The following is a 288,358-nucleotide window of genomic DNA, read 5'->3' as shown; positions in this document are numbered from 1 at the left end:
GTGCAAGTGTTGTGCAAGTGTTGTGCAAGTGTTGTGCAAGTGTTGTGCAAGTGTTGTGCAAGTGTTGTGCAAGTGTTGTGCAAGTGTTGTGCAAGTGTTGTGCAAGTGTTGTGCAAGTGTTGTGCAAGTGTTGTGCAAGTGTTGTGCAAGTGTTGTGCAAGTGTTGTGCAAGTGTTGTGCAAGTGTTGTGCAAGTGTTGTGCAAGTGTTGTGCAAGTGTTGTGCAAGTGTTGTGCAAGTGTTGTGCAAGTGTTGTGCAAGTGTTGTGCAAGTGTTGTGCAAGTGTTGTGCAAGTGTTGTGCAAGTGTTGTGCAAGTGTTGTGCAAGTGTTGTGCAAGTGTTGTGCAAGTGTTGTGCAAGTGTTGTGCAAGTGTTGTGCAAGTGTTGTGCAAGTGTTGTGCAAGTGTTGTGCAAGTGTTGTGCAAGTGTTGTGCAAGTGTTGTGCAAGTGTTGTGCAAGTGTTGTGCAAGTGTTGTGCAAGTGTTGTGCAAGTGTTGTGCAAGTGTTGTGCAAGTGTTGTGCAAGTGTTGTGCAAGTGTTGTGCAAGTGTTGTGCAAGTGTTGTGCAAGTGTTGTGCAAGTGTTGTGCAAGTGTTGTGCAAGTGTTGTGCAAGTGTTGTGCAAGTGTTGTGCAAGTGTTGTGCAAGTGTTGTGCAAGTGTTGTGCAAGTGTTGTGCAAGTGTTGTGCAAGTGTTGTGCAAGTGTTGTGCAAGTGTTGTGCAAGTGTTGTGCAAGTGTTGTGCAAGTGTTGTGCAAGTGTTGTGCAAGTGTTGTGCAAGTGTTGTGCAAGTGTTGTGCAAGTGTTGTGCAAGTGTTGTGCAAGTGTTGTGCAAGTGTTGTGCAAGTGTTGTGCAAGTGTTGTGCAAGTGTTGTGCAAGTGTTGTGCAAGTGTTGTGCAAGTGTTGTGCAAGTGTTGTGCAAGTGTTGTGCAAGTGTTGTGCAAGTGTTGTGCAAGTGTTGTGCAAGTGTTGTGCAAGTGTTGTGCAAGTGTTGTGCAAGTGTTGTGCAAGTGTTGTGCAAGTGTTGTGCAAGTGTTGTGCAAGTGTTGTGCAAGTGTTGTGCAAGTGTTGTGCAAGTGTTGTGCAAGTGTTGTGCAAGTGTTGTGCAAGTGTTGTGCAAGTGTTGTGCAAGTGTTGTGCAAGTGTTGTGCAAGTGTTGTGCAAGTGTTGTGCAAGTGTTGTGCAAGTGTTGTGCAAGTGTTGTGCAAGTGTTGTGCAAGTGTTGTGCAAGTGTTGTGCAAGTGTTGTGCAAGTGTTGTGCAAGTGTTGTGCAAGTGTTGTGCAAGTGTTGTGCAAGTGTTGTGCAAGTGTTGTGCAAGTGTTGTGCAAGTGTTGTGCAAGTGTTGTGCAAGTGTTGTGCAAGTGTTGTGCAAGTGTTGTGCAAGTGTTGTGCAAGTGTTGTGCAAGTGTTGTGCAAGTGTTGTGCAAGTGTTGTGCAAGTGTTGTGCAAGTGTTGTGCAAGTGTTGTGCAAGTGTTGTGCAAGTGTTGTGCAAGTGTTGTGCAAGTGTTGTGCAAGTGTTGTGCAAGTGTTGTGCAAGTGTTGTGCAAGTGTTGTGCAAGTGTTGTGCAAGTGTTGTGCAAGTGTTGTGCAAGTGTTGTGCAAGTGTTGTGCAAGTGTTGTGCAAGTGTTGTGCAAGTGTTGTGCAAGTGTTGTGCAAGTGTTGTGCAAGTGTTGTGCAAGTGTTGTGCAAGTGTTGTGCAAGTGTTGTGCAAGTGTTGTGCAAGTGTTGTGCAAGTGTTGTGCAAGTGTTGTGCAAGTGTTGTGCAAGTGTTGTGCAAGTGTTGTGCAAGTGTTGTGCAAGTGTTGTGCAAGTGTTGTGCAAGTGTTGTGCAAGTGTTGTGCAAGTGTTGTGCAAGTGTTGTGCAAGTGTTGTGCAAGTGTTGTGCAAGTGTTGTGCAAGTGTTGTGCAAGTGTTGTGCAAGTGTTGTGCAAGTGTTGTGCAAGTGTTGTGCAAGTGTTGTGCAAGTGTTGTGCAAGTGTTGTGCAAGTGTTGTGCAAGTGTTGTGCAAGTGTTGTGCAAGTGTTGTGCAAGTGTTGTGCAAGTGTTGTGCAAGTGTTGTGCAAGTGTTGTGCAAGTGTTGTGCAAGTGTTGTGCAAGTGTTGTGCAAGTGTTGTGCAAGTGTTGTGCAAGTGTTGTGCAAGTGTTGTGCAAGTGTTGTGCAAGTGTTGTGCAAGTGTTGTGCAAGTGTTGTGCAAGTGTTGTGCAAGTGTTGTGCAAGTGTTGTGCAAGTGTTGTGCAAGTGTTGTGCAAGTGTTGTGCAAGTGTTGTGCAAGTGTTGTGCAAGTGTTGTGCAAGTGTTGTGCAAGTGTTGTGCAAGTGTTGTGCAAGTGTTGTGCAAGTGTTGTGCAAGTGTTGTGCAAGTGTTGTGCAAGTGTTGTGCAAGTGTTGTGCAAGTGTTGTGCAAGTGTTGTGCAAGTGTTGTGCAAGTGTTGTGCAAGTGTTGTGCAAGTGTTGTGCAAGTGTTGTGCAAGTGTTGTGCAAGTGTTGTGCAAGTGTTGTGCAAGTGTTGTGCAAGTGTTGTGCAAGTGTTGTGCAAGTGTTGTGCAAGTGTTGTGCAAGTGTTGTGCAAGTGTTGTGCAAGTGTTGTGCAAGTGTTGTGCAAGTGTTGTGCAAGTGTTGTGCAAGTGTTGTGCAAGTGTTGTGCAAGTGTTGTGCAAGTGTTGTGCAAGTGTTGTGCAAGTGTTGTGCAAGTGTTGTGCAAGTGTTGTGCAAGTGTTGTGCAAGTGTTGTGCAAGTGTTGTGCAAGTGTTGTGCAAGTGTTGTGCAAGTGTTGTGCAAGTGTTGTGCAAGTGTTGTGCAAGTGTTGTGCAAGTGTTGTGCAAGTGTTGTGCAAGTGTTGTGCAAGTGTTGTGCAAGTGTTGTGCAAGTGTTGTGCAAGTGTTGTGCAAGTGTTGTGCAAGTGTTGTGCAAGTGTTGTGCAAGTGTTGTGCAAGTGTTGTGCAAGTGTTGTGCAAGTGTTGTGCAAGTGTTGTGCAAGTGTTGTGCAAGTGTTGTGCAAGTGTTGTGCAAGTGTTGTGCAAGTGTTGTGCAAGTGTTGTGCAAGTGTTGTGCAAGTGTTGTGCAAGTGTTGTGCAAGTGTTGTGCAAGTGTTGTGCAAGTGTTGTGCAAGTGTTGTGCAAGTGTTGTGCAAGTGTTGTGCAAGTGTTGTGCAAGTGTTGTGCAAGTGTTGTGCAAGTGTTGTGCAAGTGTTGTGCAAGTGTTGTGCAAGTGTTGTGCAAGTGTTGTGCAAGTGTTGTGCAAGTGTTGTGCAAGTGTTGTGCAAGTGTTGTGCAAGTGTTGTGCAAGTGTTGTGCAAGTGTTGTGCAAGTGTTGTGCAAGTGTTGTGCAAGTGTTGTGCAAGTGTTGTGCAAGTGTTGTGCAAGTGTTGTGCAAGTGTTGTGCAAGTGTTGTGCAAGTGTTGTGCAAGTGTTGTGCAAGTGTTGTGCAAGTGTTGTGCAAGTGTTGTGCAAGTGTTGTGCAAGTGTTGTGCAAGTGTTGTGCAAGTGTTGTGCAAGTGTTGTGCAAGTGTTGTGCAAGTGTTGTGCAAGTGTTGTGCAAGTGTTGTGCAAGTGTTGTGCAAGTGTTGTGCAAGTGTTGTGCAAGTGTTGTGCAAGTGTTGTGCAAGTGTTGTGCAAGTGTTGTGCAAGTGTTGTGCAAGTGTTGTGCAAGTGTTGTGCAAGTGTTGTGCAAGTGTTGTGCAAGTGTTGTGCAAGTGTTGTGCAAGTGTTGTGCAAGTGTTGTGCAAGTGTTGTGCAAGTGTTGTGCAAGTGTTGTGCAAGTGTTGTGCAAGTGTTGTGCAAGTGTTGTGCAAGTGTTGTGCAAGTGTTGTGCAAGTGTTGTGCAAGTGTTGTGCAAGTGCTGTGCAAGTGCTGTGCAAGTGCTGTGCAAGTGCTGTGCAAGTGCTGTGCAAGTGCTGTGCAAGTGCTGTGCAAGTGCTGTGCAAGTGCTGTGCAAGTGCTGTGCAAGTGCTGTGCAAGTGCTGTGCAAGTGCTGTGCAAGTGCTGTGCAAGTGCTGTGCAAGTGCTGTGCAAGTGCTGTGCAAGTGCTGTGCAAGTGCTGTGCAAGTGCTGTGCAAGTGCTGTGCAAGTGCTGTGCAAGTGCTGTGCAAGTGCTGTGCAAGTGCTGTGCAAGTGCTGTGCAAGTGCTGTGCAAGTGCTGTGCAAGTGCTGTGCAAGTGCTGTGCAAGTGCTGTGCAAGTGCTGTGCAAGTGCTGTGCAAGTGCTGTGCAAGTGCTGTGCAAGTGCTGTGCAAGTGCTGTGCAAGTGCTGTGCAAGTGCTGTGCAAGTGCTGTGCAAGTGCTGTGCAAGTGCTGTGCAAGTGCTGTGCAAGTGCTGTGCAAGTGCTGTGCAAGTGCTGTGCAAGTGCTGTGCAAGTGCTGTGCAAGTGCTGTGCAAGTGCTGTGCAAGTGCTGTGCAAGTGCTGTGCAAGTGCTGTGCAAGTGCTGTGCAAGTGCTGTGCAAGTGCTGTGCAAGTGCTGTGCAAGTGCTGTGCAAGTGCTGTGCAAGTGCTGTGCAAGTGCTGTGCAAGTGCTGTGCAAGTGCTGTGCAAGTGCTGTGCAAGTGCTGTGCAAGTGCTGTGCAAGTGCTGTGCAAGTGCTGTGCAAGTGCTGTGCAAGTGCTGTGCAAGTGCTGTGCAAGTGCTGTGCAAGTGCTGTGCAAGTGCTGTGCAAGTGCTGTGCAAGTGCTGTGCAAGTGCTGTGCAAGTGCTGTGCAAGTGCTGTGCAAGTGCTGTGCAAGTGCTGTGCAAGTGCTGTGCAAGTGCTGTGCAAGTGCTGTGCAAGTGCTGTGCAAGTGCTGTGCAAGTGCTGTGCAAGTGCTGTGCAAGTGCTGTGCAAGTGCTGTGCAAGTGCTGTGCAAGTGCTGTGCAAGTGCTGTGCAAGTGCTGTGCAAGTGCTGTGCAAGTGCTGTGCAAGTGCTGTGCAAGTGCTGTGCAAGTGCTGTGCAAGTGCTGTGCAAGTGTTGTGCAAGTGTTGTGCAAGTGTTGTGCAAGTGTTGTGCAAGTGTTGTGCAAGTGTTGTGCAAGTGTTGTGCAAGTGTTGTGCAAGTATTGTGCAAGTGATTGTGCAAGTATTGTGCAAGTATTGTGCAAGTATTGTGCAAGTATTGTGCAAGTTTGTGCAAGTGTTGTGCAAGTGTTGTGCAAGTGTTGTGCAAGTGTTGTGCAAGTGTTGTGCAAGTGTTGTGCAAGTGTTGTGCAAGTGTTGTGCAAGTGTTGTGCAAGTGTTGTGCAAGTGTTGTGCAAGTGTTGTGCAAGTGTTGTGCAAGTGTTGTGCAAGTGTTGTGCAAGTGTTGTGCAAGTGTTGTGCAAGTGTTGTGCAAGTGTTGTGCAAGTGTTGTGCAAGTGTTGTGCAAGTGTTGTGCAAGTGTTGTGCAAGTGTTGTGCAAGTGTTGTGCAAGTGTTGTGCAAGTGTTGTGCAAGTGTTGTGCAAGTGTTGTGCAAGTGTTGTGCAAGTGTTGTGCAAGTGTTGTGCAAGTGTTGTGCAAGTGTTGTGCAAGTGTTGTGCAAGTGTTGTGCAAGTGTTGTGCAAGTGTTGTGCAAGTGTTGTGAGTGTGCAAGTGTTGTGCAAGTGTTGTGCAAGTGTTGTGCAAGTGTTGTGCAAGTGTTGTGCAAGTGTTGTGCAAGTGTTGTGCAAGTGTTGTGCAAGTGTTGTGCAAGTGTTGTGCAAGTGTTGTGCAAGTGTTGTGCAAGTGTTGTGCAAGTGTTGTGCAAGTGTTGTGCAAGTGTTGTGCAAGTGTTGTGCAAGTGTTGTGCAAGTGTTGTGCAAGTGTTGTGCAAGTGTTGTGCAAGTGTTGTGCAAGTGTTGTGCAAGTGTTGTGCAAGTGTTGTGCAAGTGTTGTGCAAGTGTTGTGCAAGTGTTGTGCAAGTGTTGTGCAAGTGTTGTGCAAGTGTTGTGCAAGTGTTGTGCAAGTGTTGTGCAAGTGTTGTGCAAGTGTTGTGCAAGTGTTGTGCAAGTGTTGTGCAAGTGTTGTGCAAGTGTTGTGCAAGTGTTGTGCAAGTGTTGTGCAAGTGTTGTGCAAGTGTTGTGCAAGTGTTGTGCAAGTGTTGTGCAAGTGTTGTGCAAGTGTTGTGCAAGTGTTGTGCAAGTGTTGTGCAAGTGTTGTGCAAGTGTTGTGCAAGTGTTGTGCAAGTGTTGGCAAGTGTTGTGCAAGTGTTGTGCAAGTGTTGTGCAAGTGTTGTGCAAGTGTTGTGCAAGTGTTGTGCAAGTGTTGTGCAAGTGTTGTGCAAGTGTTGTGCAAGTGTTGTGCAAGTGTTGTGCAAGTGTTGTGCAAGTGTTGTGCAAGTGTTGTGCAAGTGTTGTGCAAGTGTTGTGCAAGTGTTGTGCAAGTGTTGTGCAAGTGTTGTGCAAGTGTTGTGCAAGTGTTGTGCAAGTGTTGTGCAAGTGTTGTGCAAGTGTTGTGCAAGTGTTGTGCAAGTGTTGTGCAAGTGTTGTGCAAGTGTTGTGCAAGTGTTGTGCAAGTGTTGTGCAAGTGTTGTGCAAGTGTTGTGCAAGTGTTGTGCAAGTGTTGTGCAAGTGTTGTGCAAGTGTTGTGCAAGTGTTGTGCAAGTGTTGTGCAAGTGTTGTGCAAGTGTTGTGCAAGTGTTGTGCAAGTGTTGTGCAAGTGTTGTGCAAGTGTTGTGCAAGTGTTGTGCAAGTGTTGTGCAAGTGTTGTGCAAGTGTTGTGCAAGTGTTGTGCAAGTGTTGTGCAAGTGTTGTGCAAGTGTTGTGCAAGTGTTGTGCAAGTGTTGTGCAAGTGTTGTGCAAGTGTTGTGCAAGTGTTGTGCAAGTGTTGTGCAAGTGTTGTGCAAGTGTTGTGCAAGTGTTGTGCAAGTGTTGTGCAAGTGTTGTGCAAGTGTTGTGCAAGTGTTGTGCAAGTGTTGTGCAAGTGTTGTGCAAGTGTTGTGCAAGTGTTGTGCAAGTGTTGTGCAAGTGTTGTGCAAGTGTTGTGCAAGTGTTGTGCAAGTGTTGTGCAAGTGTTGTGCAAGTGTTGTGCAAGTGTTGTGCAAGTGTTGTGCAAGTGTTGTGCAAGTGTTGTGCAAGTGTTGTGCAAGTGTTGTGCAAGTGTTGTGCAAGTGTTGTGCAAGTGTTGTGCAAGTGTTGTGCAAGTGTTGTGCAAGTGTTGTGCAAGTGTTGTGCAAGTGTTGTGCAAGTGTTGTGCAAGTGTTGTGCAAGTGTTGTGCAAGTGTTGTGCAAGTGTTGTGCAAGTGTTGTGCAAGTGTTGTGCAAGTGTTGTGCAAGTGTTGTGCAAGTGTTGTGCAAGTGTTGTGCAAGTGTTGTGCAAGTGTTGTGCAAGTGTTGTGCAAGTGTTGTGCAAGTGTTGTGCAAGTGTTGTGCAAGTGTTGTGCAAGTGTTGTGCAAGTGTTGTGCAAGTGTTGTGCAAGTGTTGTGCAAGTGTTGTGCAAGTGTTGTGCAAGTGTTGTGCAAGTGTTGTGCAAGTGTTGTGCAAGTGTTGTGCAAGTGTTGTGCAAGTGTTGTGCAAGTGTTGTGCAAGTGTTGTGCAAGTGTTGTGCAAGTGTTGTGCAAGTGTTGTGCAAGTGTTGTGCAAGTGTTGTGCAAGTGTTGTGCAAGTGTTGTGCAAGTGTTGTGCAAGTGTTGTGCAAGTGTTGTGCAAGTGTTGTGCAAGTGTTGTGCAAGTGTTGTGCAAGTGTTGTGCAAGTGTTGTGCAAGTGTTGTGCAAGTGTTGTGCAAGTGTTGTGCAAGTGTTGTGCAAGTGTTGTGCAAGTGTGTGCAAGTGTTGTGCAAGTGTTGTGCAAGTGTTGTGCAAGTGTTGTGCAAGTGTTGTGCAAGTGTTGTGCAAGTGTTGTGCAAGTGTTGTGCAAGTGTTGTGCAAGTGTTGTGCAAGTGTTGTGCAAGTGTTGTGCAAGTGGTTGTGCAAGTGTTGTGCAAGTGTTGTGCAAGTGTTGTGCAAGTGTTGTGCAAGTGTTGTGCAAGTGTTGTGCAAGTGTTGTGCAAGTGTTGTGCAAGTGTTGTGCAAGTGTTGTGCAAGTGTTGTGCAAGTGTTGTGCAAGTGTTGTGCAAGTGTTGTGCAAGTGTTGTGCAAGTGTTGTGCAAGTGTTGTGCAAGTGTTGTGCAAGTGTTGTGCAAGTGTTGTGCAAGTGTTGTGCAAGTGTTGTGCAAGTGTTGTGCAAGTGTTGTGCAAGTGTTGTGCAAGTGTTGTGCAAGTGTTGTGCAAGTGTTGTGCAAGTGTTGTGCAAGTGTTGTGCAAGTGTTGTGCAAGTGTTGTGCAAGTGTTGTGCAAGTGTTGTGCAAGTGTTGTGCAAGTGTTGTGCAAGTGTTGTGCAAGTGTTGTGCAAGTGTTGTGCAAGTGTTGTGCAAGTGTTGTGCAAGTGTTGTGCAAGTGTTGTGCAAGTGTTGTGCAAGTGTTGTGCAAGTGTTGTGCAAGTGTTGTGCAAGTGTTGTGCAAGTGTTGTGCAAGTGTTGTGCAAGTGTTGTGCAAGTGTTGTGCAAGTGTTGTGCAAGTGTTGTGCAAGTGTTGTGCAAGTGTTGTGCAAGTGTTGTGCAAGTGTTGTGCAAGTGTTGTGCAAGTGTTGTGCAAGTGTTGTGCAAGTGTTGTGCAAGTGTTGTGCAAGTGTTGTGCAAGTGTTGTGCAAGTGTTGTGCAAGTGTTGTGCAAGTGTTGTGCAAGTGTTGTGCAAGTGTTGTGCAAGTGTTGTGCAAGTGTTGTGCAAGTGTTGTGCAAGTGTTGTGCAAGTGTTGTGCAAGTGTTGTGCAAGTGTTGTGCAAGTGTTGTGCAAGTGTTGTGCAAGTGTTGTGCAAGTGTTGTGCAAGTGTTGTGCAAGTGTTGTGCAAGTGTTGTGCAAGTGTTGTGCAAGTGTTGTGCAAGTGTTGTGCAAGTGTTGTGCAAGTGTTGTGCAAGTGTTGTGCAAGTGTTGTGCAAGTGTTGTGCAAGTGTTGTGCAAGTGTTGTGCAAGTGTTGTGCAAGTGTTGTGCAAGTGTTGTGCAAGTGTTGTGCAAGTGTTGTGCAAGTGTTGTGCAAGTGTTGTGCAAGTGTTGTGCAAGTGTTGTGCAAGTGTTGTGCAAGTGTTGTGCAAGTGTTGTGCAAGTGTTGTGCAAGTGTTGTGCAAGTGTTGTGCAAGTGTTGTGCAAGTGTTGTGCAAGTGTTGTGCAAGTGTTTGTGCAAGTGTTGTGCAAGTGTTGTGCGTTGTGCAAGTGTTGTGCAAGTGTTGTGCAAGTGTTGTGCAAGTGTTGTGCAAGTGTTGTGCAAGTGTTGTGCAAGTGTTGTGCAAGTGTTGTGCAAGTGTTGTGCAAGTGTTGTGCAAGTGTTGTGCAAGTGTTGTGCAAGTGTTGTGCAAGTGTGCAAGTATGCTGTACCATTTCTACTTCTCCCCTGCCTTCTCCTCCTCTAAACGGTTCCCCCACCACGTACCTAACTATACCCTTCATGCGATCAGGAATTTAAAAAAAATTGTAGCCCCCTCAGCAAAGAAGATTCAAATAAAAGGTTTGTAAACATATATTATTATAAAATAAAAAACATGTTTGGATATGAAGTAATTTGCAGGCTTTCGCAGCCACTGCCTCAAACTATCTTAACTTTCAAGGTTGAGTTACGTCGAAGTGGTCGATTGTACCGACGTTTCGCCAAGCACTGTAACAGGCATATTCAGGATTGAGAAATCAGCTGGAGTACTTATATATGTTGCCGTGTGGTAATCGAGAGGTTTTTCTTTGATTGTCACCTTGTTTCATTGCGCCCCTTACCTTTGTGTGGTTGCCGAGTTAACGCGAGTTGGTGAAAAGGGGGGGGGGGGCAGGTGCTGTTATTGCGTCATTGCGAGCCGCAGGTGACAACAGTCACACCCCCCCCCCCCAATCACCCCTCCACTCACTGGATCCAACCCTGCTACGCACCTCCCTCCGCGCGACGGTAGCGCACCTGGCGACACGCCGCGCAAACCGTGACAAATGAAGTCCGCTCCCGGACGCGGACTATTTTTGGCTTTGCACGTCCGTTGATGCACGGCTTTGCGTCATTAGTCATCGTTTCCCTCCTCATTCTCAACGACCAGCCGTGGAACCTTCAGGGACCAAAACTACCGCTTTCTGTTCTCCGACAACCGACTAACGAGCGCCTCTTCTGTGTCGCTTTGCTGCTGCGGTGTGCTGTGAACAAGATGGCAGACGCATGCACTGCAAAATTATTATGGGAAGTCATAAGTTTCATTGACCCCCGATCAGTCCACGAACCTGTCAAAAGTAGCTCATACAGCTTCGCCTCCCGGCTCGTGCAACTTCGCCTCTCTCTCATGCATCTTCGCCTCTCGCTCATGCATCTTCGCCTCTCGCTCATGCATCTTCACCTCTCGCTCATGCATCTTCGCCTCTCGCTCATGCATCTTCGCCTCTCTCTCATGCATCTTCGCCTCTCTCTCATGCATCTTCGCCTCTCGCTCATGCATCTTCGCCTCTCGCTCATGCATCTTCGCCTCTCGCTCATGCATCTTCGCCTCTCGCTCATGCATCTTCGCCTCTCGCTCATGCATCTTCGCCTCTCGCTCATGCATCTTCGCCTCGCTTACGTAACGCATGCAAACTTACACCCCGCACGACAGTGCCCCGGGTTTTACCCGTTTCTATGCGGGTTTTACCTCGGCCCAACCTATCTAGTAGTTACAGTCTACAATTAAGAGTGAAGGTAGTTAGTTGTTAAGTCTCGGCATCAATCGCTGCCATGGCTGACCACTCCCCTTCCTAGCACACGATGCATGTGACCCTTCCCTGCATGGCTAATCCCTCCCTATCCCGGACCAATCCTACATATCCACTTAGTTTTTAGTCAGAGTTAGAGGGAAAAAATTTGCAAGATTTCACACATTTTTACTATTTAAAATTATATTTTAAATATCGCCTACCTAACCTAACCAATCTTTTATTTTAATTACGATAACCTAGGCGAGCAATAAACCTGTTACACAATTGTTTTTGGGGGAGCACTTATATTTAATTTACTTTTACGACAGTTAACAATATGATTATAAGATGCACTGAGTCAATTTTTTCGGATGTCTCACTCGGGGTGTGTGGGTAGCAGGTTCCCCCCGCAGATTATTGCACCAATATTAATAATCAGATGACGTTCATCAGCATCTTCGGGTTACGAGCGGGGGCGTGTTGTCCGAGTGGTCAGGTTGCCCTTCTGTCATTGTGGAATCTTATAACATCACTCCAGTCATTTTTATAATTTTATATCTATTAATTATTTGCATGCAGAAATAAAGTTAGTATTTTTGACGTGACAACGTCTAATAAATCGATGAACGCCGGCTGCACGCACGAAAAAGGATGACTCATTGTCCCGTTACGCTGTGTCCCGTTACGCTCATTGTACGCTTGCGCCGCATCTATCATCTCGATTGGAACAACCATCGATTTGACTTTTTCGAGGCACATTAAACTTGAAACACTCCCATTCGTTTCCTACTTTTCCTATCATCGTCCTATTCTTAACAGAATAACACAGATTGGAAGAAGTTAAATAGCAAACATGTATAAAAGTTATGGTTAAAATAATCTGTTCGTTAAAGTAATAAACATATTTGAATTAATGAGTGCAAAAAAAAAGTAAATTTATCAATTAAATAGTAGCTTTCATTTCACTCCTTCTTTGTATCCATACAACATAGTGATAATTCAATAAAAATGATTCAATTTTATTCATAAAAGTATGCAATCATTTCATCAATGTTTTGTTATGACGTATGCGTTAAACTATCGTCCGTAAACCGACTTTATACAACAACCAATTTTTTTTATTATTTGTTTTATTCGGAGCGTAAAAGCCATGAAGCATGAAATAGCGTACCCACAAGAAAGGACAATAGCGTACCCTCCAGGAAGGGCAGTGGCGTACCCTCGAAAATAACAGTGACATACCCACGACGAGAATCACAGATGGACTTAAGTTGCATAGCAGTCACTCAATGACTTATCATGCTCAGTAAATTAGGATAAACATCCTATCTTATACAGTTGAGCTCATCACTGACTCACTGACTCCGTAACGCCAAAGAGATAGCCTATGTATATCTTGGAGACAAGCGTATCATGATGTACAAATATTAGCCTATTGCATAGAGATGTGTATAAAATAGAAACTAAAATTGTAACAATAAAGTAACATTTGAAATACTGCTACTTAAGTGGAACACGCCCTAATTATTAAAGTGTTTGTTATATCCTTTTTTTCAATGGACGCCTTACAAATGACAATGCTTATAATTACTTTTAAAAAAAAAATTCTAGCTCAGAAAGTTTAGCTCTATACGAAATACGGTGAAACGTTTTCCCTTGTTGAAATCTAAGTTTGCGTCATAGGGAATCTTTTGATATTTTAATATTATATAATAATAATTCTGAATCAGTTCAATGAAGTTAAGATTTGTTTGTAGTAATTATTTAGAGACTAATTTCAGTTGTTCAAGCAAAAAAAAAAATTGTTTTTGCTTGAACAACTGAATTCAAATATTTACTTAGTGTTATAATGTGTGTTTCAAAATTTAAGGTCGGTATTTCAGTAAAGCCATAAAAGTATAACTTCTAACCTTTGCGGAAACTTTAAAGTATTAACGGTTTGGGTAAATTTAACAAGTTTGACAGTATTTTCATTAATTTCTTTTTCGAAATACAGGGCCAAAACTGGGGGTTTAGAAATATTTTTTTTTCAAGTTTCTTTAGTTTTTATCGGAGAAATTTCTATTAGTTTAAAAATTCCTGTTGTTTCGTGCTGCCATCTGCGTGCGATGGCGGCAAGCAACGTCTACGATTCAGGCAGCGAATTCCAGCGGCGGGCACAGAAAGTAAGTGTGTTATTCGCGCCTATAAATTTTGGTATGCACTTGAAAAGCTAATATTTTACCGACCAGTATATATATATATATATATATATATATATATATATATATCGTTCTCTGCATTATTTTTAAATTCGCGTCCGAGTTCCGTATTACAAGATTATTTGCGACATTAAACAACATGAGAACACACGAATTTTTTTCTCGGTAACAGAGGCCAGATGTTCACGCATCACTGGCGATTACTGACAGACTCGCTCACGTATATATGTATTTTTTTTTATTTTTGCACCATAGAATGACGAGGATGTTTTTATCTCAGTGTGGTCGGACGGGGGGAAGAGGTCGCCGGGAGAGGCACAGCAGGTCCCGACCACTCGTCGTCGCCTGGGCACCTGTGAGTTTCTCTCCTCCCCCTACCACCTACCACCCCCCTCCCACATCGCAACAAGCCCCGAAGCCACGAAGCACGGGGGTGCGTGCGCCCGCGGCTGTATCGCGGCCCGGGAATCTAAATCGCGGGTTCGCGTGCGCGATATCGCGAGGCCCCGCACTCCACACACACACACACACACACACACAAGAACCACACTGACCCTCAGTGGGGGGGCAGAAGGGGGCAAGGCAGAGGTGACGATAAAATTATATCTGCCGCGTATAGTGGCACAAGGGATAAAAAAAATGACCGCTGTTGTCAGTACCTACAATGAGGCCCGTCGGAAAGGGAGGGCGTTAGGGAGGGAGGGGAGGGGGGAGTTTCGATTGCTGATAACCCCTGGTAAAGGGTTGTGGAGGGGAGGGTGGACATTCAAGCTCGCGTCCACACCAGGACAATTAAACCTACTCCTGGCGTCACGAAACGAGAATTAAAAATAAAATAAAAAATAGTTCTCAATTATTACATCGGTGGCGTTTCAAGCTGTCGTTGAGGAGAGAGGCTGCCCGTTCATAGCGTGTTTCGTCAATAATGAAACGATCGATAATTTCCATCACATATTTTATTTTGGTGGAAATTTTTTTTTATCTCCTTTGTATAAGTGGCTCTGATGTCCTTACACCAATTGTAACATACTGAAAGATCTGACACCACCAGTGTTTTACTGAGCCATGGATGGAGGGAAAATAAGGGAGGCTATAGGGATGGGTACACTGTGAAGGGAGGGGGAGAGGAGGGCGTGTTGTTGTGATCTTAGCACTTGCTCTACGTACCCGAGCACACACACGGTGCTCAGAACTTCAGAAAAAAACAACGCGATTTGAAAACTACTTAAGATATCCGAGTGGGACACGATTACTAAAAGCATTTAAGAGTTCGCTGAGGGCCGATAAGTAGTTTGGTTTTCGGATTAAGTTTTTAAACTGTATTTTTTATAAGATTTTAAATAGCTATAAAGGCTTTTTTGCAGAGTAAATGTTTAGACATAAAACAAACTGTACAGATTCTAGAGAGCACTTAAGTAACTTGCATTACACCTTTATCTTCATTTCTCCGACGTATAATGTTACTGTCGCCGCTCAAATTTCATAGTTGTCCTGTGCACGACGAGAAGACTGCGCGCCAGTTGAGGGCATTGCTATTAGAGGCGATAACGAGCTAGAAGCACAAGCGAGCGTCGCGCTTATCATCCCGCCTCATTAACACAGATAGACCCCAGGGGCCCCCCCTTAAGGATTCTTGGGAATTAGTCACAGTTTACGTCAATCGATACTCAGCATGTTCTTTCCGGAGACAGTTCTGTTTAATTTTCATATCTGTGCATGCTCAGCACTGTACAAGACATCTAGTCGCTGCACGTTCTACTCTGCCCGAGAGTCGAACCTAGGACCTCGCTCGCGAGAGCCCGTCGCTGTACGACAAGAGACCTTACAGACTCTACTCCACGTCTTAGTTGCTTGCCCGGACACACAAGCGGTATGCATAGCTTCAGAAAAAACCACGCCATTTTAAAACTGCTCAGCATATCCGAGTTGTGTCGCTTTACGAAAAGAGAGTTCGCCTTATAGCGTATATGGCATCGAGCCAAATTGTCTCAAGTTGTCTGAGAGAACACTCCCCTGGAGTAGAGATGTCGTGTCGGTTAGGTCTGTGGCCGTGCCTAGGAGGAGATAGGGACGCCTTGGACTTCGTGAACACAAAGATCCGCAGTACGCGTGCACGGTGAAGGGTCCGCGCAGAGGTTTCGCTACTGGATGAGAACTAAACGTAATCTGTAGGGGCAGGCATTTTTCGTGAATAGATCTGAACGCTTATTAGACTGCAACAAGGCATACCCGCACCAGCGGTTCCTTCTTTGTGATTGGAGGCAGTCTGTGAGAGAAGTCGTTGCCTTATTTGTTTGGGCCACTCAGGACGCATTTACTTCCGCACCTAATAACTGTGATTGGTGATGTAAAAATCGACATGGACCTGAAAGAAACTCACCCAATCACGAACACAGACGATGCTACAGTGTTTTAACTTTCAGCTAGTCTCGGAATCTTTTCGCGAAATATGCATGCCCCTAGTAATAGGTCTGCCGGTTGCAACTTGGTGACACTTATGAGAAAATCTGTACATGCAGAGTGAGGCACGCACGGGCGCGGAACTCCGTGCTACACGGCGTGAGTAGTATATGAATATATGTCCTGCGGCAGGGTTCCAGGAGAGAAGCTGAGGAGTCCACCGTCATCTTTAATAATTGTGACGTCATGGCTTGACCGATTTTGAATAAATTTTCAGGCAATCTTCAGATTAGCCCAGAGGGTGATCCTGTGAAGTTTGGTAGCGATCGCAAAAACAGATATTTGTTTTTTAATTTTTGTGTAATATTTTGAATATAAATTAATACAAATTTTTAATTTTTCTATTTTTTCAGTTTTTTTTTTAGATTTTTTAACATTCACAATTAAAAGCGATATTACGGTCGCTAGTGAAAAATAAAAGAATTTCGGGAACAATATTTACTGTTAAATGTTGAATCGGAACAATAAGTTTAAGGTTTGTTTGTAGGAAGTATTTACAGATTGATTTCAGTCGTTTGAACTAAAACAAATATAATGCATATAGGTACTTAGTGTTATAAAATGTGTTTTAAAATGTCTCAGGTTAATATTGTTTCAATATATATATTGGACATTAACTTTTAGTTAGAAAAATACTTAAAAGCTAGTACTGCGTTCGTTATGCTACAGAGAACACACACACACACACGCATACGCATACACACACACACACACACACACACACACACACACACACACATATATATATATATATATATATATATATATATATATATATATATATATATATATATATATATATATATATATATAACGCCAAGTTTGTTTCAATTACAATTTTCTGGCTAATCAAGCAATGTTTTTTTTTTTAAACCAGGGTTGCACACATTGAAATGTATTAAGTCTTTTCTATGTAGTTCAAAACTTCATGAGTATATGCATTGGCGTTTCAATGCGTGTTTTTTTTTGTCTGTATCAAATCATCACTACATAGTATAAAACAAAGTCGCTTCCCGCTGTCTGACTGTCGCTACGTATGCTTAGATCTTTAAAACTACGCAACGGATTTTGATACGGTTTTTTTTTAATATATAGAGTGATTCAAGATGAAGGTTTATATGAATAATAAATGCATAATATAGTAGAGAAACACTGATAATTTTAGAGGTTTCTAATGTGATGTAAATAAACACATTTTTTTGCGCTTACATTGCAAACGCTAGCTGAACCCTACGAGATAGATCAAAATAATGTACTACAGTATTGTACACCTTAAAAATATCTACAAAAAAGTCCCGATGGTATATGTCTATCTTTTAGGGATAACCTACAATAACCATTTTTTATCCTTTACTTTTTACGAGAAATTATGGCTTATTTACGAAGCGATTTTAAGCAATACAGCATTAATCCATAACCAATTAAGTTCCTTAAATACATAGTTCATTTAATATAGATCAATATGGCCAGTAGTTAGATATAGTTCCTCCGGGGACAGTGGATTGTGGATGAGGATTCAGGATTCATGACCTTTGACCTCTGACGTCACTGTTATGACCTTTGACCGATGACATCATCACCGATTTCCTGGAAATTTCCCGATTTTCCGCTAATTTTCCTCAAAATTTCCCGTTTTTCCCTCAAATTTTCCTCAAAATTTCCCATTTTCCTACAAAATTTCCCTACAAAATTTCCCCACTCCCGAAATTTTCTAACAACCCGCAAATCTCCGGATAGAGGCTTGGTATCCCCCTTACCTACCCTCCCATCTCCGGATAGAGGCTTGGCAATTTTGTAAGTATCCGCAAATCTCCGGATAGCGGGTTGGTATCCCCCTTACCTACCCACCCATATCCGGATCTTGGATTACGTCATTTCCGGCCACCATTTTGAATTCTAGAACTTTCAACCATTTTGTTTTCCAGTATTTAATATTATGAAGTCATAGCCGCCATTTTAATCACACCTGTTGCAATTTTCGTTACGATCGCCATCTTTGTTTATGACATCACAACAGTCATTTGTTTTCGTCTGCTGGAGGCCGCCATCTTGGATGTTGTTACTATCGCCATCTTGAATTTTTTTTCTTCTGTGCTGGGGCCCGCCATCTTGATTTTACATTATGTTCCGCCATCTTGGATTTCTCCATCTTTGTTTCTTCTGTTTGTTCCTAGAGAGCGCCAGCGTCGCTCTGTCTCGTCACATAAGGTCGATATTTCATTACATACCAATGTTATTATGGTCCTTATCAATATATTAAAAATATTGTTTTTATACAAAATACATTCGGTACAGCTGAGATTCGAACCATCGTTCACAATGCTCTGACCTTTAGGTTGGAAAACATACACCTTTAACCGCTCGGCCATCAAGACAATTACCGATCTAAGAATTAAATAAGTTATATATATATAAAATATTAACACACATATTCGGACTTGTAATATTTTTATTGAAAGTAATAATAGCATCATCTTTTCGAGAATTATACAACATATATTTTTATTATTGTTTTAATACTCGCTACCAGGAGCACTAGTGTATAACGGAGTACAGCAACAATCTTGTTTTCAATATTCGCTACCAGGAGCGCTAATGTCTAGACAAGTGCAGCCGTCATCTTGTTTTCAATATTCACTACTAGGAGCGCTAGTATCACTTAGTACACACATAATCTGCCAGAGGGTGTTATATATTAGTTTAATTCTGCCCTGCTGGAGTGTAGTGCTGTCTTGACCTATAACATCTTAAATATGTCCCTAACCTTGAACTTTCCACTATATTGGATTACATCATTTATGTTCGCCATCTTGTCGCCAACACTATCTTGGCATCATCACATTTTACATTATCGTAGATACCCTGAACTTCCCACCATCTTGGACTATATCATCACATTTGACTTATAACATATCCACACCGCCGCCAACTTAGATTTTGTTATCACCCACTTTAATCTTGACCACCAACATTTTGTATTATCACCTCATGTATGCACCCACCATACTTGATTATATAATCATACTAACTTTCATCCTCTGCTAGAGTATGTAGATTAATTATTCGTAATGAGCATCACCTGATCCTCCCAAATACTAAGATAAAATATATATATTCCTAGTATTACCATTAAACTTATCACGGTCCTTATACCAAAGTCATACTGCAGACTGTGCACTGTAGCACTCTACTCAAACTGACTTACATAGCTTATGTTTTCTTTACGTGCTTTCATTTGCGCTTACAATTTCTTTGAGGGCTTTCATTTGCGCTTACAATTTCTTTGAGGGCTTTCATTTGCGCTTACAATTTCTTTGAGGGCTTTCATTTGCGCTTACAATTTCTTTGAGGGCTTTCATTTGCGCTTACATTTTCCTTGAGGGCTTTCATTTGCGACTACAATTTCTTTGAGGGCTTTCATTTGCGCTTACAATTTCTTTGAGGGCTTTCATTTGCGACTACAATTTCTTTGAGGGCTTTCCTTTACACTTATGTTTTCTTTGAGTGTTTTAAGTTTCGCTTATGTTTCCTTTACATGCATTCTTTTGCGCTTACATTTTATTTATATTGTAACTCTGTATTTCATGTAAACAATATTTAAGTATCCATATATATCATTAATCTTAATAGCAAATGTTATGGTCATGCATGCATCCTTATTTTTATAGTTGTCACCATAAAGTAAGCAGGATAAATTAAGGGAAATTAAAAACATAGTATACATGAAACATTTATTTTATTTATAAAGTTTATTATATACACAGTCTTTTTACACAAAGATATATACATCTATTTATCTAGTGGGTCGAAATGGCTAATTCTCAGCTCCAGACGGTTCACCGAATTCAGCGTCCAACCAGATCCTTTACCCATATATTCTTCCTCTTCCTTGCAGAGTTTTTCAATACTCTGTTTAACTGACTGCTTCACATCGTTTGAAGTATAAATTGCAGCAGCCGATGTCTTGAAAGCACGCTTGCTCACTCGATTCTCGTGCGGCTCCGGTTTACCATATAGACAATCCAACCATAAGTTATATTTTAAAGGCCCATGCGATGCTGTATCATCCATAATCTGTTGTATTATATTCTGCTCAATATCACTCAGAAAAGTGCAGATATCTTTGGCCTCACTAAAAGTATTTAGATAATAATAGTCTTTCAGAACTCCTCCAAATGCAGATTGCGCCAAGTAAAATCCATTATCAGTTGTCTGTAACTGACCAAGCATAGTGTTAGATTTATGTCCAGATGACGATGCGGGTGGTTGTTGCTGCTGATCTCCTTTAATGCTGGAGCCTGTGCACATGGCTACCTCTAGTTTAAATTGAGGAATTGTAACGTTCACATGCTGTGCACCTTTACAAATCTTCATATGTCTTTTCAAATTATCTTTGCGAGTAAACCATTGATTGCACTTAACACACTGAATCTTTATACGAGAGGGACTCTTCATACATTTACTTCTCTCATGCCTCCTTGTATCATGAGCAAATGCAAACATCATGTCGCAGTAGTTGCAAGGATGTCTATTTGATGTGCCTTCCATGTCTCGGTTAGCTGTGTCCAAGACCGATGGTGCTACACTTAAACTTGGTGTGCTATTTTCAAAATCAATGTAACGCTGTTGTGCTGATGTCCTCACTTTCGACCGTCTAGCTCTTCCTTTGCATATCTTCAGGTGTATTTTCAAGTCATCGTTGCGAGTAAACTTCTTCCTACATTCATTACAGAAAACAATAGTGCGAGATGGATTCTTCAGGCAATTACTCTTCTCATGACGTCTCATGTTAAAACTTGTTGAGAACATCATATTACAGTGCGGACACCGATGCTTCATTGGTGGTGATGGCTCCATGCAGGATTCCGAAGAACTAGGGGTAGGATCCATACTCTCCCCAGATGTCTTTGTAGTTAAACAAGAAAGAGAGCTCCCAAGCGATGTTCACTCTTCGGAGTCAGGATGACAACTAAGCTACTAATTCCACCCACATCCCTACATATAAAGCCAACCCCTACCCCCACTACGACACTCTGCACATCATCAACATGTTTACTTAGGACTCAGCTTACACAGGGTCTCTCTCTCTCTCTCTATCTCTCTCTCTGCTACTCCAAATCATTCAACTATCCTAGAATTCTTGAAACTATCTAGAAAAAGCAGATTCATAACCTAACCAATGTAATCACGAGATAATTCTTGGTATGGTAAACACAACTAAAATACATCTCCTCCAGCTGTCATGGTCTATTATTAATAAAATGCCTCATATCCTCTTAAATATTAACATCCTTATAGGACTTTGCACACCTCATTTAATTTCAAAAACTCCCAGCCACTATATCTACGCGGAACAATAAATAATGAATACTATCCCAACTCAGTCTCACACCAGCATATTTGTGTAATATTATCCACTTTATTTTTCGTAAAGTTACCATTCCAACATAACCTACTAACATAATACTTAGATAACGTTATGTAGCATTCCATCCCATTATATCAGTTAAAGTTGTTACCGTGCATAACTATACTCTAGCCATTGTTCCAAAGCAGCCAGAATTTAATACTATCAGCCCATCATCATCAAACTACTTAATATAATTCCATAAACATTTACTATATGCAAAGATTAACTACACCATAGTAAATATACAACATAGGTCCACCCAACAATCCAAAATGAATGTCGGTCAAAAGACAGTTTTAAATCTACGAGCCATAACATACATTCCTATTCCTCAGCCTGCAGTACCCAACATTCTTCAGCTTACAAACTCTTTAAATTAAACATTTAATTATGTATTTCCTTTCATTCTTTTAATGTTTCTTGCAGTAAAGATTTTTTTTGAGTCAAATACTATTTACAGACAATACAATTTACCATCCTGCCATATAAAAAAAGAGATCATATCTCGACTTAACCATAGGATAAATCCATGCAGCATCTAAAAAATCAACTAAATAGATAACACTTAAGATATGAACAAAGTCCGATCTGACATTCTGGTCGAGTCATTGCATATGAATACAAATAGGAGGAGGGACCATAACATATGGATACAAATATGAGGAGGAGGAGGGATCGTAGCATACATAAATTACACCCAACTTTACTCAAATACCAACTATATCAACCAGAAAGTAAATTATAAGAGGTATGTTTCCAATTTAAATTACTTTCCGATCGATCATTCAGAAACCCAGGCATAAAACACATAAATATCGTCGAAGATCAAAAGAACTGCAAAGTCAACCTATAATATCACAGTCTAAGCCATAAGATCTATGTCCATCGCATTTATATCAACCATTTCCCTTATACACCTTAAGTGTATGAAATGCAAGGCCAGCAAAAATAAATACCAGATACATATTGTCCATTTTAATTGTCCTTTTCACGATGTAAATACTTGTAATTATTATGCTGTAGAGATTCCGAATAAAATTTCTTACTTAAATAACAACTACTATGCCACCAATTCATATTATAAGTACTGCTAATAACTCTCCTTACCCACATAATATGAACGTAAAGACAAAAATTACTCAACATGTTAGTAGATCTACACAACAACAATATATAAAGTCATATGTATAAGCATTTACAAAACTTGCACGAATCAAGAAGTTAAACCATACAGGCTAAACATTACTTTAAACCTTAAATATGTAGATCATAAATATATTATTTTCCGAAGGATTAAAACTGTATTTGGCATAAGCATTGCCGCTAAGCTACATACATACAAGTCAATGGCATTAGAACTCATACGATTATTGAGTAACAATTTTGAAGCAACATCTATAATGTAATGTTAGAAAAAAGGAGAAGTAAATGAAATGAGAAGAATCTAGAATTGACAACAAATGCTGGAATTTGACTCACAGCTTTATTTTACTATATATATCACTGATACAGCTAGGTAAATTATACCAGGAACAAGTTTTACACTTTCAATTACGTCCAACAATATTCGGTGATTCTGGATTCAACTGCGAAAACATATCATGAAAGAAAATGTTCTTTATCAGGTTCTTGTAGTCGGACATTACTTAATGTGCCAAGTTAAATCTCTTTAGGTGAATATCTATTACACACCGTTAGTGAACAATCATTTCCAACTGCTTCACTTGAAAATCACATCATCATCATCTGGAAGCCGGCGAGATCTTGTAAACTGGAGGCCAGTCTCATAGTAGTTTGTGCTGGGCTGGATGCTTTCATAAGAATGAAATTATATGTTGCAGCGACTCATGTGCACATTCAAAATATCGCTTCGTGAAAACAACTTTCCACATCTATCACACTGATGCGACTTGGAGGTAGGATTCACAAGACAATGATGTTCTTCATGTCGCCGAGCACTACTGCTGCTTGCAAACTTCTGCTTACAATATCTACACAAAATTTCGGATTTACACTTCACAATATGGAGGTTAAAATTTTCTCGTCGCATCAACAACTTTCCACATCTGTCACACAAAAGTATTATATCGGGGGAAGTCTTCATACATTCATATTTTCCAGCACGTGATGATTCTGGTGACACTATAGGTGATGTAGGCGTTGGTGATGACGGGTGCGATGACCTCGGCTTCATTTCCTGTGTAGTAGAATGATTCACTGCTAGTGATCTACCACTAAATGTTTGGCCCATTGCAGGAGAAAAAATAACTCGGGAAGGCTATCCCAATGAGTCTCCGCTATTTAAAGCCCAGAAACAAACTGATGGATTGCTATTTACATTGCGCCTTATATACTCTCGAAACCATGATCACATCATATTTACCAATCAAAAGAAGCCGAGTTCTCTTACATACATAAATATGTATTCACATGGACATGCATGGACATGCACTGCACTCACTGAATACACACAGTGGCTACACATGTGACTAAAACTAGCTCCAAATGGATCCAAATACCTTCAGTAGCTATAATAGCTCCAACTGCTACCATAGCTCCAACTATCTCCAATAGCCCAAATAAGTTCATTAGCTTCAACTATCTCCAATAGCCCAAATAAGTTCATTAGCTCCAACTAGCTCCAATAGTCCAACTAACTTCATTAACTCCAACTAGCTCCAATAGTCCAACTAACTTCATTAGCTCCACCTAGCCCCAATAGTCCAACTATCTCCAACTAGCTCCAATATCAACAACTGCTACATTATCCTAAACTAACTTCATTAGCTCCAACTAGCTCCAACAGCTCCAACTAGCTCCAACAGCTCCAACTAGCTCCAACAGCTCCAACTAGCTCCAACAGCTCCAACTAGCTCCAATATATCCAACTAGCTCCAATAGTTCCAACTGCTATAATAGTCAAACTGATAAAATGACTCAAAATTAATCCAACTGCTAAAATAGCTCCAAACGGCTCCAACTATCCAAATAAATCCAATAGCTCCAACTAGCTCTAATAGCTACAATAGCGTTAACTAGCTTCAGTACTTACAATTAGCTCCAACCTCATCTGACTCTAGCGCCTCAATTGCCCCACAGACTCCAAAGCACCAACCGATTTCAGATATAAGATTACACGAAATAAAATTTAAAAAAAGTTTATATTCAAATTAAAATTTATTTCACAATTTTATACACGTTTCGGTAAAACATATTATTGTATGTAGCCTGCTCTCCTTAGTTAACGAAGTATAGTCAATGTTTCTTTGGTGATGGATACTTTTTCGGCATTTTGAAAAGCAACTAGAAGCCTTAACCTATCGACTAATATATTAGGATCAGCCCATGATGTGTAATCTATCTCGCTTATTGTTATTAATATTTTTAAGCTATCTGAAGTCTTCTGTTTTAACAACCGTCTCATTGTCTTCCACGCAGTGATCATCATAAGAATGACCAGGTTTATTTATTTTAACACGACGTTTCCATCGTTTAGGTCTCACCGCTTCAACATATTCTTTAATCTTTTTTATCTTCGGGTGCTTCATCAAAGTCTTTGATGTTTTCAGTAACACAACACTTCCCTTGTTTAGATCTCACAACTTCATCACATTCTTCAATCTTGTCAGTTTCGGACACTTCATCAAAATCTTCGATACCTACATTTCCATCGTTGAGGTCTCTAAAACTTCATCACAGTTCATAATCTTGTGAGCTTTAGGAGCCGCATTACAGTCTTCGATATTGCCAGCTTCGAGTGCTTCATCGAAATCTTTGAAGTTGTCAGCTTCAGCCTGTTCTATGTTGTTCATAATTTAGTGAAGGTAACTTTAATTTGGTGTAAATAATTTTTTTTTATTTCGAATGAAGACACTACTTTCTTCATTAGATTTCAATTCTATTTCATTAGTGATATCTAGTTAGAGTTGGTAGAACCAGCATTTTCAACTTCGAGTTCATAATAAATTTTTAATAATTTATCTTCTTTCCTCTTCTTTGCTGTTGTAGACCTGACCTCGTTATCATTAGATAGCCTGGTTGCACATATCTTGTGATGTTTATTCAACAAATATCTTCGGCCAAAGTATTTCTGACACAGATTGCAACTAAATGGCTTTTGGTAAGGACTTAATGTACACTCTGCTCTGTCATGTCGCAATATACACACCTGCGTCCTTTCGATAACATTGCTGGCAACGACTCAGAATACATATCAGCTTCTACGACTAATACCAGATGCATATTGGGAGTTTTAATTTGTAACAAATACTTAAATATTATTTTTTAAACATGCCATCAGCGGTAACTAATTTTCCTTTTTTTTAAAATATGTAGGTTGCAAGTAGTTTCGCTTCATGCTAACATATATCACCACATGCTGTGTCAAAGTTAAGTTTGTGTATAATTAGGTAGGATGCTCTCTTACAGTCACAAGAGATGGAGAGATTCGCTAGACCTCTAGGGGGGAAGAATTCTTTCTCAAGGAAAATATCAGGTAACATACCGAACTGATGCTGGTAGCGATAAATAATCCATGTTAGCTTCTACAGCCAATACAACTTATATGTTATTTTAATAGTAGACTTATAAAATTCCAACACCAAGAATAAATGTTTCTACTTAGATAAATAAAATCATAAATTGGAGAAGGAGATTTATCAATGTATTTTAATATTAGAATATGTCGTTGCGGATGAATGTGTGTTGACAGCTTTTAACATTTTAATTTTTTTTTATAACAACTGCCTGCAGTCAGCTAAAGAAAAATAAAGCTATAATAAAATTAATTATCTCCCACGACGGCCAATTTCTTTTCTGATGTAGGTGGGCACCATATATATATAGTATATAACTTATGCTAAAGCATATAATATGCTTAAGCATATAATATGCTTAAGCATAAATAAATTAAATTTTAGATATGTTAACATATATATGCTTCAGCATATGTTTTTAAATATATCTAATACAAATATGCAAGCATAAAATATATGGTGCCCACCTACATCAGAAAATAAATTGGCCGTCGTGGGAGATAATTAATTTTATTATAGCTTTATTTTTCTTTAGCTGACTGCAGGCAGTTGTTATAAAAAAAAATTAAAATGTTAAAAGCTGTCAACACACATTCATCCGCAACGACATATTCTAATATTAAAATACATTGATAAATCTCCTTCTCCAATTTATGATTTTATTTATCTAAGTAGAAACATTTATTCTTGGTGTTGGAATTTTATAAGTCTACTATTAAAATAACATATAAGTTGTATTGGCTGTAGAAGCTAACATGGATTATTTATCGCTACCAGCATCAGTTCGGTATGTTACCTGATATTTTCCTTGAGAAAGAATTCTTCCCCCCTAGAGGTCTAGCGAATCTCTCCATCTCTTGTGACTGTAAGAGAGCATCCTACCTAATTATACACAAACTTAACTTTGACACAGCATGTGGTGATATATGTTAGCATGAAGCGAAACTACTTGCAACCTACATATTTTAAAAAAAAGGAAAATTAGTTACCGCTGATGGCATGTTTAAAAAATAATATTTAAGTATTTGTTACAAATTAAAACTCCCAATATGCATCTGGTATTAGTCGTAGAAGCTGATATGTATTCTGAGTCGTTGCCAGCAATGTTATCGAAAGGACGCAGGTGTGTATATTGCGACATGACAGAGCAGAGTGTACATTAAGTCCTTACCAAAAGCCATTTAGTTGCAATCTGTGTCAGAAATACTTTGGCCGAAGATATTTGTTGAATAAACATCACAAGATATGTGCAACCAGGCTATCTAATGATAACGAGGTCAGGTCTACAACAGCAAAGAAGAGGAAAGAAGATAAATTATTAAAAATTTATTATGAACTCGAAGTTGAAAATGCTGGTTCTACCAACTCTAACTAGATATCACTAATGAAATAGAATTGAAATCTAATGAAGAAAGTAGTGTCTTCATTCGAAATAAAAAAAAATTATTTACACCAAATTAAAGTTACCTTCACTAAATTATGAACAACATAGAACAGGCTGAAGCTGACAACTTCAAAGATTTCGATGAAGCACTCGAAACTGGCAATATCGAAGACTGTAATGCGGCTCCTAAAGCTCACAAGATTATGAACTGTGATGAAGTTTTAGAGACCTCAACGATGGAAATGTAGGTATCGAAGATTTTGATGAAGTGTCCGAAACTGACAAGATTGAAGAATGTGATGAAGTTGTGAGATCTAAACAAGGGAAGTGTTGTGTTACTGAAAACATCAAAGACTTTGATGAAGCACCCGAAGATAAAAAAGATTAAAGAATATGTTGAAGCGGTGAGACCTAAACGATGGAAACGTCGTGTTAAAATAAATAAACCTGGTCATTCTTATGATGATCACTGCGTGGAAGACAATGAGACGGTTGTTAAAACAGAAGACTTCAGATAGCTTAAAAATATTAATAACAATAAGCGAGATAGATTACACATCATGGGCTGATCCTAATATATTAGTCGATAGGTTAAGGCTTCTAGTTGCTTTTCAAAATGCCGAAAAAGTATCCATCACCAAAGAAACATTGACTATACTTCGTTAACTAAGGAGAGCAGGCTACATACAATAATATGTTTTACCGAAACGTGTATAAAATTGTGAAATAAATTTTAATTTGAATATAAACTTTTTTTAAATTTTATTTCGTGTAATCTTATATCTGAAATCGGTTGGTGCTTTGGAGTCTGTGGGGCAATTGAGGCGCTAGAGTCAGATGAGGTTGGAGCTAATTGTAAGTACTGAAGCTAGTTAACGCTATTGTAGCTATTAGAGCTAGTTGGAGCTATTGGATTTATTTGGATAGTTGGAGCCGTTTGGAGCTATTTTAGCAGTTGGATTAATTTTGAGTCATTTTATCAGTTTGACTATTATAGCAGTTGGAACTATTGGAGCTAGTTGGATATATTGGAGCTAGTTGGAGCTGTTGGAGCTAGTTGGAGCTGTTGGAGCTAGTTGGAGCTGTTGGAGCTAGTTGGAGCTGTTGGAGCTAGTTGGAGCTAATGAAGTTAGTTTAGGATAATGTAGCAGTTGTTGATATTGGAGCTAGTTGGAGATAGTTGGACTATTGGGGCTAGGTGGAGCTAATGAAGTTAGTTGGACTATTGGAGCTAGTTGGAGTTAATGAAGTTAGTTGGACTATTGGAGCTAGTTGGAGCTAATGAACTTATTTGGGCTATTGGAGATAGTTGAAGCTAATGAACTTATTTGGGCTATTGGAGATAGTTGGAGCTATGGTAGCAGTTGGAGCTATTATAGCTACTGAAGGTATTTGGATCCATTTGGAGCTAGTTTTAGTCACATGTGTAGCCACTGTGTGTATTCAGTGAGTGCAGTGCATGTCCATGCATGTCCATGTGAATACATATTTATGTATGTAAGAGAACTCGGCTTCTTTTGATTGGTAAATATGATGTGATCATGGTTTCGAGAGTATATAAGGCGCAATGTAAATAGCAATCCATCAGTTTGTTTCTGGGCTTTAAATAGCGGAGACTCATTGGGATAGCCTTCCCGAGTTATTTTTTCTCCTGCAATGGGCCAAACATTTAGTGGTAGATCACTAGCAGTGAATCATTCTACTACACAGGAAATGAAGCCGAGGTCATCGCACCCGTCATCACCAACGCCTACATCACCTATAGTGTCACCAGAATCATCACGTGCTGGAAAATATGAATGTATGAAGACTTCCCCCGATATAATACTTCTGTGTGACAGATGTGGAAAGTTGTTGATGCGACGAGAAAATTTTAACCTCCATATTGTGAAGTGTAAATCCGAAATTTTGTGTAGATATTGTAAGCAGAAGTTTGCAAGCAGCAGTAGTGCTCGGCGACATGAAGAACATCATTGTCTTGTGAATCCTACCTCCAAGTCGCATCAGTGTGATAGATGTGGAAAGTTGTTTTCACGAAGCGATATTTTGAATGTGCACATGAGTCGCTGCAACATATAATTTCATTCTTATGAAAGCATCCAGCCCAGCACAAACTACTATGAGACTGGCCTCCAGTTTACAAGATCTCGCCGGCTTCCAGATGATGATGATGTGATTTTCAAGTGAAGCAGTTGGAAATGATTGTTCACTAACGGTGTGTAATAGATATTCACCTAAAGAGATTTAACTTGGCACATTAAGTAATGTCCGACTACAAGAACCTGATAAAGAACATTTTCTTTCATGATATGTTTTCGCAGTTGAATCCAGAATCACCGAATATTGTTGGACGTAATTGAAAGTGTAAAACTTGTTCCTGGTATAATTTACCTAGCTGTATCAGTGATATATATAGTAAAATAAAGCTGTGAGTCAAATTCCAGCATTTGTTGTCAATTCTAGATTCTTCTCATTTCATTTACTTCTCCTTTTTTCTAACATTACATTATAGATGTTGCTTCAAAATTGTTACTCAATAATCGTATGAGTTCTAATGCCATTGACTTGTATGTATGTAGCTTAGCGGCAATGCTTATGCCAAATACAGTTTCAATCCTTCGGAAAATAATATATTTATGATCTACATATTTAAGGTTTAAAGTAATGTTTAGCCTGTATGGTTTAACTTCTTGATTCGTGCAAGTTTTGTAAATGCTTATACATATGACTTTATATATTGTTGTTGTGTAGATCTACTAACATGTTGAGTAATTTTTGTCTTTACGTTCATATTATGTGGGTAAGGAGAGTTATTAGCAGTACTTATAATATGAATTGGTGGCATAGTAGTTGTTATTTAAGTAAGAAATTTTATTCGGAATCTCTACAGCATAATAATTACAAGTATTTACATCGTGAAAAGGACAATTAAAATGGACAATATGTATCTGGTATTTATTTTTGCTGGCCTTGCATTTCATACACTTAAGGTGTATAAGGGAAATGGTTGATATAAATGCGATGGACATAGATCTTATGGCTTAGACTGTGATATTATATGTTGACTTTGCAGTTCTTTTGATCTTCGACGATATTTATGTGTTTTATGCCTGGGTTTCTGAATGATCGATCGGAAAGTAATTTAAATTGGAAACATACCTCTTATAATTTACTTTCTGGTTGATATAGTTGGTATTTGAGTAAAGTTGGGTGTAATTTATGTATGCTACGATCCCTCCTCCTCATATTTGTATCCATAAGCTACGATCCCTCCTCCTCCTCATATTTGTATCCATATGTTATGGTCCCTCCTCCTATTTGTATTCATATGCAATGACTCGACCAGAATGTCAGATCGGACTTTGTTCATATCTTAAGTGTTATCTATTTAGTTGATTTTTTAGATGCTGCATGGATTTATCCTATGGTTAAGTCGAGATATGATCTCTTTTTTTATATGGCAGGATGGTAAATTGTATTGTCTGTAAATAGTATTTGACTCAAAAAAAAATCTTTACTGCAAGAAACATTAAAAGAATGAAAGGAAATACATAATTAAATGTTTAATTTAAAGAGTTTGTAAGCTGAAGAATGTTGGGTACTGCAGGCTGAGGAATAGGAATGTATGTTATGGCTCGTAGATTTAAAATTGTCTTTTGACCGACATTCATTTTGGATTGTTGGGTGGACCTATGTTGTATATTTACTATGGTGTAGTTAATCTTTGCATATAGTAAATGTTTATAGAATTATATTAAGTAGTTTGATGATGATGGGCTGATAGTATTAAATTCTGGCTGCTTTGGAACAATGGCTAGAGTATAGTTATGCACGGTAACAACTTTAACTGATATAATGGGATGGAATGCTACATAACGTTATCTAAGTATTATGTTAGTAGGTTATGTTGGAATGGTAACTTTACGAAAAATAAAGTGGATAATATTACACAAATATGCTGGTGTGAGACTGAGTTGGGATAGTATTCATTATTTATTGTTCCGCGTAGATATAGTGGCTGGGAGTTTTTGAAATTAAATGAGGTGTGCAAAGTCCTATAAGGATGTTAATATTTAAGAGGATATGAGGCATTTTATTAATAATAGATCATGACAGCTGGAGAAGATGTATTTTAGTTGTGTTTACCATACCAAGAATTATCTCGTGATTACATTGGTTAGGTTATGAATCTGCTTTTTCTAGATAGTTTCAAGAATTCTAGGATAGTTGAATGATTTGGAGTAGCAGAGAGAGAGATAGAGATAGAGAGAGAGAGAGACCCTGTGTAAGCTGAGTCCTAAGTAAACATGTTGATGATGTGAAGAGTGTCGTAGTGGGGGTAGGGGTTGGCTTTATATGTAGGGATGTGGGTGGAATTAGTAGCTTAGTTGTCATCCTGACTCCGAAGAGTGAACATCGCTTGGGAGCTCTCTTTCTTGTTTAACTACAAAGACATCTGGGGAGAGTATGGATCCTACCCCTAGTTCTTCGGAATCCTGCATGGAGCCATCACCACCAATGAAGCATCGGTGTCCGCACTGTAATATGATGTTCTCAACAAGTTTTAACATGAGACGTCATGAGAAGAGTAATTGCCTGAAGAATCCATCTCGCACTATTGTTTTCTGTAATGAATGTAGGAAGAAGTTTACTCGCAACGATGACTTGAAAATACACCTGAAGATATGCAAAGGAAGAGCTAGACGGTCGAAAGTGAGGACATCAGCACAACAGCGTTACATTGATTTTGAAAATAGCACACCAAGTTTAAGTGTAGCACCATCGGTCTTGGACACAGCTAACCGAGACATGGAAGGCACATCAAAAAGACATCCTTGCAACTACTGCGACATGATGTTTGCATTTGCTCATGATACAAGGAGGTATGAGAGAAGTAAATGTATGAAGAGTCCCTCTCGTATAAAGATTCAGTGTGTTAAGTGCAATCAATGGTTTACTCGCAAAGATAATTTGAAAAGACATATGAAGATTTGTAAAGGTGCACAGCATGTGAACGTTACGATTCCTCAATTTAAACTAGAGGTAGCCATGTGCACAGGCTCCAGCATTAAAGGAGATCAGCAGCAACAATCACCCGCATCGTCATCTGGACATAAATCTAACACTATGCTTGGTCAGTTACAGACAACTGATAATGGATTTTACTTGGCGCAATCTGCATTTGGAGGAGTTCTGAAAGACTATTATTATCTAAATACTTTTAGTGAGGCCAAAGATATCTGCACTTTTCTGAGTGATATTGAGCAGAATATAATACAACAGATTATGGATGATACAGCATCGCATGGGCCTTTAAAATATAACTTATGGTTGGATTGTCTATATGGTAAACCGGAGCCGCACGAGAATCGAGTGAGCAAGCGTGCTTTCAAGACATCGGCTGCTGCAATTTATACTTCAAACGATGTGAAGCAGTCAGTTAAACAGAGTATTGAAAAACTCTGCAAGGAAGAGGAAGAATATATGGGTAAAGGATCTGGTTGGACGCTGAATTCGGTGAACCGTCTGGAGCTGAGAATTAGCCATTTCGACCCACTAGATAAATAGATGTATATATCTTTGTGTAAAAAGACTGTGTATATAATAAACTTTATAAATAAAATAAATGTTTCATGTATACTATGTTTTTAATTTCCCTTAATTTATCCTGCTTACTTTATGGTGACAACTATAAAAATAAGGATGCATGCATGACCATAACATTTGCTATTAATATTAATGATATATATGGATACTTAAATATTGTTTACATGAAATACAGAGTTACAATATAAATAAAATGTAAGCGCAAAAGAATGCATGTAAAGGAAACATAAGCGAAACTTAAAACACTCAAAGAAAACATAAGTGTAAAGGAAAGCCCTCAAAGAAATTGTAGTCGCAAATGAAAGCCCTCAAAGAAATTGTAAGCGCAAATGAAAGCCCTCAAAGAAATTGTAGTCGCAAATGAAAGCCCTCAAGGAAAATGTAAGCGCAAATGAAAGCCCTCAAAGAAATTGTAAGCGCAAATGAAAGCCCTCAAAGAAATTGTAAGCGCAAATGAAAGCCCTCAAAGAAATTGTAAGCGCAAATGAAAGCCCTCAAAGAAATTGTAAGCGCAAATGAAAGCCCTCAAAGAAATTGTAAGCGCAAATGAAAGCACGTAAAGAAAACATAAGCTATGTAAGTCAGTTTGAGTAGAGTGCTACAGTGCACAGTCTGCAGTATGACTTTGGTATAAGGACCGTGATAAGTTTAATGGTAATACTAGGAATATATATATTTTATCTTAGTATTTGGGAGGATCAGGTGATGCTCATTACGAATAATTAATCTACATACTCTAGCAGAGGATGAAAGTTAGTATGATTATATAATCAAGTATGGTGGGTGCATACATGAGGTGATAATACAAAATGTTGGTGGTCAAGATTAAAGTGGGTGATAACAAAATCTAAGTTGGCGGCGGTGTGGATATGTTATAAGTCAAATGTGATGATATAGTCCAAGATGGTGGGAAGTTCAGGGTATCTACGATAATGTAAAATGTGATCATGCCAAGATAGTGTTGGCGACAAGATGGCGAACATAAATGATGTAATCCAATATAGTGGAAAGTTCAAGGTTAGGGACATATTTAAGATGTTATAGGTCAAGACAGCACTACACTCCAGCAGGGCAGAATTAAACTAATATATAACACCCTCTGGCAGATTATGTGTGTACTAAGTGATACTAGCGCTCCTAGTAGTGAATATTGAAAACAAGATGACGGCTGCACTTGTCTAGACATTAGCGCTCCTGGTAGCGAATATTGAAAACAAGATTGTTGCTGTACTCCGTTATACACTAGTGCTCCTGGTAGCGAGTATTAAAACAATAATAAAAATATATGTTGTATAATTCTCGAAAAGATGATGCTATTATTACTTTCAATAAAAATATTACAAGTCCGAATATGTGTGTTAATATTTTATATATATATAACTTATTTAATTCTTAGATCGGTAATTGTCTTGATGGCCGAGCGGTTAAAGGTGTATGTTTTCCAACCTAAAGGTCAGAGCTGTGTGAACGATGGTTCGAATCTCAGCTGTACCGAATGTATTTTGTATAAAAACAATATTTTTAATATATTGATAAGGACCATAATAACATTGGTATGTAATGAAATATCGACCTTATGTGACGAGACAGAGCGACGCTGGCGCTCTCTAGGAACAAACAGAAGAAACAAAGATGGAGAAATCCAAGATGGCGGAACATAATGTAAAATCAAGATGGCGGGCCCCAGCACAGAAGAAAAAAAATTCAAGATGGCGATAGTAACAACATCCAAGATGGCGGCCTCCAGCAGACGAAAACAAATGACTGTTGTGATGTCATAAACAAAGATGGCGATCGTAACGAAAATTGCAACAGGTGTGATTAAAATGGCGGCTATGACTTCATAATATTAAACACTGGAAAACAAAATGGTTGAAAGTTCTAGAATTCAAAATGGTGGCCGGAAATGACGTAATCCAAGATCCGGATATGGGTGGGTAGGTAAGGGGGATACCAACCCGCTATCCGGAGATTTGCGGATACTTACAAAATTGCCAAGCCTCTATCCGGAGATGGGAGGGTAGGTAAGGGGGATACCAAGCCTCTATCCGGAGATTTGCGGGTTGTTAGAAAATTTCGGGAGTGGGGAAATTTTGTAGGGAAATTTTGTAGGAAAATGGGAAATTTTGAGGAAAATTTGAGGGAAAAACGGGAAATTTTGAGGAAAATTAGCGGAAAATCGGGAAATTTCCAGGAAATCGGTGATGATGTCATCGGTCAAAGGTCATAACAGTGACGTCAGAGGTCAAAGGTCATGAATCCTGAATCCTCATCCACAATCCACTGTCCCCGGAGGAACTATATCTAACTACTATGGCCCTTTACAGCGTGTATTTTAAATTAATATTTTCGAAGATATTACAGATTTAAAATGCAGGGACATAGCGGTTGCGGCGGTACCGGCCGGTGGGCCGGTATATAAAGACATTCTGTAGTATATTTAGTATCAGCATTGCACCCATGCGAAGCCGGGGCGGGTCGCTAGTGGGTTATAATGTTTTGTGTTCAGAGTAATATTTTATGAAAATCCTGTATTTTAACCTTTCACTCTGAAAATCGAATAATTCCATCTACTCGACGTAGCGACTCCGGTACGAATTCTAACAAACTACATGTGATTCGCGTCCAGAAATGTAGTTGAAAATACAATTTTTGTATATTTATCACGCTAGGCATTATTTTTAAGAATTCTACGTTAAATTTCGTATCTAAGTTTCGTATTATAAGTTTATTTGCATCATCAGAACATATGAATTTGCTTTACCCGATTTTGGATGTTTACACATCACTGCCGAGCGCTGGAAGACCGTTTTTTTTTTTGCACTGTATTTTTAGGAGAGTGAAAACAAGGTAAACACAAGTGTTTTCAGAATAATTTTTAGACAAGAAACAGCCGGTTGAGATTCTTGAAAGCACTCAAGGGTCTTGCATTACATGCACCCTTACCTTCATTTCTCCACCATATAATGTTATGGTTGCCACTCAAATCTCATAGTTGCAATGCTACAAGCACCAACGAACTTTAAAACTTACTTATCATAATTATCATCTCGCCTCACTAGTAAAGATGCACCTGTGACTAGGCGGGCCCATTAACGCGTGTCTGTTATTGTTTGTCAGTGGCTACCCTATATATTTTGAGGGGCCCTGGGACACAAAATTTTGAAAAGGAGCCTTACTGGATAGTCCCTGGCCCTCCACTAGCAAATTTTGAAAATAAAATCTTTCAAACAGCATTATTTTTTAAAACTAATCTGGAACTGAAATTTTGACGATGGTTTTGCTAATCTATCTGTATGAATTCTGATATTCTTTCCTGATAATAATTAATCCCCAGGTTAGATTGGTAAGTTTTACGATAAAATGCCTGTGAAATCGCGTCTTTATATTAGGGAATAAAATCTTTTAAAGTTTTTATCTAATACGAAATCATGAACGGAAATAGGTACTAGCCAGCAGTTTAAAAATACACGCTGATAAAAAATTTAATTTCCCTTTTCCCATGAATCAATAAACATATATCTAACAGAATTCTGGACAAACATGGAAAATAAAAAGAGAAGTTTCCCAGCTTGCCCAGCCCTGGAGCCAACCCTGCGTCTGGCATCGGCCCTCTCTTAGACACAGCCATCTCGCGTCCTCGCATAGTACCTCCTAGGACTCGTGGGAACTCAGCGGCGTCGCAAAGAGACGTCTCGGCCACAGTCATACTTACTGTCCTTGCCTTGGCGTGTTTCGTCGGCTCATTGAAGTTTGCGACGGCCTGCGAACTAACGGCGCTAGTTGTAGTGGAACACATCATTAACATTTGTGTTAAATGGGAGTTTTGTATATACGTAGTATGAATTTGTTCCTGGTTCCATCTAAATTTTCTAAAAAATGTTCCCAGATTATTATTTTTTCTTATCCTTTGGGTGCTTGGTAAATACCAAATCTGTATCAATGCCTTAAATTTTTTTCCCGCAATTGTTAGTTAAGCTGAAACTTTTTAGCGGTGGATGGTGACCACCTAGTGACGAACCAAGGACGTAACTTGTTGGACTGCCGGCCTTTGGAAGATAATTTTTGTTTTGTGCCTAGATTGGAGGGGGTGGGGTAGCAGTAGAGCTGGTACAGGGACGTCTAACCTCCTTGGGACAAAAGGTGTAGGGGGTGTAGTCCGAAAAAAAAAAAGTCCGAATGATCTCCGTAACAATATGAGCTAAAAGTAAAAAATATATTTTTAAAAAAAACACGCTCTCTATTTGAATGAACTAAAAAGTATAAAAACGATCTTTGAATATAAATAATTTGTTCAATAACGACAGAATGAACTACAACTCTGTATAACGTAATATTTTTAATAAACTTATAATAATAATCAAGTAATATACAAAACAATTAATTTTAATGAAATAAAAGCGTGAGGTGTTCTATTCTTTTTATTTTAAAAATAACTCCATTCTAATGAATCGACATAAGTGATGAAAATTCAAGACATCTGATATCAAGCTTGAGTTTTTCTCTTCTTTCATTTTCATAATGACTCTATCCTAACGAATAGAGATTAGTGACAGAAAATTTAACACTACTGATATCAAGCAACCCATGTTTTTTTTTTCATTAAGACTAATTGTTTTGTTTATTACTTGAGTCTTATTTTAAGTTTATTACAAAAATTACGTTATACACAGTTGTAGTTCAATCTGTCATTGAACAAATTATTTAAATTTAAAGATTATTTTTAAACTTTTTAATTCGTACAACATAGAAAAAGGGTATTTTTTTTAGTTTTTAAAATATAATTATTATATAGTGCATATGCAATTAAAATGTATGTTGTTTATTTGTGTGGTGTTTTGAGATGTTTGCTCTCTATATTCGAATAAGACTAAACTTCTCAAAATCGGAAATATTTTACTGAGAATTTGTTGGAAAAAGCTCCTACAGTGTATATCTGTATAACTGAATGTTACTTGTTTCATCAGTATATTCCACTACTTTGTCCCAATGAGTTCCACTTTCTAATCTCAGGTCCACAGTGAAACCAGTGATTTATCAGCCAGTAACCACTGGAATGTTCAGTTACAAAATTTTTATTGATTAAAAAATGGCAGAGTGTAAGTGTGCACTTAAACTTGTTTGAATTTTCAAGATTTTTTCAACTTTATTGCATAACATGTTAACTTTAAAAACATCGCTACAAGTAGAATACAGACCCATATCTCCATACATGATTGTCTTCAGCCTGAAGCTCGTTTAGATCCATTTAGCACTGAAATCGTTCAGTGACTCAAATTATCTGTGACACAACTCTGAAAATATACAGTCCAATTCAGTATCAACAAATAATTTCTTGTAGTAACTTTTCAATAAATCATTCGTTCAGGAGATATTTCGTGTTTTTGTTTTTAAAAATTTAAGAAATATTAAAAATAGTATTACATCATTTGAAAGAGCGTTTGGATTTCACGTCATCAAATCTGATTTTTTATTTTCTGAGTACTTTTAAAGTTGGCCTACATCATTAGTAACATTTGAAAATTTCAAAAAAATGAAATTGTGAAAAACTTTGAAAATCACTGGATTTTTAAATAAATACCCAAAACTTGTCCAAATCATAAAACTCTTCATATAGTGGACTTTACATTGATTTATCCAGATACGAAAATAACGTTGTAGTAGTATTATAATAGGATGAATGAATGTTAAAAATCTTAGTTCTGATTGAACCTTCTTTTATGGAAAGAAGGAATGAATAGCAGCTTATTAGTAAATTAAAATATGACCTCTTTTATTTCGCAAAACTAAAGTGCAAAGGTTCACATTAAGGAATAAAAAAAGTTACTCCTGAATATTTTTATTTCATTACATAAAGACTGGAACATTTAGCATATTCATTTCGCGATAGGATGAAATTCAAATAGTTATTCTTAGTGCCGATTCTGCTGTTGGCTCTCAACTTATCTAGAGGACTCTGGGCCAATGAGAAACCTTCGGTCAAAGTTGTATCAAATCACAGACTGCTAAGTTGGGATGTACCACAACACAGTGGCCTATTAGTGTGTGAGATTTTCCCGAGTATACGAAAAACTGTTTAGTCTATCCTAGAGGTCACTGAATCACGAATTTTTCAGTCCTTGTGAATACATGTTTTGAAAGAGAAAAAAATGACATAAAACCAGAAATCTTAAAGGAAAATTTTATTTCTTAATTTTAACCTTTTCTATCTTTTTTTTTATGAAACAAAAGAAGTGTTTGTTTAGTTTGGACTACTAACGAGTTATTAATTCCCTAAATTTCCTAAAACTTTCATTTTTAAATACATTTTATATCATTCAATCATTCTTTTCTAACCCTACTGCAAAGTTATTTTCATACCTGGCTATATCAGTGTGTGACGTTCATTAAATAAACGCTTTGTGAAGTCATTCAAGATGTATGTATGTATTATTATTATTTTCTTTAATGAGAGTACTACATTTTCACACTTTCAATGTTTGAAATCGTCAATTGTTTGAATTGATCTATACCAATCTTTTAACTAACTATGAAGATTAAAAAAAAGATAGTCTGACGGGAAACTTACGTCTTTTTTAAAAAGGATGTCATCAAATTTGTTGTAGCTTAAGTGTATCTAAAATGCTTAGGGGTTTTATACGGTAAGGTAGTGAAAAGTTGGAAAAATAAAAAATGTGAAATATCTTCTGAACAAAGGACTTTTCAGAATGTTACTTTTTTTTTATTTTGAACTGTAAAATTGATATTATAGTTGTGCCATAGAATATGAGACTTGCGTTTATATAATATTTGTTATAATTTAATAGGTGTTTAAGTTTGTATGTTTGTAGGTTTATTACTCAACCGTGTATTTACTACTGAATCACTTTGGATACAATTTGAAACAGAGGTATATCATAAACTTGGATTAACCATTAAGCTTTACACCATTAAGGAATCACACCCGTAAAGTAATGAAGATATTTTAAAATAAACGAAAGAAAAAATATTTTTTATTTTGCTTCACACACCTACGATAATAATGATACTATGGTAAATATAGTTTTAAAAAAATCACAATTCCATAGCTACTAAATCAAAAGTTAATATATTAGGTAGGTATAGATAATGTAGGCTGTGTACAAAAGCAATTCAATTCTGTTTTACGATTTTCGAACATTCTACCCAGAGGGCGAAAATGTTGTAGGTTTGGTTTTATAAAGAAAAATTGATATAATCTAATTTAGTAAAGGAGAATATAAGAAACTGAGCATGAATTAGGTGTTTAGCTTGCGGGGGTAAAATATTACGTATGAATAATTACCATATAAAACTATTAACTCATTTTAAGATTTGACTAAACAATAAAGTCTGTCTTACACTTAGATTGCAGTACAGAATACATGGCGACCACTGTTGCCAGATTGTTAGTACCCAGCTTGTTAAAATTAAAAATTAAAATAAAACAAGCATACGAGTTTAAAATATTTAAAATGTTTTAATTTTGCTATTTGTTTATTTTATAACGCTATGAATTAGTGTCTATTGACAGTATTATTACATTTAATGCTTATCATGTAATGCATATCATGTAATGCTTATCAAGAATTATTATTTCACAGGAGAAACTATTAGTAGCAGTCGGTCGCTGTAAATAAAAATGCCTTCCTAAATTTATGTACTATGCACAAAACAGCAAAAAATTAATACTAAATGGTATACAATATTGTTGATAAACACAATAGAAACTAAGATAGTGACTTTCAATTAGGTACGACTCCTTAGAAATAAAATATATATTATCAGCTGATGCTCTTGATGAAACACCACAGAAAAATTTACTTCTACAATTATCTTTCCAAATTTTACTTTACAAAATACAATGTTTCAAATAGATGTAATCATTTTTTTTATAATATTGCCTAAACGTTTTTTGCTAACTGGTGTATATCTGGCAACACAGCACGCAGAAACAAGGACAGTGCTAATGGCAGAAATCCTGCCTTGGAAAGAGAATGTAAATGTTAGTTTGAACGTGCACTGCAATGAGACGTACTATAGTTTATAGCACGGCATTTTTAAGTAAAAGATTTTAATTGCTTAGTGATACCTACAACCCCAATTTTATTTTGATATTTTCAGGGTGCGGTCTTGAATTTCTGGCGGCAAGTACGAGCAGCAACTTGCGCAGCATCTGCCTGGAGAATAACGACCTGTGCGATCTAGTGGCAGTTTTACGAACTATGGCACAGCTGCGCCATCTCCTGGCCATCTGTTTACAAGGGAACCCTTGCTCGGTACGTCCGCGCCATCTGTTGCGTGAAATAAGGTACTAACAGTAGAACCTTGTTAAACCGTGAAATTGGAGGGGGAAGAAGGTCAGCACGGATAAACGAAAATCACGGATAATCGAATGCAAATGTGTTTTGTTATAAAATACAGCAAAATTTCGTAAGTAATTTATACAAAAATGTACAAGTATTACTGACTCAGTTTCAATAAAAAGAATTATTATTTAGAATTTGATATGCAAAGGTACCTACGTGCAATAAACGAATAACTTTGTCCGTTTGTTTCTACTTTTAATGCGTATATTTAGTTTGTAACTCATTTCTTGTCCCTTCCCTAATGAAATACACTTCCTCCCCCAACCCAAAAAAAAATTAAAAATATGTTTAATTTTTAATTGAGAACCCGGTCAACCTAATGTACGGTTAATCGGGTCACGGATAATCGAGGTTCTACTGTACTCAGCTGAGCTACCACAATTTTTGTGAAATGCTAATATCACGTCATTAGATCGGACAAATTAACGTACAGGGGGACTAAACTTCATGAATTGTATTTGTACAATGTGTGGTTAGTTATAAATAAAGAGATTATACATGTATACCTTTTGAGTTGCCGACTTGTTCGCCAATGTTTAAACATGACGATTTTTGTACGTCAATTGATAATTTTATGCACGCTTTGAAAAAAAAATGAGAGCCCTTATTTGGCATCTCTCAGTAAAGATAATTTATCATTTCCACTATTACAAGGCAATTTCGACGCTTCGCTTAAAAAACATTATATTATATAGAATAAGGTTATAAAACCTATGCCGATATGCTAAAAAATTATATTAAATATTATATTGTGTAATTCCAAACATTTACTACATCAACCGTCAGATTTTCTTTGCTACACAGAGAAATGTGTTTACTAAAAAAGGACTCAAATAAAATTTGAAGCTTTAGAAAACCCCTGGAGATAAAACAGTTATAAATACACAATTTTCCAAAAAGTGAACCTGTTGTATTATGTTTATGGAAAACGCATAATATTTATAGTAATTTTCCTAAATGAAAAATCTTTCATTCTGATTATTTACATGTGTTTGTGTGCTACCAGACCTGGTTTAGGGACGGTTATAAAAATAAATTACTTTTAAATATTTGAAAACTTCATGACACATTTGTTTTGTTGTTGGTATATGGTTATGTGGTCAGTTGGTCTGCTACGTGTAAAGTTTGCCTCTCTCTAAGTAATTAATTTTAACCTGAATTTGCATACTAAGAAGAAAATTTATTTCAACAGCTTTTAAAGATTCTTAACTTATTGCTGCCGACCACATGGAGTTATCCTGCGGTTGACATAGTTACTTAAAATTATTATTTGTATCACCGTGACGTTAGTTTTTGCAGTTATATTTTGCACTTAATGTCAAGGACGGCTTCAGAAAAATCTGTACAAAATGTCCTCTGACTTTCCATGACCAAAATTACAAAATTCCCTAACTATTTTGTTTTAATAATTTACCTGTTTTAGAAATTTTTTGAAAGAAATAGATACCTAATCCAGCCTCCACCATCCCTAAAGCTGTACTAGGTCAAACAGAACCTTGCATAGGTACGACACTTTACACTGTGTAAAACAACCAACTGGAAAAAAAAATTGTTTTCAAAGTCTGGGTGACGGCATACCAGAACATGACACTCCCCTTCAAATTACTACCACTGAGATATTTCCATGACTTTACCAGGTTTTAAAGTAAATTCCCTGAATTTTCCTGACTAATTTTAACTTCCCTGACTTTCCATTACGTGGACATCCTGTTGGCTTACATAATAGTCAAACTAATAAATATTTACAGGATAAATTCTCTGGAATATTTAATGCTTCTGGACAGTTGGCAGCATCCAGGTGGAAGAAAGAATATCATGACGGACGTGCGGATCATTGTGAACTGCTCGGCGTTTAGACGGACAGACGTGTGGATAGACGGATGGACGTATGACGGATGGACGTATGACGGATGGACGTATGACGGACGGACGCATCGGATCAGTGAGAGTCCAGCTTTACCCTAACAGCTGCACAGAAGATTCCCATTTAACAAAAATGGGTGCGTGTACTTATGTACGCGCGTGAGAAGTTATGCTTCTATGGCATCATTAAAAAATAGTTTTTAATTGCATGCAAATAATTAATTACAATAAAATAATAAAAGGGCTGGAAAAAGATAGTCAACACAGCCAACAAAGTTCAGTTTAAATTTGAAAAATTAAATAAATAAAATTTTAGAGAATAATAAATATATATATGACATAATTTTTACTTAATATTATAAGATTAGTAAATAATATTAATCAAAATATTCAATTTAAATCACTACTGAATATAATTTATTAGCACAAAAATAATTCGCACTTGTATGAAACACGTGTTGTGAATGTAGAAACTAGAAACATGTGGATAAATATTATAAATATGAAAACAGTGATCAGAGGCGACGAGCGTGCCAACATGCGCGACTAATAGAGGTTCTATTTCTATTTTGTTGGTATCTTTTTTTCGAGACTTAATGAGCGCTTTAGCGGGCAGCTTCAACCTGTTAATTTTGTGTTACAGTGATGCGCGCGCATCTTAAAATTTCACTCTCATCATTTTCTCATAACGCGCCTAAAGTAGTATAATTTAAAAAAAAAAATGCTACCACTGAAACATCGCAGTGATCCACAATATTTACAAACCACCCAAGATTTATTTAAAGTATCTGATTACGAATATCATTTAAGAGCCATTGCACTTGTACATACAAGTTTTATGTTTTCGTCTACAACGCGTAGGTACGTTTCGGGCTGTGAAAAAAGGTTAAAAACAAGCTTTTTCACGTACGTTTAAAAGGTTTGAAAATTTCTATACACAGTTTTGTAAATGGTATAGGGATTTGCAGGGAGACTTTATCTTCAAAATGTTTCAATATTCCACCATAAAATTTCAGGGTTCACCGCTTAAAGCCCCACATAGGCTTCGACAGGAAGCACCGCGCGTCAGTCCGGTACGTAGAGGCTGTGAAGCGTGTGATGTGCGACCCAGTGTCGACCTTAAGAGGGCTCGCCTGTTCAGGGGCGTACGTGTGCTGGCGAGGCGGGATGATAAGCGCGACGCTCGCTGGTGCTTCTAGCGCGGTGTCGCCTCTGAACTGGCGCGCAGTCTTCTCGTCGTGCATGGATCAACTATGAAATTTGAACGGTGACCGCAAAATTATATCGCGGAGAAATAAAGACAAATGTTTTAATTACTTTCAAGAACCTGTACCAGATGTTTTATGTCGAAAAAAATACTCTGAAAACACGCGTTTTTAGCCATTTTATATTTTTTTCTAAATATATATATATATAATTAAGTACTTATCGGCCCTCAGCGAATTCTTAAATGCTTTTCGTAAACAGACACCACTCTGATATCTCGAGAAGTTTTCAAATGGCGCGGTTATTCCTGAAGTTATGCACACCGTGCGTGTGCACGGGAGGACGGACGCCTTAACGCCCCCGCGCTTTTATAGCTTGCACACTCAGCCAGGCGACCAAATACATAAGCTAGATAGAGACTACTGCCGGACCGCTCCAAGGTTTTTATTTGTGAAAAAACCTGGCGTTGTTGTCACGTCAGTCCGATAGATGGCAGACGTTATGCCCAGTATGAACAATGCAGCTGTTCAATACCCCCTTTACCAACATGATGACAACGAAAATAACTTTCTTTTCTCTCTCGGAAACAACGCTTTCTTTTGTCATTATACATATTTATGGGCGATTTAAACCTCCGGTTCTTATAAAAAAAAAATTAAAAAAAAAAGAAGTTAATCATGTTTAACACCAGATGATCAATGTTCGTCCGTTCAAAATCTTAAATCTTCCAAAAATTCTTCACCGATTGCTTTGAAAGTTTGACACGACGTTGCATTTCGAACACGCGGATTTTTTTTTTACATACCTATATCACACCTGTGACAGATTAAAAAAAATAGATAGGTAAAAAAATATATATTTATATAAATGAATGTATGTGTGTTCGTTTTCTGTTTTATAAAGATAAATATAAAGATAGGCAGATGCAGTCATAGAGCTGTAGAGAAAGGTGTATATATAAGTATATATATGGAGAGATAAAGCGAGGTGTGTGTATATATATATATATATATATATATATATATATATATATATATAGGTGTAGAGAGATAGATAGGGAGACAGCTTGAAATGTAAATAGAAATATAGATACATACAGATATATATGTAGAGATAAGAGTGATATGGATAGAGATATATCGATATCGAGAGATAGAGATTTATTAAGGGACATATACATAGCTGCCAACCTCAAATCACACCCATCAGAAATGAAAATTATATGAAAAAAAGTACGCATAAATAATGCACGATAAATTTTTCCTGGGGAATTATGACACACACAAGATAAAACAAAGAAATTAATATGCAAAAAAAATGAAAAATATAGGCCTATAGGTATAGATGAATGCAATGCAAATTAATGAATCGAAAAAAAACTATTTGAACAATACAATCATCTGAATATGTAATAAATGTCAATTTTACTGGAAATTTTGAACCTTCAATTCAAAGTATTGAAAATTAAACTTGTGAACTAACTGTTTTTGTATTTGCTTCTTTTATCCTGGTTGGATTAGAACTGCCTTGTAAACAAACAACAGAAGACAAACAAAAGAACTTGTAAACAATAACTCTGCGTTCGTTACTTTCGTTTCTTCAGATGTAGCGAGAAAAAAAAGACGATATAGATTTATTGCTCGTCATGGCTATAAAATGTTCCGCATGTTTCTTTAATTCAATATGCTGTTTACAGTCATCCCTTCCACCATTTGCAATCGAAAAGTCACACGTGCATACATTACAAAACGCGTGGTGTTCCAAAACATTTGAAGACGACAAGCATGGCCATTCTTTTGAATAGTTTAGGTCGAAAGTTCTGAAGAATTGCGTTCTTTTTTTCCCCCAGAAACACTTTTGTTCTGCCACACGCTTCATTTCTACAACCAGCACTGAAGAACAAAACACTATCGAAAAACATAAACAAATTTCACGTCTGTAGAAAGACAAAAACACTATGATGAAAAAAATGGCTTTCAAAAAAAATTAAAACAACACAGGTTAGCCAAAGTACCGTACAAAAATTATCGTGGTGTAAGTAGGCAAAAAACGAAAAGTCCGAGAATATGTACTAGTTGTGTCGTACAACGGACGTAATACCATCCCATTACTATATCAAAACACGAGAATTAATCTACTTATTTCAACAGTACATGCGCACACATACTAGTTCCGTTATTTGCGCAACCACGCGATGTATTCGAACTGCGTTCACGAAACAGCACAGCAGAAACTGAATTTTTTTCCGTCTCCGTGCAGCACAAAGCCTTATTTCCGTAATATACCAGCGATGTTCCGTAATTCCGTAATTCGGTGTTAAATCCGTAATAATTACGGAAAATCCGTAATGGTTGGCAGCTATATATAGATATATATAGAGATAGAGAGAGATGATTTGTTTCCGTGTAACCAGGCTGAGCCACAGGTGAAGCCAGTGTCAAGACATGACTGATACCGCCCGCGCGGCAGGCCTGCTGCAGCTACAAGGAGACGGCGGCCAGGCTGCTGCCGCGGCTGCAGTACCTGGACGGCGCGCGGCTGCTTGAGGCAGACAGGCAGCCGCCCCCGGGGGCGGCAGTCGACCCGGAGGAGCTGGCCGGCGTGGGGGCGCTGCGGATCCGCGTGTTCCGCGTCATGGGGGCCGCCAAGCCCGCGCCCAGGAAGGTACACGCGCGCCGTGTTCCACAACCGAGTCAACTCGCACACGTTTTTTGACGTGACAACGGCTAATAAATCGATGAACGCCGGCTGCACACACGAAAAAGGATGACTCATTGTCCCGTTACGCACATTGTCCCGTTACGCATTGTCCCGTTACGCGCATTGTCCCGTTACGCGCATTGTCCCGTTACGTTCATTGTACGCTTGCGCCGCATCTATCTCTCCTCCGCTCGATTGGAACAACCATCGATTTGATTTTTTCGAGGCACATTAAACTTGAAACACTCCCATTCGTTTCCTACTTTTCCTATTAATCGTCCTATCCTTAACAGAATAACACAGATTGGTAGAAGTTAAAATGGCAAACGCGTATGAAAGTTGTAGTTAAAATAATCTGTTCGTTAAAAGTAATAAACATGTTTTTGAATTAATGAATGCAAATAAAAGTAAGTTTATCGGTTAAATTGTAGATTTCATTTCACTCCTTTGTATCCATACAAAATAGTGATAATTCAATGAAAGTGATTCAATTTTATTCATAAAAAGTATGCAATCATTTCATCAATGTTTTGCTATGACGTTGTCACGTTAAACTATCGTCCGTAAACCGACTTTACAGACAACCAATATTTTTACATTTACGTGAAAACAACTGTATCGCTAGATACAAAAAAGTGTCCGCGATAATACTGGGTTCGGATTCTTACCCGGGTATTTATGCTTTCACGCAGTCCCAGTACCTCCAATAATCAAAAGTTTTTTCTAAACAGCTCCCTGAATAGCTTTCCAGTTATTAACTGCGCACATAAAATAAGCATACTAGAGTAAGATTTTAGAATATACGATTATCTTTTCCACGGTCTGAAAAAAAAATTATGCTTGAATCAAAACATCATTTAAAATATGAAATTTTGGGGAAAATTTTCGTAAGAAATAATCATTATTATTTCGAGAAAAAAAAACGCATTTCATGTACAAAAATAATCATAGTCATGTGTTTTACAAAGCTTCAAAATCTTTCAATAACTATTTCTTGGCAGCTGCGTTCCAAAGGAATCTTTTTGTAAAGTTATACAAAACCTTTTTTCTGTGTAGTTCTCTCAAGAATACACCAAGTAAATTTATCAAATCGAACATGTAAGGAGTTTTTTTAATTTATATATTGTATACAGTTATAAAGACAAATAACTAAGGCAAAGAACAACTACAATAGGTACAGTAAAACAGTTATAATAACTAGAAACCAGAAATATAGGTAATACGAGATACATACAATTTTTAATTTAAACTTGTATAATAATTTATGTAGGTATGTAAATAATTTTTAAATATTTTTATTGGAGTTTTTATGTACAGGTAAAGTATGAAACTAGATTATTAACACTTATTTGTTCATATATTAAAGGAAAATAACAAATTTATTACAATGATTAAACTATACTTATAATAAAACTGTTCGAGGTAAAAAGGCTGTACATTAGATGAAATCATATAAAAATATTGAAAATAAATATTTACATTATTTATAACTCAATATTATCGTTATTAAAATTTTTGAATATTTGTATGTTTGATTGTTCCAGCGTCAATTAAAAATACTTGACGAATTTTGATGAAACATTTTTTGCCAGTAAGGTCTTTGGCTAACTTAAAAACTAGGATATATATAATTACAGTATTCTACCCTTAACGGGGTGAAAAATAGGTAAATATGTTTTTTATAATAATTAATTATTTCTACGAAACTGATCAAGTATAAGAAATATATTGGGTACTAATAATAAACATACGAAAACAGACAACCACAATTTTACAATTTTACGAAATTAAAATCCTAAGGGGGGTAAAAGGGGTGAGTATGGTTTTAAAACGAAAAATGAACACTTACGATTCCGTTAAAACTAGAGGTTGGAGACTAAGAAATAACAACTTGCATGTAGACTTAGGTTATTTTTTTCATTCATCGGAATTTGTATTTTAAGGGGGTGAAAAGTGGGTAAGTATTGATTTTTTTAAATATATTATCTCCGAAACGAATTTAGTAAGACGTAAATCATTTGCTAAGAACAATAAAAATATATATACATTATTATTTTACCACTTTGCGAGATTCCGGCCCTAAATTGTATAAAAGGGGTAATTTCGGTTGTTGTTTTTAAATGTTACTCACGAATATACTAGATCTAAGGGTAAGAAATTACTGTAGATTAGGATCCGCCATCCTGTATTTTTCCATATTTTTGCTATAATTCTATTTTTGGACTATTTATCCAAATTTTTGGCATGTGGAGGCATAAATCATATCTCCCAAACCTTATATACCTGGTTGCAATCACACATTTACAAACAGGCTCTAGTCTGTAGCCGTTGCTAGGAAATAACTTATTATTTCACACCGGCGACCACAACTATCATGACAATCACACTGGACTGGACTGGTCTGGACTACGCAGTTCAAACATCAAGTATTCTCCTGTGCGCGTGTGCCTAGTACCTTAAGATGGCACACGCCGGGGATATTGGAACAGGATTGTTTTTTTTTTTACGTGGTTTTCACCGTAGAACGTTTTTTTATATTTTGCGATGATTTCAATTGGATGTTGTTTTGACTCTCCCCAACAGAAATAAAGGAATTATCTTGGGGAAATTTCGTAGACTGTTCAAATGTCTCCTATTGACGAAAGAGGCTCGTACCGCATTGGACTCGGCCATTGGGAAGCGCATAAGACTACTGCAATGTAAATTGTAAAAGATATGCCCTGAAATAACGAAGTCACTTATATATATATATATATATATATATATTACAGTCATAAGGCCAGTTTCACACTCACTATGCGTCTGAACCGGAGCGGTTGCCAATTTCCACCCAACCATTTCTCCTGCATAAGTTCTTTACATGTCCGATTTTTGATGAATGTGATTTAGCGCAGTCTTGGGAGACCTGCGTTGTGAACTCTTCAGTAAATAAGGCGAATGAACATCCAGCAACAACAAAAAAAAACTCTCCAGTAGTTTTTGCTGCAGCTTCAGAAACGCATGGTGTGGCACAAGACTTATGTATAGTTTGCGAATAATTACTGCGGATTGTAAAAATACTTTTGTGCAAAACTTTTCCCGCAAAGAATCATCTCTAGTCATGGCTTACACAGAGTGATCGAAAAGTCACGCACATCAAAATCCAAACAATGTGTTTAATAAAGCTGTATATGACTCGGGATGCGTGATAAAATTTATAACAACGTAAACAGGAGGTGAGGTGGGGGGGGGGGAAACCGTGTTTTTACAACATATGCTCGAAATAGCTGCGTGCCCCTTTTCAGCTACGGACACGCGAGCAAGTTTCCAGAGATAAGAATGATAGTAGTTAGTATAACATAATATAAGAAACATGATGGAGAGCGAAAAAAAAAATAGAATTTGATAGGACATTTCCAAGTGGCCTTTAGATTGTATATTATAGCATAACTATAGTCATTGCGTGTATGTAGAAGCTAATGACCTGCATTACATTACAGGTAGATGCCAAGGATGGAGATTCTCAAGATTTTGCACATTTTAATACTCAGCGTGTCTACATGCCTAATTTTCACTACTAGTACGTTGCGTTGTCAATCCCCGTCGGAACTCCTCTGCAACATCGTGTGCGTACGAACGAGCGGCAGAATGATGTTCGAACGCGAACACTCGCTGCTCTCGGGAAAAACTCCCTGTCTGCCAGGCGAGGAACAAAGATGCGCCGCGGACGTGGTCCGAACAAGTTTCGATAAGACACCACGTCTTTTTAATAAGTCTTTTTAATAAGTTATTTGTTTATTAAGCCTAGTATCGTCCACCGGTGGTCGCTACAACTAACAAACACCTTCGGTACCACATATCACTTCATTCACGTTCACACGCGCAACTTCCCGATCACCCTGTAGGAAGGAACCATGCCAGATACTGCCTGGCCGGACCGTGATACCAACGAGAATCCTCTGGAATGTGAGTCCAGTGTCTTGTCACTGCTCCACGTAAATTTTTTTTATATATATTTTTGTTCTACGTATTAAAATGTATTATAGCATTCGGTTAAATATAATCTTCTAAGCATTTAGTTCTGAAAATTTAATAATTAGTTGTATCAAATGTAAGGAAACATATTGTTTAAAGTGATATTAGAACCTGGAAACCTTAATTTTGAAAACACGCAATTTTAAAAAATATGTATTTTGTATACATCACGCAGGGGCGCAACAACTAAATTTCCAAAGGGGGGCAATATACCTTTTTATAAAGAATCATCGATCCCGCCTATTGAAGCGGGGGGTCCGGGGGTCCTCCCCCGGGAAAATTTGTATTTCAAGGTGGAAAATGGTGCTATTTAAGCAGTTTTATTATCTAAAAATTGATTACACAGCACTTTCTTTGCCCCCGTTTGTCCCCACTTCAAGGTTTTAGAGGGGGGGGGGCAAAATACCCTTCCCCCCCCCCTGTTGTTGCGCCCCTGAGTCATCACGTAAGTCACGCTAAACAAGGAAATAGGGATCTTAGTAACAATGTCGTGTATTTAATTAAGCAATCCAGGTGTTTTGCCGACCGGGTTTGAAGCAGCGTGTAACTATGTATACGTGTATGTATGTTGTAACCCTTCTTCCTCCTTAATTGGAAGAGGGGTTGCGTCCCCGACTCACTCTGGGCGCGAAGGGAAAAAATAAATATTAAAACCAGGCATAAAAAGCTAAACAATATAAATTCCCCACACCACTGCCCAGGGGTCAGGCCAAAAAAATTCAAAGGATATAATAGTAGAGTAACCATTAAACAAACAAGAGGCAAGACTTTGGACGTATGTTATTAAAAAATAGAAATTTGCAAAAATAATTTTTACTATACATAACCATACAAGCTTAGTTACAAAAGCTGACGTTAATAATGGCAGCATCTTATCCCCATTTGCGATACTAACAATAACCTTTAAAAAATCGTAAAAATATAAATACTGATAACAACAAGTATAAAAATATATAAGGGCGTGAGGCGTGGCCACTATAAAATATCAAAATATACTGACTGCCCTAATACCAAAAATCAAACAAGACAATCAATATAATATATAAATATATAAAAAAATATTACAATAATAAAACTGAAGTACAAAAAATTTATTTAAATAAAGTTCTTAAACTCTCAATCAACGGTTTAGTCTTTCTTCAGATGTTCGTTGCTAAAGACTTGCCAAAAAAACAAAGTTAATATCCTAGGCGTGCGCTGGCTTCCTGACCTTCCTCACCAACTCCAGAGTCTAATGCCACGCCGGGCCATAGGTACGAATTCACAAAGGCGTGAACGATGATCAAAAAAAAATTATCTTATTTTTAAGGGAAATGTAGCAAAAACTCTTCACGTAACATAACCATGTTACCACAGAAGTATTTATCATCAGCTTCAAACAAAGTCTTACTTCTTTATTAACTTGCCAATGATTTTATAAAAACGTAGAATGGCCGCACCAACCAACATCAGGCTGCGCATGTAGTCCAATACCGATCGCATACTTTTAATAATACTGCACAAGCTGATATATTAGCTAAAGCCAACTTTAAGTATGCAAATTCCGAAGACAAAGTCTCAAAAACAAATTGCAAAATGTTCGTTTCTTCCAAACTTATACTTTTATGGCAACTACAGGCAAACGGGCGACCATTTTTTTTTTAAAAAAATCCCACACTGGAACAACGTGTGAAAACAAATGGGCCTCTTCACCAAACTGGCTAATAAAAGTTCCGTCCAAATAAAATTTAGTATGGGAAAATACACAGTTCACTAGGTTTGCCAAAAACCACTGCAGCACCACGAGGGTAAAAATCAAAATTGCGGCCTCTCTTTACCTTGATAAGTTCAGTATCACAGGGCAATCCATTGCCCTGTCACCCAGCGTGGAGCCTCCATCCCAATACTCTTCGTCGCCCGTTGCCGTCCGGCACACCAGTCCGCGCCGTCACATGGCTCTGTCCTCGACGGTCGCTCGGCACAAACTCTCTCGCCGGCCCAGCTGATTTTTTCTTCCCGGCAAGCCGAATGTCTGACGTCATCAGCCAACCGCCGGGCGCTCACCAAGTGGTATTTACGTGAAACACAATCGATATTCTTAAACTCATAATCGATAGCTACCAAACGGCGTATAACTAATTAACAGAAACAAATATAATTAAAAAAAATTACAGATAAATTAACATTAATTAAAAAAGGCGTAAAAATACGTGAAATAAAAAACCATATAAAACTAGAGACCAGCAACAAAAATAAATTACAAGTAAAAATGTGGCCCTGCCGGCCACAATGTGTAAGTATGTATGTGCATGTGCATGTGTGTTGGTGGCGGGACGCGGGTTTTTGCCGACAGCCCGCGAAGCAGACCTTCCACCTGGAGTTCGACCTGCCCTTGCTGGAGCCGGAAGTGACGCAGCCGACGCAAGACGCGACGCAGCCCGACGCAGCGACGCCTGACGACACTGCTCCCACAGCTAAGTCAAAAAAGTAATAAATATGTACGCAATATTAAACTTTAGGTGTAAATAAAATTCGAAGGTCATTAAGGCGCCCTCCCCCCCCCCCCTTCCCCACAAAAGCTATTCGTGATTGTGATAGCGGGACGATAAGTGCGACGCTCGCTGGTGCTCCTAGCGCAGTGTCGCCTCTGAGCGCAATCGTGCTCGCAAGCTCGTAGTGCGTATGAAAACTTGTGAGATTTGAGCGGTGATCATAACATTACATGGCGGGGAAATGAAGATAAAGGTGTACTGCAGTTTCGTTGGGGGCTTCCAAAAATCCTTACCGGGTTATTTCATGAATAGAAATTATCATGATAACACGCTATCCAGCCTTTTTCACTCTTCTACTCACCCGCCTTCAGCGTATATGATATTGTTAAAAGACACCATTTGGGGATATCTTGAGCAGTTTTTTTAATTTGTTCCCCCCCCCCCTTTTTTTTGTTTTTCTGAAGCTCAGTACACCGTAAGTTTACCAAGGTAGGCGGGGCACTTACGAGGTTTTAATTAGCGCACGTATGGGAAACTTGACGGACGTTGCTCAGCACCGGTGGAATATTTTCGCGGTACTTACTTTAATACTTCTAAAAACGGCGCACTGATTGAAGCAGCGACGGAATTCATTATTTGCGGGGTTGGGGAGAGAAAGAATAACAGCACTGGCGTACGGCAACGTTTCCCACAGGCATTACATGTGAGTCGTCTTGGTGGGATGCAAAATATCAATATATTCTTGGCCAAGGTGTTTATATAAAGCCCTGACCAAATTTACAAATTTTCTCTCTTTTTTTTTTTGGTATGTATTTTGGAAGTTTATGGAAGAAAGTAATTAAATACAGACTCCACCATCTCCATAGCTGACCTAGTTAAAAACAAAAAAAAAAAGAACCTTGCATACGCCATTTTATAACGCGCGTAACTACGCACTGAAAACATCAATCGAAAAAAAAAAATATTATTTCACAGTCTGAGTAATAGAGAACTGCAGCATGATTTTTCCCTTCAAATTACTATCGCCGGGAAATTTCCGTAACTTTCCCAGGATTTCAAGTAAATTCCCTAACTTTTCATAGCCAGTTAAAACTTCCCTGATTTTTCCTTCTTTTTTTCCAAAATGTGGACACTGTTTAAGTAAATTCTTTGCAATACTACAAATAATTTTCTACCAGTTTATACGTCATGTACAGAGATCCGGGAATTTTAGCATTCATCGGACGTCAAAGGAAACTTTAAATTCATGTGTGGGTGTGTGTATGGTTTTTTTTTTTGTGACGTCTCTAATTGGATGTGGTTTTGACACGCCCCAAATTTGCCTAATAACCAAAAGTAATTAAACGGTCGAATCACATTCAGGTCACTGGAGACTAGCCATGATTCATCTCGAGAACGACAGCCAATGAGCGCAGGTCATTGAACCCACTGGAAATTTTTGGTTCTCTTGTTACTAGAAAAAAAACTGGGTCATGAAAACGCCGATTAATAACATATTTTAAAAAACTTAGTTTTGTAACTCAAAAAAAATGTTTTGCGAACCTTTTAATTTGAGTGAGATATTCTTATCAAAAGCCCCCGAAATTGACCGTTTTGACGTGAAAATTACGGAACAACAAAAAACTATTACCGTTTCCTTCATGACCTACGGACGATGCCTGCCACATTTTATATGTTGGCGTATGTTAAAAGTCAATTATTCACAAATAATTCTGTCAAAATTACTGTCTGTTGTTGGGAGTCACCGTAGTCGAGTTAAATAGAGAAGTCTGGGACAAGGTTCATGGTGTATATGAGGATGGGGTAAATGAACGGCGACCTTAAGAAGTCCCCAAAAACGACTGAAAACTCCTCAAAATGTCCCAAAATTTCCCATAATCTAGGTAAATATTCCCGTTTTGGTGTCAGGCTAAAAATAAAAGTCACGTACATGTGTTTATACCAACACTTCCATTTCCACTGGCAGATTTAATTGTTCCTCTTTAGTAGTTATGTTAGGTACTTAAAAAAAAGGGTAGGTTATTACTGGCTCACGGTCGTAGACGAGCGCACGCAAATCACTGCGGCTCCTTTCAGCTAGTTCAAAACACAATGCAAGAATGTGCTTTTTCAGTTAAAACTTGTGAACCGGAACTAACGCGTGAAATTACCTGTTTCCCTATACCATTTTAATTCGTTGCAGGCGCGCGAGGAGCAAATCGTCGAAGAAGGATAAGAAGGAGGAGGAGGATAAGAAGGAAAAGAAGGACAATAAGGGGAAGAAGAAAGTGAAGGATGATGAGGAGGACAAGAAGTCAGAGAAGAACGAGAAGCTGGACAAGAAGGGAAAGAAGAAGAAGAGAAAAGATGATGATGATGATGAGGAGGAGGATAACGAGGATAACGAGGATAAGAAAGACAAGGAGGGGAAGAAGGAGAAGCAAGACAAAGAAGGGAAGAAGAAGAAAAAAGAGACGGATGATGAGGAGGATAAGAAGTCAGAGAAGAACGAGAAGCTATCCAAGAAGGGAAAGAAGAAGAAAAAAGAGGATGATGAGGAGGAGGATAAGAAAGATAAGAAGAAGGGCAAGAAGGGCAAGAAGGAGAAGGGGAAGAAGGGGAAGAAGGGGAAGAAGGGGAAGAAGGACCCCGCCGAGCAGGAGCAGCCGCCAGAGCCGCCGCCGCCGAACTGCTTCCCGACAGAGAGGACGCCGTGGGCGGCCGTCATGCAGTTCCCCGACCCGGCGCTGGAGGTCGCGCCGCCCGACGGCGACCTGGCGGCCCTGAGGGACACCTTCCGCTCCCTGCTGCGCGCGAGACTCGTCTACACCGAGGTACACCCACCCGACACTCCGACCGCCGTGTCTCCGGTGACCGGGAGCTACTGACGGATAGTTCATGTAGCCGTCAAGTGAAGTAGCAGCTCCGTAAATTTTGAATACCTCGTCATCTCCCGTGGACGTGATTCTGTCGGATGGATGCGTGGAGGACCCGCACGGCTCGTGTTGGGAGTCCGGCCGGATGCCAGTCGGTGTGCGGGGATCGCTAAGGGCGACTCTGGCCGGCGCGTCACACGCCTCTTCGACTCTTTACGTGCCAAGCAACGAACTGGCGTGCAGTTTTTCGTGTCGGTAATGAGCCTCTCTACGGGAGTTGAGTTTCAGACAGACACGGAAAACAGACAAGTGGAGAACGATTATTTCGTTTGTTTAAACTATCAGTAATTTTTTTTTTAATTCTAAAGAATATTAATAATGCAATTAACATTAAGGGGGTCAGTTTGTCGTGAAATACTTTCGATGCCGGAAGTAACACCTGCGTCAGGCAACCTATAAACGCCTACTCGCTTGTGAGGGCTTGGATATTTTTGGTGAACCGGGGGGGGGGGGGGAGGGAGGGTGTTTGTGGAATCTCACTCTTCCTCGAATCCCTTAAAAAAAGCTATCATTTTCACCAAAAAAATGGAAAGTGGACAAAGTTGTTATATCCCCCTTCCCCCAAATCGAATTCTCCGTGCGCTCTTTCCTGAGTTCAACTTCCGTTCGGAGCAGGAAACTTTCACAACCTGTTTCTGAACTATTGTACAAGTGGGTTATTGCGTTAGCCATATCTGTTTATTTTTCCGAGCTAAATGAATGGACCTAATGTTTAAAATTAAATCTTTCTACACTGTTAAAAGTTTTCGCCTTTAATTTACGAAGAACGCTGGTTACAAATTATCCAGGGATCTTCTTCAAATTTACCACTATCTTCGTAAATTACGGGTAGGCTACTAATCTTGGTATAATAATAATCTTGGTAAAATTTCAAAACTTGTAAAGACTACTTCCATAACACTCTCACTCTTCTTCCAAGTGTGTTTTTACCCTGTCTATAACGGAAAACAGAGCTCAAAAGTATAAAAATGACGCAGTTTATAGGGAAGATCCAGCTATCTGAAATAACGAAGACATCTTCGTTTATTTTAGGTAAATTCTTCGTTGAAACGTCTGTAAATTTACTGTAATTTCTAACATAGTATACATATTAAAAAAAAACATTCCATACAGCTATCCCAATGGCTTTAAAACAGAGGCTGATATCCATTTTACATTTCGTGGGGTCATTGGAGAAAGTTTGTAGGCCCATTTTCTTTTAAATAGGTGTTACAAAATATCCAAGGAATAGATAACTGTGCATGGAAGAAGTCACGAAGATCAGAACGTATTTCCTTATGGGTGTTACATGAACTAATTTGTCAAGCACAGTTTTGCCTTATTGTTGACAGCAAAAATAGTTGTTGTACCTATTTTGTTAAGTACATTTTATTTTTATTTTTCCAATAACCAAATGATTTAGTGTGTAGATAAATTTACACGAATTATTTCTAGGGTAAGCGGAGATGTTACAGCCAATGAGATAAAAAAAAGTGATACTGTGCATGACAGTCAATGACAGCAATGTCAACATAGCACACAGAGTGTACTTGTTGATGAGAGTGAACTGTTGTAACAAGCTGTACTGCGCAGTAAGTACTATGTGAATATGACTAATCTGTATCAGTTTTTATTTTTCGCAGTGGCTGATGCCGAAGAAATCGAAGAAACCAAAAAAACAAAAGAAAAAGGACGCGAAATCTCAGGTGAGAACTGTACAAAGTAACAAGATACAAACTTTCGAGGCGTGAGAAAAGTGGCGGACGTTTCCCTGAACCAATAAGAATTCTCTCACACTTTTTTCAATACGTCATCGAGAGGCGCGCAAATGGGCGCCACTTTTTTTCCTCTTAAACGTATTTCTACTTTTTTACTATTATTTCTGATTTTGTTAACACGTTAGCACCCACCACAGTAGTTACGTCGACCATTGAATTAATTATGTGGTTAGCAGACCAAACTTTTAAACTATATAATGAAGTGGTTCCGATAAAACGAAAAAGACTTTTTAAAAAAAACTAAACAACGGATTTGGACCTGATTTTTGACAAGGAATATACTTTCCATCTTTTAAATTCTTTAAACAGTAAATACTATGAATTTTCCCATTGGCTTTGTGAACTATGGTACGCGCCATCCGCCACAGACGGCAGCACCGTGGCTACAAATTTTCCGTTCCATTCACGAAATTACTCCTACCCAGTGTCACATGCAGAGAGCCTGGGATGTTCACACGTCAAAAAGCACGTGCTTCAATCTGCAAAGTACAAGGGTCAATGAGAATGATCGCCGGTATTTTTAACCGATATTTTAAAAGAAGCATTTAATGGATGTGGCGTCTTAAAAAAAAAAAATAATAATAATAAGTTTTAGACCCGCTTCTCACGGAAGTCCTGTTTTCAAGCCTCGTGGTCGCACAAGGTCACAGGAAAACTTCACTATTTTCTCATCTGTCACCGTTGAAGTGAGGATCGTTGCAGGAATTTCAACTGTTAACACGAATCAGACAACGTGGCAGGTAAACGAATACTTCATCAGAGCTAAAAATGGCGCCCATATCGAAGAATACACAATTTTGCAGACTGCCTGATAAGCAGAGACAAAAAATTAGTAAATATATACTTGCTAATAGTCTCTTAAAACTCATACTGTTTTTGTAAAACTTAACACTTCCCGTGGGTGTATTATTATCATCACAGCATAGCGTGTTATTATATTAATGTTGATTAAATTTAACTAAGACATCGGGTGTGTAAACCTAGAAGAAGAATCGTTAATTTACACGGCAATTGTTAAGTAAATTTTTTTGGATATAACACTACATTTGGTGTAAACATTACACGATATAGTAGTAATTTTTCACAAGAATGTGTAAAAATTAACAAACTGTTGCGTTTTTTTTTTCGAATAGCATGTTAAAATGAAAAATAAACTAGGACCGAAAGATAAATTTTACAAAAAAAAAAAAAATTATATTACAGTGTGGCCTACAGTAAGGAACTATCCTAGACTTTCTCCTGGAGCTATTTTCGGGGAAACCTCGGGAAACAGAAATCGAAGATGGCTTGCCCCGTGATTCGAACCAAGGTTCCCCAGGAATGCGAGTCCTGTATCTTACACACTCCTTCAACTAGCTCTCTGTTCGAGGTCATGCGATCCACGAGTTTATGAACCTTTCAGAGGCCCGCCTACCTGTCGGCACATGGGTGTGCATTGCTTCAGAAATAAACTACGGGTTTGAAAACTGTTCAAGATATGAAAGTGGAGTCTATTTACGAAAATCGTTTAAGAAAACTCTGAGGGCTTATCAGTAGTGTTTTCGTATTTCGTTTCTAAACTATATATATTTTTTTAGAAAAGTGGATATGGCTGAAAGAGTGTTTTCAAAATAATTTTTAGGCATGAAACATCCGGTACAGATTCTTGAAAGCAGTCATTTCACTGTCGCCATATAATGTTATGGTTACCACTCAGATCTCGTAGTTGTCTTGTGCCCGAAAAAATAAATTCGCGCCAGTTCAGAGGCAACACTGCGCTATAAATCGCCTCACTAATACAGAATTTCCATAAAATAATATCCCATTTTCAATGGTATACCATAACAGTTTAATTTAAACTAATTTAAAACAAACCATAAATCAAATTACCATACATCAAACTGATAAACTTCAGTTATATGGCACACATCCAAACTTAAGTTTAATTAATTTCCCACGATTTGGTTAACACATCCGAAGTAATTGAAGCAATTTCAGTTCTGCGTCTCAACTCTGGCACATCATTAGTTAGAGGCGGAACGTGGACACAATCTTTTATAATGCCCCAAAGGACAAATAAATCGGATGGCGCTATGTCAGGTGAACGTAGAGACCAGCGAAAAAATAAAGAGCTCTGTCGTCTCGACCATAAAGACCAATCTAACGGTCAGGGTCTTGGACCTTCAATCATTCTCGTACGAATAGATTCCAATGGGGTCGGGGCTCCATTCTGTTGCCAAATAAAGTTTGTACAGGTTCACACTCTACTAATTGGGGAAATTACGCTCAGGAGTCACCGTTTTGCCTAGGTGGCTCTGCGAGCGGGGAAAGAAACAAAGCAGCAATAGCGCACGCGCTTATCTCAAACGGTTTTGAGTCACTCTTTGGTTGTGACCTCGAACAAACACTCCACAACGCTTGCAGTTGATGCTATTGAAGTGCGTAAACTTGGTCATTCTTTTAAGGACAAGCTGTATGTGAGCGATTGCAACCATCACCGTCAGAAGCGCTATCCGCGGGCTTTAAAGTTGAACTCAGAAACAGCTAGAAGGTTGACAGCGCTACCTACCGAGTATTCTATACACTACTTCCGAGAGCAATGCCGCTGTACTCATTCCACGGAGAGTATAAGAAAATATGGCAGAATTCCGTCTCGTTCTGGCAGTTTTCCGTTATGGTACTTTTCCGCCTTTTTTCGGAGAGGCCGGGCGGAATGCCTTTGTTATGGTAGTTCTCCAGTACGGCAGTGTTCCGCGCCCGCTGTGTTCACACGTGCTGTTGTTTGCCCCCGGTGACGGCGGCAGCCCGAGGCGGCCGGGCAGGAGACGCTGCTGCGGCGCTCCGTGCTCGCGGAGTTCGACGCGCCCTTGGAGGCGGTGCACTGGAGCCGCAGCACCGTGGACTTCGCGTGGGTGGCCGAGGAGGCGGGCGGCCGGGCGCCGGCGCGCGCCGCCAGGGCGGACCGCAGCCTCGCGGTGAGCACTCTGCTGGATCACCGCGCTTCCAACCTGTCCGCGTCCACGAGCCTCTGGCGGCCGTCTTGGACGGCCTCCACCTTCACCGTAAACTTTAAATAATATGTCCACGTCTACAAGCATCTGGCGGCCATATTGGACGGCTTCCACCTTCACCGTAAACTTGAAATATTTTAATTTTTTTTACCAAAAAATGACAAAAAATCAAAAAAATTAATTATTTTCTTAATCGATTTCGGACCTTGGTTCGATTTCCGACGTGAGTAAACATGAAATTAATTAATATAACATTTTAAAAAGCTTAATTACAATTAAATTAAAATTAGAAAAATCCCTGCTTACGACACACCTACCAATTTGAATAGTTACGTAAACCCTGAAATTTTCGTTACGCCCGCCATATTAAAAATACGTAAATATTAAGCAAGAAATTTAATAAAAAAATTAAAATAAATTAATTAATTGACTAATCAAAATTTTTAAAAAATGTGTTTTTAATTAAAATTTGATTAGTACAATTTTTTATTCAATTCAAATTTTTCCCATTTTTCTGATAATATTTACGTCTTTTCAATATATCGGACGTGACGTCATATTTGAAGATTGCGGAATTTTTTTGATTTAAATTTTATATATTGTTTGTTTTATTAATTTTTCATTTTTCCCTGAATTTTTTAGCTTAAAATTTACGGATTTTCAATATAGCGGCTGTAACGAAAAATGAAACGTTATGTAACAATTCAAAATGGTGTGTGTGTGACGTTAGCAAGGATTTCTATAATTTTAATTGAATTGTAATTATATGTTTTTGTTTTATTAATTAATTTTTGTTTACTCTCGCCGGGAATCTAACCGAGGACCTAAACCGATTAAGTAACTAAAAATTTTAAGTAAGCAATTTTTAAATATTTTTTTTTAATTTTTTTCAGAATTTTTTTGGTCAAAAATTAAAGCATTTCATGTTCACGGTCAAGTTTTTGGTCAACAATTAAATCATTTCGATTTACGGTCTCAAAACGCCACTGATTAAGAAGGAGAACGAGCGCAAATATAACCAAAAATAATATTAAAACAAATAACAGTCTGTGTAAATAAGAACAGTTTGCATCTGCACTAGCTTGCTAATAAACAATCTCGTAAAAGGGAATATTTTCATTTCTTAAACTATAATTTTTATCTATCTCATGCAAAAGAGTGATTATTATTTCTGTTTTGTTTTGCAGGTCCTGTCCTACAAGGCACCAAGGAAGGGGAAAGGTAACGTTTACTTATTTATTGTTTGAGAGAAGTTAATTGAAATAAATGATTTAACTATATATATATATATATATATATATATATATATATATATGGAACAAATGAGTTGGCAACCCTTATTCCCAAAATAAGTATGTAGACTTTGTTTTTCTTAATACTAATATTTCTGTTGAATGAGACAAATTCTATTTTTTTTAAAGTGATTTTCTACCTATAGTAGCAAACTATGTATTCTTTCAGATTTTGCTGCATTCACTTCGTTAAGTACACTTAAATATTAATTAAATGCGAAATGTTTGGTACAACTAATAACAAAAATCTTTTTTTATGACTAATAACAAAGAACCTTTTTTTTCCAATAGATATTTATAACAGAATAGTTTTTTTTTATACGGCTGACATCTAACTCACGATCTGATGGAAAATAATTACATAAGCTGTTACAATTAACTTATCACGTAGTATTTTGTTAGCTGTTATTTTGTCTTGTTCAAGTAATTGCCAATTTATAAAAATTTATCTTTTGACTTGTACCCAGAGGATACACTGTAAGGATATTTTCACTGGAAAATGACTTTCGTAATAAATTTAAAAAGGCAGGACTGTTGTAAATAAATGTTTGTGCTTCACACAAATAATGGTATTAGAGATTTTACGCATCAAAGTTTTCGCGGTCAGTGTACGAACGAGAATAAATTAACGGAAACAGGTGTTACCAAGTACTTTTTTTATTTTTTTATTTATAACTCCTCTTTCTGCAACTTTATTGGCGGGACTAAACTAATTAACTTCAAGATCATTATCCTTCAAACTTATTTTAAATTATTTCATCATAATTCCAAGCAGTTGGTTTTGTGTCGTAGATATAGAAATATATAGTACAATACTCGCTAACTTTTAATTTGGTTTCATATTTATTCATTGTGTATTCTCATTGTGTACTGTATGTTCCAAAACTACTTTATCCAAAAATAATGAAAAAAATACTGACTATTATATGTACGTGTGTGTTTATCAATGTATACATTTGTAATATTATTTCTTATCTAGGACGCCAAGCAAAGGATAAGAAAAATAAGTCTAAGAAGTCTAAGAAGGCAGTGAGCACAGTATCGGAAGTTGATAAGGAAAAGGATAAGAAAAAGAAGTCTAAGAAGTCTAAGAAGGCAGTGAGCACAGAACCGGAAGTGGATAAGGAAAAGGATAAGGAAAAGGATAAGAAAAAGAAGTCTAAGAAGTCTAAGAAGGCAGTGAGCACGGAACCGGAAGTGGATAAGGAAAAGGATAAGAAAAAGAAGTCTAAGAAGTCTAAGAAGGCAGTGAGCACAGAACCGGAAGTGGATAAGGATTTGACCCTACCGGAAAGCCTGACCGTGCACTTTGGAGTGGGATTAAAGCGAATGCAGGATCCAGTATCAGTTCCTCGTGTCTACAGTTCCTGCGTTCTCACGACTCAAAACTTTGCTTCAGACTAGGCCGCCGACTTTCAAGAACAAAAATTTCGTGTTCCAGTGTACAGAAAATTAAAACGTAGCTTTCAGTAAAGCAGTTTTTTATTCTCTAGCTATATTATGTTCCTGCGCGAAATTAACTTACAATACACATAGGTCCACGTATTCTGTTAACATGAAACTTAACTCTGCAGGTATTCCATCATAAAAGGAAAACAGTCATGTCATAGTCTGTATGTTTCTGTGTCACGTGAGCACAGTACATCTGTGGAAAAATTTCCAAAGGATACGAACATTTTGGAATGGTCAAAGTGGTCTCAGTACCTCACAAGAGATTATTCCTGATTGTTATTTCTTTTAGCCATTAAAAAGTTTGATAATTTATAAGAATCAAGGTGCACTCAGTTTCATTTAATTTGAGACAAATCATTCAAAAAGAGGGAGTCCAGTTTTGCGCGGGACAAAACGTTTACCCATATGATTTGTGTCCGTGACGTCAGAAAACATGTTTAAAAAAAATGTTAGGTCTAACCAGAGTAGCTAGCTGTCTTCCCTGTGATCAGTTCGCTTAAAATATTTTGGAGGCGTGCCGACCTAGACGATGTATATGTAAAAGAGTTATGTTGTACGGCCATTGTGCAAAATTAGTAAAACAATAATCTTTCGAAAGGGACGCACAGTGATAAATACATAAATTCTAGGCATGTAAATTGTAAATTGCTACAATTACATATTAGCAATGGTAATGTAATAAATTGACACAAAAACCGAAGAGAGGAGAAAGTTGTTTAGAATTCCAGACAAAAAAAAAATATTTTATAGCAGTTCACTACAGTTGTAACACTCCAACATCATAAAGTTAGTTAGTAATGTGCGCTTGAACGGTAATATTACTTGAACTGTAGAATACCTACACGTAGGCCTCTTACCAACGAGCATGCAAAATAAAATATGTGATTATGTTCTCAGGCTTTCACGGCCATTGTCTGAAGTAGCTTGGCTGCTGGCTTGTAGCTGTGTCGTTGGCAATCGGTGAATTATTTGCCAAGGACACGGCTACAACACAGAAGCCAAGCTACTTAAAATATGTGATATTAAACCAAGGAATTAAATATTTATTTCGTATAATTTACAAAAATATATAAGAAAACTTAAGTGTATGTAAGTCCGGAAACTGGGTTCTGGGTGAGATGAGGTGGCATCAATGACCGACTGACTTCTGACGTCACGGCGGCCATTTTTGGTGTAAAATTTCCTCAAAATGCCTCAAAAATTACTAAAAATTCCAAAAATTCCTAGAAATGTCTCTATTTTGAGGGAAAATTCCTATGTTGAGGAAAGTTTTCCCATTTTAGACCTGAAAAACTCCAGAGTCTTGAAATATCCCCATTGAGGCTCAAATTCCCCATGAGCAAGCCTCCAATACGCCTCTGGAAGCTTTAACCTTGACCTAGGGATCCATCGTTGCAATTTTCGTTATGGTCGTCATCATGAAAATGTATCTTTTTCATTAAAAAAAATTCGAAAAAAATTATAATTCATAAAATTAATAAATTAAACTTTAATAAAGAGATCTTCCCTTTTTAAAATCGGCCGCCATCTTAAAAATCTATATTTTTTATGCTAAAAATTCTGAAAAATTGTTTAAAATTTAAAAAAAAATTATTTAAATTTTAATAAGATCACCATTTTGAAAATTTTCCACCATTTTGAAAATCCGTAATTATTAATCAATTTTAACAGGAAATTTTTTTTAAAATTTGTACAAAAATTTAATTAATATTATTTAAATAAAAAATAATCATGTAGTCCTTATTCGAACCATGTGAGGTCAATCGATTAAAAATGATTATCCTTCATCCACGGAAGCCACCGGCAGACTGACCTCTCACCACTAATACCAAGGCAGATATTACGTTAGCCAGAATGACTTCATGGCGGCCATCTTGTTTTCGTTTGCTGGAGGCCGCCATATTGGATTCGTAATATTGTCATCTTCTAGAGTGCACTGCCATTTTATTGGTTTATTTCTTACCTGCTAGAGTGCAGTATTCATTTATTACTTTAGCGGCTGCCATCTTGACTTTTGGCCGCCATTTTGTAATTTTCTAATTATTTACCTAGAAATTTGGAAAAAATGCCAAAAATTATCAATTATCACATGATGATTGATTCGATTGGCTCCTGCCCTTGGTTCGATCCTTGATTAATACAAAAATGTTTATTTAATTTAAAAACCACTTACTTATTAAATCTTCAAAATCCTAAAAGTGGCCAAAGTTCCACATCTACCAGCCTCCAGAAAGCCGATATGGCCGCCATCTTAGTAATTCGTAATATTGTTCCTATAAATTCGGGAACAAATCCAAAATTTATCCAAAAATCGCCTATTAATGTAAAGAATGATTCGATAGATTTTCGTCCACAGTTCGATCCTTGACGGAGGCAAAAATTAGGAATAAAGTGACAATTTAAAGAAATAAAACAACCAAATTAAAAAAAATTATATGTAATTTCTGCAAGTACAAAAATACAAAAAATATAAGAATTTTACGCTTTCTACAATCCTCTTACAAGACGAATTAAGACCTTCACATGCCTTAAAATGAGTTTTCAGGGCAGTTCTACATGACAGTTCATGAACCAGGTACATCCAGATGTTGGCTAGACACCTCCAGTCAGTGGCCAGATACATCCAGTCTGTGACCAGCCATGTCTTGATGTAAGGTAGACATGTCTATTCAGTAATTAGGAATGCATGTTCAGTAGATCACCAGCCACGTCCAGTTGGGAGCCAGGCGCATCCAGTAGGTGGTCAAACACATCCAGTCAGTAGCCAAGAGGTTATATTCGGCGAACATTTTAAACTGTTCATGTACAAAATCATGCGCATAGGCCAAGCGTCTCAGAAACCAAGATTTGCGACCATCATTTTAAACAGGTCATTTTCAATGTCAGGCGTATATATCAATCGCCTCCGAACCACGAGGCTAATCATATCCTGAGTACAGACCTATCGATGCTCATTCGTCGTCAAAAAGGAAGCACGACCTAAAACGAAAGCACATTAAAAAAAAGGAAGCACATTTAAAAAGGAAGCATATTAAAAAAGGAAGCCTATTAAAAAAGGAAGCCTATTAAAAAAGGAAGCCTATTAAAAAAGGAAGCACTTTAAAAAATGAAGAACATTTAACGAAAAGGACACACATTTATGCGATAACTCAACTTGTATGATACGATCTCATCAAAAGGTTACGATAAATAGTAAGATGTGGTAGGATACAATACCTCCAACATTCTTCGGCTCCAAAGTCTTTGGCTCCAAAAGTCATTGGTTCAAAAATTAATTAGCTCAAAAATTAATTAGCTCCAACAGTCTTTGGCTCCAAAAGTCTTTGGGTCCAAATTTCATTTGATCCAAATGTCATTGGCTCCAACAGCTCCAAGTGCTCCAAAGAACCAATTGCTCCAAAGCTCCAAGTGCTCAAAAGTTCCTATTAGTCCCAGTGCTCCAATGCTCCAAGTGCACCAAATGCTCCCACAACTTCAAGAAATCAGATCTCGTGAAATAAAACTATCACTTCTAATATCCAAAATATAATTAATTTTTCAATTTTATTCTCATGCAAGTAAAACAAGTCATTATTATATGTAGCCATCATCCCACAGTTCTTTGAGTATGGTGGCTACTTCGTTGAGGTGCCAATAGTTTCCTGCCATAAACGAAACCATCAGTAGTATCAGACGATCGACCAATATGTTAGGATCTTCCCATTATGTGTAATCGATCTATTCTGATTCTGTAATCTACCTTTCATGTTTATTATAAATATTTTTATTATCATTATGGTCCCAGTGACTATCGTAAGCATTATCAGAATTATTTATTTTATCTCAATGGTTCCATCATTTTAGATCTCGGGTTTCATCACAGTCTTCGATCTTTGCCATCTTTAGGTGCTGCATCACAGTCTTCGATCGTGTCAGCCTCAGGAGTGTCATCACAGTCTTTGACGATGTCATCTTCAGGTATTCCGTTGTAGTCTTCGATCTTGTTATTTTCAGGTCGTTCTTTATTGTTCAAATTTCATGGAGGTGACTAGAATTAGGTGTAAATATTTCTTTTAATTTGAAGATGCTACTTTCTTCATTAGTTTTCAATTTTAACTCAATAGCAAGATCTATAACAGTATTTTTAGCATGGGATATTTAAATTCTTCGTCAATCTTATAGTCGTCTAATATTTTGCCTTCATTCCACTTCCTTGGTGGTTTAGACACATCCTCTTTATCTTTAGTCAGCTTAGTTGTACAAGTCTTGCGATATTTATTCAAGAAATATCTTCGACCAAAAGATTTATAACACTGACTGCAACTAAACTGTTTTTGGCAAGGACCCAAAATACATTCGCTCCTCTCATGACGTTTAGAAATATTTTTCTCAAGTTTAAATCCTTACTGCAGAATCTACAGTGGTGTCCTTTTGATACAGCAACAGTCAACAAACCAGGATCCGTGTTAGATTCTACAGCTAATACCAGATGAAAACTGGGATTTTTAAATTGGAGAATTTACTTAAATAGAATTTTTAATATTTCATTAGCGAGAGTTAATTTGACATTTTGAAAGACTCATGGCCAAGTAGTTCTACTTTTCAACATCAGATGGCGACACGTGTTGCATAGCTGTAATATTTTTTTTTTTTATGTGGGATGCAGGATGCTCTCTCACGATCGCAAGAGGAGGGCTTCGGTAGAAATCAAGGAGGAGGACGCTCATCTTGCATCATAGTGTTCTATCCGTCTTAAGACATAGAAATTGGGTCAGTGATGAATCTCATAAAAATTTATTGTGCTGATTTGGTAACAGGAATTTACTAAGTAAGCGAAACACTAAATAATATTGCTTGTCTCAAGACGAAAAAAAAAGTTACATGCAGGGATTGTTTTCTCAGTAATAACCAGAAGCACTCTGAGAACATCAGCAGAAGTCCCGCCAGGAATAATCAGGAGCACAACAAAATAATTGAAAGGAATAATCAGGAGCACCCGGAGAAAACCATCAAAATATTGGCAAGAACAATCAAGAGCACGCGGAGAAAACCAACGCACGTTTTCCTAAATAAATATAGGTGAATTACAAAAATAAAATAATAAATATTAAAAAAAAATTAAAACAATTTTAATTACAAGAACAGCTTCTGCCAGCTTTAAAACTTCTCCCTTGTTATGCAGGGATAGAGTTCTAGCACGAGCCAGGAAAGGCCGAGCCACACCGAAGAGTCACGTCGACCAGTGACAGCTTTTGCGTTCCCACGGCTCGAGGCGGGACAGACTTCAGACCTCACCCGTCAAGCCCACATCACCGTGGGAACAAAGTTCTTTACGAGTGCGACGCGCAAAGCGACCGCAGTGACTTTTTTTTTCGTAAACAGTTTTAACCAAAAAAATACTTACAGATCTATTGATAAGACTCCGTGGTGTACATGCATAACGTCGTTATAAAATGTGGCCGTGGTAAAAAAAAAAACCGCAGGAATACAGGACCGAAGTGGATAGTGACAAACCGCAGCTGCAGCGATAACGCAACGTTATGTTCACAGACTAGAGAATATATATGTATAACACAAAAAAAATTATATGAGCCGATTTTAATTCAATTTTTTTAATCAATAGTTTTGTAGAGATGCCATCAAAGTTTTTGAGATAATTAGGATAGGTGAATCAAAGCAGCATTCCACAAGCACGCGTGAGGTAAACCGCACCTGTAATCTAACCATCAGGAGTGTTCGCAGAGTTTCATTTCAAATTCTTTCCTCTTTTGTTGGTGGGAATGATGGATATGTTTTGAGGATTTTTGGGGGGAAAGGGGGGGGAGGAAGCGGTGTGTCCCCTCACCAACGTGCGACCCTGCCCCTGACCGCTGTTTCGGAATAATTCGTGCATTGTCTAGAGCCGTGGAGTGCAGCAGCGCGCCGGCAGGGACGCACCACAACGCCGAAATACCACAACGCCGACAGCCAGAAAACTGCTGTGTACCACAACGCCGAATTACCACAACGCCGAAATACATTAACGCCGAAAAATGTCATTGCAGGACTGCCACAAAGGTTAGGTTAGGTTATACTAGGTTAGGTTAGACTAGGTTAGGTTAGGTTAGGCTAGGTTAGGTTAGGCTAGGATAGAATAGGCTAGGTTAAGTTAGGTTAAGGTTAGGTTATATTACGCTAGTTTAGGTTAGGTAAGGTTAGGTTTGATTGTGGTATTTCGGCGTTAAGGTACATTTAAGAAACACAAACTCATTCAGTTGTTATTTCGGCGTTGTGGTACACAGCAGTTTTCTAGCTGTCGGCGTTGTGGTCAATTTTGACATTCGGCGTTGTGGTGACGACCCCGCGCCGGCCCGAGGCGTCCCTGCACGGAGCCGCCGGGGACGCGGCGAGCTCTGATTCGCCCATCCGCTAGCCTTGGGTGCGGGAGCGGGAAGTGCTCGAGGGGCAGTCGTGTTGTTGGGGGGGGGGGGGGGAGCAGGCAGAGGGCGCGAGGGAACCGTCTGCGGCGTGGACCAGTCACCGCGAGGGGGCCCGCCTTGACCCACCGCCGCCGTCGGCAGACATCTCCCCCGGGGGTCCCGGAGATATGGAGGACTCAGCGGCGAGCAGGTGGGTGTTGTGTTCTCCGGCGGTCCGCCACAAGAGTCGCGACGCGCCCCACGGGATCCCAGCGTGTGCAGACAAGTCAACGAACCTCACTTCTCACGGTTTTTTTTATTTTTTATTTTTTTACGTGTGTAAACATCTTAACTGTCTGTGTACGGCATTCGATGGGGAGTGATTTCGTGAAAACGACAACCACGGTGCTACTGACATCTGTGGCGGATGGCGCGAATTTCAAAGTTTGCAAAGACAAACGTCACAGTATTAACGGTTTAGCGATTTTTTTTTTTTAACAAGATGGGTTGTTTTACAAATGAAATTCCTTGTCGAAAAATCAGGTCCAAAGCCGAGGTTTAGTTTTTTTTTTTTTTCGGATTTTTTTTTTCCGACCTTTTTCGGAGCCATTTCGGTCGGCTAATCAAACGATTCAATTGTCGACGTAGCTGCTCCGGCAGCGAATTCTAGCGGGCGAGTGCGGAAACTACGTGCGATTCGCGTCCATAAATGTAGTTGAAAAAACACAGTATGGGTATATTTATAACGCCGGAATTATTTTTAAAAATTCGACATTAAATGTTCGTATCCGATAACGTAATATAAATGTATTTACAACATGAGAACGCACGAATATGCTCGTTACCGACATTAGATTTTGCACATCGTTGGCGGGTACTTAAAGACTCGCTCAAAATTTTTTTCATTGATAAAACCATGTACAACTTCTATAGAAAACAAACTGAATTATTTCTTGTAACACTGGCAATGCCACAACGTACATATGGTTCTGCAAAACAAAACAAAAAAACATGGATTAATAATCAATAAATTAATTAATGAAATAGGGTTGACGCGTCTTCGAGGTAATGCAGTCACTGATATTTTTTTTCGGTCACCACAAAATGCTTGGCACAATTAATAAATTGCAAAAGATTTTGGGGCAACAACGTTTTTTTTTTTTTTTTTTTTTTGTTTCATAACGAGGAACCTAAAGTGTTTACAAGAGTTTCGAATAAAATAGAATAGGCTACAACAAAAATATATATACAATTATACTACCGAACGTATAGTAGTTTATATAAATACAATCAAAACAAATCATAAAATTGAAGTGTCTATGATTTTTTTTAATTATTACATATTTACGGTTAGTAAATTAGATACCTATACAAAATCAAACTTAAAAAATATTGTTGCCTGTCTGTGTGTATGTCAGTCTGTACTAAATAATTTAAATAAAAACTGCTTATTCTATTGACTTTAGATTTAAATAACTTTTAGGTGGTAACCACAGAATTTATTTCGCCTTTATTTTATTGCGATATATCAAACGATTCAGAAGATATGAGCAAATGTATTTACCAATATAAAAAATCTACTATTTTAATCGCAGAGTAAAAAAAATTATTATTTGTAAACTGATTGACTTATATTCAATACATTCAAAGCAAACTACGAATCACTTTTAATTTTGATGAATAAATTCAATAAATAATTTGAGTAACTGTACTTTTAGATTATTATTTTTTTTTTTAATTTGTGCAGTATTGTCGTCAACTTGGAACCAAGAGGGTGAACGATCAGCTATACGGCTTACGCGGATTGGAGAAGGGGTATGGGGTGAATATATCACCCCTCCCAAAACCCTAAAAATATATTTATCATTCCCACTAACAAATGTAAATAATCTTGAAACAAACAGCGGGCTAAGTGGTTCTACTCCCCTCCCCACAAAAAAAAAATAATTTCTGTGTACGCTCTTGTGTATACGTTTAATTATTTCGTGTGACTTTAGTTCGTATATATTAATAAATCAGAACTGTCCAAATTTATATTTATATTCATCTTTCCACGCTGACGAAGACGCGAAAAGAGCTGGTGCCTAGTGAAGATAAGCTGTTGAAAATAATAGTAAAATAATGTAACACAGAAAACGTTTATGTATCAGGTTTTACAAATGAACAAAACAAAACAAATGAAGAGAAAATGAATCCTGGGGTTACTATCCATAACTTGTTAAGAATTTCAAATCATTTCGTTCGGACAGACAAAAATATTTTTGGCGTTAGGCTGGGCTTTAAGGTGTCAAATTTGCTAGCAGGGGAAAATATTAAATGTGTAACAATTTGATAATTACATATTGACACTTCGATTTTGTGTATTTGTGTTGATTCGTGTTTGTGGCGCTGCTTCGCCGCAGTTAGCATCAGTGGCGTAGCTAAAGTGACTGGCGTCCCCTGGCCAGACTTGAAAATGGCGCCATCCTAATGCATTAAAAGAGAAGGGGGGAGGGTTCGGTAACCGCGAAACCGTCGCGGCGGCGGTCCTCCCCCCCCCCCTCCCCCCCCCTCCCCCCCCCCCCAACATGTATTGGCCATCCCTGCCACCAGCTTGCTACGCCACTGGTTAGCATCTGGTGATCCCTGTACTGATGAGCGCCGGCTCATCGCCGCTGAAACTTTTTATCTATAATCCCCAGCCCAAACCGTTCTTTACAGGTCCGAGACAGGAGGTTGGGGGCCGTTTTCAGAGTCCTGGGACTCCTCGCGGGCCTCGGGGTTCTCGGCCCTTAAGCCCGCCGCGGCGATGATGAGACTGTCAGCCAGTCAACGATGACTGCTGGGGGGTCGCTTCATTGAGCAATTAATCTGAGCCGCTGAACGGAGCACGTGTGAGTGAGTGAGTGAGTGAGTGAGTGAGTGAGTGAGTGAGTGAGTGAGTGAGTGAGTGAGTGAGTGAGTGAGTGAGTGAGTGAGTGAGTGAGTGAGTGAGTGAGTGAGTGAGTGAGTGAGTGAGTGAGTGAGTGAGTGAGTGAGTGAGTGAGTGAGTGAGTGAGTGAGTGAGTGAGTGAGAGTGTGTGTGGCTGGGAGCAGGTGTTCTCGGCGCAGCCGGGCGTAGAGACAAGTGTCGTGGCTTCAGTCTCGCTTGAGAACGATACCACAGTTTCTGCCTCCAATGTTCGCTCTCCCGGGCATTTTACTTAACGCACTCTTATTTGTCAATCAGAAGCCCCACGTCTACAATTATGTTCTTACAATTTTAATTTTAAAATATATATTTTTTTTTTTAAACTGCACTTGTTCGGTTTCAATTACTCGTTTAATTTTCATGATTAATATTTTATCATTTACAAATTACTAACCCTTATAGGCTACTGCGGAATACAGTATGGTAGCCAATAAAGGTTAAATGTCATTTCCTATTGCGGATGTGATGTCACTCAAGGTCGGGAAGCCTAAGATGCACATAAAGTTCTGTCCCTGCCCGATTACACCCGAACAATTCACCTTCGGCCAACCTCGGGTTTATTTATATATATATTTATATTTCTCTGTTTATTTTAATTTAGCTATACTAACCTAACTAACCGTCCATAGTGTTTTAAAGTGTTTTAATGTAGCTAACCTAACCGACCACTTTTAATATTTGAATTCATTTTTCCTGCGCAAAAATAAAACATCCCGAAGTTGGCCGAAGGTGAATTGTTCGGGTGTAATCGGGAATGGCAGAACTTTATGTGCATCTTAGGTCTCCCCTCAAGGTCGCGGACACAGCGCCGGCATCGTCGCTTCTCCGCCCTCAAGAATTAAATTTCAGCCTGACATCGCGGCTACAAGTGAGGCCATTAACTTGAAAAGCTAGTGGGGCGATGTGAAGTAGGCAACCTATTAAAACATAATACCAGTTTAACAAAGAACAAACATTACCTGGTGGGTTGTGCCCAACGGCGAACCGTGTTGAAATTTCGTGTTGTGTTCATCTTCGAAAGAAACGAGTTCGCCTGTACGTGTCTGGAAAAGTCCGTAGATCTCTCGCTCGGGGCTGCTCAGGGGTAAATGATCGCCGAATGACTGGCTTCCTCCCCGCTTAACCTATTTGCCGACAGCCGCTCAAACAAAAGAACCTCGACCGAAGGTGACGCTAAAGTGGGCTGATTGCCGCGTGCTCGCGACAGTCGAGATGAATATTAATAACGCGCGTGACACAGGAGGTAAAGGGGGGAGGATGTGAGAAAAAGAGAGGGAGAGAAAGAGCAGGTAATCAAATTCCCCTTCATTTTTGTCAACTCAGATCACGTGCTGGTGGTAAATGTTACACGGTTGGCAAGTGTTGAAGTCAAATCGTCAAGCGCTGCCTCGCGCGGAGAATACGCAACGAAGTGTACAAGTCCCCTTACCCTACCCCCCTCCACCCGCCTCACCCCCTTTCCTTCCGTTTTTAAGGGGGGTAATATCCTAAATTATTTTTCTTCCGTAATTTCGTGTTAATGCTCATTATTTAAAAAAAAATCATGATGTAACACTCGTAAATTCTTTATTAAGTGTTTCATTATTTAATACGTATTTATTTAACAGATTTTTTTAGAATCTTAAGTGCCAATTTTTATGTCAACTCTAATATGAATTAAAAAACATTTAATCATGTTGTATGCATTTTTAAATTAATAGTTTGTGTGCAGCCTTTAGCATGTAATTTATTACTCCATTATTTGTTTTATCATTTAATTAACCAATAATACTTTTGATTTGCAAAACCCTGGAAAAACTCAGGTTCGTATGACTGTGGGGGAAAATGTATTGATTTATGAATGATATCCCGAAAAAATTTGGTAGTAAATTTCATAAGTTACACACATATTATTAATTAAAAACTGTATACAACACGATTACCTGTTCTTAGTTTATTCTAGGATTGACATAAAAATTGGCCTTTTAAGATTCTTAGAACTATTAAACAAATATACATTAAGTGTATTTAACTAATTACAAACATTTTACAGTAGTTATACTGCGGGGTTATTTGATATAATGAGCGAATAAATATAGTTTAAAAAACTAAAGAAACATGCTTTTAAAGATTATCAAACTAAAAAGTAAAAAATAATTTTAAAATTAAATTTATGACAATAGTATATAAGCAATACTAGTATAAATAAGAAAAAAGCTTGAGGCGCTTTGTGCCATATTTTTTGAATATTAAGCGCCCCATGCTTTTTTCTCATTTATACTAGTATTGCTTATATACTATTGTCATAAATTTAATTTTAAAATTATTTTTTACTTTTTAGTTTGATAATCTTTAAAAGCATGTTTCTTTAGTTTTTTAAACTATATTTATTTTTAACTTTTTAGTTTGATATTCTTTAAAAGCATGTTTTTTTTAGTTTTTTAAACTATATTTATGTATAATTATCATAGGGAAATGAGTTACCGACACTACCTATTACCATCTGAGATAACTATTTGGAGTTGCAACGTCACAAAGAAATGGTAAAGTCTCTACGAATCATTTGCAGTTAGATGTATGGATATAATATTAGAATTTTTTTCTGCGTGGCCGGGAGTAGAACCCACGATCTTTGAATCCGAAAGCTGACGTCACAGAAGTCGCGCGCCTTAGACCGCTCGGCTAACGAACGTAATGAAATGGGTGGGACATTTTACTGTGATGAGTCACTCACTCTTAGTCGAAAGAGTTACAGACGGACAGACAGAGTTACAGACGGACAGACAAACATACAGGTGAAGCTAATATAAAGCATGTAAAAACACAATTATGGAAGCAACACAATCCTCGACATCGCTTATATTTCCCCTACTGCAGAAAATCCCGTACGTAACGAAGAAGAAAACACCCCTTCTGAGTCTGAGGTAGAAAAACCTCAACAGATAATGCTTATTTGTAAACTCATAAATAAATCCTTTACAATAATTTCAAATTGGTTAATTCTTTTCATTTGTTTTTTTTTTTAATTAATTCAAGGTTTCCTTCAACTGGAAGGTATGCGTAGCATGTTTTCGAGTGACTTTAGTGTACGTTTTAATAAACTATAACTGTCCACCTTTTCTATCTCAATTATCTGAGCAATAATCTTTACACGCTAACGAAGTCGCGAGGTGAGCTAGTATCTAGTAAAGATAAACTGTTTAAAATATTATTAGTATAACATTCCTTAGAAAAAATATATATATATTTTTAAAAATCAATTTAAGGACAAAGAGTGAACCCAACAATGATCCTGGGGTTACTATTTATAATGTGTTTGCATTTCAAATTAATATCAGGGGCATATTTTGTTTTGGATTAATTCGTTCAGATGGAAAGAAAAATTTTTTAACATTATATTTGCTAATAGAAAAAATATTTTATGTGTAGGCCCTAATGATTTGACAATCACAGGTAACACTTTGAATCATTTTCGTGTGCAGGGCCATGTAAATAACGGTTTGTTTGCTGCCGGAAAGCAGGTTAAGCCGCGGTGGTGTGAGACATGACGGGTGATGAATACACGGTGGTTTCCAGCTGTCTCTCCCCCCCCCCCCCCCCAACCGTAGTACGTGGGGCGATGAAAAGACGACACGAAACTCAGTTCTTGATCCGGGGAAACACATTTGAAAGATTCTCTTATCCCGTCAGGAACTGAACCTAGGACAAGTGGCTCAAACACACACACACACACACACACAGCACTCCACTTAGTACATTTTTCAGGCATTGAAGCCCCAATCTACTTCACAAATTATTATATTTTGTAGGGAGAAAATTTAAATCGCTTGGTTGACGTCGCCTCAACTCAAAGCACACAAACATAAACCTCACATAATATCTTAATGACTCGACACCGATAGAGGATACTTTGGCGTGTCTCACCCCTAGTTTGCAGTGTGCAGTTTAATGGATATTTACACTATCTTTCCAGTCCATAATTTCTGTCATTAGCGCTGTCATTATTTCGGTGTGCTCTGTTGCCAGATTTACGCCATACAGTACAAAAACTTTTAGGTATGCCCAATAAAAAATTTTGAAGTGAAACTTCTTTGCTGATGAGGGCTACAATTTTCGAGCGTTACGAAAATTCCAATCGCATGAGGGAAATAGTCAGGTACGTGGTGAAGGAACCTGCAAAGAAAGCGAATGCGTCGGCGGCGACGCCACTCCAAGCATGCGCTAGCCGTCAAATGGGGAGAAAGCCTGCCGGGGGGGAGGGAATAGATAGGTACGTAGCGGAGCATGCTATATGCTGATTGTAACGGCCGGAAGGGGAAACGGCAGGGAAGAGGTAGAAATGATGCAGCAGTGATGCTACGTAATTCTCGCAACGCTGCTTGTGTTTGACTACTCAGTTTTCGTAAAGGCTAACGACTGACGCTGTATTTTATCTTATCTACAATTTATTTAGTCGAGTGGAAAAGAGTAATTGAATTGTGAATTTGATATGAATAATTTTTTATGTGAATAGTGTGATTGAAAATGTAAGTTACATACTTTATCTCAATCTATACCTAAGAAGCAAAAAGTTTCTTTTGTGTCGCGCGTGCACTCTACGCATACACTTTTTTTTTAAATATATCTCAATATATATTTAATAAAGTAAAACGTGGAGGAATAATAATTTTGGGAAAAAAAATTTTCTTGATCAAGTGAATCATCTGATATCATCTTCAAGTTTTACTTTTACGGAGTCACAACTGAAAGACAACATCACGGTTTCAATCATGTTTGTCAACAATTTTTTTTATATAATTTAATATTAAAGATTTTGGTTCTGTTTGAGCATTTCACGTGATTAAATGGAATTCCTTGTTATTAATAGTGACCGATAGATAAAAAAAAGTTTCTCCTGTGAAACAAAATTGTTTCAGCATTAAATAATAATTATTTTTCTTCCAGAATTACAATAACTGTTGGCCATAATACTGTCAATAAACGCCATTTTATGGTTTCAAAAAAAATTAACAAAAAGCAAATCTATAACATACTAAAACTTAAAATAATTAACGATGGTATACAAAATAAGATGTTGAATGTTAACAAGCCGGGCAGAGTTAATTTGACAACAGTGTTTGGCAATCAATCTGTACTGCAATGTAAGAACCCTTTCAGACGAGGTGACCAGTCGACTCCTCTGGTTGTACCGACGGGTGTCAAGGAGTGAAGTGATGTAGCAGATGACTGGGAACCGGAGCCCCTTCACACGCAGTCATCTCGTCCGCTCTGGCCTCAGATGGCCAATAGGCGCCTGTGCCGCTCACCAGTAGACTCAGCACAAGACACCACTCGGCATTCGTCCATCACAGCAGTCGTGATGGAGGGCGTTCCACCGGTCGGTCTCAATGTGGAGCAGTTTATAGCAGTCCCGCGATATGGGATATGTGAGGAGTACAGCGATAAAACCAGGAGTGAAGCATGCAGGGAAGTGGCACGAAAATGCTATGCCGATCCTTCTTTCTTGCTTCTCTTCTTGGAAGAGAGCAAGCACAAGAAGTGCTCCTGCTTCCTCTGGTTCTAACACCGCACCGACCTCCCGTTGGGGAGAGAAGTTGAATCCATGAGTTTCCTGGTGTGGAACCAGCCCAGAAAGTGTCTTCACACGACAGTCAACCAAGCAACTTATCTGAATCAACAAAACCGCCTCGACCGAAATGAGCCTAAGAGTGAGACACGCTCCCGTCGAGACGCCTTGCCACATGAGTGACATCTTGCCACATGAATGAAATCTCGCCACATGAGTGACATCTCGCCACATGAGTGACATCTCGCCACATGAGTGACATCTCGCCACATGAGTGACATCTCGCCACATGAGTGACATCTCGCCACATGAGTGACATCTCGCCACATGAGTGACATCTCGCCACATGAGTGACATCTCGCCACATGAGTGACATCTCGCCACATGAGTGACATCTCGCCACATGAGTGACATCTCGCCACATGAGTGACATCTCGCAACATGAGTGACATCTCGCCACATGAGTGATATCTCGCCACATGAGTGACATCTCGCCACATGAGTGACGCCTCAGATCGCCAGGCACGTGGAGATATCCTTAGGGAAGAAATCCATGGTCATTTATTAAATATATTGCTTGACAGCTCTTGTTTCCATTATGTTAACTACAAAATTGAAACAGTGAAAATCGCTATAAAATAAACTGGTCGATTTTGATTGCAATGGAGAATTTTCTCAGATAAATTGTTATTGTTATAATATGCTAAAATTTCACTGTAACATTTCGAGTTTAGTAGAATATATATGGTCGAGCCAAGTATGATATAATATTATGCAAATTTTCCTTCACGTAAGGTACCTGGACCTAACAATCGCTTCGTTTTTTTTTTCTATCTAATGGTCACAAATTTTGCCATAGATCATACATGATCCCCTATATCGATACATACTGGTATTTGTTTTTCGATAGTTCCTTTATCTATACAAATATTAACACTATTTTAAAAATTAATACGACAAATATTCCATAACAAAGCCCATATTGTTAAAGAAAAACGCCAACTGTGCCACACTTATACTAGCAAAAATTAATAGATCTGACTTATATAAATACTTATCCAAACAGATATTGAAGAAAATAACTACCCATTTATGTCACATCAATTCATTCTTTTGCTCCTTAAAGCACTTATAATCTCCACTAAACACCATTTAACATGCAACTAAAAGAAGGACAATTATTTTTCAGCCTACTTACGTGGGTCGTACTGACGAAAAAAAAAATGTTTGTGTTTGTGCAGCACAGTTTCAGGTTTTAGTGTTTTCTAAGGAAAGGTGAAGGTAGTCACTACGTTTTCACAAAAACCTGGCAGTCAAAGTACAGCTTGAGCATTATTCACAGATTTATAGTAATGAACAAGGCAAAACTAAATAAAAGATAAATAAATAACGAGATAGCGGAATGATTTAAATTTGTGGTGGATGTAAATGTAGTGCAGCATTAAAAACAATAGAAAGAAAAATGAACAAAACCAACGTTACTACACATAAATACGCGTTAACACACTATGCTTCTCAAAATAAAGATATCTACACAAACTCAAAGGGCAATGTAAGATGAAAGAACAAAAATATTTGAAAATTAAACCTGTTTTATAAATTTTAAAAAACATCGCAGCTAGAGCCCGAAAATTTTTTAGCCTCAACCGACTGCCAACTTACTATCGCCGACAGTGTCATTAAAACAATTTGAGCTTACATTTGAAAAATTAATAAAACAAAAAAGAATTGTCGAAAATCGTTTAAGTACTAGGATAATGAGCTCAAATTCATTTTATTTCAACTTGGTAAACAAATTTAAAAAAAAAAAAAGAGCGCGTGTAAATCAGTACATGTGATAGAAGTAAAACTCTTTGGCAATTCAAACCTCGACTCTTAAGTATATTGTACGAGGTAAAACGATAGAGGAAAAAGAGAGAAAGAAGACAATTTTCTAAATAAAGATGAATTAACAAAATTATTACTGCCTTCAAAATAACTTCTCAGAATATCAATAATTATTTATCAATCAATATTGATTAATTAACAATAAATATTACTCACTTTTGAACTACTCACACCATAAAAAAATTTGTTCAGTAAATATCAAAGCTAGGATTGATTACAATAAATTGATTTTTAATTAAATGTTTTATTATGTGTAGGTTAGATGTGATCGAGCATTCTTGTAGACAGATGTTGTAGTCCTGCAAGTTATAATGCAACAGATTCTTCCAATAGGCTACACACGCATACTGCAATGCTTTCATAGGCATTGATAATGTTCTGCCGTCGAATTAATGTTCAAGGACATGTCCACCGCTCCGCGACGCGAAAACTAAACGGCACGGAGCTACCACATGGTAATTCTTTACATTATAACCATATTGCCACAAAGTGGAGGGGAAAAAAAGAAAAATAAGAGATAAACAATATTCCACGCTCGGGATTTTTTTAAACATTATTTTAACTTCAATATTCTTCGTTGGACTTATAACATAATTTACACGTTCGCGGGCTCAAAATTATAATACGGTGTGTGATTTAGTTAGTCAAATAATAATTCGTGACAAATAATTACTCTGTCAAACTAAAGAGTGAAAATCATTATACAAGAAAACAATATTGAATTACACAGCTAAACAATAATCATATAACACTGTTTAATAATACTGATTTACACAAGTAATTAAAATAATACTTACTTAAAATAACATCTTGCGAATATGGCCCGTACATAGTGCGTTGGACAACAATAAACTTAAAATTTTGACTTGAAATTTAACTCCCATCGCGCCCAAAGAAATTTCACTTTAAAAACAAATCTGGTGAATACTGTAGTTAGTTTCCCGCAAGTATTCATATTCTAGAAGCTGAGTTATTAACATAACCACACAGGAAATTAAAATTTTTATTATTTTCAACCGCTTGAAACTCGATCTCACATGCTATGTTGAATGTTTCATTTTTTTTCTCATTACTATTAACTAAGTGATATTCCTGCATGTTTATTCAGATAGATCTCGTGTATTTGTTGTTGAATCACAAAATTTCTCTCTAAATATTAACATTATTTTCGTGCTGTAAAGTATAATGCAAGTTTTCATAAATGTGAATACTTAAGTGTCATCTTACTGCTATTAGATAATGTGTCGAGAAAATTTGATACGTTATATAAATGAGAACGTGACGTGCTATCGTGACGAACTTACAGAAAAAGTTCTCACATATGACAAGAAAATGAAAAGAAACCCAAGGTGGCGCGTTTGACGTTTGATGAGACGTAGTGAGCTGTGGACCAATTTGGCAATATATCGTCAAAAAACAAATGCGAGGCGACTTTGCCTTACGCTGACTGTGGCCAACCCCGTGCAAATCAATCATAAAAAAAAAAATCTAAAAATACATCGGGCCAATTTTGTAGCGGGTCACTCAATGCCTTACACCTTACTAGGGATGGGGAATATTTACTGTCGCGGCGACAGCCATGTCGAGAGTCGCGGTCACGACTTTTAACTGCATGTCGCAGGGCCAGGCTGCAACCCGCGACAGCGTAAATGTTACGTCACGTCACGTCGCTCTCTCCTCGAGGAACGCCAGGCGTGTCGCTTGTCGCTAAGAGTCATTAGTAGGGACTGGAAAAATTCGCGTATTCAATGACATCCAGGATAGACTCCACGATCCTGTGCACACCCGGGCAAACGTCACCTGTTCATTGGCTGCTGACTCGTGAGGCGTCTCAACTGGGAGACTCGTGATTCGATACTGCCTCGACTGAGGGTCTATAGTTGGCCCAGAGTCCTCCAGGTCAACAGTGAACCAATAGCAGAAGTTGCATAAAGGTACAACTATTCGCATTTCAGCATATCGCGAAATGAATCCGCAAATTTTTCCGGTCTCTAGTCATTAGATGGTGACTCGTGGCGCGCAAGTCACCATCTGCTGAGCAGCGAAGCGCGACACGCCTGGCCCTGGCGGTGCTCGTACAAAACACCCGTGACACACGAGCGCGGCCAGTTTGAATTTATTGCACCCAAGTAGGACAGTGGCCAGTTTCTGTGTATTCAACATAACATCAATGTGCAGAATATAATCAAAATTTACATGGTACCTATCTTTATTTTAAAAGTGTCTGAAATACCAGATTCTTTGCTTGTTTAAAGAAATTAATGATTAATCATGACGATAAAATATAAGCTACTTTGGTTTCTCTGAGCATACATCATTTCATTTTTTATTTATTTATAATATGAAATGTTACACAGTGAATATTAATAATACTTCAATAGTGAGATAAAAATAACGAGATAAAACAATTTCATTAAAAAAAATATTTAAAATCTTTTTACTTTTCATACACGATAACACATAATCAAATAATTTGTTTCTAAAATCCCTCACGCCCACAAACAAGGTTCTCCTCGACCTGTGGAAGGCGTGTCGTAGCGCGGATTTGCTTGTCGCTGCGTGGGGCGCGGGTCGCGTGTCGCGTGTCGCGCCGCAAAATAGATGGCGACAAGCACACGCCTAGCGCCGCTACACAGCAACACACGAGTTACTTTCTCGACACTGGTGTGTCCAGTTACTGTGTTCAAAATCACTTGTCAACTGAACTAAATGTTATCGTCTACCATGTAATCACGAACAAAACAAGAAGCTTAACAAACACCCAAGTTATTGCAGTGAAGTAGGGTACTGCCAAGTTTTCGCGTGTTCACTACTTATTATATAAATGTGCTGATTATCAAAATTTTTCAATCAAAAACATATTAGCTAACAATATTCAGAAATATATTAATATGAATTCCACTTATTTTCAAAAAAAGTATAATAAAACATGTAATTAAACAATGAAATATTATAAGTTTTCTATGACTACAGAGTTTATGCCCAGAGACAGACTCCTTGACCGGGTGCTGAAATATTACCTACACGAGAGCAGGCACACCAACAGAAAATACGTATGAAAACTGCTAAAGGAAATGTGGTATCGTGCGGGGCTGTATGGTGTATAAGCGAATTTGTCCTGCGACTTTCATATCGCTGGTCACGGCTTTTCGCTGGAACAATAACAATGTGTCGCTACTCCCACCACTACACATTACCCTGCAGCAAAAAAAAAAAATAGCCTTACTTACCTTACGAACGTGGAGAAAACAGCTGGGCGTGAACTCAGCGTAGCTTCTTGTCGTACCACACTGCACTGCGTGCCCTGTTAGACCCGTTACACAACGCACGGAAACGAAACAAATGGCAAATAATGAGATTCCATTTCAAGGTTACGAAATATTAATTTCATTAAAAATCCTATATTATGCTTTGCGATCATAGCATGGGAAGAATTTGCATATACAATGTAAATAAACCACAACGTAATAATAGAACACTAGTTAGTCTTGTACTTAAAAAAAAATTCTAACATTTTTTTTAAAACAGTAATAAATATGGCTACCACTGCAGCCAAATAATCGGGTTCCATTGTCACTCGGAGCAACGTAAACGGAAGATCTAGGCATTGGCGATGTAATCCGTAAGGGTCTGTGTCCGTTTCCGTGTCATTGTATAACGGGCCTTAACGTACCTTTCGACGATGTTCCTTCGATGGCGACCAACCACACACGCACACACACGAGTACCGTGCACCGGCCCAGACCTCGAACTGTCGCCAGGTGCCAGGGATGTTAGACAGTGGCTCAACGAACCTGGTACAGATGTCACTAAAAGCTGGTATCTGAAGAAAAAAAACTGGTACACTCCAAGATCTTACACTGACAAAGATCCTGTAGATTTTGTTTCATAGGTTATATATATATAATGATATTTATATAAACTGCTTTAATACGATATATACTATGGAAACATAAAAGGTTACACAATTGTCAACAAATAAAGTATGATAAGGTTGGTAACCTATTTTTTATTCAATCCGCACGCCATGACGGCAATACGGCATGGCGCTGTGATCAATTTCTACAGAACTAGCTTCTGAAATTATAAGATGGCCATAAAAACTTTAGCACCTAGTATGAATGGTTTCAATTAAATTGGCACTTAAAAATTTCTCTTAAAATGCAGTTTTATTAAACGTATACAGATGGAATTATTAAAACGCAACTATTCGAATTATTCGTCCACGCCTAATGTTAATTGGTAATGCATGGCGCATCGCGTATGGTCGATGTTCAAAGTTGGTATTTCTGCATACCAGCACAATTTATACTTGGTACATGGTACAAGACCCTGAAAAATGGTATGTGTACCAACAAGTTGGTACGTCTAACATCCCTGCCAGGTGCCTTCGCAACAAGAGACCAGTGCTGCCGCACCGGGGCGCGAACACAGCTCCGTGCGTCGGCGACCAGGCGTACCACCCCACAGCCCTGTTCAGCCGGGAAGCCTACGATTCACTCGTCCTTCTGGACATACCCGAATACTCACGTTGGCAAGCCTTCTTTTCACAGACGAGAGAGCCAAACTGGAAGTTTCCCGAAGTTCATACTCGCCTTTTTTTTCCCGTACCACAGCAGGTGTATTTATTTGTGGGAAACCGTTTACATGATTTCACAGTATTTTTAATGTAGCTATCCTAACCAAATCAACCGTCCACAATGTTTTAAAGTATTTATAATGTAGCTAACCTAACCTAATTGACCATTAGTTATCATGAGTTGTATATTTATTTACAATGAACAAAAAAAACGGAAGATGCATGATCGAACGTTTGGTTCTCTCGTCTGTTGAAAGAAGGCTTGCCAACGTGAGTATTCGGGTATGTCCAGAAGGACGAGTGAATCGTAGGCTACAACTGTCAGCCCGCGGCGCAGTAGGCGACCAGGCGTGCCACACACACACACACACACACACACACACACGCACACACACACACCACACCGTCAGCCGCTCCGCTGTTGGAGAAACCCCGTGCCCGGCCTACCAGGGAGAAACTGCGTGCTGCGTCCCACGATTTCTGATTAAACATTCCTTAAGTGCCCTGCTCACCTGGGCACACATACGGCATGCAGAGCTCCAGAAAAAATAATACGCTGTTTGAAAACTGCTCAAGATATCCGAGTGTTTTCTGTTTACGAAAAGCACGTAATAATACACTGAGAGCTGATGAGCAGTTCTGTTTCCGTGTTCCGTCTACAAAACTTTTTTTTTTTTTTTTTTTTTTTTTTTTTTTTTTTTTTTTTTTTTTTTTTTTTTAAATGAAGCTTTGAATATATATACTGTATAGAAGTCGCCAGCCCAGGTTAAAATTTCTAATACGGTTTTGAGGTAGTTGGTTAATTCACCGCCGCAATCGCCACCATCTCTAGGGCATCGACTTGTGGTGGTCCCTAGCGGACAAGTCTCGAACTCTTCAAACACCCCTTCCCCCTCCCGTTGAACGACGTTGAGCTGCACTGAATGATGGATGAGGGGTGCGGGGAATGACAGCGGGCGACAGCGCTGCGCTCTAACGTGTAAATAACAACTAAGACGATACAGGGCGTTACGGCAGCGCACTGCAGCGGTGAAGTTCCCAAGCTGCTCATCATACGCTTCTGAAAAACGTAGAGTAAATCCTATCCACTCGCGACTTCTATACAGTATATATATTCAAAGGAAGAAGTAAAGGGATAAAGCGCGTGTTTTCAGAAAGATTTCGAGGTATGAAAACATCAGGTGGGGTTCTTGAAATCACTCAAGGGACTTGCATTACACTTTTGTCTTAAATTTCCGCCATGTAATTGTATGATTACCACTTAAATACCATGGTTGCCCTATGCACGACGAGAAGACTGCACTTAAGAGGCGATACCGCGCTAGAAGAATCAGCGAGCGTCGCACTCATCATCCCGCCTTACTAAAACAAATAAAACTCTGACTACAGCGGTGTCACTAGAATTAGCGAGGCCCTGAGCAGTTTTCTTTTGTGAGGCAGAACCTCCCTGAAGGGAGGTTCAGGAGCCTCCCCAGATAATTTGAAAATATACATATTTATTTAAGAATGTGCTTCATTTTTGACGAATGTGCATCGACAAGTCTGTGGTCAGAACATGATTGACCTCGTATTTCTAAGACGCGTGGTTTGTACACCTGACATTGAACATGACCTGTTTAAAATATTCACCGAGTACCGAAAAAATAAATTCTCGTGGTTCGGCTTCACTTGGCCTGTATGAAAATATGTTTTATTTCATTAATATTCGTGGCGATGTCTTTTTTTTTTGTGTGGCATATGGCCTGGGTTTGACTCTGTGTTAGATCACATGCGCTACAAAAAAAAATTCTGTGCACAAACGTTGCTTGTTAAGGCTAGTTTTCTATCCTCGTTCCGTTTGTCATACTTTGAAGCGATTCCAACAAGTACTTTTCACGTACTGAGTTATGATTTAAACGACGTTTTTGCACGAGACGGCAGGGAAGCGGGAAGCAACGTCCTGTGTTGCCTCGAGCGAGCAGCCAGCTGGTCTAATGGCGTTACTGCAAGCTTGTAAATCTCCCTCCGCTCTCTCCTTCTGCGCGCGCTGACAGGCGTGGCCCTCGCTCAGCTTCGTCCGGCCTCTGCCTCTAGCATTGAGAATTTTGTTTTTTAAAATAAAGTGGTTAATGTGTTTGAATTTAAGTATTTTGACTAGTCGTATGCGAATACTTTTAACTTCACGTGTATTGGAAGTTATTTTCTACGCAAGGAAAAATAAAATACAAAAGTAGGTTATGCCTGAGGTGGGTATCGAACACATGTCCCTCACCACATGTTGTGACTAAGCACGTGGTGTGTGCTAACACATTACTCCTCTATCCGTTGTTTCATTTGATATTAAAGTTTGTTTTTTTAGTCATTGTATCCCAGACCGACTATTTAATATATAATCAAACAATTTAATTAACTCTGTACTGCCTGGTATTAAACCGCATCCAGGAATCAATCGAATCAAGAATTATTTTAATAAGCTATTTTTTGATAATTTTAAAATTATTTCCCGAATTCCCATGATGGTGGTTATTATGTCATCAGATCTTTTACTGGAGGCTAGTAGATGAGAAATTTAAGCTTATTTTAAGATTTTGACCATATTTTATTAAATAAATGAAGAAAAACTATCTGTATCGAGCAAAGATTGTACCAAGCACTGTAATCGATCTAGTCAATTATTATTTACACAAGTGTTTTTTTTTTTTACAATTTATGGAATTTATTGCGGTTTTTCTAGCTAAAAAGAAATACGAATTTTCAATATGGTTGCCTCCAGCTTTCGAAAACAAGATGATGGCAGCGCCCTCTAGCAAACGACGTGTGTTAACTAGCTCTCTTGGTAGCAAGTATTGAAAATAAAGATGGCAGCAGCAATTCTAGCTAGGGCCCTGTCGCTGCAGTAATCCTGGCCACGGCCTTACCACTGCAGTAATCCTGGCCACGGCCTTGCCACTGCAGTAATCCTGGCCACGGCCTTGCCACTGCAGTAATCCTGGCCACGGCCTTGCCACTGCAGTAATCCTGGCCACGGCCTTGCCACTGCAGTAATCCTGGCCACGGCCTTGCCGCTGCAGTAATCCTGGCCACGGCCTTGCCACTGCAGTAATCCTGGCCACGGCCTTGCCACTGCAGTAATCCTGGCCACGGCCTTGCCGCTGCAGTAATCCTGGCCACGGCCTTGCCGCTGCAGTAATCCTGGCCACGGCCTTGCCACTGCAGTAATCCTGGCCACGGCCTTGCCACTGCAGTAATCCTGGCCACGGCCTTGCCGCTGCAGTAATCCTGGCCACGGCCTTGCCACTGCAGTAATCCTGGCCACGGCCTTGCCGCTGCAGTAATCCTGGCCACGGCCTTGCCACTGCAGTAATCCTGGCCACGGCCTTGCCGCTGCAGTAATCCTGGCCACGGCCTTGCCACTGCAGTAATCCTGGCCACGGCCTTGCCACTGCAGTAATCCTGGCCACGGCCTTGCCGCTGCAGTAATCCTGGCCACGGCCTTGCCACTGCAGTAATCCTGGCCACGGCCTTGCCGCTGCAGTAATCCTGGCCACGGCCTTGCCACTGCAGTAATCAAAGACAGCCTAGAGCAACAAGTGCGGTACACAGCTACGGCCGAGTGTACGGAAGTAGATTGAAACACTTGTAAACCATACCTATCTAATGCATCGAAATTGATTATCTTTGTATTTGTCATTTTATAATGTTACTACTTGGCTTGTAAATATTTGGAATAGGACCCGCATTTATATGCCATTTTTCTGTGAATGATGTGAGGAATAAGCCCTTTGTGTTCCGGTAGTCATGAATCATAAGTGGTGTGTATATTGGCACAGGCTTCAGGCTAGGCAGCAGGAGGAGTCGATGCCCGATCGCTATCATATATTTTATCTATCGTGGTGTTATCTTCAAAATTGACTCAAAAATCCTCAAATTTACTTCTAATTTCTCATTTTCAATATTTTTAATATTCCCCAATTCGCCTGAATTGTGAAACAAATAAAGGCTGAAAACAGTCTTTGCCTCAGCCATAACGTACTATAATTAAAGTCCCTGTCTTTTTTGAAATCAGTCTCGGCTACGCTATTACAGCACAACACAATCTTAAAAGCCACCTTATTTGCATAACACGATTCAAAATTTTCAGAATGTATTTTTTTTATGTACCACACAATCAGTAGCAAAACAGAAACTCACGCATGTTAAAAGTGGCACTATTGACATGGCGGACGTGCATACACTACAACACGTAAAAACTCTTTTCAGATCAATTTAAGGTAACGAACTCGGTCTCCTGGCTTAAAAAAAAACAAAAAAAAAAAAAAAAAAAAAAAAAAACAAGGGTAGTAGAATTAAAATAAAAATAAATAATAAGTTTGTATTTTTTTTTATTTCCTTCAGCCGTAAGAGTAGAAATTCACCTGGAACAGGTGCGAGTGTGCGGTGCGCTGTCTCAGGAGCGACATGCAGTTGGACAGCCTGCCCCGCCCGCGCGCGCGCGACCCCGAAGACGTCCCAGAGAGGGGCGGCTGGGCCTCCAAGACGGAGTTCCTGCTGTCCTGCCTGGGGTACGCCATCGGGCTGGGCAACGTGTGGCGCTTCCCGTACCTCTGCTACAGGAACGGCGGAGGTGCGCCCCTCGCGGACAGCTGGGTGCCCAACTGGCGGCCCGTCCGAACAACATCCCAATGAGAAACACAGCATGTCCGTAAAAGAGTATCCCAGTTTCAAAGGCATGTTACAACAGTTTCATTCAGACTAACCTAGTTACACGGTCCAATTCTTCCCACACTTTGGTTTAACACGTCCGGAGTAATGGAAGAAATAGCCTCTTCAAGCCTGCGTCTCAACTCCGGCAAATCATTACGTACAGCGGCGGAACGTAGACGCGATCTTTTATAAAATCCCCAAAAGGAAAAAAAATCGCACGGCGTTACGTCAGGTGAACGTGGAGACCAGCGGAAAAAAAGAGCCCTTTTCGTCTCGGCCTTTTACGACCGATCCAACGGTCAGGGACTTTGGACGTTCAGCCACTCTCGTACAAAGAGATTCCAATGGGGAGGGGCTTCCATCAGGTTGCCAAATAAAGTTTACAAGTTCACCTTCTACTAATTGGGGAAAGAGCCATGCTTACAACATAGGTGGCACTGCAAGCGAGAAAAAAAAACAAAGCAGCACTCGCGCATGCGCTTATCTAAAACTGTTTTGATTCTTCTTTAATTGTGACCTTGAACCGACTTTTTATAACGCTTGCAGTTGATACTATTAAAATTTGTAACTAGGACATTCTTCTATGGACATACTGTATCATCAGTGATAGCTGTCTTTGAGTACATATACCTGTGCCTCGGAAGCATAAGACACTATGTCACATAAATTATATTTTTCGTGAGAGCAGTTTAAAGAATTTTAAATAGTACTTCATGTAGGTACTTACTCAACTATTTTCTTCCCAAAATATGTGAATTTTTGACGTATCATAGATCTTAGTGTAGTATGCCATTAGAAATAACATCAAACGGTGATCACGTTTATGGTTATAAGTGCATTTTGCCCAAAAGTAGACATAGTGTCTCATGCCTCCAAGGTACAAATATGTACACTATGGTGTCAACAAACACTTTCAGGAAACCATATTACTCTCTCAGAATTACAGAAAATAAAAAAATAAAAAATTTGTAATCAATGGCTTGTATTGTTTAATCTCTGTACTTTCCACATTTAAAAGTTAATTATGTTTGCAAATACGATACCTATAATGTTTTAAAGATAATAATTTCTTCATGTCTTCCCCACACTGTCGTTGTAAAATGTGATATGACACTAAACAATTGTTGTAAGATAATTAATATGAATTCACGTGTGTCTGAATTTCTGATTGGTTCAAAAATAATAATTGGTCTTCGCCATTTGCCATCACTGAGGTGAAAATCACAACTTAGTTGGAGTTTATAAACTACGCAGGGAAACTACCAATGCAAAGAAAAATCATAATTGTTTATAAAACTCGAAAATCGCAAGACGCCACCAACCCCAAACCTGGAAATTATAAACCAGTAAAATTCTAATTTCTTCCCCAGACTTTGTTTGACAATTCATGTTTATCAATAAAACAAATGCAATAGTTATTAATTTGATTTAAAAGTGAAAACGTGGTATGGTATAGGTATATAATAAAAAAAACATTGTGGCCGCCTATACACCTAACGTCTACGTCTTCAAAAGTTTTTGGAACACTTCACTTCAAATATGGAAGGCGGACGCGCAAGCCGAAACGCAAGTAGTTGAAAGTTGGTCGATGTTTGCGTTAGAGTTTTTGCGTTTATAAAAGAGTTATTTTAAAACATTATTATTGAAATTTTTGCATGTTACGTTACTTGCGCTCTTGTGTTTCTTGCGTTGTTTATAAACCCGGCGTTACAAACGCCACGTCTTAAAATCCTCTGAAAAAAATATTCCTGTAACTGAGCTATAAGATATAATAATCGTCACTCATAAATGCAAAAGCTAAAATCAATATAGTTTAGAAAAATCACAAAAAAAAAATTCCTAACAATTTAAAAAATAATAACTTTGAAAAACACGTAAAATTAGAACTGTTACAAGCATTGAACACACAATTTAGAACTATTACAAGTTTTTAAAAAACATAACTTAAAAAGTTCAGAAGTTATGACAAAAAAATTTATCTACTAACCGGCTAGACAGCTACCAAAATCAGTTTATAGCAATAGCCTTCGAAAAATAGCGATTACGACAGCAGGGCATCATCAACACGGCGGTTGATACTGAGCAGGGGTAATTGTTCGTTATTGCGCTTCCAGTTTATATCAGTATTTTATAAATCATATTTTAAAAATCATATATATATATATATTGGTTATGGTACAGTATCGCATCACAAACATATTTATTTTACTTCTTACTTTAATATTTTACGTTATAATACAATTGGATACGTTACGAGGAACAATTGCTCCCGGGGACAATGTTCCTTATCGTATCCAGTAATCTTCCAAATCAAGTTTTTTTTTTAGTAACTGTATAGTTTTAAAATCACAAACAAATTAACTTACCCCTTTATTTTGATTTTTTTTTTTTTTGCATTGCATTTTTTGCACGAATTGGATACGTTGCACAGAATAATTTCTGTCCGGAACAATGTTTCTCAAAGTTTTATACACATTTTCAAAAATAAATATATTTTAGTAACTGTACATTCTTGCATCACAAACAACACCGATTCCTTTCTTTATTTTAATATTCTATTTTAAAATAGAACCGGACACGCAGTAAGGAACGATTAGCAACGCAGGTACCATCGCTCACGTCATCGAACATTCGCACGTCGACGATTGGAGTCGAGTGTGGAAAAGACAGTCTCATTTGCTCCCTATGAGTTGTAAGAGTTAAGAGCAAATTAACCTAGGTCAAAAAGAGTTGGTAACTCTCGTACATGTGAAGAGAAGGAATTTAGGTTGTTGTTTTTTTTTTTAATGGCACTGAAGCAGAAGACTTGAAAAACACGATTGCGAATTAAGATTCGTATGAAGGTAGAAACTATACCTAATATTGTGCCACAAATAATTTGAGCCTAATAAAATTGTGCTATATGTGTTTTTTTTACATAAGATCGTTAACACGAATAAACTCCACATAACCTGTTGAAAAATAAAACAAGTCAAAAAAATTACTTCATTCGAAATATCGTGAAATATAAATATGCGATTACAGTGTCATTAGTAACTTGACACGTAAGTTATTCATTGTCCAGAAAATCACAAAACACTGAACATCACGAACAACACATAAGCAGATGATCGCGCCGGAACAGCCAGCAGACGGCGCGGACTCTTCCTCGAGATGAGGGGCATGGAGGGCATGATCCAAGTGACCTGAGTTACCTGAGTGACCAGAGTGACCTGAGTGACGTGAGTGACCTGAGTGACGTGAGTGACCTGAGTGACGTGAGTGACCTGAGTGACGTGAGTGACCTGAGTGACCTGAGTGACCTGAGTGACCTGGATGATTTGGGTGACCTGGTTGACCTGAGTGTTCTGAGTGACCTGGGTGACCTGCATGACCTGAGTGACCCGAGTGACCTGGATGACTTGGGTGACCTGGGTGACCTGAGTGTTCTGAGTGACCTGGGTGACCTGCATGACCCGAGTGACCCGAGTGACCTGAGTGACCTGAGTGACGTGAGTGACCCGAGTGACCTGAGTGTTCTGAGTGACCCGAGTGACCCGAGTGACCCGAGTGACCCGAGGGCATATTGCCCCATCGAGTCAAACGACCATCCGCCATACTGCCTCCGGGCACGTGAAACGCGCCAGGGAGCCCCGAGAGTTTGAAAAGTCAAAAAAGATACTTCGAGTAAGGCGCAAACCTTGGAACGGGTCTGTCTGTGTCGTTACGACTCTACGATTTGTTTGTTTGTTTTCTTTTAGAGCTGTAGCAAACCGTATGTATTCGTTACTGAGTAACGGGTGCGGCATCTAGTAACGAGTAACGAAACGTTACACACGAATACATTTCGTTACTCGCATCTTTCGTATGTTTCACGCATGCGCGCGCGTATTCGTTACAAAGAACGATGTTTGTTTATTAATAAAAGTATAATTTGGAAATTCGTCGTCCAAGTTTTTTACTGTTTATTAAAGGTATTGTGTGTGTAGACAAAGTTTTAGATTCGAACAGAAACAACGTAAGAAAGTATTTTTTACAAATTATAAATATGTATGTTTTTGTTTTTTATAATCGCGTATTTTCACGTTTTATGTTCTTATCTTAAAAGATATATTATAATAAAGCCGCTCTAATGAGAGTTAATTGTTTCTTGGTTAACAAAAGCTGTTAATTATCAAATATTTTTAATTGTTTATATTCAATTTATTTTTATTTACGCGACGTCATACTGTACGCGTACGAAATACGACTCGATTCGATGCTGTTACATAACATAGCATGTGCCATGTCATGCGGTATCAGAAGTAACGAGTAACGATACGAAAGTAACGAGTACTAATTGTTATAGTAACGAATACATACGGGTACAAATTTTTTCGTTACTTTTACACCTCTATTTTCTTTCCGCCCGACAGGTGCTTTCCTGGTGCCGTACCTGCTGATGCTGTTCCTGTGCGGCATCCCCTTGTTCCTCATGGAGACGACCCTCGGCCAGTTCAGCAGCCGCGGCTGCGTCACCGTGTTCGCCATCAGCCCTCTCTTCAAGGGTGGGTCTCGACCTCCCGGAACAACCGGCCAACGGCCAGTCAGTGGCACCAACCTGAGAAGCCTAAGATGTACATCAAGTTCTGTCCCTGTCCGAACACGCCCGAATATTCACCTTCGGCCAACCTCGGGATTTGTTTTATTTTTGCGCAGGAAAAATAAATTCAAATATTAAAAGTGGTCGGTTTGGTTAGCTACATTAAAACACTTGAAAACACTATGGACGGTTAGTTAGGTTAGTATAGCTACATTTAAATAAACATAGAAATATATATATATAAACCCGAGGTTGGCCGAAGGTGAATATTCGGGCGTGTTCGGGCAGGGACAGAACTTGATGTACATCTTAGGCTTCCCCACCAACCTGATCTCCGATCATTGACTGATCCACAGCTGCATGCCCCTCCCCCCCCCCCTGAAATCCGAATAACTTTCAGATCTTCTCAAAATTCCTTATCACAGTGTACAAGACTTATTTTACTGCGCGGTGCTTTAGATTATACGACGTTTTCGAACCGCAAATATAATTTAAGTACATACTAAATATTCAAATTGTAAATGTACTAAATATGTATAAGAAAATTGATTTCTGCCTTCTCCTGGATCCGCCTTCTTCAGTCTGGATCCGCCAATGATCTTCGCCCAATAGCGATCATCTCTCGAAGTTCATACCAGTGGTGCGCAACTGCATGGGCGGAATATGGTCACTAAAAAAACTGTGTGTTTGAGAAATGACTAACATCTAAAATTGATTTTTAAAAGTAAGGAAATTATATAATTTTTTGTAAAATATAATAACATAAATAAAACGTTATTTTACAAACATTCTTATTTAAGTGTTTTATGGAATTATTGCGTTAACGGATTGGCGTATTAAGTATAAAGTCAATATATTATGCATTGGAATAATTTTTTGTCAATGTTGAATTATTTTGGTAGCAATGAATAAGCATTACTTTTAAAACAAAATCGTTTAGCCTATGTGTTTGTCAGACACGAAACACGTGTTAGTAATGCTTTAAATGAAATACATGTGCACAATTTTTTTTTGTATTAGAATATTGTTTTCGTGCCATAAATATTAATTCTGTGTCAAATTTAAGGTTATCAGACGTGTGCATGAGTGTAATTTTTGCAATAGAAACTGAGGTTATGATTTAAACACTCATATTTTGCTGCCAAGCAGTTTTTAATTTTTAAAACCTAGAATAAAGCATTTTAACATAGTGTTTTGGTTGTTCCGTATTACTAAATAAATAATATAAAACATAATATATTTAATATTCCCATTAAAGAACGATCACAAAAAATCAGTTGCCAACATTTACTTTCGATTTTTTTTTTTTTTCGGTTGTTAGGTTGCCTCTAAATACCGCACAATTATTGAATTTCCAAAGAAAATAAGGGCGTTAGTTATAGCACTGATTATTCACTTATTATTTATCTTTCTTTGTGGTTCATACGTTTTCAATCTGCGGCAACAGGCGGCAGCAGTGTCAAAAAAATGTTTGGTGCAATTTCTATTGGTGGTCTGGAACGATATGAAGTTAAGACTGATTTAAGGGGGAAAAACAAACAATCTTCGTAGAACTAATCACCATGTGAACCAACCAGAAACCAGGTTCTATGAGTTTAATGCTGGAATCACATTAATATAACCGCAGGCACGATAAGACAGCTATATATATATATATATATATATATATATATATATATATATATATATATATATATATCCAGCCATGGGGACTGTCAACAGAAGTTAAAACTTAAAACTTTGTTTTTAAATGTGTAATATGACATAATTTCTACGTCAAATGTACGTAAGAAAATGATTTTGGTATTATATCAGTACGATGTCAGCATGATATAATTTATCCTTACATCATTTTTTAGTCACAACAGATGTCAGTGATATGTAAAAATTACGTAAAAATCCGACTTACCAGTGATGTCAGACCTAGGTCATTTATTCACGTGGTGAAATTAACTTCACTTACTGCTACTACAGCATGTCGGTGATGCGAACTCAGAAGATTTTACCCATCCAAAAAAGAGTCCAACACGCACATGGTACAGTTGAGTATATACAATGTATTAGTATATATATGCGTACAGTATACATGTACACAGGCCGCTGCGATTCGCCAGTCTGGCGCAACACGTCACTAGCATGTCGTGACGCGAACCCATAAGTTTTGCCCCTACCAAAAATCGCTCAACGCGGCTAAAGAAGTTTTCATTTATATGTTACATGAACTTTTTTTGTTTCAAAACATCATTAAGTGTTTTTCGGACAGTTTTAATCACTTTTATTAAGCAATTAGTCGTCAAGTAGTTTAATTAGCATTATTTAAGTAAAACTTTGTGTTTTGAACCACTATTCCGAGTTTTATTTTTGTATTAGTTACGTGCCCACCCAACAGATAGAGTCGCACTTCTATGACTCCCTGCTTGCCGTGTTCCAGGCGCGGGCTACGCCATCCTGGTGGTGAACTTCGTGTGCAGCACCTACTACAGCGTGATCCTGTCCTACCCGCTCTACTTCCTCGCCATGTGCCTGCGCAGCGAGCTGCCGTGGGAGGACTGCGACAACCCCTGGAACACCCAGCTGTGCTTCAAGGTCACTCCCCGGACTCTGCTACGACGCGGACACGGTGTAGTAGTAGTATAGAAAAGGGACTCCGGGCACTGGGTTCTGGGTGTGGTGCCTGGTGCCGAGCGCCATCTTGGATTATGACGTCACGGCGGCCATCTTGGATGACCTTGACCTTTGACCTAGAACGTTCCGCCATTTTTAATGATGACGTCATTGTTGCAATTTCCAGCATGGCCGCCATCTTGAAATTCTTTATTTATTATCGAATTTTAATGAAAAATTTTAAAATTTATAAAAAAATAAATAATTAAAATTTTATTTGAAATATTTAAAAAACAAATGTTGCGATTTCCGTTACGGCCGCCATCTTGAAAATCCGTAATTTTGATGTTAGAAAATTGGGGGAAATTTTAAAATTTATAAAAAAATTAATCAATCCAATTTAATACTAAAAATTTAATAAAAAATATTTTTTAAAATTATAAAAAAGAACACACGTCATGGAGCTCGGAGTCCTCGGTACAAACCCGGTGAGGGCAAAAAAAAAATGACGATGACCGATCATTCCTCCACGGAAGTCGCTGGCCTCCCACCACTTATGTCAAGGTATATATATCGTCAGCTAGTATGACGTCATGTCCGCCATCTTGGAAATCTTTGTTTATTATCCGATTTTAATGAAAAAAGTTTTAAAATTTATAAAATAAATAAATAATTTGTTAATAAAATTCTTTAAAAAAAATCGTTGCACATGTCGTTACGAACACCATCTTGAAAATCCTTAGTTTCAATGCTAGAAAATCCAAAAAAAAAAATTTAATTATTTTAAAAATTGTTAACTTCAAATGTTTAGTTATTTAAACGATTTCGGTCCTTGGTTCGATTCCCAGCGAATAAATCAGTAATTAATTAATGTATTTAAAAAATATCAATAAAAAGTAATAAAAATGTCTTACATTACACCCGAAATTTTTAATTATGTCACCACTGTATCATTATCGTTACAGATGCCATCTCGAAAATCTTTATTTACTATCCGAATTTAATGAAAAAAGTTAAAAATTCATCAAATAATTAACTTATTAGAATACTGATTGATTAGATTGATTCCTGTCCTTGGTTCGAAACCGGTAAGAGAAAAAAATAAAAAAACTACATATCCTTCCTCCACGGAAGCAACCTACAGACTGACCTACCACCACCAATAACAAGGTATATTTCGTCAGCTGGTATAATGTCATGTCCGCCATCTTGCCTTCGTCTGCTGGAGGCCACCATCTTGTTTTCTTCTGCTAGAGTGTGCTGATGCCATGTAGTATGATTTTCTGTTCACCATACCTTTGACCTCGAATGTTGGCATATAACTTTGACCTTCACCTTAAACTTTGACCTTGACCTTTAATTTTGAACTTGACCATGAAATTTGACCTTTACCTTGAAAATTGACCTTGACCTTGAAACTTGACCTTGACCATGACATTTGACCTTGACCTTGACGACCATCATGGATCCGACATTTTGTGTTCAGTACATGCTACCAGTAGCTACCACCTGCTAGAGGACATTGCCACCATCTTGTTTTCATCTGCTGGAGGACACCATCTTGTGTGTGTACTCGTCTTATAGAGTGCATTACCATCATGCTAGTTTTATTCTAACCCGCTAGAGTGCAGTAATCATTTATTATTACTAAGGTGCCCAACAACTTGACATTTGGACACCATCTTGGAATCGTGTAATTATTTAGCTAGAAATTCGGGAAAGATTCCAAAATTCACCAAAAAAAATTACAATCAATCTACAAATTGATTTGATCAGTTCCTGTCCTTGGTTCGATACTTGACCAGTGACAAGGGTAACTAAATATTAAATAAATTTTTGATTCTGTTTTCCATTACCTTTCGCGGAGTTTATTAATCATTCACTCTACAAAAATAAAACTCAAGACAATATACTTGTCCGACAAATTAAATAGTCGCATTACCTAACATGTAAGTCTAGTTTTTCGATAATCTGAATAACCTCTAAACCGTTCATGTACAAAGCCATACATATAGGCCAAGCGTCTCCGGACCTCGAGACCGAGTCATGCACAATATCAGACGTATAGGCTAGTCATTTCCGGACCTCGTGAACTTCTTCGTCGTTAGATAATTACAGTCAACTAGATAATGCCCGGCATGCGTTGCAATGCCTCAATCAATTTTTTTTTTTTTTTGTAATTTTTTAAACGTATACTAAGCATCTTTCTTTATCTCTCTAATTCTCTATCTCTCTATGTATATCTCTATAACTCTCTCTATCTTTCTATTTATATCTCTATCTCTCTATATATCTTTCTAGCGGACCCGACAGACATTGTCCTGCCCAAATGTACTTTTTGTGAGATATGGATATGGTGGTAAGTATTTATACGCTGGACATTTTGTATCTTCTCATTATACATTATACGCCACTGCCGTTACCAAAAACCTTTCCCATGGTTACGCAGAAGGCAACAACAATGCAAAAGCCCGTTGCCATGGAGGCTAATTATCAACAATGCTTAGTTTTTTTGCTTTTAAAACGTGTTTTTTTTTTAGTTTTTCTTAACTCAGAATCGAGATAAAATATCAAATTGTGAATCTAAACCATCCTCGAATCCCCGTGAACTCACACACAAAATTTCATCAAAATCGCGTACAAACAGATAGACAGACAGAAAAAGTACTGTTTTATTATAGTAAGATAGATAGATTATTCTTACATGTTCGCATCCATGCAGTATATGAAAAATCAGCATGCATAGCCCCACACCTATAACTATACGTATCTGCTGCCCACGACTTTTTCCGCATGGAATTTTGTATTATCTTGCACCATTTAGAAATTTAAACATTATAACATAACAGTTGATACAGTTGTAGTAGTTTTCTTATGTTCACAAATGATAATTTTTCTCACCTCTATTTCAGTCTTTGCAATAAAAATATGTTACTACCTAAATTTTGAGTAAATATGTTTCTACTTTCAAATGTAATGACGGGAAGACACTTCATAAAATGTCTTTGTAAACCACATTTACTGTTTTTTCCGTCTTGAGCTAGAATGTAAAGATTATCTGTATTACTGACCCGCGAGCAAGCTACATACATTTCAGAGAGAGAGAGAGAGAGAGAGAGAGAGAGTGCGAGAAAGACACCTATTGAATGTCTATCTAACTAATTTTTTTATGAGAGCATATTTTCATTAAATAAATCATGAAATCATTCAACGATAAAAGCTGTTTATTTAATTAAGCGGACGGGTTCGCTCCAAGGAGAAAATTGACGCGGCGAGACCTCGTGGACATAGAGAAATGACACACACTCACTATTTGTGTGGCTATGAAACATGATTTTTTTCTGCAATTTAAATTGTAATAAACAAAAAGGGTATTGAAAATTGAAACAAATATGGCAATACCATAAACTGTCAGGATCTTTATTTTTTTCTTACTCTCTACTTAGTTCCCTACAATAGCAAAACTTAATGGCTTCTAATAATGCGTTGAAATTTTTGCTTTTAAAGCGTGTTTTTTTAGTTTTTCTTAACTCATAATCGAGATAAAATATCCAATTGTGAATCTAAACCATCCTTACTATTTGTGTGGCTATGAAACATGATTTTTTTCTGCAATTTAAATTGTAATATACAAAAAGGGTATTGAAAAATGAAACAAATATGGCGACACTATAAACTGTCAGGATCTTTATTTTTTTCTTACTCTCTGCTTAGTTCCTTACAAAAGCAAAACTTAATGGCTTCTAATAATGCGTTGCAATTTTTGCTTTTAAAGCGTGTTTTTTTAGTTTTTCTTAACTCAGAATCGAGATAAAATATCCAATTGTGAATCTAAACCATCCTCGAATCCCCGTGAACTCACACACAAAATTTCATCAAAATCGGTCCAGCCGTCTAGGAGGAGTTCAGTGACATACACACGCACACAAGAAATATATATATAAAGATTAGACCATCGTGAAATTCTTTATACATACTAAAGGACCAAGAGACCTTGAAAAATATTTTAGCAACACCAAGAGGTTTTGAACAAGTAAATATTCAGTCACTACAGATTTTACTACGCACAATCAATGAAACGGAAGCACAATCGGAAGCACATTCAACATAATGGAAGCACAATAGGACACACATTCAACGAAAACGGAAGCACATTCATAGAAAATGACGCACAATCGGAAGCACAATCAACAAAAAGGAAGCACATTTGAAAGCACAATTAACAAAAAGGAAGCACATTTGGAAGCACAATCATAGAAAAGGACGCACAATCGGAAGCACAATCAACAAAAGGAAGCACATTTGGAAGATCATTCAACAAAAAGGAAGCACAATCGGAACCACATTCATAGAAAAGGACGCACAATCGGAAGCACAATCAACAAAAAGGAAGCACATTTGGAAGCACAATCAACAAAAAGGAAGCACATTTGGAACACAATCAACAAAAAGGAAGCACATTTGGAAGCACATTCAACGAAAATGAAGCACAATCATAGAAAAGGACGCACAATCGGAAGCACAATCATAGAAATGGAAGCACAATCGGAAGCACAATCAACAAAAGGAAGCGCAATTGGAAGCACAATAAACGAAGAGGTAGCAGTAGTTTGAATTCAGTTTACAAGAAATAAAAATACTTTTTTTAATATAAATAATTCATTTATTTTTCAATAGTACACGCATGACAGTTAAACAAATGATTATTGTATGTAGCCAGCTTTCCGCAGTTCTTTAAGTATGGACGATACTTCGTCGATATGCGAGTAGTTTCCTCTACGAACAGATGCCACCAACAGTCTCAGGCGATCAACTAATATGTTAGGATCTTCACATTACATATAATCAATCTCTTCTGCTATGTTCATCTTCCCTGCATGTTTATAATACATATTATGATCTCTGGTGTCTTCCGTTTTAACACCAACCTCAAGGTAACTTTCGTCATCGAGCCAGTGTTCATGAATAGCTTGATCAGGATAATTTATTTTATTACGACGTTTCCATCGTTTCGGTCTCAGGACATCGTCACAGTCCTCGATCTTGTCAGCTTTAGGTGCTTCATCACAGTCTTTGCATTTGTCATCAGCCTCAGAGTCACTGTCGCCATCACCGTAGAAGGCATTGACTTCACCCAGATTACTGTAAGAATTCGGTATCGTTGATGTCAAAGCTTCTTCATCGTCTTCATGCTTCCTTTTTAGGAGTCCGCCAATTTTATAAAGTAGGAAAGATCTACTTGAATTCGGCTTGAATGTATTCACACTTTTCACGTTAAGGATTCTTCTATTGTCTTTATTCTTCCATAAATCATCAACGTCATTCAATTTAAGTTCTTTGTCGAGATCGGAAGAGCCATGAACATAATCTCTTTCAAGGCAAGGAAACTTATTGACGTAATGCAGATCACTCTTCTTTAGACTAGTAGATCCATCGTTGACCTCTAGCTCGTACGAAGGCTTAGCGTTACAAGTTCTATCATGTCTTTTTAAGCTCTCTCTTCGCGTAAACGACTTGCTACATCGAGCACATCTTATCATATTGCGTAGTGGATTTTTAATACAATCATTCTTCTCGTGTTGTCTTACATTCTTTCTCAAGATGAATTCTTTGCTACAATAATTACACCTGTGTCCTTTCGATACAGTGACAGACAACGAATCGGGATCCATATTAGTTACTGAGACTAATGCCAGATGCAAACTGAGAGTTATAAATTAGATCCTTTACTTAAATAGAACATTTTTAATATTTCATCAGCGAGAGTTAAGTTATCTCAAGCAAAAAACTTGTTACAAGTAGTCCCGATTATTGGCATGATTTGTCGTCACTTGTTGTGTTGAGTCATAATTTATTTATTTATTTTATGTTGGATTTGGGATGCTCACTAACGATCGCAAAAGATTGAAGGCTTCGCTAGACACCAAGGACAAGGAAGTTCGTCTTGCTTTTTAGTGATTTTCAGATGTCTCAGAGCTTATTATTATATATGACTGAGTAATGGTATTGTCGTTTGAATTCCACCTGATAAAAATATTACAAGTGATGATTTAGTATCAAAAATTCAATGAATTAAATTTAACTCAGAATAAAATGACATGTCTCGTTAAGAGTAAAACTCCTTCACGGAGAGATCGGTTTCTCAGAAACAACCAGAAGCACTTGGAAGAACCACAGGAATAATCGTAAGCACATGGAAAAAATCCATCAAAATATTGACAAGAATAATCGCAAGTACACGGAAAAAAACATCAAATAATGGCATGAATAATCGGGAGCACACGGAGAAAACCATCATAATATTGACAAGAATAATTGGGAGCCCAAAGTGTAAGTTTTATAATGTTAATTTAAATACTTGACGACTAAATGCTTAGTAGAAGAGATTTAAACTGAGCAAAAAAAAAGTGAATTCTGTTTTGTTACAGAAAAATCATGTTCCATATAAACGAGTAGTAGATGCACTATTTCTAGTATTTCACACCACAAAATATGCGGCTACCAAAATAAAGAGGATTGATTTTCAGTGATTTGCTACTTCCCACAATAAATGCAGCTATGTTAGTAATGGATTATAAAAGCTACAATCTAGCGGGTGCTCCCGAAACTACTTCAAAAACCATGTTCAGTCTTGGCGGTCAGAGTCTCTACCCCGTGGCCGCGCTGAGTGGCCGGAACTGTTCTTCCCGACTGGCCGCCTGGTAGCGACCACTCGGGCCTCCTCAGCCCAGGTGAGCCCTGGTCGGGCCTCGCGTCGCTACTCTTAATGGACGCACGCCCAGTTACACATGGCTTTATTATTGAAAGAAAATTCCAAAATATAAACATATATACCGTAACACGCGTGAAGAAATAAAAAAAAAACTAACCTTACAGAACTGAAAAAAAACATGTCATTTACAGAGTGGGAGACATAGATATCGTGTAGCCTCACGTGCTGAGTAGCTGTCACATGAAATACTTACCACTTAAAGAAGAAAATTAATATGTTATGCCAGTCACACAGATGTTGGATGACCAATTATGCTTAGGTTCAAGTTTCAAATACGTCCAAAGAAACTTTTTGTTGTGTTATTCTGCTTGGTATTAAAATTTTACTATTAAGTATATTTTATATTTCATGTTAATGTTTATCAGGATAACTTATTTGTTTCATTCTTCAGTTAGGTTCCGTCCAAAGCAACGCCAGTTCACAAGCTATGAATATGACGCGCAAAATGAAGACTCCTGCAGATGAATTCTTCCAGTAAGTATATTTGTCGCGTTATTTTACAATCATAAGGTAAATTATTTTAATCACTAAATAAATCAAGGGTAGCACGTTTTCCTCTTTTGAATTACCATTATATTACTCAAAGTTACTTCCCTGAGCATATATATTTTGTAGCAGTTTCCTATTAAGTTTGATTTATGCAAAGGCAGGGGAACTATGCAGCCTGTTATACTGAATAAGACAGCTACTACAACATTGATTGAGACGTTGGAGAATAACTTTCCGTTTTAAACACAGGTACAACCCAAAATTCTAGCAAAAATAAAATGAAATTAATCTTCTTTTTTGCCATGGAGGTACATATTAACCGACCAAGTGGTTGTTTGTTATATCATTCATTTAAATTAATTTATTGCAGCATAATTCCGAGGTATTAGTGCATCTTGCATAAAAGAAATACCAACTTAAATTTTTTCCTAGCTCATTCTCAGGGTGGACTACACGTTCACGTCGCAAAGCCACTTTCTTCAAAGTGTAGTAGTCTATGGAGTGGGTATATATTCTAAAGTGCAAGTCACCCTGGTTGGCAACTGGTAAGCAAAACAAGCCACAGCTGTTTAAAAGCTAATTCTAAAAGTTTGCTCAACAGCAAAAGTCGCCCCAACAAAAAAACAGAATTGCTCATTATTCAATGCGGACAGCAATGTCCAAGTTCCCGGCCCTTGTTCGGTAGTTTCCTTCTGCCCCAGTAACTCTTCTTTCTGAACCATCCTTCTGTATCCTGTTTGCTTGAATAATGTTTGTTTTTTGCACCAAGCATGCAAGAGCTCAAGGTTTCCCTGTGCCTATGCAGGTTTTAACTGAACCCAACTTGTCTAGTTTTAGTCTAGGTGAGTTAGTCATGTCATCAATCCTCTGCCATGGCTGGCCAATCACCTCCTAGCACATGATGCATGCTACCACTCCTGCAAGGCTAAAATCGTACATGATTAAGTATATAGTTATCGGACTGAGACGCACTTAAATTCTTCCCTACCTAGACCCTTCCCAAGCACACTTAGTTTTAATTTATATTAGAGAAAAGATTGTCCAACAACTTGAAAGGAACTTCCTAGGAAGAATCATTAAAAAAAAGTCATCATGCAGTGAGCCAGGACAAAATTTTTGACGAAACATAAAAACGCAAAATAGCTATCGATAGATTTTGGAGAAAGGTCTTTGAATGAAAGTGTTGGCGATAAGAATGGCGTGTGAGACCAATGGTGTTCGACGCACCAACCAAGCATAGCCTTGGTACTCAAAAAATACCAACTTTCTGACATCGAGCGTGAATTAATACTTTTGTCTGTCATCAAAAATAAATTTCAGGATCATAATTATCAATAGCAGAAACATTTATGGTTAAATTATTGATTCAAAATTTGTTATTTCCACAAGCCTTTTTATTAATTTTTATCTATTCAGCGATTGCGCGAGAGCTAAAAAAAATATCGATACTACAGTTATGGACACTTCTATACTGCACAGAAGCCAATAATATTTGTTAATGATTATTATATGTACTATCCATGTTTTTCTTAAAATAATTGAGGTATGATATAGTAACATATTTAATTTAAACTTCTATTTTAAATGTAGTTTTTATCAATGGTAGTCATATTAAAATGCGTGCACCAGAAAAATTAAAAATTCAGCCTATCTATGTTGCGTTATTATGTATTGGATATAACATGTACAACTAATACTTAATATGGATCTAACACCTAGACTCTGTTATTAGTATCTAGTATCTATTAGTATCCCAAATTTAATATGGTAAGGGTTATTCATACTTGGGTGCCCCTCCCAGAAGTCAATCCTGAATACGCTGACTTGGAGCGGGAATCCTTTCCGCCAGCAACAAGATCCTGCAGATCTCGGACGGTATCGGAAACCCCGGCCAGATCGTGTGGCAACTGCTGGTCTGCGACGTGGTCAGCTGGGTCGTGATCTTCCTGTGCATCATGAACAGCGTCCGGTCCGTGGGCAAGGTGGTCTACTTCACCGCCACCTTCCCCTTCGTCATCATCCTGGTGCTGCTGGCCAGGGGCCTCGCTCTACCTGGGGCCAAGGAGGGCGTGTGGTTCTACCTCTACCCGGAGTGGAGCCAGCTCGCCAACCTCAAGGTGTGTGGGCAAGGAGGTCTTCTTCACCGCCACCTTCCCCTTCGTCATCATCCTGGTGCTGCTGGCCAGGGGCCTCGCGCTGCCTGGGGCCAAGGAGGGCGTGTGGTTCTACCTCTACCCGCAGTGGAGCCAGCTCGCCAACCTCAAGGTGAGTGGGCAAGGTGGTCTTCTTCACCGCCACCTTCCCCTTCGTCATCATCCTGGTGCTGCTGGCCAGGGGCCTCGCTCTACCTGGGGCCAAGGAGGGCGTGTGGTTCTACCTCTGCCCGGAGTGGAGCCAGCTCGCCAACCTCAAGGTGTGTGGGCAAGGTGGTCTTCTTCACCGCCACCTTCCCCTTCGTCATCATCCTGGTGCTGCTGGCCAGGGGCCTCGCTCTACCTGGGGCCAAGGAGGGCGTGTGGTTCTACCTCTACCCGGAGTGGAGCCAGCTCGCCAACCTCAAGGTGTGTGGGCAAGGTGGTCTTCTTCACCGCCACCTTCCCCTTCGTCATCATCCTGGGGCTGCTGGCCAGGGGCCTCGCGCTGCCTGGGGCCAAGGAGGGCGTGTGGTTCTACCTCTACCCGGAGTGGAGCCAGCTCGCCAACATCAAGGTGTGTGGGCAAGGTGGTCTTCTTCACCGCCACCATCCCCTTCGTCATCATCCTGGTGCTGCTGGCCAGGGGCCTCGAGCTGCCTGGGGCCAAGGAGGGCGTGTGGTTCTACCTCTACCCGGAGTGGAGCCAGCTCGCCAACCTCAAGGTGTGTGGGCAAGGTGGTCTACCTTCCCCTTCGTCATCATCCTGGTGCTGCTGGCCAGGGGCCTCGAGCTGCCTGGGGCCAAGGAGGGCGTGTGGTTCTACCTCTACCCGGAGTGGAGCCAGCTCGCCAACCTCAAGGTGAGTGGGCAAGGAGGTCTTCTTCACCGCCACCTTCCCCTTCGTCATCATCCTGGTGCTGCTGGCCAGGGGCCTCGCGCTGCCTGGGGCCAAGGAGGGCGTGTGGTTCTACCTCTACCCGGAGTGGAGCCAGCTCGCCAACCTCAAGGTGAGTGGGCAAGGTGGTCTACCTTCCCCTTCATCATCATCCTGGTGCTGCTGGCCAGGGGCCTCGAGCTGCCTGGGGCCAAGGAGGGCGTGTGGTTCTACCTCTACCCGGAGTGGAGCCAGCTCGTCAACCTCAAGGTGAGTGGGCAAGGTGGTCTACTTTCACCGCCACCTTCCCCATCGTCATCATCCTGGTGCTGCTGGCCAGGGGCCTCGCTCTGCCCGGGGCCAAGGAGGGCGTGTGGTTCTACCTCTACCCGGAGTGGAGCCAGCTCGCCAACCTCAAGGTGAGTGGGCAAGGTGGTCTACTTTCACCGCCATCTTCCACATCGTCATCATCCTGGTGCTGCTGGCCAGGGGCCTCGCTCTGCCCGGGGCCAAGGAGGGCGTGTGGTTCTACCTCTACCCGGAGTGGAGCCAGCTCGTCAACCTCAAGGTGTGTGGGCAAGGTGGTCTTCTTCACCGCCACCTTCCCCTTCGTCATCATCCTGGTGCTGCTGGCCAGGGGCCTCGAGCTGCCTGGGGCCAAGGAGGGCGTGCGGTTCTACCTCTACCCGGAGTGGAGCCAGCTCGCCAACCTCAAGGTGTGTGGGCAAGGAGGTCTTCTTCACCGCCACCTTCCCCTTCGTCATCATCCTGGTGCTGCTGGCCAGGGGCCTCGCGCTGCCTGGGGCCAAGGAGGGCGTGTGGTTCTACCTCTACCCGGAGTGGAGCCAGCTCGCCAACCTCAAGGTGAGTAAGCAAGGTGGTCTACCTTCCCCTTCGTCATCATCCTGGTGCTGCTGGCCAGGGGCCTCGAGCTGCCTGGGGCCAAGGAGGGCGTGTGGTTCTACCTCTACCCGGAGTGGAGCCAGCTCGTCAACCTCAAGGTGAGTGGGAAAGGAGGTCTACTTTCACCGCCACCTTCCCCATCGTCATCATCCTGGTGCTGCTGGCCAGGGGCCTCGCTCTGCCCGGGGCCAAGGAGGGCGTGTGGTTCTACCTCTACCCGGAGTGGAGCCAGCTCGCCAACCTCAAGGTGAGTGTGCAAGGTGGTCTACCTTCCCCTTCGTCATCATCCTGGTGCTGCTGGCCAGGGGCCTCGAGCTGCCTGGGGCCAAGGAGGGCGTGTGGTACTACCTCTACCCGGAGTGGAGCCAGCTCGCCAACCTCAAGGTGAGTGGGCAAGGTGGTCTACCTTCCCCTTCGTCATCATCCTGGTGCTGCTGGCCAGGGGCCTCGAGCTGCCTGGGGCCAAGGAGGGCGTGTGGTACTACCTCAACCCGGAGTGGAGCCAGCTCGCCAACCTCAAGGTGAGTGGGCAAGGTGGTCTACCTTCCCCTTCGTCATCATCCTGGTGCTGCTGGCCAGGGGCCTCGCGCTGCCTGGGGCCAAGGAGGGCGTGTGGTTCTACCTCTACCCGGAGTGGAGCCAGCTCGCCAACCTCAAGGTGAGTGGGCAAGGTGGTCTACCTTCCCCTTCGTCATCATCCTGGTGCTGCTGGCCAGGGGCCTCGAGCTGCCTGGGGCCAAGGAGGGCGTGTGGTTCTACCTCTACCCGGAGTGGAGCCAGCTCGCCAACCTCAAGGTGAGTGGGAAAGGTGGTCTACCTTCCCCTTCGTCATCATCCTGGTGCTGCTGGCCAGGGGCCTCGAGCTGCCCGGGGCCAAGAAGGGCGTGTGGTTCTACCTCTACCCGGAGTGGAGCCAGCTCGTCAACCTCAAGGTGAGTGGGCAAGGTGGTCTACTTTCACCGCCACCTTCCCCATCGTCATCATCCTGGTGCTGCTGGCCAGGGGCCTCGCTCTGCCCGGGGCCAAGGAGGGCGTGTGGTTCTACCTCTACCCGGAGTGGAGCCAGCTCGCCAACCTCAAGGTGAGTGTGCAAGGTGGTCTACCTTCCCCTTCGTCATCATCGTGGTGCTGCTGGCCAGGGGCCTCGCTCTGCCTGGGGCCAAGAAGGGCGTGTGGTTCTACCTCTACCCGGAGTGGAGCCAGCTCGTCAACCTCAAGGTGAGTGGGCAAGGTGGTCTACTTTCACCGCGACCTTCCCCATCGTCATCATCCTGGTGCTGCTGGCCAGGGGCCTCGCTCTGCCCGGGGCCAAGAAGGGCGTGTGGTTCTACCTCTACCCGGAGTGGAGCCAGCTCGTCAACCTCAAGGTGAGTGGGCAAGGTGGTCTACTTTCACCGCCACCTTCCCCATCGTCATCATCCTGGTGCTGCTGGCCAGGGGCCTCGCTCTGCCTGGGGCCAAGGAGGGCGTGTGGTTCTACCTCTACCCGGAAAGGAGCCAGCTCGTCAACCTCAAGGTGAGTGGGCAAGGTGGTCTACTTTCACCGCCACCTTCCCCATCGTCATCATCCTGGTGCTGCTGGCCAGGGGCCTCGAGCTGCCTGGGGCCAAGGAGGGCGTGTGGTTCTACCTCTACCCGGAGTGGAGCCAGCTCGTCAACCTCAAGGTGAGTGGGCAAGGTGGTCTACTTTCACCGCCACCTTCCCCATCGTCATCATCCTGGTGCTGCTGGCCAGGGGCCTCGAGCTCCCTGGGGCCAAGGAGGGCGTGTGGTTCTACCTCTACCCGGAGTGGAGCCAGCTCGCCAACCTCAAGGTGAGTGGGCAAGGTGGTCTACCTTCCCCTTCGTCATCATCCTGGTGCTGCTGGCCAGGGGCCTCGAGCTGCTTGGGGCCAAGGAGGGCGTGTGGTTCTACCTCTACCCGGAGTGGAGCCAGCTCGCCAACCTCAAGGTGAGTGGGCAAGGTGGTCTACTTCACCGCCACCTTCCCCTTCCTCATCATCCTGGTGCTGCTGGCCAGGGGCCTCGAGCTGTCTGGGGCCAAGGAGGGCGTGTGGTTTTACCTCTACCCGGAGTGGAGCCAGCTCGCCAACCTCAAGGTGAGTGGGCAAGGTGGTCTACTTCACCGCCACCTTCCCCTTCGTCATCATCCTGGTGCTGCTGGCCAGGGGCCTCGAGCTGCCTGGGGCCAAGGAGGGCGTGTGGTTCTACCTCTACCCGGAGTGGAGCCAGCTCGCCAACCTCAAGGTGAGTGGGCAAGGTGGTCTACTTTCACCGCCACCTTCCCCATCGTCATCAACCTCAAGGTGAGTGGGCAAGGTGGTCTACTTCACCGCCACCTTCCCCATCGTCATCATCCTGGTGCTGCTGGCCAGGGGCCTCGAGCTGCCTGGGGCCAAGGAGGGCGTGTGGTTCTACCTCTACCCGGAGTGGAGCCAGCTCGCCAACCTCAAGGTGAGTGGGCAAGGAGGTCTTCTTCACCGCCACCTTCCCCTTCGTCATCATCCTGGTGCTGCTGGCCAGGGGCCTCGCGCTGCCTGGGGCCAAGGAGGGCGTGTGGTTCTACCTCTACCCGGAGTGGAGCCAGCTTGCCAACCTCAAGGTGAGTGGGCAAGGTGGTCTACCTTCCCCTTCGTCATCATCCTGGTGCTGCTGGCCAGGGGCCTCGCGCTGCCTGGGGCCAAGGAGGGCGTGTGGTTCTACCTCTACCCGGAGTGGAGCCAGCTCGCCAACCTCAAGGTGTGTGGGCAAGGTGGTCTTCTTCACCGCCACCTTCCCCTTCGTCATCATCCTGGTGCTGCTGGCCAGGGGCCTCGAGCTGCCTGGGGCCAAGGAGGGCGTGTGGTTCTACCTCTACCCGGAGTGGAGCCAGCTCGCCAACCTCAAGGTGTGTGGGCAAGGTGGTCTACCTTCCCCTTCGTCATCATCCTGGTGCTGCTGGCCAGGGGCCTCGAGCTGCCTGGGGCCAAGGAGGGCGTGTGGTTCTACCTCTACCCGGAGTGGAGCCAGCTCGCCAACCTCAAGGTGTGTGGGCAAGGAGGTCTTCTTCACCGCCACCTTCCCCTTCGTCATCATCCTGGTGCTGCTGGCCAGGGGCCTCGCGCTGCCTGGGGCCAAGGAGGGCGTGTGGTTCTACCTCTACCCGGAGTGGAGCCAGCTCGTCAACCTCAAGGTGTGTGGGCAAGGTGGTCTACCTTCCCCTTCGTCATCATCCTGGTGCTGCTAGCCAGGGGCCTCGAGCTGCCTGGGGCCAAGGGGGGCGTGTGGTTCTACCTCTACCCGGAGTGGAGCCAGCTCGCCAACCTCAAGGTGAGTGGGCAAGGTGGTCTACCTTCCCCTTCGTCATCATCCTGGTGCTGCTGGCCAGGGGCCTCGAGCTGCCTGGGGCCAAGGAGGGCGTGTGGTTCTACCTCTACCCGGAGTGGAGCCAGCTCGCCAACCTCAAGGTGAGTGGGCAAGGTGGTCTACCTTCCCCTTCGTCATCATCCTGGTGCTGCTGGCCAGGGGCCTCGAGCTGCCTGGGGCCAAGGAGGGCGTGTGGTTCTACCTCTACCCGGAGTGGAGCCAGCTCGCCAACCTCAAGGTGAGTGGGCAAGGTGGTCTACCTTCCCCTTCGTCATCATCCTGGTGCTGCTGGCCAGGGGCCTCGAGCTGCCTGGGGCCAAGGAGGGCGTGTGGTTCTACCTCTACCCGGAGTGGAGCCAGCTCGCCAACCTCAAGGTGAGTGGGCAAGGAGGTCTTCTTCACCGCCACCTTCCCCTTCGTCATCATCCTGGTGCTGCTGGCCAGGGGCCTCGCTCTGCCTGGGGCCAAGGAGGGCGTGTGGTTCTACCTCTACCCGGAGTGGAGCCAGCTCGTCAACCTCAAGGTGAGTGGGCAAGGTGGTCTACCTTCCCCTTCGTCATCATCCTGGTGCTGCTGGCCAGGGGCCTCGCTCTGCCTGGGGCCAAGGAAGGCGTGTGGTTCTACCTCTACCCGGAGTGGAGCCAGCTCGTCAACCTCAAGGTGAGTGGGCAAGGTGGTCTACCTTCCCCTTCGTCATCATCCTGGTGCTGCTGGCCAGGGGCCTCGAGCTGCCTGGGGCCAAGGAGGGCGTGTGGTTCTACCTCTACCCGGAGTGGAGCCAGCTCGCCAACCTCAAGGTGTGTGGGCAAGGAGGTCTTCTTCACCGCCACCTTCCCCTTCGTCATCATCCTGGTGCTGCTGGCCAGGGCCCTTGCGCTGCCTGGGGCCAAGGAGGGCGTGTGGTTCTACCTCTACCCGGAGTGGAGCCAGCTCGCCAACCTCAAGGTGAGTGGGCAAGGTGGTCTACCTTCCCCTTCGTCATCACCCTGGTGCTGCTGGCCAGGGGCCTCGAGCTGCCTGGGGCCAAGGAGGGCGTGTGGTTCTACCTCTACCCGGAGTGGAGCCAGCTCGCCAACCTCAAGGTGAGTGGGCAAGGTGGTCTACATTCCCCTTCGTCATCATCCTGGTGCTGCTGGCCAGGGGCCTCGAGCTGCCTGGGGCCAAAGAGGGCGTGTGGTTCTACCTCTACCCATAGTGGAGCCAGCTCGCCAACCTCAAGGTGAGTGGGCAAGGTGGTCTACTTTCACCGCCACCTTCCCCATCGTCATCATCCTGGTGCTGCTGGCCAGGGGCCTCGCTCTGCCCGGGGCCAAGGAGGGCGTGTGGTTCTACCTCTACCCGGAGTGGAGCCAGCTCGTCAACCTCAAGGTGAGTGGGCAAGGTGGTCTACTTTCACCGCCACCTTCCCCATCGTCATCATCCTGGTGCTGCTGGCCAGGGGCCTCGCTCTGCCCGGGGCCAAGGAGGGCGTGTGGTTCTACCTCTACCCGGAGTGGAGCCAGCTCGTCAACCTCAAGGTGAGTGGGCAAGGTGGTCTACTTTCACCGCCACCTTCCCCATCGTCATCATCCTGGTGCTGCTGGCCAGGGGCCTCGCTCTGCCCGGGGCCAAGGAGGGCGTGTGGTTCTACCTCTACCCGGAGTGGAGCCAGCTCGTCAACCTCAAGGTGAGTGGGCAAGGTGGTCTACTTTCACCGCCACCTTCCCCATCGTCATCATCCTGGTGCTGCTGGCCAGGGGCCTCGCTCTGCCCGGGGCCAAGGAGGGCGTGTGGTTCTACCTCTACCCGGAGTGGAGCCAGCTCGCCAACCTCAAGGTGAGTGGGCAAGGTGGTCTACTTCACCGCCACCTTCCCCTTCGTCAACATCCTGGTGCTGCTGGCCAGGGGCCTCGCGCTGCCTGGGGCCAAGGAGGGCGTGTGGTTCTACCTCTACCCGGAGTGGAGCCAGCTCGTCAACCTCAAGGTGAGTGGGCAAGGTGGTCTACTTTCACCGCCACCTTCCCCATCGTCATCATCCTGGTGCTGCTGGCCAGGGGCCTTGCTCTGCCTGGGGCCAAGGAGGGCGTGTGGTTCTACCTCTACCCGGAGTGGAGCCAGCTCGCCAACCTCAAGGTGATTGGGCAAGGTGGTCTACTTTCACCGCCACCTTCCCCATCGTCATCATCCTGGTGCTGCTGGCCAGGGGCCTCGCTCTGCCTGGGGCCAAGGAGGGCGTATGGTTCTACCTCTACCCGGAGTGGAGCCAGCTCGTCAACCTCAAGGTGAGTGGGCAAGGTGGTCTTCTTTCACCGCCACCTTCCCCATCGTCATCATCCTGGTGCTGCTGGCCAGGGGCCTCGCTCTGCCCGGGGCCAAGGAGGGCGTGTGGTTCTACCTCTACCCGGAGTGGAGCCAGCTCGTCAACCTCAAGGTGAGTGGGCAAGGTGGTCTACCTTCCCCTTCGTCATCATCCTGGTGCTGCTGGCCAGGGGCCTCGAGCTGCCTGGGGCCAAGGAGGGCGTGTGGTTCTACCTCTACCCGGAGTGGAGCCAGCTCGTCAACCTCAAGGTGAGTGGGCAAGGTGGTCTACTTTCACCGCCACCTTCCCCATCGTAATCATCCTGGTGCTGCTGGCCAGGGGCCTCGCTCTGCCTGGGGCCAAGGAGGGCGTGTGTTTCTACCTCTACCCGGAAAGGAGCCAGCTCGTCAACCTCAAGGTGAGTGGGCAAGGTGGTCTACTTTCACCGCCACCTTCCCCATCGTCATCATCCTGGTGCTGCTGGCCAGGGGCCTCGAGCTGCCTGGGGCCAAGGAGGGCGTGTGGTTCTACCTCTACCCGGAGTGGAGCCAGCTCGTCAACCTCAAGGTGAGTGGGCAAGGTGGTCTACTTTCACCGCCACCTTCCCCATCGCCATCATCCTGGTGCTGCTGGCCAGGGGCCTCGAGCTGCCGGGGGCCAAGAAGGGCGTGTGGTTCTACCTCTACCCGGAGTGGAGCCAGCTCGCCAACCTCAAGGTAAGTGGGCAAGGTGGTCTACCTTCCCCTTCGTCATCATCCTGGTGCTGCTGGCCAGGGGCCTCGAGCTGCCTGGGGCCAAGGAGGGCGTGTGGTTCTACCTCTACCCGGAGTGGAGCCAGCTCGCCAACCTCAAGGTGAGTGGGCAAGGTGGTCTACTTCACCGCCACCTTCCCCTTCCTCATCATCCTGGTGCTGCTGGCCAGGGGCCTCGAGCTGCCTGGGGCCAAGGAGGGCGTGTGGTTTTACCTCTACCCGGAGTGGAGCCAGCTCGCCAACCTCAAGGTGAGTGGGCAAGGTGGTCTACTTCACCGCCACCTTCCCCTTCGTCATCATCCTGGTGCTGCTGGCCAGGGGCCGCGAGCTGCCTGGGGCCAAGGAGGGCGTGTGGTTCTACCTCTACCCGGAGTGGAGCCAGCTCGCCAACCTCAAGGTGAGTGGGCAAGGAGGTCTTCTTCACCGCCACCTTCCCCTTCGTCATCATCCTGGTGCTGCTGGCCAGGGGCCTCGAGCTGCCTGGGGCCAAGGAGGGCGTGTGGTTCTACCTCTACCCGGAGTAGAGCCAGCTCGCCAACCTCAAGGTGAGTGGGCAAGGTGGTCTACCTTCCCCTTCGTCATCATCCTGGTGCTGCTGGCCAGGGGCCTCGAGCTGCCTGGGGCCAAGGAGGGCGTGTGGTTCTACCTCTACCCGGAGTGGAGCAGGCTCGTCAACCTCAAGGTGAGTGGGCAAGGTGGTCTACTTCACCGCCACCTTCCCCATCGTCATAATCCTGGTGCTGCTGGCCAGGGGCCTCGAGCTGCCTGGGGCCAAGGAGGGCGTGTGGTTCTACCTCTACCCGGAGTGAAGCCAGCTCTTCAACCTCAAGGTGAGTGGGCAAGGAGGTCTTCTTCACCGCCACCTTCCCCTTCGTCATCATCCTGGTGCTGCTGGCCAGGGGCCTCGCGCTGCCTGGGGCCAAGGAGGGCGTGTGGTTCTACCTCTACCCGGAGTGGAGCCAGCTCGTCAACCTCAAGGTGAGTGGGCAAGGTGGTCTACTTCACCGCCACCTTCCCCATCGTCATCATCCTGGTGCTGCTGGCCAGGGGCCTCGAGCTGCCTGGGGCCAAGGAGGGCGTGTGGTTCTACCTCTACCCGGAGTGAAGCCAGCTCTTCAACCTCAAGGTGAGTGGGCAAGGAGGTCTTCTTCACCGCCACCTTCCCCTTCGTCATCATCCTGGTGCTGCTGGCCAGGGGCCTCGCTCTACCTGGGGCCAAGGAGGGCGTGTGGTTCTACCTCTACCCGGAGTGGAGCCAGCTCGCCAACCTCAAGGTGTGTGGGCAAGGTGGTCTACCTTCCCCTTCGTCATCATCCTGGTGCTGCTGGCCAGGGGCCTCGAGCTGCCTGGGGCCAAGGAGGGCGTGTGGTTCTACCTCTACCCGGAGTGGAGCCAGCTCGCCAACCTCAAGGTGTGTGGGCAAGGAGGTCTTCTTCACCGCCACCTTCCCCTTCGTCATCATCCTGGTGCTGCTGGCCAGGGGCCTCGCGCTGCCTGGGGCCAAGGAGGGCGTGTGGTTCTACCTCTACCCGGAGTGGAGCCAGCTCGTCAACCTCAAGGTGTGTGGGCAAGGTGGTCTACCTTCCCCTTCGTCATCATCCTGGTGCTGCTAGCCAGGGGCCTCGAGCTGCCTGGGGCCAAGGAGGGCGTGTGGTTCTACCTCTACCCGGAGTGGAGCCAGCTCGCCAACCTCAAGGTGAGTGGGCAAGGTGGTCTACCTTCCCCTTCGTCATCATCCTGGTGCTGCTGACCAGGGGCCTTGAACTGCCTGGGGCCAAGGAGGGCGTGTGGTTCTACCTCTACCCGGAGTGGAGCCAGCTCGTCAACCTCAAGGTGAGTGGGCAAGGTGGTCTACCTTCCCCTTCGTCATCATCCTGGTGCTGCTGGCCAGGGGCCTCGAGCTGCCTGGGGCCAAGGAGGGCGTGTGGTTCTACCTCTACCCGGAGTGGAGCCAGCTCGCCAACCTCAAGGTGAGTGGGCAAGGTGGTCTACCTTCCCCTTCGTCATCATCCTGGTGCTGCTGGCCAGGGGCCTCGAGCTGCCTGGGGCCAAGGAGGGCGTGTGGTTCTACCTCTACCCGGAGTGGAGCCAGCTCGCCAACCTCAAGGTGAGTGGGCAAGGTGGTCTACCTTCCCCTTTGTCATCATCCTGGTGCTGCTGGCCAGGGGCCTCGAGCTGCCTGGGGCCAAGGAGGGCGTGTGGTTCTACCTCTACCCGGAGTGGAGCCAGCTCGCCAACCTCAAGGTGAGTGGGCAAGGAGGTCTTCTTCACCGCCACCTTCCCCTTCGTCATCATCCTGGTGCTGCTGGCCAGGGGCCTCGCTCTGCCTGGGGCCAAGGAGGGCGTGTGGTTCTACCTCTACCCGGAGTGGAGCCAGCTCGTCAACCTCAAGGTGAGTGGGCAAGGTGGTCTACCTTCCCCTTCGTCATCATCCTGGTGCTGCTGGCCAGGGGCCTCGCTCTGCCTGGGGCCAAGGAAGGCGTGTGGTTCTACCTCTACCCGGAGTGGAGCCAGCTCGTCAACCTCAAGGTGAGTGGGCAAGGTGGTCTACCTTCCCCTTCGTCATCATCCTGGTGCTGCTGGCCAGGGGCCTCGCGCTGCCCGGGGCCAAGGAGGGCGTGTGGTTCTACCTCTACCCGGAGTGGAGCCAGCTCGCCAACCTCAAGGTGAGTGGGCAAGGTGGTCTACCTTCCCCTTCGTCATCATCCTGGTGCTGCTGGCCAGGGGCCTCGAGCTGCCTGGGGCCAAGGAGGGCGTGTGGTTCTACCTCTACCCGGAGTGGAGCCAGCTCGCCAACCTCAAGGTGTGTGGGCAAGGAGGTCTTCTTCACCGCCACCTTCCCCTTCGTCATCATCCTGGTGCTGCTGGCCAGGGGCCTCGCTCTGCCTGGGGCCAAGGAGGGCGTGTGGTTCTACCTCTACCCGGAGTGGAGCCAGCTCGTCATCCTCAAGGTGTGTGGGCAAGGTGGTCTACCTTCCCCTTCGTCATCATCCTGGTGCTGCTAGCCAGGGGCCTCGAGCTGCCTGGGGCCAAGGAGGGCGTGTGGTTCTACCTCTACCCGGAGTGGAGCCAGCTCGCCAACCTCAAGGTGAGTGGGCAAGGTGGTCTACCTTCCCCTTCGTCATCATCCTGGTGCTGCTGGCCAGGGGCCTCGAGCTGCCTGGGGCCAAGGAGGGCGTGTGGTTCTACCTCTACCCGGAGTGGAGCCAGCTCGTCAACCTCAAGGTGAGTGGGCAAGGTGGTCTACCTTCCCCTTCGTCATCATCCTGGTGCTGCTGGCCTGGGGCCAAGGAGGGCGTGTGGTTCTACCTCTACCCGGAGTGGAGCCAGCTCGCCAACCTCAAGGTGAGTGGGCAAGGTGGTCTACCTTCCCCTTCGTCATCATCCTGGTGCTGCTGGCCAGGGGCCTCGAGCTGCCTGGGGCCAAGGAGGGCGTGTGGTTCTACCTCTACCCGGAGTGGAGCCAGCTCGCCAACCTCAAGGTGTGTGGGCAAGGAGGTCTTCTTCACCGCCACCTTCCCCTTCGTCATCATCCTGGTGCTGCTGGCCAGGGGCCTCGCTCTGCCTGGGGCCAAGGAGGGCGTGTGGTTCTACCTCTACCCGGAGTGGAGCCATCTCGTCAACCTCAAGGTGAGTGGGCAAGGTGGTCTACCTTCCCCTTCGTCATCATCCTGGTGCTGCTGGCCAGGGGCCTCGCTCTGCCTGGGGCCAAGGAAGGCGTGTGTTTCTACCTCTACCCGGAGTGGAGCCAGCTCGTCAACCTCAAGGTGAGTGGGCAAGGTGGTCTACCTTCCCCTTCGTCATCATCCTGGTGCTGCTGGCCAGGGGCCTCGCGCTGCCCGGGGCCAAGGAGGGCGTGTGGTTCTACCTCTACCCGGAGTGGAGCCAGCTCGCCAACCTCAAGGTGAGTGGGCAAGGTGGTCTACTTCACCGCCACCTTCCCCTTCGTCATCATCCTGGTGCTGCTGGCCAGGGGCCTCGAGCTGCCTGGGGCCAAGGAGGGCGTGTGGTTCTACCTCTACCCGGAGTGGAGCCAGCTCGCCAACCTCAAGGTGAGTGGGCAAGGTGGTCTACCTTCCCCTTCGTCATCATCCTGGTGCTGCTGGCCAGGGGCCTCGAGCTGCCTGGGGCCAAGGAGGGCGTGTGGTTCTACCTCTACCCGGAGTGGAGCCAGCTCGTCAACCTCAAGGTGAGTGGGCAAGGTGGTCTACCTTCCCCTTCGTCATCATCCTGGTGCTGCTGGCCAGGGGCCTCGAGCTGCCTGGGGCCAAGGAGGGCGTGTGGTTCTACCTCTACCCGGAGTGGAGCCAACTCGTCAACCTCAAGGTGAGTGGGCAAGGTGGTCTACTTCACTGCCACCTTCCCCATCGTCATCATCCTGGTGCTGCTGGCCAGGGGCCTCGAGCTGCCTGGGGCCAAGGAGGGCGTGTGGTTCTACCTCTACCCGGAGTGGAGCCAGCTCGTCAACCGCAAGGTGAGTGGGCAAGGTGGTCTACCTTCCCCTTCGTCATCATCCTGGTGCTGCTGGCCAGGGGCCTCGAGCTGCCTGGGGCCAAGGAGGGCGTGTGGTTCTTCCTCTACCCGGAGTGGAGCCAGCTCGCCAACCTCAAGGTGAGTGGGCAAGGTGGTCTACCTTCCCCTTCGTCATCATCCTGGTGCTGCTGGCCAGGGGCCTCGAGCTGCCTGGGGCCAAGGAGGGCGTGTGGTTCTACCTCTACCCGGAGTGGAGCCAGCTCGTCAACCTCAAGGTGAGTGGGCAAGGTGGTCTACTTTCACCGCCACCTTCCCCATCTTCATCATCCTTGTGCTGCTGGCCAGGATCCTCGCGCGTATGGGTGCATTATAATTATTTGATGTGTAAAATCTTATCTCTCGGTATGCGGCATTTGGTGAGAGAAATTTCGTGAATGCGACGGAAATGTGTACCAGGAAGTAGGGAGAAGCGCGCGCCTTTCTAATTTCGGCGTTATCTACAGTTGGCGCTTGTGCTGCAATTTTAACATTGGTTTAAAAGACAAATTTTTGCTACCTTATAACAAATTAATTTCTATATCTACTCTTGTGTTTTTTTGTTTTTTTATTTAGATACGACCTGAAGTTGTAATATTCCTTAAAATCCCAACCTAAATATTCAACCTGATGTTTCTGTAAAAGGTTAGTAACAATAATTTCATTTAATTTAGTTTTTTTACTCTTTATTGAGAATTAGTTTGATTGTTTTCTGATGTTTCTGCAGTCTTACAACAAAAGTGCACTTTTGAATTTTAATGAGGTATATTTAAAACTGTTCGTGATTTTGTTTATGTTTACATTGTAAATTATGATGCAACCTGATAATTCCTCGCTTCTAAAGTTGTTCTCAGTCCTTTTTTTAAAGTTTTTTATGTATTTATCTTTTATTGTTATAAATTATCCATATAGACATTTCCTACGTCTATATATACCCTTTGAACCATTTTGAGATATTTTATTTCATTGTAGATACTATGTACTGACCGCTTCATTATTAAATCATTTCTCACCTGGACACGTTGGTACCTTTTTTTTAGGTAATTTATTAATAATAACATTCAAGGAACTCTTTTGTTGGGTGACCACTCTTCGCACACTCGTCATTAATGATTCCACTTCATTCTCTCCTTATAAGATATTTTGTATTTGACCTTACGGTTTCACCCTATCATACTTTACTAAGCGCTTCTATATAACATTCTGCTCTTGTTCCATTTTACGCTTTATCGAAGTTTTTCCAAAACCATCGAAACATAGTAAGATTCTATACGTGTACTTGAAACAGCCGAACTTCTACTGGTCGCACTATCGTGGAGTTACAGGAGAGGTCAACACCACCACCACACTTTTTTTTTCGGTGTGAATTTTTTTGTTCCCAATGAGAATATGTTCTATCATAAGAAATTCCCATTTTGCCATCTGAATTGCGAATAAACAAAAAAAATCATTGTGGACATTTGTTAACAGTTTATTTGCGATTCAAAAAATGTTACATGTCTCAACATGAAACCACTCATGTACATGTTGGCCTTTGTGTAGGTGTGGGCTGATGCAGCAATTCAGATATTCTACTCGCTGGGGCCTGGTTGGGGCGGTATCATCAACATGGCCAGTTACAATCCGTTCAAGAACAACTTGAAAAGGTATTGGTTGCAGCCAAATTCCACATTTATCTTTAATTAAATGTTATTCAAAGCTTTTTTAAAATTTATTTCACCCGTTAATGATAATCTGATCGGCGAAGTATAAATTAAATGAATGAACCGGGGGCTACTACAAACTAATATTACCGAAGAAAATTATTTACCCATTATTTTAGTTCTCAATATGTTTGGAACGTTCACTACGAATGTAGAATATTTGTTGATTAAATACTGTTGTTTATACTCACAAAACTTGTCACGCAAAAATATAATTAGACATCCGGTGGTTTCAAGTATTAAATGTGAGTCAATTACCTGAAGTTCTTCTGCCAAAATCATGGTACTCATGACTTTTCACAGCATTATATTAGCATCGTTTCCCTAGTTTGCAATGCTTTCCGAACCAAAACCGGAAATTTCGCGAGATATGAGGTTACATAGAGTCAAGTTCATCGTATGAAGGGTACTTTCTCTTTTTTTTAATTTTATCGATTCTTTATAGGCGACATTACTTACAGGTCAAATGTCTTCACTTGCATAGCCTTATATGAAACAAGTGTCTAGGCTGCATCAAGCCTTATAAATAAATTACCACGACTGTCTTCATTAAAAAGGTTCCAAAATGTTAACCTACCATACAACACACAGTAGCTACTATTGTCGTCATGGTTCAAAATTACTCAACTGGGTTAAAATAACAGAAAAAAAAATAGTACTGCCAGGCATAGTCATATTTGGTTAATTATGATTTTTCAGGGGAGCAACAGGTATTGCAATACATTACATTGTCTGTCTGTTTGTCTACTTATATGTTTGTATGTTGGTCTGCTTGTCTGTTTATTTGTACGTTAGTCTGTTTGTTCCGGCATCACTCTAAAACGGCAAAGCGGAATTTTTTGTTACTAAGGTCTATGTCTAACTTAAATACTAGACAATTTATAATTTCAGACTATCATCCCTGAAGGAGTTAAAATGTATTAAATATGGTTTTTAAATAATTATTCATATCTGAGAAGCTAATCAAGCATAATAAAATATATGGGGTACCAATAATAAATATACCAAAACAAAACCCTTTTAGTATTTTTTTTTTCTAGATTTGACACCTACAAGAAGTAGAGAAATGAAACAAAGAAAGAGACATGCAACAATACATTTGTAGAAATTCGTCCTTGAAGTTTTTAAATTTTGATAAGTTTTAAAATAGCGTATCTCCAAAATTAATAAATAAAAGCATAAATAATCTTGTAATAGTAAAAATAATAAACCACGCATTCTTTTTTACCACCGTGTGAGAGTCCGGCCATAAAGGTTGTAAAATGGGCAAGATTGATTTTAATTTCAAAAAATGCACACTTCTGAATACCTACATATACTTATCCATAAGGTAAGAAATTGAGAACGAACAATAATTAACAAAAAGCAATACGAATTTAATTGTTTGAATATTTTTTTGTAATTAGACCTTTAAGAGTTTGAAATAGAGTAAGTTTTGTCGCATCATAAAAGATCATACCTCCAAAGCAATGCAAACTTGAGGTAAGGAGCTAAGCATTACATGGATGAGTTACATTGCATGTTTTTATATTTTTTTCGAGATTCTACTGCAAAGATGATGAAAATGTGGTAAGCAAGGTATTTTTAGTAAAAAAAATCTCCAATTGAAATCAATTGTGTCGTAAGAAATTGAGCATGAATAACTTAAATAATTAGTTACATAGGGTCTTTAACCATATACTGAAGTCAAGACTCACAAGGTTGATAGATATGAACTCCTAACTGGATAACGTGAGGTGATACAAGCTGGATACTGGATCATCCAAGGAATACCACTGGTTATCAGTGATCATTTAAGTTTCCAGACAAGGTATAACCGAGACAAACTTACATCACAAAGATGTGAACGAAGCCAATGTGATTGCCACCATATTGGGAAGATTCTGTACTCCAATTATTTTAAGTGTCATTTTAATTAATTTGAGACACAACTTAATGAAAATAAAATAAATTTTAATCATTACATAAATATTGTATACATTAATTGTCTGTAAGTTGTAAGATTAGTGATGATTTTTTTTAATGTAGGAAAAATTTAACAAAGTAATAGCTTCGTACGAAATAAATTTGTGTCAGAAGAGGAACCAGCTATATTTTATAGATGGGGCTTAACTTTATCTATCACGTCGGCATATGTGTATGTAGTTCACATGTGTAAACTATATGCATACTATATTGTCGTAAATGATATTCCAAGTGTCTCTTGTCCTTTTTTACATTGGAAGAATTAAAAGCCGAAAAATCAACCAAATGAAACACATTAGCTCTGCATCGAAGCTTGGGAAAGGAGGGAGGCCAGGCAAAAATCTTCCTTTGCTCTTGATCCGTCACCATTGTCAAGAGTGTTCAAGTCGCATCTTCAGTAACAAAACTCTTCCGGTATTTTTCTTACGATCCCTCGAATACTTTTCTAGAAATTTTAATGAAATAATTGTTCACAACAATCCTTAACCTTATTGGACTGACTTAAAATTTAAGATTTAACAGTAAAAGATTTATCACTAAATTCATTCATTCAACATGGCGTCGAATATATGCAGTATAGCAATTTCTTGTGTCTCTGCAATACGACGAACATTTCAGTGTTAACTAAGGATTGTCAAAATTGCAATGCGTATTTTTTTAAGTTGTCATTCTTTCTTTTTGTGACTATAAATTACAACATAATGTATTAAAGGACATTTGTACTGTTATTATTTTTAATACTTATAGCACGGTGTAAATTCTGCGATGTTCGCAAAAGTTAATATATTCGGATGAATCACCTGGGTCTCCACATCTTTTATAGATTTCTGAGACTTCCACAGATGGCAGGACCGTTTTCCATTTCCGTTTCAATCAACCTTCGTCCCACTCACGAAATTACTTCTACCAAATGCCGTGTATGAGAGCTAAGATGTTTACACATCAACAGCTGAAAATTCTATTCTTTAACACTATCCTATTGCAACCGCCCTGCTGCGTAACTGCCGCAACAGTGCGATTAGCAACTTTTCCCCACACTCATGCCCCAAGGCCAACCAAAGGTAAATAGCTTATTCCCCGGGCAATGTGTGAGTACCATTATAAAAAACACAAAAATTAAGTGCAGTCATTATTTACTATCATGGCTACCAAGGATTACAACCCCCCCACGTATACATTACATGAAACACATAGTTACCCTATACAAATATATGTATATAAAACTATAGTTGAAAGAGAATATAAAGTTTCTATCAGTCCTGTGCGCGCACTTTCCCTAAATTCGTTTGCTCGTGGGTGATACTGCAGTCCTCGTAATATTCAAACAAAAGTACGTGAACTGTCTCCATGCACTCCATCCAAATTATGACTATGTGGGCCCGAGTGAAAGACAAGTTCATTAATGTTCATCCACTACAAAAGTATTTACCGGTGCTGAATAAAGTCAAATTACGTTGCTGGTCACCGTCTACTTCAGAAAAAAGTATTTCACAGCCCCGACCTTCGCCTATTCTGGCCATAACAAGTATGAGCGTCGACTCCTTACTTTGAGCATGTTGACTGGGGCCCCAGCTGGTGGTCAACGCGCCTCCGCGCCGCTGCCACACCGCGGGCCAGACGGTCACACCGAACCATCCTGCTGCTGTCGTGTCCGGCTCGCAAGTCCCGTACCGCACACTCGCGCGCCACCGCTGAGCGCGTCACTCGGCTACGTCACCATCGAGCTTCTTCGGCCGTCCTCGGGTACACTCGTAACAACGAAACCCACACATCACTAGGCGGCCGTTGAGCAAACGGTTTCATTTTCTTAGTGTCCTCCTAATGTAATTAAATAATTTAAAAAAGGAAAAACCTAATAAACATAACTATGAATAATTAAATAACAATAACCAAAACAATAAATGAATTATTAATTACAAAAACAGTTACCGGAAACGGTAACACTATGGCCTATTTAATCACAGCGATTATACCAGGTGCAGCTGAAGAAAAACGGGCGGTTTTGAAACTGCTGCAAAAATGAAAGACATCATCAATTCCAAAATGTTTTACCGCCGCCAACTTAAAGTACCTAAAAAAAGGCATTCCCGAGACGGGAGTATTGCATGGCCCCACGTTCACCGCTGGGTCACAGCCTGTGACTTCTTCCTGCGGGGCTGTTTGGAAAAAAGAAACGTGTATCGGGATAACCTACTAAGGAGAGCCGAAGAGTTAAAAGCTCGTGTCCGTCATGAAGTGGCTCGCATCACACCGGCAATGCTGCCAAATTTAATGGGGCACTTCAGGGCCCGGCCGGAAGAATGTGTGTGGTTGGACGGACGTCATTTTCTCCGCGTTATTTTTGAAGTAACAACGTCTAATAAATCGATGAACGCCGGCTGCACATACGAAAAAGTGTCCCGTAACGCACATTGTCCCGTTACGCTGTGTCCCGTTACGCTCATTGTACGCTTGCGCCGCATCTATCTCTCTTCCACTCAATTGGAACAACCATCGATTTGACTTTTTCGAGGCACATTAAACTTGAAACACTCCCATTCGTTTCCTACTTTTCCTATCATCGTCCTATCCTTAACAGAATAATACAGATTGGAAGAAGTTAAGGGGCCCGCCTACCTGGGCACACATACGGTGTGCAGAGCTTCAGGAAAAACAACGTGATTTCAAAACTACTCAAGATATCCGAGTGGGGCCTATTTACGAATAGCATTTAATAGTTCGCTGAGGGCCGAAAAGTACTTTTAATTTCGGATTAAGTTTTTAAACTGTATTTTTAGAAGCGTTAAAATGCCTAAAACGCGTGTTTTCAGAGTAATTTTTAGGCATAAAACAATCAGTACAGATTCTTGAAAGCACTTAAGGCATTGAATATATATAACTTATAGAAGTCGCGAGGGGATAGGATTTATTATTCCAATTTTCGGATCCAAAACTGTGGTAGTTGTTAGCTCCGCCGCTAGACAGCTCTTCTTTCCACAAGAGGGTACTCGTAGTTACCAGCTTCCACGCCAGAGCGCTGTAGCGTCGCTTTTTTCAAGGTCATGCGCGTAATTCTCTGTCTCACTCTATCGAGAGGCGGTGCCTTTTGTTGAAATCCGAGCGCTTAGATACGGACGGGCGCAACTGAATTGGAGGAGTACGGCCACCGAAAAAAAAGTGCGGTTAAAAGATGCCAACATCAAAATTTAAGTTTTAATTATAAGAAAACTACAGAAATTTCTTAAACGTAATAACGTAAAAAAAAAAAAAAAATACTGACATTCGTAGTTCAGAATTTATAAAATGTTGTGTTAACGGAGTGGCGCATTGAGTAAAATGGCTAAACATAATTTGGAATAATTCTTGACAACGTTGAATGATTTTGGTAGCTATGAAACAACTATGGCTGCGATGACTGTTCAAACGCGTGCACGTAATGTTATTAGTAACTGAAACTAATGGTATGATGTCATACTTTGTGGCTATGCAGTTTATAATTTTTTTAACATAAGATGAAGCATTTTTACATAATGTTTTGGTTGTTTCGTAATTCAAAATAAATAATCTTAAACGTTATAAGGTGAATATTCCCAGTAACGAATGACCACTAAAAAAATCAATTTTGCCAACATAGATCTGAAAAGTTAACGATTTACTATGTTAAGTTGCTTATAAATAACGCACATTTCCCGGATCTCCAAAGAAAATAAGAGTTTTTGTTATAGCATTTAGTTGCCACTCTTTATATTCCTTGTTTTGAGGTTAGATACACAAGTTATGCTCGTAAAAACGATGCGCAAGTATTTTGAATACAAATATATTTTCTTTTAATAACCGAAAGGTTAATATTATTTCCATGAAATATAATACAATTATTTAAACACAGACAACATATAAGAGCTATTTTTTGTTTATTATTCCATCTGGCGTGATAAATATTATATTTTAAAAACAGTTTGTGGATTTTTAATATAAAATAAATATTTATTTATGACATCAATTTAAGTTGTTCAAAAAATTCACTTTGGTATGAATTTAACCAAATTCATGTTATTCAGGGCAGAAAATTAGAAACTACCAAAAAAGATTATCTACATTGCTGTTTTGTGTAAATCTGTGCACGGACTTAGTAGGTGATATATTTATAATTCCTCATTTTAGCAACCCATTTTAACACAAGAGAAAAAGGATTTTATACTAACAATTATTATGTTAAACCATTAATTAGCAGGAAACATGTATGAATAATCTATTTAAATTTGCATTTGAACAGTGAATATTATTTTGCAATAATAAATATATTTTATCATCGTATATTACGGATGAAAAGTTTGTATTTCCATCTAATCAGAATAATTATGACACAGTTAATTAAATTGCTTTACAAGTTTTTATTCACATGAAAATAATTAAAAATTGGTTGGGAAGTTATATAAATATACAAAAACAAATCATTATACATACAATTTTATTATCTTAGTGGATTTAAATTAATGGTGTCCCAGTGACTACTGCGAAGAAAAAAATCTTGCGAAAGGTTTCCTCGTAATTGAAATTCGTCAAAAAAAAATCTCTCATTTTTGGTGACATTTCTGACAAGTGGTACGATGAAATTTCAGACTGGCAAATGAATGTTGTGAAGCAATAAACAAAATATCACATTCGTGAACTATAAATGTATAGTTGTTTTTATTTTATAGTAAAAGTATATCTAATAACCCGTGGCTTTGCTCACGTAATTTCCGGGTATTGCTGATATTCTACCATTTTAAGAAAAGTATGTATTAAATTCCAAAGATTTTTGAAGAATTATACACAAAGAACTGTCAAGTATAGAACATATTTAATAAATAAAAATATTTTTACGATTTATTTTTAGTTGGTTTAGCGCAAGCCTATTTTAACTTTTATTTAAAATTAAGTACCTACCTTATTTTCTATCTCCCGGTTTAGTGACTTTGAGAATATATTTTTCCTTGATGAAATCTTAACTCTTTTCCATCTGACGAAGAAGCCAATTAAAATATAAACTAAGAATCGCGCACTTATTGTATGTTAAGACTGCCATCGTTTTAAATTACTGTAATTTGTTTAGTTATAGTCATGCTTAGGATAATAACATAATATGCTTTATTACGCATACATTTCAGTATTCATGAAACCAATGCATTTTTATTTGAAATGTAGAGCAGTTACCAAATTTCTTATCTCGCATATTGATTTTTTGGTATGGCTAGTATTACTTAAACTAAATTTTTGAATTTTCACTGATGTACTCTTTTCCCTTTTCTATGTGATTTAGAAAATATAGCAATATACGTAAACCAATTAAACCAAAATCATCCTTAATTTTTATTTCCGAAAAAAGTTAAATACAAAAAAATTTAATATGCGTATTTTATTATTGAATTTATATATATCTTGCCACTGACTTAGTGGGTTCCATTTTTTTATTTTTAAAAATAATATCTACCCCTTTTACTACTTAATAGATAACGTTGAATAAGAGAAGGTTGTTTAAGGTATGTTGATTTTCCTTGCCAATATCTAAAAGTAAATTTGTACAAACGCGAAATATAGTTTAAATAAGTATTTTACTTTTAAAATAAAACCATATTTTGAACGGAACACTGACTATTGGCCCAATACAGTTTTAATAGCTAATTTTCACTTCACTCGGGTACAGAATCCCATCATTCAGTGATTTCCGTGGCTAGCTTCTTTTGGGATTTCATCATTCTCAAACGACGGTAAGGGAAGCTCCTCTTCAAGGTCGCCTAACGATACTGATAAGACCTGCCGGGTAATTTGAATCGTTGGTCTTGGATTTTCGAAGGGGGTTTGGGGGGGGGGGGGGGTGGGTGAAGGATGATGTCACGACTGGGCTGGTTAACCTAGTTCTGCCAAATACCACCAGGGGCGTATACGGCCGATACCCAGCGATGAAAGCGATCGCAGCGGCGGAGCTTGGAACTACAACAATTCTTCTGAGAAACCGGACAGAAAATTTAACCTGGGCTCGCGACTTCTATACATTATATATATATTCAATGCTTAAGGGGTATTGCATAACACCTTTATCTTCATTTCTCCGCCATATAATGTTACGGTCACCGCTCAAATTTCACAGTTATCCTGTGTCGACGAGACGAATGCGTGCCAGTTCAGAGACTTGCGCTTAGAGGCTATACCGCGCTAGGAGCAACAGCGAGCGTCGCGCTTATCATCCCGCCTCACTAACACACATACACCCCTGACGAGGCGGGCCCCTTAAATAGCAAACATGTATAAAAGTTATAGTTAAAATAATCTCTTCGTTAAAGTAATAAACATATTTGAATTAATGAGTGCAAATAAAAGTTAATTTATCAATTAAATTGTAGATTTCATTTCACTCCTTCTTTGTATCCATACAAAATAGTGATAATTCAATAAAAATTATTCAATTTTATTCATAAAAGTATGCAATCATTTCATTAATGTTTTGTTATGACGTTGTCACGTTAAACTATCGTCCGTAAACCGACTTTACAGATAACCAATTTTTAGAACATAATCAATGCAAAGTTACGTTTTCGTGAATGCTTTTTGTGTGTGTGTGTGTGTTGGTGTGTGTGTGTGTGTGTGTGTGTACTTCACGGTGGTGGAAATAAATCTTGGAAACTAATGATTACGTTTCATTTTACAGCCCTTTCCAAAATCGCCCGTCATGTGTACGTGTATGTAACCATGCAAGATACGATTTTTACTGCTGCTCGCAAATGAGACTGAATTTTTTTTTCTGTTCCAGGGACTCGATCCTGGTGCCCATTCTGAACTGCGGCACCAGCATACTGGCCGGCTTCGTGGTTTTCTCCGTGCTGGGCTTCATGTCGCACCAAACTGGCGTGCCCATCTCCACTGTCGTGACCGGAGGTACAATTGTCAAGCCAAAGCAGATTCAAAAAAAAAGTGTGCTAGTCTTTCAGTACTCGCCATAGTAATGTAGTGTATCCATTGAAAAAAAAAAAAAAAAAAAAAAACATTTTCCCCACAGACGAAACGGAGGTAATTAGACTTGAGTTTCGGATGACCTAGGTTTCAAATTATGTTCCAGTGATCAACCAGGTTTTCGGAACACACTCCAGGAGAATGCTGCGATGTTGATCACCATAAGTAACTATGATCTGTGCTGTTGGATTGCAAGGTCTTTAAGGACTTCAGTACCGACAAGCCTTTAAGACCTTATCATGTTGAAAAAAAATCCTGGACACTGAATTGCTAGTAAAGAAGAAGCTAGACTTTTGAAATTTCAGTATCGTTGCCTTAGTGCATCGCAAACAGTATTTAACATGTAGAATGAGTTCGGTAAAGAGCAAATTCATGTGTTCTCATGTTGCAAATACACTTATAATACGAAACTCGAACGCGTAGTTTAACATGGGATTCATACAATATAATGCCGAGAGTGATAGATATGCTCAAACTTTGTTTTTAACTAAAATTCTTGACACGAATCACACGTAGTTTCCGCAATCGTCGCTAGAATTCATTGCCCGAGAAGCTTCGTCGAATATCTAATCATTCGATTTGCAGAGCTTTGTATTTGATTTTCGACTGCCCATGTTGTTAAAACTGTGCTATTCACTAACAGGGTTATATTATAGAGTTTTCCTTTGGCTTTGTGAACTTTGGTTCACGCCATTCACCACAGATGGCAGCCCCATGGTTACACATTTCAGTTCCATTCACCAAATTACTCCTACAGAATGCTGTATACCGAGAGCTAAGATGTTACTCATCAATTATTGTTCTTTCCGTAGACATTCGTCCCTAAACAAACCGTGAACAATTTATGTGCGACTTGCATCGACTTTAATGGTGGGTTCTAGTCAAAATTTGGTGCCAGGCCATCCAGCTGTGACCTTTTAAGAAAGGTCATCTTAAAATTCTGCACTAAGCCGAATGGTAACATGTGTTACTTATAAATGAAATTAATTTGGGCATAGTTTATTGTTTCTATTAATGACAAAAAATTCTATATTTTCACGAGTGAGTTGAATCTGCATTTTAATTATCAAACTACTGGAATATTTTACTCGTATCTTCTAATATGTATTTAAAACCCAAGTCATATCTACCGGATCACTTTTTTCTTTTCTTTTTTAAGTACCTAAATTCCTTGGCTGATCAAGTTATAGGTGGTATTTACAAGAAAAAAATTTTAAATAATTAAAAGAATCCATTTCATCAAAGCCTACAGGAGTTAGATTTTCTTCTGGAAATATTTTGGAAACTGCTATAAAATTCTGGAACATTTTAAGAACTTAATGTACATATATTTATTTATGTTCTCCAATATTACAAAATGGTCGAGTAAAAATTTTCTCTTTTTCCATTCAGCGAAACTATTATGAATGATTTTTTTTTTCTTTTCTTTAGGGAGGGAGACTAAGTGCATCTCAGGCCGAAGCCCATACGCTCTAATCATGCAGGGTATTAGCCATGCAGAAGGGGTAGCATGCATCATGTGTTAGGAGGGGATTGGCCAGCCATGGCAGCGATTGGCGCCATGACTAACTCCCCTCACTGACTATACTAGACTAAAACTAGATAATTTGGGCCCAGGTAAAACCTGCATAGACACATGGAAAACCCTGGGCTCTGACATGCGGAATGCAAAATTTCATGCATTAGTATCAAGCAGGAGGCTTACGGGAAAACAGAAGGATGGATCTGGGAGAAGATTTGGACAGAGTAGAAAAGAGTCTATCATGCGGGGGGGGGGGGGGGAGGGACATTGCTGTCCGCATTGGTTTGGGTGGCACTGGTTGTTTCGGGGGCGACTTTAGTCGTTTCCCGCCAGGCTGCCAGCCAGCCCATATTATGAATGTTTTAACTAAATGAATCCAACATTGAATAGCTTAGAACGAATTACATATTATGCCAACTAAGGTAATTATTAAATTTTTATATCTTCAAAAACTATTTTTTCATCCCTTGCACTAATAACGTGGCTGTAAAAATATTTGATTTACAACAAGGTTTAAGATAATAATAAGATGGTTTAAAGAAGAAGTTAAAACAGATTTGACATTAAGAAAATTTTAATTTTTTTTAATTTAAACCCCTGTTTTTATTGTAATAATTCGTTTTATAAAAAAAAAATTTCAACCATAGTTTTAGAAAAAGTTTAGGATTTATACAATGAATTATAGTATACTTTCAAACACTATTTCCACCCCTTGCAGTAAAATTTGATTAGATAAAAATTTATTTTAACAAAAGTTTTAGACAATATTTAAAAAGTTAAACAAAAATTACAATTTATTCGATAGCGTACATGTAGGGTAGTTTCATTAATTTTCTTATTTCAACTCCAGGTTTTTTCAAACCTTTGGAATAATGGTTTGTGTTATCAAATAATTTTTGAGACTAATTTTTAGATAAAAAATATAAATTTACAAACAATTTGAAAGAATTGGATAGTGTGTCTACTAAGGGCGTTATGAATTTTTTTTACAGTCAACTCCTGTTTATTCCATCCCTTGCAATAATGGTTTGACATATAAAAAAATTGTTGCAGACGAAATTTGTAGATATTAATTCATAGTTTTACAATAAATTAAAACGTAATTTGCACTGCTTCGATGTGATTGCAATAGTATTATAAAGCACACACTTAGCAGAGTGTTGTCTGTGGTGCAAATATAAGAATATGTAAGGTGAAAACCTACTGTAAAATTAGAAATGATTGGCGCCGCTACTAAAATATTCACCTTAGCATATAGATATACATGTATTTCTGTATATTTAAATAAGCTAACAGAAACACCACAGAGTTCATTCCTGTTATTGAGAACTGTAGCCAAATAAATTTTAATTATTTAAGTAAATTATTCAGACGTGTCAAGTAAAAGACAAAACAAATTGTTTTAAATAAATAGACACAATGGTTTAAATATTAAAATGTAAACTTATTTTCTTAATGGATAAATATTTACTTTCATGTAACTGAACACATATAATGGCACAGTTTTAAATTGTGTCTAATATCTTTACACATAAACTGATAATTATTTGCAATTAAAAATAGCAAATATTCATTAGAGCATCCAAAATACTAATATATATATATATATATATATATATATATATATATATATATATATATATGAATAATATTTTAAGTGTGTGAAGAAAAAGTCAAATAAGTGTCTTAAACAAATATTCAGTGATATTCAAATATATTGCTTTGTCTCAATTGATTTTAACAAGAACCATTAAATTTATATAAATGTCCGGTAGCAAATTCAGACTTTAAGCTTGAGATCTAAAAAATATCCCAGACCTCTGAGTTACAAATGTTTCGATTGAATGATGACTTTAATTTAGAGCGAAAATAATGTCCTTAAGACAACATATGTCTTTACTTTACTTTTAATACAAAAAACTATATCCTTCTCAATTTAAAAAAACACGAATTATTCGATTATTTTTAATTATATTATTGACGACATTACAAGATGTATTTTGCAAAAATGTCTATCACACAAAGCATTATTTCCATATTATTCCGTAATGAATGGACATAGTTCAAATATCATGACGTAACATAACTTGGATGACAAAATCACAATTTCTATCAATATTTAGCATTTGCAAATCTTGTTGAACTATCCTTCTATTTAGAACAACCATTACTCATAATACTATGTTTGAATATTTTTTATAATTCTCTAAAAATGTTCTCATTGGCTCTCAGCTCAAGTCAACGACAATTGAGAATGTATGTTAAATGTAAATACTCAGCACTAAAATACATACATACAATCCACTATTTCGGAGTTAACATATGTGGCAAAGTTCTACCTATGATATAAGAAACATTCATTTTTTCATGGCATAACTAAGAATATAATTAAATAGCCGTTCCATTGGCATAGAGTCTTTGCCACACAGAAAAGTTTAATTCTCTCTCATTTTTACATCACAATTCTTTGCAACATATATATATATATATATATATATATATATATATATATATAATTAAAACAGTTATTGTAAATAACATAAACCATTTAACAACGTCTTAACACTGTAGCGATACAATTTATTAGTGTACATAGTACGGAAAATATGATTATGTTTTAATTCTACCCCTGATTTTTTCAACCCCCTGCAGCAATAGCTCATCTTATCAAAAAATATTTTCTGACAAAAGTTCTAGATAAAAAATATAAGATTTACAAATAACTGAACGGATTTGATGGTGCGTTTACTAAGGTAGTTATGAATTTATTTTTGTATTTTAACCCCTCTTAACCACCCTTTGCATTAACAGTTAGATGATTGTTTTTTCAGAAAAGGTTTTAAAAATTTGTAAGGTTTACAAACAATTTGAACGGCTATTATATTGTACTTACTAAGAGGTTTATTAAATTTTTTGTCCTTGAACCTCTGTTATTTCCACCCCTTGCAATAATAGTTGGTCGTATAAAAAATTATTTTCAACGAAGGTTGTAGGCAATAATTTATGATTTTACAATAAATTATTTTGTATTTAATAGTGTGCATGGTACGGAAATTATGTTGCTTTTTATTATACCTCTGGTTTTTATTTTTCCATTCCGTTTTTGCAATGGTTCAAAAATCGTTTTAAACAAATGTTTTAAATAAATATTATGCTATAAAACAACAATTTGAACAGATTCGAAAGTGTGTCTACTAAGGTAGTTATGAATTTTTTCTGTCCTCCAACCCTTGTTATTTCCACCCCTTGCAGTTATGCTTGGTCGTATCAAAGATGTATTCAGATTTAAAAAAAAATTGGTACTACTCCTACGAATTATGATACGTTCAAACGGATGTGATATTCGCCATATTTATAGCAGATAGTGATTTTTTTTTTCTCAAGAAACCTTCCTCATTTCTATCCCTTTGGTCGGAGGTTCCATTATTATATTTTATCTATTAGTTTGAAAGTGATTTTTGAAAAATTATGGCAGCTATATTATCCATAAAAAATATATTTATCAGAGATGTATATTGTTTTGGGGTCTATAATAGACCATAAAACGAACAACTATATAAAAAATTTCCAGCAGTCGCATTCTTGATAAAGTCTACAATAGGCAGTATTTCTTCGAAAATCTACCTAAAAATTGAAATCTCGGCAGTTATGCTTTGTAAACTATGTTTTTTGAATGTAACCTATTAGCATTGCTATCATGTGTAGTTAATCTATTAGGTAATGCCAGGGACTCACAAAATAAGCCAGCTTGACCGTTGATAATGTTCAATATTTATGTGTGTATTATGCCCCGTCCTAGGTTATTATTTTATAATTACCTTCCACACGGATAAACTTCGCGACTTTTTGAGTGGCTGAACTTTCACAAAATTAAAAGTGTATATATAGCCTATATAATACTTTTTGCATAATTAGCTGGCAAAGTTGTATATTTTATGTTTTTGTGTAATGGATAACGAGAATAAAATGGAATATAAAATGTAAATTTTTTAGGTTTAAAGTCACTTTGACAGGCTGCTTTGTTAAATGGTTTAATTTATTTCAGAAAAAAGAATTAATTTTACCTGGTCTTTTAAAATCAGCAGAATTTTTTTTAAAGGCAAAATAAAATTAAATAAATTAGGATTAAAGAATTATAAACCATACCACTCAATACCCTTTAAACCCAAAAAATTTCAGTTGTTTATTCAATTTAGTTTTCCTTATCCATACTGTGCAAAAAGAATGTTATATATATATATATATATATATATATATATATATGTGTGTGTGTGTGTATATATACACATATATATATACATATATATAATATTCTTTATATATATATATATACAGGGGCGCAACAACTAAATTTCCAAAGGGGGGGGGGGGGGCAATATACTTTTTTATAAAGAATCATCGATCCCCCCTATTGAAGCGGGGGGGTCCGGGGGTCCTCCCCCGGGGAAATGTTTATTTCAAGTTGGAAAATGGTGCTATTTAAGCAGTTTTATTATCTAAAAATTGATTACACAGCACTTTCTTTGCCCCCGTTTGCCCCCACTTCAAGGTTTCTGAGGGGGGGCAAAATACCCTTGCCCCCCCCCCCTGTTGTTGCGCCCATATATATATATATATATATATATATAAAGTTCGGCCACTCAAAATGTCTGCTAGTTTAACCGCGTTTAACGTAAAAATAAAATAATGACCTGGAATGGAACATATACTTTTAAACATCCTTTCTCGCACTACCTTCTCCCTCGGTGATAGCGTTACTGGAGTTATGCCTACGTTATTGACGTTGGAGAACGACCTCCCGCCAAGGGGGTTGGGAAGGAGCAGTGGATCAAATCCCCCGATTCTGCATGGTATATAGAAAAACTATGTTATTCTTACTTCCGTAATCCCACGAATAAGTAAAGTGGAACATAATTATGGCATAACGACCAAAATTCATTTTATGCGTACTATAATTAAGGCACAACTTCTATGAAATCATCGTAGCCTTTTTTATGGCCTGTTAAACCATTTTCCTTGTGTTCTTTTTATCTTCAAAGAGTATTTGAAGCAACGCTCTTTTAGTCTACATGTCCCTTGGCAACTTATTGGGGTGCCTTCTGTTGGAATTTGGGAAGGGGGACATTTTCATCTCTCATTGGATAGAGATGGAGGATTACTTTGGAATCACTGTTGTTTTTCAAAAGCGGTAATTCACACCCCTCCTTCCCCCATTAAGTGATCACTAATAACTCATAAAATATCATATTGAAGCCATGTGTCCACTATATATAACATATAATTAGATAATCGCAAACATGAGCCCCTGTGGCCTAATGGATAAGGCATCGGTCTCCTAAACCGGGGATTGTGGGTTCGAGTCCCACCAGGGGTAATGGTAAATTTTTGACTTGTGTAGGCCACACTTTAATGTGGTAATAGCATTAGTCTTTTAAAAAAAGAAGTTTAGTAAATGTAATTACCTAGAACTGAATCTGTGGATTGCTCATGATTTAAAATATATGTATGAATGTTGAGCCCTTTTTTTTCTGTTTCAGGACCAGGACTGGCTTTTGTTACATATCCAGAAGCATTATCATTACTGCCTTATCCACAATTTTGGGCAATTCTGTTCTACCTAATGCTATTTTTCTTGGGAATCGACTCATGTGTAAGTGCTGCTATCTTGTTAAACTTGAAAACCTACGTTGTGTTTTGGCGCGCATTCTATCGAGTTACCAACAAACTATGCTATTCAACGAAAATGTGTAACAGAGCGTTCAAACAAATCATATATTTATTTCATTATTATTTACTTTGAACTATTTCGTCTTTCAAAGGCGTTGCAGGAATGTCATACAGAGATATATAGTTTTTGACATTAGTCTGCATACATTTTATAGCAACTCTGATGATTTATTGGTTGGGCACACATTTGTTCTAAGAAGTGATAATTTACGTAAATTCTAAAAGTACAAAATAAAGTACTTAAAAATATTTATATATTAACTAAAGACAACATTATTTATATTACTTGAAATTTCATAATTAGAAAGAAGAGGAAAGGATCAAATATTTCTTTCTCTTTCTAACAAAACCATCTTTTGTTTCGTCATCTACAATTGTGATCTTCAAACAACGTAGAGAGAAAGAAATAGGAACCCAAAGAAGCCATCTTGGTTTCACAATTTTTTAAGACAAAAATTTTTCTTTATTTTAATTTTTAATTTGGCTCTTTCAAAAAACAGCACATAGCTTTATAGAGTGCCTTGAATAAATAGTTAAAATATTTTTCCCTGTGAAGTTATTAATATTAAATTTATTTTTGGGTATTTCTACAACAAAAATAATACTGACAAAAAAGACAATTTTGATGTCGTTCATTTTCTCTTAGGACCAATTTCACACACTGATGTAAACAAATGTTTAACTAATTGTGTTTAAGGCCCGTCTACAATTGCAATGTCCTAACCGGTGTCCGACGGACACTGATCACTTTAAGCATGGGCGAAGGCTCTCACATACACATTTCTCACATGGGCGGGTGTAGCATACAGCAAATTTCCATGGGGCAGGCAACGGGGCCGATGAAAAAGGATTCAAAAATGCTTTCGATATGGCAGTTACCAGCGGTGAAGACAGTGTATAGGACCCCATGGTGTGGGGCCACGTCCAAACGCTGAGCCAGGCAAGCGACAATTGGCCGACTGGAGTAGCTCAGGCAGCTTCCCACCACCGAAGGCCACGTTTCCCGCGCGAAGTATGCAGACGGAATGACTCGGACTGAGTTTTGTGGCATAGTCGCACAGCGAATAACCTTTGTTTAATCAAATAAGACAAGTGATGGTAAGATTTTGATTAGTAATTAACAATTGAAGAATTATGGAATAAAGTTTTGGACCTATATCTGGTGGACGGATACACTATCTGAATGAAGGATGCATACATGAACACTCGATAGCCACGCGGGCTATCGACACATCGACCTCGGGGACGTTCCACTCTGCTGCGCTGCACACGTTCTTTACATTGGCACTGCACCCGCAGTAAAATGGTCACTTGGGCAGCAATGGGCAAAACGGCCTAAGCGATTAGATGGAGCCTCTACGGATGATGTGAACTTTCGTAATACATGATAAACTGTTTCCCCAAGGAAACATTATTTCGCACTAACAACATATTTTACTGCACTCTAATTGGCGCTCTCCCATAATTTTTTTTTAGTTAAAAGTATACAATATAACAATTTATGTCAATTATTAAGTCTGACATGGACCTTCATTGCCCAAATTATCCATTGAGAACATTGTGGAATTTCATCACACCACAGGTGTGCATTGTTTCCTTGAGCAGCGGAAAGTTCCTGCATTGACTTTTAATATAAAGATTTAAGTTTTATAGTGGATCATTATGTTTTCATGTCATCTAATTTAGATTTTAAGCACCTTTGTTTTATATAATTGCATCACTGCCTGAAGTTGGTATTAAGTTTTGGCGTGCGCTTCGAGCACGCTAGTGGCAGGTTGGAAGTCTGTTCGGCAGTAGTTGACTGGCCGCGATAGGGGATAGACATGTTGCCCTTGTGTTCCTGCGACTTGTTTCATTCAAAACCTAGCAGTGTGTTGCAAGTTACTAGTAACGACCCCTTATACATTCGGGTGGTGTTCCCTTGTAGGCATATGATAAGAGGCATACATTATTGGTATTGTGTATCTATTATTTGTGTAGTGTGTTGTATAACATTAGATTATAGGATAGCAATACAGATGCCTTTGGATGAATTGTGTTTCTCATCATTAAACAAGGTTCCATTTTTTATCAGGTGTTTTGAATCATGGTGTGTTTGGTGGCCCACAATCAAGATTTTCCTGTGTCACTATTTTTCAGGTGTTCTCGATGACCTACGGCTGTGAGTCTGTAATTTTTCGTGTACGTCCGCCACAACAAAGCACTTAACCACATCGCAAATCCCACTCCCTGACCATCATTCCCCATGTGCTCTGCCATAAGCTGGTGCACAGTATTTTTAAAATTTTAAATAATTCACTACTATTCATACGTTTTTTCTGTTGTATCATTTCGTTACCGACATTACCCATTCCAAAGGGCTTTGGCACAAGAAGTTAACAACAGATTCACACACGACCCATCAAAACTTGACATCAGCCGGGGTTTCGGGTGCGATTCCCGCGGCGAGTCTAAGGAGCTGTACATGAAAATTTGGGGTGTTTTCCGGGAGGACGCCAGGCTAGCTCTTTCATCTAACCGTGAGTGGGTCGATCGGCCCCAGCGTGTCCCCTAGACTCGGTGGCTTGACTTGGAAAGTAGCGACGGCCGGGTTAATCCCTGCACCGTAGAAAAAACCGACCCGGAGTCACGTGGGGAGTTGCGTTGAAAAAGGTATTTGGTGATGACTATAATTACCAGTCGTGAAGAATCAGAAAGACAAAAATTGAAGGCTCCCCACGGTACGCGCACGTCCGCTCCGGGCCGCGAGCTGATCAGAACTGCCTGAGGGGTTGGCGTGCGGAGGGGGGGAAAATTCCTCCGTGCGCCAAGGTTACGCCGCTCGTTTGATCTGGGTGGAGACTTGGCGAGGGGTGCGTTCCGTCAGCAGGAGCCAGTACTGCAGGCTGAAGCCGGGCTAATGGCCTTCGGTCGGTACGACGTCAAACTCATAAACAACAATTATGAACCATTTACCTAGTATACATAGTCATATCTTAGGGATATTACGGTTGTCAATTGTAAATCTACTTTAAGTAATTTTACTTTGTGCTGTTCATTGAATACCAACAAGTTCATACAAAAATTGTTAAATTTTTTCCAGTTTGTGCAGATTGAAGCAATTATTTCAAGTGTCACCGATGAATATCCGATGCTTCGACGAAAGAAAAAATTGGTTACTTTCACTTTCTGCTTTATTATGTTTTTGGGATCACTTTCTTGCATCACGAATGTAAGTACATTAATTTATTCTAGATTTTATATCGTGTTTACTTTTATATACTCTTAATTTGCAGGTTCATTATAATATTATCAGTATACAAGAACCACAGCTTGTACATACATTTTACATGTTAAGATAGTTTTAAAAATCATCTCACACTGCCGTCACCCGACCTATGTGAAAGGCCCGGGGGGTACCTGACGGGCGCTACGGGCGTCGTGGTGCTCTTGTTGTCCGGAGGGGCGCCAGGCTAGCGGGCTGCTAGGCCGTTGGTGTGGGGTCGTGGGTACTCTGCCCCCGCGTGCCCCGCCTGGTACACGGCTTGAATCTACCCTGAATGGCTCTCCCTTGATTGTGAAGGCCGCTCGGCCGTGTGAAGGACGGGAGACTCCGGAAAATTAGTATACACGAGTTGGGGAGAATTAAATTTAATCTAGTCCCGCTACAAAACACTCTCACCAACACTTGGCGACGTCTAGCCGTTACACAATTAACACAGAAAAAACATAACACTACGCGACACTAATGGTTACCGCGGCAGTCTCGCGGGACGCGGGTCGATGCTCGCTGGAGACGGCCAGCGCCGAACATTAACGGGTGCAGGGGGGGCTCTATGAGCGGGCTCCTAAATTCGGCCAAACACTTACGTGAGTGATACGATCTGCAGCGCGGTATCACGATGAAGACGGTCGGGATAGGCCCGGTTCCGTAAAATACGCGCCATGTCGACATGGGCAGCTATGAATTAATAAGATGTTTAAATTTAAATATTTAGTACAGAATAAAATAATCGAAGAAAGAAAACTTGGATGCTGCCCACGGACACACGTCTGTTCCCGGCGCGGAGTGGTTCGAGACTGCCGGACATGGCCGCCTCGCAAGGAAGAGAAACTTTCTCTTCTTTGTGAGTCGGCGTCAAAAAACTTATATTAACTTAATTTGCTCTATTATAAGCTAAAAACACGTTCCAGGTGCTCAATTAAAAGGTAGCACCTGGTAATTGTGTGCTTAAGGCTTAACAACTGTTTTATAGTAGTATTTAATTATTTGAATTGTGGCATCAAGTTGGCGACTGTAAATTTATCAGCATATTGTCTCACTGTGAGCTGTTTTAGTTGGATTTCTTCTAATCTGACACGATCATAGTCACGGGCATTTTAATTAAGGCCAGTGGCCGCAATGATGTTAATGAGGTTTGTTGTCTATTGGGGTCACGCCCGGGGCGCTCGCCTGACTCAATCCGGCTGGGCAAGGGGCGCGCTCCGAAAACGGGAGACGGTACTGGCGGTGCGGAGCACGGGCTTAAAGGCCATGGTCGGTACGACGTCAACACATACGCGAGCCTTTAGCAAAATATATCAGAGAAAGTTTTAAGACTATTTAGAATATGTTCATTGAAATATTTATAGTAAATATGACTAGCTTACTATAAACCAAAAACATTCTGTAAAAAAATTAGCCAAGTCTCGATGGAGCTGCTTGTTTATCTCTAAAAAGTAATGAAATCTAGACAAAGTCGTGCCAAGTCTAAGGTTCCTTACTGATATTTTTTTATTATTATAGTTAATGTTGTGTGACTTGGCCGTTGAACATTCTTTATTCGTTAGTGGGTACAAGTCAAATTTGTTTACACGTAATGTTATATCTGTCTGTTAAGCGAGATAATAGCCCATACTGGTATAGGTAATTGGACGCTAGTGTATCATTTTAGGCTGTTGTTGATTGTGCAACACATCCATTCAGCATTGACAATGCAGACTTCTGCTCTATTCTTTTTGGAGCGTCAAATCGACCACCGATCTAACATAAAATAGACATACAGACGGACTTCTATCAATGATTAGAAGTCCGTCTGTACTGGAAATAATTTTTTATACTGTTTGTTTCAGGCTCGCCTACACATAAGTATTATTGAAATACACAGCTTTATCAAGCCTACAATTGACTGGTTATTGAATCAACGTTTTCCAAGTGGCAATTTTCCATCGTCAATGGGTAGCGGTTCTGGCGACAGATTGGTGCAATTGTGTCATGGAGCACCTGGTTTTGTACCCTTGTGTACCCTTCAACAGCCAAGTCACACAACATTAACTATAATAATAATAAAAAAAATCTCAGTAAGGAACCTTACACTTGGCACGACTTTGTCTAGATTTCATTACTTTTTAGAGATAAACAAGCAGCTCCATCGAGACTTCGCTAATTTTTTTAAAGAATGTTTTTGGTGGGATTTCACTTCTTTTTGTAGAAACGTGGGCATATTGATTTATTTTATTAGATTTTCTTATTTGACACATTTTTTTCTTTTTAAGAGAATTGTTTTAATTATTACAAATCTTTCTTTTCTTTTTTTTCCGGTTCTGATCCTTGTACAGTAGCAACAGTTTTTCGTATTGCCCATTCGCGTTCATTATTTATTCTTTTAGACGGTTTAGACGGTTTAATTTCTGAAAGATCGGCGCGGTATTTACGCCTAAACCTCACGAAATAATAAGCGAAATCAACGAAATGCAAATAATCCCTCCTAATCCCTAGCAAACGTTTTAAAGCGCAGTAGAAGAAGGTAAACGACTGTAACGCGGCCGGTTGCCACTTCGAAATATAAGGTTATCGGAAAAACAAACGTAAGCGCGTTTTAAAATACAGTCAGCGCCATCTAGCGACATGTGCGGGTATCACCGCCACTCTTAGTCCAATGACTTATATTTTGACCAAATTTTGAGCGAAATTAATTAATATTTTAGTGTAATTTGTTTATTTAATTTGTGTAATGTTCGAGTAGAATAAAGTTAATCGTTCGACTATTTCTTCTTGTAAACTTGTAAGTATAAGTATAAAAGCCAGTCTAGTCTTATCCAGAGTTTTCCTTTAATTTTATTTATATGCGTATTAAAAGCAGCAGGGGAGGCATTCGCCCAGCAGTGGGAAGCAATAGGCTAGATTAAATTAGAAGATGTGTCCCACTACGCTGGATTTTTGCAATGACAGTCGATTTTTTTATGTACCAATAGTAGAAGGGGGCATTACCATATCTCTAATACAGCTGAGACAAGCTGAGGGTTCTTCATCAGATACTTCAGACCTTTGATTTTTGACTTCAAATGAAGAGGCAAACAAAGTTGAATATTGTTTGTAAAGGCGGTATGTCGATCTTTAATAGTTTGGTTGGGCTCTTGTGTTTTCAAATAAGGGTCACCAGGTTCTCCAGATATTCGATTATCCTAGTTTTTAAAGTTTTTCCTTTATGCGGCCATTAAACCCTAACTCTGTACCAAATTTCAGCTCTCTGAGTTTATAGGAAGTACTAGTTCTATTCTGATGATCATGAGTGAGTGAGTGAGTGTCATAAATGCGAAACTTTGCTTTCGCTTAGCTTCGGAACTAAATAACCTACAGACTTGAAATTTTTTTTTAAGTATGTGATTTTAGCTTACTGGATGACGAAAATTTCTGCGTTCTGGTCTTATCCAGAGGTTCTCAAGTAGGGGCCTGAAAATGCGGCGAAATGGTTCCAGTAAAGGATGGTACGGCAGTGTTTGCTTCGCGCTCGACTTGGCGGGGGCACTGCCGTGCCCCCCGATATAAATTCCTAATGAAATTATTTTCATAAATTGTTAAAATTTTGTTTATTGATTCAAAGAAGCAATACAAATCAATTTGTGGCCATATTTACTGAATCTTTGGCGAGGGTCTGTTGTTGAATAAAAAAAACCTAGAAATGACTCAGTTCCTCAGTTATTAGCAAATAAATAATATCTAGGTCATGTCGCTGTAAGTTATGCATAATCATGTGATATAAAACTATTTCTTTATATTCAAACTTTGATAATAATTTATGCAACCCTGCATAAAAATACCTAAACACATATCCATTATCAATGCATATGTTAAGTTAAGAATTGTCAGGAGATCACATGATATGGTGTAGTTAGTCATTTTTTAAATTCACCATCATCATATTGTTGCGCCTAACAAATTGCATAAATTGTGCTTGACCATGTCTGATGATGGTTAGTAGGTATGAATTAGAATCTCCATCGTTAAACACAGTCATTTCTATAAAATACAGTCTTTTAAAACTTTTTCCACAAATTAAACACTACGCTTCATACAATGTTTTGGGCGTATAACCAACATGGTTCAGACTACTAGCTAAAATAAATTGGCGCTGGTAATTATGTAGGTATGCGCGTTAGAAGTTATACTTACTGACCTGCGTAGTAGAGGCCTGTGGGTATGCCCTTAGCTAGACTACACACAGTGGCGTAGCGTGCCATCTCGGCGCCTGGGGCGGGAGACCCATTTTGCCGCCCCCCATACTAAATTCAATGAGTGCGAAAGAGAGGCATCGACACGAGCCGACGCGTGAAACAAAAGATTTTGTATGAGTAATTAACATAATAATGAGTGCCGCTCAACTCAGCTCGCGCGCGCCGGGCGGCGCGGCATGATGCGATGTTGCCGTTCGTATGTAAACAAACAAACGTTATAAAGAGCTCTGTCAGTGATTTCGCAGTTTTTCTTTTAAATAAATATTAAAAAATAGTTGGTGCGCAAAATTTTAGATAAAAATGGAACATTTTAGTGTGTCTGACACATGTAATGAATGAATCATAGATCAGATCTCAACCTGCTTCACCGGCGACCCGCCCCCGCGGGCTGCCGCCCGGGGCGGGCCGCCCCCTCCGCCCCACCCACGCTACGCCACTGACTACACACTCTGTAACACTCATGAGGACAGGATAACGATCGGGGTTAAACAGTACTCGTGTGTCATGTAGTAGTCATATCCGACTTTACTGCAGCACACAATGTACTTACAAGTACTATAAGGTCACAAATCTCTTCAATCTTAGATAAAAGAGTAATTTGGATGGTTACTATGACACTTCCTTTTGTTTAAAACGTAGGAACTGAAACGTATCCGTGTCCGTGAATTACTTGGAAAACATACACTGGATATGGCCGATGATGCCTGCCCGTGTGCCCTATGGTGCGAGGTGTATAGGAGGGGTTCAGCCCCCGCTCAAAAATCACACTGAGAGATGCGCGTAGAGCACAAGGAATAAGAAAAAAAGGTTAAAACTAAATACCTAAGAACTATGATGTTTCCTGATCATTAAGACAAGGCAATGATGGAAGCTTCGGAGACTAGGTGACACTGCCAGCGGGAGTGGTGGTCGCATCAACAATATCACTTATTAAAATCTCAGATGCTGCCAGTCTGTATCTGGGTGGCTGTAAAAGAATATATAAATTAGACTAAAAATATATAATGCTGTCCATCTTGCTGGTAAAATTTTAAAGCATCATCTTTAAAGACTACACTGGCGATGGCTGCCTGTGATATCACAGGGCGTGCTCCAACATTGGCAAATGGTACTAGGACCCGAGTTTTGCTTACTGCCCTGGGTAGTACCATGTCAGACTCACCGATTATTTAATATTTTATAATTAAGTAGTAATGCTACTATAAATAAATGCATAATGTATGCTTCTGAACATAAATATTTAATCATATCTATGTATAGCTAGAATCAAATTAATACATGAGTATAAGTATAGAAAGATATTTCTGGACTAAAGGCTCAATGATATATTTGCAATAATTTTATGTAATTGAAGTTATTGGTGTTGTAGGGTGGTATGTACGTACTGTCTCTGTTGGATTGGTACGCAGCTTCTATTTCCGTCATTCTCATCTGTATAGTAGAAGTGGTGATGGTGGGATGGCTGTATGGTAAGAAAAATAGCAAAAATTATATGATTTTTGCACGCAGAATATTTTTAAAACTATATGTATAGTTCAGTATCATGTAAATGTTCCAGGTACCAAAAAATTCGTTCGGGATCTACAGTTGATGACTAATGAGAAACTTAGTTTTTGGTGGCCTTTATGTTGGAAATACATCACACCTATCATTCTAATGGTAAGATGTTTTGGTTTCAATTTTTTGTTTTGTTTATGGCTTTACATTTTATATGTAGGGATGACCAATTACTTTTTATACAAATCGTATCATTCATAAGAAGAAATTTCTGATAATACATGTCACAAAATCATGTGTGAAAGCACACGAATGTTTTTCATGACTTACATAATAAAATTTGTCCCTTAATCCAGGAAGTGAGCATATGAAAATTCTCTGGTGAGAAATTATTTCGCATTTAGGTACAATTTTGACTGCACCGCACAAGCATGAAGGCGAATTTCTATAATGAAATAATTTCTTAGCCTTCTGTACATTATTGTAAATCCATACTTAAGCCTAGCAATCTAGCAATATGTAGTATGAAGCAACATCCATAATAAATATGAGAGATTTATTGTGTCCAAACCGACCACAATGGCTGAATGCACCATGACCTGCGAACCTGCCCTGAGAACCCCCACGCCGAATTTATTGTTCGTAAAACTTTATTCATAGCATCACACAATTTAATTTTCACCTCAGAGAATAGTACAGGATAGGCTGTGAATCAAATTTCGTGACTTGTACAGTACAGAGACTGGGACTCGCATTGGTATGTGTGTGAACATACTTGGAGTATTAGCACCAGCAAATGGCATTATAGGCAAATGCTTTTAGTGTGGTTCCAATTCCACTCTGCTCTGAGAGTTTTGTCGTGAAAGGAAGTAGGTAGTGGGGGAGTATTGACATCGATGGTATTCTGTTTTAGTGAAGTAGTAGTGGAATCATGGTACCCAGGAAGTAAATATGTGGTGGTGTATTCATATCGTAGCTTGGCAGGGAGACAGCTGGAGCGGGCACAGTTCATCTTAGTAAAATTTTATCGTTAATCCTAGGTGGGTGAACCCCTTCTGTGCTCCTTCAACAGTACTTATTTAGATACTTAACAAAAATAATTGGAAAAGTACTAAATGAAAATGATAAATAAGCACCTAAGGAAAACAAACAATTTAGGGTTTACATCTACAAGGCAAACTGAGTGTAAAGGTGGATCGTTTTATGTCAGACTTAAAAAAAAACACCATGGAATCTGATTACTTATCTGTTATTTAATAGGGAAAAGCTTCTTTTTTCTTTTATGAGACCAGCTTTATAAGATTTAATAAGCATATTTTGGCTATCATTTCTGTTGCACACAAACCTATGACAAGTTGATTGCTGTAATTAAAATGACATAGGTACTCAATTATACAAACAGTTTAACTTAAAAATAAATTGAACATCATGGGAAGCTGGTCGGCCACACGAAACTTAAATGGTAGCTTTACTAGTAACATCAAACACATTTCTTATTAGTTAAACAATAATATTTTAATAATAACAATAACTACATTTATGATTGACTAGTATACATGGTAGTTGTCTTATAGTCTCTCAAGAGGAATTTTTATTTTATGCATTTAATTTGGTAACATGTCCGATACTGATATTCGTCGATTTGAAGAGCTTACACTTAAATTTCTACATTTTATTTTCTTCTAACTTACCTTCACGCGAGCGCAGGGTGGCGGAAGTAAAAACGATCCCGAAGAGAAAAGAGGGCGGTTGAAGATTACCCCGAGGTATTTGGTGGCCGAAACTGGTATTCAGTGCCGAGTTATGCAGGGACCGGAAAGTTACTTTTAAAACGTAACTCAGTTACAGTTACAAATACTCCATTGGAAATGTAACCCTGTTACAACTACAAGTTACACTATTGAAAATAAACCAGTTAAAGTTACAGTTCTGAGAAAAGTAACTGTAAGTTACTTTAACAGTTACTTTGTGAAAAACTAAAAATGTGATACGTAATATTGTTATAATTAAAAGCGAATAAAACTTATTGTGTTTAGTAAAGATATATGTTTATTTAAACTGAAAATTTTAAAATAGGTCTTAAATTACATTGAATAATTAGTTCACACTACAAAATTGTTCGCAGCACCACACAACAAGCACTTCACAATAAGGTTATTTTTATCACTCGACCGAACTTCGAAAAAATTAGAATATGAAGGCCACGGCAACGAAAATTCTGGACTGCTTACTCGGCTTCTCGCTTCATTAGATTCTGTCATTGCTTTCGCGCATGTGCACAGGTAGGTTAATTAATTAAACAGCACAGCAGTAAACCCGCATGTTGCAAATGTTAAATAAATGACAATCAAAATACGAGGGCAGGCTAGCCAACAACAGTTTTACAAGTACAAGCAATACCATCGCAAATAATATGCTTGTCGGGATTTTCGTTCTGGGATTGAAAAAATCAACAAATCATTGTTCGTTCAATAAGAAATACATTAAAAAAATGTAACGCAAGAAGTAACGACAATTATCGTTACCTTAAGGCAGAAAAATGTAATTCGGTTACAGTTACAGTTACTGAAAACTTAATTTATTGCGTTACCACGATCGTTACCATAAAAAGTAACTGTTACAAATAACGTCGTTACTAGTAGCGCGTTACTTCCAGTCCCTGGAGTTATGTGGTTACGACCCAATACTGGGACCCCACTATGAAACAAAAGTTCGTACAGTAATAAGAAATAGAGCAAAAACAGGGGAGATTCGAAGCAGCAAAGTGCTTGAGAAATAGAGCTATTTGGACATGCAGTGGGTCCTACTCACCATAATGTGCCGGAGGTAACTTGAAGTCATCATAAGAAAAGGCCGCAGTTACGGATACGCTAACTAAATAATCGAGAGCAAACTAACACAATCTCACTTACCATTTGTAACATAACTAAGAAGAGGGAAAGATCCCTTTCATCTCACGATGAAGTCTGTTGTCCGGCTCACAGGAGACGCGGTAGCATGCTTAAGTACAGGCTGCGGTTTAACACACTAACAGGATGAAGGTTGCCCGGCGACTCCATGCGTGGGGCAGATGAGTCGCTTAATTAAAGTCTCTTTGTGGACCACTAAAGGAGGAGACGAGAGAAAAAATTAAGGGGGGTGGGACTACCTGGTAGTTGGAAGAAGTAAAGGCTTCCGGATTGGCCTATAGTCCTAAGTGGTAGGGGCACAAGAAAACCAAAAACTAAGCCAAGCTATAGTTTGTGTGAGAGCCGTTAGAGAGTATGCTGAATGGCGGCAGTAATATATGCAGCCTGGAGCAAGGGGCTCTGGGAGGTGTCGCGCCCTAGCGAGAAGAACAGAAGTTAATTATATCTTAGGGCTAAAGGTGACCGAGAGATCACGCACACGGGTAGTGCGCACAGGGCGCAAGCATAGGTGTGGATGATGCCCCATAGGAGGAATTGGGGAGGGGGACTGGTGGAATAATATAAGGTGATGGAAATCTTTAATATAAAGGTATGTAGGTGGATTTGCCACAGTGAATGATTTTTACTGTAAGGTATTAGCCCCTCTGACCTATGCTTATATTTGTTTTTAGAGGTCTGAATGTTAAAAGCTTTGCCTGTAAATTTTAATTTGTTATCATATACTCACTGTGAATTAAATAATTATGCTTTGATTATGTTTTAGTTTATCTTTATGACGACAATTTTGTACAATACTCCTGTTACTTACAATGGAATGGAATATCCTACTTGGGCACTGGCTGTTGGTTGGATTTCTGCAGGGGCATCTATGATATGGATTCCAATTTATGTTGTATACAGTCTTGCCTCGACTCCTGGAACATTTGTACAGGTATGATAGATAGTAATCACTCTTATTATTCACATAATAAGTTTGTATCTTCTGCTTTACCACTAAGTCAAGTATTTTTTTTTTGTTCTCGCCTTCATTCCTTGGTGTTAAAATCTATTCAAATGAGCCAAATAATGGGGCATGTCCAAGACAAACTAGTGGTCTAGTGGATTTAAGATCAATCGTCGAAGCAATTGCTTTCTCTGTGATTATTAATACAAAATTAAAATTATCGTAAAATACCCAAAGTTTTATGAGGAATAAAAAGGTAGTTGTGCATGTACTATTATAATGTATGTTTATTTATTATTATATGTGAAAATTGTTTTATAAAATGTTAAAATGTTATTGAGTTTGTTGACAGATTTTTGAGTCCTATGCATATCTTTTTCAGAGACTCAAACTCAAACTGCATCACGATGATACATGGGGACCAGCTGCAACAGAAGATTTCATAGAGTGGAAAAAGATATCAAAAAATGACCAATGACTTTTTATACAAATTATATCATTCATAAGAAGAGATTTATGATAATACACATCAGGAAAAATTTTGTGAAAGCATACTAATGTTTTACACGACTTATAAAATAAAATTGGCTACTTAATCCAAGAACTTCAAATATGACAATAATAAATTAATAAATAAAAGGAAATTGAAAATGTGCTTAAGTTTTTGCATGTGCTTAAAATGCCTTTATATAATAATAAAAGGCTTTAAAATCGTAATAATGCTCGTCGTAACTTGTCTTAGTAGTTATTACATTTCAATTATTAAATTTTAAGCTTATATTATTAAGGTTTCAATACAGACATATATGTATTCCAAGTTAAAATTTCTGATTAATTGAATGTATCATTTCACTCACTAGAAACTCTGTGTTTTAATAGCTTGACAATTTATTGAACTTATTATTTAACCTTATTTTAAAAATATTATTGATAATGATCCAGAATGATAAACAAAAATAAGTCTAGCATTGTTGGTGAATCTGAAACTTCAGCTGGTGTTTTACCAAAATGCATTGTGTTGATGCTGAATGTAGCGAGTAATTTAGCGGGTGTGCTATGTCATATCTTTTATACCCCACCTCCATAATTTAATCCTCTTTCTGCACATGTGCACAACTAGCCTTACACTTTTCCAAACTAGTGGCATTTTTTTTATGTAAATGGTTCGAACTTTATGTAATACAGTGTGCTGTTAATTGATAAAGTTAAACACACAATCTTTATTTGTTTTTCTTTAATTTTTTGTGGGCTTTAAATTTTCTCTTTCCTTGACGGACTTTTGGCAGCTAACCAGGAGGGTCAGTCACCACATTTTCCCTCGGCGTTTTTCTTTCTCATGCTGCCATTGCAGTGCTATTCTAGTTATTACAGCCTGTCTGCACATAAAGACATGTAATTTCTTCCCGCCTACAACAAGCATGTTCCCGTCACGGTACTCCTCGCCTCCGTCAGCTCGTCCGAAGCACAGGAGCGCTTAGGTATCGGTGGGGCTCTGCAATTATTGTCAGGAGCTCGTATCCCTTTCCAATCCTTAGAGCATGTAAAGCCCTTTTCACAATACCGCGATGCGACGCGACGCGGCGCAATGTAACGTGACGTCATACCAAACCAGCCAATCACAACTACATCGCCCGCGATGCGCGACAGCTCACTTGGCGACGAGGCTGTTTCGTCGCTTCGGCGATGTCGCTGATGACGTCAGAAATAACAGCCAATCAGAAACAAGATTGTGGTAAAGAAGAAGAAGAACTGAAAACAAGAGTTAAGAAACGATGTATTAATGCATCTAAGTAATGTTAGTAAACAACACGTGGATTTTGTTCAATTGAAATGAGTTTTGAAGAGCGTCTGATTGATGAAGTTCAGAAAAAGCCGTGTTTGTACGATGTTTCTAGTACCTAACAAATATTGTAATTAGACGGAGAAAAATAATGCTTGGTTAGAAATATATTATGGGCTTCGCGATTCCTATCCATAATTAAATGCTTCTACCAGTCAGTCAGTGTACAAATATAATAACAATCTGAATATTACCGCCAAAAACTTTTGTTTACAACCATGTTGTAAAATATCCCCAGCAGAGTGCAGGCTGGTTCGGTTTTTTTCGCCAGCTGCATGGCGATCGCGTCGCGCTATTATGAAGTGCACTAGCTGGCGACATATATTTACGTCGCCGCCTTCGCTACATCGCGTCGCCAGATCGCGTCGCATCGCGGTATTGTGAAAAGGCCTTAAGGTGTAGCATGTCGAGCCGAGTCCATGCCACGCCATGAGTTACACAGAGGTGCCCACCCCCCCCCCCCCTAACCTAATGTTGCGCCCCCCCCCCCCCTTCCGAATTTTTTTATGCCATTTTCTCAATGATTTACTCAATTATTTTATAATATTATACTTTTTTAGTATTATATTTTATCACATTTTGCATTAATTAAAACTGATTTTCTAATAATAATTTTGGTCATATCAGGTAATATTTCCATCCTGAACCGACAGATGCCAAACTGCTTTTGTTGAGGAAAGTGCGGGGTTGCCAATTTGATTTACAAGATCCCTTTCAATTATCAAAGCACCAGAAACGTATTTTCACATTAGAAGCTATAATTATGTAAATAATATATACATTTTTCTCGTCTTTTAACCACCCCCCCCCCCCTGAAATTTTAATGACGCAGTCTGCGTCGTTACCCCCCCCTTGTGGGCACCCCTGAGTTACACCACGCCCTCTCTTTCCCCTTTTTATTTTTTGCTGCTGTTCTAAGAGTATTGTTCTAAGAGTATTGTGCTGTGCTAAGTCTGATACCCCACCTCCACCCGCTCCAGGAAATGCCACCAAAGTAATGGCGAGGCCTGGGTTTTTCAAATATAGGACTCGGCAGGAACTAAACTATATCTCCCCTCCTTACAGTCCTCAAATTTGTCACTAGTGAGTGCCACCTCTCAACGTGTTTGCCATGAGGATCTAGTTCCTCTTGTTTCCCCTAATGCCATTGCATGATGCTTAACTCGGTGCTCCGGGTGTCATCTCCCAGCGCACTTGCCAACCAAAAGGGTATCTTAGTTACTCTATTTCTCACTCTGAGCACCACTTTCGGTTCTGCTTTTCTTTGGTTACCCTCTCCTCCCCCCTCTCTCTTATGATATTCCGCAGGAGGAAGAAATAACCCCTGCCAGTTGCGATTTCTGGTATCTTTTCGCTAGGTCTTCGGGCCAGGTTTAACTACACGTGGCCCCTCCTGCCTTTGAATATATATACTGTATAGAAGTCGCCAGCCCAGGTTAAAATTTCTAATACGGTTTTGAGGTAGTTGGTTAATTCACCGCCCCAATCACCACCATTTCTAGGGCATCGACTTGTGGTGGTCCCTAGCGGACAAGTGTCGAACTCTTCAAACACCCCTTCCCCCTTCCGTTGAACGAACTTGAGCTGCAGTGAATGATAGGTGGGGGGTGCGGGGAATGACAGCGGGCGACAGAGCTGCGCTCTAACGTGTAAATAACAACTAAGACGATACAGGGCGTTACGGCAGCGCACTGCAGCGGTGAAGTTCCCAAGCTGCTCATCATACGCTTCTGAAAAACGTAGAGTAAATCCTATCCACTCGCGACTTCTATACAGTATATATATTCAAAGCTCCTGCCTTCAGCACTTAGGCCGGTATTCCAAGACACAAAAATAAAAGGTTTAGTTGTTGAATATGCTACACCTGTACATTAACAGTAATTCAAGTACATGGTAAGGCACGGTCAGTCCCTTATTTTTAGGGGACGTATTTTGGTGTACTATCTATTGCTGACTATTGTCCAAATTCCGCGCATGCACAGAGCTTACTTTTTCGTTAGTTTCATCCAGATGGCAGAATCGCATGTGGCACCATTAACTCATATATATATTCAATTTCGTAAGTATTCGGGGCTGTACCAATTGTATTGATGTACCAAATGAAACTTTATGGTAGCAAAATTATTCTTGAATGCATTTTTTACCCTTTAATGGTCATAACAAGAAATAATCGCAACTTTAAAAGTACTTGAGAAAATTAAAACTACACCATTTAATGCGAGCGATAGTGCTGCTATCTATAGGATTTTTGATGTAGCAAATGTATCGATGTTTGTCAAACGTCCGCTTTAATGCATTGAAATCAGTTTCTAGCCTCGTACACGGCACAGTTTAATAATAAAAAAAAGCTTTTTCGTTACCTAAACCTAACAGAGCTTTAGTTTGGACACGTTCTGGAATACGATCTGCTAGTTAGGTTACAGTTGTATCTCAACAAGGTAGTGCTTATGCGCTACCTTACCTGAATGTCTTAGAATATCGCCCTTATTCTCCAGCAGGGGCGTAGCCAGGGGGGGGGGGGTTTAGGGGTTCGAACCCCCCCCCCTTAGCACCAAATCTTTAATTAATTTCTTATTCATCACTCAAACAAATTTCATATTAAAATTAATACAATTTTTACCATTACAATATTTAAATTTAAGTACCGAAAACTGCTAAAATAGCACTATTATACACCTTAAAATCCAAATTTTCCCGGGGGAGGACCCCTGGACCCCCCGCTTTAATACGGGGGGGGGGGGGCATGCTTCTTAACACCCCCATACGCAAATCCTGGCTACGCCACTGTTCTCCAGTCAGCCATAGCTCAACATTATCGTCTCTACTTCGTGTGATATTGATAGATTGCAGTGAAAGTGAATGATCAGTTTAGTGCGGGGATATCTCCCTACTTTTCTTTTGGAACTATGTAATTTAGTGAAGAGAATTAATATTTCTGGTAGACTCTTCACCCAATTTCAGATTACCATCTCATTCAACATGCCTGCGCGCCGTTTTAATACATATATCATTGTGAAAGTATATACCTGGAAATTCAAGAAACCAACATTTCACCCACTGGTCTTCCATCCATGATCTTAGTGGGCCAATCGGCCGCGCCTGGGAATGTCTCCACCCCTTCTAGATATTGCTGGGCTCTGCTGCCTTCCAGGAGCCAACTTCTAAATTCCTCAGCTAGCGAAAGTCCTCCTTTGCTACTGGCTAGCGGTCATCGCAAGTCTGCAGCCAAGGCATCTACTAAGTTATGTATTTATTAACAATATTTATTAAGTAAGGCTACCAAAGCATGTAAGCATTTATTAAGTAAGGTTACCATGATGTAAATTAAAATGCTTAACACATTGTGCACCAGCGGCATTTTATTTTAGTTAGGTACTTTACTTTTAAGTTTTTATTAAAGTTTCATACATTTTTATATTGATAGAAATGACAACTATTGGCTAAACTATAATCAAAACATGTTAATTATAGTTTGTAAAGTAGCCTCCAAAAATAATGCATGTTCTTATTTTTTGCTTTTTAAAGTAAAATAAGTCTTCTGGGCTTGGTGGTTATCATTTACAAGGAATCCTGCACTATAAAGTAAAACGATTCACTGCAGGCTGCATAGTATTGAAATAAGTAGAATTATACATTTAAAAGTTCATTTATTTATCTAAATTAAATGTACTCATAAATTCGTCCTCTGTGGTCTCCATCAGCACGCAGAATCTTTGAAATGAAGAATGTTATTATCTGTCATTCATTACTAAGTTAGAAACTGATCATTATTCATTGCGAGAAATTACCATAGGCATGACATCACAACAGCCTCCCTCTCACTTTACTTAGTCTTTCTTTCAGGTTTTTTGCATCTAGCCTTCAGGGACAATTTCCAGGAAATAATAATGCATGTGAACTTAATCCTGAATATTAGTTGTGAACCCGACATACAATAAGTCTCTTCCTTAAGACACACTCTCTGCCCTAAACTGAACCTTTATTATGCATGTATGCATTAGGCTGAAATAGTTATCATGCTGGCATGACATGATAAAAGGAGATTTATATGAAAAAAATATATTATATATGTTGTGCCGATTCTGAAGCCAAAGAAACCGCCAGACATCCTCACATCGTATTGTCCCATTTCCCTGCTCTGTTGTGTAGACAAACTTGCTAAACATATCATCTTCTGATGCCTACTCCAGGTTGTGAATGAAAGCCAATTGCTTCCAGATTTCCAGTTTGGCTTTCGCCGATTTCACTCTATCATGCACACGCTGGCAAGGGTCCCCATTGTAGTTCATGAAGGATTATCTAGAAAACAAAGAAGTGACTTCTCTGTTCTGATATGTAATGTGCCTTCGACTCTATCCACCACATCAAATTTTTAGCGACGCTCATGTCAGCAGGAATCCTGTGCACCTTTTGCTAAGGTCCTTTCTCACTCAACAGGCATTCCGGGTTTGTGTGGATGCTACCCACTCAGCGTACTTCTCAATACAGGGTAGTACCACAAAGCTCCATACTAAGGCCTCTTATATTTGCATTATTCCATTGTCATGTATCAGGTTCTCGCTGGGTGAAACTCACAATGTTTTCCGATGACACTGCGATCATCGCCCACAGTGCTGCCGACGAAGATCTATGTCATACATTTTGTACAGCATATGGTATTCTTCAACGATTCTTCAACTCCATGGGCATCGGTGTTAATTACCTGAAGACCTATGCTGTATACTTCTCACGCCTTTGGAATGAGCGAGTCCCTGGCATCCAATTGCCAACCACCCAGGTTGCATGGCAATCCAGGAGGAGGTATCTTGGTGTGTTACTAGACTTCGAACTCCGTTTTCCGACCTCATCCATACTTCCATCGGCAAGGCCAAAGTGGCACTCAGGCAACTGACTCCAATATTTAAACCACAAACTTCCCTCCCTCTGGAGACATTATACATTGTATATGAATATGTAAAACCTATTTTTTTTTTCAATACTTATTTAGGCCATTCCCGTTTAGATAACAGCGAGAAAATATACTTTCAGGTCACTGTTTTTTGTACCACCAGGAACTTCGATTAATTTTTTGCCTGCCCCAACTGACTCCTCGATGCATCCTTCTCCAGGAAACGGAATCATGCACCCTCTTGGAGTACCTCCAAAGACAAACAGTGAAAATAGTCTGACGACTGAAATGTTCAATCGGCTATTACATGAACCTATCTTGAATTATTCTCCTCAACCATTTAAATTTTCCATATTGCCGACTTCCAAACTAAAAGATTTTAAATAGGAACTTACACGTCTCTTACTGGCATTATACAGCATTTTTAGGATGCAACATCTTTGAAGATTTGAATAGAAGACATGGTTTTTTTTTTTTTTCGTGGGGCTCTCCCATTTTTTCCATATCTGTGAGCAGTGGCATCTCGTCAGGGCAAGCAAGGCAAGCAGTGCTTGCCCAGGCAGTTTCCAGACATTGTATTTTTTAAATAAATATTTTATTCAGAATAGTATTTTACTTTGGCTCGTGCAGTTAGGTGTATGTATTTTTTACACTATCTTCTTGGGACCCAGTACTGTGCGCTGTGCGCTATAAGAAAAGAACTCGTTGACTCACAAAACATGTTGTTTTAGAAGCGTTGCTAGGTTTAGAAGCACTGGTAGGACCGCTTTCAGCAGGAAGGCTGCCGCAGTAGTTTCCTTTCGGTGGCATGGTACAAAGGTTCAGGGAGGGGATTGGCTGTAAAAACACGTGGTAGAAGCTACGAAGGTAGCGCTTTCTTGCCGAACTGAAGCGAACATAGCCGAAGCAGACGGTGGAATTCTTCCGCCGACTGCTTCGGCTATGTCCGCTACAGTTCGGCAGTGCAGGTGGCGAGGTCGCGTTTCAGTCGGCGGTCGTCTCTCGGGGCGCGCGCATCTCTCTCGCGGGCTGTTGGCTGGCAGTGCGTGGGGGATTTGTGGGCGTACGGGAGGCGGCCTAGCAGTGCCAACTACTACCGACCGCGTCCCGCGGGTGGCGGATACGGGATCCCAGCTCGAGAGTTGCAATCTCGCTGGGGTGACTGTGAATAACCAATAGCAGTCCGCGGACCAATGGCCGGCCTGTGGAGTCGTTATTACGGCTATCGGGGTAAAAAGTAGCCTGAATGCAGCTCGGCGCGTGGCAGAAAGCAGTTCCGTCGGCTAAGGCACCGCAGGGGAGCTTGATGTGCCCTAGATGCGAAGTGTAGACGAACTGCGGGCTGGAAATTGCGGAGCTGTGAACTGCCGCGCGCGCAACGGAACTGAACAGCATCGTAACTCTGAAGGAAGAGATGGCGGCGTCTTTAAGTTGGGGCCCTGTTGGAGCCAGTGGTAGCCTGTACGGCGCGACCTTCAACCGTCCCGGGATTTTGGAGGACAAGAGGGTCCGACTCGCAAGATACTTAATTCGCCTGAACGACTTACCCCCACCCTGGCTTGAAAGGTTGTTGGCTGTTGACTGGAAGAAGGAAGATGAAGATGGCGCAATGTCAAGCTGCCTTTCGCCCCGTGCACCTGCAGTTCGAGCCGGTTTACTGGCTCGTCTGCCCACATCTGGTGTAACTGTGGCTGCCTGGGCAGCTGGGCTGGGCTGACGAGTGAAGTCGCCCGCCCCTGGGGGCGCATGCGCCCCTGGTTAATAATAATCCAGGAGTACCCAACATTTAAATGCGGGCCGCAAGGCCCAAGCACCCAACTCCAGCATGGTTGATTTTTCAGCCCCTCCAACTCTTCTTACCTGGACCCTTCTTCCCTCTTGTCCAGTAGTTACCTGCTTGCTTAATGCATGTTAATTGATCCCCGCATGACCCGGCCCAGGGTTTTCCCTGTGTCTATGCAGGTTTTACCTGAGTCACATTAGCTAGCTTTTAAGCTAGGCGACCAATGGGGCGTCAGTCATGGCACCAATCGCAGCCATGGCTGACCAGTAAACCCCAATAGCACACGATGCACGCGCCCTTGTCCCGCATGGTTAAAAACCCGCATGTAGTCCAGTCAATGAATGCTCAAAAGGGGGGTGTAGAGGGAAATGGAAGGAACACAATTTTTGACTTTGGGACTTTGTTTGGACTAGTAAGGAGGTAAACATACTAAAAGTCCCCACTTCTATGTGGTGAGCGGGAGGGAGGGGGGCATGTTGAAGGTCCCTTTTTTCGGTTTTTCTCTTATATCTTGGAAACTATACGCTCTAGTGAAAAGACCAATCTACACTAAAATAAAGCTGATAAAATTTTCCACAAAATGTATTCGTTTCAATTTTTCTCTATCTCGCATAGTTTATGAGATATTGGCGTTCAAATTCACTAATTTTTAGGGGGGAAATGTTTTTTTCTTACTTTTTTGCCCTATTTGACTAGATAACTCTTTATCCGTTCGTGTTACGTGATGGTCATGCAGAAAGAAAGTTGTAGAGAATTAAATTTTCTTTAAGAAAAACCAAACATTTTAGTTTTATCTTCAATCATTGTAAAGTTAGAGCAATTTTACCTATTTGTGTAAATCGCGAGATTTTTCAGAATAGTTTAACTTCCGTATTTTTCGCTATTCTACTGCTCTAACTATATATAAGTTAATATATACATATTTATGCGTATAAATAGTATTATATGTATAGTATATATAAATGGCACATAAATAAATTATTTGTATACATGTATATATAATGTTTTTTCAGGTACATATATAGTTCTCCAATTGTAATATTGTTTGGTATCGTTTCATACTATTTTTGGCACCGGGAATCGAATGGAAGATCTTTCAGGGCTCCTTTGTAGAGATACAGTGACTCACTGTATCTCAGGTCATTTTTGTTCGACCTTGTAAGTTCAGACAGCGTGATATTCTCAGGGTCCGCCCCCAGGCCGTCCACTCGAACCTCGCATACAATGGGGACCGTTATCCCCACCCCTCACCCCCCTCAGGAATTCCGAAGGGCTCGCAAGCTGGGGGCCCAACACCAGATTCCTTACCATTCAGTTGTATCTCAACTGCGCTTGTGAAATGTTGCGTTCGGTTGAGAAACGTTTTATATGTGCCACATATTACAGTAGTTGTTCAATATCAAGAGTGTTTTAGCGTCACAATGAGTAGTAGGTGTTTTGTGTGTGATGAAGAGATAAGTGAATCAAGTGACGGTGTTTCAAAGGTGAGTCAAAAGGGAATACATTCCCTTAAAAAAGCCAGCAAAGAGAGGGGTGATGGCAAAATACGACAACTAGATGGTTTGGAGTCATTTCTTGTCCACACTTTGTGTCGAAAAAATTACACAAGGAACAATACGATTGTAGCTTTGAAAAAATATGAAGCATCAACATCTTCACAACCGGCGGTTGTGAGATCTAAAATTCCAATATTCGATTTTAAGAAGAATTGTTTCTTCTGTGGACAGCCTATAAAAAGTGAAGACAAGAAGCCTCTGAATAAAAGGAGGAAAGTGTTTAATGTTCGCACTATTGAGTTACAAAAAACATGTCTGGAAGCCGCCTCGTTAAGAAAAGATAGTTGGGGCAATGAAGTATTAGGTCGCTTATCCTGTATTAACGACCTCGTCGCTGAGGAGGGTATTTATCACAATGATTGTCGTTTGAAATTTGTTAAGCATTATTATGCTCAACCGCAATTAGACAGTCGTTTGCCCCAGTCTGCCAATGTTACAAGAGCAATGGATGAAATTTGTGCCTACATTGAAGAGACAACTGACTGCCAATTTTCACAGACCGAAATACTTGGTGTCGTCACTGGTGTCAAACCTGTATGGAAAACAATAAAAGCACAACTTGAAGCAAAGTATGGGGATCGTATACTAGTGACTGAAGGCTCGAACAGATTCAAAGTTCCAGTGCTATGTTTTAGAGATGCTGGGCAACAACTGATACGTGATGCTTGGTACGAACACAAGGAGGACAATGCATGTGATGAACGACTCAGGATTGTCAAAAAAGCTGCCGAAATCATTCGGCAAGATATTCAGAGTGAATTGTACACTTATGAAAAATATCCCCCTAGTGATGATTTCCTTAAGGATGCAGAAGCTCTCCCTCGAACCTTACTAACCTTTCTAGAGGATGTGATGATGGAAAAAACAAAAAGAGTCAAAGAAACAAAGACAAAGTGTATTGCTATTGGGCATGCTATCGCCTCGATTGTCAGACCACGCACATTCACGTCTTCAGTAATGAGCAGTCTTTCCCTCTTTCTCCACAGGAAATATGCCTCTAAAAGACTAATTGATGTTCTAGCGAATTTGGGTTTTTGTTCATCGTATTATGAAGCCCAAACATTGGAATTTTCTGCTCTCATGCATGCTCAACCAACTTTCAAGTCAGACTCATTCAGCCAATTCGTATTTGACAATGCTGACTTTAATGTGTGCTCTATCGACGGGCTCAATTCTTTTCATGCTATGGGTGGTATCAGATGTTTTACACCGTCCAGTTCTGTGGAGAAAGGATCCGACATTCCTAGACTGATCAACATGCCAACATCGCGGGAGACAGGAAAACTCGGGATTATTCCACTCGAAACATTTCACGGCAAGGAAGTGGGGTTGCGAAAAATCATGGTACAAGAATTGGTGATCCCAGATGAACAAGAACATCCTTATCCTCATGAAACCTTGTGGTTTGTTGCTAAACATCAAGGTATTTCAATACCAGAGTGGAAAGGATACATGCAGTACATTACAACAGGACACTTCAGCGAGAAGACAAGAGTTGTACCTCTTCCCTTCATAAATTCACCTCCCTCCAGCTACGATACCATCTATACAGCATTACAATATGCAGCTAATTTATGTGGAAAACTTATTAAGCAACAGTGCTTGATCGTTACGTTTGACCAGCCTCTTTATTGGAAGGCCAGAGAGATTGTGGCAGCTGCTCCACCTGACTCAAAACTTTCAACATGTGTGGTGCGTCTTGGGGGATTCCACATCCTGATGTCCTTTTTGGGAGCCATTGGCTATTTGATGTCTGGAAGTGGTCTGAGGGAACTTCTGAGTGTTGTTTATGCTCCTCTGTCAGTAGACAAAATGCTGCAAGGCCGTGCTTTTGCCAGGGCAGTGAGAGGACATTTGCTCGCAACCACAGCTTTGTCAAACATAATATTAGAAAACATTCTGTTGACAGAAGAAGAGCAGACATGTATTGAAGAAGTTACATCAAATTTTCTTAACGAGCCTCCCTCTGTGCTTTCAATAAATAAAAACTCTCACCTTAAAGAAGTGTCCATGAAATTCAGAGCTGCACTGGATCAACTCAGTGATAAGGGACCAACAGCAAAACTTTGGGTGCAGTACTTCAAAATGATATGCCTGATGAAAGAGTACATTCATGCTGAGAGGTCTGGGGATTGGAAAGGACACCTTGTTTGTGTGAAGCGAATGATCCCGTACTTTCATGCTTCAGGGCACTTTCCCTATGCCAAGTCATGCCATTTATACATCCAAGATATGGAAACTCTGTCTTCAAAACTGACAGCCGAACAGTACAACAAATTTGTAAATAGCAGTTACTTTACAATGCGCCAATCTGATCGCTTTTGGTCAGGGGTGTGGTCCGATATGACCATTGAGACCACCCTTATGCGAGCATTTTCTAGCCAAGGTGGCATGACTCGTGGTAGAGGTGTGACAAATAGTACACTCAGCAAATGGATAGTTGGAATGAGTGCGACACATGATATTTGTACCTCCATAGAAGATTTTTGTGGGGTTCTATTCACATCAAGTGAGCAGCACAAAGATTTTGGACAAGCCCGCCAAATTAGGGATGCAGCTGATGTTACCAAACTAATTCAGTGGTTTGGGAAATATTTTCCCTTTCCGGCCACCTGCGACATAATATCCATTGCGACTGGGGTGGTTGGTGACAAAACAATCACATGCTACAATGCTGTTACAGTTGGTAAACAAGCAATAGCTAAAATGGTGAGTTGCCCATTTTCTGATATTAAACTGTCTCGAAAAAATCTAGCACTCCCCCTTTCGACTGTAAGCTCGTCAATTAAGATCAATGACGAAAAAGTGTCGGTGGATCCTTTTTTGCTATTCCAACGCATAGCCATAAGCAAGAAAACTGACCAAGATTTAAAAACTTATTTGCAATATGAATTAGCTCCTTTCCCTTTGGCTTTCTTCAATGAGGGTGGGATGAGGAAATCGAGGAAGTCGGTTCTCTACAAAGAGCTCAAAGCAACAACCAAAGAAGTACATGTGACACACTTTGACATTGTTATGGACGGAGGACTTCTCCTCCACAAAGTTATATGGCCAAGAGGTTCCACGATATCTGTAATTTGTGATGGGTATGCCAATTTCGTGAACAGCCACTATCGTGGAAGGAGTTGTACTGTAGTGTTTGATGGGTACACGAGATCATCATCAAGTACCAAGGTCGCTGAGCAGCAAAGGCGGTACCATCTCAGAAAGTCAGCCGACATACATTTTAATCAGGAGACAGTCATAACTGTGAAGCAGGAAGACTTCCTTTCAAATGTCTACAACAAAAGTCGACTGATTAACATACTAAAGGTCATACTACAGGCACATGGAATCAGTACCCTTCAAGCACAGAACGATGCCGATGTCCTCATTGTAGACACAGCTGTAGAGTTATCACATACCACTGCTGTTGCTGTTATAGGTGAGGATGTCGACCTAATAGTCCTGTTGATGGCCAAAACACCTGGTGACCAGGATATAATTTTCGTAAAGCCTGGACGTGGAAACATAAATCGTTCATTGTTTTCTACCCAGGAGCTTCAGACCCAGGGGCTGCGGGATATACTTTTTCTACATGCCTTCACTGGGTGCGATACCACCTCAGCAGCCTTCCGAAAGAGTAAGCTTGGATTTATCAAAATGTATTTGAAGTCTCCAGATGTCCAGGGAGCTGCTGCAGTTTTCTCAGACCTTTCCTCAACAAAGGATGATATAGAGGAAGCTGGAAAAAAGTGTATTTTGAGGTGGTATGGAGCCCAACCTAAAGAGAGGTCTTTAAACGCTTACCGTTACCAATCTTTTGTTAAATCGGTAGCCAATATAAAACCGGACATCTCAAGCCTTCCACCCACTGAGGGGGCAGCGAAACAACATTCACTGAGGACATATCACCAAGTCCAGACGTGGTTGGGACATGAGCTGCCTCCTCAGATGTATGGGTGGAAGCTAACCACCAATAAATTTCTAACACCGGTGCACAGTGAGCAACAGGCTGCACCAGATGAAATATTAAAAATGATATTTTGTCGGTGCACGAAGGATTGTGCCACCACCAAATGTGGATGCAGAAAGGCATCTCTCAAGTGTTCCCCTGCCTGCCAAAGTTGCCAGGGTAACTGTCTTAATGGGGGCCCCCTCTTGGACAATGAAGATGAAGAACTCGACATCTATACTCTGCCAGTCATCCTCCAAGATCTATCTCCTTTCTCAACAGATGAAGAGGAAAACGAAGCAGAACCCACCCCATGGCTAAGTTCCCATGACGAGCCCGGACCATCTCACCCCAAAAGAGCAAGGAATTGATAACAACTATTACTGCACAATTGTACTATAAGGTAATAATATATTATTAACTGAAAAGTAACATAGTTCTACAAAAACATTTACAAGTTCATGTGTCAGTAAAATAGTTAAGTACAAATGTTGTTGCCTCTATACTCACCCTAACACAATTCCTTTACGGAATGAATGTACAGTTAATAGATACATATATTATACATTATTAAAAGTACATTATATATTTTATAAATTTAACTGTATACAAGTGTTATTGCTTGTGTAGAGGGTTATTATTGCTCCTAATTAAAAATGCAGTGATCCTTGATAAAGTGCCAATTATGAGTATTATTAGGAAGTTTTCATCATATATAGTAACTGCATTTCTTAAGGGGTAAGAGATGGAGCTGTCAAAGTTGCTCCATTACATTCAGGGTGCCGAAAATAGTTTTATACGACACCAAATTAATTATACTGTTAAAGAACTAGGTACATAAGTTAAGGCAAATATATAATGTATGTTCATATTATTTCTTTATACGCCACTTAGCCTATATGTAGTTGATACTTGATACTGTTTACACATATTAAAACGTATCTATTGGCTTACATTTAGAGTTAGATCAGTGGAATAACAAAAAAGACGGAATTTAAACTATGCTGTAAATTCTCGCGATTTACACAAAAAGGTAAAATTGCTCTAACTTCTTAGTGATTGAAGATAAAATTAAAATGTTTGGTTTTTATTAAAGACAATTTTATTCTCTACAGCTTTCTTTCCGCGTGACCTTTACGTACGACGAACATATAAAAAGTTATCTTGTCAAATGGGGCAAAAAACGTACGAAAAAACCTTTCCCCCCTAAAAATTAGCGAATTTGAACGCAAATATCTCATAAACTATGCAAGATAGCGAAAATTAAAACGAATAAATTTTGTGGAAAATTTTATCAGCTTTATTTAAGTATAGATTGGTCTTTTCACTAGAGCGTATAGTTTCCGATTTATAAGAGAAAAACCGAAAAAAGGGACCTTCTACATGCCCCCCTCCCTCCCGCTCACCACCTAGAAGTGGGGACTTTTAGTATGTTTACCTCCTTACTATTCCAAACAAAGTCCCAAAGTCAAAAATTGTGTTCCTTCCATTTCCCTCTACAACTTTTCATTGACTGGACTAATGGTCTTCGGCCTGAGACACACTTAGGTACTCCGCTAACCTGGACCCTCCCCTTACACACTTAGAATAATTTAGGCTAGGAAAAAAATCGTGGGGTTTCAGGAATGATTGACGTGCCAGTTTCTTGGTACAGGTACCAATTAACAGAGTTTCTGATCACGTATGAAGATAATTTATTTTGTGTTGGTACGAAAAATACCAAGATTTAATTTTTACTATTCTAGTACATTTTTATGAGGTTCTTCTCTTTATTTTAAGTACTTACTTTGCCATGTGTTGTCTGTTTATATATTTTGTACCAGATATCGATGATACTACACTCCCACTTAGTATATAAGTAATGTAGAGTAGGTATTTTACTATCAGAATAATGTAAGTCAAACATTATTTTTTAAAAATAATTTATTTTAAAAAAATGTCAATTTTTCTACCTGTGGAATAGTCAATGTAAAGTTAAGAAAACTACTTAAATAGCACCATTTTGTAAATTGAAATCCATATTTTCCCGGGGGAGGGCCCCAGGACCCCCCCCCCCTTTATCATGTTTTGATGTGAACGGAGTTGTTGCTTCCCCTCGTGTAAACCTCACGCCTCGCCACTGTCTGTGAGTATAACCCCAAGATGAATGGGCAGTCAATAGCCTCAAAGACTAGCTCACCAAATCAATGACTACTTAACCCAAAGGATGATAAATATTAAATAAAGAACCTAATCCAGGTTGGAATGGATTCTCCCTAACTTTAGAGTTCTCACATTACATGCCACAGACTAAAGATGGCCAGCTCAAACAAATAAAAACCTTAACCAGAATTCGCAGGATAATTATTACTACTTTCTGTCACTTTATCTCTTCCTCCTTTCCAAGCTCTTTATATGGGTGTAAGGCCATGTAGGTACTATTGAGGGTAACAAGAGGGTAGATAAAATGGCAAACGTAGGAATTTCTCAAGGCTTCCCTCTCCAACCCCAGTCATTTAGTATCCATACCCCAATCGTGAAACACCACTATCTTCAAATTATGTTAGATGAGTGGGAAAAATATTCCAATGAACACAACACACTATAAACCACTTCCCACAACAACTCATTCAAAGTTATTACTCAATATTGACATCTTAGATCATGATTCCAAGCTGTCCTATCATTGCGACTTTAAATGGGACATAATTACTTCTCTGGCACATTTATGTCAACAGGGTATTGAGCCAACTGCCACCAGTGAATTGGCTCCCCCCGGATGGACACCCGATATCTTCTGTTGGAATGTTTTTGCATCGCGCGTGTGTGTGTTTTCTATGAACATTATTTGCAAAGAATATAACGAATATTAATTTCAATATTTTTCATCCTTTAAAAACTGTATTATTTTACAAAGTAATCTTGATATGACTAAAAACGAACAAAATAGTAGCACTACTTCTTGTAATTTAATTTCTAATTAACTTTATTACAGTTAAACCTTGTTTAACTATTGAAGTTATTTGATGCCGCCGTCGGTGCTCCCTCTGAGAGCACAGGCCGTTATGTGTCCTCAACACCTGAATCAGTGCCAGTGCTACGAAAACGCCCGCGCGTGTAGCATAGTTCAGGGGGGAGCAGTGCCTCGAACGGCGTGACGTATGTCACGGCCGGCTGTGTACACAGAGCGCCCGGCCAGGTGTGGCAATGCGCAAAAGGGGTTTCAGTGCATATACAATTTAAATAACAAACACGAACTAAAACTTTTAATATGTCAAATATTTCTTAATAATTAATGAATGAAGTTGTACACTCTTTTCATTCACAAAACTGCCCGGCATCATCTTCCCGCGCTCCGGTAGCTTCCCGCGGATTTTCCTCCCCTCCCTGGCAGGGATGCCAGGGAGAATCGTCAGTAGCCTTCCAGCACTCACCAGGGCCGGCAGCCCCGCGCACGTGGAGCCTCCATCTTTTCGCGCCAGAATCAGCATGTAGCTTCAATAGGTAATATTTCTAAATCTACTTTCATCAGCTCCACGGTTGGCCCTAACCCGGCCGTATGACGTGTCGTACGGTCCGTCAATAAAATGTGTGACTCGACTACAAGTCGTTTTCGTGTGCTACGTAAATCTTAGTGTTTTTGGGCAGCCCGCCGAGGTGCCTGCGCTTCACGCCTTTATCACTCCATCCGGAGAACTTGAACATTGCCCACGCGGGGCAGCATTACACCTAACGCGAAACCAAACTTTATAAAGTATCAAATCCTGGGACGTGCCGCGGTCGCGGGTGAGTTACCACGTCAGGTACCACCGCGCCCGTACCCAGCTTAACGTGGCCCATGCCACCACGAGGACGAGCCTCGTTTATAACGTAATTTCCCTGCACGGCGGGACTAGTATCATCCCGAGCTCCAGGACATTCTTGTAGTAAACTTTATTGCCAGATTTCAGTGTTAGTGTTAGTGTTCGCCATCAACCATGCGTAAGTGTCAATTTTAGTGTTTTGTGTAATTTCTGATTCAGTAACTAGTGAACTCTCTTTGTAACGTACCATCCAGACTACCACCTCCTAATCACTAAATTCGCCGCGTGCCTTAATCGCCGTCGCCGTCGCTCTCAGGATAGCCTGCGCCCCTCGATGTGGTAGTCTCCCGGAATACCGCCAGACGTTAACCAGTACCGCAAATCGAGGGCCGTGTGAGCGGAGATGAGAAGGTAGACGATAATACGGCCAGTCACATGAAAGTGTACTGTACAAGGTGAAGTACTGTAACGTGTGACGCAGCAATAAAACCAGTTACGTTTGCGTGTGTTTTTCAATAGTTACGGCGTCCTGGGTGGCCATAACAACCCGGGGGGCCATTTGTAGACGCGTCCCTGCCTGCAGCCACGAGGCAAAGATTCCCGCCCTCGAGACCAAATTCTAGTTAACGTAATTTAATTATAATAATTTCAGGACAGGCAACGGGGACGGCGTCAGGTGAAGTGAAATTTGTTTAACAGTCTTTTAAAAAGTTCATGTAATTTTAAAATAACTTTAGTTAAGTAATGTTTAACGACTTTGTGGTGAAATTGGCCCTAGGTTAGAATGTAGCCTTTTGTTAGTAAGCTTATACTACCCAGGTAGATCTCATCTGTGAGTTATGGCTGTAGATGTTCTGGTGTAGGCCACAAAAAAGGTGAAGGTTGTAAACAAGCAGAAGTAGTGAAGAAGTTAGGTTATTTAAAATAAATGGGAGCGAAGGAAAAATAACTTCAAAATGCCTTTCATGAAAGGAAAAGCTCCAATTAGGAGGACTTTGAAGTACCTGGAAGCTGGAAAGATTGTGTTTAGAGACAGAGTGAAAATCTTCACTGTGAATTATAATGTACGAGGAGACCACCATCAAGGAGCTAGGTATGTTATGTTTTTTTGCCGCCAGGACGTAAAATAACGGCATATGCTTTAATAATTGTAATGCAAGTGCATGTTCAGTATTTTTATTTTCATTTTTTCATTTTCTTTATAGTTAAAGACTGTATCGCATGACAGTTTGATGAGGATATTGGGCCGACTGTTTTAGGATAGGATTTTTTTGCTTTACAACTAATTGCGCTGTCTGAAACCAAAAAAAATAAAAAATCCCCAAATCAAATGGCATAGTCGCAATGCATGTCCTCCCTCAACCTACGAGCTTGCACTCTACCACCACACCGCCCCACCACCAAACTTGCACAGATGCTTTTTTTAATTTAATAATTAATTAATTAAAATAATTAAGGTTTTCTTGTTTCATCAGTAGAGCTCTATTAATGACTACCATATGGTTCATTCCATGTCAAACCAACCAAGAATTTGTAATTTTCAACATCACCATTTTATATTTTTATGTAACTTACAGGAATCATTCTCCATAATTATACAAATGGTAAATATGTAGTTGGGCGGTATTTGCGGAAAAAAAATGTTAAAAATCCGAAAATACTTTTATTCTATGCTCTTTAACTTCCTCTTTTCATTAAACCCGACGGAGATAAGAAATTCCAAATACTTTAGGATATATTGCCGTTATTATTTTTCAATACAAGACCTGTGCAATCATTCCAACGTGGCCATTTTTTTTTTATTATTCCGTGTGTTCGTGAATGCCTAATTAATTAAAATGGTCGATTAGGTCAGTTACATTATAAATACTTTCAAACTAAGCGGACATTAAAAATAATATGAATTAATTTTAATGGTTGTTTAGTTTTAAAGTATTTATAATGTAACTGACCTGACCTAATCGACCATTTTAATTAATTAGGCATTCATGAACACACGGCAAAATAAAAAAAAATTATGGCGGTGAAATGATTGCACAGGTCTTATATTGCAAAATAAGAACGGCGATATCTCCTAAAGTATTTGGAATTTCTTATCTCCGCCGGGTTTAATGAAAAGAGGAAGTTAAAGAGCATAGAATAAAAGTATTTTCGGAAAAACGTTGCCGCGGTGGTCGAATGATTACACACGTCTTGTATAGCAAAATAAGAACGGCTATATCTCCTAAAGTATTTGAAATTTCTTATCTCCGCCGCTTTTAATGAAAAGAGGAAGTTGAAGAGCATACAATAAAAGTATTTTCAGATTTTTAACATTTTTTTTTTTTTTGCAAATACCGCTCAAATACATATTTACCATGAACTGTAGGAACTCACGTAATTTTTTTTTTTTTTACTTATTACTTGCGCAACAAAATTCAAATAATAAATAAAACATTAAAATTTGAAATGTTAAAAACTCACCTAAGTTAGAGGTGGGTACAATACCTTTGCCATTAGGGCATTTCCATACGCACGGGTGTGACATTTGCATGATTATCTAAGAACTTTATAGTAGTTTTATTTACAAAATTTAATGTACCTCTTTTTAAAACGCAAGGATATAGTTCTTCCAAAAATCTTCTATTTTGTTCCATTAACAAAATTAAAATATTTCTTTTGGTTATGATGTAGTGCAGTCAATAAGTGTTACGGGTGTGACAAATTTTGGACATGTTATACGTGGCAAGCAATTGGCTATAAAATCTCTGTGAACTAGTGCCAGGTAAACAAAAAACAATTCTGATTGCAAGTACTTTACTTGAAATCCTTTACACAGAGCCAAAAAATATAATGGTAGGAAGCACAGTTCCTGAAAAACAAATTTTCTAACTTAGTTACGGGTGTGACGCTGTTTGTTACGGGTGTGACCTAGTCCACAAAAAATTCACAAAAATACATATCTTTATTGTAAAAATATACAGGGCAACTATGCTTTAATTTAATAAGACAGCCATGTATGTATCTGAGTTTAACAACTGGTGATTTTCTTCAAAATGAAGACATTAATTTTTTACAATTTTAAGTATAAAATACATATTTATAAACATCTGCTCTGGCAATCCTACATTCTACATGACACTGCAAGCATTAAACTTTCTAATATTATGATTTAGCCTATCATTTGTGTAGGATAAACATATACAAACACACATTTCACATACATTTTTGACATATATATAAACTATGCTTGCACACTAATGGTCGTTGCTGGTGGGAAAATGTAATCAATTCTGTTCCCCACTGCTTTTAAGCAAGGATCTGGAAGAATGCCTATAATTTGCTGCACAGACACATATGAGGTGTCTTCTTCATTCATTCTGAAAGTGTTTTCCCCAGCACATTTCTTAAAAACATTACTTTTACCTCACTTTGTTCATCAACATTACTTTGACAGATACCCACATACTGATGATTAATAGGAATGTTTTTCCCCTGTGTTGCAAACTGCACTAAAACATATGTTCCCGGTTTCAAATTTTCTGTGTTTACAGGTGTTGAAATTCTGCCTTCTGCACATTTAACTCCATCATCTGTACTTTCTTGCACTATCATTATGTTTTTGTTTCTCTTTTCTCATTTGTCTACAGCTTCGTTGCCTTTCTGCATCTTTGAGTCTTTTCAATTTTAACTTCCTTTTACTCACAGATGTTGCTTCCTTTTGTTTTTCCCTTCTAATCTTATCTCTTTCCCTTTCTCTTAACAAATGTGCATGTAATTTTTCTGGATCTTCTCGTAGTTTCTGTCTCCATGTGCGAACCCTCGTTGCACTTTTGATTTGTTCCATGTTATCTGAAAAAAAAATGTATTCCATTTCAATGTCCTCTCAATATTTGGTAGGCCTACTCATCATATATATATGCTAAATTCTATAAACAGTATATTAACTAATTATATTAACGGCTAGATCTCCAGAGTTTTAATTAATTCACATCATGTATGTTGGATAACATTGGGAAAATCATAGTTCTGATGCACATAAAACATTTACAATAACAATGCATCTATGTAGGGGTAACACAATTGAGATTTCATCTCTAAATTTAATACATAGGATTATTTAAAAATATCAAACCTGCAAACACATTATTAGCATTATAATATTCTGATCATTGTGTGTGATAATTCATGAAAATATTTAACATTACTTCCTTTCCTCTGTATTAGAAAAATTATGTACATGTTTGTATAAATGTGCATTAAAAAAATTAATATTTATTGCAATTTTCTTATTTCCTTGTTATATATGTAAACTAATTATGTAATGAGTGTTTTCAGCTCACATGAACATAATTTTGTAAGGTTATGACACCCTATATTAACTCTAGGGCCGGCTATGCAATAAGTGTTACGGGTGTGACAAATTTTTGGCCATTGGTAAATTTAAAATTACACAACTTTCTAGTACACCAACTTGAAAGACTTGATTTGACAATACTTAACCTTACTTTTAGAATGGATATTTAACAATTTTTTATTTACTTTGATCTGTGACTAAAAATTTTTTGTTTTATGTTACGGGTGTGACACTGACACACACAATAATACAAATACTTATAAATTGAAATTGGATTACCTTGTACTGGATATCATTGCTGCATATAAAAGCCAAAACTCTAGATCATTTTTAAATGCCTGTAGAAAAGGGCAAAACAACATGGATGGATAGTAAATCCTGCCAACAAAACAATGTTATATTTACTACTTTTCATGCCAATACATATGTAAACTTTGTAACACAATAATTATTGCCAATTATATTAAATCAACTGTAGTTTGTCATATTCATACAATTTAATTATTATTTTCATTGAAAACAAGTCTAAGAAGGCATACAAATATTTTTGAAATTTTCATGGTAAGGCTCACTTTCGCATGGAAAGGCCCATTAGTAGAAAATGATGTAGTCGTTCACCTACGTCGCAAAAAAAAAAAAACCTTACTCGTAAACAAGAAACAATGTTGAATGCCGCATGAATGCACAGGTATTGTGATGAAAATTAAAAATTTCGATATCTCCTAAAGTATTTGGAATTTCTAATCTCCGCCGGGTTTAATGAAAAGAGGAAGTTAAAGAGCATAGGATAAAAGTATTTTCGGAATTTTAAAAATTTTTTAACAAATATCGCCCAACTATGAAAATTAAAAAATTCGATATCTCCTAAAGTATTTGGAATTTCTTATCTTTGCCGGGTTTAATGAAAAGAGGAAGTTAAAGAGCATATAATAAAAGTATTTTCTGATTTTTAACATTTTTTTTTTTCGCAAATACCGCCTAACTACATATTTACCCATTTTGTAGCTTCCCTATACATTTTCAATCTCAAATATTTCAAGTTGTTAAGATTTAGAGAGCTGTTAGACCCCTTATTTTAAAGATCAACAAGGTTTAATTTGATTTCTACTTGCCTATGTTAGGTGAAAAAAAAAAAAATTTAAGTTTCAAAATATCTTTTTGAAGATATAACAAGTCTATACATACATGTAATAAGTTTAAACAGGCTTTCTAATAGCACAGTAATAAAACCTTGTAACTTGCTCTCTAAAATGAGGGGTCTAACAGCTCTCTAAGTCTGAGATATTTGAGATAGAAAATGTATAGGCAAGCCACAAAATGATGATGTATTAAAACTTTGAAAATTAAATTTAAAAAAAAAAAATGAGATAAAAAAATTTAATATTTTCTTATTTGTATAATTATGGAGAATAATTCCTGTAAGTTTCATAAGATCTGAAATGGTCGGGTTGAGTGACCGGTTGGTTTGAGATAGAATGACCCATATTTTTTTTTACATTTATGTGTTTTTTTTTCCTAAGTAGGATTTATTTTTTAAGACTTTCTGTTGAATTTGTGAATAAATTTATTTTGATTTTATCTTTTTTTTATATCATCTTATAATTCCATGCAGCTACAGAGAAAACACATGTGGCTCTCTCAAAACTTGGAAAATCTTTTTACTGAATATTTGGCTCATCTCACTTAGAAGTCTGCCAACCCCTGCCCTTAACTAACCACTCGGGTCATGCTAGCCGTGTAGCCGTTGACGAAGACGACACTGTAACTTTCAGTATTGCGGTGATGGCCTGCTTTAAAGGGTGCTAACTGGAACAGACAGGGCATGGAAATTTTTTGCAGTTGTTATTTAAAGATTGTTTCATATTAAAAAAAAATAGTGCTTGAAGTCTTTGGTATGTATACATACATGTGAATTTGCAGCAAATTTTGGTTTTGTTCACAGAGAATTTGTATTCTGGTTCCTCCCGCAAATACAATATAAAAATCCAAGTGTACAGATTAATACTTTCAAGAACATGACTCCATCGCCTTTCTTGAGGTGCTATTTGGGTGAGTACCGTGGCAAACATTGTGGTAATAGTTATCATAACTTGTTTCTGGAGGAAATTCATTGTTCTAGAAAGTGGCAAGGAAATATTTGTAATCTTTTCAGAATGCTCAATTTTTTTATTATTAATTTTATGATAAATTATTTGTGTACAGTTATTACAATTACAAGACTTAACTATGCACTTGAGACTTTGCTTCATCCGTAATGTTGAGTTATTGCATTTGTGTGCCTTTATTTTTTCTATCTTAAGTCAGTTTCTTCTGATGCCCCCATGAACAATTCTAACATTAACAAATGGAAATTATTAGTTTCACTCTGTTCAGTAATTTTATGTTTTTGTCCGGCAGCATTCCTATAAATATTAAACTCAAAGATAATTTAATGGAACATGGTTTTTGTTTACCATATTTTCTAATAATGGGGAAGAAGTTTTGATTGACATGTATGCATTGGATTTCAAATTCTTGGAAGTTTTGTCACTATAAATTTGATATTTGTTATGTGGTTATGTTTGTAAAATGTTGGGTAACTTTTCATAGTTAATATTTTTGGGTCAACAAATTGTCTCATGGTCTTGCATCAAAATTTTATTTTTTTCTGGGTTTTCATAGCTCTGTAGCAAAATAGGTTCTATAATGTGATTTTCAAAAAAAAATATTTTTTTTTTCATGAAAATTTAAAATTGGCCAAAAACTTAAAAATGTACTTGGTGTGTTAAGCTGAGTGAAAATTGGGTGTCTACAGGTCACAGAAGTTATGATAGTAGTAACGAAAAAGTAAATAAAATTAAGGACTTGTGATGAAATTCACAAAATAAACGGTATTGGTTCTGGATATCGTGTAATTTTAATTTCTAACTGTTTTTTGCTAACTTGAATAGTGGCTCTTGGTGCCTTGTTTTTATTCTTACATTATGGTACTTATGTGTTATATTCCCACCTGAAAAATATATTGTTACTTTGGTATATCAATATTCCCTCCCATTTTATTATCACAGTTTTTATTGATTGCATTACAATCCGTAGTTCTGAATGTCGAGGTGTTGTTTATTTCTTTATATCAGTGACAGTGAGCAAAATTTTTAATTATGGAATATTGTGTAGACTTATTTCAGATAAAAAACAAGCTGTGATTTTTTTTCAACACTATAGGATAATTCCTTACGAAAATTTCTGCATTATTAACCGCATAATGTACTTGTCATTTGAAAATATCATAAAATGGAGATGCACGATGAAATGGTGTGAACATGGTGTTCGGAAAGGAAACTGGCTAGAGGGATCTAAATAATCATTAAGAGACAATTATTTTGTTTATATACTGTTGGTCAAAAGAACTGATGAATGCATCATTTTGTAATAAATAGTTGAACATGTGCATTGAGGCTTTTGTTGACTACAGCAATTATATGCCTGAGGTTTGCATGTGGCGAATGTTACAGGAAGAAACTCAAATCGGAGGAAATTGCCTCGACGTCGAAACTGATGAAAACTTGTATTCCATAAGAAATAACATCAGTAGTGCGTTACCTGAACGGTGGATCTTTGGCGAAATTTGCAGAGACTAATGAACGTTTTTAATGCCTGTTCCAAACAGCTCTCAATACACTCTTTTGCTACAATTTGTAAAAACAATTAGACCTGGCTCTATAATTGTAAATGATTGTTGGAGTCCATACAGAAACATTTGGCGTGAGGGTCATATACATTATACTTGTATACATTATACTTCAGGGCTCCACAAACTCTATAACAAAAAGAGAAGAGGAATAGAAAGGGAATTCCTGAAATCTTACTTAGCTGAATTCATGTGGTGGACACAGCTACAAGGAAAAGACCCAGTGGTTACAGTTTCAAATGAGTCATTCCGTGTGAAATCACCAAGTTGAGGTTGCTCGACTATTTTTAAAAAAATTAATATTTTTACCACATATAACCTTATCAATGGGTAGTTCAAAACCATATTCATTTTATTTTTGTGTGCCACCATTTTCAGTAGAGGCTTGTATATCTTCCCAAGTGCGTGCTCTAACAGTGGTTTGCAGTGGTTTCAATAAAAGGTCATTGTTGACATTGTATTAAAGATAGAAGGTTCTGGTCTTCACTGAAGTAAAGTAAACATTGTATGGTTACCAAAAATGTCTAGAAATAAAGATATAATTTTGTTTAACCTTATGTGAAATGACCTTGAAATTTGTCAAAAATGTTATAAAAATTCCATTTTGAACATTTTTTTAAAGTGACTTGGAGTTGGAACCACAGGGCAAATATTTTTTTGCAATAAGTATGGATGGCAGACTTTCCAGAAAAAATGAGATAATGTGTGGGTTTAAACTCCTTCCTGGTTTTCTGTTGCATTAAACTTCTAAAATTTTCATTTTTTTGAGTTTTTCAAGGTCAAATATCTCAAAAGGGGGACCAGGTAAAATTTTTCTGTTTCCACTATTTAGTACACCTACTGGTACTTAACAAATTCTGCAAGTTTCATTTTGTGGTTCAAACAGGTGTAGAAGTTACAGGCTTTGAAACTTGGGTAAAAAGTTGCATTTTACGTAGAAAATAAAAATTAACAGTGGCTCATGTTCACATAGTCTTTTAGTGATTTTACCTTTAAGTTAAAACAATTTGTAGTGCTAATAATAAAAAACATAAAACTCACCCTATTACATTATCCAGATTTGCAAACCACAAAAAAAAATGTCAGCTGCAACAGATTTATTTTACAAGTTTGACCCGCAGTTTCTGAGAGAGTTCTATATTTTTCTCTTCAGTTATATTAAATGTTCTACCTGTTATAGTAGTGAACTCTGTAGGTTTCAAAATGTCTAGAACATTCTTCATCTCCACCCATAAAACATCATCTTTTGTTTTACTGAAGCTTGTAGATGGACCACCTGGTGTGTAGAAGACCACCTTGATATCACTGTTTTCTTGAGAAACCTCACAAACTCTACCAATATACCATCTGTTATCATAAACACACACAACAATGTCGTTTACTGAGATGTCACTAATGTTAAAAACACCAGTAGTGCCATCAATTGGATATTCTTTGTGTTTCGTATCAAACGATGCTGAAATGATGCTGTATTGTATTGTTGATGTGTTCTTCGGTTTAAAACAATGTTGATCTCTAGTGCTTAAAATTCTTTTAGCATTATCAAACCTGCTTTTTAAGTGAAGATCTGCCTCCTGAACTTCTCTTTCTCCCACAAACACAAAATTTATTCCTTTTATGTTTTCCACACAAAATTGAAACATACTCATTGGTGTTATGATATGGCCTTCTTTCGGTCGCTGTAAACTTGTCTTAGCCACCAGTCGCTTGACAGTTCCACCAATACCATCACAAGGCCCCTTTCCATGACTTGTTGCAAAGAAATGCCACTCTGCTTCTAATCCAAAATCTTCTTTATGCTTGCACAAGTTAGAAAAATTGAACCTGTTCTTGTATTGAGCAGCCGATCCATCAGAAAAATAGGCAACTCGATTCAAATTAGGAATAAGGGACTTAACAAAGTGTATCAACTTTGTTTGGAATGTGTACACAGCAACTGTGTTATGATTCATACAGTCACTTATAACACAAAGGCTCTTAGTACACAAATTCTTAGCATCATCTCTGTAGTACACACAGAAGGGATGAATTGTGGCCTGAGAATTCATCCAATGATAACTCTGGATCTCATCTTGGATGATAAATGTATAGTTTTCTGAGAAATCCAGAATTATTACACATTCATCACTTTGTAGATTCTCTTTCTTACTTTTCAGAAATTGTGATTGACTCTGCGAGATGAAATGGTGTTTCTTCAATGCCATTAGTTTACTAACAAATTTCTCTTTGAATTCAGCATGTGGTTCTACTATCGTTACAAGGTTGCAATGGTCTGCTACTATCCACTGACTGTATGTGATATCGTCATCATCACTGACACCCTGCAATAGTTCATCTACTTTCAGGTTTCCTACTTCAGGACAATTTGGGCACTCTCCAAACATACAATCTTCACTATTTAAATCACACACAATATTTTCAAGAAGGACCTTCCAGTCATCTGTTTTTACTGCCATAGTCATTAGTTTGAAATTTTGGTGAATTGAACATACACAAACAGAATGAGTGCCACTAGCTCCTGCAAGGATGCACCACTTGGGATGCAGAATACAGAATGTAGAAAACCCAACCTTTACAGATTGATGCTCTTCTCTAAACTTTTGGTATAGTTCTTTTAAATTACACAGAATTAAACGTTTTTGCTTTAGTTCTTTCTTCCCATCATCAAGACGAACCGATTTTGTATCCTTCATTCCAGGACAGATTCTACTAACTTCATCGTTTTCATAAAATTGAACAACGAGATCTCTAGTTTCTTGAGGCAATTCTTTCCCTTTTTTCTTAGATGTGAGCTGTGGAATAACACCACGTTCCTTAACAATTTCACGTGTTCTTCTAACCAGATATTCGCTTACATCTAACTCATGTGCAGTTCTTTTCATTGACCAGCTTTTTGGCACTACACTAATGACTTGTATTTTCTCATTGTTGGATGTACAGGTCTTAATTCTTTTCTTGAGATTTTCAATATGAATTTCCATGTCTTTTATTGCAGTATCAGCTATTTCTTCATCATCCTCATCTTGAGACTCACAGGTGATGGTAAAAGTGTCGCTTAATTTTTTCTTAATTGCACAAGAAAATTTGCTCACAGTTCGTCTAACTTCTAGATGTTTTTTTGTATCACTAAGTTTAATAATTTTAGTTGGGGAAACTCCTAAAGCAGAGCCAGCTTGATTGATAGACTCTACAACAATTTCAGGTGCGGTGAATAGTTCTTCGTTATCACAGTTGCTAGTACTAGTACCTAAATTCCCCTCAACATTACTTGAAAGTTTTTTATGACAAGAGCAACAAACAGATTTGCCAGGAATCAGTGATGGCCATCTTTCAGACAACTCTACAGTTATTTCCCTTAACTGTTTTTTGATAACTTTTTTATGGTATGAAAATGGATCGCAACACGAATTTCCAAAAAGATGATTATACTTGTCCAGATATTTTTTTTCGTGGAAAGTACACACATTAACAATGTTATGTAACTTACTTCTTTTCTTAAGAAGGTCAATTTGCGATTTAGTGAAGTCTGATGATAATTTTAGGTAATACTTGCCATATGAATCATTTTCACAATCTTCATGTGTAAAAGTACCCAAAGAACACTCCATACTTCTGGTAGATAGTTCTACGTAGTCACTTTGAGACAGAAACTGCAGGTAACAACTAAGTAGCTCACTTCAATGCAGAATTGTAACACATACCAGCAATACTTGTGTGGAGCCAAATAAACAATATTAGAGTAGACAGCACATACAAAACCACAGAACACAAACACATCTTTACTCCTTGGCAGCAGACACAAGACTAAAGTGGTTGGCTGCAATGCACATATATTCAACTTGTCACAACTTGCTCTTTGGATGGTTACATCAGGTTTGCTTGTCACAACTTGTCCATTCATGCCTCCTTACAAAATGATTTATTTTTAACTTTCCATATGTTACAACTGAAAGCCTTATATTATATTTGCACTTCATAAGAAATAAAATAAACATTAATAACTGTTACACAATTTGATTACAGTCAAGTAATTAGAGCTAAAATATTACAACTTTTTACCTAAGTTTCAAAGCCTTTAACTTCTACACCTGTTTGAACCACAAAATGAAACTTGCAGAATTTGTTAAGTACCAGTAGGTGTACTAAATAGTGGAAACAGAAAAATTTTACCTGGTCCCCCTTTTGAGATATTTGACCTTGAAAAACTCAAAAAATGAAAATTTTAGAAGTTTAATGCAACAGAAAACCAGGAAGGAGTTTAAACCCACACATTATCTCATTTTTTCTGGAAAGTCTGCCATCCATACTTATTGCAAAAAAATATTTGCCCTGTGGTTCCAACTCCAAGTCACTTTAAAAAAATGTTCAAAATGAAATTTTTATAAAAATTTTGACAAATTTCAAGGTCATTTCACATAAGGTTAAAAAAAATTATATCTTTATTTCTAGACATTTTTGGTAACCATACAATGTTTACTTTACTTCAGTGAAGACCAGAACCTTCTATCTTTAATACAATGTCAACAATGACCTTTTATTGAAACCACTGCAAACCACTGTTAGAGCACGCACTTGGGAAGATAAACAAGCCTCTACTGAAAATGGTGGCACACAAAAATAAAATGAATATGGTTTTGAACTACCCATTGATAAGGTTATATGTGGTAAAAAAATTATTTTTTTTAAAAATAGTCGAGCAACTATTTAATTAAACATTTGGTGATTTCACACGGAATGACCCAAATGACATTAAAGCATTTTACGAGTCAGTAATAAAAGATTAACGTTTATGGATTTGCAAAATTAACCTGTTCGTTATAGATTCATAACGATTATAAAATCATTGAATCAGTATTAATGTATCATAATAGATTTGGTAGGTGGTAGGTGGGAAGATAACAGATAAGTACCCATACTAAAAATAAATAGTTTGAGACAGTCCACTTAAATCACATGCAAATTATCTCTGAAAAGATTTTAGCTTTATAACATAAAAATTGGCAAGTTCTGCAAATAGTGGGTCTATTTCCTATTGTTTGATTGTGCTTATTATATGCAAAATAAGACCCTAAAGGTTGTAAAACTTTATTTAAAGGAGTAGGGAGAGCGAAGGTTCTGGAACAGTGTAAACAAACGGGTGCCATCTTTATTCTGACAGTGTGGGGCCATGAGGCAAAGAAAGTTGTTGTCTGCTGGTGATGTCACAGGTGGCCATCTTAGTTCGTTTTTCGGGAGCACTGGAGTGGTGTTATTTTTAAGAAAAAAATCTTATCGTGACTACCCCACCTCGTACCCGGTGACGCTGATGAGCAGTCAGCGACACTAGCCCCTAGACCAGAGCATCTTTTGAAAGAGGAAGAATTAAATAAGGAGCATATATGCTTTTAGTTGGCGGCGGTGGTAAATTAAAACATCAGAGGTGTGCCAATTTTAAACTTATTATAATACTAGCTGCTGGCGGCATATTTAAAAATTATATAGGCGTCTGCTGTAGGCCGCCACCTTTTTTTAATAGTACTTAGCGCCAAAATTTGAAAAAAATTATAGTCTGCTGCTGTAGGCCACCATATTTTTTTTATAGTACTTGGCACATGCTGTCATAGTTGTGTTGTCCTTAATACTTGTTTAGTTTCATCGTTGGTTCCGTCTGTCCGACATCAGCTGTTTTTAGTCTTGTTTTCTGTGAATTTTTTATCTTTATATATTTATTTATTTTTTGATAAGAATTTTTCCATGTCGCCGCAATAAAAGATTTTTTATTCTTAAAAATAACACTACACCAGCACTCCGTAGCTTTGGAAAAATGAACCAAGATGGCCACCTGTGACATCACCATCAGACGACGATAACAACCGTCACCTCGTGGCCCGAGCACGTAGTCTCCCTACTAAAAGTTTTTTTTTTTTAAGTCCTGAGATTGGTTCACCTAGTATTTGTAGAAATCATGTATAGTATAGATGATACATCTTTTTCAGTGTTCTCCGTCATAATCTACCCACAACTGCTGTAGCATGTCTCATCCTTAAATTGCACTGTGCAATCAAATAGGCATTTACTTTAAAACACTTGATAAGTGTAGTATGTATAGTTATTGTATGTTAGTAGTTAGAAGAGTATATAGTGTTATTTATTGTAGTTATGTTATCTACTGTCCACTCTAAAATGGTATCCCTCTGGATTCTTTAACAGCATAAGTACACAGAAACTTAACAACAAACATACACTGTGTATTTTAATACACTATTAACTCAAATAGAATTACAAATATATATATATATATATATATATATATATATATATATATATATATATATATATATATATATATATATATATACATACATACACATATATACATACATACATATATACACACATACACACACACCTATATTTGTGTTATTGATAAAAACAGAACTTTACTCATTAATATAATCGAGAAAATATTGATTCCTTAGCTAAAAAATTACGCTGGTGCTCTTTATCTCAAAATTTGATTAAAATTATTCATTAATTAGTTAAAATAATATTAGGTGTTTGATATTAGTTCTTAATTCTTTGGGTTCCAGCAAAAAGGAATTATAAAAGTGTATAGCTCAGTCAGTTTGAGACAGAGGTGTCTTAAACCTCTGGATTTAGCTATTCACTATTCTAGACTAAATTGCAATCAAAGCTTGCTGTTTAATTGTTCTAGATTCAAGCAGTCAAAATAGTTATGTAATTTCAATCGGTGAACAGTTAACTCACCCAGAAGATAACCAAAATCCATAACTGATTTTTATGTAATAAATATCTTCGTAGTATATCCCACAGACTAAATGTAAAAAATACTTTCAGGCTCTTTTGGTTTTAAACTTAAACAGTATTTAACTCGGATATGTGAGTGACTAGAATATCAGTATGGCCATAAAATGGGCCTAGCCAAATTATATCACTCATTCCTCCATAATGGTAGAAGAACTTTTTTTTTTAATCTCTATCTCCTGTTTCACTATCATGTAATTTTAAGACAATTCCAGCTAATAACAGGAATTAACATACCATTTGAATAGTGTGTCAAACCAACTGACAACCAATTCTGTTACTTTACTGAAGGTTAAATATGTTTTACATATCACAGCTTGCACAATATCATCTGTAACATACAAATTATTGTAATTTTGATACTAACAATGAACAAATAGCTGTTAAAATACAAATATTGTTAAACATGTGACTAAATTGAAATGCATAAGTATACAGTTCCAAAAAGGTAACTCAGAGAGCCACTGCTCATCAACTGAGTCTATTGGGTGCTAAGAAAATAGATAAATAAAAATAAATATCACACATCTATAGTGCAGAAATATGTTCCTTTTCTGTATGCAGTTTAAATTACATATTTAAACTAAAGTTTCAGTAAGCATCTGTACCTATGTAATAAATAGTACATGCTGTATCTGCTATTAGTGATGTCCTTGTTTCAGATTGCTCTGTTGTCAGATATATCCAAATAGCATTAATGATTTTTACACATGACTTCATAATACAATGAAAGTGTTTATAAATCTACTTAAAAAAAATTATTTTTAAAAAGAAAATTTGAAATGAGAATTTTGGAAATACATTTTCTTGTATTTTATTAAGAGCATCATTAAGTTATATTCAATTCTTACTTCTAAGGAAACAAAACTTAAAAATGCCATCTTGGTCTCAACCATTTTTGTCATCAAATTATGTTATTATATCCTTCAATATTGAAAATTTTGACTATCTTTGACCATATTACATAATAAATGGCATGTCTTGTTATTAATAGTGGCAGAATACTACAGATAGTTTCTCATGTGAAATAATAGTTGGTGTTTAGAATTGATTTTTTTTTCTTTTTTTTTCAGAATGTAAAACACTGTAATAATACTATCAAAGGACCCTGTGTAATGTTCTTAAAAAATTGACAAATAGTAAACTTAAGCATATACTAAGACTTGTAATTTTTGGTAATTTTAAAATTGTAATGTTAACAAGCCAGGTGGTATCAATCTGGCTACAGTGTGTGCCAGTTGCTCTGTACTGCAATCTAAGAGTGAGACAGACTATAGCAGATCAGTATCATCTATGTATTATTATAAAATGTCATTTTAACGAAAAAAATCAGTCCACAGTTAGACAGTTCAAGATGCAAACTGCTATAAGTCATAGGCGTACCCAGGGGGGCTGTTTCACCCCCCCTCCCGAAATAAGGCAAGAAAATTATGAAAACTCATGCAATTCGAGCTCAATTTCTAAACACAGAGCAACGAGAGGAATAAAGTCACCAAGCAGCCCGATTGGTAAGTAAACGTAAACAAATTTGAATTGCAGTTGTTGGTTCATGATAGGTCAGTCTAAATTCTCAAATTGCGGTGATTGGGCTATGGAATAATCAGTTCAACTCTACTTTGATTATGTTTTAGATTTGCTTAGTAGAATTGGGCATTGAGTAACAGTAGTGATTGTGACCTAATTTCATACAAAACTCTATAAAACTATTAAAACGTGGAGGAGGGGGGGGGATGGGACATTTTTTGGTCGTTTTGTCAAGTCAGGTACTTTCATTTAAATACTGTACATCTGTACGTATAACACGAAGAAAAAAGTTTGATTATCGCAAGGTGCGTAATTTTAAACGACTGTGACAAACATTAAAAAGCTGAAATGTAAATTTCTCGCCTCAAATGAAAGGGACCTCGTTGAGTGCAACTTGGTGTGAAGTTGTGTTTGAGTCAGTAGCTTAATGGCCTCAACTCAATGTGTAGGTGGTTTTAGCGAATATTGTAATAGAACAATATAATTTAATATATATATTATACTAGCTACCCGACCCAACTTCGCGCGGCTATACTAATGGGGGAAAAATGAGACTAAATATCCCATTTACAGTAATAATAAATGAAATGAAATGCAATTAATTTCGACAAAAATTTATTACAATGCTTTGTAATGTACCGGAGAGAAAACGAGTAGCACCGATGGTTTCCCTATTCTCGAGCACGCAACGTACAACTGATGTACCCGTATTTCGCTACGGCAGTCTACAGGCAGAACACTTGCGCCGCTCATTATACATGCCCCTCCTTGTGGGTACGCCACTGCCGCACTTCGAACGGAAAAAAAATCAAAGCAACGCTCGTTGCCATGGAGACGCAGAAAGCATAAAAATGCAAAATCCCGCTGCCCCACTGTTGCCCAGGATTAATCACCCTTGGGAGTTGATTTTCAGAAAACGTCATCCTGCATAACGTGAGGAACATTACTGTCAAGTTCATGTCTGTAGGATATAAAATTGAGGAAAAAAAAGGGCAATTTTTGATATTTAAAGTCCCCGTAAAAGTTCAACGTTGATGAGGACTGCACTAACAGTGAATTAGTTGTTGCCATATTAGTCTCATTTTTCCCCCATTAGTATAGCCGCGCGAAGTTGGGTCGGGTAGCTAGTATAATATATATATATTAAATTATATTGTTCTATTACAATATTCGCTAAAACCACCTACACATTGAGTTGAGGCCATTAAGCTACTGACTCAAACACAACTTCACACCAAGTTGCACTCAACGAGGTCCCTTTCATTTGAGGCGAGAAATTTACATTTCAGCTTTTTAATGTTTGTCACAGTCGTTTAAAATTACGCACCTTGCGATAATCAAACTAATGAAGCATCAACAAAGCAACAGCCATTGCCCTGTGATTTTCTACCAAAAACTGGAATTTTGATATTTTACACCCCCAAAACTCCCTTCGGAAAATCATATCTTAGTGAGCATCTACATACATCACAAAAGGAGTAACTATGCTAAGTTTCAATCCGTTGAAAGATTTCAAGTAAATCGTAATGAGTCAGTCAGTGGTATTTTGCACAAATATATTTTTAAATTTAAATAATTTTACATAAAATAATAATTAAATCTATACAGAAATATGCCTCGTATTGAAAAAAAAAATCAATCTAAGCGATGCCCGTTGCCATGGAGATGGAGTACCCACTGTTGCCAGTGCTTAACCACCCTTGGGAGCTGATTTTCGGAAAATGCTGTCATTAATCAAAATAAAATGTAGCCTATATATAAAGTTGGACAAAGTTACAAATATTTGTGCGAAATTTCATTAAAATCAATGCAGTAGTTTCGGAAATTAGCCCGGACAAACATCGTGACACAAGATTTTTATATATAAAGATTTAATTCTGTTTTGCTACACTTGAATAGTAAAGCCTGAATTACAACAGCCCGTCGCATCCGTCCGTCATCCGTTCGTCCGTCAGCCGCCAAGCGATATACAACTTCACTTCACTTCACTGCTTGGATTTTGGCCTTGAGTGGTATCCGTTTAGCCAGAAATATCAATTTCATTATTCTTTTTCATCATCTTTTATCGCAAGTGTATATTTTGAATAAATCTCAATTTTACTCCCATGCATTACCCGGGACTCGAACCCAGAACCTCTCCCACCATAAGCCGGTGTGCATCCGACTACGCTACGGAGGTCGGCTGGTGATTTACAACACTCCGCTCGTCCGTCATAATATTTCTCCATGTCAATGCTGACAACTGTTGAGAAACTTAACAATTTGGGGGGAAAAAATTATCATATGCAATTATATTACTTAAACAATTATGTAAAGTAAGTACAGTAGAGCACCCCTCAACCGTAATTCCCACAAACGGAACTCCCGATATCCGGAACTAATTTTCCAAAAAAATATGAAAACATTAAAAAACATCTCCAAAACATTTCCGCACTGGAACGAGGCGTTTCTGCTTTTGCCTAACTGTACATGTCATGTAGGCGCGCGCACGCACGTCTGTCAGAGAGCTAATTATAGCCAGTCTTTCCCGCGCATTGCGTAAATACACCGCTGGTTTTCGCGTCGGACGTGAATTACTATAAAGATGTTTATCCTATAAGTAGTTTTATTGTTTCACTACGTCAAGTAAACGGAAAATTCCGGCCGGCCCGAGAGTATGTACACCGACTCCCACTACACACGCTGACACACGTGATAGCCAGTAACATTTACTTCCAACGTGTGTTGCTTTCAGTTTGTAGACAATAATTTAGTGTACAAATATGTATTATGTACATATTTATACGTTAATATATGGTTAAACAGTCTACATTTACCTGTATTTCTCTATCTCTGTGTATTTAAACGCGATGCTTGGTGTTATTCTTGTGTATGTGAAATGTAAACTGTGCGTGGCAGTGACTATACACTCTCCAGGAAGTGTGAATCACTAGCACGTCAACACAGAAGTAACACAACACTGCAGCTGTAGTCCTAATACCTCCCCCGAACCATTGAATATATATAACATTATATATATTCAATGCCCGAACCATCTTCATCGTCCTCTTCGCTCACGCACGCACCCACCCACAGAGATAAGAAACACGTGCCTGCCAGCTTGCTTGAATGAAGGTCATTCATCAGCCCGGAGGCCGGCCCTGGAATTTTCCCATAACCGGAATAGACCTCCCCCCAATGATTCCGGTTGAGGGGTGCTCTACTGTACTTGTAACTCATTAAACTCAGAGTGGTTTTTTTTTTTCGGGGTATGTATTTTCACATTTCCAGAGTTACCATACATAATTATAATACTTCCGTGAGAGAGAGATTGTTAGTGAGAGAGAGAGTTAGTGAGAGAGAGTTAGAGAGAGGGGGGGAGGGGGGGTTGTACAAGTTCAACAGTCTGACGACTTGAAAAGTGATTAATTTAAATTATTAGTTGTTTACTTTGTTCAGTGGTTTCACGTGAATGTCTGGCAGCATTCATATACGTAATATTGAACTTGAAGACAATTTTTGTTTCAGATAATGGAGAAGACGTTTTGATTGACATAGACAGCAAGTCAAAGGAAGAAGTGCATGATCATTTGCGAAGAGTGATGTGTAAATCTGAGTAAGTTTCATTTTAAGCTAACAACAATTTAAGTGTATTTATGTATATATATATATATATATATATATATATATATATATATATATATATATATATATATATATATTAATGACTTAATACATTCTCTTCAAACATATAAAATAATGTGTGTAGGAAAAAGTTTTTTTTTTTTTGTTATTCTTTTTAAATCACTAGGTGTATTTAATTTTGAAAAATATCCATTTTGGTTTGAGTCCCTGACAACCATCAGAAATTGAATTCCAATTCAGATTTTTACTGTTGCATGCTTACTCAGTATTTAAAATCAGCACACATTTAAACATGGCTGACAGTTTATTTGGGAGATTTTTATAGAAAAAAAATTCCTTTTCATTTTACAATGGTTTTATTCAAACCCTTAAAAATCACTAAGTCACCGTACTAAATAAATAAAAAAAATGCTAAGTTATCATACACTAATCATCTGTTTGCTATATTTGTGCTTTACTCATTAGCCTGCTATGTTGCAGACAGATTGCACGCATGCTGCAAGCATTCATGCTGTTTGCAGTGTAGATATTCGTCTGTGGTGCCATAGCTAAGGTTTCAAGCAGTATGTTGCAGTCACGTAATATCATGCTATTGTGCACTGCGATTCAAGTTACAACTATTTCAATTACAGCTGTTAAAATTACCTGTTAAATTCCAGTAGTGCATAACACAATATTGAATCTCTTAGTATCTATGTAACTTTGTGTGAAGTTTTCACTTAAATTTTTGAGGTGTACGTTTAACGAAAGACATAAAAAAATGTCAGAGCAGAAGTAATTATTTATATACATCAGCATTGATTACTTGCCTCTTTTGTTTAAATGTTTTTAAAATTGTACGTATGTAATGTCTTTGAAATCAGTTCTGGTTCTGGTATTGGCAAAAAATCGGACCAAAAAATTGTAACTTTCAGGTGCATGCGCATTTCTGTTAATAGCTTTATCCCAGCCCTCAGGATTATTCTTGAAGTGTTATATGATGTATAAGTTGAGATTAATTGGAGCAAATTTTTACTCTAAACCACAGATTTAAACTCGCACTTAAAAAATAGTTTTTGTTCGTTAAAAAATTAAAATTTTTTTTGGCTCTCTTTGACCATATTACATAATAAATGGCATGCCTTATTATTTTGTATAATGTTCTTAAAAAAACTGACGAGTAGTAAACTTAGGCATATACTAAAACTTATAATTATGGGTAATTTTAATGTTAACAAGCCAGGTGGTATCAATCTGGCTACAGTGGGTGCCAGTTGCTCTGCACTGCAATCTAAGAGTGAAACAGACAGAAAGAAAATTGAATGCAATTTTAAGCTAAAGATAGTAAATTATTTTATTCTAAATGGAAAAGGGATGTATGAGTTTTTGAATTAACTACTTAAAATAAAAATAAAATAAAATAAAAGCTCTTTAAATCTGGCACATTCTGCACGACAGCTGTACTGGATTATCAAAAATATGTATTATACGGAGTTGTAATACCGTATTTACTCGCATATAGGTCGCCATCACAGATAGGTCACACCCATAATTTGAGGTCTTGAATTTGGTATTTAAGATTCCCCCCATATAGGTCGCCCCGGTAATTCATTACACATACGCATTGCACCACAGTAAAAAAATTTAAAAAAAGGGCCGCAAATTGATGTAAATTTACCGTCAATAGCGCGCCGTGCGCGGAGAAAGGTCATTTTACTTGGTCAGCTGCTGTTACGGCGCACCGGCTGGCTCTCTTTGTTCACTGAGCTGCGCATGCGCAGTATAACTTCTATGCTCCACCCATCAGCAGCCAGCCAATAGACGCGAGCTTAGTGGAAAAAAATATAAGCTCCACCTCCCGTGTACCAGTTTTGTCCAGTTCTAATACCAGTTTGTTGATACATATACGCACCAGTTTTCTCGCTGCCATGACATGTTCAAGTTTACGTTCATCTTGATGTCTTGATACCAATAATTAATTAATTACGATCCCCAGGAATAAATTGTTAGTTAAAAAAATATGAGTCAACTGTACAATACTTCTGAAATTATAAAATACGTATAAAACAGTTACCAAGACTCCGCTCATTTTATCTTGTGAAGTTTGTCTCGTACCAGTATTTCGGCTAAGTTGTGACATAAATACAGTATCAGAACTTAACAATCTGCCACGTTTTTCTCTCGTGCATTTTAGATTGTCTCCTGCTATAATTACTCGGACTTTTACACGCCTAGGCTTAAATTATTACATGTTTAGAAATGAAAGCAACTTTTCATGTTATAAAATACGTATATTTTGCGATTTAAAATGTTCATTGCCGACTATAAACGTTACGTTTTTCACGATGGTTTTAGACCTACTAGCTAATCTTATCTACTCTTAAAGTACCCACAGTATTTTCTGGTTGTTACGTGACGTAAATAGCGGGATGGATTCGATTTTTGAGACGTAATTCGCGTGAAAGTATTGTATTAGACTAAATGGGAACTAAACGGGACCTGAAGAATATAGTGCAAATAACGGGAAAACGTAAATAACGGTAACATAAATAAGGGGTTTTGCTGTATGTGTACATTGTAAATAAATTTGCCTATACCTATATAAACTAATTTTTCGCATTTTAAAGCTAAATATTGCAAAAAAAATTCCTCAAAAATTTTAGAAAAATCTTCACATATAGGTCGCACTTCATTTTTCCCCCATCAAATCTGGTAACATTTCCGCGACCTATATGCGAGTAAATACATTGTGCAATTGTGATCTGTAACCAGCGGTGTAACAGGAAATACTGCACCAAATGAGAACTGACATGATGATAAAACAATGAGTGAACTAAACCAAATGGGTAGCGGGTCCCTAAATGCACCCAACAAATACAGAATGCAAGTGGTACAACTGGTGTATTCACTATCAACATTTTTTTTTCTCTATCTATTTTCACAAACTACACGAGATTGACTTATTATAACGGCCACACGTTGTAACAACCCAGATTACAGCAATCCTCATGCAATCCAGTAATAATCATTGGTTATAAATTTTTTTTTTTTTGTCAAATTTCAGGTAAGGTTTTCAAATGATGTAAAGTTGTTTCTTTTTTGAAGTTATTGTGAATGTAATTCTCCGTGTTTATTGCTTTTATTTTTAAAATTCATAAGTTTATTTTTTGAAGTATTTTTTTGTGGTCTTCTTTGTGTGGGAAGGCGTGCTGACGTAATTCTCCTTCATTTTTCCATGACCGAGGCTTTGTTTCACACACTAGGCGTGTGAGTCACGGTCACGGGAGTGTGAGAAAGAGACAAAATCGCTGCGTCGTGGGAACAGAAGTAAGCATTTCGTGGAAGCCTCTGTTGCCATGCGCCGTGATTGGCTGAAAATTACGTCAGCGAGCCCAGGACACTGCCCGCACAAAGGGAAGGAAGGCTGTAAAATTCAGTCATTGTCCGAGCACCGGGCCAGGCGGTCGTTTTTCGGGCGGCTTTCCGAGCAGGCCGTGGCCGGACGATGGCTCAGTGTTTTATATTTTTTTTAAGTACATTTAATTTTTATGTATTCTGTTGTTCCGAATGTAGTGTGATTTTTACATAAATAAATAAATAAAACAGGTAGTACATCAAACATTGTTTATAAATTCCTTCTTTCTTCGTGACCTGCAACCTGTATGTTCCACTCATCACCTAATCTGAGCTAGCCGGAGGTGTTGAGTGGTGACAATGTCCTAACATGGATCAGCCATTCTGTGCAGACTGTGTTCAAAAAAATATGTTACGGTTAGTGGTTGAAGTTTTTCTTGTTGCTTGCTGCAGCGCCCAGCTCGCTGCAGAACAGACGGCCGAAGAAAAGAAGGACAACCCTGCGAACTTCGGCTTCGGCTGCGAGAAGCACTGCATGTGCGAGATCCCGGGCCAGGTGCCCTGCCCGACCATCGTGCCTCTGCCGAAGCACATGCGAGGGAAATACATGTACAATAAGGAATAGTTTTACCGCACAACATCTCACAACTGATAGTCCCACAACATGTTGTACATGTTTTGTTTGCAATATAGTCTTTTCTAAAATTGTTTCTGTTGACATTTCATTTCGGTTCCAGTGCATAATATGTAATCATAATGAATTACAATAGAACTCTTCATTTATAAATTCATTTAAGCCTGGTCTCACACACCATGTTGGTTACTTCATTATTAATCTCTGCTGTTAATTAAAAGTATTTCCTGTAAATATTTTTTGGAAGTTCTTTTACATTTATTATTAAACACAAATTTTTTCGCCAGATTTTTATTTTCTAATTTTCAAAGGTCACACAAGTGATCATAATCATAAACATTAACATTACTTTTAGATAATATGTAGTAAATATCTGTTGAGGAAATTTTTAATAAAATCTAAAATGCTAGAGAGCTGTTATGAATTTAAAGAGAACACCCTCAAATAGTAGAAATTAAAAGAAAAATAACTAACCATGGCTTGTAATACTGAGCTTTAAGTGGGGCATACAGTGTGTTTTATTTTATGTTAGTTTAGTTGATGGAAGCTAAGAAAACTGCATGTCCACACATTTGTCTTACCTTACGTATTTTATCTCTGGCCTGGTTCGAATGAGTTCAATAGAGTCTGTTTTTGTTACATTTATTGTAAAACTCCACCACACACAGTAAATTCACAAGATTAGATTGCTTTTATAGAGCTCCAATATTGAGGTTAAAAACCCTTTCATTAACTACTACCTCACATCAACAATTTACAATAAAACAAACACTAAAAAAAAAAAAAAGATTAAACAATAGTTTGTAGAACCTGTTGCACATGTAAGCTAATGCAATACTAATAGTGGTAATGCCAATTAAGAATGCTGCTTGTCCAGATAATCACAGTTATTGTATGTCTTCTCAATATTATTTTGGAGCCTCATCAATTCATATGTTCTAGTTCCGTTTAGGAACGTTTCTTTGATCAGTTTTTCATGTCATGTTATGATTTTACGGATTGTGTAGACCCTTCTTTAACGTGTTGTCAGAAAATTAGCATCTACATTCCCAGTAGCCATTAGAAAATGACATAGGTTTAATAAGAATGGATAATGCCCAGCTCTATGATAGCCACAAGGTAGGAAACATGCTACAACTGTGTAAATATAAAAAAGTACGTGCAGATTGATACACACTAAGAAAAATTGAGGGAATGAGTGTTTATACACAGTCATGTTTAGTTGCCCTAATTACAGTATAAACCTGAATCAGAAGCCAACCCACACTTTGGATGACCCCTCCATGAGAAATAATGAATTTATTTTTCTTCTACATCAGAAGCACTTTCACCAGCTCATTTTTCTACGTCCTTTGCCACCGCATAATATTCTCACAGAATATCTATTGGCATGCTGTTGGAAAGGTGTGGGTCTGTTTGACATAGTGTAAAACTTTAAGATTGTAATTACGAGGTTTTTCTTGTTTTGGAACCTGAGATGCAGATTTAACATTTATTTGACAATTACAAATAACAGTTATAGATAATCCTATGAAAATATAAAATGTAAAATTCAGTTTTGCACAACGTGTCTAATATGTTAGAAGGAAAATTTTTGGAGTGTAAACAAAATTCATAGGGTGAATTCTTTTAGCTAACGTAGACCAAAACCTGTGGGTACTTGTTTTTGTCAGACTTTGCAGGCAGTTATAAGCAATGGAAAACTCCCCAACACAATAATTTCTTTGTAGGTTGGTTATCCGGCAACCAAAAATATTGTTAACAATTTTTTTCCATTTGTTGACGGAGAAAAAATATGCACATAATATGGAAATTGATTTTCCTGCAATATATTAAATAAAGGTCATCAAGACACATGTTAACACAACGTACAAAATTATTTTAACCCTGTTTTATGGATTGTCAATCTTCACTTATATATATTTATATATATATAAGATTTTATTTATATTTATATATATATATATAAAATCTGTGTGTGTATGTGTGTGTATATACACAAACTTTAATTTTTCTTGGGGTGTGATTTCAGGGCAACCCCTATTTTTGTGAGGTTTTTGTGAATTAAACCTTCGGCCTCAGAGTTTGTACGGTAAAGATCGCCAAATCACTACAAAATCCCTTTATATTGTTTTTGAGGGTAGATTTGCTAGTACTAAAGCAATCTGTAAATGCTTGCTTTTTAATATTTAAATTGAAAGTCATCTCAAAATTGAATCCCAAAAGAGTTCCAGAATCTGAATTTTTATCTTAAGAGCTATTGTAATCTTAGGAGTGGTTTTATAAGCATCTGATAAGAAATATTCTTATTTACTAATTTTCTTTTCTGAATTCTTCAGGATATTTTTAATAGGGGTTTATTTTCTTCTGCAAGGCCAGCCATCACAAACTGTCTAGTGTCATAGTGTAACAATTTAACAATGAAACCACTAGCAGAATAACATAGTAAGTTAGCACATGTGTATTATTAAATAAATAAATATCATAAACATTTTAAAAATAAAAAATTTTTATTTTAGCACTCTATTCATGTTTTAGTATTAGAACAATATTGTGATAGTAATTTTCCCATGAATTCTATTTTTCTATTTAAGTATTTAATCTTTGGTGAGTTTGACAAGTCTGTAATCATAATTTGTATTACATATGAAGATAACATGTAAAGGACAAAAAAAACTAAGCCATTTTAAAACACTTTCAGAGGGAAGTAATTTAGTGGTGGCCTGCTAGTGAAATTTCAGCATCCAGAAACTTTCTTTGCGATAGTATTTGTAATAATATCTGGCAGGGTTAGCACAAACCTGAAAACAATGTATGTAATAAATGCATATATTATCAACTTCAGTACTTTTGTTCGATACTCTAGCCATATGCTGTAGTACAAAGCCTTCAGGGGATGTCTGAGCCAGTCAAAAGAAGTCTCTGGGCGCCTGCAAAAAAAAAAAAATTAATTAATACTCAAATTACCCGTATCTACCCAATAATAATGCAATCCCAAACTTTTGATTATGAGTTTATGAAAACGACTTCATGGGTTGGAAATCACAATTCAAATATGTACATAGCACTTGAATATTATTCAAATTATTAAATATATTCCATATTTACTAGACCCTTTCTGGCGACGCCACTTTCATCAGTAGAGTTATTTACACGGTCTCTCTTGAAGCAACAAGCTGCAGTTTAAAAAAAAATTGCATTTTATGACTTAGTGGCAGCAGCTCAGAAAGCAAAGAATGTGGTGATACATGGTGGTCGGTGGTCATCTGGGAGAATGAAAGAGAAGCAGAAAGAACCCAGTGACAAAACTCCATTTGTACCCACTCCATCATCCTGCATCTCTCATCTGTCACGCCTGTGCAGCTCCAGACTAAAGTGGCATAAGTGATGCAGTTTACAGACAGAGCCTGCAGTTTTTCAACTAAGTGGATATTCAGGAGATGGTGATTATCAGCGGTCTGAAGTGACATAAGCGACACATTTAACAGTCAGAGCCTGTAGTTTTCAACTAAAGCCTTACCGATGGCAAGATACAAGTTTGCGATTATAGTGCGATCCCCACTTATAGTTTCCACAGTTTTGGTAGTAATCAAGCATTATATCCAGGTAAATACGGTACTTTTTATTTTTTGAGAAAGTTCAATTCTTAGGAATATCATTATGTTAAATAATCAACGCTTAACTGTAAAGCTTATCTACCTTTTAGTGCACAAATTTTAGGTATATACGATATATCTTGCATATTTTTTGCATGATTATCTGCCAAAGTTAATTTTTAAATATTTTTTGTGGTACCAATAGCGATGAGAATAAAATGGATTACATTGATTCCTCACTTAGCACGACTACATAATTAGTTTCTAAAAATGCTTGTGTTATTCTAAATCACATATTCTGAAGCATTAGTTTCCATAAATAGCAAGATAATTTATTTAATGTATTCCAAAATTGTGTAGGAAAATATACTTTATGTTATAACACTCAACTATAATTATCTTTATATGCCACCCATCACACTTTGTATGACAAATACGACACCGCATAACGGGAGATACATGGTTATGTACTTTATCGTCAGTAGGCTGGCTGACTTAACCGCCCGGGCGTGACCTTCAACTCACGTCGTGTACCTTTCCAAACCATCCTTTACTGACAGTGAAACCGATATTACTGTCCGGATAGTTACATTTTAATTTTTCAAACATTAAAGTGCTTATTTACGTATCACCGCCTGGTTCACACCAATTATGTCAGGCCAATGGTTATTTTTTTCATTGCAACATTCATTTAACAACCTTTTCCACATGAATCATCTGTTCATTTCTGTTCCGGTATTTAATGTCAAATATATTCCCGCTAGTACAATCAACAGCATCAGACTTATATAAACGTTTGGTAAGAGTCCTTATTTCGTACGATTGTGCGCACAGTTGACTTGCTTAAAACTAAAGTGCGACCAACATAAGCGTGGCCTTCATGACAATCTGAGTGCTGTAATACTTCTAGTTTTGTCTCAAATACTTGAACACATGAACGTGATCAAGCACGTACAGTTACCGGCAGCTGAATGGGCAGACGTTGCTTTTGTTTGAGTGAATTCCCTGCCACTGGCTAGACTGAGTTCACAGCCCGGTTTGTGGCCAGGCGACAACGGTACGGCACATCGACAGACCTGCTCGCGCATCTCTTCCCCCCTTGTTTGGCTAACTGTATCCCACGGCACATCTGTTGTTTACAGAAGTTGAAACAGACTTTGTGGCGTCGCGCTCGACTTTTATTTTTTGCCTGCCGAGATTTCGTGCTAACTGAAATTTACAGACGTGCTATTCAAGACTGGGGCAGTAAAATTCACATCGCGCTAAATGAATCCGCGCAATCTGAAGACGTGCTAAGTGAGGGATAGGTGTACAGTAATTAAATTTTTTTCACATTTAAAGACAATGGGTAACAATATGGTTTAAATTTCTGTCAGAAAAATTTATTTAAATTTACCTAGCTTTCAACATTCTCAAAATATTGATTTTGACAGCTATGTGGGGATGAAGACTGCAAGAATATCAACGGGCAGTTCCGCATCCTACTTCATTTTCTCTTGCCTCAGTTGGCGCTACAGGGGCAGCTGTCATTGTATCAGGGAGCCAGATCTGAGTTTTTTTTTTTACCTGAAACTGTCTTGAATTGTTTTTTAAATGATCGCTGACTTGTAGGGAGCTCGAGCCTTATTGAGACCTCTAAGCGAGATGCAAAGCAGGTAAGTGTTCATGGCTCCCAAGACTCGTCTGCCTTGTGGCAAGGTGCAACGTGTGTGCTCTGTCTCGTGACGATTTAACTACATTTGATAGCCCACGCTTTCTCGTGGTGTGCACTCTGCACTATGACAAGAGTTACGCGCGCCGATTCACGTTTGCGTTACAGTTTTGGTTTTTCTATTTAAAATTGAACAAAATGTTTCTGTTGCATGACTTATTAATTTAAATTGTTTGGCGTGCTTTTGTATACTCTACTTTTTAAATTGATATACTTTCCTTGAATATATATTTTTTTATGAATAACTTAACCTAACAAAAAATTCTTTTCTCGCATAAACGTCGCACCCCTACTTTTCAAACTTGATTTTAGTCTAAAATGTGCGACGATTATGAGATAAAAATGGTATTATAATTACTCACATTGGTTTATCCAAAGGATTGGGTGCCGACCTCCCGTGACCCGCTGGGTACTTTTCAGCATCTTCTTTTGTCAGCAGCTCCAGTTCCATGTCAATTTTGCCCTACAGAAAGAAACATTAAAAAAACAAATACTCAAAACCCTCTTAAGACAATACTAATTAAGAAATTTTCCTTTATAATCTGTTTAAAAAAATTAGCTTGGGACCTATAAATACGAGGTGTGTCAATAAGTAACAAACATAGGTAATGTGGGGGAAGGGGGGGGAAGCAATTAATGACAGTATGAAACAGAAATGAAAGTATTACCCATTACTTTCTCACATAACTTCCAATCATGTTGAGGCATTTGTCCCAACAATGGATCAGTTTGAAAATCCCAGAGACCTGGAACGGCTGGAACTGCAGAGGAACTTATTCAGATGGAAATCTGGGGGGAAAGGGGGGGGGGGGGGGCAAGTCACTCATTGCTCCTCCAGAGTTGATGATGTAATCACCAACGCCATTTTACCAGTGTCTGAAGAACGCTATCGGTATGTGGAATCACAAGATCTTACATTGTGCCCAGTCAGTAGTGCCCTCTAGTTCCCTTTTTAGTAAATAAATTCATTTTTACTAATTATTTTCCTACTTAAAAATTACCATGTGCTTTACTTCTTGATACAGTTATATCCTTTTAAAAAAATTACAGTGTAAATAAGTCAAAATATCTAATTATCTTGAGAATTTTCTTAACAGGGATATACTATAAATCTAGTGTGTTGTCTGGTTTTGACTGCATATGTTTTATATTTTATTGTATATTCATTTATAGTTTTATGTTACGACAAATGCTGTCTTAGTGGTATAACGGACTTTTATGAATGATTATTGCAATGTATAAGATTGATAACAAATTTCTTCAGGAACATAAGATGCACTGTGGTCATTGTGTTGTCTAGATTATCAGTTTAGTTTCATAGTTGGGTTTGTATGTACATCACTGTGCTGCCTAGGGTTGATATTTTTCTGTATTTAACTGTCTTGTCATTGTCAGCCCACTGCATTCGTCTCTGCTGTGATTTTTTTCTGACTATATTTCTTCCAAAGAGATCTGTGCTGTCTAGGCATGTAACATTTAACATCATCTGATACTGCCTTGTTCTCTGTGTGTTTATGTGTTCATCTTTGTTTTTCATTCTTGAGGTTTTTCTATGACAACCAGCGTAAACAAGCAATGGCATATGTCCATGAGAACAGGATGTCCACACAAATCTTTAATAAAATTTCCCTGAATTTCTCTGACCAAAACTTCAAATTTCCCCGACTAAATTTTTAAAACAATACGCCTATTTTTGCCATTTCCCACCATCCCCATAGCTGACCTATTTCAGACAACAACTTGCATACGTAATTTTATAGTGTGTACATGCACTGAAACATAGTCTGGTTAATGACAAACTAGAGCATGACTTTGAACCCTAAAATTACAGAAAAACAATGTTCAGAAGTTATACTTAGAAATGGAGATTTATTAACACTAAAATACTAAAATGGTATGGATAATAGATAATCGTCCTTGTGCTAAATTTTTTAAATTTATTAAGTGGGAATTTTTTTTTTAAGTGTGATTTTCTTAAGAGGGTTTTATTGTGCCAATATTGGGAAATTTCCAGCACTTTCCCAGGATTTCAATTAAATTTCCTGACTTTCCCCTGACAATTCCAACAGGATTTCAATTAAATTCACTGACCTTCCCCTGGCAATTCCAACATCCCTGACCTTCCGGAATGTGGACACACTACGCAGAAGGGCACCGACGGTGTACTCACGGTCAGCTTGGGGCCCTCCTCGCTGCCGGCTTGGAAGGGCCACCAGCCACGGGTGCGCCTCTGCTTGAACAGGTCCGAGGTGCGCGTCTTGGGGCCCAGCGTCTCCAGCGTGCAGCTGCGGCTCGTGTTGGCCCCTTGGGGCAGCCGCATCAGGTTCAGCTTCAGGATCCCTGCGGCACCACACTTCCGTCTGCACTCCAACACTGGCAATTAAATACCGTGTGGGCAAACACACATCCACCCTGAAGATTTTTTACTAACAAAACAATGCAAAATTACTCCAGGATCCTTCCTTTATCTTTATTGTAGGTTACCATGCACATCTGAAGCTGTGCTTCGAAAACCAAGTTTTCCGAAAAAAACACTAGAATCACGAAATAAAAATTTTAAAAAGTTTTACGTCCTGACAAACTGTATAACCATATAGGTATGATGTACACAACAAATAGGCCTAGTCGTAACCAACTACAGAGGTGTTCATACTAGGATTTCCAAATGTTTCCTTTTCCCTGCCTTCAGTACATACCTACCTACCTATTTTTCTAGAAATCTTTTTCTTTTCCCTCAAATATATAATCTTTTGATTATTAAATATTCTAAGATACCCTTCCCTTATTTCACTATAATAGGCCAGTGCAAATGTGGTGCAAAGGATATTTCCTTTCTCTTTTTTCTTCCTCAATAGAAACTCGTAGCTGTTTGCTTTTGGCAACTTTTCTCAACCACATAACTTCCTTGTCCACAAACTTTATTTGCCCAGGCAATAATGCTCAAGTGATACTTTACCCTGAAAGTGAATTGAGTTTACTGTTTATAAAATTACTGTGTTGATCCAAGTTCACACACATTTGTTGCTACAAATTACCAAGTTGTAATTTAAGTAAACACTACTTTAAGCAATGATTTGTCAAAATATTACTATCAAAAAGTTAAATTTAAAAAAAGGAGTTTGCAGAATAGTACTAATTAAATTAGTAAAAATGTATGGTCTTGTAAAAGGAAATTAATTTGGCCATCTAATTTCATAACACCTTAAGATGCTCACCTATCTCTTCATCACGATAGAGGTGGTTGTTATCCCAGACTTCAACAATAAGAACACACGGACACTTTGTAGCTGGCTTGTGTGGTTGCTTGTTGGTGTCATCCACATGTTTACCTGGAAGCGATATTTTTCCCTCCGCAGACCAAAAGTCAAAACGGAAAATTAGTCTGTAATTGAAATTTCCTTCACCTGTCAAGGAGCGGTAGTGAATATCTGTTTCTTGTACAATCTTTTCGCTACACAGCCACCTGCAATAATTTTTAGCAATTGCATATTAGCTGTACTGAAGATATTCATATTTTCTAAAAACAAAATTACAGTTCACAATTATTATTTTTTTGCGTTAAGTTGATCTTTGAGGCAAAATAATGCTTTGTAAACATCTGCTTCCAAGGATTATCATTATTACTAATCAAAAAATTTGTTTTATTATAAACTATATACTTCTGCTGAAATCACAATAGTGCAAAGGGCACAACACTAAGGAGGTGATTCAACAGCAAAAAAAAAAACATTCTGAACATGCAGTTTTTACCTGCAGAACAAACCATATATTAACAATTATGTTAAAATGTTTCGTGCCTTTATACACGCACCAAAGATGTAATAACCATCAAAATTTGCAGTTTTTTTTTAATCGACATGTTTGAGAGAACTATGTTTGATTTAACATTCATAGGGAAAAATTAATGTACGCAACCCATAGCAGTAACAATGCACCAGTCTAACTATCTTTGGAAAAACAAAATTCTGATGCTAGTTTTAGCAATGTGGCACCCGCAGTGCAATGAAAATAGAAAATATTTCTAATCTGAACGTCTGCCGCCTGAGTGTTGCTGCTCCCACCATTTATGTCGCATTGATGTCACATACGAGTCGAACATGATTGGTCGGATGGACATTTCATTTGTGTTGGGCCCATCGTAAAATGCCCATCACGCTATCGTGATTCCAGAATAAGTATAATTTTCAATAATAAGTTAACACTAGTAAAAACATTAAACTTCTCTAGTAAAACACTTCTGTATTGGTGGTACCTGTAAGTACAAATTCAAAAATGTAATTATTAGCTCCATTAATTATTAGGCATACAGTATTGTAAAAAATCTCAGTTACAAGGTACCAAAATTTTATTTCTCATTCTTTTATAAAGTGATATTTAAAAAATATTCAAAGTGTCCCATCCAACCTTTGGGTTTTGATCAAAAACTTGATGTTATCCAAAAAAAAAAAACTTAAACGGGATTTGAAAGAGAGGGATTAATGGTGGAAAAGTTAAATATTTTACCCACGGACGTAAATGTCAGAGCTGCGCTGCCCTGTTAGGATGCTGTAATCACGTAGCAACACATCCCGCGTGTCCCACACAGTCACTCTCAGCTCGTACGGGTCAGGGTATCTGGGGACGATGTTCACTGGAGGAGGCAGTTCTTCTGTCTTGTCAAAGATGTCCACCCACAACTGCAACATGCCCTTAAAACAACACATACTGTACATATTAATTATAAACATCAATCCGAAATACCTGCAGTTAATTAATAATTTATTAAATTAATTAGGTGTTAAATTAGGCGTATAAGTTGTATAACTCCCATCTGAGGACCAACTAGCACCAGGGCAACAAGGTCATGGGATTCAAAACTTAAGTCGGGCTTGCTGAGTTAATTTACATCACTCTTATCCCAATTCATCATGATTACTGTATTTGCCTGAATATTACACTACGATTTTTACCGAAACTAGAAGTGGGGGTCGCATTATAATCGCAAATTTTGTATTTTGCCATTAATAACAGTTTAATTGAAAAACTGCAGTCTCTGCCTCTTACGTGTGTTACTACCACTGTTAAGTACCGTCTCCTGAACCTCCACTTAGCTGAAAAACTACGTGTTCTACCTGCTGCATCACTTATGCCACTTCATTCCGGGGCTTCCTGAACCTCTGCTCAGGCGTGACAGATGAGAGATGAAGGATGAAGGAGAGGGTGCAAATGGAGTTTGTCACTGGGTTCTTTCTGCTCCTCTTCACTGTGGCTGCTGTGGAAGACACCCCTTTCCCCTCGCTTTCACCCTCCCAGGCAACCACCCAACATCACACCACATCACACCACATCACACCACATTCTTCATTTTCTGAACAGCCATGCTGCTTTTGACTACAGTCATAAAACACAATGTTAATCACTCTACTAACAAAATTTCATCAGAAAAGGTCTAATAAATATGGAATAAATTTAATAATTTAAATAATTGTTATGTGCTATGTACTTCAATTGCGATTTCCAATCCATAAGGTCTGTTTTATAAACTTATAATCAAAAAGTTTGGGGTCACATTACATTCAGATTCGCATTATGGTGGAGTAACTACGGTACTTATATGTGAAAGAGATGTTTGTGAAAAAAAGTAATAAATTAAAATCTAGCATCAATGGTATCAGGTAGGTATTGTGACTTAAAAGTCACAATTAAGTTATGTATTAAAAAATTGAAGAGCCATTTACTGATGTGATAATTCCTGATACTTAAAAAGTTGGTTCCCTACTTTGAAAACCACCCTTCACCCCTGGTACACACTCAACAGTGATACCAAATTCCCTGCATTTAAAAAATAATTATATACATATTAAATATAGTATACAAATCATATCTTTATAACTAGTTTGCTGCTAAACTCTCACCAACACATACACACGTGTACACATTTACAGTTGGTTCACTGTTCAATTAACATTTTTGGAAGTCCTGCTTAAAGATTACTTTTAGTGATCCTGCCATTAAATGCCTTAAATGCATTGCTAAGAGTCTACAGTGAAACTGTTGCATGTTTCGAGACATAAAATAATGTTGCCTGAAACTAAATATATTTTTTGGTGTACATTAACAAAAACCAACAAATTTTTATATCTCGCTAATTTCAAACACAGAACTTTTTATAAGACGTTAAGTTGAGGAACCTCCAGTATTTTTCTAAATGTGCTGCTAACCTTAGTGGATGTAATGCCATTGATTCAAAGACGCATACCTCATTTTATCCTTAATTAGTCTCAGAAAAAAAAAAAAAGGTAAACCTATAATGATAAGGTACACTTCAATTATAATGACATATCCCCTCAGTGCAGCCAAACATGTTTTGCGCTGAAACCCCTTGTTTCCTTCTGGTTTTAAAATTTAATTATTTTTTTCTAGTTAAATTAGTATTTTGTGTTGCAATTCTTATTTTTGTGGCTCGTTTAGTTAAGTTAAATTTTATGTTTGGTTCATAATTTATTTATTGTAATCAATGAATTGTTTGGAAACATGCCTAAGGAAATGACTGTTAAGTTGTTAAGACCTAAAATGGTCTGGAAGGTTGGAGAACATTCAGGTTTAGTATTATTTATATGTTCTTTAGTATGTTGTAAGTATTTCTAGAGTATTTTAATATATTAATTTTTGGCTGGGTATTTTTAAAGCTTAATATTTTAGCATGGCTAGCTTAGTAACAGGCAGGTGAACAAAAAAGTGTGCTAGAACTATTTTCTCGAGTGTGTGTTGACCGGGAGATGGTCATGTGTGCTTCCGAGTGAAGGTGGCTCAGGTGGGGAGGTGTGTACAAATGCCAGCGCGGGAGACACGCAAGCCGCTGCCTGCACTCCGCAATAATACTTTAAACCGGGATTGCGCGAGAGTAACGTATTTTTTTCATAATCTTGCACGTATTGCAAAAGAACTGTGTAACTATGTTTATGAACGACTACTGCCAAAAGTGGTTCCTGGTTTACAAGATCTACGAATGCATGGATTTGTGCCCTACAATACTGGGTGCTGTTGGTCATCAGGCATGCCCTGTGCTGCTGTAGGCTGTAGTGTGCTATGCATTTAGCACACCTGAAGGAAGAAACTTACAAGTAAGTGTTGGCCCGCCCTTTTTACGTACGTCCCTGGAAAAAACTGATTTTTCTATGGATAAAATAGTAAAGCGTTAACGCCGAGCCACTTGGTGTGTTCAAAAATGAAAGTGAGAGCGGGAAAACTATGTTGCACAAGGATTTGCGAGATTGTTAAGAATGTTTAAACTCCCCCGGAACTAACTCTTAAGTGGATTTATCAAGATATCGCCTCCGCTGCGTATTGGTTCTTTAACATATTTTTTTTTTTTGGTATAAATAACTTAGAGCACACATATAGAGTTGTACTGTTTGTAAATGGTAGCCGTACTTTATGAGGTTAATATATTTGTTATTTCTTTTTTACGTAATTTTAGGGTATTTTCTATGTTGCGTTTTTATATATAGTTATCGGGTTAAAACCTTTTTAGTGTGTGTTTTGCAGAAAAACTCAAGCCCATGCGTACTTTTCCCTGTAAGAGATGTTTAATAATCTTTATGACTTATAGTAAATCGTTAAAGGATAATTTTGTAATTTTTTTTATGCTACCGCTAGAGCCAAGATTTTATGATGTTATGAAAAAGGACTTTTCGTCATTAAGAATTGTGGATTTCGTCTATCGTCATAAAAAATTAAAACACATGTAATAACATGTACACACCTAGCAGAGCTGCCTTGATCAAATGCTTCAATAATTCGTGGTTAGAGACTTAAAATATGCACATTAAACAATACTATGTTGAGAGTACATAAAAAATTAACAACTAAAATATTTAGTATTCTTATGCAGGTAAGTACTGTTCCTGAGTTCAGGAGAGAGTCTAAATTAATTAAAATAGAAACTACAGTTAAACTTTTGTTCTATAAATGCAATATAATTAAGCTCAGGAAAAAGCCACCATTGTCAGCAGTTCAGCATTCTCTGGTTTTAGAGATCTTCTTCTGTCACTTACAACTACAGAATACTTAGAAAAAGATCTTTCTGAGTCCACATTCGTTGCAGGTATCCATATTAACTTTAAAGCAGCAGCTGCAAATTCAGGATAATCCGCTTTCATTTTGTTTACTTTATGGGCCCAACATTGTATGTGGTACATGTGGTCACCAAATACACCTTCAAGGGTACCAGCAGATTTTGTCATGTACCTGGCACTATCTGTAACATACGCAATTATGTTTTCTTCCTTGACTTCATATTTGGAGCATACATCAATCACTGCCCGAGAACAAGAAACAGCATTTGCTGCATCAAGGACACAAGAAGCCCCTAAGATAACATCTTGTTCAGCACCTGGTTTCAGAATTTTAAACAAGATGTTGAAAACACAATTATTACTCTTGTCAGTGGTTTCATCTGCGAGTATGACCACATCTTGCCCCAAGAGCTGCTGCTTGATTTCCACTTATTTTTTCTCTCTAAGTAGGGGAATGTACTTTTTCCTCATCCAATCCGCTGTTGGAAGATCACCAGCACCACTTACATGCTTCTGCATCCATGCAGTCAGCTTGCTGTTGTCAAGTTTCTCAAGAGGAATACCTGCAGCTACAAAGGCTTCAACAGTTTCGAGAACAAAATATTCCTTTTGTTTTTTTGCGCATATTCGCGCCACTCCTGCTTCTGGGATAGAAAGCTGTCGTTTCAAAGTGCATGGGGATCGTTTAGCTTTTACATGTTTGTCGCTAATTATGTGCTTGTTTACCGTGTCCTTACGTTCATGCTCCAAACGGCAATTACAATATTTACAGAAAAGTATTTTTCCGTCACTGACATATAATCCCTCATTCTTAAACTCGTCAGCACGTGATGCCTCAGTAGCTTTATTTTTCGGCATGATTAAGAAATTTAGCTTTCATTTATGCACGTCATTTGTAAACAAAGCCCGGAGGTACCAAAAACTAGTATTTACTGAAGTTTTAGCGAAAAAATAAACCGCGGGAAGCCTACTTTTTACAGGCGAGAGAGCCATATACTCAACCCGAAGTAAAAGGTTAGGTTATGTCAGGTCAGTGAAATAAATGTTTTTATTTATTTTCCGGGAGGGTTGGGTAGGTAAGCGTTATTTAAAATATTTAATGACCGTAAAATAAATAAATCCTTGCAATATGGTGCTTTTTCATTAGCGATCGGAAAACTTCGATTATGTTACGATTTTGGCACTCTCGCCTGTGAAGTGTGAAATGAAAATGAAGGCTTCACGGTAAACTGCTTATTCAACAAGCACACAAAATTGCGTTACAGTGAAATTTCATTAAATTTTAAGTGATCATTAAATATCAATGTTCGCTTTTATTTTATTTTCATACGTATTTATTTAATGAATGCAGTTTTTTTCACGTGTATTTTTCAAAGGATACAGCAAACAAGGCGCTCAGTTTTCACGTTGTTGTGTTTGTTAACTTGATAATTTTAAGTTTACGATCGTCAGTTGTTAATATTGCGTGATCTCTAGTGGCTAGTAGTGATGGGCAGAACGGATCTTTTGACCGAATCGGTTCTTTTGGATCAGTTCCGTGAGATGATTCGTTCAGAACGATTCGTTCATCTCGGTCAAGTCGTTCTTTTCTGTGTATGGGATCTGGCTCTTTTATCAGGTGTCGTAACTCGTTCATCCTTCAGAGTATTACGTACATGTTTTTGTATTTGAATTTGAACATTGCTTTCCGTAGCCAGTGAATCACAGTTGCGTATATGAAACAAGATTATTTATATTTTATTACTTTTTAAGTTACAAATATTAATATATAGGCTATTTACACTCTAGTGACAGTAAAGTGTTTACATGTAGACCAACACATTTAGAGAAAAAAGACAAAAATTTAATACTACTGCAATTCAGTATGAAGAGAAACAAATGAAGTACATTAATTAACCCAAAAATGGTAAGTGTGAACATTTGTAGTTACTTTCCCTGTTATTTTTTAATTCATACGGTTTTTTTTTTTTTTTTTAGTTTTTTTTAGTTTTTTTTAGTTTTTTTTTTTTTTCCAAATTTGTGTATGTGAATGTGAAAAAGCAATTTTAAACCACTACTTAACAGTTGACATTTTCAGGTATAGATACTTTAGATACTTTTCATGTTACCCTATTTTATTTGATCAGTTATCGTTTGCTCTTGTGAACATGCGCACGCTGTGATTACTAATTCTTCAGACTCCTGACGTCATGAATCATTTTACGAACGAATCAGACAGGGCGCGTGACCGGTTCTCTCATCTCGTTCTCTCGTTCTCTCGTTCTCTCCGCGTTTTCGTTCTTCCGAATCTTTCAAGGTACCGGCTCTCAAAGAGCCGGTTCTTTACATCGCGAACGAATCGCAAGATTTCGTTCTCTCAAAGATTCGTTCTTTTTGAACGAATCGTTAACGAACGACCCATCACTAGTGGCTAGATGCGTTTAAAAACCCTAACCTAACTCCGATAACGATCTTTTTTTGTTCGTGAAATCGTCAATTTTTGTGATATCTTGTAATTTTTTAAGATGAATAATTAACGCATTAAATAACCACCACACTGCAGTTGGATGACGACCATTTCTTCTACAAACAGTTACGGAATTTTTGTCAATCAACCAATAGTCGGTAGTTAACGATTTAAATCAATATTGAGGTGTTTATTTGTGTTTAGAAAACATTTCGCATTTTTCGCGGTTTGGGATGAATTTCGCGTGAAAATTCGCAATTTCGCATAAAACCATATAATCTTGGCTCTAGCTACCGCCTATCCTTACTTCTCTATTTCTCTGCTTGAATTTTTTTTGATTTCATTACAGTTTGGTATTATTTTACTGGCACCCTTTTAGTCGCGACAGCTAGTTCTTTGTTTACTGCTGCACTTAAAAATTTTGTTTACGTGTGTCGCTTTTGTTTAATTTAGCTCCCCGCAGGGTGCTGGAGTTGTATCACTGACACAGAGCAAGGGCAGTGGTAACAATGCAAAGGCTGTACTAGTCAACCTACATTTATTTGGCTGCTTCAACCTTAAATGAGAGGTTGTTCTTTGAAGTGTAAAATGCTTAGTGACTTGAAGCAAAAAGAAGCCTTGCTTTCACTGTGATGCACATTTGATTATCTGCATTTTAAGTTTACTGGACCATTTAAGCCACTTCCTAAATTAACCCTATTTTATCGGTGGGATTTATACGAGGATAATCACTGGGATTAAAAATAAATCATCTAGGAGAAAATCTCAAGTCAGGGCCAGAAAAGCTTCATAACTTCAATTGTTGATACGTACTTGCTAGCTAACAAATTGCCCATCACTAGAGCAGTGGAGGGGGGGGGGGGGGGGAAGACATAGCTCATAATAATTTTACTAACTGATCATTTCTGGTAGAGTATAAAATCAAGCCAGAGGAATAAAAATTAAAACACCTCTATTCTGCCTGGTAATTGGTTAGTTTCCGTTCCGTTCCAGGTCACTTCTGGTGGATAACTACTTTTCTTTAAATTAATTAAAAATAACTTAATACTAAATATATGAAAATAAACATTTATTATGAGAATAACAAAAAAACAAAAAGTTTCCCCATAAACTTTATTACGATTTCCAAGGTTGAGTTATCAAACAGTCTAAATGTTCAATTAAACTTCATAAAAGTAACTCATACTGAACTGAAGTATCTCATTACTTTGACTTGGATGGGGCCCGCCTAGTCAGGGGTTGTATCTGTGTTAGTGAGGTAGGATGATAAGTGTGGTGCTCGCTGATGCTTCTAGTGTGGTGTCACTTCTAAGCGCAAGGCTCTGAACTGGCGCGCTGTCTTCTCGTAGTACGTGGGACAACTACTATTGGATTTCAGTGTTAACCTGCAATGAACTCAGCATTGCCACTTTGAATCTGCCGCGGTGCTGGCGTCCACCCTCCCTCCTGTTCCCTTTTCCTTCATTCCCACTCCTAAACTGAGTTTCATTCCTCCCTCCAGGTTTCGGCACATACGCATAGCAGGTCAGCGTAATGCATTTAAGCTCAGTTACCTTTTTCTGGTAATAACACATTTATGTATGACCTGAATTGTTGTTCAGCATTTATCCTCTTACAATGTTTGTACTCATGTGCAAGATAATATGCTTGTAAACTAAATTTGTGCTTTACTGTTTGCTGTGGTCAGTCTTAATTTGACATATCTGACATAAGTGCATTTAATATAATGTCTAAAATGCCTATGTAGGTACTCACATGCTTACGCGTTTTGTTGATGTCATTCATGGAAAAGATAAAATAAAAAGGGTTCATGACCACCTTAGGTTTTTCAGAGGCATTGTTTATTATTTTCCACGTGCTACACCAATTTTTAAATTAATGGTTTGTAGTTATGTACTTTTCCCCTTTACAAACATTCCTGGTTCTGTCTCTATTTAAGAATAGAGCTCCTTTTTTCTATAATTTCACTTACATTTTGTTCGGATTGTTGTGTTAACGTGCCAAATTGAAGGGTGTTTGGTGGAGTCGAGTCTTTGAGATTCGAACCAAGCACACTTCAAAACTATTAGATTTGTGTGTTTAATCATAAAATTGGCAGAGATATGAAGATAAAAGTGTAATGTAATGTTGCATGCTTTCAAGAATTTTTACCAAGTTTATCATGTCTAAAAATTACTCTGAAACTAAGCATTTTAGCTCTTTTTGCTCCTAAAAGTACAGTTTAAAAACGAAATATGGTATAAGAACTACCCATCCACCCTCAGCGTATTCTTAAATGCTTTTCATAAACATACCACTGAGATATCTCGAGCAGTTTTCAAATTGCGTGGGTTCGTCTGAAGCTCTGCACACAGTATGAGCGCCCAGGTAGACGGGCCCCTTAATTCTCCTCAGCATGAACTCACTCCTTACAGCTTTAATGAAGACAGAGACCATATGGGACATAGTACCTTGAATTCCTTTACTTTTGACCTCAGAATCTTTCCCTCTCAAGTGAGCTTAACTTAAACTTAAACATTGGAAACCACAGCCATCCACATGAGCCTAATCAGCTTCTTACATCTTCGCAACTTCATTCGCGAACTCCACTACCAACTCGTTACCTAGGGCGCAATCACCCACTTAAAAACCTCAGCAAAACTTTCCGGAATGTTTCAGCCCCGCCTTCCCCTAATTTTGTAACCAGGGTGCGGGCTAGCTGAGTGTGCTCTGTTTCGTCAGCAACACGAGGGCACAGCTGTGCAAACACCACACGAATGTGTTGTGTTTGCATAGTGAGCGCCTGTGCTGACCGCCGTGTCTCCATCAGTGAGAGGCATCACCATAAGGCACCCACACAGAATCCTAAACCATAGAACACCTAACATTTAAATAGGCCAGCACTGATACACAATAATACTAAATAACCTTATTAAAAATGTTGAGATAGTCTAATTCATTAATTTTTAAATCTCAACAAATTAGTGATCTTAGAAAAAAACTGTGTAGGTTTATTTACAAAGACATTGATTATAAGACATACCACATTCATATATGGGCAGTGATGTTTATCAAAAATTGATTCCTATAGATTTCAGGTAAGCTTGAATGAAGTGTACACACGTGCACTCACGCAATGAAAACTAGAATGATTAGACACCTGAGTTTCGCCAACCCTGTTAGGATCGTACAGCAAGCGAGACTCCACGTGTTCTGGCACCAGTTGGTAGCCCACGTACGGTAAGGTTTCCCACTGGTTCAGAGCGGACAGGGCCAACTCTTCCTTCTTGACTGCAAACAGCACAGTTGAGTTACAAGCAACTGACACAGCGAAGCCATCACAGTACACACATGCCATATCACTCGTATGGTTCAAACTACAAAACATGCTTTAAATCATTATTTTGGGCATAAATCATTGCTGATTTGCACTGTATGTCAAGAAGAAAACCCGAAGAATGGACAAAGAAAGATGAATACACAAACACACAAAAAACAAGCCCAAAATCAGCCAATGTCAAGTGTTAAATGTTATGACAGCACAGAGATTTCTGTGGAAGGAATTAGAACAATATCACAGCACAGACAAACATGTTGGGCTGACAACGATGAGACAGTTGCAACAAAAAACAGTAAAAGCAGACAAACGACATCATTGGACATCCAGCGGCAAACAGAGGTACCCAATGTAAGCTGAACAGATAATCCAAACACACAGATAATACTGTGACGCACATGCAAACCTTGCGATGGAATTTAACAAGTATTCTGGCATCACAAAGGCAGTAGGCTCCCTATGACAAAATTGTGGCAACGTTTCAGGGACTGAGATCCATTCCTATCATTACGCAGAGACTGGAATGTTTGTGTATTCATCTTTCTTTATCCATTTTTTGGGTTTTCTCTATGATATACAGTGCAAACTAGAAATGGCATCTTTCCAAAATAATAATTTAAATCACTCTTCCCCATTGTAAGAATTATTCAAACAATGTACAAAATATGGTTTGAATGATTAAAGATCATAGCTGACACAAAATATGTACACACATTATGTCCACTGATTTACATTCACCTTTATTTATATAATTCACTTTTCACGTATAGTCCACATTCTATACCAACCCTTAATTAAAAATCTTATTATACAGATAAAAACAATCTAAATGTGATTATAGTAACATAGAAAAATGTGTAATCTTAAAATATTACCCCTATGTAAGCAAAAGTGTACAAAACACTTAACATTTGGTTGAAAATATTCACCTAAAACATACAAAATCCATAGAAATTTAAGCAATCTCCGTGCCACAGGGTATGGAACACAGAATTCTTTTTATTCAAAAACTTTGTCCATGATTAATAACTACTAATAATTAAAGAATAACTATCAGCGTAATACTCATCACACAAGCAAATTGATAATAATATGCTTTCAAACACTATTGTCTGTGTAACTGTCTTTTAAAATAATTTAATTTCACTAATTCTGTACAGCCATTGCCTTCAAACTGAATATGAAATAGTGTAATTTGCATTTGGGATGACATAATTTTTTTTCTCACTGGAGGACAGTCACAAACATGAACACTTCCCACAGATAAACTACATTAGAATGGATTATTCTGCACTGTTCTAAATGGTGTGCTCACTGGGATCTGGTTCGCCGCCGACTTCTCCGTCCCAGCTGCCCAGAATCACGTTGTCCGTAGTGTACACAGGACCTGGTATGTTGTGTCCTTCACACAAGCTGGCAAGAATGGCCGTGGGCTTATCGCAGTCCCGCCACTTCCTGTAGCCATCCCTGCAAGAGTGAACCAACACCGAACAGGTTAGGTGAAGCTCTAAGTGTTAGGATGCCAATGAGTTCTTTACCAATGATGTGATTTAAATTATTGAAACAAAAAAAGACCTTGAGCATTATTTTACATGTAAAAACACTATTTATTATCTTATATAATACGCGAAGAATGTAGTACAGCATTAACTAGGATATAATTTATCCTTAATTTATATTTGCAGTCGCAATGTACCAATGCTTAAATAATTATAATATACATTCATTTATTTATATTTCTTACAAGATATAAATACTTATGTAACTTAATATACTAAGCTGGCTATGAAATTGCATCAATTAAACTTATTTATTTAAGTACACATGATACCACTGAAAGCACAAGTGTCAGCCAAAAGTTGAAAATCTATACAATGTACAGTGACTACGTACTCACTCTTTGTATATGTTTGAAATTCCCCGAGTAGCTCGGAACTTGCTGTAGTAGCGGTTCTCGATGTCTATGGTGGTCGTGCCTATGAGGTCATCCCACTTTATGTCTCTGTCCATCACTGTAATGTTCAGCTGGTAGTCATCTGGCAAAGACAGCTCCAGCTCAAACATCCTGTACGAAATAACACAAGCTCAACACTTACAGGTTATTATGCATTAGCAACAACACTATATACTCTGCAAATATGCATATTTGTGTAGCCCTGGTAGTAAATTTCTTTGTCATATTACAGTTTACAGTTTTCTTTTTATTATGATTTTTTAAATACTTGATGACAATTTCAAAACATGTCATATATACACAAATTAAAAATTGTCAACAATAATAAAAAAATATTTATCGTAATAACTATCATGACTGGTTTAGTATTTTAATCCTGTTAGCAGAACGTAAAATTGTAAGATATTCCTATATATTTATATTTTATAAGTTTAATATTAATGGATCAATATGCAAATCCAAGGTCACAAAGATATATAATCTATAGTCCAAAGCATTACAGTTCCTGTTTGTTACATAGTTATTATTTTACATGTATAGTCGAATGTATGTGTTTGCCATCATTAACCAATCCATCTGGTGCAAAGTGGCACAATTGTTCACTTCTACCATCATCAAACTGCCTGTTCATAAACATAATAAACATACAGATTGTACCTAATTAAATTAGTGTTTCCTCTTCTTCTAAAACATAGTTTCACAAGTAGAGCTAAGCCGATATTAGTCTTGCTCCAATTCCATTGTTGATGATAATTATATTGCAGAAGCAGATACCAATATTATATTGTTTTTGATAGTAAAATATTAACTGCCTAGCCAATTTTTCAATGAATTAAACTTAATGCCTGTAGGTTATTTAAGTTAAAAGCTAGCTGAAATACCTGTGCTTCACTACTGCAGTCTGAGGTACCTGTACCTCAAAAATGTAGCACTTCGGGTGTTAAAATGTGTTTGAGTTTTAATTTGGCACCTGTTTTTCATAACTTTTGCTTTTTTTGAAATGTTTTTGGTTACATATGTTTTTTTCAGTAATTAAATTTTACTTGAATTTTTTTGCTTATTTACTTTGAAGTAAATGGTTATTTGCAAGCCTGGCCCACAAAAAATGATATTAGGTGTGATATGTGCACTTGAGGAATTTTGGGGCGCAAACTGTTTTGCTATTACACAAGGTGGGTGATAGCAGCGCTGGAAGTGGCCCGGCAAGGAACGACAACTGTCGGAGAGAGAGAACATTCAGCTATGGGCAGGCGATGAGGAAAGTGGTGCAGCTGACGGAGATAGCACCATGATGCGGCCGGCAAACGTGAAGCGAGGCCAACACGTGCTGAGAGGACTGACATGAGACGGTAACATGGATCTACAACCGGGACAGCAGGGATCGACTGCCGACTACTGCAGAGAGTTCATCACAGCACACCAAGCAGTAAGTTATTTGATCCAGTCCCTACAGGTAATCACAACCCGGGAATATTTATTAACTGCACTTAACCTTCCAGGGAAATGATTCGTAAACTGTGTGCGGTAAACTGTGATAGTGATTCCTACCTAGTTGGGGAAATGTTTTTACCAGAGTAGCTACAATGCAGATACTGACCAGCCCTATTTGACGATGTGGCTGTTGGACATTCAGAAAAGATCGGCGTGCTTACACTGGGCACGAGACTGGTTGGTCGTGTTGGTGCCTGGAATCTTTACATACTTGCATTGTTTGAATAATGATTTTAGGCTGCCGCTTTAATTTTTGGCTGCGAACAGATTACTAGCAACATATTATCTGCGCTGATGATAATATATAGCCCTGAGGAAGACAGCGGACTGTTTTCGTAGCATATAACTTTTCCCTCGGAAATCATGCGCTACTTGATGCCGCCAATTAGAATGATAATATGCCGGCGACAAAACTCATATGATGTGAAACTAAATAACTCTTTTGTAAATTGTAGTAAGGTCGACTTGCTATTTTCGGGGAAAAAACTAAAAGAAAAATGAAAAGACTAGAAACATGTTAGTAGGTTAACATTTGATTATAGTATTGTTTATCTCTAACTGTTCTCATTTTCCACCTGCTAAGTCGTTATGGCAGATTTAAAAGAACCTAGTGTTTAAAAATTTGTTTTCTGCTTGAAAAATCGGCAACGGAAGTTTTCCAAATGCTTAAAAAGGCTTTCAAGGAAGATGCTATGAGCCACTCACAAGTTTTCGAGTGGTTTTGGGCACTTTAAACATGGTGAGATGAGTGTTGAAGACCATGCTCATTCTGGGCTCCCTTAAACATTTCAAAATGATGAAAACATTGAAAAAATCTACCAAAAAATTGAGGATTGTCGTTTCATGATCAACAAAATTTCAGAAGAGACATGAGTGAATTGGAGCTTGTGCCAGCGAATTTTGACTGAGGATTTGCAAATGAGACGTGTTGCCGCTAAATTTGTTCCTCGCCTTCTTAAACAAGATCAAAAGAACATTCAATTAAATTTGAGTCAGGACTTAAAAAAAGATTGAAAGTGATCCAAACTTTTTGACCAAAGTCATCACAGGTGATGAAAGTTTTTTGCTGCGGGTATGACCCAGAAACCAAGCAAGCATAAAGCCAGTGGAAGACTCCCAACTCCCCCAGACAAAAAAAAAAGCGAGACAAGTGAGGTCGAATGTTAAGACAATGATCACTGTCTTTTTGATGTTCGTGGAATTGTGCACCGAGAATTTGTTCCTCTGGCCAGATTGTTAACCAGCACTTTTATTTGTAAGTTTTAAGATGTTTGCGAGAGGAGTGCGGAGGAAACGCCTGGAACTTTGGCGATCAGGTGACTGGTTCCTTCATCACGACAACACTCCCGCACACATGGCATTACGAGTGAACCGCTATTTGGCCTCTCAGGGGTTGTCTGTCGACCCCACTCTCTGTATTCGCCAGACCTAGCCCCGTGTGACTTTGTACTGATCCCGAGAATGAAAAAAGATCTAAAAGGGAAGCATTTTGATTGGAGGCAGTAAAACCAGCTTCACAAAGGGCACTGGAGGATATCAAAGTTGAAGAGTACCAGAGGTGCTTCAAACAATGGGAACAAAGACTTGACAAGTGCATTGCATCTAATGGAGAGTACTTTGAAGGTGACTGAAGGAATTTAAAAAAAAAAAAGATAATAAATAAATTTTTTATGACAAAAATCCAGTTTTTTTGGGTTCCCCCTCGTACTTTCACTCTTACAAAATCGTAAGCAACAGGGATTAAGTGTGTTTTGCAGAAATTGCTATGGTTGAAACACTGTTACCATCTTTTACACTTAATACCCGGCCGATGACAGGATTTTCGTTGTTGGCAGAGCTCTGAGAAGGGAAGTCAATACCACAAGTCCACAGGCAGAACATACTCGCACAGCTCATTGTACATCTCCTTCTCATAGGTACGCCACTGCCACGTCTCGAATTAAAAAAAAATCAAACTGTGCTGTAACTGTTGCCATGGAGATGCAAAAGGCATCAAAAATATAATAGCCATTTCCATGGATCTGAAGAAAGCATCAATGATGCAATAGCAAAATTTCACCAAGTATCAAAAATTCTGCTTTAACTGGAGGTTTTCTCAAAATCTCATGTACACAGTTACCTTTCTGGTGTTTCAAAGTGTGCAAAATTTAATGGAGATTGGAGTAAAACTGCAGATTTATATAAGAAACAGAAAATTTAATTTAAATGTAGAGATTATAATAAAAACATTTGTAAACATGCTAAAAAACAGTTTTTGGATCAAAATATCTAATAAAGATAAAAATCGGAAAATGCTTATGTACTCTAAAATAGTCTAAACGCTTATGTCAAAGGCACAATTGAACATGAAAATTGCAAAAAAAATTTAATCAAGAAAACATGGTGTAGAAATAAATATTTCTCACATTGATAGTCAAGCTTTCTTTAAGCATTATGGCCTAAATATAATTTAGAGTAAATATAAACATAAACTGAAGGCCATAAACTTTAATTACCTAACAGTATGTAGTATCTACACAAGTCAACATATGAATATAACACCTAAAAAAAAAAAAAAATCAATCAGAAATGCAATTTTTTTTTGGTGAATCTCATGCATTACCGATGAAAGTGATATCAGCCGGTTCAGATGTGCAATATCGGTATCGGTTCAGCTCTATTCACAAGTTTAAAAACTAAAGCAGCTTCTTCTAGCACATCGGCACAGAACCACCAGCGGAGCGGGAAGTTACCTCCCGAAGATGGGGTCCAAGGTTGCAGGAATGTAGTTCTCCCTGTCGTTGACCAAGTTCTCCCGAGAGCTGGTGCTCACGACGAGGTACGGGTCGGACGCCCCGGTGACGTCCCTGATCGCCAGGCCGATGCCGCGCACCACGTACAGCCGCACCACGATCTCCAAGGGCTCGTTGGAGGGGTAGCCGGTGCCGGGCAGGGACCCGTCGGGCATGAGCATGCCTTCCACCGGCAACTGGTAGAGCTTCAGGCCCCCCTTGCAGGAGCATTACCACCCACAGTTCCTTCCTTCAACGATTCTTGCCGTGCGGAAGACTGAATTTTAAACACTTCTAATGGACATACGTCATTGTCTGCCCTTGCCGTCAGTCCGTTTGTGCCTGATGACGGGAACAGATGTCAGTTCCCCAAACTGTCGCAACTGCTGCGTCTTAAGAAGCCGTGTTGTCAAGAATATCTGTTTAGTTTCATCAAAGGGTTTGCCTGTTTGTCACTGTGTTGTCACTTGTTTTTTTCTGTTCCTGTTAAAACTGTCTCGTCCTTGTTAGCTCACTGTATTCGTCTGAGCCGTAAAATATTTTTTCTGACTAATTATTTCCACGGAATTCTCTGTGCTGTCTATTAAATTTGACATTTGACCTTGGCTCTGATTTTGGCTTGTTTTTCTGTGAGTTTGTGTGTTCATCTTTCTTGTCCATTGTTCTGATTTTTCTATCACATAAAGTTAAGACCAGCAATGACGTATATCCATTAAAAAAAAGCTTTAAAACAACGCACAAATATTAGTTAAACTTCATTAGCGAAGTGCCAATTAACACTCACCAGTTATGAACAGACATCACATTTACATTAGGACATGAGACATGACTGTTTGGCAGTCACAGTGCTTGCCTGATTTATTTTATCAACTTATTTTATGTGGAAAAGTTAAGGTGAGCTGCCTTGTCTACCACTTAACCACAGATATATTATACAATTAAATGTAAAGTTACAACAATAAAAAATACTTAACTAAGCTAATGTAAATAAAAGACAATAGACAAGAACATGATAAACAACTTATAATAAAATACAGACTAAACAAACAAATCAATTACTAGCAAGTGATGAAACATGATTCACACATATTACGCTACATGTTACTGATATCACAATTGTTACATTTTTTTAATAGTAAACACTGCATAAAAATATATTTAACAAAAAAAAAACTCATGCCAAATACGAGGGTTGTCTGAAAAGTTTCCGACCTCAACATGAAGATGGAAGCTCTCGTCAACGAAAATTGGGAAATGTATTTAGTCATGTTTTGGAATATACTGTCTGAAATTTCAGCAATTTTGGACGAGCAGTTGTTTTTTAACAATTGTTTGCGTGAGTCTCAGCATGATAGTTGTTTACGAACGTGATGGCCTCCTCATTCGACAAAAATGTCTGTCCTCTGAGTGCAACTTTTAGCCTAGGGAACAAAAAAAAATGCCAATTGGGTTTAGATCTTGAGAGTTAGGAGGGTGGTCAAGCAGTTCAAACCGCAGTTCGTAGATTTTCACCATGGCAACCGCTGAAGTGTGAGCTGGTGCATTGTTCTGATATTACAAATTTTTTTGTTTCTGCAAATGTGACATTTTTCTGCAATTTCTGCCTTCAGCTTGTCAAGTAATGATGCGTAGTTATGTTATTCTTTTTCCAAAATAATTTATTAAGACAATTCCATGACTAGCCTAGAAAAAAACAGTATCTCTGTTTTTTATCCGGCCAAAAGAACGGTCTTTGCATTTTTTGGAGCTGATCTCCCTTCGCGGTTTTTGGTGTCGCAGACGTTCATCGTCACCTGAGCTGGTGTGGCCATGTTTGAATTGAGCTGCCCGAAATATCCCTGAGGTAAATGATGGCGCAGAGTCGCCATGCACACCGTCCAACTCGTCTTCAATTAGCGTAGGCGTATTGCCTTTCAAAAACAAATATTTAATGACACTTTGATACACTTTTTTTTTTTCATTTTCACAAAAAATATGTGCATCGACTCACGAAAATGATGGTTAAAAAATCAATTCACGTCCAAAATGGCTGAAATTTCAGACAGTATATTCCAAAACATGACTAAACACATTCCCCAATTTTCGTTGATGAGTGCTGCCATCTTCATGTTGAGGTTGGAAACTTTTCAGACAACCCTCGTACACTGGAAACTAAAACCTATTTATTGTTAAACTTAAGACTCAGAATTTTTAACCTAAAACAAACAATAAAAATAACAACATGTGCATGTGCACACACACACACACAATAACATACACAGACACACATACAAACAGACACACAAAACACACAGACACACAAATACCACACACACACATACAGAGAAAGAGCTCATAAAAATAAGAATCACATCCACTTCTTATTCCACTTTTGCAATATTTTTTTTTTGTTGAGATGTTTTATAACAGACGTCCTTAAAGATGAACATGGCATTTGTTGCCTAACCGGCTCTTCAAGTGCATTCCAAAGCGCACACTGCAGCTTCAGAGAAAGATTTAGAACAGGCACTGGAGTGATGAATAGGAATTAACAAAGACAAGTTGCTCTTGGAGCTACTGGCATCTGAGTTGTAGATTATCAGTCACTGCAGAATGCAAGTGGTATGACGTGATAGTGATTTTTTTCCTTCACTTGTCATTATTCGACTGCATTTTCAGGAGAGTACACAGAATTTCAGGGGAAGAGGGGGGGGGGTAGGATGATAGAACCACTTTGCCTGCTGTTTGCTTTCAAATCCTTTCCATTTGTTGGTGGGAATAATAATTTTTTTATAGGGATTTCAGTTGGAGTATATATTTCCAGCATACACCCCTGCTCATTTTATTTATTTTCCATTTTGGCCAAGAATAACAGTGAACAGTGGTCGCTAATGATTACAGATGAAAGTGGAATTTTTTTAATTCAAAAATTAAGGGTTTAATGTTAAAGATGCAACATTATAAAGTGCTTTTTACATCAATCTTTCAATGACATAATTTTTAGTAATTTACAATTATAACTCAATTTTACACCACCTGCTAGGTATGAAAAATTTATGCATAATGATTAATGACTAGAGACAAGATTTTATTAGTTTTTTTTTTTAAATCAAATTTCATTTTTAAAAAAGAGGATTTCTGAGTTAGGGTTTTTATTTTGATAAAAGCTGTTTTGTAGTACTTACTCCACCAGAAAAGGGGTAAAGTTTATATGCTGCATTTTTACTGTAAAATAATTTTTAATAAATTGGTCTAAAACAAATACATTCAGGAAAATTAAAATAAATTACAGAACATTTATGGTTGAAAATTTATTCAATAAGAGATGCATAATAAAACAAATGAAATTAATTTTTCTGATCCATTCATTTTGGTACAATGGAAATGACAGTCCTTGAATTTCAAACATTGAAAGAGTCCTTTTTTAAGATTTGAATTAAGTTTAGGTTAAATGCTACTTAATTCAATGATGTAACTTGCATTCCAGTGCTATGCCGTGTTTTGACGTGCTCTTTTTGATGTTATTTTGGTTTTTTTGCAATTCACCATATAATCTTGTCCCTAATAAACACAAATATGCATGCATAGTCAAATCTCCACAGCAGACACTGTATTCATACAGACAACTCAGAAAATGCAGACACATTTTGGAGAAACATGAGTGTGTGTAAAATTGAGGTCCGTACGTTCCAAGCACAAATATGAATTCAACACTAGTTTTTACACAATCTGGAAACTAAGATACCTTGAATTGTCCATTAATGTGACCCTCTCGGAACAGTGGGAACGTCCGCACACAATCAAAAAACCCTTTGAATTGGGGCTGTTTTTCCAGTTCTGCAAAATATATCTGGCAACAAAAATAAGCCAAGAATTTAGATTTTTGTACAAAATCACGAGCTAATCTGATTCTTAGGTGAAAACACACATCTACTCACTTTGATCATTTTCAATTTCAATTGCACAAAAAGTTCTTCCTCAGTTCCAGGTAGCAAAGATCCAGAAGCCTGTAACAACAACTCAAAATACTTTGCTTTGACCTTTTAAACAGAACACATTTAGAAAAATATATCTGAATGGCAGTGTTGGTCAAGAACATAGTACACTTTGTAGTGCTTGCTTTACAGTTTCTTTTTCTCTGAGGTTGACAGAGAACGGGAACATCTGAGTCATTCATTCAATGATTCTCAAAGTGCACAAAATGAAACATGTCTTAACTTAATACATATGTGCTTGTGGGAGAGATTTTACAGGTTCAAAATACTGTTCCAAGTACATTAACTATTGAATTAAAACATAAAAAATTAACATACAGTGAAAGTCCGTTGTAACGAATACGGTCTATAACGTAAAGTCCGCTATAACGATAATTGCCATCGGCACCGTCAGTTTTGCATATGCTGCGTAGGATAAAAATTTCGGAAATAACGAATGCAGCGTGGGCTCATTTTCGCTATAGCGATAGATTACACACCTGTAAATTTGCCCTAAAACAATGAGAAAACATCTACAATTTCCTTAATAAATTAAAAACAGCTTCGCACAATTCCACGCGTCCGGCAAATGAAACAACGCGCATGATGTGGCCGTCTTGGCAACACCACACAAGGTGGGGCCCCACAGCGAGCATAGCTTGCCTCGCGGCGACGAAACCAAGACGGCCCCGCTGCGAGCATTACTTATTTAGAATCACGCCGACTGTAGGGGAAGCCTACAACTCACATAGTTTCGGTTCCCTACCACGTTCGTGCAACTTCGGATTTCTCTCAAAAATTGAAATTTAAAAAAATGGAAGGGTTAGGTTAGGTCAGTCACAACATGCTTATTTTCATTGGAAACTTCTGATTTAGCGGCTGAAGTGGCGTTAATACCACAACGCAAAACTTCGGAAATCTTTGGAAATTCTTGCAGGGAACCGAAACTACGTGAGTTGTAGGCTTCCCCGATTGTAGCCCGTAAATGAGCATAACTCGTCTCACACTTGCATCGTGAGCGTGCGGGGAGTTGACGAACACGGAACTTGTCGAGCTCGTCTCTTCTAATCAAAACGAAGCGGCGTCTGAAGATGAAGACAATAATGACGACGAACCAAGTGACGTATCTGTTCCGTCGAAAACGTCAATGATGGAGGCACTTGACACAATCAGTCGTTTTTATCAGTGTACAAATGCTACGACGAAAGATTTGATGAACTTCCAAGAGGTCCAGTCGTTTATTTTGTCCGAAAGTCTAGTGAAATCAAGGCAAACGAAAATTGATTCGTTTTTTTAAAAAGTGATTTTTAATTTTGTGTTATTTTTCAAGGGTCTGTACGAGTGATTATTTTTGTGTTACTGACCAATTGTCGGAAAAATTATTTTATATAATTTGTATGGTTGTCCAACGTAATTAGAGATTTTTTTAATTTTTTTTTTTAGTATTCAAAACTTCGCAAATATGCACCCGATATCATCAGCTTAGTGCACATATCTCCAGCAAACCAGCTGCGGTCAAAGCGACAGGAAGCGGCCGGCATGACCTTGCGTGACCTCGCCCGCCCGTCTCCATGTAAACAAACAGCTGAGCGCTTAGCCACGATGCGTGACGGCCTAATCACGGCCACGCGGTCTTATATTTCGCAGTCGGCAAGTGCTGATATAGCTTAAAAATGTTATTTTAGTAAGTTTTATGTATATTTCCTTTACTTTTGTTGTGAATTTCCATAGTAAAAACAAGCGAGAAAATATATTTTAAAAATGCTACAAAAATAAGATTTTTTTTTTAATTTCGGCTATAACGAAAATTCGCTATAACATAAACTTTTGGCGCCGTTATAAATTTACGTTATAACGGACTTTTACTGTAGTTAAATTAAATAAGAACCATTGAAATTACTCTTATCATTATCACAAGGGACCAAAAGACAGTGTTTAAAGTACACAGCACTGACTAGAACGTATTGCATGAACCTAAGGGATCCTCGTGTTTCATTTTAAAGACAAACCCACAAAAGGGGTTTCCCAAATTTATAGACACTGTCTACCTCTCCAGTGTTCTGGTCAATCGCTTTGACTCACCTCCTGCATAGCGGCAAGCGTCCCAAAGTACTTAGTCCACCAATCGAACCTAGCTTCTATCTCCGTAAAATCACGATCATCTTGCCTCTCATCTGGTGTCAGCTGCTGCCTCCGCTAGTTCAGAAAGTATCGAAATCACTGCATTCTAGTTGATAGTGACAGGTTCAAATTTTGATCCAGACACAAATTTTATGTACCACGATTTAAAACATTTTTATGGACATGCACCATTGCTGGTTTTCACTGTATGTCATAGAGAAACCACAAAAATGGACAAAAAAGATTAATACAAAAACACAGAAAAACAAGCCAAAATCAGCCAATGATAAAAGAACAGAAAATACAGATAAATAACAACCTTGGACAACACAAATCAAACAGACCCAGCAATGATACTGTTTTGTGCCTGATGACAGGAACAGATTTCATTTCCCTAAATGTACAACGGTTTTCTCTTTGAAATACATACTGTGTTCATCTGTGCCGTCAATATCGTATTGTCAGAATATCTGTTTTGTTTAATCGCTGTGTTTGCTTGTGCGTCGCTGTGTTGTCATCGCGTTGTCCAGATTATCTGTTATTTTGTATCATCGTTGGGTGAATCTGTTTTTTCATTATATTGCCGAAAGTTGTTTGTCTGTATGTTCTATTCTTATTACAACTGTGTCTAATTTTTGTCAGTCTACTGCATTCATCTGTGCCATGATTTTTTATTTTTATTAATTCCTTCCACGGAAATCTCTTTGCTGTCTATGCATTCACAAATTTGACATTGGCTGATTTTAACTTGTTGGTCTGTGTTGTGTATTTATATTTTTTTGTCCATTCTTGTGGTTTCTCTATCACATACAGTGAAAACTCGTAATGGCGTATATCCATAAAAAAGTTTTAATTTTATCTTGTCCATTGCAAGACTCATTCAAAGAAAGTATTCTGTGTACCAACTGACCTCATTAACCAAATAAAATAAGTATGTATTTTTTATGATGAAAAAATCAATAATTCGTATCACATATAACTATTTTACATTAATTTACACAGGTAAAAAAAAATTAATTTCCATTAATGTGAGATAGCAAAATAAAAGTGTGATTAAATTGTTGAAAAAGTCACAGAAGCAACACCCTCGAAAAACGCACACACGTTACCTCTCTGATGCGGCCCACAGCTGAGAGAAAGCGTCTCACAGGAAGACAAAGAACGCTCTCTCTCGTGCACAGCTGCTTGAGACTGGTAGCTCTTTTCGGCTGCTCTTCTTCCACTACTGCAGTGTCCGTCTCCACAGCAGGAACACCTGCCATAGCAGCTGCACAAGGATGGCGTGACAGCAGTGAATGGGTGTGTTGCTCAGCCACTACTCACAGTAAATACAATTAACAAATTAATGAACTAAGACTTAGCATCTCGTAAATATAAAAGCCATTACAGACGATGAAGAATGTCAACAAATATCTGGTGAAAAAATTTCAAGACATTTTCAGGACATTTAATAACATTTTCTTACGACCATTTTTATATCAGAGGGTTATTTTTATGTGTGCAATAAGCAAGCATAAACATATTACATAATAGATCTGTTATGCACAGAAATGTGATAATTTTTATATTAGAAAAACAAATTCCTCCTCAGAGATGATTCAAGCAAAGTCTCCAACTAATTACAGACTATTTGATGTGCTACTATGAAATGAAGTGAAGCGTCAAATAATGCAAGATAGAAAAAGGCTGCTGGAAGCAAAGTTTCAGGAGTTCCAGCACCATTTGTTTATTTCCTGACTTCCAGACTTCCATTTTCATTACGTATTCGTGACTTCTTTGACACGTAGACACCATGATGGAGTGCTGATGGAATGAGTGGGTGGGGGCACCCGGATCTCACAACATGCGGGTTTGACACCGCCGGGAATCCACCCCAGATCGCCCTAGTGGGTACTGGATGAAAGGAAACCTAAGAAGCTGGTGCAGCCTTACATATGCAACAGCAAAAAAAAAAGCAGCATTTTCAACCTAACTTACGGGAGCCCCTTTCCCACGAGCTTGAATTGCAGTGCAACATGTTTGAAATCTGTCATTTACTGCAAAACTGCTGCAGGTATTTGCAAACTGTATGAAAAGAGCACACACTTCAGTCGACACATGATTAATATTAATTGATATTATGATGCTAGAAACATTTAAATTCAAACCTTTACCACAGGAGAAATGGGCTTCTTTAGAAGCTGAACAAAAATTCAAGAAGGTGATAGAGACAGAAAAAAAAAAGTAAAGAATGGGGAAATCATAATCTCGCCTATGCATCAAGTGCAAACATAAAGGACCTGGCAAAATGTTTTGACTTTATATTTCAACTCAAGGACCACTAGGTCTCGAAATTTAACAAGTGGAAAAACTAACCCCAAGACACAATTTATACTTATAATAACTCCTTGCAGTACATCACAACTAAAACAGTCAGACTGATCGGACCTTCCGGCGATGAAACCTGGAATCTGTACTCACCCAGAGCTGGCTCCGGCTCTGGAACGACGGAGAATGACTCTGGAACGACGGAGAACAAGAATGGTCCACGAATGGCAGATTCATACTGTTCTCTGGACACCAGCACGACCTCATAGTCCTTCATGTTCTCGACAGTGTGCTGCCGGAACGTCGACAGAAATAGCGTGTACATGTCCTTCAACGTAATGCGCAGCACAGGAAATTTGTCTTGTGGAAGAACCTGAACATAAAACATATGAGATTTGTCGAGGTGCTTCCATTACAAGAGACACTTGAATAATAAATCCACATGTCCCACTTTCTACATTTTTCCATACTCAAAGACATATTTTTCAGTTAATGTATGATACATCATCCTCATAAACCATCCATGAAATATATAATACAAAGCTTGAGGTTTGAAGATTGCAACTCTATATCACTGTGATGTGGTCATTTAATGAATAATAATAAACTGCAGATTAAGGCATTAAAAATGTAATATATGGTTTTTAAATTATTATGCATTAAAAAAGTCAAAAACTAAAAAGTTGTTTGGAAGGACGAGAACAGAACCAGTGTCAAACAGCAAAAAGTTAACAATAAAAGCCAAACCAATACTACTGTACAGAATGAGTAGCCATGTTTTTATTTTATACTATGCCTTTAATGTAAAACCAACACACAAATACTCATTCAACATACTTAAAAACCTGAGAAAATAATGTTGCTATTAGAATGTAATCATCCACAAGCATCAATTACAATCATTACTTGCTGCAAAAGACCAGGACAGTAAAAAAAACTGTACACAAGCATAAAAATAAAATATGTACTCTGAAAACTATTAGCAACCAGAATGTAATAATTCATACACATTAACATGAAACAATTTAAAAGCAAATAACAAAGATATGACACAAACAAATCAGTACTGAATAATAAATAAACTGATAAATGCAGTAATAGAACATGCCATGAAATAGCACACTTTTCGGAGTGGTACCTTATCAACATTTTTATTTTGTCAGATGAATATCCTATTTCTTTGAAAAGGTACGTACCTACTTTATTTCATGGAGTAATTTGTGAGCAACAACAGCTAATGCCTCACATGAATCGGTCTAAAACCCTCACTTCTTTATGGACTGATGTACACTAGGATATAAATGTTACCATTACACATAACAAACATTTGAAAAAAAATTAACTGAAACACATACCACATCCAATGTTCTTATATCCTGGCTAGAAAAGTTCTCCAAAATTTGTGGTTGCAGAAAGGTGTGCTTAATATCACGGCCAGCAAATCTTATTATTATACCACGCCTGGCTAGCATTCTCCAATCTGGCGACGTGACATTCCGGTAACCCCACAAAAGGACTTCTAGCCTGTAGCAATATGCCATCAATGCAAACAACACACATAAGCAATCAATTTCATGCATTAACTAAGAAACTTATTTTAATTCAATTGTGACTTCAATAATTTAGCTGTTGGGTTACCATACTTTTATTCTATATTATTTCCCTGAGTTACACTGTTTTCCCTGGCCAACCTTGTCTTACTAGTAAATTTTGCAAGATAACATACACATAAAAAAAAAAAAAATTAAAAAAAACAACAACATTGAAACAAGTTTTCACCGCACGTAACATGTAAATTGACCATAAAATCTTACCATACACAGTTTTAACTGACTGTTATCCTTTCCATCATTCTCACTGTTTAAATACATTTAAATTCTCTAATTAATACAGTTTAATATAGCAAGAATGAAAATGAAAAGAAAAAAACAGTAGCAGTGGGTATCGAACCCGAGCCGGTGGATTGCCAGACAATGCGCTTGACCACTGCCCCATGCCACTGAATTGAAAATTCATAAACAATATCCCTCAAACCCTACTTTAAATTCATTAAAGAGCTTTTTCTCGCTTCCTAGGGCCCACTTGGGCAAGATATTTTAGGAAGTTGAAAGCCGTACCTCCCTGCTTCTACTCACACATTTTAAGCAAAATCGGCGAGCCCCGTCTCAGATCCTCTCTTTGTAAGTACATGTATACACGTATACTTAAAAGGTACAATTAATTCTACAGCCTATTCCTAGTATTAGTCCTGATAACTTGGAACTGTAAAAACCTCATTTATTTTCTCCAGCAACGTTTAAAATTAATTTTTTTTAACATCACTCAATAATAAAATTAAGGACACTGTTGATGCAAAAACTAACAAAAATTTTAACTCAATGGGGCCCACCTAGTAATGGGTGTGTTTGTGTTAATGCAGTGAGATAAGTGCAACGCTCGCTGGTGCTTCTAGAGCGGTATCGCCTCAAAGTGCAAAGCTTTGAACTGGCATGCAGTCTTATCGTCGTGCATAGGGCAATTGTGAGCTATGAGTGGTAACCATAACATTACACGATAAAGAAATGATGATAATGGTGCAATGCAAGCCCCTTAAATGTTTTTAAGAATCTGTACCGGGTGTTTCATGCCTAAGTATTATTCCAAAAACCAGTGTTTAACCCATTTTCACTGTTCTAAAAATACAGTTTAGAAACAAAATTCAGAAACAGAACTAATCAACTACCCTTAACATTTTCTTAAATGCTTTCCATAAACAGACACCACTAGGATATCATACGCAGTAAATTCACATGTATTTTCTGAAGCTCTGCACACTGTACGTGTGCCTACGAATACTACCAAATGCTCTAAAAGAGAATGAAAAGAAGGAGCTTAAGTAGGTACTTGGATCGACTATGACTATGATTCTAGAAGAAATTTGTGTTAAGTAAATAGGCTCACATGCTGGTGGTACAATAGAAAGTCAGTGTAGTGTGTAGATTGCATAAAACATAAGCATAAAACTGAAACTTCATTTATCAATTACAGTTTGATATCCTTGTAAACCACTATCAGTGTTTACAAATTTGAAATTTGCAAAAATGAGAGTACCTTTCGTAATTGTACCTGGAGACGAGGGTGGTATCAGAACACGTGTCCCCCTCCCCTTCTAGACCACCCGTCTTCGAAACTACTCTCCAAGACTAGGAGTCTATGAACGTTAAAAAAAATATTTGATTTTCATGAATAATTTGATATTTGATTCAGCATTTCAAATCAAATATTTTATTTTGTTATTCATTACCAATAGCTAAGTCAAGTAGGATTCATTCACAAAAAAAAAAAAAACAAATTTAATCAGAAAAGTAATATGTATGAAGCTAAGAAGATTTAGTGAGTAATTTTGATTTGTTATTTAGTGCAACATAACACCTTTATTATATGTAGTAAAAAAAATCTGTGATTAAAATTAGAAATAATCAAAGATACTCTATCTTTCAAACTTAAAATTTTATTGGTTTAAGAAAATGCATTGCCAGGTTTTTTTATCTCATGCATTTCACAGCACACTATTATGGTGCTGTATTTGTATCAATTTTTTTTGGAACTCTTGTGGAGTGTGTTAAATGTATGTTTAAATTTTAATCGAAAAATATTTTATACTTCTCAATAATTTGATATTTGATTCAAATTAAAAAAAAAAAACAGGATTCACAGAAGCCTAACTGTGACCCGGCCCCCTGTGAACTGACTACCAGCGTTGGTAAGTCTGAATACACACTCCAATGAGTTGTCAAGACTTATGGCACAGCAGGATCTCATGTACCAGCCTCACGAGAGCCGAGCCTCCAGCAAGTAGAACGTAGCATGCCGCAGAAAGATAGTAAACACTCCAAGCTAATGCCATAAGGGATTACAATCTCACTTTATGAACATTGAGTTGGTACCCGAGCGGTCGGAGCCTACTATGATGCTGGAGGTCCCGTCACGTATAGCCTCTGTGCATAACTGTGCGAAGCAAACAAAAAAGAGTGAACTTACAGCAATAAGATTACCACAATTTATGCCTGGCAAACAACAACATAAATATCCTTTTTCCTCACTGACAAACTCACAAGTTAAAATACCCTGCCAGTTCAATGACTTGGGTCACACGACACAGTGTTCCGAAAAGCACCCCCCGCAGATACCACCGAATAAAGAGTTATCCAACAGCATCCCCCTGAAACGCTAATGGCACCAGCATGCCAAGAGTTTTCATTGGTATTATCTTACCTGTAGTGTTGTTTTACAGGGGCTTTGATGTCAGCCACTACGGTTTTTGTCCCAGACATATCACCAAACACCTGCTGAACCTAAAAAATAAACCATTAGATCCTTTAAATTAAAACAAAAAATACTTTTTTTCTTGTAAACAAAACAATTTCTAACAAATGTTTTTGAAAATATAAAATATAATGCTATAGAGGTATGTTCAATACCAATATTGTGGAAAAATTATAGGTGAAATAGGTGTGTTCACTACGTAATATACTCTCTTAGGTTTCAGTACAATCTACAGTGCTACAGTGCACTAATCAAACTTATGTTCTCCAAATGCTGGTCATTTTATTGTGATTACAGGGTTTGTTCTTTGTGTGTTGATATATATGTGTGTGTGTGTGTATGTGTATGTATGTGTATATATATATATATGTGTGTGTGTGTGTGTGTGTGTATATATATATATGTGTGTATATATATGTATATGTATGTGTATATATCTTATATATAAAATTCTCGTGTCACAGTGTTAGTTATCATACTCCTCCGAAACAGCTTGACCGATTTTTATCAAATTTTGTATGCATATTCAGTAGGTCTGAGAATCGGCTACTATATATTTTTCATACCCCTAAGTGATAAGGGTTGTCCAACCCTAAATTTTTTATTTAATTTTTTGGACAAAATATTTTATTTTATTTTTTTTATAATGTGGCATTAAAAATACACACAACCATAAATTTTCACCCTTCTATCATCAAACCCTAATTTTTAATAGAATTTTATATTGTTCAACCCCAGTCGATAGCTGATCAATTTATTAACACTTGATCAACTTCCCCGCATACAGCGAGCTCATTACCTGGATTAACACATAGACCACATATTAATATGAAATTCCATCCCTAAGGGAGTGAAAAAGTGATAATTTCATTTTATAACAGAAAAAATCATTGGTCATAGACATACAAATAGTGAGTGAGTGTCATTTCTTTATGTCTGCCACACGATCATACACACAGTAAGGTCTGGCAAATTAATATTTTTCTCCTTGGTGAGACCAGCCCACTTAGTGGAGCTCGCAGCGGCTAGCAAAATAAAGGCGCTCATAACAGTTTTGTTCTTAACTTCATCAATAGATAGAGTTAGTTGCCTTGAATTTTAAACGCACCATCGTTTATTGCGTTTGTCATGTCTTTAATTTTCCTTTGTTTGTGCCGTATGCGTCCCTATACCATTCATCCAATTGCGATGAAATTTTGGTGAGTTGTTATGCGCATGCCCGTGAAGGTTTCTGAGATGGTATAACTATTTTGCAATAGTTGGAGCACAAATTGTTTCAAAAAATGTGTTTATTTCATATTATATAGCGGCACTTCGTCTGTTTTTGTTGTATAAGTGCGCACGCATGACACAATTTATTTAAATATAAAAGAGAGTCAGAGATAGAGTGATATATATACAGAGTGAGAATGAGAGAGACAGAGAGATAAGTTGAGATAGAGCAAGGTATAGAGAATGAAATGGGTTAGATAAAGAGATATATAGATCTATATAGAGATTTATATATAGAAGAGATACAGATAGTGTGAGGTATATATGTAAATATGTAGATATAAAGAGATAAATAGCGATAGAGAGATAGATATATAAAGATGTAAATAGAGATAAATATATGTTTACAGAGATTGATAGATGATTTGTATATGTGTAACTACTTCAAACATATTACAAAACAAAACTGAATGAGGCATTGCAATGCATGCCGAGCATTAGCTAGATAATGGAATATTTTCAATATTAGAAATCTCTTATTTTTCAGCTTTTTTCTATAGTGATTTATAGAGTCTAGACTACATACAGACCACCAATTTTTAGATATATACAGGTAAATAACTATACACTGGCAGAACGTCTGCCGGGATCTGAAAGTGATATAAATTATTTTGCATACTTGACATTCAAATTAAGAAGACAATTACTAACTACATCTGATTTCGAAAAAGGTCCCCTTCACCCTGTGTTCAGCCCGGGCAACGCCGGGTACTGCAGCTAGAAATTACCTAGAAATAATTTTTATGGCAAAACAATGTTTGCCGGGTCAGCTAGTGTGTGTGTGTGTGTGTGTGTATGTGTGTATATATATATATATACACACACATACATACACACATATATATATATACACAGGGTTCGTTCAGAAAGTAATACGACTGAGTCGATTTAAAAAAATTTATTGAGCCAATCATTACAATTCTTTAAAAACAATAAAAGTAGGCTCCTTCTGCGTCGATGCAGCGCAGTCACCGCGATTTCCAAGCATTGAAGGCGTCACGGAAGGCATTCTCCGGAATAGCCTTGTGAGCCACGGTGCAAGCTGCTTGGATCCCCTCTGTCATCTCAAAATGCTCGCCTTTCATCGGCCTTTTCAAGCGAGGAAACAAAAAGAAGTCCGGGGGGGGGGCCACATCTGGGCTGTAGGCCGGCTGCGGAAGCGTTGGGATGCCGGCCTTGGTCAGGTAGCTGTTCACAAGATAGGTGGTGTGAGCCGGGGCGTTGTCGTGGTGCAACTTCCAGTCAGCTGGGATGTCTTGTCGGACCCGATTGACCCTTCGTTTGAGTCTCTTGAGCACTTCCACGTAAAACTTTGTGTTGACGGTTTGTCCAGGAGGAACAAATTCATGGTGGACGATGCCTTTGATGTCAAAAAAGACAATGAGCATCGTTTTCACTTTGGATTTGCTCATTCTTCCCTTTATTGGGCGAGGAGACGCCGGCGTGTGCCACTCGGAAGATTGCCTCTTTGTCTCGGGATCATACTCAAAGATCCATGACTCGTCACCTGTGATTACGTTATTCAAAAATTGAAGGTCACTTTCACACATGTTCAAATTTTCTTGGCACACTTCCACTCACCGCAATTTCTGGTCGTCAGTGAGCACTTTTGAGACCATCTTTGCGCACACCTTGCGCATGTTCAAATGCTCCGTCACAATGTCATGAACCACAGATTTTGGTAAATTTAACATCTGGGCAATTAAACGAATACTCAGTCGACGGTCTGAGTTCAAAACTTTGCGCACACGAGTCACATTGTCGGGGTTTGTCTAAGTCGAAGGTCTTCCAGCACGGTCTTCATCGGCGACCTCTTCCCGGCCCTCCGAAAAGGCCTTGTGCCACCGAAACACACCACTTCTTGCTAAAGCATCATCTGGGTAAGCCTGCTTGATCATATCAAACGTCTCTGTCGCAGATTTACAGAGTTTCAAACAGAATTTAATCGCGTACCTCTGCTCTAACGAATGCTGCATTTTCGGCTTGCACCACTCACAGAAACACGTCGCGCAAAAACGCCTGTCCTGACTCTCCAGCTGCTCGGAGACAACTGAGCAGCCGCTCGTTCGTTAGCTAGGAACCCCCTCTACCGAATCCAGTCGGTGCGCGCACGCGCCGAAGTACAGTCGTGGCGGAAGAAAATCAGTCCTATTACTTTCCGGACAAACCCTGTGTGTGTGTGTATAGAGATTGATAAGGGGGAGGGGGGTGAAACACCTCAGTTTCAGAATACTGAATTTATACACACACACGTATAGGTGAAACCTCAGTGACCTTTGGTTCGTTCATATCATTATGAAGCACCACCTGCCCCACCTCATTAAGTTGTGTGTGCAACGAACATCCCCAGCAAGTGCTGCACTGGGCTTCGATTAAAGAACGTGGCCTCCCGGCGGAGCGCTGTGTGTGCGACAACAATGAAACCTATAGTGCCTGTGTTTCTTTGCCGCAGACTTGTAAGGAATATTACATCCGCATCGCAAACTTGCATTGAATTTTAAGCATTTAAAGCCCCTCTGCGTTTTGTTATTTAAATCACGCATTCACTGGCAACCAAGCTGCGAAAGTATCTGCCTGCCCGCCAGGAACGTGATGCTGTGCAGGGGCTGCGAGGATCCCTGTCTTTTTCCGGGAGCCTCAGGGAAAAACAGTGTGCCGCAACATGGGGTACTTAATACTTTTTTTCTGTCTTCCATGTTCATTCTGAGCAGGAAATACGTTTAATAGTTTGTTCTTTTGTGTCTGATGGCCTCCCCCCCACCACTGCTAGTTTTATCATCGGTCACCTAATGTATTTATGTGTGCCAATTGGGGATAGTTTGCCTATTGCGTAAGCCACTGCACGACCGCGACCGGTTGCAGTCGAATCGTAAGTAATTGTGGTCACTGTAGTAACTATTAATTTAGCTTAAGATACTCATGACTAGAATGTTTTTAAAATAAAGTATGGAGAATATAAAATAAGCATACTTCAACAAGGTACATTTATTAGCAATCTTGGCTATCACACTGTCAACCTTAAAACCTTTACATCTCCCTTTCCAAGCAGATTCATAGATCCTTTATGTATGATGGTCACATAAATATTTACGTCTAAGTACTTTTTGGCCCTTGCCCAGCTAAGTTCCAGCTTTTGCCCTATCGCTACGCCACGCCTTCAGTAATCATCTGTTAGAGTATTCTCTGTGTTGTGTATTCCTAGTGTTTGTAAATGTTTGATGTCTTACTAGATTGTGTCACCCACATAAGTGCAGCCTCACATGTTAATTTCAGTCACCATGTAGTTTCGACACCTTTTGCTCCCACGTTTATGTGATTGTGTAACACGCGGAAAATCATTCTGGTGACCTTTGGAATTAATTACCGTACGTTACAACCTGCAGCTTGTGCTTGAAAATCTTTCCCTTGGAACGTTTTAAGACAAATAGGTGAATAGTGATGTGTCTTGATCATGTAAATCAGACCTCTGTTTTTAAACGGTTTTGTCTATTATCCTACTATGATTGTTAACTGATTGACATTTCTTGTGGCCTACAGCCATCTGTATGACGTCTCAGTGGTTTTTGTAGTGTCACACGGTAAGTTTTCCTTATAATCCTACTTCTATATATTTCCCAGCCCTCTGTTCTGTAATTTGCTCTGCCATCCGTGAGTCAATGCACAGGTCCACTTTTTCCTTATTTTCTCCCCTCCTTCCACATGGGGCCCTAACATCTACCGTGTCGTGAATCAACACACAGCTCAGAAAACACTATCCAGTGTCTTTGTGATTGATTTATGAACACTAGGCTTGTGACTGCTGCTCCAATTCTTCATAAATCCTTATATTATCAAAACTCTTATAATTCACCCAAAAATCTCTACGCTTAGGAGGGTTACCAAAGAGTTGACTTGCAACTTTAGACTATACTAAAATGAAAACATAAAGCCTACATCAGTCACAAAGAGTCTGAGCATTCACAAACATTTCAAAAAAACCCAAAAACCTACTGTGACCCAGTGGCCTAGAAACATCATCCTTCTAGATGCCTAAATTTTCACGTAAAATTTTTTATACATTAATGAACTATTCACAACAAAAACAACACAAAATGTAAATTAAATTTGTGGTCAGCACATTTGCTTATTTTACAAAGTCACATCAAATTAAACAATAATAATAAATGTATTACGAAAAAGCTATAAAAATTAGTGGCAGATTATAAAAATGTATGTACAGTATTCACATCCTAAATACAATATGTATTACTAAAATTAACTATTTATAAATACTAAATAAATTTACTTATACCTGTTGAAGATGGAACACAGCATACACTTGACATGCCACTTTGTCACCTTTCATCAAATTAACCCATGAAAATTTGGGTGGCAGGCCTGCTGTCTTTGAACCATCAGTAAGCTGACCAATAGCAGGTTTCACGAGCCCATATCCTAGACAACTATCACTTCCCTGTTTGGAAAAAAAAATTTCAGTTTACACGCATACTGCCAACAAATATGCAACTTGCTTAGATAAAGTGAGGAAAAGCAGGATTCTTAATATCTTGAGTCACAAACTGGGTATACCTCTACTCATGCAAGGATACTATGGTTTGTAAAACTTTAGTCATTAAAATGAAGGTTAATTTAACTGTGGTACAGCAGCTATAACCTCAGCTTGGCTCTCTCTGGTTAAGTTATAGTCACAGTAATACCGCCTAGCTAAGAATGTTCTATGAGTACGCAAAATCTTTGGTCTATCACATGCTCTTTCAGCCTATTAATTCAACAATAAAGATGACCATAAAATAGGTTTGTCTAATCAGTAATTACTTTTTTCCAAAAAAAATTCATCAAAATGAAAGCTAGATATCTGACATTTTATCACCTGCATTGAATAAAAATGTCAAAATATGTTTATATTTGATGTTTTCATCAATTATACATACGTAATACACTCAGCAGCAAAACAAAACAAAAAAAAAACAGACATTTCAATATTTTTGTTTTTAAAGGCTGATTATAAGTAATGTTTGTTTTTGTGGGTAATCTCATTAGTACAGAGTAGGTATGGACTATGTCCATTTAAATAAACCCTTCAAATATATAAACATATGGTTGGGCCAAAAATTGGTGCCCAAAATCTGAAAGGCAGTGTTGTGCAGTAAATCACATATTCAATAGAATTATGCACTAAAAATTAACATTCAGTTTTTTTTTTATATGCTGTTAAATATAAGTGCATCTCACTTTGACTCATAGCTTTTTTATATAGAGAAACTAGTGACTAAAAGAGAGGTGTGTCTTAGAATCAATGGTGTTTCAGATTCGAGTAAATAGGTTAAATACACAGGAAAGGCATGCTTGAATAAAGAGCTTACAGAAGTGCTTCGGGTCCACAGTTCAAGTACCACCGTGGGAGGCAGGTCCTCAAACCTGATATCGTGGAACCACAGTGTCTCATCCCATATGGGTTGCCTGCTTCCGGGATGGACCTACAAACACACTGAAATGTGGACATGGGGCACTATTTCCAAATTATGAACTTCCGTGCAATGCCAATGAAATATCTATAAGCCCTACACCTTTAATCATTATAAAATTAGTAAATGTAATGAAAAGCTTTATAAACCTGACCACTTGTAAAATGTAAACCGAAAAGGTTATAAATTTACTATTTAGATAATAAATTGCTCTGATTTCTATGATTTCAAAAATATAAATTGGCTTGGTCATGGTAGAGCAATGATAGTAAAATGAAGTCAGTTGAATCACACATCTTGCCGTACAGCTCTCCATTAAACAAATCTCCACCACATTACAAAAAAACAAGTGAATGGGGTATTGTAAAAAGGTACCTGAGTCCCATTTAAAAAGTTGTGATAAAATTTGTGTAATACTGTTGACTTGGTGGGCTCAGTCAGCACAACTAGCCAGTGATGTGACACATTGACAAACACTTGTCGAAAATCAGTGCAAAAATGGGAAATGGCAGTGCCTCTCATAAAGTTCACATTTGTAAGAAAATCGTAAAATGCAAAATTTAAACTGCCTATGTAGCAGTACTCAACCAACCTCTATTAACAAATTACAGTAGTATTGACTGTAAAAGCCTACAAACCTGAGTACGCTTGCTGTGCTGTCTTACAGAGACTGTAACATAAGAGTTCTGCAACACCTTTGAGTTCATTGCATAGCCCTGACACACAACGGCCACCAAGCTGAATTCCTGTGGAGAGAGAAAACAGCACAGATAGACAACTAACACAAGCGTTGCCGTTAACAGAGCAATAATTGTGCATGCATGTACATTAAAAATATTTACGTACATCTGTTCATGTCAATGCTGTAATACAATGTCTTTTAAAAATTTTAATTTAATCTACTGAACTGATATTTTGTTCTATAAACTGCCGCTTATTTCCGACAAGCATAGGCAAAGCACTAGTCCTGAAGGTGCAGTCACTGACACTACAAACTAACGAAACTACTCAGTGTGATAACCATTACAGTGAATTCTCTCTTTATTCTCCCTCATACAGTTAAATGGTATATGCAAAATTCAGTATAACATATAAAAGACTGCACTTCAACAATCATATTGAACAGAGCAAAAATTGAAGAAAATGCAGTAAAACTAAACATGAAGAAAAATAAGTTATCTCTCATATTATTATACCGTAAGTATTCCACAGTTTTGTGATTTTGAAATATGTGTAAGAACCAATTTATTGGCAACTCTCATTATAATATACTAACAGTAATTACCCATTTTAGTGTTTTAAATCTATAGAAAATGACCAGTTATAACATTGTGACAGTTTGGCAAAACACTTCCATAAAGAAACCCTCTAAAAGGTAGTGCCAATTTTTTTTGGTCCGATCAAATACTTGATAAAGAAAATTCACAGTATGTGGAACTTGTACCTCGTGCCAGAAGGGGGACAGCGCGAAATGCTCCCACTTGTGACTGCTGTCCCAAACAGCTAGTCTCCCCAGCCATAGCTTCAAATCCACCACAGCTACCGTCTTCCCGCTGTTCGTGCCCTGTAAGTCACAAAGCAGTCTAAGTAAAGCACTTCCATGGGGCTCAAACCAATTTGCATCTTACATACACACACACACACACACACACTAAATAAACAGTTTAGCAAATGTGAATATGTATGTGTGGTTAGAAAGGATATTTAGGTACTTGAAAAATTTCACCATACAGGAAATTTTATGTCTTTTATAAATTTTATTTTCAGCACTTTCTGGAAAATTCTAGTACTGAACGCGAGAGCAGTGTTTTAGTAAGAGAGATGGCACCGTATGCTTTATCTTAAATATATTTGCTCGCATTGCATATGATTGCAGACTATTCTGTGATGAATTTTGTAATATATGACTGAAATGAAAAATAAATACATTTCAAGCCTTCTAATCATGTAGCATACTAATTTGCAAAAACAAATATAAATATATTATGAAATTTTAAAAATGAGATTTTAAAATAGTGCCAAATGTCAGTCAGGCAGGGATGCATCTGACAAGGGCAGGGTGAGGGCGGCCTGCCACAAACGCCGGGTTATACGGGATGTAGGAGGAGCAGATAAAATTTTTTTGACAAGAAGTAAGGGAGGGCTGTTTTGGCTAGAAAAAAAGAATAAATAATGCTAGTGGTTACAAAGGAGATGAAATTTTGTAATTGTGAGAGAATAATGTTCAAGTTACAATTTAAATAAAGGAAGTGCATAGCATAGACAAGTAATGGCAAACAGGAGGCCTGTGGGCTGGATACTGCCTGCAACATATTCAACACGACCCACCTAAAGAATCTTACAATAAATAGATATTATCAGGTAAGCTGTCATGCATTAACTGTCTTTGTTTGCATATGTAAAATAACCTGTTAGCAGACACTATCATAAAGCCATGATGTCACAGAAATATTGAAAAAAGTACCAAGTCCAATATGCAGTTGGGCATAGAATAGGAAAGATGCTTTGAAATTTTAGAAGTTAGTTATTTGATTTCTAGGTTAAATTGCCAATTGAAACAAAATAATTTTGCAAAAACTTTTTTTATTCTTCACAAAAAAAAATTTATTCCCAAAATTTAAATATATACAGTTCAAGATCCTTCTTCACATATTAGATCGGCACTAGAATATATACTCTTTGTCGATAGAAAAAAAAACTTAAAATTCCATGATCATGCTTTAACTCACGGTATTGCAGAGAACAAAATATTTCTCGAGGCAACAGCCAAGGCACACCAAGGCTGTGCCATGAGCCCTTAACGCCAATGCCATTGGTCAAAAAAAATTTCAATATGTTTCGCCGAAAGGAGATTTCATAGTGACTGGGCTTGGACCATGTGCCCCTTGTGTAGTTAAAGGTTAAAGAAACTTTATCTATGGTTTTTGAAAATACTTGAAGCTGCATCAAGTGGGCGAAACAGTAACAACTGTATACTCAGAGGACACAAGGGAGCAACCAAAAATATTAGTTAGTTCTCACAAAGGAAACTAGGAAGGAGGATAGTATTTGAAGTGAAAAACAAATATGTTTGCTTAAAATTTACCCTTTTTATTGTTAGTTAAGATCTGCATTATATTATTTTGATGTTCTTTGAAATTACAAAATTACCATTATTGGAAACAATAATTAATTATTTTAAAGGGGGCCCGGGCCATTTGAAGTCATTAGTTACAATTTTATGATACGTTTCATAAATGAGACTATGAAAATAACAATAATAGTTTTAACATTAATACAATTGATAGTTATAAAAAAACATTAATTGCTCTGATTGGTGCAGGAGTACATATTCAAAATGTTGCGTAGCGGACTGTTCACTGGCGGAGCATAATTAGGAGGTTCTGGGCTTCAATCTCCGAAGGATCGGCGTAAATTTGGCAGACTAAGTCTTGAAAGGAAACTTCACTCGAGTCTTGAAACATTTCTTGACTCAAGTCTTGAACCCCACTGGAACCAAAAGGGAATCCAGTGGTCAAGAATAGTAAACTAATTAAGTTAGGGCAAAAGGATAACGGGGAGGCAACAATTGTCAAACAGGACGTTGACTTTTCCACTTACCGATCTGGGGTTGAAGTGAAGTGAAGTGAAGTGAAGTGAAGTTAAGTGAAGTCACTCCCCGAAGGGAGGCGGCGCGAGTAGTCGCGATGAACCGTCGCGAAACATCATGCAAAATTACTTTGGCTACTAATGGCAAAAGCCAACCAGAAGAATAAAAAAAGTTAGGGAACACTCCCGAACTTGAGAGATCACATCTCTTAGCTAGGTTGCGGCGGTGAATACGTAAACGGCGCGGGCAATGCGAGTCCGGCGCCAGATGCTATCGCGGTGACCGCCGAAGGAAGAATCTCCCGCTCTTCTGGGTGACATGAATAAGTTCGAGCAAGATGCCCGGAGTCTTAGGGAGTGGGAGAAGTGGCCTCTGATTGGCTAGAATAAGCCCAGCGGAGTACTTGCTCCGCCCTCAAAAAAAAATACGAAGAGGGCTCATTGACTAACTTAAAAGGGCCTAAGAGGTGCAAAGCAGAGCGCTCTGTTGGGGACAACAGGAACTGACTCTGTGTTGGTACGCCAAAGTCTCGCGTGGTTGTGGTGGGGGGGGGGGGGGGGGGTATCTAACGAAAGCTTGTACCATATGGAGCCCTCTTGGTGCGAGCTCTGTCGGGGAGGAAAGGAACTTAGATTAAGTATGGTCGCGGCCGCCAGAGCGCTCGCTCCGACGCCTAAGAGAAGGTAATTTAGTTCACCGTGCCGCCGGGAGATGGCGCAAGCTGTCCATACGCCGGCCTGGGGTCTGTTATAGAGACCGGGAGGGGGTTTATCCAGAGGAAAGGATCTGGAATGGATAGAGGGGAAAAGAGAAGGGGGGGGGGGGGTTAGTGCTGCGTAGTGGGAACGGCCGCCTACAGGACTCCCGAGGCGTGTCGGGACCGACTGTAACCTGTGCTGGCGAACCTGACCAAAGTTGCTTCGGTCAACTGTAGCTTGAGCTACGGGTGTTCCTAGGAGGGCTGACGGAAGCAAAGATAGCGTGTGGCAGGACGTGCGCAGAGCACTGAAGGGGTGCGAAATTTCACTCGCGTACGTGTCGAGGAGCGGGGAGACATGAGACGATGCTTAATCAGGACTTGAGTGGTGTGGGAGCCCGTGGATGAAACAGCCGGAGACAAAATTAAGTAGGAGAGTACAATACTGGGATAAAATTTTGATAGTCTGTAACAAGCTACAGAAAAAATACTTAAAATATTTATTTAAATTATACTAAGCCTAAAGTTGAGCCAGGAGAATATGACAATTTATGGCTCAACCATAAATGTTAAATTGTCTCTTAACACACATTAGAAAAGATTTTGTGAGTCACCGACCGTACGCAATTGGTCCTGACTACCGCTGAACGATGAGTGACGAGGCCACACAGTGGCAGCTATGTGACCTCACTGACCAATCACAACACAGCTCTTATGTAAAAGGACACCACAGTACACAAATTATATTAACACAATATTACTAAATCTAGTTTGATTGGCTGACATGGAAACCCTTATAAATATACAGCTTTCCTTGGGAGCAAACACCTGCCGACTTTCCCATCCTCAGAAATACGTACGGAAAGCACCAGAACGTCTCGGCGACTGATCAACTGTCTGAAAAATGACATTAATGTGTCATTCCCATGTCTCTCATCCTTTCTCTTATCAAAACAATACACAATGTTCTAGAAACATTACAAATACACTATGAAATACACATGTAAAGATATACTTATAAACACATTTAAGTAAAATTCAATACTAAAACATATGATTGCACAATTAGCAACCTAACAAACTACATATTGAACATGTTTTTTTTTCTCTCAACAATTAAATATATAAAACTATTACAAAAATACGTTATCTCAATAAAGTACAAACGCAAAACTAGGTTATCATGACCTGGAACTGCATTAATGAAAAACATTGTCATTTCATGGTGATTCTTCTTAGATTTAAGTTTTTATTTTTTATTTTATAAATGTTATTTTTAAGAGAATTATTTTTAATTTATTCATAACATGCCTTGCCTTTTTTTTTTTGCAGGATAGCAAAACCCTAACAAATTGTTGTAAGAAATTAAAAATATTTGAGCATGTGTGTCTGGCCCTAGGATTGGTTTCAAAAATGAAATCTGGACCTCAAAAAGAGTGTGAAAGTTCGCCAACACGGGCATAGACAACTTCAACGATGGTGCGCCCTGGGCAACGAACTGGAAGAGCAAGATGGCAGATAGACTATACAACATCAGGTCTCTCTCTTCCACTACTGCTCTGAGAGTAGCAAATCAAGAGTGCCCTGTACTCTGGGACGCAAGTCACAAGTAAATAACATCTTTCATAACCCAAACCAGTTCGCATCTACCTTCAGCATCAGAGACGAGACGACGCCACAGACGGTGCCCCGCTCATGGGAAACATCGGAGTGAAGGACTCGGCGGGCTTTGATCCTGCAGTTGGCGAACCTGCTGTTGCCCATCCACAGCGACAGCAACACGTCGGGCAGAGAATGCTGTGGCTGACAACACAAGGAGAGGTAAGCACACCATGTGCCATCGATCTACGAGCATCTCCTATAGTTCAAACAACATCACCCACTCTATCCCTTCATGGATCATAGTTGTTACAACATAACATGATTTTGACTACACACTAATAATCATTAAACTAATTTACACATTTTTATGAAATTCCACAGATAAATTATACTTGAAAAAAGGTGCAATCAATACTGCAAAACATTTTTTGTTGCAGTGAGAGCAAAACTTACAAAAGAAAAAGATTATAAAACATATTTGTACACTATATAAAAATAATCAGAACTCACGTCTTCAATTAAAAACTTAAGTCTTTCCAAAGTCTTCCTGGCCCAGCAGAGACATTCCCGCGGAACTGGTTTTGAAGTCACAATTAATGCATCAGCCTCCTGTTTTATAAGAATCTGCAAAAAAAAAAAAATTAAAAAAAAAAAAAAAAATTATCTAAACATCGACTTTCATTGTCATTGGATAATGAATATTTGACTAATATACCAACAAAGTTCATGTAAACATCGTCCCCTACCTGAAAGTGAAAGTAAATTGAACATATAAATAGGTATTCACATAGAATTTATTGCTATCTACTATTATTAGTACATATCTGGAAGCCAATATTCAAAATAAAATCTGAGCTAGTCTTTCCGTACTCGCCAGTGATGTATAACATCTAACCTAGTAACAAACAGATTCCTATGTTCTCATGTTGCAAATACACTTATAATACGAAACTCCGACATTAAATTTAACATAGAATCCTTTAAAATAATGCTGAGCATCATTAATATATTCACAAATTGTGTTTTCAATGTAATTTCTGGCCATGAATTACATGTAGAGTCTGCACCCTCTACGTAGAATTCGCTGCCGGAGTAGCTATGTCGACTATTGAATCATTTACTTAGCAGACTGAAAATTAAACTATACAATGAACTAGCTCCAATAAAAGAGAAAAAAAAAAACTTGAAAAAATAATAAACCCGGCTTTGGGCCAGATTTTCAACAAGGAAATTTATTATAAATACTACCCATCTTGTTAAAAATCAATAAACAGTTAATACTACAAAATTTCCCTTTGTCTTTGTCAGCTTTGTTTTGTGCCATCCACCACAGATAGCAGTACTGTGGTTGTTACACATTTCCATTCCTTCACTTCTGTCACATTCTTGCAATCACTCCCACCAAATGCAATATACTGAAAGCTAAGATGTTACACATCAATAATGATCGTAAAATTTTAGTCCTTAAATACGTATGCTCATAATTTTAAAATGAAATATTTATCAATCACATAACTGAAAAAGCAAATGGCCTTACTTACCAACTCATCCACACGCAATGTTTGCCTCCATCTATCGAGCTGGTTGCCTATCGGTAGCCGATTACTATGAACTGCAAGGTACGAATGACAGTCATCACACAGTTTCTTCAACCCATTTTTCAGTGTCATATTGAAATCTGATTTATTTTGATCCACTTTGGCACTCAAGCTGTCCACAAAACTTTCCTGCGTGAAAAAACTCAGAATCAACACTTGCCCACAAGGTTCTTTCATATTCAGTGAAATTCTAACTCAGAGGTTGTAATGGAAGATTTCAGCTATTGAGCTTTATTTATTTTGGTCATATGTCTCGAAAACAGGCTTGTTAGAGACAGGAAAACACTATACATTCCAAATAAATGGAGGAAGATATTGACCGTGATATATAGCCGAGATTGCCAACAGGTGGCCTGCGGGCCACTTCCACCCATGTCATTTTTTCTTCCAGCCTGCTTTCAAAGAATCGTTCAGCAAAGAAATATTAGGCATACCATAGTGTATTAACGGTCTTTGTTTACATATATGTAGAGTACAATTACAGCAGACAGTGTTCAGAAGCCACAGTATTCTCACAGAAATACTCAATAATGTTATTTATATTTATGTAATCTTATAGTTCAATAATGATTCTTTTTATATATTTTAAGAGGTTTTATTTTTAGTAATTACTATTTTCAAACACTTATTTATTATTACTTCTTAAAATTCCACATATTTTATTAACTAGTCACTGTACTGAACTTATAAGACATAAAGAATTGTTCTAAAAATTCAATTTTATTTGATGCTAGCCATGTGCCCGATGGAAAAGTATCTGATCATTTTTTATGAATTACCAAAAACACTGATACAACTGACTTTTATTTATAATCGGAAGCTTAAACACCAATTTCCATATTTCTAACTTCAAAACTGCTTTTAACACTTCGTTCTTAAGCCAATTGTTTGATAGTTTCGTTAAAACACTTATATATACTTATATATACTTATATATACTTATATATACTTATATACACTTATATACACTTATATAAAATACTTATATATTAATGTCACTTAATACATGAATCACACATATCAAGTTTCTAGGAAAAGACATGCTTATACATATGTATTAACAAGTGTGCAATCCAGCATTAAATATAGACTACTAGTAAACAGAAATCCTGCCACTTCGGCGTATAAGGCATGTCGGGCTATAATGGGGAGGATATACATTATTGCAACCCAATAAGAAATAAAATAATCCTTCATAATCTCTATGTCACCTTATGTAGCTGAGTTACTATAATTTTCTTATTCTTTCTTTGTTTTTTGTTTTGTTTTCTTTTAATCCTGGAAGGGTGGGGTCCGGACCCAACAGACCTACTCCTGGCTACGTCCCTGTGTTAAAACGGTTGTAAACTTAACACTGAGTGTCCGACCAATCTTCCAAGAATCTGAAAAATCTTGTTAAAATAAATAAATATGGAACCGGAATCTGCTTACCACATTTTTAGTAATGTTTTCTAGATGATTGGTTCTGTGCAGTCTGTAAAGGCTGTCTGCCCACTCTGTTTTCCGGTATACCGTGCCATCGTCTCGGTTGCACGACAGGTAAGTGTGCGAGGTGCCGACCCGATTGTTCTTAATTGGGTACAAACAAGCGGAGCTCGAAGACCTGTCACCACTCGCAAAACCTGCCGATAAAAATACAATGTTTATAAGACTTACTCAGATCACAAACCTACATGAATTAATAAATTTAGTTTATCATGCTTTTACAGGGTCTGTTAAAAAAATGGGTGTATGTACTTATGTACATGCGTTAGAAGTTGTACTTACTTGGCATAATAAAAAACTAACATTAATTTTGCATGAAAATAATAAAGAGAAGTAAAATAATAATAAAAGGATTGCAGTAATATTATAATTATGGTTGTTAAAGTATAGATTAAATTAAATTTAAAATTCAATTAAATACTAGGTATTCAATATTATTAACATGTGTATAAAATTAATTATTTAATTTAGTAAAATATTCAGGATGAATTTTAATTAATAATGAAAATCAATAACTATGCTGAATGATTATTTTAAATAATTAATATTAATTACTTATTAAAAAAGTAATAATTCATAATTTATAATGCAGATAAATTATACATACATGAACATAACCTCAAAAACATACCCACAAAAATGACCAGAAGACTACTAGAGTAACAGGCGATTTGCCTGAAGGCGGCTTGCCTAAACATGAATTGTTACGGTGATTTGCCTAACATTGAATTGCCTAACGGCTACTTGCCTAAAGGCAATTTGCCTAACGGCGTTTTCCTTAACGGAGTTCTACCTGACAGCAATTTGCGCAACGGCATTTTGCCTAACTCCGATTTGCCAAACTGTGTTTTGCCTAACGGCATTTTGCCTAAAATGTTACTATGATGACAAAACCTCGTTTTACCTAACGGTGTTTTGCCTAACGGCATTTTGCCAAACGGCATTTTGCCAAACGGCATTTTGCCTAACGGCGAATTGCCTGACTGCATTTTGTCTAATGGTGAATTGCCTAACAGCATTTTTCCTAACTATGATTTGGCCAACGGCATTTTGCCTAATGGCAATTTGCCTAACTGCATTTTGCCTATCGGCGTTTTGCCTAACGGTGTTTTGCCTATCAGCGGTTTTTCTAACTGAGATTTGCCTAACGCCGAATTGCCTAATGGCATTTTGCCTAAAAGAGGAAAAAGCGTTTTGCCTAACGTCAAATTGCCTAATGGCGATTAGCCTAACGGCATTTTGCCTAACTGCATTTTGCCTAACTCCTATTTGGCCAACGGTGATTTGCCTGACAGTGATTTTCCTAACTAAACGGCATTTTGCCTAAAATTAGGCAAAACGCCTTTAGGCAAAATGACACATGCCCGACTACTAAACCTTCCACAGATATTCCCTGCCAGCAACCTGACATCATTTTATATACGGGAACACAGCTCACTTATATAATTACACTTGAAGATACACTTGAAAAAGTTTATAAACACTATTTCTAACTCTAATATTCACAATAAATATTTTTTTTTAATTATATGGACCAGTATTCAATATCAATCATTAACATAAAAGATTTAAAAGCACATATGCAACTATTATTTGTATGAAGCCTTTCTTTTATATGTAGCCTTTATTTTTTATCTAGCCATTTTTTCATCTTGTGAAAAGTTCATTGCATGATGCACCGCATTGTAAAAATTCATTTTCATCATTTTTTCATAACGTGCCTAAAGTAGTATAACTTCAAAAACTTTTTAACACCTGCCAACAGAAAATAAAGGACATTAATTTGCTATGAAATTTTGACAGGAAAACTTCAAATGCATTGTTTTAGTGCAGTCTTGTGCCGTATATGTTGACTCATCATAAGTAGATCTCAGTAGATTGAAGAGGCCTGTCAGTAATTTACATAGTCTAAATGAACCTAGAAACAGTGATAATTACACTTACTTTCTTTTCTCTCATGTTCCCAAGAATATTGATATCCAGACCACGGGCTTTACCACTTCTCACTGTCTTCTACTTTTCCTTTCCAAGTCCAAAAAGCAAGTGGTAAGAAATTTATGGTCATGAATACTCATATAAGTATGGAAATATCAGTTGTAGCTAATATCATAACTTTGAGAAACCAATGCAAAATGGTTTCTTTCCATTAATAATACACTTAAATATGAACTATCTGTCGCAATAAGTAGTAACTTAGAATTGTTATGTGTCAGGAAAAATTTTAGATGAAATTTTGCCAAGTTTTGAACAGAAATAATTATAGTGTCGATTCCAAAGAACACGTAAGTTCTGCTTCTTCACAAAGCTCTGACAACATTATAAAATCATCGATACGCTGCACTTTATACACCACAGCAACTCTGTACTCAGGAAAAGTTAATCTTTTGGACCCGAAATTTCTCTTTTGAAAATAATGAAATTAAAAATTACATTTCCCCTAACTCACCGTGAGGTCGGTTGCACCCAGCCTCTCCCAAAGAGACTTCCAACCTCAAAGACTGGCCTGACATTTCCTCATCCAGCACAACAGCATCTCGAACTTCTCCAACTAGCAACAACTGCACCTTGCCTACGGCTTCATCCTACAAACAAATATAGTTATGACCAGGGGCCTACACACAGATATACCCCCTCCCCTTCTCTCTCCTCCAAAATGAAATTCTGCGTACACTCCTGGTTATGAGTTACGAGGAGAGGACATAAATATGTATTGATAAAACAAGAGTAACACTGAAATAACTGAAATGGTAGTCAATACAATATATAACACCAAAATGAAATAAAATTAATTGCATAACACAGAATTACAATTAAATTCACCACCTGGATTACGTAATTTTGTCTATTACAATGTAAAATTAAATTCATTCATCTTTAGTTTCTGCTTTTATTAAAAACTTTAATAATTATGTACACTATGTACATCAATTTATTTAGTTTCTATGCATGGATTTTTCTAAGTATAAAAGAAAAGAAAAAAACATCAAGATTTATCATAAAAATTTAATAATCAATTAAGTAAATAACTGCAGTCTATATCTGATACCATACAGACATTGCTAAAGGCCGACAGAGAAACATCACAAGTAAATTTATAAGTACTAGGATGTTGGGTTATTAACATTGTATATTAATAAGAAGTGACAAAAGGTCAAATTAAATTTTAAATTACATTATCACCACATTTGAATTTAAATATCACATTCAATCAAATTTTTTCTCACTGCTAAAAATGTTATGTAAGTTTGTAGTTCCAATACCACCATTTCTTGTTTTGATATATTAAATGTTACGTATGACAAATATTTTTAATTTTATATATTTAGGCAAGATTCTAGTGACACACATACAACATTCATAAAAATTAAAATGATGTAAAAGAACTATTCAGTTTTTTTACAACAAAACTGGTTAAAATATAAAACAATAAAATACTGAATGTAGAAATATGTATGTAGTAAAAAGTAAACAGATGTTCAGCTTTACTTTATATTTAATGTATTTGTAACTTTCTCCTTAACAAGGTAAAATTACAAAAGAATACTGAATGTTTTAATTATTGTTTGTTTAATCTCATCAATACAGTAGTTTTATGCACACATTTCGTATTTTCATTAATTGCTTTTTTCTTTCTTTCTTTAACATTATGTGCATTACTTATTGATGCACCCTCATATGTATATATTAATGAATGAATAAAATACTAAATAAATGAAAGAACTGTGGTTCAATATGTCTTCAACATCAATGCCATTGAAGACAGATGAGGAACTAAGCAATTGTTTAGAGCAGGGATGAAATGTGTTGGTGGGAAGAGGGAGTAAGTATCCCCCCCCCCCCCCAAAAAAAAAAACATCAGTTCACAGCAATGTCCACCACACTTCCCACGTTTGACATAGGCCTATAGGAAAACAACCACACATAAATAGTACTAAATAATTATTTAAATCAGTAATTACATATTGATGTTTAATTGTTGGTTGAGCCCAAAAGAATGGTTAGCAAGGGAAAGAAGTATTGTATCTCTATAACAAGCTGAAAAGTCCATCTAGCCCTAAATTCTCAACCACTCACTAACAACCACCAAAGTTTTGAGTAGCCTGTATTTCCTTAGGCTGGATTTTAAAAAAACTTCACCAGAAACGCAAGAGCACAAGGAACCATCACGCAAAAAAATGCAAGAAAACGACAGTGTATAAAAAGGCAAGTCCCCAGACATAAACAACACTACAACTTAAAAATGTAAAACTGTGAAAAAAATCTTCAACTCGCTTCTTTTTATAACTATTTTTTTTTGAAAACATATGAAATACTTAATAATTTGATTTTAAATCATAATTTGCTTTATATCTGCGTTAGTTTAGTAAGTGTAAACATGATGTGTGATATAAAAGAAAATCATAGCTTCTATATACATATTATGATCACATACTTTAAAGATTTCTGAAGACTTCACTTTAAAAATAGAAGGCGGAAATTCAAGTCAAAACGCAAGAGGTTGAAAGTTGGCCAACGTTCACATTGCATTTTTTGCAGCAAGCATAATTTTCAAATGGTATTTGAAAACTTTGGTACATATTTAAATTTTTTTTTCTTGCAAATTTTTTAAACCTAGTCTTATGAGCTCAATAATTCCTCATAACCTGTATAAATCAATGGCACAACCTGATAAGCACAATTCTAGATTAGCCAACTACATGACGCCATGATTCCAGATCACAATTCCTCTGATGTGATCAATAACTATTATTATTATTATTATTATTATTATATTATTATTATTATTATTATTATTACTAAGAATTACAAGGCTGATAAAAGAGGATCAGGACATACCTGGCTAAAGTGCCTGTTTCATTACAGTTACTACTAAAGTTTCAAACATGGTACCTCAAGCGGAGGAATAATCAGTCCACTTCTGACTCCTTCCACAAGCTCCGTCACTTGAAATGTAAGAAGGACACGCCCTGCGTACAGACACCCGGTCCCCGCGACCTCTCGACTGTACATGTGCATCGTGTTTGGGCCGAACACTGGTGCGTCTGTAATCATGCCAGTAAATACAATGAACTTAGTGAACTGCAACTGTTTAATCATTGTAATTATATTTTGGGAGCACTTGGGTCATCCTTAATTATAAATAAATTGTGCAAGTGTTAGTCAGACTCTGTCGCTTTTAACTTTGTTGTGGTCGGGGGGATTCGTTAGCAGACGTTTTAAGGAAATTACTGGGCGCCACCATGTCTAGAAAACACAAGGAGTACGGTACTGAATTTAATACTTTCCTCTGTGTCACATGGCCCTCATACAATTATATTAAGGAAAAACCAGTACAGCTGTGAAACGCCTCGTGGCACGACCAGTTTATTTGAAGTCCAGGCCACCTAGTGTTTGGACGATATGTTCGTATTGATATCCGAGTTTAAACTGGCATATTTCTAAATAATTAAGCAATAAGTTGCGCCATCAAGGTAAGCTACGAGGATGAATTAGCAAATAATTTAAAATAAAGTTACGAACAGAGAGACTAGGATCAGTTGAAGACAAAAGATGAAGTCCCCAGAGTGCTAAGTGTATCTTACCTTAGGTGGCGATTCCGAATAACTGGTTACCCTGGTGGCTCATCAGTACTTTTGACACCAAACTGAATAAACCGTTACATCGTTTTGAGTCATGCCGCTAAAGTACTTAGGTTAAACAGGATAATACTCTCAAAATTACATGATCATTTCAGTCTCAAAACATATAAATTAAGTGTATTAAGTCTCAATTAATCTTATAATGGCCTTCGGCAGTCCGAGTCTATTGCAGCAAAGTGGTAACTTAAAATAGTAAACTTGCAGAATGTTTAAGGAAGGTTATCAATACTAATTACTAATTATTAAACACTGATTGGACTGCACCCTCTTATGGCAGTTCGTGGCACGCTAACACACGCACATCACTGCCGGGAAGTTTAAATGCTGTGTGGACGGGAGGTAGGAGGGGTGGTGACATATCGAGCTTAGTGGGGTGAAGCTCCAGACGATGTCAACTTGCAAACTATTTTAAATGGAATAATTCTTGTCATTTTACTCAATTAGTCATAACAAAATAGCTCTAAGTCCTCTATGTCATTATGAACACCTAATAAACTGTCTTGTTTTATATAATTAACTTCAAAAAATACTGTACACACCCATGCAAAAAAAAATTCTTTGGCATTCCTTTTCACATGTATTCAGTCCAACAAAAAAATATCAAAAAATATTTACACATCTTTCCATTTTTGGGTCAGAGCAATAACCAACCTGAAAATTTCTCCTTTCAACGTTATTCCATTTACAAGCTAGGAAACCATGCCAGAAAGACAGTTTACACAAAATGTGAAAATGTGAAAGAAAGAAAAAATAGAAACAATTGATATATATTGTTATCAGTTGCTACTTGCTGTGGGCATGACATCAGAAAGCTTAGAAATACATACTTTTTTGTAACCACCCTTAAACAAAAGACAAGGTATCAACAGGGTTGTCAAGAGAAATTAAGAGCCCTGGGGCAAAAAATTTGGTAGGGCCTCTTCCCTATTACTTAATTCACAACATTTCAAACCCTCCACAATCAAAATTTATACATACATATTTAAAACTTCACATAGTATTGTAGCCTTAAATGTAAATGTAACCTGAGTATATCACATTATTTTTAAGGTTTCCAATTAATTCTGTAAGTAATAGACTTATATTTTTTCCTATTTTATCAGTGTAAACACATTTGTTAAACAATGACCGGACCCCCTGGTACCTAGGCCCCACGTATTTTGCTAACCCCCCCCCCCCCCCCCCAAAATAGCACCCATCTCAACAGCCCTTGGTATCAGGTTTTGCTTTGCCATTTTTTTTTGAGCCTGAAGTTCTTTTACCTGTGACATGAAAAATACTAAACCACCAATGATCTTTGTTTCTGTGTTAGCGGGACGGAAGCAATAATTACTAAGCTTTCTCCACCCATCCATTAATCCAACCATGGAGAAGTCAGGAGCGTCCAGACAACAAATGGATACCTGCAGGCAGGGCGCCCAGGTTCACGCGGAGAGCGCCTATCACCACGTCCTGCTTCGCAAGCAGCTCGACTCTGGCGACAGGATGGAGCCACGGCAGTACGTCGGTAACCACCAGGGCTTCGTTCCAGGTGACGGAGTTGTGCTTCATGCGACACCTGCTCGTTTCTGCCTGCAATCATTGTACGAAAAACAGAACGCTTCGAACGTATGTGTTTTGATTGCTGGTAAAAAAATGTAACTTAAAAAAAAACATACATTTGCAAAACGTGTAAGAGCAGTTCGTCTAAATACTTTTTGAGACATTCAAAATATTTGCAAAACTACACAAAATAATGCATGTACATAAAACTGCAATTAACAGCAGTAGGTAACACAGATCTAAAGAATATGGTACTATAATCAAAGCAAATTTATCTTTACCTCTCATGCTATTGTTATTCCTAATAGACATTATGTGTAACCATAGGATGTTTAAGGTTGAATGAAGATAAGTCGCAATAGGCCGACTACATTTTTTTAAAGCTAATGTAATTAAATGTAATAACATTTCCAGCAATATATTATAAAGAAAAACATATGGTTACAGCAGTAAACATCCATAAATAACACCATTACTCATTATAAGTGTGTTTCATAACAATTTCTTTATGAAATGGGGCCAATGGTGGGTGGTGATTCTAATTTACTTCCCCCACTTTTCCCAGTTACCCTACTTTAAACAAGGTGTGTGTAGAGGTTTCGATACTTTATTAGTGACATTTATGAACAAGGAAGTGTGCGCTACAAATGAAGATAAACGATAAGCCAAAAAACAAACCTTTCTGCCTGAAAAGTAAGCCCTGACTGACAAGTCAAGTCCGTTGTAAACGCTTGGAATACCGTCTGCTCTATACACGCGCAGACAAAGTGAGGCGCGTTTCCATTCATTTAATAACGTTGTGGACACCATCAAGTTCCTAGTGAGACAAAATAAAAGTGTAAAAAAACTGCTCATCAAGCAAAAATAAATATAAATAAAATAAAATAAAATTTTTCATTCACTAAAGATAAGATAAATTAATACTTTAATAGTGAGCATTAAACTTCCATAGTTCAACTACATGTAATAAGTTATGACTTACATGATGATGTTTTATGCCATTATATTTCGTGCAAATGTTTTATACTTGGTTCAAAAGCAGTTTTTTTAAACTAAATACATTTATTTATAAACGGTAACGGCTACAGTAGGTAATCTTTCTTCTATGTCTACCCAAAAAGTTTGGTTATCAATCAAACATTTTCATCACTTTGTTATCAGCAGAAAAAACATGAAAGAGAATAATTCTTGGTTTGCTCAGCTTTCTTATGGCATGAAACACCATAAAATAAATCTGGCTTCAGAAAAATGCTGCACATACTGCTCTATTGTCTGTTCCTGCTGCATCCCATCGACATTCTGGCACTCATGCCGTGAGGCACTCTCGGAGATTCCGACACAGGCCTGAACGTAACCCACTACAGTCCTATCAGCTTCCTGCGATATCAGCGGAGTCCACACCCTGCACACTTCGTGGCCTGTAGAAGACAAAAAAACACAAAGGGAGGTCAGGTTAAGTAAGTTGCTAGAGGGTTGCCTCACACCAGAGAAAAGTTCTTATTAAATAAATACTAATGTCAACAACTAGAAAGGAATGCTGTGTTCTACCAAGCAACACAATTCTACTGTACTTTCAACGTTAATGAATTACAGTGAAAATTCTTTGATACAGCACATTCTAGAAAACGAGCATCCATGATAAGTGATTTAGTGGACTATTGAACATCAATATAGTGTTAACAAGAATACCATAGAAAAATGAATGTACAGTAATATGGTATATAAAACAAGTTATAATATTCTCTATAGAAAGAAAAAATACAGATGAGCATTGGTACTCTTCAAAAAATCATAATGGAAATGTACCCGTGAAATGTGAATGTGAAATTATAACCTGCTTGAAAACAGGAAACACTGTACAGATTGTAAAACTGACAGTAATGATAAACTCAAAGCAAACTTAAATGCAGGCAATGCAGTAATGCCAACTGGTAGCAAAGGTCGAGCTGTAACCCAACAAAAAAAATCTAAATGTAAGCGGCTTGATTGTGATTGGTGCCAGATTGCAGAAGGTGCCAAACCATACACCTTTCATGGTACATGAAGACGTCACTCTTAAGGCTCTGAACAAAACTACAGAATTATTCACACAGGAAACAAATACTTGATACTAATACAATGTATTTACCTTTCCTGTTCCATGCACATGCAATGTCAATGTACGCATTACCCACGGGACGTCTGCCGTTGAAGACCTGAAGAAAATATTACAGCGTTACGCATGAGTTGAAAACCAGTGGCCAAATGTTTATTTTGTCATACCTATTTTAAAACAGTAGCATCTCAATGATAGCACTGATGAAAAGGAGAAACGATGTTGCTCCATTAAGTTTGACAACACACATGGCGGTTGGCCACTGAATCCTAAGTAATGGTGTTTGTGACATTCAGTGCATTTTCACTGAAATGAGAATGAGATGAAACAAATTGTTATTTGTTAAAAGGTCATAAGTCACATTAAATTAATTGTTAGCAAATTAAAAATCTTAATCTGTTAGATGTGGTGCTGGTGAGACCAGTGAAGGCAGTGGTAAGTTAATGTGGGGTAGAGCAGATAAAGTGGGGACCAGACTAAGGGAGGGAGTAAAGGGTTTTGAAGAGAGTACAGGCGACTGCATGCAAGAGCCAGGACTGCAGGAGGAGGGGATAAAGGCAGAGATAAAGGAGCTGAGTAAGGAACTGGCTAATGTACAAAGTAATGTACGAAGAATTAAGGGAGAGAAGGGAATAGAAGTGCTCAGGAGAGGAGAGAGGTAGGAATGTGAGGAGGACCAGGAGAATGCACACATGCTACAGGAGCAGTACCCATCAGTATTTATAAGGGGAGAGATATGGTAAAGTGGGAAAGGAGTGAAGAAGGTAGAAATGCGGTGGTTTGAAATACAGATGGAAGAGGTACAAAAGGATGGGACTTTGAAGGGGAGGAAGAAACAGTCACCTCAAGTTGGAATGGTAAGGAGATATGCAGATATCTAACGGTGATTTTCAAGCGAACCTTGGGGAAGTTAAAATTACCAAAGCAGTGGAAGGAAGCGATAGTGGTACCGATTTACAAGGAAGGTAGTGATAAAGCAAATCCTGCAAATTACAGGCCAGTCAGCCTGACGTCCAGTGTAGGGAAAGTAATGGAAAGGCTGGTGGGCAGGTGGGGGGGAGGTGGTAAACTGGCGGAGTAAATTTTAGTATAGATATTGTTGGAAACAATAAAATCATTAGGTAACTTTGGTGTTGGTTTGAATATGTTATGTTGGTACGACTGTAATAGAGTAAGTAAGAAAAGAAATATGGCTAGTGTGTGAGAAATGTGTGTAATAGAAAGAGGAAATTACACAATGTTAAGAAAGATGCCGAGTTTTAATATAACCTATTAACAGGTTATGGGCCCAGGCCGTATGAAAGTACACTGGTGTTATTGAATAAGTATCACAGTTTTATTGCGATAGTGATGTGTTGAGAAAAGAAGAAGAAAATACGCAGTGCGGGCATCCATTATGGAATCCAACTACAACTACATTAGATTGGCAAATGGATCAAACTGGAGTGTTTGGAAATTTCAAATTACGGTCGTGTTAAAATCAAAAGGTTTATATAGTGTGGTGTCTGGAGAGGAGTTTAAACCTACTGTGGTGGATGACGATTCACAAACCGAGACGGAAAAGAAGAAATTAAAGGAATGGGTGACACGAGACAGCAAAGCTCAAGAAATAATTGTCACAAGATTAGAAGAAGGACCAATGATGCACATTTTGGCTTGCGAGTCAGCACAAGAGATGTGGAATAAATTGTTATCAATTTTCGAACAGCAGTCGGAAGTAAGCTTGCATCAACTTCAGCACAAGTTCTTTTCTTTAAAATACGAAGGGGAAGGAGTCGCGGCTTTCCTGTCAAAACTGCAAGAGTTGGTGGTCCGGCTGAAGCAGCATGGGGAGAAGCTGTCCGATCAAATGCTAATGACGAAGATTTTAGTATCACTACCGGAAGAATATAAACACTTTGTGTCGGCTTGGGAGTCTGTGTCAACAAAGGACCAAAAACTGTCAGAGTTAAGTGCACGTCTGTTGATTGAAGAGGAGCGTATCTCTGGAAAGGGCAGTCAGGATAACGCCCTGTTGTCTAAAAATCAAGGTAGGCCGAATCCATTAAAGTGTTTTAAGTGTGGGAAGGCAGGACACATTCAGAAAAACTGCTATTCTAATAAATCGAAAACTAATAATCCAGGTGGGAGACGTATGTGCTATTACTGCGAAAAGATGGGACATATCAGTAAAGATTGTAGATGGAGGTTAAAAGCTGAAAATAGCTCTGAACCTGCTCATCGTACACTAAAGGGGGGCAATCTGAATGCTTTTATCAGTGCTGCAATGGTAAGTGAAAGCCTGGATGACAAAAGCTGGTATGTGGACAGTGGAGCATCTGAACACATGTGTGCTCAAAGACATTTTTTTATGACATGTGCAAGCTGGATAGTGAAAAACATATTGTAATTGGTGATGGGTCAACTCTTGTAGCAAACGAGGTAGGGACTGTGAGAGTAGAGGTGTATGATGGTAATTCTTGGCAAATATCGGAGATAAAAGATGTGTTATATGTTCCTGATATCAAATTCAATTTATTCTCTGTTGGTGCAGTTTTGAGAAGAGGTTATCAAATTGAATGGAGAGAGTCTAAATGTGAACTTAGTAAATCTGGAAAAGTGTATGCTGTTGGAACTCTGGAGGGGAAGCTGTACAAGATGATGTTTAGGTGTGAACCAATCCCAGCTGTGGTGAGTGTTGTGAAGAAGCCTTCCATTAAAATATGGCATGAAAAGTTAGTGCACCAAAATACAGAGCAGGTCAAAAATATTCTGAAGAGCCACAACATAGAAGTGCAAGGTACTGAGGACTTCTTTTGTGAAGCTTGCATGAAGGGGAAACAACAGAGACTGCCTTTTTCATCAAGTGAACACAAAATGACGGACACTTGTGAGATCGTTCATGCAGACATTTGTGGCCCGATGGAAACAGCATCAATTGGAGGTTCAAGATATTTCCTATTGATAAAAGATGATTTTTCAAGGTATAAATTTGTTTACTTCTTGAAGTTCAAATCTGAAGCTAAAGAAAAGATTAAGAACTTTCTAAGTATAGCTAAGAACGACACCGGAAATCCAGTAAAAATTCTGAGAACGGGAAACGACACTGAACTGTGCAGTCAAGAAATGCGGAATATCACTGATGAAATGGGAATACGGCACCAGAAGTTTGCACCTTACTGCCCAGAGCAAAATGGGAAAGTTGAAAGAGAAATAAGAACAGTTGTGGAGGCAGCCAGGACTATGCTGGCAGCCAAAAACCTGAACAAAACCTTATGGGCGGAAGCAGTTAATACTGCAGTATACACCATCAATCGGACAGGCACAAGTTCTGTTAAAGGAAAAAGCCCATATGAACTATGGTTCAAGTCAGTTCCTGAAATCAAACATTTTGAAGTCTTTGGAACAGAGACTTACATGCAGGTGCCTAAAGAGAAAAGAAAGAAATGGGACCCTAAGAGCACAAAAGGACTATTTGTAGGGTATCAGGAAAATGCTAAGGCCTACAGGGTGTATGTACCGAACCGAGGAAAAATTGAAATATCAAGAAATGTAGTGTTCAAGCCAGATGGTGTAACAACAACAATGGTAATCGAAGTTACCAAACCTATCCAAACTGAAGAGCACTACAGGGATGAAGCGGAAGGCATACAACTTGAAAATGTAGAGGGAAGCAGTACGATTGAACATAGTTCCTTAAATAATGAATCTGCAGATGAAGAGGAATTCAGAGGCTTTGAAACAGATAACTGTGGAAAGATATGTGAAAAGGTGGGAACATGTAATTTGAGGGATAGAACAAAACTAAAGGAACCAAGGTATCTGAGCCAATATGAGACAAGTTTTCTTTGTGCAGATGAGCCGCAAACATACGGAGAAGCAATGATGAGCAATGAAAGGCAAAAGTGGAAAGAAGCTACCAATATTGAATTGAACTCTATAAAGGAAAATGACACCTGGTCAGAAGTTATACCTCCAAAAGATGCCTGCGTCATAGGCAGCAAATGGGTATTTAAGATTAAACGAAATGAAAAAGGAGAACCAGTGCAGTACAAAGCGAGACTAGTTGCAAGAGGTTTTGAGCAGCTCAGGGTTTTTGATGCAAGTGAAGTGTATGCACCAGTGGCTAAGATGGCGACGCTTAGAATTCTGTTGGCGACTGCAAATGACCTGGGCATGCCGGTATATCAAATGGATGTTCAAAGTGCTTTTCTTTATGGTGATATAGATGACGAAGTTTTCATAGCAAAACCAGATGGAATGGAGGGGGATGAAAAGACAGTTTACAAACTAAAAAAATCTCTCTATGGACTTAAAAAATCACCAAAATGCTGGAACGAAAAGTTCAATGAAGCTATAGAAAGGGAAGGATTGAAAAGATCAAAACATGATTACTGCTTGTATGTCAAGAACACAGACAAAACGAAGCTATATGTCCTGCTGTATGTGGATGACCTGCTAATAGTAGGCAATGATGAGAACCAAATTCAGGCATTGAAAGAAAGTCTGAAGAACAATTTCAAGATGAAAGACCTAGGACCGGTGTCAAACTACTTAGGAATTTGTATCTCTCAAGATTTAAAGTCTGGAACTCTAAAATTGAATCAAACTCATTTTTTGAAATCATTGTTAGTGAAATATGGAATGGCGGACTGTAGACCCGTGTCCACACCAATGGACCCACTGTGTAAAATAAACTTCCAGGACACTGAAGAAGACAAAGAGCTGGAAACAAAATGTTGACAGATTATTGGAAGCCTGTTGTATGTCGCCCTAGGCACAAGACCAGATCTTAGTGCTACTCTTGGCATTCTGAGTAGATATCAAAACCGGGCAAGTGAAGCACTATGGGTTGCCCTAAAACGCGTTTTGAGATATATAAAAGGGACCTTGGACTTGACACTCGTCTACCGACGACAAGAACCCGCAGCTCAGCTGAGTGGATACGCTGATGCAGACTGGGGAGGAGATGTGGAAGAAAGAAAATCTACATCAGGTTTTGTATTCCAACTCCAAGGTAATACCATCACCTGGACCTCCAAGAAACAGTCAACTGTTGCCCTGTCATCTACCGAGGCGGAATACATGGCTCTGAGTGGTGCAGCGGCTGAAGCGTGTTGGATCAGAGGGGTACTGCAGGATCTGGGAGTGTTAAAAAATGAACCTGTGATCCTATACGAAGACAATCAAGGTGCAATAAGAGTGTCAAAAAACCCAGAGAATCACAAACGGTTGAAACACATTGACATTCGCCATCATTTTGTCCGAGAAAAAATCAGTGAGGGTCTTATCAGTGTAAAATATGTTTGTACTCAGGATCAAATAGCTGACATGTTCACTAAAGCAGTGAATAAGATCACACTCTTGAAATGTATAAGAAGTATAGGGCTAGAATAATGCAAATTATTGGTTAAGTTTTTTTTTAGCTGTTCACTTGTATTGTTTACTTAGTTGTTTCGCAAAGTCTACCTAATAACGTTTATTGAGGGGGGCTGTTGGAAACAATAAAATCATTAGGTAACTTTGGTGTTGGTTTGAATATGTTATGTTGGTACGACTGTAATAGAGTAAGTAAGAAAAGAAATATGGCTAGTGTGTGAGAAATGTGTGTAATAGAAAGAGGAAATTACACAATGTTAAGAAAGATGCCGAGTTTTAATATAACCTATTAACAGATATTTATTTGAATATTGTAATATCAGAACACAAAAAAAAATGTTGGAAGGCAGATGAACTGAATTATTTATATTGAAAAATACATGCATGTATATCGTCAAATGTTTAAAAAATTGTATTTTTTTGTGTATTATACAACTTGTATTAAAAATGAAATGACTGGAAAATAGTCTATTTATTTTCTATCTAAGTTTGCAGTCATCCGGGTTCTCGTGTTCAAGATCCAGTGTGGTTCCTAGCGGGAATGCTGGTTTTTTAATGAAAGTGTATCCGGGAGGGCGCCAGGCTAGCTCTGCGTCTAACCAAGAGTTGGGTCGTTGGGTGCGAATGCCCCTGCGTGGCCCGCTAGGACCGTCGGCGGTGGTCGTGGTTGGAGGGGTCCCTGGCTATTGACACGTGACAGGCCCTGCACAGCATAACATGCTGATTCCTGACTGGGTTAGGGAAGTTCACACAATAACATACACGGATTCGGTTTTGCACTGTCGTATACACGTCGCGCACGGAGTGTGCAGAGTGGACGTTTAATTGAATTGAACACAGTTACACTTGCAGTTTACAGTTACACAATGCACATTGAAATTCCCTACAAAAATTACACTAAATTGACACTGGGCGCTCTGATGCGCCGTCACTAATCTTAAATCCTCACGCCAGTCGAGGTTGAGAGGGGGAGGTCGATTGGAGGCGGCCAATCCCGAAAATTGCAAAACGGCAACACCCAGGTCCATCTTTGCGGAACGCGGCTCGCGATTAAATTTATTACAAGTCTTTACGTCGTGGTTGCTGGTACTTGTACACTCGGCGATTATCCAAAAGTCTTTGGTGGCGGAAGTCGGCCCGTGCCGTATGCTGCACTGCCCCGCGTAATGCTTTGTGCGGGGAGTTTATGTTTAAGCGGCTGGGTTAGGCCCTACACCATAAAAAGGACCAGGTACGCACGGAGAGTTTAAACAACGAAGAGGATTTGAAGAATGACTATAGTTACCAGTAGTGAATTTTGGTGGAGACAAAGGATGAAGACTCCCCGTGGGACGCACGTCCGCACTGGTCCACGAGTCCTCGGTACTGGCGTCTGGCCTTGGCGCGAGGGCAGGCCTCAGTGTTCTCTCGTGCCAAAGTTTCGAAAGTTACGTTATTCGGAAATTATTAAATTAACAAGAGATTCAAAGTGGCTCTAAATTCATACATTAAATAATAAAAATTAACATAATTTGCAGATACTCTCTAAGAAGTATATTTAACAAGTTTACAGTAATTAAGTTTGAATAATACGAGTCACACTGGAGACTCTTCGACAGTTGTTGACTCCAGTGGCAAGTTATACACAAAAAATGGGGAGGTCATAATTACGTCACACAATACTCTAATTAATTTAGGCTGAAGGCCGCAAGGGGAGCACTCACAAATGTATTAACGTAAACTCACACGTGAGTGACCCGGGCACTCGTACGTCGCACTTCTCTTGGACGAGGTTTTTAATTAAAAGTGATGTTATCATTAAATTGTGTTTGATTTCTAATGAACAGGGATCGAGGTGGCTGGTTAATTAGGGCATGGTCTTTGATTCTACCTGTTGCTCCGGTGCTCGCCTGACTCGGGTGGGCCATGGCTAGGGGCGCGTTCCGTTAGCGGGGTTGAATACTGGCGGTTGCAGGTCGGGCTTTAGGGTGGCCTTCGGTCGGACGACGTCAAGTTGAATAAAAATATTTGTAATAGTGGATTTGATATGGGGGTGGTGACATGAGGTGCTGTCGGGAAAGGTTTTGTTTAGGTTGGTTTGAAGAAAAGGAGGCCGCTACGATGATTCTTGCCCCGGGTGTTACGTCCCTGACACCAATAACTGGTCCTGTCTCCATTCCTGCCTAATACCACATGCTGAAGACAATGGCCTACTATAACGAACCATCCCAACATTTTCCAAGAGTGTTCACTACTCGTGTGTGATCTTAAATAAATTATGCTCAAAGAATGGACCCCCTTGAAAAGTGATCCTATCGGAATCTGAATCGATTGGAGTCTGCATCTGCTCCATTTGACATGTCGCTTGTTTTCCATACTTCCTCCTTCCACCTTCTCCCTTACTCCTTCACCCAACCACATGAGTGGAATGAAATTAGGGGACATGAATGATGTCATGGAAATTGGCCAATATTAACAAATGAAAATATACTATGTAATATTGGTAACAATGAAAGACTGAATGTCATTGTGAATGATAGTGTGAGTTTAAGCGAAAATAGCGGTTGTGGTACGAGTAGGAGTGAATAAATAAGTGGAAATATAAATATATCTTGATAAAAGGTACGAATTGATTAAATAAGTACTATACAATAAGAAGAAGTAGGTAGTAAGAAATTAATTGGCTACGTAGTATACTTGATGATACTTGGGACATTTAAATCATTGTTGAATATTAATAAACAAATTATATAATAGTATTAAAATATACTAAACAAGGTATGATTTTAGTATAGAATACAATACTGTAGGTATAATATCCTCTGTACTGTGTTCCAAACTAGAATAGGTAGGGCTATAATATACTTTACGTTATCCAGGTGGTTTAAATCATAGTTGAATATGAATATACAAACTATATAAATGTGGTATCATAAAATATTTTAAGCTGTATTAGTTTGTAGTAGGTATAGAATATTGTGTTCTAGAATAGAATACCCAAAAGTTAGTTTCATGAAGAAACGTATTTTACACAAAACAAGCATGTGAATGTTCCCCACCAAAAACCCCCATATTCCTGCATTGTCCCATAAGATAATGATGTGAGGATATAGGTAGACTACTCCTGAATTTCAGGCAGTACAGTGTGATCAAGTGAGGTCCAGCATGACTTATATGCATGCAGCCATTTTGTAGATAATCAATTAAATTTTATAACATGTACAATCCATTGGTAAATATATAAAGTAACTACTGAGATTGAAACTAAGTGGGATGAAATAACTAAATAAATTTTATGGGCATTCAAACTTAATACTACGTTTTTATTATTGAGTGCAAGAAATAAAAATCAAAACTTACTGATACTGTGATAATTTTCTTCTTTAAAAAAGATTCATCTTCTTCAGACAAGAACGAGCACTGAAACAAAAACATTTCTACTGCTAAATGTTTTCACACAAAATTACTATCTTTTGGGTTTGTGAATCCAATTTTCATACTTTCCAGAGCAATTGATGTCAGAAATGGTAGCTATAAAGTAATATAATAAATCAAAGAACGATTACAAAATTAAAGTCGGTAACTTACAACACAGCATAACCCATTATTCCAGTCAGTGAAAATACATTCTTCACAATCAAATTTAACAGTAATTTGAGGAATAAACTCAAAGTTCTTTAAATACATTTGTTTTAAGTCTATCAATTTTACATAAATGTAGAAAACCATTGCAATAGTAACAGCTGATAAAACAAACAGGGAGAACTATTAAAAAGAAATACACAAATTAATTATTTTTATATCACAATTATAACACATTATATGGATTCTTCCTATTATTACACAATGGTATTCGTGTATCTTTTATGTTTATGATGTTAACTTGCATTTCAACTTTTATATTTTCCCTCCTAAATACATAGACTCATGTTGATATTTAAGGAACACTTAAGATGAAGCATTATCTGAATTACATATAATTTAAAATAACGACAGTATTATGAATATATTAATATATTTAACTACTCACTTTCAAATAAAAAAATTCTGTTTCTCTGTGTGTAGCTAAACAAATGACATTTATATATATTTACACTCGTCACTTAGATTTGTGAACAATATAAAGTACATAGAGTAAACACATTGTTAGCGTTACTTGAGCGAAATTTTGCATTGTGCGCGCAAGTAGCAGCGTCTTTGTGTAGCAGGTTGGTAGCCTAGGTGAACATTGTTTACGTGTTTTTCAGTTTTCAACTGTCAGTGATTTATGTCATATGGTAAAGAGAATGTGCATTTGAACGATTTGAACCATTCACAAAATTACACGCGTGTTTCGCAAGTCAGAACTTGCGATGCCGTCCATACGAAGGAAGGAAGATGGACTTCTCGCCCGCGTCAATTTTCCACTGTATGCAATTCAAATGCTGACAAGTCGACATGTTTTGGTTGCTGGTGGCGGTGGTTCAGCAAATACTGGTGTAGCAAACGGGTTTGTAAGTTAAAATTTGATGTAATAGTTATGCTAATTTTTTTTAATTGCTGGCAAATGCTCAACCACCCACTGAAAATTGGTCAAATAGTTTTTTTCTCATATCCTTAGCGATTGCTAGACGAACTTATTCTGCCCTCCACTGAGTGTATGACGGGCCAACCAACAATCTAACCTTGTAACTAGTGAATGCTGGGTAAATTTTCCTAATGTAGTGTTAGTGCGAGAATTTCGTAGGGGTAATTTTGAAGGAGACCCACATTTTTGAGAGAGAAAAATTTAATACCTAAATACATTTTTTGATTCCTAACATATGTTTCAATTATTGCCTAAGATGTCATTGTGGAACTTAAAGTATTTTACCGTTTTAACGAGTGGTTAGGTCTTCTACTACTTTTCCACAAATATACATTTTTTTTTTTTTAAATTCCAGAATGCATTTGATTTTTTGCTAACATTTCCTAATCATTGTGTAAAAGCACATTGCATTTGAACAAAGTGCCCCCCATAATAATAACCATTTTAAGTAGAAGTTAGGTTAAGGAAGCTACATTCAAAAAATTATATTTTCTTGGGTAAATCTGTATTGTACGGATTAGCACCAAAAAAAATCGTACAAATATGAAATAACTTTCATTATATGCTATCTTACGTCCTCTTTTCAGAACCGCCTGCGGAGATAAAAAATTCCAATTACTTTTGGAGATATCGAATTTTTTAATATTCATTTTTTGGCGATTTTTTTTTAAAAAAAATTTAAAAATCCGAAAATACCTTTATTCTGTGCTCTTTAACTTCCTCTTTTCATTAAACCCGGCGGAGATCAGAAATTCCAAATACTTTAGGAGATATTGAATTTTTTAATTTCCTTTTGTGCACTGCTGCGGCGTTGAGAGGGAAGCCTACGATTCACACATCTTTCTGGACATACCCGAATACTCACGTTGGCAAGCCTTCTTTTCTTAAAATTAGCAAGAAGTAATTAAAAATACTTTAAAACATTGTATATGGTTGGTTATATTAGGTAAGTATAGCTACATTAAAAAAACTGTAAAATCATTTTATGGTTGCTTAGCAAATAACATTTTAATATGTAGCTATCCAGCACTAGGAAACAGTTTACATGATTTCACAGTATTTTTAATGTAGCTATCCTAACCAAATCAACCATCCACAATGTTTTGAAGTATTTATAATGTAGCTAACAACCTAATTGACCATTAGTTTTCATGAGTTGCATATTTATTTACAATAAACGAAAAAAAAAAAAACCGAAGATGCACGATCGGGCGTTTGCCTCTCGTCTGTTGAAAGGCTTGCCAACGTGAGTATTCGGGTATGTCCAGAAGGATGAGTGAATCGTAGGCTTCCCGCGTTTCACCATTGTTGCTTGTTTACAAGAATGATTTTTTTTTTTTTTTTCGCGACGTAGTTGAACGACTACATCACGTAAAAAGAAAATTACGTGAGTTCCTACTGTTCATCCTTTTTCCCGGTTTGTTAGGTCAGGTCAGCTACATTATAAATACTTTATAACTAAACAACCATTAAAATTAATTTTTATTATTTTTAATGACCGTTCAGTTTCAAAGTATTTATACTGTAGCTGACCTGACCTAATCTACCTTTGTCCCGTTTTGTTAGGTCAGGTCAGTTACATTATAAATACTTAAAACTATACAAGTAAAATTGATTGATATTATTATTAATTTCCGTTTATTTTGAAGTATTTATCATGTAACTAACCTTACATAATGGAAAAATTCTGTTATTTAGGCATTCACGCACACACGGCAAAATATAAAATGGCGTCTGTTGAATGATTACATAGGGCTTGTATTGCAAAATAAGAACGGCGATATCTCCAAAAGTAATTGGAATTTTTAATCTCCGCAGGCAGTTTTGAAAATAGGACGTAAAAGAGCATATAATGAAAGTTATTTCATATTTGTACGATTTTTTTTGGCGCTAATCCGTACAATACAGATTTACCTTTTCTTGTTAATGATTGCTGTAAAATTAGTATAAACTTTACTTGCAATGGGTAAAAGTTTTGTATCTCATACTCAAGTTAATCCCTTGATCCTGTGGTACATGATGCTTGCTGTTTTAATTTAGTACGCCAAAAGATCCTGCACATAACAAAAACTTATCTAACAAATTATGATCTTTAGTTGAATAAAAAGGAAAATCTATTTTATATTCAACTTAAGATCATTATTCATTGTTATACCACAGGTGTTTTGTCGGGTCAGGATCTTTTAGATGTACTATATTAAAACAAGCATAATTTACCACAAGTTCAATGCATACAGGATCATGCCATCGGGATCAAGAGATTAACTTGGATACTTTATACGATACTTTCACCTTTGCTATGCTAATATTTTGACGTAAATTTATGTTGTGCTTAAATAGCGCAGCAAGACTGTTTTTCACGAGACATTTCCATGATTGTTGTCTCGCCGCCCTGCTGATTTCTTAATATTAGCTGCAACTTAATCTTATGGTTCTCCAGAGTTCCTTAGGAATATAGCATAGCCAAGACTGTTTTCTACCATAATTAGTTTTCCATTTCAAGTAACTACTGAAGAATGTTGAAAAATATTCACTTGAAATTGAAATCAATTTAGGGTAGAAAACAGCCTTGGTCCCGAGCATAATGTACTAAAATTAAAGGTTGTCGTTTTGAAAACAGTTTTGGCAACGCTATGTTCCTGAGAATCTCTGGAGAATCACTTGATCAAGTTGCAGCTAGTATCAGGAAAAAATTGGAGCTGCGACAACAGAACCAGGGAAATCTCTCGTGGAAAATTGTCTCTGCTATGCTATTGAAGCACTAAACAAATTTATGTCACTCATTTTTAATGGCTTTTACATGTGAAGTTTTTGAAATATGGGAATGCGCTTCCACATAATCATTATAAATAAAACAAGGAACTCAGTAAATTCTTTCCAACCAACCATTGGCACAATATCACAGTATTTGTTATGTAACATACCTACCTAGCCACTTTTTAAAATGGTAAACTAATTAGAGTATCACAATGCCCTCTCAAGAAGTTATTCAAAATCAATTTTGGATTATTTTTTTCCTCCAGTAAAGAAGTACCCACTGCCAACCATACTAAAGTAGTAGCCGAGTCCAAAAATGAGTACCCATGTTAACTTACTGTAGTTGAGTAAATTAAAGGGGACTGATATTGCTAAGTTTTGATCAATTATCTAGGTTTGATACCAGACAATTTCAAAACATAGAGCAAGTTGGTGCACTGTGCTCACATTCCAGATGACCCGGGTTTTAATATCAGTCTGGCCATCTCTATTTCTGTTTTCCATGATTTTCCGAAATCACTTAATGCTGTGATTACTTTAGACCAAGGCCTATTCCTTTCCCAATTTCTTGATGTGGTGTACTGTGTGATACCATCTCTAGACTAATGACCTGACTGTCTGCGAGAAGTTAAGTTCTATAAAATAAACAGTCTCATATTCAGAGTTTTTGCAAGTGGGAAATATAGCAATCTTTTTTTTTGTCTGTGTCTCACTGTCTGGATCACTGGAGACAATGAGGTGTGAGTGGAGGTAATGGTAGTACCCCGAGTAAAATCTGACGGCTCAATGAAACTTCCACTTTGGAAATTGAACCTGTATCGCCGTAAGTGGAGGTGAGTAATCCGAACACTCAAGCACCCTAACCTTATTTAATGATTGAGTCTGAATTCGACCAATAATTTGAAGCTGCATGTTCATGACAGCAAAATAAGTTGGAAATATCTTAAGGACTTAGGATGTCTAAAGTGCTTCCGAAGTCTGGTATTCGCCTTTGAAGTTGGGGTTGAACAATATTTTTATTGTAAATATTAATGTATTTAAGATGGAAACTGAGTGTCTGGATCATGTTTAATTGAATGAAGTTCTACAACCACCGCAAATTTTGTCTCTGTAGCAAAATTTTTTCATTGTTAAAATAACTGGAAGTAACACCTTTATTTTCTACATTATTGTGTAACATGTTACTGCCCCCAATTATTTCAATGAAATAATTTGACTACAGCTATAAAATGTGCAGTGGTTTAGAAGATTTGATATACTTCGCAAAATTACTTGTGGCAGTTTAGTTGTGCAGCATTCAGCAACAATTGACGAGCTCATGCGTGCAGTGTTGGGTTTTTGCAGGAGATCTTTGAGCTCTCCCATGACGGCGAGCGGTTTGTTGCAGAAGAAGTAATACGCCATGAAACTGGGCCGGTGGTGGTCATGAACTGCGCCACCCGCCACAGTGGTCGCAAGTGTTTCCTAGTGGCTGGCCAGGAGAGCCACTGCCAGTTCTACCACGTCAACATTAGCGTGGTGGACGTCCGTGAGAACGGCAGCTCAGCGGGGAAGAAAGGTACCTAATATTCTCAACATTTCCTTTGTGATGGGGAGGGGGGGGGTGGGGTGGTTTTCTCCTTGGTGGCTGTGTTTGCTGACGCTTCATAGTCACGTGGAAAGGGTTGCGCCATATGATATTACCTCCAAAGGCATGTTCGAAGTGTAAGGTCACTGAGTTGGTGCCTCAAGTGGTTCAGAGACCAATATAATCTTTAAAGATTCCATTTCATTATGGGCCCTGGTTAGTCAGGGGTGTGCTTCTAGCGCGGTATCTTACACCGTCAGCACACGGAACACCTGTGCAGTGAAGCCTGACAACTGTACCCACTAATGCAGAAAATTGGATTAGTCGCGCTAGGATCACGTGAAATGGATTACATGAATAACTATGGGTAATTTTGACTCCTGTAACTTCTAAACAGCGATGTTCCAGAATTGAAGCCAGGCATGAATGCCATTGTAGTGGCAAGATTATTATTTAAACCTGAGCTTAGATATTTATATTGTAGTAGTAATTACTTATTTTAGTTATTAATTTTTTTTTATTGCAAGAGAACTAAAAATCTCTCTCTTGCATTGATCCTAACCTTTGACAAGGAGACAAAAATATTAATTAATTAATTATAATGGCTAACCTTAATTTGTGAATCTGTCATATAACTTACGTAAATTTGAGATTATTTAATTATAACTGTGCTTAGGTAACATAATCACTAAAAGTTTTTTCCTTTTAGAATTTTTTTTTATCTGCTGCCTATGCTGTTTGAAAGGTTAGTCATTTAAGAGCACTGTTATGCAGAAATTATCTTTATACCTCAAATTTTAAATTACAGTTTTGGTGTATTTGGTGAGCATAAATTGCTACCAAAGCCAATTTATCTTCCTCCCTTCACTGATTCCTGTAAAACTTGTACCATTTGAATTTTGCAGCATACACTACAGTCTTGCATATAAGTTTTGTTGACCTGAATGCACATTAATGCTCACTGCATCTTTTCTTCTCAACCAGAAGATCATTCCAACAAGCCTCGAAGGAGAAGGAAGTCTGGTAGTGAAGAAAAATCTCCTGATCCAGATGTCAAGACTGAAAATGTTGATAGCAATGGAAACTCTTATCGGAAACTTCAGTTTGTAATCAAGCCAAATGATAGTGTGCAGACAGATTTCAGGTAGGTCTGGAAGTCATTAACATGGAACAGCTTTTCAGCAGTTTGTGACAAGTTGGCTTAAAAAATAAAGGTACATTTTTGTTTATCAGTGTATCTTGAATTGCTAGTAAACCATTTGAATAAGTAAACAGTAAATCCTAAAATGTCCTAGTACAATCAAACCACATTTATCCGTACTACTGAGACAAAAGGCAATCCGGACAATCGAAAATCCTGATAAACCAGGTAATATGGGTAATAGCAAAACAAAACCCTTAAATAAACAGACTTACCGTTTATAATGATAAAAAAACTAAGTTTTGTAACAATACCTAGGATACATGCCCTATATTGTTTACTAGACATTAAAAATATTTAAAAATAATGTTTTACATCATTTTTTAACAAAGAATTTGTCCACATTCTTCTGTTTCAAACTTGTGTAGTGTTTGAATGAGGCACAGTCACTCATACGCTTTATCATTAATAGTTTAGCTGGCGTGGTTTTTGGCTGATTTTCTAAGTATGCCATTATGTTAGTCAGCTGGTGCGTGTTCTTAAACTCAACTACCACTTATGCAGGAACTGTACATTGCATCAAACTAAAAAGTGAATATTTGGCGTACTTTCTTGTTAACATAATTAAAAAATTGTATGTGAACATTAAATAAAATGTCTAAAAATCTGATCTGGATTATTCGGAGATCTGGATCAACGAGGGCCGGATAAACTAGGTTTTACTGAAATTTTAAAATCTCTGCTTCTATATCAGGTTAAGTAATGTCAGATTACTCACCTAGTCTTATTTATCACGACCAGTTACAACTGTGAAGGTACGGAGACTTACTTAGTTACCTGGTGTGAGGTAGCTGATGGCGAAGAATTCTCTATCATCTATCCATTGTTTTTCCATCATAGCTTTGAAAATTAGTAGAATCAAACACATAGTTTTTTTTAATGAAAGTGAGTTATTTTAATTTGGATTCTAGTTTTGTTACTGTCAGGAGTATTTATTTCATCATAGCAATGGATGTGAACATAGAAAGACCGATTGAAAAAAAAATACATTAGTAATCTGTAAAAATAAGAGTCACATGTCTAGAATCTTCCTAGTTCGAAATTTCACATAAGGAGAGATTAGATAAACTGTGTTTTAGTTTGATGTTACAGAAAATGTTGAATTTTTGAAAATACGTATTTGATCACATATATTCGACGTTTGCAGTCAGCATGGCAAATCACTAATTTCTGGATTCCAGCTGACAGGGAAAATTGGGAAAGCAGGAATAATTCTTGGCATTGAAAAGGTGTCTTAAAACTGATTTGTATTTTAATCACAAATTTGTGTGCTGTTATTAGTATGCATATGATTAAATGATTCATAAATTGATTCAAATAGTTTTGTGTTAATTTAAACCACAATCAAATATATTCAATTTTTCCCCTTCTTCAGACTGGCAGAGTTTGTTATGTACCAATGTTGATAATAGAAATAAAAATGCAAACTGTATGCTGTGCAGTAAAAGAAAATATTTTCTAGTTGATTCTGCATGTAATGTTTGTTTGTTGGAGTGTGTTTTGATAACAATGTGTATTTTAATTAATCTGTTACTTCACTAGATAGTCAGCTTGTAGAAGGTAAATAAAAAAAATGTATATATTAGTTGGCGCAGGTAAAACAGGAACACTCAAGAAATTAGACTGAAGTAAAAGAGTGGGAACTAGAGATGTGAGAGGTAACATTTCCCTAGGAAAATTTATCAGCTTGAAAAATTTTCTGATAGTATATAACCACATGTTTTCTGGAAAAAAATTTCTTTTTTTCCCATTATCAACACTGATTAATTAAGATCTAAATAATTTAAGATAGGTTGATATACATTATACAATAATTTATTTTCTTAATATTTGCACCTATCAGTGGGTAGAGGGTAGCTTGGGTCTTACCCAACTCTCAAATGTTGAGTGAGCCATTATGCTGTAAAGAAAGACCAAATTTATGTTTGTATAAGAAAATTTTGATAAAATTTGATTGTTTGTTTCTGTGAAAGTATAATTCATTGAAAAACTTCCAGTTTTACAGAAACGTTTCTGATAAATTACTGGAAAACATTTTCCCAAATAAAAAATGGTTGTTTTTAAAGTCGGTTTACGGACGATAGTTTAACGTGACAATGTCATAACAAAACATTGATTTAATGATTGCATACTTTTATGAATAAAATTGAATCATTTTTATTGAATTATCACTATTTTGTATGGATACGAAGAAGGAGTGAAATGAAATCTACAATTTAATATATAAATTTACTTTTATTTGCACTCATTAATTCAAATATGTTTATTACTTTAACGAAGAGATTATTTTAACTATAACTTTTATACATGTTTGCTATTTAACTTCTTCCAATCTGTGTTATTCTGTTAAGGATAGGACGATGATAGGAAAAGTAGGAAAATAATGGGAGGTTTCAAGTTTAATGTGTCTCGAAAATGTCAAATCGATGGTTGTTCCAATCGAGTGGAAGAGCGATAGATGCGGCGCAAGCGTACAATGAGCGTAACGGGACAATGTGCGTAACGGGACAATGTGTCATCCTTTTTCGTGGGTGCAGCCGGCGTTCATCGATTTATTAGACGTCACGTCAAAAACATTTAGGGGAAACTAAAATCTGTATGGGAACCCTGCTCGTGTGCTCCACAGCGAGAAGGAGCCAGTCCAGCGAGTGGTGCGGATTGGTCGCTCAGGGAAGCTGATGGCGACGGCGGGCACTGACGGCTACGTGCGACTGTGGAGCTTCCCGGCCATGGAGAAGAAGCTGGACATCCAGGCTCACAGCAAAGAAGTGGACGACGTCGATTTCAGTCCGGACGAGAAGTGGGTGCGTTGGTAGATTCGGCTCGTGCGTATTTGGGATGTTTCTACACTGCCTTCAGGAGTTTATTAATTATCTTTCTTTGTAAACAAAGTGAAAAAAATGCTGGGATTGATAGCTGTTTTATAAGTAATTGTCACTCCTAAATAACAGCCAGTTACAGAAACAGTTGTCCTGAAAGTAAATTTTGGTGTTAGCTTTAGTGAAATTTTGTTTGGTTAAATATGGCATCACCTCTAATAAGTTAACTTCTTTTTAAAAAAAAACTCTCAGTAATTTTTTTTGCCAATGCGCAGTTAAAACTGTACATATAAACATAAGGTTTTTTTTAGGTGATTACGGAAAGGATTTTTTTCTTTCAATTCAGTAAGAAAAACACTAAAAAAAAAAAAAAGCTTGGAAAGGTTCATTTAACTTTTTATTTTTCTTTTAAAGTTCTTTCACTTTTAATGGGTCCTAGGTTTGCATGATCGTTACCGCATCACACTCATTTGGGGATGACCATGAGTATGATCCCAACACTTTGGCGTAACTCACATTTATGAGCACTGAGTTGGTATCCCAGTGGTTCAGAGTCTACTGTAATCTTGGGAGTTCCATCGTCGTAAGACTTGTGTGACTTAACAAACCTACTAAACTAACTTAAGTCAAATCAAGTTTTTTTGAGAATAAAAATTTTTAGTAGATAATAAAAATATTATTTTACATATTCTTAAACATAATCTTTAAAGTTTATGACATTATATCCCTTGGAACAGCTGACAAGCAGATGTGTGTTGATATCAAATGAAATTAAAAAAAAAAATTCTTTATTGCAAAAATCATGTGTAGTAAAAATAATACATTGCTGTTTGTCTGGCAATGAAACTGAAAGTTCCACAATGTGTGCAAGGTTTTGTTGTAATGTGTGTACAGGTTGCAAGCATATCAAAAGATAGTACCTGTGTTCTTTGGGATACAGAGTCGGGGAAAAAAGTTGGTGAGCTAAAATGGCCAGCTGCCGGAGAAGCGAAGTATTTATTCAAAAGATGCAGGTAAGCAAAGATTTTCAAACTATCAAAACATTAAGCTCATACCATAACAAATTTATGTAGATGTATAAAATGTTCTGTCTTATGTCATCATATTTTTTTTACTGATTATGCTAATTTTATAAATATTAAACAATTAGTTTGATCCTGTAAAGTAATGGAGGTGAATTAAGCTTCATTGCACTTCCAAGTAACGAGAAAATAAAACCAGCATTACATTAACAAATATGTACCTATGTGGACTGAAACAGTGCAAATTGTGCACTACAAAATTAGGTTTTTGTGGCAGGTTGTGGTTTAAAAAAATGTCTTTAATACTTCTGGAAACTCACTAAATATGCAAACAAGTAGGGATGTGCGAAAGTGACTTTTTCCACACGAAATGAAAGTGAAAGAAAATTTATCAAGTTTCGCGAAAGTGAAACGAAAATGAATTTTTCTATGAGATAAATATATTCTTAACGAAAGTTAAGCGAAATTTTTTAATTAACAAAGAAAAAAGTGCCCCAAAATTTGCTCTTCAGTAATAAATTCTATTACATAAATCATTTTGGTACCTTTTGATATATATATATATAAATATTATTATTTAATATAATCAACATCCGCCCTAGACCACACAACACAGCCCCATGTCACTCGTAAATTTCAAGAATCAATCCAGATCTTTCATCGCACAGACTATTTCCTTTACAGTCGTAATGTCGCAGTCTATGATAATATATTTATCATGTGCATGGTACTGATGAAAAAAATACGTGAATACTGCGGAACGGCCGCCATCTTGCACCACTGTCACACATGGCTAGCTCAGGAAGCTGTATACCAGGCAAGGGACATGGTCAAAACAAAACATAACAAATGGTTGCTGCCAAGTGGTCATTACATGCAGTGACTTGTTGACCTTTTTGTCTAATTGGCTGTATATTATGAGGATTTTATATGCCAGTCAGAGTATGTAAAATTTAAATAAAGCAGATGACAATGTTTTTGTTTGGCTGTGCGCGAATAAAAGTAGGTACGTTCTTTGTTTATGTGTATATGGTAAATACTAAATACTGTACTAACAGTTCTGGAATGTATGTTTTACGAATATAGTACCTACACTACTGTTTGAAAGCAAATGAATCAGGTAATTTTTCAAATATTGCATGATTTTGTTTTGATACCTAGGCCTACTGTAATCACGGTTGAATTTTGTTTACTTTATCTGCCATGTTTGTTCAAATTATGATTTTACCGTATTTTCATTAATGTGAGTTTTTTTCATCACCACGTAAATTAATCTTAATGGAAATCTTTTTTCTAATTAATGTCTTTATATGATTTGCATATGTCATTACATTATTAGTAATAACAAGCAAATCATATAAAGACATTACAGTAGAATCTCAGTGCTAAGTACTTACAGGTACCTCAAGTTTTTGTACTTAGTACTGAAACATGCATACATATCTTTACAAAGAGAAAAAAAATATATAAAAAATTGCTACAGGAGAGCCGCAATGCCATATGTATTAGCAACTGCGACTTGCTTTTTTCCCCTTGTCTAGTTCTCTGAGTATATCCACTTTTTCCTTAAGCGTGAATTGCTTTCGTTTCTTTTTATCTCCAGGATCATTCATATTGTAGCACAAATACAATGCGGTGTCTAAATAACGTAACCTGAAAATAAACTCAACAATAACAATAAACAATCCCGGCACAGACATCAAACAGTATTTTTAGCGTAGCGTAACACTTTTGTCTAAATAATTAATACTTCTCTCAAACTTCCGTCTTTCGATGTATCGAATGGTGTTGTGTTGCTCACGTCGCATACTACGTACGGTATAATCTATGGTTGTGCGCGCAACTGTTTGTTAACTTTGTTTTGAGAATTTAGAGGTTAGAAAATACGTTGCGGTGGTATTTGTGTATCTTTGTTCTACTACATTAATCATTTAGCTGGAAATTTATTTACCAGTTTAAGTAAATTTTGGTGTAGTAATGCCACGCTACTAGTATAATTTTTACGTTATAGTGAAAATATGATACTTTAAACTGAAACCGTTTTGCATGGCAAAGATACGATTTTTGGCGGGGACTTAAAAAAAATTCGTTAAGTGAAATATACTTTATAATAAGGTACGTATTGTACCGGTATTCTACTGTACATTTTTATTAAATTACGAGTTCTTTTTCAACTAGAACAAACGGAACTTCGGTAAGCTATTGAACTTTCGTTTGGCTCGAAATATTTCGCTAAAAACGAACTTCGACAGATGAAATTCTTACCGAAATCGAAAATGAAAGTAGCAAAATTTCGATTTCGGTATCGGTATACCGAACATTCGCACAACCCTACAAACAAGGTTATAATTTTTCACGTGATGGTGTCCAACGTCACTGTTTGTGCTTTTACACTTAAGGTTACAAGCTAAGAAATCAACTTTACTGATAGTAAACTCAAGATTGCACAGAATGACTGTAATATTTGCAGAATAATTTTTTTCATAATAATATTCTTAAGCTTATGTCTTTATTTACAATGATGACTATGTGACTTAAATCCAGTTCACGTACATTGTTTGCACTGTTTAGTTGAGTAGTGAATTGATACAGTCTAAACAGATTCTTTCCCATGAACAAGCACTTTTTTTTTGACAAATTTACTAGGCTACCTTTTAACAGTATATTTTATGTGAATGATATCAGAATATTCTGCTGTCTAAATAAAAACCCTAATAAGTCATAAAATGTACTTGTTCCTTGAATATTACAATATTTATATTATATAAGCCAGGGGCATAAAGTTTAGGCGAGAGGATTGTTGTATAGCTATGCTTTCCAGAAAATTTAAGTTTGACTTTGAATATTATATTTCATAGTAACTATTTGAATATTCATTTATTTTATTTTAATGTTAATGATATATCAATGTAATTGTTTTTGTATCTGTATCGGTCTATAATCTCAATTTTCTGAATTTCTGATTTGTTTCCTACTGATACTTCAAAAATGGATACACAAGAAAAAAAGTAAAATTTCATCCATTCAGGTGTAACTTATCTTTTATATTTACAGTTTATAGTTCCATAGGCATCTTTTACTCTATTTTTTCTGTAATTTAAGGCTACACTTGAATGTTGTGTACATTAATTAGTCGGAGGTATAATGTGTATTTTTCTATACTTAAATTTTGTGTTTTAAAATAAATTTTTTGTCAACTACCAAAAATCAATGTAATAAAGAATTTTGTTAATGTACAAATAATGAATTTCTGTAAACTTAAACTGTAATAATTTACAAAAAAAGTATTGAATGGCATGTTCAAAGTGTAAGATCACCAAGTTGGTGCCTCAAGTGGTTCAGGGACCAATATAATCTTTAACATTCCATTTCATTATGGGCCCTGGCTAGTGCACGTAGTAGGTTTTGTAATTATCTGTGGCATACCGGTATTGTACATGAAAAAAAACAATAAATTGTTCATTTCCTTTATATTCAAAAATCACTATTTTTATTTAGCCACAGGGTTATTTTTTTATTTTAAATAAAAAAAAAGGTTCCTGGAGGTAAAAACCACCTATATTAATATTTTTTCGGCAACACGTAAGAGATAGGTTGTAGTTGGTTTTGTATCAGGTATTTGATCTGTCAAAGAAATGTATCAGTAATTGGATCGGTATCTGTTTTTATCCGTGTCGCCCATCGCTACTTTACTTATCTTGTTGGTCGCCGGTCAGGTTCAGCACGGTGGAAGAGAACCCGGGGGCCAGCCGACTGTTCAGCATCGCCAACCCGGTGGGGCGGCCGGGCAGGCACAAGTCGTACCTGCAGCTGTGGGACCCCAGCCAGGGGGAGCTGCGCAGGGACGCGCCCTTCACCGAGAGCCTGTCGGCCCTGGCGGTCAGTGACAGCGGGAGGTTCGTGGCGGTGGGGACCATGTTCAGCGGCAGCGTCTCCATGCACGTCTCCTTCAGCCTGCAGGTGCGCAGGCAGTGGGGGACGTTGATTTGAACCATTTTAATTGATTATGTGACTCTGTTTTGCGCAGTTAAGGCATTCTCTTACAGTGAACCAAACGACATAAACAACGTATGATAATATCTAGCAAACAAACGTGAGAAATTACATACTAACAAATTACAAATATTATAGCTAGCAAATCGCATCCAAGTTCAGTACTAACACAAACAATATAAAATATTGTTTTTAAAAAATAATAAAATAAAATTAAAATTCTAATTATGATACTGTCATTCACACACACACACATTAATTCGATATTCCCTGTGAATATAGTGAGCCAGTGTTTTTCAATAAGATTTTTTTGAAATATCTTGGTAGAGTCTTGGTGTTTAGTATCTTGGTATTTCCATCCACTGTGAGTCATGAAGAAAACTCAAAGGACAGACAAGTAAATATGAATACACAAACACAGAAAAACAAGCCAAAATCAGCCGGTGTCAAATGACTTGGGAAGCATACTGTGTTCATCTCCGCTTTCGTCGCTGTGTTGCCGTAATACCTGTCTAATTTCACCCCTGGGTTTGCATTTGCGTCGCTGTATTGTCAGTGTGTTGTCCAGATTATGTGTTGAAGTATCATCTTTGGGTTCCTCCGTCTTTCACTGTTGTCTAAAGTTGTGTTTACACTGTAATTGCTATTTTTGATGCAACTGTCTCGTTTTCAGCCCACTGTGTTTGTCTCTGCTATGATATTGTTTTTGACTAATTCCTTCCACAAAATTCTTGTGCTGTCTTTACATTCAACATTGGATATCGGCTAATTTTGGGTTTTTGTCTGTCTTTATTTCTTTCTTTTTTTCTCTAAGACATTCAGGGCAAACTAGCAATGGTGTATGTCCAAAATAATGATTAATGAATAAATTGAGTTTCTCCTGGCATTCGTTTTGTAGGCCGTATGCTGATTATTCGTTTAACCCTTTGAAATCTTCTCTTAAACCAGTTTCCCCATCTTTCATTTCCTGTTCCAATCCAAGTAATTTTGCTAAGGACACTGTCATATTAGGCGAGACTGGAGACCCAGACTTGACAAAAAGTTATAACCAGAATTTAAAATGGAAAACGTATTTTGATCTAGGAGTTCAAAGGATAAAAATATCTATTTTTTTTTTGTGTAATAAAAACTAATAACCTTGGCAAAAGATATGGCCTTATTTTTGTATAACTCTGACCACTTTTTCTTCAACTGCTCTTAACTATGATGTTTCTTAGTATAGCAAAACCTCATTGAGTCATCTCACCTTAAACCAGGGTTGACTGATTTAAACCATGGTTTAATTTAAGGCTTAAACCATAGTTTATGTCAAGGTTTAAACCAAATTGTGTTTTTAACCAAATTTTTTAAAATATATTTTTAAATATAACATCATAATCAATTTTAATGGAAGGTCTAATTCCACTCTAATAAAAATACTTTGCTCATTAATGTTTCTTGTGATACAGGAACAAATAATTATACAGGATAATTATAAAGTCCGTGAAACATTTCATAAAATCGGTGCAGCGAAATTGAAAAGAATAACGTAAAAAATTATATACCGCGTGAAAGAACAATTCTCAAAGTTTTTTTAATGTAGCGCCAAAAAGCTATTTTAAAAAACAGCCGACAGGAGCGCTAGTGCATGTAGTTGCTGAAAATGGCTGCGAACCAGGCAGAGAAAGCCTTTTGTGTGCTTGAATACGCCCGTAGCGAATCGGTAGTGAGTGTCCAAAGAGCTTTCCGTGGCAAGTTTAACAAAACACCACCAGTTTACAATAGCATAATGAAGTGGTACAAGAAATTCGAGGAAGACGGCTGTTTTTGTAACGCAATACGGTCGGGTCGGCCAGGCGTGTCACAACAGACAGTGGATTGTGTACGGGACGTGATGGTGCGGAGTCCCAAGAAGTCAACTTATCGGGCTAGTGCAGAATTGAACATCCCTCAGCCAACAGTGTGGAAAATGCTTCGTAAGCGATTAAAAGTGAAGACGTACAAATTGCAGCTTCTGCAAGCCATCAACCACGATGACAAATTGCTCAGACTGCAGTTCTGCATTGCCATGCAGAACCGTCTTGAAGACGATGACTTTGCAAGCAAATTAATCTTCAGTGACGAAGCCACTTTTCATCTCTCAGGAAGAGTCAACCGACACAACACACGCATATGGGGGACAGAGAATCCACATGCAACTCTCGAACACGTCCGAGATTCGCCAAAAGTTAATGTGTTCTGTGCCATGTCAAACAAGACAGTTTATGGCCCCTTCTTCGCTGAGAGAACTGTCACTGGTATCACCTACCTCGACATGCTGCAATTGTGGCTTATGCCACAACTTGAAGCTGATAGCAGGAACTTCATCTTCCAACAAGATGGTGCTCCACCTCATTACCACAATGTGGTACGAAATTATCTGAATGAGACGTTGCCACATCGCTGGATGGGCCGTGGGGCGGCCGCTGACCAAGTGCTACTCCCACCACAATCACCGGACTTGACACCTTGCGATTTTTTCTTGTGGGGATACATCAAGGATAGTGTTTATGTTCCATCTCTACCACAGAACTTTGACGAATTGAGACACCGCATCGTAGCAGCTGCTCTTACCATCACTCCTGATATTCTGGGTTGGGTATGAGCAGAATTGGACTATCGATTAGATGTGTGTCGTGTGACACAAGGTGGACACATAGAACATTTATAACTAATGAAAAAAAAACTTTGAGAGTTTTTCTTTCACGTGGTATATAATTTGTTTCATAATTCTTAACCATTTCACTGTACCAATTTTTTTTAATGTTTCACGGACTTTATAATTGTATACTATTCAAGAACTTATCATTTAAATTATCTTATAAGTTGTAAATTATACCCAGCTAAATAATCCTCTAAATTTAAATTAATTATTAAAGTGTAGTCAAAAGTGTAAAAAAAAGATGAAACAAATAAATTTTATATTTTTAAAAAAATCCTATTTTGTGGGAAATCCCTAACTTTACTGTAAATCCCCTTTCTGTGGGAAAAACCATTCTGTGGAGAATCCTCTTCCTGTGGGAAAATACTGGTAAATATCTTACGTCGCGGTTTTTTCACCAAGCAAAAATAAAATTACGGAAATACCATTTTCCAACATTAGAGAGGTTCCCGTATGTATTTACCCTGAAAACAGCATTAAAAAATACCGACTAGTTTATGAGAAATCCCATGTTTTAGCTCACATTTCAATATAAATATATAAATCAACAAGCCTCTGTGTGTTTGAAAAATTTACCAACATCAGTAATGGGAAAATTAGTTAGTAAGAGATGCACAATCAAACTAAATAATATTAGCTTTCCTAGCCACTTGCTCAATTCAAACTTAAAGCTAAATAAATTACACTCATTGAATTTGATGTAAAAGATTTTTTTGTGTGTGTGTTTTTTTGAAATGCTTATTAATTTATTTGCAATTTCATGGTTTTAGTTGCATTTGGTGCTACGTGGTGCTTCGACATGCTTTTCGTTGTTATTTCGGTTTTATCGTAATTCATAGTATGTATAATCTTGCCCCTTATTGTTGAACCTGTGTCGTTGCAGAGAGTGCTGTGGGTGAAGGGAGCCCACAGCATGTTCGTGACGGGCCTGGAGTTCCTGCCGCAGGCTCTGGACGGCCCGCCGGTCACCAGCACCGCGGAGGCGGCCGTCCTCAGCATCTCGGTGGACAACAGGGTCTGCATACACAGCCTCGCCCACAGGAGTGAGTGTTTGTCATCCCTCGGGAATTGTTACAACAACCTAAGTGGTACCAAATTAGGTTGTTGCTGCACCGCATGGCACTGAAAATTCAGTTGATGCACAATATATATCTAAAATATTAGACAATACACCGTATACCTCCGAAAAGCAACTTAAAATCATAAAATTATTCTACTTATTTGTGAAACTTAACCCAAACCTCATAAATCTAATTTTGCTCTTGATTTAATCAATCCTTTTTAAGAATTTTTTTTTTGTTTTAAATTTTTAGCCTTTTTCGTAAAATAATTTTAAACACTTTTTTCTATGTAAAAACAAACATTGTTAAATAGTCATGTGCAACTTACAAAGTGCATTTTGTTCATTGTGCTATGTAATTACTTTTGTTCTAGGGTCTATGCCGTTTTGGTTGGCGATCCTGCTCATCGTTGTCACAATGTTCAGTGCATTTGTGTTCTGCAGCTACGTGGGCTTGTGACGGGGCAGAGGTGTACTAGTACGTCCGTCTTGTGTCCGTAATGTTGTTCCCGACACCGTGATGTTTCTCGTCGACGAGGCAACGTGAGGGATGATTCACCAGGGCTGTTAGTCCCTTTTTGGACACTCAGATTTGAAGCTGGTGTTTCGAGTTTTGCACGTAGTAGGTTTTGTAATTATTTGTGGCATACTGGTATTTTACATGAAAAAAATAATAAATGGCTCATTTCTTTTCTATTCAAAAATCACTATTTTTATTTAGCCACAGGGTTATTTTTTATTTTAAATAAAAAAAGGTTCCTGGAGGTAAAAACCACCTATATTAATATTTTTTCTGCAACACGTAAGAGATAGGTTTACCACCACTGCCTATTGTCTTGGTTATTGATAATTGTGCACTTAAACATATGTTATGACACACATTTTTAAGAAGTTTCCACTTAAGATTGTTTCCTGCATTATAATTATAAAAAATTATGCACTTTGCTTGTTAATTTAATGTAACTGAACTCTTTTAAGAAGTTTTTCTTGTTTAATTAGCTGAATGTAAGAAAATTCCTTACAGATTTTTACAGTAGAACCCTGTTATAATGTTTTTCAAGGGAGCACAAGAAAAAAACATTATAAGCAGGAAAACGTTATAAGCAGGAAATCTCAATTTAGCTCTTAACAATGTTCGAGCTTTGTACCAATGGACTCACCAAGCTATGTAAACAACTTTAATGTTAAAACCAAAGATAGTATTCTTGATACATGAATTTTCTGAAACAAGCCAACAATTTTTCAACTTCGTCTTGTTGCCTGGTTAAATTTTGTTTGTCTTTAAAGATACACTGCCACATTTTTTGTAAAATTGTCTCACGATTCATATGACAACATTAAGAGTGAGAACGTCCACTCCTTTGCCACCTGAAAATGTTTAGTTTTGTGATTCCTACGTATGAATGAAAAAAAAATTATTTGTAAGCAATAGAAAACACTTTTAGTTATGCCCTCGCTCAATGGTTGGCAACTTAAATATCGTAGGACTATGTACGTGCATCTGAATACCCACTGGAATGGCAAGGAAGAGAATAGTTGACTAAGGGTGCCAACTGACACGTAACTATGAACATTGTGTACCTTCAGTATATTGCATAAAATTGTATTTTAACAAACTTCATGTATTGTATGGCAGTGATTGTAAACATAAACATACATAAAGGAAACTTTTTATTGTAAGTGTTGGAATAATTTGGTTTTAAAACATTTTTCCCCCATTTATTGAATGTTAGAAAGCAAACATTATAAGCAGGAAATTACACTATTTATGAACGTTATATGCAGGAAATAAATACATTGTCCTTATGGGGGAAATATTGGGACTTTAAAAATATGACATTATAAGCAGGAAAACATTATATGCAGGAACATTATAACAGGGTTCTACTGTACTTATTTTGTTCTCATTGCTATCACTAAGTAAGTTAAAGTTAACGTCATGGTTTGCATCACAACAGTTAATGCTAAAAAGAGGTTTAGTATGGCTGAACCCCTTAGATTATATTGGGCACCGGGCACAGTGCCCTTGACATGAGGGGGAGGTGTGGAAACTGAAAGAAGTCACTTTTGTTTTAACAGTTTTCATGCCATAACAATTTCTTGGCATATAATATGCATCTGTTAAGCAGAGATCACACATTAAAATATTTTCAAAAATCATAAAATAGTGTCCATTGACAGTATTATTACAGTTAGTCATCCCCAAAAAATTAAATCAGTACTAAACATCATGGCAGGGGCGGCCCCAGGACAGACGGCAGTCGTCCTGTACCCACACCTGACAGGCCCCCACGCCAGCCGTTTTATTACTGACGCATCTGTAAAGTAAAATGCTTGTCATTAATTTGTATAACCATATTCATTATATTACTTAAACATTCTTTATTTGGATTTTAATAAAGTTAAATTCATTTTTGTGCTTTTAAGATATAAATAAATTAGCAAAACTATCGTCTAAATTTAAGTTCCAGGTTGGTTTAAAAATTTCGGCTAAACGATTTTATTTTTTTTAATTTTCCAGGGACCCCTTTTTTCTCTGGAGAGCTATTCTAACTCCCAAAGGTCCCCTTACCCCCCTCGGTACACCCACTCTTCAAAATATTAGTCCCCCCCCCCCCACTAAAGTAAATGGCCCAGGGTCCCTCATAGTCTAGGGCCCTCACTGCACCATTCACTTCACACGGTTAACTATTTAGGCAGTCAGTCACTTGACTACAAGCCTTCCACTAAAACTATGTTTTAACGAAGCCAAATTTTGAAATTTAAAGTTGAAACCAGGCCCCGATTTACAAATAGGTCAACCAGGCATTTGCCCAGAGCGCCGGTTGTTGAGAGGCGGGAGAATTTGAGGTGCAAAAAAATAGGACAAAAAATTTTGAGGGACGGGGAAAATACAAGGTTTTTAACGTACTGTAATGACTTTATTTTCAAAAATACATGTTAGTTTATGCTAACTATTGCAGTGTGCGAAAAAATATTAGGCCTTATACCAAATACTTTAGAAATAGATTTAAAACTCGTTTAGCAATATACAGAATATTATAACTCATGTTTTATTGTAGTGGTTGTAACAGCTGTATAAAACTGCAACAAATAAGAAAAAAGGACACAGTCTGTGTCTTTGTAAAACCTTCGTATTTCATTGCATAATGTTCTGTTGTAAAACTGATGATAAATAAGTTTAAATTTTTAATTTTTTTTTTTTTTTTTGATTATCTGCCCAGAGCATTAGCTGCTTGGGATCGGGGCCTAGTTGAAACTAAGATGGTCTCTTTCGGTTTCTAACTCTTCCCCTTAATTAAGAGTCACCCCAGCAGTTGATGCCAAATCATTGCCACTTGTCTTAGCCGTGCGAGTGTGGCGGCCTAGCACTCATTGCCACTTTGGCTTCCTTATAATTTGTTCTGATTGTGAATTCAACTCTCGATTGGTAAATGCTTAAACTCTGTCAAACTTTGTATTCGTCCAGTTGCGGAATAGGTTTCGCTGGTGCCATAGCCAAAGGGTCGAGATTTCACTACCATGTTTGATACGTGGCCCCATCAAAAATGCCACACTTTTATATTTTAATGCCGATAATCATTGTGACTTGAGTATTTAGTTCCTGGGGGGGATTTTTTTTTTTTCCCCTTTGTTGTACTTTCATTGTTTTTATGCCTGTATTGTCACAGTGATGGCACATTTCAGTGTTTTCGTTGTTGTTCAAGCGGTTACACATGTTATTCATATAATAAAAACTAATACGTATCACTTCACAGTGAACCAATCCAGCCAACTTTGTGCATTATTGATAGTAATTTATTATTTAATAATGTGGTTTAAAAAAGTTGTACATAAAGTGTTGTGCAGTGTTACTGTTTAATTACAACCCTTCAGTTATTGAAAGCTGAGACTTTTTATAGGTAATTTTGTGACTCTTTTGGGAAACACATTTCACAAACACCTACATTAGTGAACATTGTACACAATAAAATTGAAAATCAATCTTAAACAGTCCTACCATTTATTTTTTTATCTCCTAGCCCCTAGGATATTGATTATCTGTCACCTTCCTCAATGATGATGATATTAAGGGGGAAGCATTTGTGATGGATAGGAAAAGTGATATGTTTTTCATTGGTGGGATATGTGGCGTATGTTTCCGTATTATGGATAGGGGTGTTTCCTCATGCTGCTCCAGTTTCCCCCACCAATGCTGCTCCATCTCTCACCTAACTCTGACGACCTCAATGTTCATACTATCACTTTAACACAATTCATTCATTCTTTGCATGTGTTTTGTTAAAGTGTTCTTGTATGTTGATGCTCTTGCCCTTATTGTTTTTTGCACACTGCATTCCAATTTACCTGTATTTGTGATGTGAAAATGCACTTTTAACTAACATACGTATAGTTTTGTGGTACTCAACACTGAAATAATGAAAACAATTTAATGCTCCAGTTAAACGTTTTTGATAATTTTTTATTACCTTATTTATCCAACAGTCAATGTACTGTTTTTATGCTGCAGTTAGTGGATTTTTTAAAATAGCCTTAAAATTAAATTATTATTTGTAACATAAGTACAAAGTTTTACATAGTTTGATATGCATATTCATTCAATTGAACTAATGACAATTCATTTATTACGTAATTCATTTTCAATTTTTGTCTTGTGTCTCATATTCTACAAAATCAAAAATTTTATTTATAAAGTGGATGATTTTGAATTTGTTTGTAATTTAAATCTGTTTGTAATAAGAGTGTTAGTAGTATGTTAGTGTTTTAAAAATATGTAATTTTTAAATTAGAAAAATTTTGTGTGTGTTGGTTTCTCCTTTAGGTCCATTATATTGTCATAGGTGATGTAACTTGTTATTTATATCCCACTTTGTTTTATTGTAGTATACTGTAAAATAAATTGTTACATAAGAAAAACTTATAGTTAAACAATTTTCATTCAATTTGTTAAACTAACCTAAATTTTTTCTGCAAGCTAAGTTTGGAAAAAGCAGTGTCATCTTGAGTAATCAACAGGAGTCAGAATTTTAATATTTCATATTATGATTTTTTTAGGCATAGCTAATATTCTTTGTAATATTAATAAAACATACTTCATGGTCAGAAATAAAGCTATATCAAAAACACAATCTCAAAATGGCATAAAAAAAAATTTTACCCCCAAGTGTTCATTGTCGTTCATCAAACAAGGCTAGATATTTGAAAATCAAACCAAAACACATTGAACCATAAGATTAAATAGAAAATACAAATGAGCGAGCGTAAAGGAAGAATATACAACAGATAGGGCTGCCCAGGGTAAGTTATCTTATTCATACAACAAACCTTTAACTCTGGTGTAGCAGTCAAGACCTGGCTGGTCCCGTTGACCGTTGGACTGCTGTCTGCTTTTTCTCCTTCGCTAAGGAGAAGTGCTGTGGAAACACAACCTTAGTACTGTCTAGTGGATGTCTTGCGAGTGTTTAGTAACTAGTGGAGCTGGCTAGATAGCAGTGATTTAAAGTTTTGAGCCATTTCACAACAACCTTTTCCCAGCATGTTTTACGAACTGTGGAGTCATCGGGCCTTGACAAATAACTTCTGTGATTGCCTGCGCTACCCTTTTAGGGTGATGATGACTGACAGGATGGTTGTAAATAAATTTTTTTACACGTTCCTTTCCAATATTAAATGTTAAAGAAAAAATATACTGTAGAGGAAGCTCTTTAACTGATCCTCAATAGTAATTTTGATAGCGAAACCAGTGAAGTTGAATCGCCATCAGGATCTGAAGAAACTTCTGCTGCACAGTCTACTGCAGAGACACTGACTTCTTTTGTCAGTCATTCTACTCCAGCAGAAACATCTTCACATCCACATTGGGCACTTCTTCTGCAACAGCTGATCATTCTTCTTCAGTAATAGATGAATCCTCTTCTAGTGAGGAAGATGAGGAAGAAACCCAACTGCTGATGAAAAGAAAAATTGTTTGGCAGCCAGCAAATCTGACTCAAAAAAAACACAAGTTCGATGATGTTCATTCGGGAGTAAAGAGTGAAACAGATGCAGCAGGTTTGAATGAGCTTGAATTTTTTCACCTATTATGTATTTAGCCATTATAAACACCCTGTGTGAGGAAACAAACCAGTATTTTTCTCAATGTGTGGCAGCTGGCAGAGTTCCTGAGAGGACACACACTGAATGTAAGTGAAAGTGATGTGTATATTTTTATTGCCACTGCATTTATAATGGCAAGAATTAAAAAATTGAGTAGGTATATCTGAATATTATTCGCAAACCCCAATTTTTCACACACCAATATTTTCAAAATTTCTATCTCGAGATTGTTTTCAGAACATGCTGTGATTTATCATGCTGCGAAGAGTCTCGCAGTGGTGATTATTTGTTTGAAGGGCAGTCAATCATCATTCTTTTAGGGAGATATATAAAAACCATTTCTGCCCATGTGAAAATGTTTGCATTGACGATTCATGTCGTTCAAGGCAGACTAAAAAATAAAACACAGTATATTCCCGCATAAAGGAGCTGTTTTGGAGTGAAACTGTTATCTGTATTGTTCTTACCAATTATATATTAGACTTTGTGTATTTTGGAGTGCCTACAAACATTCAAAAAATTGGTCTGGCATTTCTGGTGACGTAGCTAGCCTGATTGAACTGTATTGACAAAAGGAACATGCACTTTTCTGTCACAACTGGTACACCAGCCCAGTATTGTTTTGTTGGCTTTATGACCGAGCAACAAATGTATATAGGACTGTTTGTCGCACAAGGAAAGAAATGCCTATAATGGTTGAAAAGCTGAAAGAGGGAGAATTTACTTTCCAATCTGTTTCAGGCCTAATGCTGGCATTAAAATGGTGTGACAAAAGAGACATTTATATGCTGTCAACTTTTCATCAAGTAGAAATGACTGAAATTTCCGAAATTGAATACAAAACTGGACATAAAAAACTTAACAAATGTATATGATTACAATAAATCAAGGGATCTGTTGACAGGAGTGACATGGTAATGGAAACAGTAGAAAGCATCAGGAAATCATCAAAGTGGTACCGCAAGCTGTTTTTTCATATTATTGATGTGACTGTTTTCAGTTCGTATTGTTTATACAATGAATTTGCAAAAACTTTGTATGCTAAGATTCAAGTGAAAATCATAGAGCAAATTTTCGAAAAGTACAAGACATCAGGACCTCATCTTCCAAATGAAGGAGTGCATGCAGGACAGAAAAAGCAAACTAAAGTTTGTTGCAAAGAATGTGGAAGACACTGATGTGCTGAGGATAAATGTATAAAACTTGCAATCTTTATGACGTCCTGGCAGCTCACATACTTGACGTAAGGTTACACACTGGAATACCAAGAGCTGTGTTAACCAGGGAAAATTTTTCTATCCTCACAACTTGCAGCAATTCCAAGGTCTTAAAGGACTTTATTCTGCAACAAATATTATGTATGCAGGTCCAGTTGTAACTT

The 288,358-nt window shown here is 38.4% G+C and overlaps 5 protein-coding genes and 1 non-coding gene across 10 annotated transcripts; 4 read left to right on the top strand and 2 right to left on the bottom strand.

Annotated features, from left to right (window-relative positions):
• Positions 1 to 69,705: 69,705 nt before the first annotated feature.
• LOC134535311 (sodium- and chloride-dependent glycine transporter 1) lies at positions 69,706 to 150,384 on the top strand. The gene is made up of 14 exons (XM_063374379.1): positions 69,706 to 69,798; positions 88,979 to 89,151; positions 93,626 to 93,757; positions 96,224 to 96,378; positions 103,560 to 103,642; positions 105,507 to 105,774; positions 119,996 to 120,099; positions 128,891 to 129,015; positions 136,150 to 136,262; positions 139,422 to 139,550; positions 145,182 to 145,281; positions 145,371 to 145,471; positions 148,982 to 149,149; positions 149,544 to 150,384. The coding sequence occupies exons 1-14, from the start codon at positions 69,776 to 69,778 to the stop codon at positions 149,637 to 149,639; spliced, it is 1,770 nt and encodes a 589-aa protein (XP_063230449.1). The 5' UTR covers positions 69,706 to 69,775; the 3' UTR covers positions 149,640 to 150,384.
• On the top strand, positions 135,914 to 135,986 carry Trnar-ccu (transfer RNA arginine (anticodon CCU)). The gene has a single exon. It is a non-coding gene; the product is annotated as a tRNA-Arg (tRNA).
• Positions 150,385 to 167,357: 16,973 nt separating the features above from the next.
• LOC134534791 (small ribosomal subunit protein mS25) lies at positions 167,358 to 190,942 on the top strand. The gene is made up of 4 exons (XM_063373379.1): positions 167,358 to 168,037; positions 173,223 to 173,329; positions 186,783 to 186,870; positions 190,686 to 190,942. The coding sequence occupies exons 1-4, from the start codon at positions 167,901 to 167,903 to the stop codon at positions 190,855 to 190,857; spliced, it is 504 nt and encodes a 167-aa protein (XP_063229449.1). The 5' UTR covers positions 167,358 to 167,900; the 3' UTR covers positions 190,858 to 190,942.
• A 2,415-nt stretch (positions 190,943 to 193,357) lies between these two features.
• LOC134534790 (fer-1-like protein 6) lies at positions 193,358 to 234,613 on the bottom strand. Of its 2 annotated transcripts, none has more exons than XM_063373377.1 (17): positions 234,458 to 234,613; positions 228,844 to 228,923; positions 225,945 to 226,113; positions 224,743 to 224,962; positions 223,392 to 223,549; positions 222,244 to 222,357; positions 220,126 to 220,194; positions 219,933 to 220,037; positions 216,170 to 216,426; positions 211,890 to 212,057; positions 211,308 to 211,459; positions 209,816 to 209,946; positions 200,677 to 200,861; positions 199,389 to 199,636; positions 198,344 to 198,513; positions 196,536 to 196,636; positions 193,358 to 193,796 (listed from the first exon to the last, which is right to left on the bottom strand). In XM_063373377.1, the coding sequence occupies exons 1-17, from the start codon at positions 234,509 to 234,511 to the stop codon at positions 193,604 to 193,606; spliced, it is 2,574 nt and encodes an 857-aa protein (XP_063229447.1). In that variant the 5' UTR covers positions 234,512 to 234,613; the 3' UTR covers positions 193,358 to 193,603. The 2 variants fall into 2 exon arrangements, with proteins under 2 accessions (XP_063229447.1, XP_063229448.1); XM_063373378.1 differs by having other exon boundaries at positions 200,677 to 200,849; positions 234,458 to 234,588.
• A 912-nt stretch (positions 234,614 to 235,525) lies between these two features.
• Positions 235,526 to 262,876, bottom strand: LOC134535359 (otoferlin-like). Its single transcript, XM_063374430.1, has 15 exons — positions 262,804 to 262,876; positions 262,576 to 262,635; positions 253,912 to 253,978; positions 253,045 to 253,201; positions 252,462 to 252,600; positions 251,645 to 251,813; positions 249,493 to 249,644; positions 247,049 to 247,184; positions 244,549 to 244,739; positions 243,061 to 243,246; positions 242,030 to 242,143; positions 241,568 to 241,720; positions 237,076 to 237,195; positions 236,270 to 236,377; positions 235,526 to 235,654 (listed from the first exon to the last, which is right to left on the bottom strand). Exons 4-15 carry the CDS (start codon positions 253,068 to 253,070, stop codon positions 235,526 to 235,528), a joined length of 1,623 nt encoding a protein of 540 aa, XP_063230500.1. The 5' UTR covers positions 253,071 to 253,201; positions 253,912 to 253,978; positions 262,576 to 262,635; positions 262,804 to 262,876.
• A 550-nt stretch (positions 262,877 to 263,426) lies between these two features.
• Positions 263,427 to 286,980, top strand: LOC134534789 (prolactin regulatory element-binding protein). Of its 4 annotated transcripts, none has more exons than XM_063373372.1 (8): positions 263,427 to 263,708; positions 267,884 to 268,097; positions 269,091 to 269,250; positions 271,934 to 272,111; positions 273,021 to 273,139; positions 276,865 to 277,108; positions 280,705 to 280,864; positions 281,256 to 286,978. In XM_063373372.1, the coding sequence occupies exons 1-8, from the start codon at positions 263,568 to 263,570 to the stop codon at positions 281,339 to 281,341; spliced, it is 1,302 nt and encodes a 433-aa protein (XP_063229442.1). In that variant the 5' UTR covers positions 263,427 to 263,567; the 3' UTR covers positions 281,342 to 286,978. The 4 variants fall into 4 exon arrangements, with proteins under 4 accessions (XP_063229442.1, XP_063229443.1, XP_063229445.1 ...); XM_063373373.1 differs by lacking the exon at positions 263,427 to 263,708 and adding an exon at positions 263,720 to 265,169 and having other exon boundaries at positions 267,927 to 268,097; positions 281,256 to 286,980; XM_063373375.1 differs by lacking the exon at positions 263,427 to 263,708 and adding an exon at positions 263,720 to 267,372 and having other exon boundaries at positions 267,927 to 268,097; positions 281,256 to 286,980.
• The last annotated feature ends 1,378 nt before the right edge of the window (positions 286,981 to 288,358 follow it).

The sequence above is a fragment of the Bacillus rossius genome, chromosome 8, assembly GCF_032445375.1.
Source record: "Bacillus rossius redtenbacheri isolate Brsri chromosome 8, Brsri_v3, whole genome shotgun sequence".
Classification (NCBI taxonomy): domain Eukaryota; kingdom Metazoa; phylum Arthropoda; class Insecta; order Phasmatodea; family Bacillidae; genus Bacillus; species Bacillus rossius.
The sequence above is the reverse complement of the archived record's forward strand: the minus strand, read 5'-3'. Positions and strand labels throughout refer to the sequence as shown.

Coding starts and splice junctions, on each gene's coding strand:
- LOC134535311 (XM_063374379.1), top strand. CDS start 69,776: ATGGAGGACTCAGCGGCGAGCAG. Junction 69,799..88,978: donor GAGGACTCAGCGGCGAGCAG/GTGGGTGTTGTG, acceptor GCGCTGTCTCAG/GAGCGACATGCAGTTGGACA. Junction 96,379..103,559: donor ACACCCAGCTGTGCTTCAAG/GTCACTCCCCGG, acceptor TTCATTCTTCAG/TTAGGTTCCGTCCAAAGCAA.
- LOC134534791 (XM_063373379.1), top strand. CDS start 167,901: ATGCCTTTCATGAAAGGAAAAGCTCCAATTAGGAGGACTTTGAAGTAC. Junction 168,038..173,222: donor GACCACCATCAAGGAGCTAG/GTATGTTATGTT, acceptor TTTTGTTCACAG/AGAATTTGTATTCTGGTTCC. Junction 173,330..186,782: donor TTTCTTGAGGTGCTATTTGG/GTGAGTACCGTG, acceptor TTTTTGTTTCAG/ATAATGGAGAAGACGTTTTG.
- LOC134534790 (XM_063373377.1), bottom strand. CDS start 234,511: ATGAAAGGTGACAAAGTGGCATGTCAAGTGTATGCTGTGTTCCATCTT. Junction 216,427..219,932: donor ACATTAATGGACAATTCAAG/GTATCTTAGTTT, acceptor TGCTCCTGCAAG/GGGGGCCTGAAGCTCTACCA. Junction 200,862..209,815: donor ACAGGGTTGGCGAAACTCAG/GTGTCTAATCAT, acceptor TGTTGTTTTAAG/GGCATGTTGCAGTTGTGGGT.
- LOC134535359 (XM_063374430.1), bottom strand. CDS start 253,070: ATGCAGCAGGAACAGACAATAGAGCA. Junction 237,196..241,567: donor TCTCGTCTCTGATGCTGAAG/GTAGATGCGAAC, acceptor TGTGACTTACAG/GGCACGAACAGCGGGAAGAC. Junction 235,655..236,269: donor AGCACAGCAAGCGTACTCAG/GTTTGTAGGCTT, acceptor TCCACATTTCAG/TGTGTTTGTAGGTCCATCCC.
- LOC134534789 (XM_063373372.1), top strand. CDS start 263,568: ATGCCGTCCATACGAAGGAAGGAAGATGGACTTCTCGCCCGCGTCAAT. Junction 263,709..267,883: donor CTGGTGTAGCAAACGGGTTT/GTAAGTTAAAAT, acceptor GGGTTTTTGCAG/GAGATCTTTGAGCTCTCCCA. Junction 272,112..273,020: donor TCAGTCCGGACGAGAAGTGG/GTGCGTTGGTAG, acceptor ATGTGTGTACAG/GTTGCAAGCATATCAAAAGA.